Source organism: Cladophialophora immunda (assembly GCF_000835495.1).
Source record: "Cladophialophora immunda strain CBS 83496 unplaced genomic scaffold supercont1.3, whole genome shotgun sequence".
NCBI classification, from domain to species: Eukaryota; Fungi; Ascomycota; class Eurotiomycetes; order Chaetothyriales; family Herpotrichiellaceae; genus Cladophialophora; species Cladophialophora immunda.
In genome coordinates, this window is record NW_015622543.1 from 2361285 (window position 1) to 2605077 (window position 243793).

At 54.1% G+C, this 243793-nt stretch overlaps 72 protein-coding genes across 74 annotated transcripts in view; 33 read left to right on the forward strand and 39 right to left on the reverse strand.

Moving 5' to 3' along the window:
* The window catches only part of PV07_05293 (uncharacterized protein), a 2602-nt gene extending 2590 nt beyond the window's left edge, over nucleotides 1-12 (reverse strand). The window contains exon 1 of the mRNA XM_016392176.1: nucleotides 1-12. This exon is cut by the window's left edge and continues 2590 nt beyond it. The gene's annotated coding sequence lies outside the window, so the exon portion shown is untranslated.
* Nucleotides 13-417: 405 nt separating this feature from the next.
* On the reverse strand, nucleotides 418-8030 carry PV07_05294 (uncharacterized protein). Its single transcript, XM_016392177.1, has 4 exons — nucleotides 7321-8030; nucleotides 7217-7257; nucleotides 3813-7164; nucleotides 418-3755 (listed from the first exon to the last, which is right to left on the reverse strand). The coding sequence occupies exons 1-4, from the start codon at nucleotides 7494-7496 to the stop codon at nucleotides 866-868; spliced, it is 6459 nt and encodes a 2152-aa protein (XP_016249696.1). The 5' UTR covers nucleotides 7497-8030; the 3' UTR covers nucleotides 418-865.
* Nucleotides 8031-10456: 2426 nt separating this feature from the next.
* PV07_05295 (uncharacterized protein) lies at nucleotides 10457-12253 on the forward strand. The gene is made up of 2 exons (XM_016392178.1): nucleotides 10457-11768; nucleotides 11853-12253. Exons 1-2 carry the CDS (start codon nucleotides 10608-10610, stop codon nucleotides 11976-11978), a joined length of 1287 nt encoding a protein of 428 aa, XP_016249697.1. The 5' UTR covers nucleotides 10457-10607; the 3' UTR covers nucleotides 11979-12253.
* PV07_05296 (uncharacterized protein) lies at nucleotides 12067-13026 on the reverse strand. Its single transcript, XM_016392179.1, has 3 exons — nucleotides 12847-13026; nucleotides 12648-12746; nucleotides 12067-12432 (listed from the first exon to the last, which is right to left on the reverse strand). Exons 1-3 carry the CDS (start codon nucleotides 12857-12859, stop codon nucleotides 12395-12397), a joined length of 150 nt encoding a protein of 49 aa, XP_016249698.1. The 5' UTR covers nucleotides 12860-13026; the 3' UTR covers nucleotides 12067-12394.
* Nucleotides 13027-14492: 1466 nt separating this feature from the next.
* On the forward strand, nucleotides 14493-16304 carry PV07_05297 (uncharacterized protein; the record flags this gene model as incomplete). The annotated part of the gene is made up of 3 exons (XM_016392180.1): nucleotides 14493-14771; nucleotides 14835-15908; nucleotides 16065-16304. 3 exons carry the CDS (start codon nucleotides 14493-14495, stop codon nucleotides 16302-16304), a joined length of 1593 nt encoding a protein of 530 aa, XP_016249699.1.
* Nucleotides 16305-17423: 1119 nt separating this feature from the next.
* Nucleotides 17424-18372, forward strand: PV07_05298 (uncharacterized protein; the record flags this gene model as incomplete). The annotated part of the gene is made up of 2 exons (XM_016392181.1): nucleotides 17424-17806; nucleotides 17859-18372. 2 exons carry the CDS (start codon nucleotides 17424-17426, stop codon nucleotides 18370-18372), a joined length of 897 nt encoding a protein of 298 aa, XP_016249700.1.
* Nucleotides 18373-18793: 421 nt separating this feature from the next.
* PV07_05299 (uncharacterized protein) lies at nucleotides 18794-20475 on the forward strand. The gene is made up of 2 exons (XM_016392182.1): nucleotides 18794-19485; nucleotides 19536-20475. Exons 1-2 carry the CDS (start codon nucleotides 18925-18927, stop codon nucleotides 20163-20165), a joined length of 1191 nt encoding a protein of 396 aa, XP_016249701.1. The 5' UTR covers nucleotides 18794-18924; the 3' UTR covers nucleotides 20166-20475.
* PV07_05300 (uncharacterized protein) lies at nucleotides 20290-21806 on the reverse strand. Its single transcript, XM_016392183.1, has one exon. It carries the CDS (start codon nucleotides 21591-21593, stop codon nucleotides 21210-21212), a length of 384 nt encoding a protein of 127 aa, XP_016249702.1. The 5' UTR covers nucleotides 21594-21806; the 3' UTR covers nucleotides 20290-21209.
* A 559-nt stretch (nucleotides 21807-22365) lies between these two features.
* On the forward strand, nucleotides 22366-24309 carry PV07_05301 (uncharacterized protein). Its single transcript, XM_016392184.1, has one exon. It carries the CDS (start codon nucleotides 22957-22959, stop codon nucleotides 23731-23733), a length of 777 nt encoding a protein of 258 aa, XP_016249703.1. The 5' UTR covers nucleotides 22366-22956; the 3' UTR covers nucleotides 23734-24309.
* Nucleotides 24289-26081, reverse strand: PV07_05302 (uncharacterized protein). Its single transcript, XM_016392185.1, has one exon. The coding sequence runs from the start codon at nucleotides 25773-25775 to the stop codon at nucleotides 24669-24671; it is 1107 nt and encodes a 368-aa protein (XP_016249704.1). The 5' UTR covers nucleotides 25776-26081; the 3' UTR covers nucleotides 24289-24668.
* Nucleotides 26082-28004: 1923 nt separating this feature from the next.
* Nucleotides 28005-30271, forward strand: PV07_05303. 2 transcript variants are annotated; one of them, XM_016392187.1, is made up of 3 exons: nucleotides 28005-28199; nucleotides 28478-29460; nucleotides 29512-30271. In XM_016392187.1, exons 2-3 carry the CDS (start codon nucleotides 28549-28551, stop codon nucleotides 29773-29775), a joined length of 1176 nt encoding a protein of 391 aa, XP_016249706.1. In that variant the 5' UTR covers nucleotides 28005-28199; nucleotides 28478-28548; the 3' UTR covers nucleotides 29776-30271. The 2 variants fall into 2 exon arrangements, with proteins under 2 accessions (XP_016249706.1, XP_016249705.1); XM_016392186.1 differs by having other exon boundaries at nucleotides 28478-30271.
* A 942-nt stretch (nucleotides 30272-31213) lies between these two features.
* PV07_05304 (uncharacterized protein) lies at nucleotides 31214-32881 on the forward strand (the record flags this gene model as incomplete). The annotated part of the gene is made up of 4 exons (XM_016392188.1): nucleotides 31214-31988; nucleotides 32064-32181; nucleotides 32269-32370; nucleotides 32437-32881. The coding sequence occupies 4 exons, from the start codon at nucleotides 31214-31216 to the stop codon at nucleotides 32879-32881; spliced, it is 1440 nt and encodes a 479-aa protein (XP_016249707.1).
* A 761-nt stretch (nucleotides 32882-33642) lies between these two features.
* Nucleotides 33643-35016, reverse strand: PV07_05305 (uncharacterized protein). The gene is made up of 2 exons (XM_016392189.1): nucleotides 34739-35016; nucleotides 33643-34601 (listed from the first exon to the last, which is right to left on the reverse strand). Exons 1-2 carry the CDS (start codon nucleotides 34847-34849, stop codon nucleotides 33957-33959), a joined length of 756 nt encoding a protein of 251 aa, XP_016249708.1. The 5' UTR covers nucleotides 34850-35016; the 3' UTR covers nucleotides 33643-33956.
* Nucleotides 35017-35120: 104 nt separating this feature from the next.
* Nucleotides 35121-37387, reverse strand: PV07_05306 (uncharacterized protein). The gene has a single exon (XM_016392190.1). The coding sequence runs from the start codon at nucleotides 36977-36979 to the stop codon at nucleotides 35249-35251; it is 1731 nt and encodes a 576-aa protein (XP_016249709.1). The 5' UTR covers nucleotides 36980-37387; the 3' UTR covers nucleotides 35121-35248.
* Nucleotides 37388-37695: 308 nt separating this feature from the next.
* Nucleotides 37696-38787, forward strand: PV07_05307 (uncharacterized protein). Its single transcript, XM_016392191.1, has one exon. The coding sequence runs from the start codon at nucleotides 37925-37927 to the stop codon at nucleotides 38330-38332; it is 408 nt and encodes a 135-aa protein (XP_016249710.1). The 5' UTR covers nucleotides 37696-37924; the 3' UTR covers nucleotides 38333-38787.
* Nucleotides 38788-43205: 4418 nt separating this feature from the next.
* PV07_05308 (uncharacterized protein) lies at nucleotides 43206-50643 on the forward strand. The gene is made up of 3 exons (XM_016392192.1): nucleotides 43206-43755; nucleotides 43817-50024; nucleotides 50082-50643. Exons 1-3 carry the CDS (start codon nucleotides 43478-43480, stop codon nucleotides 50124-50126), a joined length of 6531 nt encoding a protein of 2176 aa, XP_016249711.1. The 5' UTR covers nucleotides 43206-43477; the 3' UTR covers nucleotides 50127-50643.
* Nucleotides 50644-52700: 2057 nt separating this feature from the next.
* PV07_05309 (uncharacterized protein) lies at nucleotides 52701-55154 on the reverse strand. The gene has a single exon (XM_016392193.1). The coding sequence runs from the start codon at nucleotides 55096-55098 to the stop codon at nucleotides 53350-53352; it is 1749 nt and encodes a 582-aa protein (XP_016249712.1). The 5' UTR covers nucleotides 55099-55154; the 3' UTR covers nucleotides 52701-53349.
* Nucleotides 55155-57554: 2400 nt separating this feature from the next.
* Nucleotides 57555-59851, reverse strand: PV07_05310 (uncharacterized protein). Its single transcript, XM_016392194.1, has 5 exons — nucleotides 59119-59851; nucleotides 58942-59063; nucleotides 58683-58884; nucleotides 58290-58602; nucleotides 57555-58184 (listed from the first exon to the last, which is right to left on the reverse strand). The coding sequence occupies exons 1-5, from the start codon at nucleotides 59551-59553 to the stop codon at nucleotides 57757-57759; spliced, it is 1500 nt and encodes a 499-aa protein (XP_016249713.1). The 5' UTR covers nucleotides 59554-59851; the 3' UTR covers nucleotides 57555-57756.
* A 3146-nt stretch (nucleotides 59852-62997) lies between these two features.
* Nucleotides 62998-65574, forward strand: PV07_05311 (uncharacterized protein; the record flags this gene model as incomplete). The annotated part of the gene is made up of 7 exons (XM_016392195.1): nucleotides 62998-63280; nucleotides 63419-63558; nucleotides 63609-63700; nucleotides 63808-63824; nucleotides 63924-64380; nucleotides 65337-65438; nucleotides 65493-65574. 7 exons carry the CDS (start codon nucleotides 62998-63000, stop codon nucleotides 65572-65574), a joined length of 1173 nt encoding a protein of 390 aa, XP_016249714.1.
* On the reverse strand, nucleotides 65481-66875 carry PV07_05312 (proteasome subunit alpha type-4). Its single transcript, XM_016392196.1, has 4 exons — nucleotides 66729-66875; nucleotides 66676-66682; nucleotides 66191-66631; nucleotides 65481-66142 (listed from the first exon to the last, which is right to left on the reverse strand). Exons 1-4 carry the CDS (start codon nucleotides 66757-66759, stop codon nucleotides 65800-65802), a joined length of 822 nt encoding a protein of 273 aa, XP_016249715.1. The 5' UTR covers nucleotides 66760-66875; the 3' UTR covers nucleotides 65481-65799.
* Nucleotides 66876-67090: 215 nt separating this feature from the next.
* Nucleotides 67091-67943, forward strand: PV07_05313 (uncharacterized protein; the record flags this gene model as incomplete). The annotated part of the gene is made up of 3 exons (XM_016392197.1): nucleotides 67091-67459; nucleotides 67516-67683; nucleotides 67749-67943. 3 exons carry the CDS (start codon nucleotides 67091-67093, stop codon nucleotides 67941-67943), a joined length of 732 nt encoding a protein of 243 aa, XP_016249716.1.
* Nucleotides 67944-68776: 833 nt separating this feature from the next.
* On the forward strand, nucleotides 68777-70687 carry PV07_05314 (uncharacterized protein; the record flags this gene model as incomplete). The annotated part of the gene is made up of 3 exons (XM_016392198.1): nucleotides 68777-69392; nucleotides 69449-69578; nucleotides 69631-70687. 3 exons carry the CDS (start codon nucleotides 68777-68779, stop codon nucleotides 70685-70687), a joined length of 1803 nt encoding a protein of 600 aa, XP_016249717.1.
* Nucleotides 70688-74158: 3471 nt separating this feature from the next.
* PV07_05315 (uncharacterized protein) lies at nucleotides 74159-78274 on the reverse strand. Its single transcript, XM_016392199.1, has 3 exons — nucleotides 76104-78274; nucleotides 75888-76035; nucleotides 74159-75829 (listed from the first exon to the last, which is right to left on the reverse strand). Exons 1-3 carry the CDS (start codon nucleotides 78014-78016, stop codon nucleotides 74873-74875), a joined length of 3018 nt encoding a protein of 1005 aa, XP_016249718.1. The 5' UTR covers nucleotides 78017-78274; the 3' UTR covers nucleotides 74159-74872.
* Nucleotides 78275-87163: 8889 nt separating this feature from the next.
* Nucleotides 87164-87833, forward strand: PV07_05316 (uncharacterized protein; the record flags this gene model as incomplete). The annotated part of the gene is made up of 1 exon (XM_016392200.1): nucleotides 87164-87833. Exon 1 carries the CDS (start codon nucleotides 87414-87416, stop codon nucleotides 87831-87833), a length of 420 nt encoding a protein of 139 aa, XP_016249719.1. The 5' UTR covers nucleotides 87164-87413.
* A 67-nt stretch (nucleotides 87834-87900) lies between these two features.
* Nucleotides 87901-91028, reverse strand: PV07_05317 (uncharacterized protein). The gene is made up of 3 exons (XM_016392201.1): nucleotides 90364-91028; nucleotides 89925-90308; nucleotides 87901-89852 (listed from the first exon to the last, which is right to left on the reverse strand). Exons 1-3 carry the CDS (start codon nucleotides 90988-90990, stop codon nucleotides 88185-88187), a joined length of 2679 nt encoding a protein of 892 aa, XP_016249720.1. The 5' UTR covers nucleotides 90991-91028; the 3' UTR covers nucleotides 87901-88184.
* A 193-nt stretch (nucleotides 91029-91221) lies between these two features.
* On the forward strand, nucleotides 91222-93056 carry PV07_05318 (uncharacterized protein). The gene is made up of 2 exons (XM_016392202.1): nucleotides 91222-91473; nucleotides 91530-93056. The coding sequence occupies exons 1-2, from the start codon at nucleotides 91444-91446 to the stop codon at nucleotides 92346-92348; spliced, it is 849 nt and encodes a 282-aa protein (XP_016249721.1). The 5' UTR covers nucleotides 91222-91443; the 3' UTR covers nucleotides 92349-93056.
* Nucleotides 92496-94529, reverse strand: PV07_05319 (uncharacterized protein; the record flags this gene model as incomplete). Its single annotated transcript, XM_016392203.1, has 2 exons — nucleotides 92496-92638; nucleotides 92702-94529. 2 exons carry the CDS (start codon nucleotides 94527-94529, stop codon nucleotides 92496-92498), a joined length of 1971 nt encoding a protein of 656 aa, XP_016249722.1.
* An 864-nt stretch (nucleotides 94530-95393) lies between these two features.
* Nucleotides 95394-97159, forward strand: PV07_05320 (uncharacterized protein; the record flags this gene model as incomplete). The annotated part of the gene is made up of 3 exons (XM_016392204.1): nucleotides 95394-95840; nucleotides 95963-96047; nucleotides 96144-97159. 3 exons carry the CDS (start codon nucleotides 95394-95396, stop codon nucleotides 97157-97159), a joined length of 1548 nt encoding a protein of 515 aa, XP_016249723.1.
* Nucleotides 97160-100292: 3133 nt separating this feature from the next.
* Nucleotides 100293-101015, reverse strand: PV07_05321 (uncharacterized protein; the record flags this gene model as incomplete). The annotated part of the gene is made up of 1 exon (XM_016392205.1): nucleotides 100293-101015. The coding sequence occupies one exon, from the start codon at nucleotides 101013-101015 to the stop codon at nucleotides 100293-100295; it is 723 nt and encodes a 240-aa protein (XP_016249724.1).
* A 631-nt stretch (nucleotides 101016-101646) lies between these two features.
* On the reverse strand, nucleotides 101647-102442 carry PV07_05322 (uncharacterized protein; the record flags this gene model as incomplete). The annotated part of the gene is made up of 1 exon (XM_016392206.1): nucleotides 101647-102442. A coding segment is annotated over one exon (677 nt), but the record flags the coding sequence as incomplete, so codon positions are not given.
* Nucleotides 102443-102598: 156 nt separating this feature from the next.
* Nucleotides 102599-103858, forward strand: PV07_05323 (secondary thiamine-phosphate synthase enzyme). Its single transcript, XM_016392207.1, has 2 exons — nucleotides 102599-103098; nucleotides 103152-103858. Exons 1-2 carry the CDS (start codon nucleotides 102613-102615, stop codon nucleotides 103308-103310), a joined length of 645 nt encoding a protein of 214 aa, XP_016249726.1. The 5' UTR covers nucleotides 102599-102612; the 3' UTR covers nucleotides 103311-103858.
* Nucleotides 103859-104104: 246 nt separating this feature from the next.
* PV07_05324 (uncharacterized protein) lies at nucleotides 104105-105928 on the forward strand. Its single transcript, XM_016392208.1, has 2 exons — nucleotides 104105-104440; nucleotides 104538-105928. The coding sequence occupies exons 1-2, from the start codon at nucleotides 104351-104353 to the stop codon at nucleotides 105570-105572; spliced, it is 1125 nt and encodes a 374-aa protein (XP_016249727.1). The 5' UTR covers nucleotides 104105-104350; the 3' UTR covers nucleotides 105573-105928.
* PV07_05325 (uncharacterized protein) lies at nucleotides 105817-107341 on the reverse strand (the record flags this gene model as incomplete). The annotated part of the gene is made up of 2 exons (XM_016392209.1): nucleotides 105817-106977; nucleotides 107121-107341. The coding sequence occupies 2 exons, from the start codon at nucleotides 107339-107341 to the stop codon at nucleotides 106164-106166; spliced, it is 1035 nt and encodes a 344-aa protein (XP_016249728.1). The 3' UTR covers nucleotides 105817-106163.
* Nucleotides 107342-110725: 3384 nt separating this feature from the next.
* On the reverse strand, nucleotides 110726-113963 carry PV07_05326 (uncharacterized protein). Its single transcript, XM_016392210.1, has 3 exons — nucleotides 112903-113963; nucleotides 112329-112848; nucleotides 110726-112276 (listed from the first exon to the last, which is right to left on the reverse strand). The coding sequence occupies exons 1-3, from the start codon at nucleotides 113284-113286 to the stop codon at nucleotides 111366-111368; spliced, it is 1815 nt and encodes a 604-aa protein (XP_016249729.1). The 5' UTR covers nucleotides 113287-113963; the 3' UTR covers nucleotides 110726-111365.
* Nucleotides 113964-115584: 1621 nt separating this feature from the next.
* Nucleotides 115585-116985, forward strand: PV07_05327 (uncharacterized protein). Its single transcript, XM_016392211.1, has one exon. It carries the CDS (start codon nucleotides 115819-115821, stop codon nucleotides 116770-116772), a length of 954 nt encoding a protein of 317 aa, XP_016249730.1. The 5' UTR covers nucleotides 115585-115818; the 3' UTR covers nucleotides 116773-116985.
* A 99-nt stretch (nucleotides 116986-117084) lies between these two features.
* On the forward strand, nucleotides 117085-120958 carry PV07_05328 (uncharacterized protein). Its single transcript, XM_016392212.1, has 2 exons — nucleotides 117085-118063; nucleotides 118121-120958. Exons 1-2 carry the CDS (start codon nucleotides 117594-117596, stop codon nucleotides 120039-120041), a joined length of 2391 nt encoding a protein of 796 aa, XP_016249731.1. The 5' UTR covers nucleotides 117085-117593; the 3' UTR covers nucleotides 120042-120958.
* PV07_05329 (uncharacterized protein) lies at nucleotides 120769-123783 on the reverse strand. Its single transcript, XM_016392213.1, has 5 exons — nucleotides 123143-123783; nucleotides 123065-123079; nucleotides 122603-123004; nucleotides 122320-122503; nucleotides 120769-122191 (listed from the first exon to the last, which is right to left on the reverse strand). The coding sequence occupies exons 1-5, from the start codon at nucleotides 123500-123502 to the stop codon at nucleotides 121692-121694; spliced, it is 1461 nt and encodes a 486-aa protein (XP_016249732.1). The 5' UTR covers nucleotides 123503-123783; the 3' UTR covers nucleotides 120769-121691.
* A 689-nt stretch (nucleotides 123784-124472) lies between these two features.
* PV07_05330 (uncharacterized protein) lies at nucleotides 124473-125511 on the forward strand. Its single transcript, XM_016392214.1, has 3 exons — nucleotides 124473-124741; nucleotides 124807-125048; nucleotides 125111-125511. The coding sequence occupies exons 1-3, from the start codon at nucleotides 124547-124549 to the stop codon at nucleotides 125184-125186; spliced, it is 513 nt and encodes a 170-aa protein (XP_016249733.1). The 5' UTR covers nucleotides 124473-124546; the 3' UTR covers nucleotides 125187-125511.
* A 104-nt stretch (nucleotides 125512-125615) lies between these two features.
* PV07_05331 (uncharacterized protein) lies at nucleotides 125616-128782 on the forward strand. Its single transcript, XM_016392215.1, has one exon. It carries the CDS (start codon nucleotides 125714-125716, stop codon nucleotides 127985-127987), a length of 2274 nt encoding a protein of 757 aa, XP_016249734.1. The 5' UTR covers nucleotides 125616-125713; the 3' UTR covers nucleotides 127988-128782.
* A 272-nt stretch (nucleotides 128783-129054) lies between these two features.
* Nucleotides 129055-133015, reverse strand: PV07_05332 (uncharacterized protein; the record flags this gene model as incomplete). Its single annotated transcript, XM_016392216.1, has 5 exons — nucleotides 129055-129893; nucleotides 129956-130770; nucleotides 130829-130969; nucleotides 131109-132485; nucleotides 132731-133015. The coding sequence occupies 5 exons, from the start codon at nucleotides 133013-133015 to the stop codon at nucleotides 129497-129499; spliced, it is 3015 nt and encodes a 1004-aa protein (XP_016249735.1). The 3' UTR covers nucleotides 129055-129496.
* Nucleotides 133016-133720: 705 nt separating this feature from the next.
* PV07_05333 (uncharacterized protein) lies at nucleotides 133721-135625 on the reverse strand (the record flags this gene model as incomplete). The annotated part of the gene is made up of 3 exons (XM_016392217.1): nucleotides 133721-133845; nucleotides 133898-134374; nucleotides 134431-135625. 3 exons carry the CDS (start codon nucleotides 135623-135625, stop codon nucleotides 133721-133723), a joined length of 1797 nt encoding a protein of 598 aa, XP_016249736.1.
* Nucleotides 135626-136336: 711 nt separating this feature from the next.
* On the reverse strand, nucleotides 136337-138875 carry PV07_05334 (uncharacterized protein). The gene is made up of 2 exons (XM_016392218.1): nucleotides 138348-138875; nucleotides 136337-138301 (listed from the first exon to the last, which is right to left on the reverse strand). Exons 1-2 carry the CDS (start codon nucleotides 138832-138834, stop codon nucleotides 136467-136469), a joined length of 2322 nt encoding a protein of 773 aa, XP_016249737.1. The 5' UTR covers nucleotides 138835-138875; the 3' UTR covers nucleotides 136337-136466.
* Nucleotides 138876-142715: 3840 nt separating this feature from the next.
* PV07_05335 (uncharacterized protein) lies at nucleotides 142716-144807 on the forward strand. Its single transcript, XM_016392219.1, has one exon. The coding sequence runs from the start codon at nucleotides 142854-142856 to the stop codon at nucleotides 144561-144563; it is 1710 nt and encodes a 569-aa protein (XP_016249738.1). The 5' UTR covers nucleotides 142716-142853; the 3' UTR covers nucleotides 144564-144807.
* On the reverse strand, nucleotides 144785-146853 carry PV07_05336 (uncharacterized protein; the record flags this gene model as incomplete). The annotated part of the gene is made up of 5 exons (XM_016392220.1): nucleotides 144785-145630; nucleotides 145711-145850; nucleotides 145956-146167; nucleotides 146281-146525; nucleotides 146596-146853. 5 exons carry the CDS (start codon nucleotides 146851-146853, stop codon nucleotides 144785-144787), a joined length of 1701 nt encoding a protein of 566 aa, XP_016249739.1.
* A 372-nt stretch (nucleotides 146854-147225) lies between these two features.
* PV07_05337 (uncharacterized protein) lies at nucleotides 147226-149008 on the reverse strand. Its single transcript, XM_016392221.1, has one exon. It carries the CDS (start codon nucleotides 148923-148925, stop codon nucleotides 147270-147272), a length of 1656 nt encoding a protein of 551 aa, XP_016249740.1. The 5' UTR covers nucleotides 148926-149008; the 3' UTR covers nucleotides 147226-147269.
* Nucleotides 149009-149298: 290 nt separating this feature from the next.
* PV07_05338 (uncharacterized protein) lies at nucleotides 149299-152898 on the reverse strand. The gene has a single exon (XM_016392222.1). It carries the CDS (start codon nucleotides 152851-152853, stop codon nucleotides 149566-149568), a length of 3288 nt encoding a protein of 1095 aa, XP_016249741.1. The 5' UTR covers nucleotides 152854-152898; the 3' UTR covers nucleotides 149299-149565.
* Nucleotides 152899-154453: 1555 nt separating this feature from the next.
* Nucleotides 154454-156879, forward strand: PV07_05339 (uncharacterized protein; the record flags this gene model as incomplete). Its single annotated transcript, XM_016392223.1, has 4 exons — nucleotides 154454-154737; nucleotides 154833-155679; nucleotides 155730-155981; nucleotides 156037-156879. The coding sequence occupies 4 exons, from the start codon at nucleotides 154454-154456 to the stop codon at nucleotides 156877-156879; spliced, it is 2226 nt and encodes a 741-aa protein (XP_016249742.1).
* Nucleotides 156880-162249: 5370 nt separating this feature from the next.
* Nucleotides 162250-163629, forward strand: PV07_05340 (uncharacterized protein). The gene has a single exon (XM_016392224.1). It carries the CDS (start codon nucleotides 162521-162523, stop codon nucleotides 163304-163306), a length of 786 nt encoding a protein of 261 aa, XP_016249743.1. The 5' UTR covers nucleotides 162250-162520; the 3' UTR covers nucleotides 163307-163629.
* Nucleotides 163566-164837, reverse strand: PV07_05341 (uncharacterized protein). The gene is made up of 2 exons (XM_016392225.1): nucleotides 164724-164837; nucleotides 163566-164669 (listed from the first exon to the last, which is right to left on the reverse strand). Exon 2 carries the CDS (start codon nucleotides 164578-164580, stop codon nucleotides 163708-163710), a length of 873 nt encoding a protein of 290 aa, XP_016249744.1. The 5' UTR covers nucleotides 164581-164669; nucleotides 164724-164837; the 3' UTR covers nucleotides 163566-163707.
* Nucleotides 164838-165075: 238 nt separating this feature from the next.
* Nucleotides 165076-165890, reverse strand: PV07_05342 (uncharacterized protein). The gene has a single exon (XM_016392226.1). It carries the CDS (start codon nucleotides 165805-165807, stop codon nucleotides 165196-165198), a length of 612 nt encoding a protein of 203 aa, XP_016249745.1. The 5' UTR covers nucleotides 165808-165890; the 3' UTR covers nucleotides 165076-165195.
* A 206-nt stretch (nucleotides 165891-166096) lies between these two features.
* On the forward strand, nucleotides 166097-168071 carry PV07_05343 (uncharacterized protein). Its single transcript, XM_016392227.1, has 5 exons — nucleotides 166097-166402; nucleotides 166471-166508; nucleotides 166574-166870; nucleotides 166931-167513; nucleotides 167625-168071. The coding sequence occupies exons 1-5, from the start codon at nucleotides 166366-166368 to the stop codon at nucleotides 167870-167872; spliced, it is 1203 nt and encodes a 400-aa protein (XP_016249746.1). The 5' UTR covers nucleotides 166097-166365; the 3' UTR covers nucleotides 167873-168071.
* Nucleotides 168072-174266: 6195 nt separating this feature from the next.
* On the reverse strand, nucleotides 174267-176501 carry PV07_05344 (uncharacterized protein). Its single transcript, XM_016392228.1, has 2 exons — nucleotides 174780-176501; nucleotides 174267-174726 (listed from the first exon to the last, which is right to left on the reverse strand). The coding sequence occupies exons 1-2, from the start codon at nucleotides 176190-176192 to the stop codon at nucleotides 174628-174630; spliced, it is 1512 nt and encodes a 503-aa protein (XP_016249747.1). The 5' UTR covers nucleotides 176193-176501; the 3' UTR covers nucleotides 174267-174627.
* A 2863-nt stretch (nucleotides 176502-179364) lies between these two features.
* PV07_05345 (uncharacterized protein) lies at nucleotides 179365-180766 on the forward strand. The gene is made up of 3 exons (XM_016392229.1): nucleotides 179365-179899; nucleotides 179948-180384; nucleotides 180432-180766. Exons 1-3 carry the CDS (start codon nucleotides 179467-179469, stop codon nucleotides 180471-180473), a joined length of 912 nt encoding a protein of 303 aa, XP_016249748.1. The 5' UTR covers nucleotides 179365-179466; the 3' UTR covers nucleotides 180474-180766.
* A 316-nt stretch (nucleotides 180767-181082) lies between these two features.
* On the reverse strand, nucleotides 181083-183319 carry PV07_05346. 2 transcript variants are annotated; one of them, XM_016392231.1, is made up of 7 exons: nucleotides 183246-183319; nucleotides 183057-183185; nucleotides 182969-182997; nucleotides 182882-182912; nucleotides 182502-182793; nucleotides 182323-182449; nucleotides 181083-182270 (listed from the first exon to the last, which is right to left on the reverse strand). In XM_016392231.1, exons 1-7 carry the CDS (start codon nucleotides 183268-183270, stop codon nucleotides 181248-181250), a joined length of 1656 nt encoding a protein of 551 aa, XP_016249750.1. In that variant the 5' UTR covers nucleotides 183271-183319; the 3' UTR covers nucleotides 181083-181247. The 2 variants fall into 2 exon arrangements, with proteins under 2 accessions (XP_016249750.1, XP_016249749.1); XM_016392230.1 differs by having other exon boundaries at nucleotides 183057-183319.
* A 288-nt stretch (nucleotides 183320-183607) lies between these two features.
* On the reverse strand, nucleotides 183608-185361 carry PV07_05347 (uncharacterized protein). The gene is made up of 2 exons (XM_016392232.1): nucleotides 184248-185361; nucleotides 183608-184123 (listed from the first exon to the last, which is right to left on the reverse strand). Exons 1-2 carry the CDS (start codon nucleotides 184930-184932, stop codon nucleotides 183633-183635), a joined length of 1176 nt encoding a protein of 391 aa, XP_016249751.1. The 5' UTR covers nucleotides 184933-185361; the 3' UTR covers nucleotides 183608-183632.
* Nucleotides 185362-186825: 1464 nt separating this feature from the next.
* On the reverse strand, nucleotides 186826-187965 carry PV07_05348 (uncharacterized protein; the record flags this gene model as incomplete). Its single annotated transcript, XM_016392233.1, has 2 exons — nucleotides 186826-187748; nucleotides 187808-187965. 2 exons carry the CDS (start codon nucleotides 187963-187965, stop codon nucleotides 186947-186949), a joined length of 960 nt encoding a protein of 319 aa, XP_016249752.1. The 3' UTR covers nucleotides 186826-186946.
* Nucleotides 187966-188436: 471 nt separating this feature from the next.
* Nucleotides 188437-192805, reverse strand: PV07_05349 (uncharacterized protein; the record flags this gene model as incomplete). The annotated part of the gene is made up of 7 exons (XM_016392234.1): nucleotides 188437-188889; nucleotides 189027-189361; nucleotides 189414-189886; nucleotides 189933-189990; nucleotides 190044-190471; nucleotides 190524-191122; nucleotides 191765-192805. The coding sequence occupies 7 exons, from the start codon at nucleotides 192803-192805 to the stop codon at nucleotides 188437-188439; spliced, it is 3387 nt and encodes a 1128-aa protein (XP_016249753.1).
* A 785-nt stretch (nucleotides 192806-193590) lies between these two features.
* On the reverse strand, nucleotides 193591-195507 carry PV07_05350 (uncharacterized protein; the record flags this gene model as incomplete). Its single annotated transcript, XM_016392235.1, has 8 exons — nucleotides 195346-195507; nucleotides 195254-195281; nucleotides 195099-195196; nucleotides 194996-195050; nucleotides 194781-194947; nucleotides 194116-194715; nucleotides 193848-194045; nucleotides 193591-193792 (listed from the first exon to the last, which is right to left on the reverse strand). The coding sequence occupies exons 1-8, from the start codon at nucleotides 195501-195503 to the stop codon at nucleotides 193591-193593; spliced, it is 1506 nt and encodes a 501-aa protein (XP_016249754.1). The 5' UTR covers nucleotides 195504-195507.
* Nucleotides 195508-196492: 985 nt separating this feature from the next.
* Nucleotides 196493-197867, forward strand: PV07_05351 (uncharacterized protein; the record flags this gene model as incomplete). Its single annotated transcript, XM_016392236.1, has 2 exons — nucleotides 196493-197135; nucleotides 197188-197867. The coding sequence occupies 2 exons, from the start codon at nucleotides 196493-196495 to the stop codon at nucleotides 197865-197867; spliced, it is 1323 nt and encodes a 440-aa protein (XP_016249755.1).
* Nucleotides 197868-198730: 863 nt separating this feature from the next.
* On the forward strand, nucleotides 198731-200039 carry PV07_05352 (uncharacterized protein). Its single transcript, XM_016392237.1, has 2 exons — nucleotides 198731-198887; nucleotides 198966-200039. The coding sequence occupies exon 2, from the start codon at nucleotides 198999-199001 to the stop codon at nucleotides 199884-199886; it is 888 nt and encodes a 295-aa protein (XP_016249756.1). The 5' UTR covers nucleotides 198731-198887; nucleotides 198966-198998; the 3' UTR covers nucleotides 199887-200039.
* Nucleotides 199751-202094, reverse strand: PV07_05353 (uncharacterized protein; the record flags this gene model as incomplete). Its single annotated transcript, XM_016392238.1, has 5 exons — nucleotides 199751-200951; nucleotides 201067-201486; nucleotides 201570-201595; nucleotides 201797-201919; nucleotides 202043-202094. The coding sequence occupies 5 exons, from the start codon at nucleotides 202092-202094 to the stop codon at nucleotides 200037-200039; spliced, it is 1536 nt and encodes a 511-aa protein (XP_016249757.1). The 3' UTR covers nucleotides 199751-200036.
* Nucleotides 202095-203118: 1024 nt separating this feature from the next.
* On the reverse strand, nucleotides 203119-204411 carry PV07_05354 (uncharacterized protein; the record flags this gene model as incomplete). Its single annotated transcript, XM_016392239.1, has 2 exons — nucleotides 203119-203597; nucleotides 203649-204411. 2 exons carry the CDS (start codon nucleotides 204409-204411, stop codon nucleotides 203119-203121), a joined length of 1242 nt encoding a protein of 413 aa, XP_016249758.1.
* Nucleotides 204412-205262: 851 nt separating this feature from the next.
* Nucleotides 205263-206330, reverse strand: PV07_05355 (uncharacterized protein; the record flags this gene model as incomplete). The annotated part of the gene is made up of 1 exon (XM_016392240.1): nucleotides 205263-206330. One exon carries the CDS (start codon nucleotides 206328-206330, stop codon nucleotides 205263-205265), a length of 1068 nt encoding a protein of 355 aa, XP_016249759.1.
* A 1352-nt stretch (nucleotides 206331-207682) lies between these two features.
* On the forward strand, nucleotides 207683-212413 carry PV07_05356 (uncharacterized protein; the record flags this gene model as incomplete). Its single annotated transcript, XM_016392241.1, has 7 exons — nucleotides 207683-207983; nucleotides 208036-209248; nucleotides 210668-210863; nucleotides 210919-211108; nucleotides 211170-211639; nucleotides 211686-212126; nucleotides 212183-212413. The coding sequence occupies 7 exons, from the start codon at nucleotides 207683-207685 to the stop codon at nucleotides 212411-212413; spliced, it is 3042 nt and encodes a 1013-aa protein (XP_016249760.1).
* A 282-nt stretch (nucleotides 212414-212695) lies between these two features.
* Nucleotides 212696-213058, reverse strand: PV07_05357 (uncharacterized protein; the record flags this gene model as incomplete). Its single annotated transcript, XM_016392242.1, has 1 exon — nucleotides 212696-213058. The coding sequence occupies one exon, from the start codon at nucleotides 213056-213058 to the stop codon at nucleotides 212696-212698; it is 363 nt and encodes a 120-aa protein (XP_016249761.1).
* A 3242-nt stretch (nucleotides 213059-216300) lies between these two features.
* PV07_05358 (uncharacterized protein) lies at nucleotides 216301-218666 on the reverse strand (the record flags this gene model as incomplete). Its single annotated transcript, XM_016392243.1, has 5 exons — nucleotides 216301-216681; nucleotides 216757-217077; nucleotides 217155-217313; nucleotides 217379-218348; nucleotides 218446-218666. The coding sequence occupies 5 exons, from the start codon at nucleotides 218664-218666 to the stop codon at nucleotides 216301-216303; spliced, it is 2052 nt and encodes a 683-aa protein (XP_016249762.1).
* Nucleotides 218667-219102: 436 nt separating this feature from the next.
* Nucleotides 219103-220184, forward strand: PV07_05359 (uncharacterized protein; the record flags this gene model as incomplete). Its single annotated transcript, XM_016392244.1, has 2 exons — nucleotides 219103-219437; nucleotides 219521-220184. The coding sequence occupies 2 exons, from the start codon at nucleotides 219103-219105 to the stop codon at nucleotides 220182-220184; spliced, it is 999 nt and encodes a 332-aa protein (XP_016249763.1).
* A 395-nt stretch (nucleotides 220185-220579) lies between these two features.
* Nucleotides 220580-222669, forward strand: PV07_05360 (uncharacterized protein; the record flags this gene model as incomplete). Its single annotated transcript, XM_016392245.1, has 9 exons — nucleotides 220580-220820; nucleotides 220881-220940; nucleotides 221000-221436; nucleotides 221499-221663; nucleotides 221716-221803; nucleotides 221881-222086; nucleotides 222144-222182; nucleotides 222256-222547; nucleotides 222608-222669. 9 exons carry the CDS (start codon nucleotides 220580-220582, stop codon nucleotides 222667-222669), a joined length of 1590 nt encoding a protein of 529 aa, XP_016249764.1.
* A 4227-nt stretch (nucleotides 222670-226896) lies between these two features.
* PV07_05361 (uncharacterized protein) lies at nucleotides 226897-229311 on the reverse strand (the record flags this gene model as incomplete). Its single annotated transcript, XM_016392246.1, has 8 exons — nucleotides 226897-227185; nucleotides 227261-227507; nucleotides 227609-227898; nucleotides 227962-228059; nucleotides 228117-228253; nucleotides 228325-228578; nucleotides 228660-228938; nucleotides 229004-229311. The coding sequence occupies 8 exons, from the start codon at nucleotides 229309-229311 to the stop codon at nucleotides 226897-226899; spliced, it is 1902 nt and encodes a 633-aa protein (XP_016249765.1).
* A 417-nt stretch (nucleotides 229312-229728) lies between these two features.
* Nucleotides 229729-230911, forward strand: PV07_05362 (uncharacterized protein; the record flags this gene model as incomplete). The annotated part of the gene is made up of 3 exons (XM_016392247.1): nucleotides 229729-229825; nucleotides 229882-230199; nucleotides 230355-230911. The coding sequence occupies 3 exons, from the start codon at nucleotides 229729-229731 to the stop codon at nucleotides 230909-230911; spliced, it is 972 nt and encodes a 323-aa protein (XP_016249766.1).
* On the reverse strand, nucleotides 230858-234565 carry PV07_05363 (uncharacterized protein). The gene is made up of 2 exons (XM_016392248.1): nucleotides 234323-234565; nucleotides 230858-234275 (listed from the first exon to the last, which is right to left on the reverse strand). The coding sequence occupies exons 1-2, from the start codon at nucleotides 234389-234391 to the stop codon at nucleotides 231306-231308; spliced, it is 3039 nt and encodes a 1012-aa protein (XP_016249767.1). The 5' UTR covers nucleotides 234392-234565; the 3' UTR covers nucleotides 230858-231305.
* A 2325-nt stretch (nucleotides 234566-236890) lies between these two features.
* On the forward strand, nucleotides 236891-239184 carry PV07_05364 (uncharacterized protein; the record flags this gene model as incomplete). Its single annotated transcript, XM_016392249.1, has 2 exons — nucleotides 236891-237076; nucleotides 237129-239184. Exons 1-2 carry the CDS (start codon nucleotides 237006-237008, stop codon nucleotides 239182-239184), a joined length of 2127 nt encoding a protein of 708 aa, XP_016249768.1. The 5' UTR covers nucleotides 236891-237005.
* Between the last annotated feature and the right edge of the window lie 4609 nt (nucleotides 239185-243793).

Sequence of the window (243793 nt, forward strand, 5' to 3'; positions counted from 1 at the left end):
CGCCCATTGAACATATGATATGGACGACGCGAAGTAATAAAGAGAATTGGTGGATTAAGGTATGTTGTTAGCATAAATATTAAGGACGGGTTCCAATATAAGCTTATAATGCTACGTTAAAGCAGCTACCAATAAGATGCCGCCAATATGACTTTAGCTCTAGGTAGTCTAATCCTGAGTTTTTAGTCATGCTAAGTTGAACGAGGGAAGCCATATGTCGCCTTGCATTTTCATGCAAGGATGGACTTCTCTGCTTTATCAAGACTGGGTTGGGCGCCTGCTGAGCTGGGCTGCCCTCGCGCGTCGCGGGATCCTGGGTATCATACAATGTGTGCTGAAGGATGTTTTGGTACACAGAGACAAAGGGACTAACCTTATGAGCATCACAGCAGGTCAAGAAACTGGAGTCAAGGACCATTTTCAGTTATATAGGTATTTTATTCTGCTATCTACCCAGGTTGGTGTTGATACAGTTCCATTGGCAGTCTGCAGTATCTCCTTCCAAGTTTTCGAATGTGCACCACACTCAACTCTTCAATTTTCACCCTATGCTTTTCTCCCAAACACCCAAAACCGCTCGAGTATGAGCGATACATGTCTGGAGCCTCGAAGCGTCAAAATGCCTCGCTCATCAAAGATCGTAAGAACAAAAAGGCGTATTCCGTCGCAAATTCCATCAGCATCTCATCTCGCATCTCATGATTCGAAATGCGGTCGTCAGGGTATCTCGCATACTAGCTGATTGCGCTCGCCATGCCAAATCGTGAAAGAAGGATAGAAAAGCCGCCCCCACGTCATTTTTTGTGTCCACTGCTGCGTCCTGCCTTCATACGTAATCATTAACGTCGATTTATCGCCAGAGAAATCATGCTGCGACTTTTATTTCGGGACCTCGCTTAAAGTCTTCGGCAGCATGCGCCATGTCGCCGTGCTTGTGAGCCTTCATCTCTTGAGAAGTAGGGACGGCGTCATGCTGGGCTCGTTGAATGATACCACCGGTGACGGGTAGGATGGATCCTGTGCCCATGAGGAAGCTGTCCACCTGTCGAGCACATTGACGGCCTTCATTGATACCCCAGACAATGAGAGATTGGCCACGTCGACAGTCACCGGCAGCAAACACACCCGGAAGGTTGGTGTTGTACATGCCCTTTGGCGTCTTGATGTTCTTGCGCGGATCGAGCTCGACTTGGCTTTCGAAGAGACGGTCATCCGGACCAAGGAAACCCATAGAAAGAAGCACGAGATCCGCTGGAAAGTACTCCTCACTTCCCTCTCTGGGCTTCATGTCCCAGCCACCAGTTGCACTCTTTGTCCAGTCTACACGAGTCGTGTTGATGCCAACTACACGTCCGTCCTCGACCACGAAGTCTTTCGTCATGACGCAGTATTCACGAGGATCTTTTCCGTAGTGTTGCTTGACTTCTGTGTGACCGTAGTCCACACGGTAGATCCTTGGCCACTGAGGCCATGGGTTGTCGCGAGCGCGCTCTGGTGGAGGCTGAGGCAAGAGCTCGAAGTTGGTGATGGACTTGGCTCCATGTCGGAGGGACGTGCCGATGCAGTCGTTGCCGGTATCTCCACCACCGATGACAATGACATGTTTATCTTTTGCGCTGATGTAATGACCATCGCCCAACTGAGAGTCAAGCAAAGACTTTGTGTTGGCGTGCAAGAATTCCATCGCAAAATGGATGCCTTCAGCTTCGCGGTTCTTGATCTTTAGGTCACGAGGAACTTGGGCACCGGTAGAGATAATGACCGCGTCGTTACTCTGGCGCAGCGACTCGAGACTGACCTCCTCCCCAGGACCAACCATGACCCCTGTCTCAAATTTGACACCCTCAGCGGCCATGAGATCAACACGTCGTTGGACAATTCGCTTGTCGAGTTTCATGTTGGGAATGCCGTACATCAGTAAGCCGCCAGCGCGATCCGACTTCTCATAAACAGTGACGATATGTCCAACCCGGTTAAGTTGGTCGGCTGCGGCAAGACCTGCTGGACCAGAGCCAATGACAGCGACCTTCTTGCCGGTTCGTTCCTTGGGTGGGTTCGGCACCATCCAGCCCATCTCGAAACCTTTGTCGATGATGGCACACTCAATGGTCTTAATGCCCACTGGGTCTTCATTGATTCCCAAGACGCAAGCTCCTTCGCAAGGAGCTGGGCAGACACGGCCGGTGAACTCGGGGAAATTGTTGGTCATCAGTAGGCGATCAAGAGCGTCTTTCCACTGGTCCATAAATACCAATTCGTTCCATTTCGGAATGATATTGGAGATGGGACATCCAGTGTCTGACTGACAGAATGGGACACCGCAGTCCATGCATCGAGCGGATTGGTATTTCAGTTCGTCTTCATTCAGACGCGACGAGAGCTCGGCCCAGTCCTTGACCCGGGTCTTCGGGTTGCGGTATTTTTCACTGCGACGAGCATACTTCATGAAACCACGAGTCTTATCGAGAACCAATGCAGCCTTGTGCTTGGCTTGATCTGCATCACCATTAACACCTTCCTCGATGTCGAGCATGTTTGCCTTCTTCTGCTTGGCCTCTTTCTCAGCAGCAATGTCGCGCTGTTCTTGGTGAAGGTTGCGCACAGGGTTACCGGGCAATATTGGGAGAGGGTATTCTGCTTTCTTTGCCTCCTCCGCCTTTTTGGCCTGCTCCGCCAACACTCTCTTGTAATCGGTGGGCAGAATTTTGACGAAGCGCGGGAGGGCGCGATTGAATTCAAGCAGGATACGAGCTGCCAATTCCGACCCAGTGTAGTGGTGATGGTCCTCGATCATACCTCGTAGGAAAGCAATCTCCTCGGGGGTTTCGACGCCAGAGACTTCCACCATTTCCATGTTGATCTTGGAGTGGAAGTCTTGGTTCATGTCAAGAACGTACGCGATTCCACCCGACATTCCGGCCGCGAAGTTACGGCCAGTGCCACCCAGGATAACAACACGACCTCCGGTCATATACTCGCAGCCGTGGTCGCCCACACCTTCGACAACCGCATTGGCGCCCGAGTTTCGAACAGCGAAGCGTTCAGCGGCGACACCTCTGAAGTAGCACGTACCGCTTGTGGCACCATAGAGACAGACATTGCCGATCAGAATGTTCTCCTCGGCTTTGAAAACAGCACTGCGAGGAGGGTAGATTATGAGACGGCCGCCCGACAGACCTTTGCCAACATAGTCGTTGGCGTCACCTTCCAGCTCGAGTGTAACGCCTGGCGCTAGATAAGCACCGAATGACTGACCGGCAGAGCCTCTGATGTTGACGTGGATGGTGTCCTGAGGGAGACCGGCTTCGCCATAGCGTTTGCTGATTTGGTATGACAATGTGGCGCCCAGTGCACGGTCGGTGTTGACGATGTCTGTCTCTATACGACAGGGCAATCCCTTCTCCAGAGCAAGCTCGGATTCAGAAATCAGCTTGTTGTCCAAGCGAGTGTGCAATTTGTGATCTTGCTTCCGGACGTTGTAAGTCGCGACGCCAGGCCGGATCGAGTGTGCCGGCGTGAGGATAAGAGAGAGATCGATGTTCTGAGTTTTGTCCGTGCGGAGATCTTCGCGCACCTTCAAAAGCTCTGCGTGTCCGACCATTTCATTGACCGTCCGCAACCCGAGCTGAGCCATGATTGCACGAAGTTCGTTCGCGACGTAGTAGAAGAAGTTGATGACATGCTCAGGAGTACCTTGGAATTTCTGACGAAGGAGTGGGTCTTGAGTAGCGATACCAACCGGACAGGTATTCAAACTGGAGGTTATCTGTTAGCACGTACGAGGATTAAGGATGGAGGGGTTTTGCTCGTACTGGCACTTGCGCATCATAATACAGCCCATGGCAATCAAAGGTGTTGTGGCGAAGCCCCATTCTTCAGCACCGAGCAGGCAAGCAATCGCAACGTCGCGACCAGTTCGGATCTGGCCGTCAGTCTGGACAATGACACGACCACGGAGATCATTCAGCACCAGGGTTTGGTGGGTCTCGGCGAGACCAAGCTCCCACGGGAGACCAGCATATTTGATACCAGTCCATCTTGAGGCGCCCGTACCGCCGTCATGACCAGAGATCAAGATATGGTCAGCCTTGGCTTTTGCGACACCTGCTGCGACGATACCGACACCGACTTCAGACACCAGCTTGACGGACACTCGTGCTCGAGGGTTGGAGCACTTGAGATCGTAAATCAATTGCTTGAGATCTTCAATAGAGTAGATGTCGTGGTGGGGAGGAGGAGAGATGAGACCGACACCAGGAGTGGAATGTCGAGTACGAGCAATCGGTTCGGAGACCTTGTGGCCCGGCAGCTCACCGCCTTCGCCAGGCTTTGCCCCTTGGGCCATCTTAATCTGAAGCTCGTCAGAGTCCGCTAGGTAGTTTGACGTGACGCCGAATCGACCAGACGCGATCTGCTTTATGGCAGAGCGCATGGAATCGCCGTTTGCCATCTGTAAACTGCGTTCCGGGTCCTCGCCGCCTTCGCCGGTGTTGGACTTGCCACCGAGTCGGTTCATGGCTACGGCAAGGGTGGAATGCGCCTCCATGGAGATGGAGCCATAGGACATAGCCCCGGTGACGAAACGTCGCACAATCTCAGTCCACGGCTCAACCTGATCAATCGGCACAGGGGTACGCTGCTCGAAGTCGAAATCGAGCATGCCACGGAGTGTGCAGCTCTTGATCTGCTCGTACTCAGAGAGAGAGTAGGCCTCGTACGACTTGTCGTTCTTGGTTCTCACTGCGTCCTGGATATTTGCAATGCTGACCGGGTCATTGATGTGAGGCTGGCCACCGTCTCGCCAGTGATACTCGCCAGACTCCGGCAAACCGGGGATTTCTCTGACGTGTCGGGATGGATAACCCTTCTCGTGGAACGCGAAGGCATCTTGAGCGATAAGTTCAAAGGTCATACCGCGCACACGAGTGGCAGTGCCGGAGAAACATCTGTCAACCACGGTGTCATCGATCCCGAGAGCCTCGAAAATTTGTGCACCTTTGTAAGACTGCAGGGTCGAAATACCCATCTTACTCATGACTTTAAGGATGCCACCATCGCATGAGGCCTTATAGTTGGCAATGATTTGTTCATCGGTCAATTTCTTCTTAATGAGCCCCTGCTGGTTCATCTTGAGGATGCATTCCATAGCGAGATATGGGTTAATACCATCGGCGCCATAACCGACAAGCACACACATGTGGTGCACCTCCCTTGCCTCTGCTGTTTCGATGATGAGAGCCGCTCGAGATCTCCATTTGTTTCGAACCAAGTGGTGGTGCACCAGCCCAGTGGCGAGGAGCATCGACACGGGCACTCTGTCTTCAGATGTTGCCCGATCAGACAGAATGATGACCTTGTCGCCTTCCTCAATTGCTCTCGTCGCCTCGTCGCAGATTTCGTCCAAGGCCTTCATGTAGCCATCAACGCCTGACCACTTGTCGAAGGTGATGTCAATCGTTCTCACAGTCCAATCTGGGTTGTACCGATCAATGTTCTTAATGGCGTTGAACGTCTCGGTCTCGAGTATTGGCGAGGGGAGCAAAAGACGACCACACTGAGATTCATCCATCTCCAGGAGATTGCCCTGAGGCCCCACGTAACACTCAAGAGACATGACGATTGCTTCCCGAATTGGATCTATCGGAGGATTGGTCACCTGCGCGAAGAGTTGTCTGAAGTACTCATACAAGAGTCGAGGTTGCTGCGCGAGGCATGCGAGCGGCGCATCATTGCCCATGGAGCCGAGCGCTTCCTTGGAATCGGCGGCCATGGGGCCAAGCAGCAAACTGACTTGCTCGAACGAGTAGCCAAAGGCCCGAAGCCTAGGATCTTCCTGGATGGTCGACTCTGTGAGCTTATAACTCAAGTCGAGCTCCTTAGAAATCGCCTCATATACCTGAGGCATCTTCATCAAGCTCTTGTTCAGCCACTGCTGGAAAGGTTGTCTATTGGCAACAGTGGCTTTGAGTTCAGCATCGTCAATGATCCGGCCGGCCTGGGTATCGACCAACAGCATTTTACCTGGCTGCAAGCGGCCCTTGATGACCACTCGCTCTGGTTCGATGGCAATTGTGCCAACTTCTGAAGCGCAGATAATCCTGTCGTCGTCCGTCACGTAGTATCGACATGGTCTCAGGCCATTTCGATCCAAGTTGGCACCACAGTACCTGCCATCCGAGAACGTAAATAGAGCAGGGCCATCCCAGGGTTCCATTAAGCAAGCAGCGTATTCGTAGAATGCCGCTTTCGCGGGATCGACGGCCGGATTACCTTGCCATGCCTCGGGAACCATCATCATGACGGCTTCGGGCAGAGAAAGCACTCTGTTCATTACCAAGAGCTCCAAGACATTGTCAAAAGCAGCGGAATCAGAGCCTCCGTCCTCGACGATAGGGAAGAGTTTCTCGAGCTCCTCACCGAACAAATCAGACTTCAAGACTCCCTCGCGCGCTCTCATCCAATTCTTGTTGCCTCTGAGCGTGTTGATCTCGCCATTGTGGGCCAGCCATCGGAGCGGCTGTGATCGATCCCACGAGGGAAATGTATTGGTGGAGAAACGAGAGTGAACCAGAGCAAAGTGGCCTTCATAGTCAACCGAGACGAGGTCGTGGAAGTATTGGTATACTTGAACCGGAGCCAACTGCCCCTTGTAGACGATGTTTCTGTTGCTCAGAGAACAGACATAGAACCACGGTTTCCACCGCGGATCGTGCGAGACGGTCTTTCTGAGGATGTACAGCCTCCGTTCGAACTCAATGTCATCAAACTGCTCGGGATCGGTGACTTCAGGTTTGTTGCCTGTGCCATACGCTGACGCTAGGACGACGAACGGCTGCAGGATGATGGGCTCGCGCGACAATGCAGCGGGACCAAGCAGGGTAGAGTCCCGAGGGACCTCCCGCCAGCCCAGGGTGCGCAAGCCTAGTGACTGTGCGGCCTCCTCGAAGCTGAGGGTGGCATGTTTCAGCATCTCAGTGTCGGGCTTGAAGAAGAGGTTTCCTGCTGCATATTGGCCGAGAGGAGGTAATTCGACCCCGACCTCGCGGGCAAAGTTCTTGACGAAGAATTTGTGGGGGATGGAGGTCATGACCCCGGCACCATCGCCATCTCGTGCATCTGAACCCACGGCACCCCGATGGGTCATGTTGCACAGGAGATTCCGCGCTGCCAGACGTCAGTCATGTCCCTCGGTGGCAGCCTGGGAATTTGGACCTACCATCGCTGATGATTTTGTGGCTTGCTTTGCCCTTGATATTGCTAGAATGTTTGTCAGCAACCCAGATCTTCCGAACAGCGCTTCTTCCGCGGGGGCATTCTTACGCAGCAAAGCCTACACCACAGGCATCCTTCTCGAGGCTAGGGTCGTACAGGCCTTGCTTCTCGGGCAAAGCCTCACCCCAGCCATAGCCCTTGTCGGGCCGGTATGGAGTGTACTCTTCCTGGACCTCTGATGTATCGATCTCTTGCTTTCTTCGTTCCTCGGCTACTGAGCCCATCCTATGGTCGACTAGCGACAGTTGGTTTCAAGGAAAGTCTAAGGAGGAAGGACGGGCAACAAGTGCTGTCGGGTCGACGGTTGCTTTGGGGTCTGTTCTGATGGAGGGAGACGCCGCACCAGGGCGGGCTGTGGGTTGGTCTGTTGGCTGGCAGCAAGGAGGCTGTCTCTCTGTAGGGTGAGCTCCAGCACCTGCAAGTGTGTGCGGAAGAGGACTGTCAAGTCAAGGCCGTGTCGAGCTGGAGGCAGAGAAAACAGGAGGACAAACGGGTAGGAGGGTGGACGAGAGGAAGAAAAGAAGAATTTTGGGTCAGGCAATGCCAGTCCAGCAAGCAAAGGTGTGGGGTTGGTTTTCGAAGGTGCAGAACTTTCTGCTCTCGTCAGTTAGCGTCAGTCTGCGAGGGTGAATTGGCCACTGGCAGTATTGACGACGTGTAGGGTGACTGCGGGCAGGCTGATCCAGCATGTGGTGATGTCGGCAATTGGGGGGCCACCTTCGCTAGACGGACTAGGTCGAGCACCGTGGTCTGGCAAGCCGTGATTGTTCTGGCAGAAAAAAAAAATCACCTCGAGCCCGAGTGTGCAGCAGCAACAACATGCAGCAAGCAGTGCCAGAATAAGCTGGGAGCACCAGTTTCAAGGTGGGGAGGCCGCCCCAAAGATTGTTAGTGGGGGGCTCGGAAGGCAGCTGCAGTTGTGCATCATGGGCAGCTTGTTCTGGGGCATCCGATAGGTGCCATGGCGTTATCCAGCCAACCTCTCCATCACGATGCATGTGCTGATAAGAACCGCGCCACCCAATCACCAGCTTCGCTTTTCCACCACATTACATCTTGGAATCTCAAGCTCTCGAAAAATTTTTGGCCGCGACCGGCGCCCTCCTCCTCTGGCCGTCTCCAGCACGGTGACTGGTGCCACTGGGGCCCCTGTTCCTCAGACCTAGGTAAGCTCGCCCGCCCAGTTCCTGTGTGTCATAGCCCTAAGCTGCACTCCACCTGCAAAAAGTCTAGACGCATCAGATTTCCCCAATATGCTTCTGCTCTTCGCTTACATTCCAGGCCAACCAGTGAGGAAAGGCGTGAAGTGCGTTGCCTGCCATCGACGGCCTTTACCGCGAACGTCTCAAGACAACCCCGGCGCACACTGTGCTACATACACCGGCACACCTGACTGTCAAAAATCCTCTTCCGGCATTGCCCGGTTCGTCACCACTGCAAGCAAGGGAAAAAGAAATTTCTCCCGCTGTGGCATAGAAGATCCTACTGGAATCGTCACGGGCTGTTGCTGACCTACATGGCGGATATCGGGAGGGACTTGTTTGCCCTAACAAGCACACACGCCCTGTTACCATTGACAATGCGGAACTCGAAAGCGCGGTCACGAGGTTTTCTCCCCGAGACCTTTCAGCATTGCAGAGAGTTGCCCCGTCCTGCCGCCAACAACTACCCGTGACCTACATGGGAGGAAGATGCACCCCACGCTGGGGGACATTCGCCAGCTGGTAACATGCACGGGGAGATGGCTGATCAGGTTGCATCAAGAAACTCTCCATCGGAAGCGAGCCAGTGCCACGGGCAAGTTTGCTGGGTATTTTTACTCTGGGTACCATGGTCCGCGGTACCAAGGTCATCAGCAGGCGCCATTGAAGAGCCAGTCAGATCTCGGCTGATTTACTTTACTCACTCCACCATCGGCTCTCTAATAAAGCAGGACTTTCATTAGCCTAGCAACCAATCAATATAGCCGAACCAAGCATGGAGGTATCCATGTTGGATTCGGCCACCCAAGTTGCCTCTGCTCGCCAACACTAAAGTCGCCCATCCGAAATCGGACACTGGTCGTGGCTCTCCCCCCCTGTTCCTGGACAGACCCTGCATGCAGAATGAACTCATCAACCCTCCCCAAGCTCGAGCCGCATTCAAATTGCGTTCAGTTTATTGGCAGATCTGAAATCCATTTGTGGACCCCTGACAACTTTGCCCTTTTCATGGTGGAGCTTCCCACGGCTGTGGTTGCTGCTTGCCGTCAAAGTCTGAATGCGGAAATATTATGATGGGCCTAACCACAGCTTGGAACATCTTCGGTCAAATCTCCCAGCCAGCATGTTGATACATAAGAGCTTGGTCGTCAGGCGGGTTGCCCTGGTGGGTTCTGGTCGCTGTTTCACCACGGCCGTTTCGCCCAAATGAATAGCGCCCAATCTCGACCCGGCTATGACGGGTTGCAGGGCGATTTTATGTGTCCACGAAATCAGATTTCATCCCTCAGTTTGTGTGATGCGCTCGGGGGTCTTCGGATTCAGGTATTCCGACCCTACCACCTCGCAAAGGTCGCCCGTTTTCGCTCGAGGGGGCTGAAGACGCCGTGTGTGCTGTAGGAATAATTTCCAGGGCAGTGCTTGCTCGGTGCGAGTGTTGCTGCATGGCGAGAGGGGGGTTAGCGCCTGGCTGTAGCGGCAGAAGTCACCATGCTTGTGTCCCCATTACGGCTGGCATCTGCCCTGTTGGACTGCTCTCGAATCACTACGCCGGCCTCGTGCTTGACGGACAAGAGGTGCTCGGGGTGGCTACACGGGCGGGTGGTCTTCCGAAGGAACAGAGACCGGAACAGAGAGCCATGGTTCATGCATCAGGCCGTGGCCTCGGGGAATGCGTTGATGAAGAGCCTCGTCAATATCCAATGCAAAGGGACCCAAACCCCGTCTTTGCGCCCTGTGAGACTATATGGTGTCGTATTCTGGTAGATTCCGGGCGCGTGCGAGTACACTGTAAACACTCTCTGCGGGGCATATCGGTATCTGGTCCCTGACTTCTGTTGGACCGCTGGTCAGATCACAATCCCGTGTTTCGATGAAGCCGACCAGAATATTGTACGCCAAGCCCCTTGCATTGTGGGTGGAGGAGAAATGTTTCTCCGCAGTGATTTTTCGCGTCTGCGAGTTTGGCGCGTCAGAGACACCTTCCCCAGATTGAGCACTTTGTATAAGCAGCACTGTCATGTCCCTTTTCTCTATTCGTCTCGGTTCATGAATTGAGTGGCTCTGGGGGCAGGTTTAAGCTCCTTCACGGCTGCGCAACGAATTTCTAGTCAACTAACAAATACAGCTGACGCGATGAGTCTCTTCGGATCCTCGACTGCGAATCAGGCGCAGCCTGCGAAACCCGGCTTCTTCTCTTTCAGCAATCCTTCCTCAAACCAGCCGGCCGCTTCGACGTCGCTATTTGGCCAGCCGCAGACGCAGCAGCAGCAACAACAGAGCAGTCTACCAACCTTCAGCTTAGGCGCGCCCAAACCGCAGCCGCAGCAAACAGGTGGCTTGTTCGGCACTTCGACGCAGACACAACAGAGTGGAGGTTTATTCGGGGCCGGTACGCAGCCTCAGCAGCAGACCGGAGGCCTCTTTGGCGCATCGCAATCTCAGCAACAGCCGGGCGGTTTATTCGGCACTTCAACCCAGCCCCAACAGCAGAGCGCATTTGGTTTCGGTCAATCACAGCAGGCGCCGCAGCAGCAACCACAGCGCCCTCTAGACCAGACACTGAGGTTCGGTCAGTCACAACAAGGACAACCCGGCGCTCAGTCACTCTGGGAGGAAGGCCGTGGCCTCAATGTCTTCAGATCAATACCCGTGCAGATGAACATTGTCAAGAATAAGTGGGACCCCACCAGTCTGTCCTCACCACTGCGCGCATACCTGTACCAGCATGTCGAGAGCGAAACAGACGCGCTGAAATATCGCCCGGGGCCGGGAGAAGATGAGGACAAGTGGGAAGAAGCAGTTTCCAAAAGACCGGGACCTGACTGGGTGCCCCTCTTAGTCCAGGGGTTCTTTCAACTGGGACGAAAGGCTCAGATACAAATGGAGGCCGTCCAGAGATGCAACATGATGCTGCAAGAAATAAACACATCGCTCGATGTCCAGCTGGACAAGCACCGCCAAAACGTGGCTACAAGGTTAGAAGAATGCAAGAGAAGACAAGCCGCGGCAGCTCAGCGGACACTGGCGCTCGCAGTCAAAGTTCAAATCCTGCGCAATCGAGGCTACGTGATGGACAACGCTGAAGAGGAATTGAAAACAAAACTGGAGAAGCTGCAAGGCGAAGTCTTTGATCCCTCTCTGAATGCTCGAGAGCAGGAAGTCTGGGCGAGGATGCTAGGAATTCGAGAACGCGCGAAGAGACTAAAAGCCGAGATGGAAAAGCTTGCACCGGCGGCTACTGCCAACGGGGAAGACACTCCGTTGGACGAAGAGACGATCAAAGCTGCCAAAAAGGTGAGTACCTGTGACCAGGGCCCAATCGGCGACCTTGACAAGTCTGTCAATGACAATGGAATTACTGACTTGTCTCCTGTGCAGACACTGGAGGCCTACGATATCCAACTCCGACATCTGCAGAAAGAATTGGAACTTGTGCAGCAAGAGTTTGATGAGTGGGAGAAGATTTCCAGAGATAGAGACATCGATGTCCCTCGGCGGAGGTAATCAAATTAAGGAGGTTGGGAAAAACTTGTAAAAGAGTTCAACAGAAAACAATGCCACAGGGGCTCGCGGACCCGTCGCAGGACGTGCATGGAAAGGCGAGGCGAGGCGAGGCGAGGCGGCACGAACATCTTGAATAGTGACTGTTGACGATGATTTGGAATCCAGAATTTGAGAAGATGTTGTCTCTATCAAAACAATGCCCGTTCGAACGAGAGTCCGAAGGTCCCAGCTGCTGTTTACTGGGAACAGATAGTGTACAAGCTAGTGTACAGAGAGGTCTTCCTCCTATTTGAACCTCATCTTGATATACGGGGAGGCGCCTTTGCGTAGAGCTTGCTCAACGAGTTCCCTGCCCCCGTCGTTCGGCAGGGACATCACCCCGTGAGGGATCGGCCGAAGGAATCGGCGTGGCCTTTTTAGAAGAGTTTGCTCGCCCAATCGACAACGTGAGGCGCTAGTTCCCGGAAGAATTCATCGTCAGCCAGGCTTGATCAAACCAGTATTTGTGTTGGTTTTCCTCAACAAATTTAGATTTTCTTGTTCTCTTCCCGTCTGAGCGCCGTCTCTTGTTCCCACCCACCAAAATCCCGAACCGGTCGATCTTGGAGGTACAGGGGACCAGAATGGGGCCTCAGGGGGAGAGGTAGATAGATGATGGATGCAACGTACAGAACCAGAGTGCGATGCAGGCGACGGTGAAGAACTGCACCTGCGCGGTGGCCTGGGCCTCGCCCTCGTGGATCTCTTTCTCGGAGAGCTGGTCTTGTGCTGGTTCAGGATGCGATTCGTCAGCCATGATGAGAGCCGTCAAGCGAGGGACATGTGGGGGACTATAAGCGACTGGGTGTTTATGACGAGACAAACTTACGTCCGGCGAACATCGTGAGAGAGTCGATCTGGTCTGTCTCGGGGAAAGGGCTTTGAGTGCAAATTGGCAGCTAAGAAGGCCTTGATCTGTGGAGCAGGCTGGTGGGAAGGGCTCGAACTCTTCGAAAAACAAGCAGAAAGCAGACGCTGGGTGAGATAGTCAAGGACTGATGTGTAGACTCAGTTCCAAGCAGCAGATCCTCTTGTCTGATGTCGAACAAGTCGTTTGACTTTCCGCATTGGAGGCGGAATTTCTCCGCAGTTGGACTCGCTGCTCTAGGAAATGTTATGAGATCTGACACGCAACTACTACTCGAACGCCATAGTCCTCGTAGTATCTGAAACTACAGTGGCCTGCTCTTCTGATCGGTTAAGCTGTTAACATATGTTGCTCGAGAATGTTTATCCTTACCCTGGTGGCACCCTTTGAAGGAGACGACGTCGACTGAGAACAAGCTAATTGGAGCACCAAAAGTATCGGTGGCACAGCCATTGAAGCGACATTCAATCACGGTCAGAATGCCTGAGAGCACCTCCTACTCATTGCGCCACCTTCTCTGTCCGGTGGTCGGTGTAGGATATCGAGTTGTTGCTCAGAGCCACGGCCCAAGCCTCATCTGCTGTAGTTGTTCTGGTCAGGGCTTTTGGCTCTGTGTGACTGACAATCTTGAAGGCCGACCAACAGAGCTGTAGGAACTGCATAATTCTTGCTCAGATGCGCATCGAGCATACCAAAACAATGGAAGATGCTGTGGGAAGTAAGACACACACATGGCAAGGTAAAAGCGGCGAGCTTGTTACCTTCGCCGCACCGCTTTCACTTTTTATAACGCAAGAGCTCTCTGCTCAATGGCTGCTTGGGTTCGAACGGACCTCGAACGCCATCTCCACCCACTGTTGGGCCATGTCAACGGCAGGTCTGCCTGGCCTGCGCGGCGATACTCCCTTTGGAGCCAAGGGCGTCAACCTCTCACCAAGGTGTGCTCTCCCACATCCAGCCCAGTACGCGGGGGGGCAAAGAAATCTGAGTTCAGGTTGCCTTGGTTGATCTCCTTCTACCTTGCACTGGGACCAGTTGAAAACAACAACGGCCATACGTCGGAATGACTGGACAACTCTGTTGGGCATCTTATCGTCCACGTCTGTCTAGAATGACGGCCTCCTGCTGGCCCATCCCGATGGCGTGATCAATGTTGGACATTCTGGTACATATCGTGGACAAACAGATGGGGCATGTGGGCAATTCAGAGCATCACGACGGCAAAGTTTAGGTGATGTTCTACTCTACCAGAATCAAACAATTGCGCGGCCCAATGCCAAACCCCAGCCATCCAAGATCTGGCCATGGCTATACTCGGCCCTCCCAATAGGCGCCCGGAACGGACAACGCAGCCAAGGCTGAGAACGTCAGGGCTGTACCCACTATAGGATGATGTGCGTGAAACAGATGCTGTCGGCTTCTTGTTTGCGACGTGCTGCACATCCATGCATGCCGTGGCCGAATAAGTGGACTGCATGACGACACCTGGAGGGCCTTCAGCATCAGAGACTCGAAGTTGTCTCTTGGCCATATATGACCGATCTCATTAAAGGGGCATTTCCTCGCGCCTGACACCGTCGTTTTGTCGAGGCTTCCATACCTCCAAAATGGCCGAGAAAATCGCCGGCCCCTTCGTGGATCTATACCGCCACCTCTCCAGCAAGGGCAGGAAGCTCCAGAATGTCTCTTCCGAAAAGGGCATATCCCCTGAGAGTCTCCTCGCCCTTCTCCACGACAATGGAAGAGTCAACGATGTTATTCGCCGGCAGCTTCAAGACACAGACGGAAAGGAGATACTAGCCATATCGAAGAGGATCAAGAGGCTACTCGATGTTTGCCTCGTATTCATGGCCTGGATCATGTTTGCTCTGAATTCCTTCGACCGGGTAGGTGACCTCGTCCGTTCCTGGGTCTTTATCCTCCGGAAGCTAATTGCCATATGCCTGCAGAGCAGTCTCGGGAATGCACGAGTCATGGGCTTGCAGCAAGATCTGGACATGAACTCAAACCAGTACGGTCTCGCCATGATGCTGCTTTTTATTGCATATGTCATGGCACAGGTTCCCTCGAACTACTACCTGGCAAAGGGACGCCCTTCAATCTATCTCCCCGGCGTGATGGTCCTTTGGGGCTGTGTGTGCACGGCCACGGCATTCGTGAAGGCTCCGTCACAGTTGTACGCAGTGCGCTTCCTCTTGGGTCTCCTGGAGGCGCCTTTCTGCGTCGGCTGCCTGTTCCTCATCTCGTCCTGGTACACAAGGACCGAGCTTGGGCTACGCAGTGCCATCCTTTTGACCGCGCCCATGACGGCGAACGCCTTCTCTGGCCTTATCGCTTTTGGAATCTACGACACAATCGACGGAGCAAGGGGCCTGGAGGGCTGGCGCTGGCTGTTCGTTGTAGGCGGTGTCAGCACGGTCTTCATTGCTTGCGTCGCTTTTTACGTCCTTCCGGATTTCCCGTCCAACACCCGCTACCTTTCTGAGAAAGAGCTCGCGGTTGCTCAACTGCGATTGATTGCCGACGGTGTTCAGGCTGATGAAAGCGAAAATGGCCGCTGGCGTGGCCTAGCCATGGCCGTCAGCAGCTGGCAGGTGTGGGTTTTCGCGGGGATGTTCCTGCTTCTGGCGATCGGCGCATCGGTACACAACTTCTTCCCCTCGGTCGTCAACACGCTCGGGTTTTCCCGAAACACGACCCTGTGGATGACGGCGCCTCCGTATCTCGTTGGAGTTGTCGTCACCATCGCCAACAGCCTGTTCGCTGACCGGCATCGAAACGCTTCTTTCCACGTTATCGGGCCGGCCGCGCTGGCAACGCTGGGTTTCTTGCTATTCTTGCTCGACCCACCGTCCGCACGAGGCGGTGTGTGGCTTCGCTACGCCGCGGCTTTCCTCATGATTGTTGGTGCGCATTCGGGGTATCCGGTCGTTCTCTCTTGGGCACAGAAGACAGTACGCCGGCCTAGAGAGATGCGAGCTTGCGCTATCGCCATCATCAATGCCTCTGGAAGCATATCACAGGTGAGTCGAGACGAACCCCATGGCGATCCATGGGCTGGAGAGGGAGACCATTCCGCTGCTCTGTTCCCCTTTCGGCACCTCCAGTCATCGTACGAAGAGAATTTGGACTCCGACACTCACCCATTGGTAGTCCGTGATGCTGATTAATGTTTACAGATCGTAACTTCCGAACTGTATCCAAATCGATGGGCGCCGAGGTATGTACAGTCGATGTCTCTGAATACATCGTGCGCCCTGGGAGCTATATTGCTTGCGATTCTCATGCGTACGATGCTGCGACGTCAGAACAAGAGACTGGATCGAGAAGAGGCGGCTGTCATTGCTGCGATGCAGGACTTCCCGGGTACGGATGCAGCAGGACAGGCGACAGGACTTTCGTGGAGGTACATCACTTGACACGACGATTTCTTCCCTCGCACACAAGTCGCCCCGATGCCACGAGGCTGAGGCTAGTCCCGCGCAGCGGCAGGCGTCGAGTCCGCCATTTCCGACGACGGAACATACGGTCCTCAAATCATCTGGAGGCCACCTTTGCACGCACTACTCCGTACTTTTGGGCGATTCACAAAGTCATTCGTTTTCGAGTACTCTGTAGACAGATCTCTCGGCCGGCCAACGGTCGCGGTGCCAAATACATTGTCGCCAGAATTTTGGAGCCGGCCACAAGCGATCTGTCACCGTGCTATTGCCCCTGTGAGTCCGGCGTCTGAGCCGCCCCCGAGTCTGGGCTTTTCGATCAGCCCAGATCTTAATGGCTTGGTTTATCGGCCTCGTTGGGCGCCTCATGAAATCCATTCACCGCAATTCGCCATATCCGAATCTGACAATTTCCATGCTGGAAAGACGCAATCTGTCACGGGCAAGCCGGGCGTTGTGCAACGGTGGCCCAAATCGCCTCTGGCCTCTGTCAATCACCCATGTCGTCCCTGTGCTAGCTCATGATTTACCCCGGGGCCGGTATTGAAATCGAACTGATTTGGCCCGGATCCAGCCCCTTCGGGCACTCCAGGCTGCCACAGGGGCCAATGCTTTTGGCGGGCCCCCAATCTCGGATAACAGACCGACCAGTTTCATCACCCAACGTGCCTATCGCATTAATTTTCGAACATCGTGGAGAATGCTCGCCGCTCGAGGCTCAGCCATCATTGGCGAAAAGCAGCTGGTCGCCTTAAAAGTTGATTCTGCCATAGTTTGGCCCGTTTCAACGGAAGATCTCAACATGGAGCAACCCACTTGCGAGACGGCGCGTGTGATGCCTGCATTTTGGAAATAATGGAACGGTAAGTGCAAGAGCTCTGCCACACATGGCACAGGCTAGCCTCGCATCAGGCGAACTGCGTCTCCGTCTGTGTGTGTCTCCTGTCACCGTTCTTCGTCAATGCTCCTACGGTGAAGGCGAAAGCTGTGCACACATTCCTCCCTCGAGGCTCAAGAGACAATCTCGGCCTTTGTTCCTCGAGTACGCGCCATATACAACACACACATAACGAGGTCCAACTGTCCTGCTAGACGCAAATGTCGCACAGAAATGTAACGGCTCCCGTCTCTCCCTCGGATGCAGCCCGCGAAAATTCCACGGCAACCTCAAGCGCGACGACAGAAAAGTACCCAGCCAACACTTCCACGTACCAACAGTTTCCCGAAGTCGTGCCCGAGGCTCCATTCCAGCCTCACGGACAACCAGAACTCGTCTATCAACAGCAGCAGTACCCTTATGCAAATGCCTACGCACCAGAAGCGGGCCAGCCGGTGTCGCCTCCCCCCAGACCCAATCCCTGGGGCCTGTCGCCGCTCGCGTTCGGACTGTTGGTGGGAGCAATTACGGCCGTTGTGGTGGGCGGCGCAGTGGGCGGTGGTGTTGCAGGAGCGCTGTCAGGGGACAACTCGAACTCATCAAGGTAGGATGAATTTCTGCTCGTCCATGCGGACGATAGGCTGAATACAGTGAAGTCTACAAGTTTCAACAGTGACCGTCACCTCGAGTGCGACAGCGACTCTAACGCAGTCAACCACAACCTCGTCCGGTCTCCCCGCCCCCGCGTCGCTGGAAAACTTCGTCGTACCTGAACCTTATTACGTCGATAGCCTACAAGACCCTGGCTGTGCGAACAGCAACTCCCGAATCGACGTTCAATACGACACCTCTTTCGACATCTTTTGCGGTGTCGACATGTTGAACCACGTTGCGGACGAGAACAACCCGGACTTACAGGTCGCTGATGTGGTGGGCTTGTTCGCTTACAGCCTCACCGATTGTCTGTACGCTTGCGCCAACGCAATACATTTCACCCAGTTGTATGGTCAAGATCAGCCAGGTGGGAACATGCAGACGTGTGCAGGGGTCACGTGGACCTATCAGATGGCCCAGAGTAACTCGTCAAACTATGCGAATTGTTGGTTAAAAAATGGTACGTCGACTGGATTTCAGAGCAATACATGCATCAGTGCGAAGCTGGTCACGTGAGAGAGTCAAAATGGCGTTTCTGGGGTCTCTCTGGGGTCACTAGCGTTGATAGAGGTAAAACCCTAGGCCTAGGGTTAGGGTTAGGGTTAGGGTTATTCTACTTGTTTACTGACTCTATGCTCTATCCCTTGTAATAACTTTATATCAGAGGGTGGGAAGGGTTGAGTAGTGGAACCTTAGTCCCCTATGGCCTAGCTGAGCAATACCACCTGGGCTAGCTTCGCAGATATAAAGAACGAAACTATTGGTTCTGTCATCCTATAACTAGCCAATAGAAAATGAGCGACAGCCAGTTCTCTATCAAAAGAGCCGATTCAGTATCAGTCACGTGATGTTGAAGTCTGACTCGTGAGGGCGCGCTTGGCGTCCGACTTCGTTCATCACTGGCATGTTGTCGTTTGCTGCTGTCGCAACTTCTTTTGTCTTCGAACTCACGAATCTCAAGGAGCTTGATCATCGAGACCTCTCCTTTCTCCGAACTGACCTGTCGATCTCCAGTTGTGTTCTCCGAAACTCTACCAATCGTGTCCATCCCCAGGTGGTGCTACAATCATGAGTGACTACGGAGAGGAGGCACCACCCCCCGACGCCGAGGGCCTCGATCGACCAGACGAAAATGAAGACGAGCTCGACGACCTGCACGACGAATTTCAAGACCCCCAACCAGAGCACGATGCCGACACTCGGCCCAACGCAGCCGACGACTCTGACGATGAATCGCTGCTCTCCGAAGTCGACGAAGCCCAGTTCGCGGATTTCGACCCCAAAGCCGTCGAGGTCGCCCCCGACTTTGACACGCTGAACAAGGCCATCAAAGTGAAGAAGAGGAAGAGAGCTGAGGGCGAGGAACCGGTGCCGAAGAAGAAGAAAGAGCGAAGGAGGGAGAAGAAATCACGACGAGCAGAGAGCGAGGCCTTTTCGGGTGGCGATGAGGTTGAGGGCAAGAGATCGCGCAAGCCGAAGGCGGCCGGTGGAGAAACTCGGCCGCGCGAGCGAGTGGAGATCAACGACGAGGACTTGACACCTGAGGAGCGCAGAAGACGGGCGTTGGACAGGGCAATGGACGCTGCGGTCAAGAGATCCTCGGGCAAGAGAATCAGAAAGGGCGAGATTGTGAGTACCCACAGGCAAACATGCCGCCACCGAGTACTGACGACGTCCAGGACCTCGAGCAAGCCGCAGACGCAGAGATCGAGGACTTGCGGAACCGAATGATCACGGCGGCTGAAACCGACGGAGAATTGGTACGACAAGGTCTACCTGCCTCTCAGAAACTCAAGATGCTGCCCGAAGTGGTGAGCCTGCTGAACCGGAACACATACGTCCAGTCGATTCTCGACCCGGAGATGAATCTACTGGAGGCGGTCCGGTTTTTCCTGGAGCCTCTGACCGACGGCAGTCTGCCGGCGTACAACATCCAGCGGGAGTTGTTCGCGGCTCTTGCCAAGCTGCCCATGAACAAGGAGACGTTGATCTCTTCTGGCATCGGCAAAGTCATTCTGTTCTATCGCAAATCCAAGAAGGCCGAACCGGCGATCAAACGACAAGCTACGAAGCTCATGGAGGACTGGTCGAGGCCGATTTTGGGTCGGAGCGACGACCACACGAAGAAAGTCTGGGCCACGGCCGAGTACGATCCAACCAGGAGGCAAGAGGCCGCTCCCGCTGCCATTCCCAAGGCGAAATCCAATATTGCTCCAGGCGAGAGAGTGAGCAATAGGGCCAGGGTTCAGACGAGTCACCTGAACTTCCACATCGTTCCCCAGGTCTCGTCTACTGTTCCGCACCGCTAGAGAAGGGAGTGGAGGGACTGGCAGGTTCAGGGTCGGCTTCAGGGTCGGCTTTAGGTTCTCGGTGGCTTCAGTCGGAGTACACACCACCATTGTGTTCAATCCCATACGTCTCAGCCTTGCGGTCGACTGCGATGTAAAAGGTCGCTCGGGTCCGTCCGCCTAGCGGGTGATTCCTACCGTCGGCGAGGAATTCAATTTTCTTGGGAAGTCATCTTCGTGCTCCGCTTGTATGTGTTCGTGGTCTATTTTATGGACTTTTCAATCTGTCTCCTCCCCGTCAATCAGTTCGGTACGCGCACTTTTCCATTTAGACCGTAACAATAAGGTCTGACATATCCGTCTCATGAATCCCGCCCCGAGTGCCTTGTCCAGCAACGATGCTGACCCCCGCATGCAACCGCCGTGGCTATTCGATAGTCCTGTGATTCGTGGGCAGCAAGCAAGGGAGTACACGAAAAGCAGGTCCCGATCAGCCATCACTCTGGCTTCTGATCCTGACGTGACCGTACGAAACGGTTTCTCTCAGCATACCTGCCTTCTGACTCCAAGACCAACCTGTCAAGCGGCACCCCGTACACGTCAACTAGGCGGCTGCATATACTGTAAGGCGAGATGTGGCCGAAAGCTTTTCTGAAGATGACTTACTTCAGCACATGCCAACCGTTCGTGAAGCAGCGTAAAGAGCAAGTACTACCATCGTCAGCAGTTCGTCGAGCAACACCCACCTTCTCGCCACCAACTTCATGGTCTCCAAAAAGCGCTTGCAACGATGTGGAAATAGCCGGCAGTCGAGGCCATCCACCCCTCTTTTGGTGAGCGGAAGGGATGTGATGGTGGTCGATTTTCGCGAGGGGAATTCATCCATCTTACCTCCTCAATTTTGTTACCTCTCCAGAGGCTGCGCGCGGAGGCGAGCGCAGACGCTTCGGCAATCGCCCAAGTGTACCGCCTCGACCGTGGTGAAATACCATCCTCTGCACTGCACCCATCGCAATAGCAAATGGCAGTCAACCCAATACAGTGTCCGCTAGGGAAACGTAGTTCCTACGACAGTCCGATCGTCTTCCTCGTCTTCCAGCACATTGCAAAGCGTCGTGCAGACGAGGCGCTCAGCGGCACTAGCGCAGAAACACCATATTGCAATTTATCCCAAAGGATGGCAACGACCCCTGAAATTGGACGCTTCCTGGGGAGTAATCGGTCGAGGTCCGCCTTCGCCAGGCGACTGGGTTTGATATTCGCATCGAGGAAGGGCAGCGACGGATCAATGACCAAGTGGCTGATCATCCTAGTAGAGATCCTGCACGTGGAGAGAGTCTCCATATTGTTGTGGGCAAAACCGGTGTGCGAAAGACTCCATCTGCCCGATGAACGCTGGACAAGGTCTTTAGTCGCGATCAGGTATGAAGGCGCTCCAAGTTTGCGCATGATTTTTGGAACGTGGTGTATGTTCGCCGGCTTCTATTGCTCCTCGAGAGGCAGGATCGGGCAGATGAGCATCCTGGTCGAAAACACGATACCAAGGCAAATCTCTCCCATACTATTCTCCGTTCCCAGGCGACCTGGAGTGTACCCTTGTACAGATCTGTGGCAACAGTGACAGTGGTCGCCGAGGATCACTTTCAAGTCTCCTGATGTTGGATACCCCAGATATAATACTTTTTCCAGAGGCGATCTGAAGACCGCCACGACATCTGAGGCTGGTCGCCGAAAAGACGAAACTTGCTCTTTCTGGCACGCTCAAGGGCGGCGAGTTCTCATATGTCACACCATTCTCGTTGGAAAGAGAGGCTACGGAGCATGGGGGCGCCTGGAGAGGCCTGGCGGGAGGGCTTTAGGCGTGTCCCGAGCGTATCCCGACTCCTCCGTGGAGATGCTAAAACAGCGCATTTTCTCGCAATTTACGAGGACTGGGCCCCCTTTCCCCGGTAAAACGTTGGTCTCGGTCTCGTCATTGCTCGTAGGGGAGGGCATTCGAAATGTTGGCGGGTGATTCCGGGCGACGTTGGCCATCAGGTTCGTTTCAGATGGCGCAGAAGACGGACTGGCGTGGTGATTATTCAGGCGAGAAGAGGACTGGCACCAATAGCTGGGGAGATGTCCAGCGCTGTGATTCGCAGTGAGAGAAGCCCGAATGGGCGCGACTGGTGGTGACGGCGTGGGAAGCACCGGCATCTCCAGGGCGTTGCCTGATGTCATCGGGGTCCAGAAGCAGCAGAAACGAGAGAAAGAGGAGAAGAAGCCCGTTTCGACCATTTTGCTGCTCTAGGCAGCTCGCTCCGCCGGTACAAATTCAGCAACTGCGCTGCATTTGGAGCCGGTGAGCTCATTTTACTTCGTCCTGATCTGCGTTTCTGAACAGAGAGAGAAAATACACTCTCTCGCAATATCCGAGACAACTCCTCCATACCTTGTTGCTGTGCTGCTGTGTTAGGACGAGTTTCCAGAAGCACAGAAATTGGCTCAACGCAGGCTGACTGATCCCGCACTGGCACCAAGCAGGGAGCTTATTCATTTACCAGACACGGCCAGACAGCCTTCGCAGCTGCGGCGAATCACACATCGGCTCACCTCTTCCGGCTTCCTTCCTGCTCAGTGGGGTTTTGCTAGCTTCACTCACTCGAATCGTACGGGTTGCAAGTATATATCGTTGGCTGTCGCCATCAGTTAGACCTACCTCTCTTTCCACACCAGTCCAGGCATACAACATATCGAGACGACACGGCCTTGTAGTCACCCCTCACCCATACACTCTACCCTCCTCACCACCTGACATCATCACACCGCAACCATGAAGCTCCTCACCAAGGAACAAGAAGCAGAACACTACCGCCAGACCCTCATAGGCGGCACCATCGGCGGGTTTGCAGGTCTCGCCGTCGGTTTGGCCGGGGTCGCCTTCGCCCATCGCCGCTACCATTTCTTCCGCAACCTGACCCTCCCGCTCAAAGCATTCCTCGTCACGTCCTCCGGCACATTCGCCGGTATCATCAATGCAGACCACTACTCCCGTGCCTACGAGGCCTCCCAAAACCCCAAAGAGGTCGAATTCCGCCTGCGCCAGTCCGAACAGGCGAACTTGGAGAGGGCCAACAAGACATGGACTGAGCGGGCCATGGATTTCGGCCGCAAAGAGCGGTACAAGATTGTTTTCGGCTCCTGGGTTGGCTCCATGGTCGCAGCATTCGCCCTCGTCAACAGGAACAAGTACCTCACCGGCCAGCAAAAGATCGTCCAAGCAAGAGTCTACGCCCAATTCCTCACGGTTGGCGTCTTGATCGCGACTGCGGCATTCGAGATTGCCGACCAGCGGAGTGGGCAGGGCAGGTGGGAGACGGTCAGATATATTGACCCCACCGACCCCGAACACAAGCGCATGTTGGAGAAGCAGGTCGAGAGGGACACCACGAGCCAAGGCACCGGCAGCGGAAACGACGATCTGTGGAAGGAGATGGTGGAGCAGGAGGAACAGAGATTGAAGGCTCGGGAAGAGTACGAGAAAGAACATCACAGGAGACACAAGAATGGCAACGGGAAGAAGAAGCACGAGCAAGAGCACAAGGAGTAGATGGAGGAAGCCAGTCAGCTTTCGGCGACCACCACGAAGACAAGGTGGCTTTCTGGAAAGCATCAACAACCCATTGGCCTCCAACAAGGACCTACCACGCCAGCCACGACTTTCGACACCTGACGACTGGTACGATTGTGTACATTACTACAACCCTGCCGACATCAACATTGCGACGATGAACCCTCAGCGTTGGCCTTTCGAGCTCTAATCGGTTCAAGACCGTTTCCCACATTGCGCGACTTCTATTCGACGAGAGAAAAGTGGCATTTGACGGAGTAAACGGAGGATAAATTGCGGCATGACGAGGAGTAGCCGGCGTTTTGGACGGAGGAGATCTGCATATATCAGCACACGGCGGTGTGCAACCCATTTCTTGTTTCTCTAGTCGCCAAACTGTGGAAATCTGATGAGAGCGAGCGAAAAGTTGCGCCTCTGTTATACACCTTAGCACATATCCTATTGCTCTGACGCAGAGAAAACATATATAATAGAACCTGAATGGCTACAAATATGGTCCATTTCTAAACAGGCACAACTTATAGAACCAGGTCATGAGCACACATGCATATTCACATCTTGATATCTAACATCTAACGCGCCTGGAACGCCGTCGCTTGCTCTGCTGTGAGCGCTATGCACCACCATTCTATTATATTGGTACAGTATCATCAATGCGGCACTGGCCCCAAAGGAGCCTCAGATCCAGACCCGAGCACGGACCTGGACGCGGCCTCCATCCCCAGATATTCGTCAGTTAGTCAGCCAACCAACCAGTCAAAGCAGACCCGAACATTCGGGAATGCCCACGCCCCTTAACCCGCAACTTGCCCGCAGAACCTGGGGAAAAGGGCGTGCGATCCTCATTCGCTCCCCCGTCTTATCGCGTCGCTCACCCAGCCCAAGAACATGAACCTGCCGGGCCCGAGAGGATGCTAGCCCCTGATGAACTCGTGCATCAGCTCCCTGTCCAGCGCCAGCCAGTTCTGCGCCACCTGCAGTCCGCGGATCCGCTCCATCTCGATCCTGTGCCAGTCCCACTCGCCACCCGCTTTGTCGCGGGCCGCCGTGAGCGGCGCGAGGGGTGCCGAGGACGAGATGGCCGCGCCGGTCTTTGCGGCTGCCGTCTCGAGCTTTTCGACGACGGTGTCGGTGCCGCGCAGCGTCGCGGGTTCGGGGATCGGGGCCGCGAGAGGGCCTTCTTGAGGCGTCGGGATCAGCGATGGTTCGGAGGACTGGTTGGTGGTGCTTGGGTTCTCGGCGTCGGTGGGAGGAAGGTTCTGGGGCGGCGTTGTCGTAGGCTCTGACTCTTCCGACGACGACGACCATGAAGATATCTCTTTCGTCTCGGGTTTGTCCTGTCGGTCTGCGCCGGCATTGGAGTTCGCTGGCCTGCGCGGCAGCCACCCGGCCGTGGCAAAGCACCGCTCTGGGGACACGGTGAATTTGCCCTTCTTCACCACGTACTTGCTCAGCGCCGACGCAAGGAGGACTTCTTGCCTTCCTTTCCGCGACGCGGGCCGGATGAACCAGCTGCCCACGACAATCCACTTACTGTCCCACGCGAGTATCCTCGAGCGGACCTCGTAGCGCTCGTACGGTTTGATCTCTTTGTGGAACGACGTGTGGACGCTACCCAATATCACGTTCAAAGCCCCCTTGTGGCCTTCGCGCTGGAGGTCCTTATCCCCCTGTTGCAAGCCCGGGACCAAAAGCTTCGTCATGAGCACCGTCCGGCTTTCGTCCAGGTCGAGAAAATAGGTGCTGTTCGATTTATGCAGGTTGTAGTCCGTCTCGAGGAGCGGCGAGCGCGAGAAAATGGACACGGGCTCGAAAAGAGGGTGGACCGAGTCCGACAACTCTGACTGCGATTCTATGCTGCGCTTGACCCGCGCTTCCGTGTACCAGTTCGCGAACATGCGATAGAAGAGGCGCGCGTGCCAGGCCAAAGGCAGCGATTTGAGATTGATCAGGGCGAAGAGAAGTGCGAGCGTGCGCCATGACAGGAGAGACGAAAGAGAGGGCATGGCGATTGAAGGCATGATCGCAAGAGGCAATTTTGGATGAGAACGAGGGCGGAAAACACTGTATTGTACGAATAATACCCTACATTGACATTATGAAGCAAGGGGAATCTTCTGCAACCGGCTAGAAAGGAAGACAAAGCTCGCCGTGTGTCTTGTGTATGTGTCTATAGTACTGAGGCAGAAGGGAAATCGCAACAACCGAGAAGTAGACAAGTCGTCGAGTGCTGGACAGTGCGGAGAAACGATATTCCGCGGAACTCCGCTGATGCTGGATGAATGACTTGAGAGACGTCAAGCATAGTTTTGGAGGATAGAGAATGCGTGAGTGAATATCACAACGCCCTAGGCAACATTTTCTCGCCGTGGGCAAGAGAGCCAGCTCAAGGACCAGATTCATAGGCATTGTTGCACACTGAATATACTTATACGTCACTCAGATCTTGGCCGAATGACATCGTGACCTTCGATTGTGACAAGACGGCGGGCTCTACAATCTGACGCCTCGGCATTCTGCTATGGTGCAGGACTGCCAAGTTGCAGATTAGTATTGATCAATCCATCGTCTTCCAAGGGTTTGGAGCTCGAATGCACCATCTTCGTGGTCAAATTCGGTGTGATTCTCGTTATAAAGAGATCACCCTGTCATAAAGCGGCCGCGCTGTCATAAAGAGATTGTCCATGTCTCCCAACCTACAAGTACTTGCAGTGCTCAGGACTGCTGTACAAGAACAGGTTCCTTCAGTCGATCTCTCGTCTCGTGATGCGTCGATCAAAGTACTCCACGAGTCACCCCTGACCCGAATTTCATTTCTATGATGTTGAGCCGTTGCGCTTGGCAGCGATGAAGGCTGAGGCTTCCAACCAGCGGGCCAAGTGGCGAAGACCCCGTGCGGGTCGCCGTCAAGGGTGTCCCAAGTCTTTGCTTACGCCCGCTCGAATGTACTTGGTAGAGGCCAACCTTGACAAGCTGAAGTGACCTCCCAAGGCTGACATGACGGGACGGAGCTCCGCAAAGGCCTGGGTCGCTACATAGACCAGAAGTGGCGGGACATACCCATGGATGGATCCCTTGATCTGAGCCATGTTCAAGACAAACCACATTCCGCTCACGATGTCTCATCCACACGAGACATTCCAGGCACGGCATTCACCTTGCAGGCCACACCCGAAGCCTCTCGTGGCGATGTCGACTGCCGGACAGCTACTTATGTCAAGAGTGTGGCTCCATCCAAGCAACAGGTGACTGAACATGCCCTCTGCGGCAACTGCGCCTCCCGACCCGGGACATGCTCTTCCAGCCACCCAGCTTTTTGTGCCCGTGGTACGAGGTATTTCAGGCGGCAATCCACAAGATATTCTGCGAGAGCCGGAGCTCAACCACTCCTTTACGTGTCCCCGGGATGGAGCTGGCGGTGGCAAGCTGGTGGTTGCTAGCAACTGTTAAGAAGGGGATAGAACAAAGGTGGGTGTTTCAAGCTGGTCGACGTGGAGAGATCCCGGGCCAATCAACGTGATGGAGTCGCGGATTTATGCAGCGGAGTCTAACTGTTTGTGGGATGGTGGCTTGCCATCACGCGGCTAACCATTGGCTGCAGTCGACCGCATATTTTCACCCCCTGATCATCCCGTCCAGCTCTGCTTTCTTACATTCCTGCCCTTTCTTCTCCCGCTCACCTCTCCACTGCCGCCGCGATGGCCTGCTTCAGCCTCCTCCGACCATCTCAGGAGACCCGTCCGAACTGGGCTGGTCTGGTCTTCTCCTGCGTCGTTCCGAGCAACTTACGATCAAGCCTTGTCCGTATCTCCTTTCGCCCCTAAGCGATCTACGGGGTACCTGGATACCGCGGACCAATCTCCTATTCTGCACAGTTTGTGCTGCCCATCGAGGTCCACACTCTCTGCTCAAGCTCTCTGTCTTGCGGCGAATCAGATATGTTGGTCAGAGCTCTCTCTGAAAGGGCTGTTCTACCTGTCCAAAGATCTCTGTGTTTTGACCGGGTTGGCCGAAGCTCTGACTGGACTCTGTGCTTTCCGAACAAGCTTGCACTCCAGAACGGTCAGCTTGGGCGTCAGTTTGCCACGCGCGAAGTCATGGAATGAATACCTGCCAATAGAATGTGGTGTTTCACGTACCCCTTGCTCACCGCTAACCCGACCAGGATAACCAGTACTGACCGGGGTTCAGCCTTGACATCCAGGGGCGTTTGCCGACCTCCATTGTTCAAAATCTATATAGAATCCCGCCAAGTCACTTCATCCCATCTTGACCTTCTCCAGAGCTTCTTCTCATCTCATTCATTTTGTCTCAATTGTGGCAGGCTAGTCCTACATTCCTTTGTTGACCTTACTCTCTTTATCCTGCCCGGCGCAGACCTTACGTTCCTTCAGACAACAGTTGACAATCAAGTCAACGACCGTTCCTTTGTCAGTGACGAACAGGTACTCACATCCCATTTACCCCCATTGCTCACCAGTCGCTTTGTGTCAATCCTGCCGTTGTCATGTATTGTCCAGTCGTCAGCACCCGTTGTCACCCACCACAAGCCTGCAGCAGTCCCTTGTCGAATAATGTTGGCTTTGTGCTGGATTGTTCAGAAGCCTCCATTGTCTCAATATCCCGCCAAACCCATTTGCTCTTAAACCCTGCGAGTCTTGTATCCATCTTCAAGTTCACCATCACCTCACACCCTCCTCACCCCGACTGACAAGTGTATCAGTGCGATCTGGCTATTGCCCTGCCCAACACATTCACTTCTGTCTCCAACTTCACCCAAACAACAACGCGAAAATGTTGGTCTTTTCGAACTCTGCGGCTCTTGCTGCGCTCGCCTTCCTGGCTGTAGCAGGAGATGCCCACATGATCATGAAGACTCCTGTTCCATACGGCAAATCCACCCTCAACAACTCACCACTTCTCGCCGACGGTTCTGATTTCCCTTGCAAGCAGCGTCCTGGCGTCTACGATGCCGAGGGTGCCAGCAATGTCGCCGCAATCGGTGATCCACAGACTCTGAGCTTCCTCGGCAGTGCCGTTCACGGTGGCGGATCCTGTCAAGTCAGCCTCACTACCGATCTCCAACCCACGAAGAGCTCCAAGTGGATGGTCATCAAGTCCATTGAGGGCGGCTGTCCTGCCTCCGTTCCCGGCAACCTCCCTGCCGATCCCGAAGGTACTGGCGCCTCGACCTTCCAGTTCACCATTCCTGAAGGCATCGCTCCTGGCGATTACACGCTGAGTTGGAGCTGGGTCAACAAGATTGGTAATCGCGAGTACTATGAAAATTGCGCGCCGCTCACTGTCGTCGCCGCGACGAAGAAGAGATACGCGCCCGCTCCGAAATTGAAGAGACAGACGACATTTCCCGATAAGCTCGTGTGCAATTTGGCCGGTATCGGCGACTGTCAGACGGTGGAAGGGTTTGACTACGAATTCCCAGATCCCGGCGCGGATGTTCAGAGAGCGGGAACGGGACCCTACATGATGCTCGGGGGTGGAGCGGGCAACGCAAGCTCTCCTCAACAACCGACCGGCTCCGCTCCTTCTGTGTCTGCGGCTTCTACTAGCTACGCTGGTCCTCAATCTTCCGCACCGGCTTTTGCTAGTGGCAATGCTGGGCAATATTCACAAGGCACCGGTCCATCCACCGCTACTCCGTCGCCCAGCGTGTCTGCTGGAAACTTTGCAAGCGGGGCATCTTCGGTACCTGCATCTGCTGTTACCACGTCGTCCACTAGCACTAACCCTCTCCAGGTCGTTCCCGTCACAACTCCAGCCGGTGCTGCCGCAACTCCAACCGCCGAGTCTTCCCCCGCGTCGAATGGCTCTACTGCTGGAGCGTTGACCGGCCCATGTTCAAACGAAGGCGATTGGAACTGCATTGATGGAAGCAGCTTCCAGCGATGCGCCTCGGGGAGCTGGAGCGTGGTCATCCCTTTGAGTGGCATGCAATGCACTCCCGGAGTCTCCTCTGATTTCACCATGACTGCAGCCAATGTGAAGCGCTGGGACGCCTAAGTCCATCACATCTTGTTAAACAACAATTGCTGGACCATGTACAACAACACAACCGAACGACGAAGGTGATTGACGGTATGTCGAGGAGATCGGCATTTGTGGGGAGGCTTGTCGGAGCGATGGCATGAAGAGGATACCCAACTTGTCCTGGCTACCACTCCATTTGCATGATTTTATGAGATTTTGAGCATCTATTCACTTCTTTCTACGACACAAACGCCCGGCAACCACCAACGCAGAGGAATGAACGGCAAATTATTGCATCGGCGAAGGGCGTTTGAATCAATTGTCGCATCTTCAACGGGTTATCAAGCCTAAGAGAAATACCTAGAGAACACCTGGGTTTTGGGTGGCTTGCTGCAACACAACAACGGAGGGGTGGAAATGGAGATCCGGAGAAGCCGGCGACATGTACAGAAAGTTCACGTTCCAGATAGACATGAAATACCAAAAAGTCCCAAAACCGGATTCACGGTTCGAGATTGTTCTTCCTTGAGTCTTGACCATTTTTGAATGTGTAGAGCGTACTACTATCAAGCTCCGCTGATCGATATCTGGGCCTGGGATCAATGCCATTCGCGTTGCAGTAGCCGTCCCGCAGCCCAAATAGGCTCGTGGACAACCATCGTCTTATCCAAAACATGTAATTGCCCTAGTGTTTGCCTCTTCGCAAGGGTCTGGAATTGTACGGAGTACACTTGGGCATGCCGCTCTGCGGAGTATTTTGGCTGGCGAGGCTCGGCGGGTCAGGGGTGAGGCGACCAGGCTGACTCAAGGTCAAGTCATCGATCGTCAGAGTTCACCTCGGATCTGATCTTCAAACAGACAACCGCATGTATCCAATGTTCCCCTCTCCGTTTCCTCGTGGTTTTCCAAGTCATTAAATTGTTATAGAGGTCGAGCTGTTTAGCCCACGTCCATCTCCGCGCCGTTCAGATCAAGACTGAACAGAGCTCAGCACGTGGGCTTCGACAGCGCGCCTATTGCCGTGAGAAAAGCCCCAAAGCAGTTTTGCATGTCGGCACAAGTTCCGAACACAACGCACCGGGCATGCTTGCCAGTGTCCTCACTTCCTTGTGCACATTGTTGTGCTGCATATTGGGGGAAACTCTCTGCTCTTCCCGCAGCTCGCGCCAGCAGAATTTTCACCAGAGCTGGCGTACCTCCCAGTGCTTGCGAACCAATTATCTTCGCTTTGATTCTCACGTGTCTGCTCTACACTGGCAAGCTGCTTCAGATAGGGAGTGCGTCTACAAGCTTGAGAACGTCGGGTTGAAGCTCATGCGAAGCTTTCTATCCTTCTCAGCCGAGGAACGCTTCCAGCTCGTTGCTTCTGCGTCGATACTAATGGATTCATTGCGCTATATTAATCTTCCTCCTGCCCTGGAGTCAAAAGGTAAGTTTGTGGCTATTTCCTCGTCGTTTGTACTAGGGAACGATGGCCGTGCTCAGGATTCTGCTCTCCTCGCTCGTTGGCGCTTCGGGGGTCGTCGCCGCCTCACGCCCTTATTCGTCTGCCTACCTCCAGAAACAATTCCCCCAAACCTTCACGGACTCCTACAACATCCTGAAGTATGTGGGTGGGATCGGCCCGTACTCAGACCGCGTGGGCTACGGGATCGATCCCAATCCTCCACAAGGCTGTGCTGTTGATCAGGTCATTATGCTAATGCGTCACGGGGAGCGCTACCCGGACACCACGACATACGGGAGGATCGAAGCCGTACTCAACAAGCTGCATTCCGCAGGTATTTCTCAGTGGTCGGGAGATCTCGCCTTCCTGAATGACTGGACCTTTTATATCAACGACCCCGGCTACCTGGAACAGGAGACATTCTCGGGCCCGTACTCGGGGCTGTTGCATGCCTTGAGACAAGGGACCGAGTACCGTGCCCGCTACGGTCACCTGTGGGACGGCGACTCCGTTGTGCCCATATTCGCCAGCGACTACGAGCGCGTCATCGAGACGGCGAGATATTTCGGCATGGGATTCTTCGGGTACAACTACTCCACCAATGCCGCGATCAACGTGATATCCGAGAATGCCACCCGGGGAGCAAACAGCTTGACGCCTAGCTGCCCGGCCGACACGGGCTTGCTGGCTTGCTTCTACGCCTCGAGAAGTTTGCCGCAGTTCAACGTGGCCGCGGCGAGGCTGAATGCTCAGAACCCCGGCCTCGATCTGAACTCGACCGACATCGCGACGTTGATGAGTGAGGAACCCTCTCCCTCATTTGCAGGATACAGGCAGAAGAAAGAGTCACTGACTTGACATCCTCTGACTGCAGGCGTGGCTCCCTACGAGCTTCAAGCCCGTTCTTATTCACCGTGGGTGGACGCGTTCACGCTTGACGAATGGGTGGCATTCGGGTATATTCAAGACTTGACCTACTACTATTGTTCTGGGTACGTTCATATAAGTTGAGGGAGAATTATCATCTACTCCTCTTCAGCTCTTCTAAACTTCAAGCTGACCTTCCCCTCTCCTTATAGCCCAGGAGATCCATATGAAATCGCCGTCGGCCAGGTTTTCGCTAACGCGTCCCTGGCACTTCTGGAAGCCGGCCCCAGCCACGGCACAATGTGGTGGAACTTGTCAGTGCAGCCCCTTTGCCCGTGTACCGAGCTTCCAACTGACCACCTCTTCTTTGAGCTCTACAGCGCCCACGACGCCAACATCACCCCCGTGGTGGCGGCACTGGGGCTCGACGTGCCCTCGTCGCCGCTCCCCAACGACACCATCCCCTTCCCGAACCCGTACCGATCGACCGACATCGTGCCCATGGGCGGCCACCTCGTGCTCGAGCGCCTCTCGTGCAACGCCACCTCGGCCCCGACCCCCGCGGGCGTCTACATCCGCGCCCTGATCAACGAGGCCGTGGTGCCCTGGCCGACCTGCCAGTCCGGGCCCGGCTACTCGTGTCCGATGGCCGACTACAGCGCCATGATCGCCCGCGGGCCCGACTTCGTGCAGATGTGCAACGTCTCCGCGCTGGGGTATCCCGAGTACCTCGACTTCTGGTGGGACTTCAACACCACCGCCGAGTTGAACTTCCAGAACGGCAGCATCCCCTGGCAGCAGACGTATACCCACGTCAATGGATAGAAGGTCCAAGGACTGGCGGTGGGGAGGGATGGTGTCAGTTCGGTTTTCCCGGCGCTCGCAAAAGTATGACATGGACCGATAGTGGTGGCTTGCTGGGTCGCTGATCGCCACGTCCTGCTGGATTCTAGGAAAAATATCCCGGTGACGAGTTGATGTACATAGACCCATACGTAAACAGAGCAACGTGCAAAGAGTGGAAACCTAATATAAGAAAGACAATATAGCAAGGACGTCCACGGTATTCTTCTCTTCTTTTCCTTTTTTTATGAAGCTAGCATCATCCTCCATCGCCTCAGACAGACCTCGAAACCAGCCGTCCTCCGCGCAGAGAGAAGAGCCAAATAAATAGCAAGTGAAGCAAGGATAAGTCCAGGCTACTAGCCAGCCCAAGAATGCGCACGCCCCAACACTCGCGTTGAAAGCATACTTCCCCCGTGATCGGGCAGTGGGATGGGTTATACACCCCTCAGAGACCCTGATTCAGTGCTGTGCGTCCAGTGTATTCAACAATCATCCGTCTTTAGATCTATATACCTTACGTACAAACCTACCGACCTGCCTACCAACTAACCGAAGGAAGGCAGGACGGATATGCTGCCCCAGTACCCCGGTTCAGGCTCTGCGCACGAAAGCAAGGGACGGAGGGAGCGAGTAGAGGAGATTCGAAACGTAACGCCCGAAAGCGTAGCTAGTGGAATGACAGGCAGAAGCACAAACAGAGCAAGGAACGGCGAACAAAGTGAAGCGAAGGTAGAGAGACAGAAGGAGGAAGGGATGCGATGCTGCTGGAGCTATATCAACAGGACAACAAATGTCGTGGAGTGATTCCCGATCCGCGGGTCTTATCGTCTCTAGCAGGCTCGTGGCGACGATATCAACATTGCATTGCGCATGCTCTCGTAAAGAAAACGCTGGAAGCCGGTCGTGTGAGTAGGTAGGTAGGTAGGTAGGTACGTAGGTAGGCACGCTTCCGCCGTGGGCGACACTGGCAAATGACAAAGGTCTGTACCGACGGCCGACGCAGAAATCTTCTCCTCAACGCCCACCTCTACATGCAAACCTCGCCATGTCGAGGTCAAGGCTTCTCGATCGAACTCCTCCACGCCCGCTCGAATATCCCCTTGACCCTCTCGGCCTCGTCGGGCTCGCCGATCCGCTGCGCCAGGAACCTTTGCAGCTCGTCCCAAAACTCCTTGGACTCCAGGACGCTCGGCGCCGCCGTCTGCACGCCTTGCATCGGCGACCCCCCGGCGCCTGCATTCTTGCCCTCGGTCTGCGCCCCCGCCGTCGCCAGGGCCTCGGCGATGGTCCCGTGCAGGGACGCCGTGATCTGGGTCTGCGGCGGGTCCGGCGCGCCGCCCATGACCATCACGCCGAACTCGACGTCCGAGCCCGTGGTGGTGCCCGACCCCTCCAGCGCCTCCGCGACGGTCCGCTTGCTCGGCGGTATGGGCTTCTTGTGCAGCAGCAGCTTGATCTTGTCCAGGGGGACCACGCCCGCGCCCCCCAGGTACGCCTGGATCCGCTCCTTGAGGGCGTGGATGGTCGCCGTCGCGGGCGGGACGGAGGGGAGGATGAGCGTCATGTTGGGGTTGCGCGGCGACTTCAGGATCAGCGTGATGGTCGGCGTCGAGGGCTCGGAGCCCGGTGGCGGTTCGGCGACGGGGACCGATTTGGGTGGCGGCGGGTGCGGCGGCGTCGAGAGCTTGGGCAGGGTGTACTGCTCATCACACACAAAAGGCTCGTCAGCACGTGTAGCTTCATCTCGTCCAGCACGCGATCGCCTCATCGCATGCCCGCGCGGCGCAGGTGGTTCCTCGCGCAGGCTGCCACCGCAGCCACCCAGGCAAGACTCACCGGCAGCCGCATCTGGAACGTCGTCGGATCAAAGACATGGTCGGGCTGGTACTTGTTCGGTTTGTTGTCCAGCGACGTGAGGAATTGCTTCGCGAATTGGAGGTCGCCCATGTTGCCGGTTCGGGCTTGCCGCTCTTCCTCCAGACGGCGGAGGGCGTGTTGGAGGGCGAACGCTGCCAGACTGGAGTGTAGCCGACAAAGAGAGTGTGTAGGTCTAGCCGGGTAGCGAGGGACGTCAGGGTCGAGATCAGACGTCGACCGAAGTTGTTGGTCAAGAATACGTATGCAGCCGTCCGCATGGGGTGGAGCGGCCTGACATCACCACGCGAGGCTGAGCAGGCTGCGCGAGGCTGAGCGAACGTCAACTTTCGAGAAGTTACGGTCCAAAAACACGAATATTGCATTAATCTCTATGGAAACATCAAGGAGCTCAAATGGTATCATCGGCAGAATCATAAATCCCTTCACATCATGAATACAAGATTACCCAACCGTATTCCAACTCCGGCTCTAGAAGACAGGAACGATATTCTCATTATTGCCATCCGTCCCCTCCACGTACCAAGCATGGTGCACCGTCTTCAAGCTGCCCAGCCTCTTCAGGCTGGTCGAGCGGCTGACACTGCCCATCCTCGAGACACCCTGTCTCAAGCTCTTGAACCGCGTGATCGGCGGTTTGTTTTCCGCGTCGTTCACCGACAAGTGCTGGTTCCTCTCCACCTCGGCCGACTTGGACCGCGGAACGACGTCGATGTGGTCGGGGACCCCGGTCTGGTACTCGCTGTCGGATTCCGTCACGCTGATCTGAGGTTTGACCACCTCCTTCATGCTGTCATGGCTGGAGACCGAGGCCTGGTCGCGGAGGTCGACCATCTCGAAGGCGTCCTGCTCGTCCTTGCCGCCCACGAACGAAAACGGGGTCTGAGGGCGGTCCGCCGGTTCGCTGCCCGCCGAGAGCTTGGTGTAGTGGGCGTCTCGCTCGTTGCCGGGTCCTTGCATGGCGGTGCTGATCATGTTGATCAGGGTCCCGGCGCTCTGCTCTCCACTCTGGCGCGCGAGCTGCTGGCTGGGAAGGGGCGCCGCGGCCGACGCGGCGGTCTTGTCCTTCTTGCTGAGACGCCGCGAGAGCGAGCGGGCGAGGGAGGAGTTGCGGAACAGTTTGAACTCTTGCTTGGTGGCCTTGGCCACGAGCGGCGAGTCGTCCCCGTAGGTCGAGAAGGGCGAGTTGACTGCCCGGTACGTCGAGGCCGACGGGGGGATCACGTCAATCTTGGGGTACGCTGGGTTGTTTCCCGGCGCGTTGGGCTGGATGGAGAGACCGGGCCTCATGGCGGGGTGGTTGGCCATGGGCATCGGGGCGGTGGCGGGACCTGATCCGTTGGGACGGAGCTGGTCGAAGGGATTGGGCACCGGGCTTGGCCGCTTGTATCGTCCGCACCTCGTGCAGCACCGCGTCCCCGTCGACGACCCGGGTGAACTGGACGGCCCCGCGGTGCTCTCCGACAGCCTGGACGAGCCCAGGGACGTCTGCCCGTCGGAGACGGTGCGAGCATGCGCGGTCGTCGTGGGCATGGGCGCGGGGGTCATCGTGGGAGGGGTCGACTCCGCCGCATTGGACCTGCGTTTCCCACACTGGTTGCAGCCGTGCCCGTGCCCGTGCCCGTGCCCGTGCCCGTCGCCCTGACCGTGTTTCTTGCCGCACTTTCCACACTTGTGCGCGTTGGACAGAGCGTCTGACACCTCCGTGGGGTTGATGGGATCGGATGCTTGACGCTTGTACACCGGCGGGAGCGCGCCATCGTGCATGTCCTTCGCGACCTTCACGACCTTGGGCTTCTCCTTCTCGTGAGCAGGGTTGGACCCGGGGTACGGCTTTCCGTCGAGGCGGCGCAGATCGACCGATTTGCGCTGGTCGCCGCTGGGCCTCTGCGGCTTCGGCGCTTGAATGGGTGCTTGTGAGGCGCGCTCGACGGGACTGGATTCGGCGATGGGCGAGACTGGAGAGAAAGGCGCTGCTGGCGGCGTGGCGGTCGAAGCCGGCCCCGGTCTGAAATTCGGGGAGAAGGGGTTCGTGTCAGGCAAAGGGTCATTGTAGGAGCTGGGTAACACGGCCGTGCTGACAGTCACGGGCGGCTGCGTGCCCTGAGGCAGATTCTCGTAGGGCACAGCGGTCTGGAGCGAGCCTGGGGGCACCACCTTGCCTGAGTAGGCGGGTGGAGGTGACTTTGTCAATTTGGTCATGGTGGTTGTCTGGCGTTTACAACTTCACACTGACGAAATAGCAATATAACGATCGGACGTGTAGTACTGGAGTTGAAGTGAAAGACAGAAAGACAGAAAGAAGAGGCTGGGTGGTGGTATCGGAGTGAGTGACGGTGAGCAGCAGGTTACGAGCGAACGCACCAGAGGAGATCGACAACGTCAACACTCCCCGAAAAAGGGACGGTCGAGAAAGAGCGGAAATGCAGGAGCAGAAGCCGGGCTGCTGCAGAGGGAGCGAAAACCCAACAGTTGGAAGTGTGAACGAGGATGGAGATGACGCCGGCTCGAGGGTGGACGACAGGCAGATATGAGGGCCGCCAGATGGAGGCAGACGGCCACAAGAATGGACACCGATGGCGGATGGTTGGCTGCAGCCCGGTGCCTTGGTATTGCTTTGTTTGCGAGCCGAGCTATACTGCGAGAAGGTGGCCATGACCTAAATCACCTAGATCACCTAAACCACCCCTCCCAGGCTGTGCGCGAGCAAGGTTTGGGCAGGGCACGGCAGGGCTAGAAGCAGGATGGTGGACGGTAGCAGTCCGGCACCGCACATGTTTGGGCTAAAAACGAGTCCTGGAAAGTACCTGGCGCACCTAAGGCCGTCATGGCTTCCAGGCTGCTCGGCTGCTAAAACCGGCTCAACTGTGGCGGGCTGGCACAAAGCCCCCATCCCCCCAGAACCACCGTTTCGACAACGAAATCTCAATCGTCTCCCCATCCTCCAGACCCCCCATTTCGACCACACCAACGGATGCTCAATCGACACAGACGCTCGCACCTCTGAACCAAGCTGGCGCGAAGGGAGCACGAGAATGGGTGCGGCCGAGCTGAACGAGCGTGTGCTGCTGTGTGACGTACAGGCGAGGGCGTCGGTACCTCGATTTGGCGGGCATCACCACCAATTCTCAGGTACCCTGACCTCAGATGCGGGCGGCCCTCGCATCCAAGTTGGCAAAGAGGGACAGGAAAAAAGCCACCTGGGGCCACCCCTGGTCAGTGCCTGGGGCCCAAGAAACGGCGCTGGCCAATGCCCAGAGGCTGCGCCACCCACGCCCACCGAAAAAAGGGGGAGGAGCTCGTCTGGAATTCTCCATGTGGTCTAGTCTCGCGGTGTGGCTTGTCCGTTGCTATCTTGGGCACCGTCCAAACACATCGAGCCTTGGCGAGGAGCCAGCAGGGATCGTTCCCACGAGAAACAAGGCTTTTCTAGCTGCCCGCCACGAGATTGGAGTAGGGTCTATAGAGAACGTGCTGCGAACTGGTACGGACGGAGGACCAAGCATATCGTCGGAGCTTGGCCAGATAGGGGATGGGGAGAACGACCTCCCATGAATCAACAGCTACCACGTGCACACGGTTATCGTCGCCATTGACTGAGCCAATCGATGCGTGACGAGCGACTGGAGAGGGACGGAGAGGATGACTGATAGAGGCCACGGATTCAACAACCCGGCCGAGTGAGCAACACTTTCGCCCCGACGGATCCCCGTTGTTGTAGGCAGGATCCGTGGCGGGCACGACGATCTCATACACGACGCTCACCGTTTGCCGTGGGAAGCCCGAGCGCGCTGGCCTCTGGAGAGCTTGATAGGCTACATTTGCTCCTTGATTAAATCGAAGGAGTGGAAAACATCAGCACCGCTGCGGGAAGGAAGCAGGACCGTCGCGTGATCACAAGATCCGCTCCCACTCTCGTCCGCCCAAGCACGACATCACTTCGCGGATCGACGGCACCGTAGGGCGAGATCGGTGGCACAGGGCCGCAGGAATAAGAATATTGCCTCTCGCGACTACAGGATGGGCAGACCGCCATCCTTCACTCCTCTCCCGATAGCTTGTTGCGAGATATATGTGGAGCGGTCCGGTGTAGGGTGTATAAATAACCACGGCCTGGCGACGCCGCTCCATATGCCCGTCGAGGCCATCATGATCGTCTGGGGTTTGACAGCCAGGCAGGAGGTGAGGGAGCTCCAGTCACTCGAGCAGCTCATTTCACAATCTGTGCGACTTTCCCGTTGTGTCGGACCTTGCATTCCAGATGTCCAAGTAGCATGCACTGGGGTCCAAGATTCAACGTGGACAGAAGCAAGTTATCGCTTTCGTATCGACCAAGTCGTACCTGCGCAGAAGTCCAAGCGGCAAGGTCGCCTGTGCAACCTCTCGACACTCGTCCTCTGGAGTCCTGCCACTGGATCTGTGCCACCTGCTTACCGAAGACATTTACCGATATGTCGGATATGAGGGCCACGACTTACACGGGCCTATCATGTTTTCTTCTGTCGATTTGGCGCATGCAAGGACCCGAGACCACTGGTGGCTGAGCTGTTGCTCGTATACCAACACCGCCATCTTCGCGACTGAAGTGGGAGGCCGCCTGACAGGCACATGCCTGAGAAAGCCGGCATGCAAGGGCGGTTCTGACGGTTCAACGACAACCACTGTCGTTGCGGCGTGGTCCTGCGTACGACGTGTCCATCCTGGGGAAGGCCCGTGGTATGCAGGAGTTGCCAACCTGCGCGTGTAGTCAACTGCCGACAATCTGATTCGAGGCGAGGGACCTACCAAGGTGCAGGGTAACAAGAACTGGGAAGATGCTGGGAGCACCTGGCCCCGACGTGCTTTGTATAGAATCGCAGCAGGAAGGTGGTGAGAAGGTCAGCACCCAAAGCAGCAGTCGGTACAGACGTTGTAGAGATCCTCACCCAAATCGCAGCAGATGAGGCCTCATGGCATCGCTTGCTGACAGGCGGAGATGGCGAGGTGCCGTTTCCAGTCTGTGCAACATTTGGCATTGTCTATTGTAAGCGTTGGCATCGTTGTACTGAGTACGGAGTACTCGTCGGCTCTTTCAATCCGGTAGTCGATTGAGATACGCAGTTCGGCCGAAGTCAGGCACGGCGCAGATTGGATCGCACACGGCACACACGCCGAGTTGAGGGATACATTTTCATTTTCACAGGTCTGGGAATTGTTCGCCGGGCGAACCCCTGATATTCTTTGTCCTCGAGAGTGGTCATTCTCAAAATAGAAAGAATCACGGTGGAATCGTTCTATCGCAGCGTAAACCTCCCCCTCCATCCGGCACGAGCGGACTACGATGCAAGTCAGAACCAGTCAGGCAAACGAGCAGGGGCGTGGTCAAACTGCAGAAACTGAATCTTCACAAGCCTCGCACAAATGGCGGGGTGGCGGGCGTTGTCCAGGATTCTTGATGGAGTCTGAGGTCCGTTAGCGGGCCGCCGAATGGGGGACGGTTTTATATCAAGACCAGGGACGAGCACGCTTTGGGAGGAGACGACCTCGCTTGCGTCAATAATTGCGCCTTGCTCTGGACCAGATTGGACCTTCGTGTCCGGCAGGGTCTCTGGCGTTATCTATTGTCTACAGAGAAAGGAGAATATTAATCGATAAAAAAAAGGGGGGGGAGTGTAGCGCATTGTCGAATGCTCCATCCGATCGATTAGCAACAATGATAGTGTGCTTCTCCCCTGGCTATTGTCGGATGAGGCGCTGGACGGTGCGGAAAGTTGGCGAAACTCGTGGTGAACCCGCGTCCCACAGGGCTCTCTCTCTCTCTCTCTCTCTCTGGTCACCTCGCTTCAAGGCTGAAGAAGGACGGCCACTTAGCGCGCTGGTTGAGGGCGGTCGTGGGTCTCCATATTATGAGACAAGATCTCTAGACCAGGCTGGGAACGTACAGTCTCCTGAGCCTCATTGACGCCTATCGCCGTAGTATCGCCACTAGCTGCTCTATCCGGCAACGGCATGCCGAAAGGGGGGTATAATGCGATCCTCCTGATATGGGCGTGTCATCAAGAAAAGGAGAAGGGGGCTTGATCCACCCCCAAAGTTCGGCTGCAAGACACAAAGAGATTGTTTGCTGCCACAGAACAGGTATTATGCAGGGCGCATGTGGTTTTTCTCGCGTCTGTAACTGCAATACTATCGATCTATGATTTCAACGTGGATCAGTGGTCGCGGTCGTGTAGCGAGGGAGCCCCTATCTTTGACATGATTACCCATCCACCGCCTGCACTTTGCAGATCCGATCCCCCTAACGCCACATGTGCACCAGGATTTCTTGCGGCGGTGTGGTTGTGGCGGGCGTTTGGGTCAGGCAAACAACACCCATCTCCCTGAGAACGCCCCCACCCCCCGACCAGGGCGTGATGAGCCGCAGACGGACAGACTGTTGCGGCCGGATGGAAGCCGAGATGGAAATTCTTTCGCCAGACAGCTGGTGTCACTTCGTTTGCGGGAAGAGGGGGAGGAGGTGGAGAACTGATCCTGATGCCCAGGCTCCACCAGACCCCAGAAGGCTTGGAGGGAGCTTGGCGGCAGAAAAGGGATAGCGTCAGGGCCTGACGCCAAATATAGAGACGGCGCACAAGGCTCGCTAGACCATGCACGGTGTGGCGTCACGCCAAAACGGAAGTTAGCTGGGACAAAGGTGAAGCATGTTTGATCCATCCTGGCCCATCCCCTGGCCCTCAGCGCCCCAAGGCCGGGATCCCCTTCCCCTATCACCCACATCCGAGCAGACCTCATCCACCGCTCATTTGTCCCAAACTCCGCCATCCACAGCCCACGCCGCCGGTAAAATTGCCTGGGACGCTTCGTGTGTGAGTCGAGGATCCGCATCGCTTCAGACAAATCATTGCCGCAGCGGGAACGCCGCAGTAAAACACCATGTTTGTCAGCCCTTTAGGCCCAGAGCGACAGGGCGATGGACGGGACACAGGTACCATGGTGGTTCAACGACGCACTGGTTCAACTCGCTGTACCGAGTAGGATTCGGCCTTTGCGCGCGGATGTCCTGCTCATGCCACTTTTTCACTGATTTTCCTTCCGCTGGGAATCTCCGGGCGCGGTGATGAGCAAGAGAGTCCACCGCAGTTACTATGAATGTATTATGCTCTTGTCATCTCGCGATGGGCGCGCCCAGAACCAAAAGTTCATTGTTGAAGGACTGTGAATGAGATAACCAACCGAGCTTTGGACGTCATGCAGTCATCATTTGGGAAGAGTTGGCGGAGCCCAGCTCTGGAGGTGATTGTTGTCCTCCAATCTCTTTGCCGCCACCTGGTAACTTTGTTCAGCCTCAGCCCGTTGGATGGACCAGGCAGGGGGGGAGGAGTGGTCGCGATACGGGGGACCAAGAGGTACTGTCACCGCCAGACGACATAGTCTTTACATCCTTGTACCGAATACCTCGTATAGGGCCGTTGGAAGGGCCACCCATCGATACCGCCAAGTGCACTAGCGCCTAAACCCCCCTTGCCTCGGACGCAGTGGTTGTGATACCTCTTATACACCCCGTCTATTCTAGACCGGACCAGCACAACGTCACCACAGTCAAGCTGCAACGTAGGATCGTGGGATTGGTAAACAGTGTGATCAGGGCGGAGGAGAGGAAAGGGTCGTGTGTGCGGTGTTGCTGGGCCTCGTTGCCCAGGGCGAAAAGCTTGAGTGATAGGTTGCGCAGTGCCCAGTAGTCCGAGCAAGCAGCGAAACGATGGTAGGGCGAGCCAATGCGACGTCGAGATATTTTGGAGGAGAAGTCCGAACAAGGCTAGCGTCCGTGCCACATTGCCCGTAGCCAAGGACCGGAACAGGTGCTTCGACCAATGACAGGGCGTCATTTAGAACCAAACCAAATCCTCCGTAAAATGTAATGGCAGAGAAAATCTTGGTCTCCAGCCCCCCCTTTCACTCAATGCAGCCGTCAACACAACAGATCGCCCCCTGTGGTTCGAGCAAATTATTACTTTTCCCACTAGACAAAGCTTTTGCAGACCGTTGTGGTGTCGACAGGTGCGGCTGAGCATTGGCGAGGGATGTTAGCAGCAAGTAGTGATGACTGCGTTGGTCAGGCCGCTGGGCGGCGGGCGGGTACGAGAGAGCCAGCGGTGCGGAGGGTAAACCACTGCTGGGAGGCCTTGGACGATTGTCGCGAGGGGACCGTACGAGGGTGTAAGATTACCGCCCCCGGTTCAGCCCAGGACATGTCTCATCTGGGTCCAGGCCGTGTTGATGGCCATATTCGGGCGCCGAAGGGGAAAGAAAAAAACAAGCACAATTTGACTAGTTGGCGTACACTAGGGCCTAGCAGGACCGTCAATACACAAGTGGGTCCCCCGTGCCAATTCCGAATCGCCAATACATGACCGCAACGACTCGAAGAGAACAGCCTCTCCAGATTTGGATTGCCTCGCCATGCTCGTGAATTTCCTTCGCGCAGATCGCGCTGCATGCTTTGAACTCCCCTAGTATGACCCTCACACGACCCACCAGGGGGGCGCTGTTGTCAAATTCACTTTCACCACTCCCTTACTCATGCCTCGTATTGGCCGTTCGGTCTATTTTCACTCGCTCCCAACTCCTTTATATGATAGCTGATCCTCCCCCATCTTTCCCGGTTCCTCTACCTCTAAGCAACGCTCGTTGAAGCTCGTCGACACCCTTTTCACGCCCACCATGGAGGAGGTCTACGTCTTCGGCGACCAAACAGCCGACTGCCGGGCGTTCTTCACCAAGGTCTTCTCCCGGAAGGACGATGTCATCCTACAGAGCTTCCTGGAGAGAGCTGGTGAAGCCGTCAGAGTCGAGAACCGAGCCCGATCACATCCTTCAAAAGCAGTCCCTAATTTCTCTACCGTTCAAGAACTAGTCGATCGTTACTACAGAGGCGAGGCCAAGGACGCCGCCATTGAGAGCGCCCTCGTCTGTATTTCACAGTTCACTCATTTCTTCGGGTACGGCTCTATTTTGCTCGGGGACGGGCGACGCTCAGACCACGCTGACTTGGATTTGCAGTGCTTTCGAGGAGAGAACGCCTTCGTACATTTCTCATAATGTGGACGCACGGCTGGTCGGTCTATGTACCGGGTTAATTGCCGCCGCCGCGGTCGCTTCTTCAGATTCCCTTACCGCCCTCCTTCCACTCGCAGTTGAAGCTGTCCGAATTGCATTCCGGGCAGGCGCCCATGTGGGCAAGGTGGCTGACCAGATCGAGTGCGACTCCAAGCCGCAGTCGTGGTCGACCATCGTGGCCGCGGACGAGAAATCGGCACAGAGCGCTCTGGACGCGTTTCACAAAGAGAAGGGTACTTCCCCGACGAACAAACTCTGGATCAGCGCCTCTTCTGCGACCTCGGTCACCATTAGCGGGCCCCCATCCACCAAGGCCTCGCTGTTCGAGGATTCAGAGTTCTTCCGGACGCACAAAAACGCCCCCGTGTCCATCTACGCTCCGTACCACGCATCCCACTTGCATTCGCAGGCCGACCTCGAGAAGATCCTCCGCCCACAGACCAAGGCCATTTTCGGCAGCACGACGGTCAGATACCCCGTCTGCTCCAGCGTCACGGGCAGGCCCATCCCCGCACAGAACGGCTTCGAGCTGCTGCAGGGTGCGTTGAAAGAGATCGTGATTGAGCCGCTGCGATGGGACAAGGTTTTGAAATACTGCGCCTCTGGCAAGGCCGAGGAAGCCAAGGTCTTCGCCGTCGGGCCCACCAACCTCGCCAGCAGCGTGGTCTCCGCCCTCAAGGCCAACACCCCCAAAGTCACGCTCGAGGATCAGTCACACTGGTCCACGGTGGCCCCAGCGGGAACGAAGCACTCGAAGAAAGAGGCCGACATCGCCATTGTTGGCTATTCAGGCCGATTCCCCGACGCGGCGGACGCCGAGCTCTTCTGGCAATTGCTCGAGAAGGGTCTCGATGTGCACAGACCGGTTCCCCCGGACAGGTTCCCAGTCGATTCTCACACGGACCCGACTTCCAAGAAGAAGAACACCTCTCACACGCCGTTCGGAAACTTCATCGAGAAGCCTGGTCTATTCGACGCCCGGTTCTTCAATATGTCGCCACGAGAGGCCGCCCAGACTGATCCCATGCAGAGACTCATGCTGGCCACTGGCTACGAGGCCATGGAAATGGCCGGTATCGTCCCCGGACGAACTCCCTCCACCAAACACGACAGAATCGGCACCTTCTACGGCCAAACGTCTGACGATTGGCGTGAGGTGAACGCCGCCCAGGACATCGACACGTATTTCATTTCTGGCGGTGTGCGTGCCTTCGGTCCCGGTCGTATCAACTATTTCTTCAAGTTCTCCGGGCCCAGTTTCTCCGTGGACACGGCCTGCTCTTCCAGCTTTGCCGCCATGAATGTCGCCATCACCTCCCTGCGGGCGAACGAGTGCGACACCGCGTTCACCGGCGGTGCCAACGTGCTCACCAACTCCGACATTTTCTCCGGTCTCAGCAGAGGCCACTTCTTGTCCAGAACCGGGTCGTGCAAGACCTGGGACAACGACGCCGACGGTTACTGCCGAGGCGACGGTGTCTGCTCCATCATCCTGAAGAGGTTGGAGGACGCCGAGGCCGACCGCGACCCTATTTTGGGCGTCATCCGCGGGATCGGTACCAACCACTCGGCGGAGGCCGTCTCGATCACGCATCCGTGCGCGGAGAACCAGGCCTTCCTGTTCGACAAGGTGCTCAAGGAGTGCAACGTGCACTGCAACGAGGTCAACTACGTCGAAATGCACGGAACCGGCACTCAGGCGGGTGACGGTATCGAGATGGAGTCCGTCTCGTCCGTCTTCGCGCCGCGCCAACCCCGCCGGAGACCTGATCAGCCTCTCTACGTCGGTGCCGTGAAGTCCAACATCGGTCACGGTGAGGCCGTGTCTGGCGTGTCTGCGCTCATCAAGGTCATCCTGATGTTGCAGAAGAGCAAGATTCCACCTCATACGGGTATCAAGAAGCAAATGAACAAGAACTTCGCACCCGACTTGAAAGAGCGCAACGTCAACATTGCCTTCCAGACGACGCCATTCCTGCGACCTGCTGGTGGCAAGCGAACCGTGTTTATCAACAACTTTAGTGCGGCTGGTGGTAACACGGCGATGCTGCTTCAGGATGGTCCTGAGATTCCTGCAGAGCCCACTTCGGATCCTCGGTCGACCCAGGTGGTAACCGTCTCCGCCAAATCTCTGGCCGCCTTCAAGAAGACCGTGGCAAAATACGAAGAGTATCTGAGCAAGAACCCCAGCGTCGGTCTAACCGACCTGGCCTACACGGTCACTGCTCGTCGCGCGCACTACAACTACCGCGCGGCCTTCCCCGTGCAGTCCATCGCGCAACTGCAGGCGGCCTTGAAGGCCACTCAGGATCAGACTCACAACCCTATTCCTCTCGCCGCGCCTCAAATCGCCATGGCGTTTACCGGCCAGGGTTCCCAGTACACTGGCATGGGCCAAAAGCTGTTTGAGACCTCCAAGCAGTTCCGCGGCGACATCGAAGAGTTCAACGAGATCGCTCTTCGCCAGGGTCTGCCATCGATCATGCCGCTCATTGACGGATCGACTGAGGTCCAGCACCTGCCACCCACCGTGGTTCAGCTCGGCATGTGCTGTATCCAGATGGCCCTCACACGCCTCTGGGCTACGTGGGGCGTCACGCCCAGCGTGGTGATCGGCCACTCCTTGGGCGAGTACGCCGCTCTCCAGGCCGCTGGTGTCTTGTCCGTCGCCGACACCATCTACTTGGTCGGAATGAGAGCTCAGCTCCTCGAGCAGAAATGTACCGCCGGCACTCACGCCATGCTTGCTGTCCGCTCCCCCGTCGCAGGTCTGCAGGATGTCGTTGCCAACAGCCAAGGCAAGATTGAGATTGCTTGCATTAACGGTGTCTCCGATACTGTGCTCTCTGGCACCATGGGCGACATCGATGCCGTTGCCCAGAAACTGGCGGATGCGGGCCAGAAATGCACCAAGCTTAAGTTGCCATTTGCATTCCACTCGTCTCAAGTCGACCCCATTCTGGCGGACTTCGAGAAACTGGCGTCGTCGGTCAAGTACCACGCGCCCCGTGTCCCGGTCATCTCCCCTCTTCTGAGCGACATCGTGAACGTGGGAGGTGTCTTCGACGCCTTCTACCTCAGCCGACACTGCCGCAAGACCGTTGACTTCGTCGGTGGCCTCTCCGCCGGTATGTCGACCGCCACGATCAGCGACACCTCCCTCTGGCTCGAGGTCGGCGGCCATCCCCTGTGCGCCAGCATGATAAAATCTTGCCTGTCCGCACCAACTCTTCCCACCATGCGCCGGGACGAGGATCCCTGGAAGATCATCTCCACGTCCATGGCTGGCTTGTACACCGCTGGGAAGGCCCTGAACTGGGATGCCTTCCACAAGGAGAACGAGTCTCTCCGCGTCTTGAACGACCTGCCGTCATATGGGTTCGACGAAAAGAATTATTGGCTCCAGTACACCGGAGATTGGCTGTTGTACAAGGGCGACTACCCCAAGAGTGTCGCTCCTGCTGCCGCCGCTCCCGTGGCCGCCGGACCCGCGAAGGCCAGAAAGTACCTCTCGACCGCCGTCCAGGGCATCGTCTCGGAGGAAATCAAGGGCAAGGTCGCCACCATTATCGCCGAGTCCGACTTCTCGCACCCCAAGCTGTTCCCCGTCGTGGCCGGCCACTTGGTTAATGGCAGTGGTCTCTGCCCCTCGACTTTGTATGCCGACATGGCCTACACTCTGTGCAACTACGGCGTCAACCTCCTGAAGCCCGGCGAGAAGGTCGACATCAACATCGGCACCATGGACAACCCCGCCCCTCTGCTGCTCAAGAACATCCACGAGCCCGAGACCCAGATCGTGCGCATGACCATGAAGATCGATCTTGACGCCAGGAAGGCCGACTTCACCGTAACCACGAACAACGGCAAGAAGGATGTCATCCACGCCAAGTGTGTCCTTCGCTTCGAAGACGCCGCTGCCTGGAAGGACGAGTGGAATAAGGTGTCGTACCTGGTCCAGTCCAGAATCGACATGCTCAAGCACAAGATGGAGAACGGTGAGGCCGACAAGGTCAGCCGCTCCATGGCCTACAAACTCTTCGGCGCCTTGGTCGACTACTCGGATGTCTTCCAGGGCATGCAGAGCGTGATCTTCGACGGCCCAGAGTTCGAGGCGACCAGCAACATCAAATTCCGCGCTGGCCCCAACGACGGTGACTTCTACTTCAGCCCGTACTTCATCGACAGTGCGTGCCATCTCTCGGGCTTCACCGTCAACGCCACCGTCAACCGCATGGAGGAGTGCTACATCTCGCACGGGTGGGGCAGCCTCCGCTTCCTCGCCCCTCTTGAGCACGACAAGCAGTACTTCGCCTACGTCAAGATGCAGCCGGTCGCCGGAAGCAAGATGCGGGCTGGTGATGTGTACGTCTTCAACTCCAGCAAGGAAATCGTGGGTGTCGCTGGGGCTGTCCGCTTCCAGTGTATCCCCCGGAAGCTGATGGACGTCATGATGCCCAAGCCCAAGGCCGCTGCGGGAGCGAAGGCTGCCGCGCCTGTCAAGGAGACTCGCGCTGTCAAGGCTCCCACACCCGTCGAGTCCGTCACTCCCTCTCACATCGAGTTGCCGGCGCCCAAGGTGAAGGCCAAGAAGCCTGCCAAGACCCCCAAGGTCAAGGCTCCTGCTCCTCCCAAGGCCGCATCTTCTGGCAGCCTTGTCGTGCGGGCCTTCGACATCATCGCTAAGGAGATCGATGTTGATCAGTCCGAACTGAACGATGACATCCAATGGGCCGACATGGGTGTCGACAGTCTGATGTCCTTGACCATCTCTGGCAAATTCCGCGAGGACCTCGACCTCGAGGTTGACAACACCCTCTTTACTGACCACGCCTCGGTCGGCGCTCTTCGCAAGCACCTGAGCGGCATGTCGGCCCCGGAGGCGGCCAGCGGCGGCGACGCCAGCTCGGTCGAATCGACCGATTCGGGCTCGGAGAGCGACGACGAGACGGTCGAATCTGGCATCACCACCCCGGAGACGGAGGACTTCCCGGCCAAGCCCCAAGACCAGGGCAAGTCTGCCGCCGTGGAAGCGGTAGCCCAGCCACCCTCCGCCGCAGGTGGCGACATGATCGAAACCATCCGACAGGTGATTGCCCAGGAGATGGAGATGGACTTGGCCGAGATCACCGAGACCACCGACCTCAGCAACTTGGGCATGGACTCCCTGATGGCTCTCACCGTCCTCGGCAAGCTTCGCGAGGACCACGACATCGATCTCGACCCCACGATTCTCGCCGATAACCCGTCGCTCGGTCACCTGCGAAAGGCCCTGGGTCTCGAAAAGCCCAAGGTCGCCCCGCCGACGGCCCAGAAGCACGAGGTGAGGACCAACGTCGTCGTCGCGCCCGCCGCTCCTCCCGTCGAGGTCGTCGTGCAGATGCCTCCCGCCACGTCAGTGTTGCTCCAAGGCAACCCCAAGACGGCAACCAAGAACCTCTTCCTATTTCCCGACGGGTCGGGCTCTGCCACCTCTTACGTCTCGATCCCCGCCATCGACAGCAAGAACTTGGCTGTCTACGGTCTCAACTGCCCGTTCATGAAGGACCCGACCAGCTACACGTGCGGCATCGAAGGTGTTTCCAAACTCTACCTTGAGGAGGTGATGCGCCGACAGCCCATGGGCCCTTACATCCTCGGTGGTTGGTCCGCCGGAGGTGTGGTCGCGTACGAAGTCACCCGACAGCTCAGTGACCTGCAGAAGATGCATCCCGACCGCAACTACACGGTCGAGAAGCTGATCCTGATCGACTCGCCTTGCCCCATCAGACTCGAGCCCCTCCCCGCCCGTCTGCACCACTTCTTCGACGAGATCGGGCTTCTGGGAACTGGCACGGGCAAGACCCCCAACTGGCTATTGCCTCATTTCGAGTACAGCATCAAGGCCTTGACCGCCTACCGTCCGGAGTTGAAGTCGACCCACGATTTCAAGGCACCCCCGACGCTGCTCATCTGGGCGACTGACGGTGTCTGCGGCAAGCCCGGCGACCCGCGACCCCCGCCACAAGCCGACGACCCGAAGAGCATGAAGTGGCTCTTGGAGAACCGCAACGACTTTGGCCCCAACGGCTGGGACAAGCTCTTGGGACTGGATGTCTGCAAGATGGTCACGGTGGTCGGCAACCACTTTACGATGATGAAGCCTCCAGTGGTAAGTGACTGCTCCTTCCCGTCGATACCTTCTACAAAGTGCTAACTATTCCTGCAGGCCAAGGGCGTTGGTTCATTCATCCGCGAGGCTCTCCTGTCTTGAGGGAGACCTTGGACGCGTTCACTGTCACGACATGACTAGAAATTTGCTTTTCAACAGCTTCTCACGCAAGACAGATACCTGATAGACAGCTGGGGTGGGACTTAATCGCTGGATAGACTTCTACTTTTTTTTTCCTTGCGCGTGGGTTTGTGCCCTTGTTTCAAAATCCGTACATATTCGGGGGAAGGGTCCTTGACAACAATACAGCGTTGCTGACGTTGGTTTTGCTGAGCATTTTCAGATGCGTTGGGGGAATCGATCACGGACGTGCTTATGGAACTGTTGACTGTGCAGACTGTGCTTGGAAACTGTCATGGGGCGTTGATGGGGGATACGGGCAAGGGGACGGCGATTGCGACGGGCCTGATTTCGAAGCGTTGTCTATTTCCTTTTCATTTAGTCGTGCTCATGGGCTATCGTTACACCCGTGTCCAATATCATTCATAGTTTTTCGCTCATGCCTTGGCTTGTGTAATCTTAATGCGCATTACTTGTACAATGGACGCTATGGCTCCTGTGAGGAAGAGGCTTGAACAGCCTTGGAATGTAGATAGAGCTCGCGTCTGCAAGTGCCGACGATCGGCATGCGTACAACCCACAGCCTCGTCGCCTTCATCACATTATGTCTACATTCCGAAGTTCGGCTATCGATGTGATGATGTCTTGCGTGTATCCAATCGATGGCACGTCACGCAAGACACAACCGGTTTTCTATTGTTGTCAGTTGGCGAAGGTTTGTTTCTATATCTTTGTCCGATCCCCGTCCTTGATCTGCTTCTGTTCCCGTGTGAATGAATACCATGTGGAGATGCAGGTGAGTATGTGGATGTGTATGTACGTGGCATGTGGGCATCTGTGGAGAGCACATGTCGTCGATACTGGCGGGAGGTAGGTGGTTTCCCAACCCGATCCACTCTGAGGCATTGTACAGCCATTCCCTGTATATTGTCTCTTTGCGTGTGGGTTTTGGTCTCTGTTCCGAAGTCGATGACGAAGACGGGGCTTGCTTGATGACGACGGCCCAGCTCCCCCTCTCTGCCGGGGAATGCGAGATTGTCTGAGGCGGGAAGGGGGATTCGCATGGCAAGGAACCGGTGGGATGTCCCCTGCTCGAGTGAAACTAAAAATAGTACGAGGCCAGGAAGGAGTCCTTGTCCATATCTACTCCGTACTCCTCCCCGTGTCCCTGGAATGGATCTAGTAGGTTAGTATGGTCGGTATTCTTGGAGAAGGTGCATACACAGCTATACGTACAGCGAAACCTAACCGTTATTGTCTTGAGGTTCCTGCCCTTGATCCATTCCATACCATTCAATTCCACCGCATCGCATCGCATCATCGCTGAGGTTGTGTGTGTGTGACTGGGATACATCATCGATTGCCTAGGCAGGGAGTTCACGGCACCAACTAGCATTCCAATCTGAGACATGCATTAGGGCCCAAGGAATGGCTGGCTGGACACCCGTAAGGAGTAGCCACATACCTCCTCCATAGCCACGGGTATCGTCTCGTAGTCTGTACCATTAGGTTTGCGAGGACGTTTGGCCAACTCGTCCCACACCCACACACACTCACACTCTCCCTCCCAAGGCATTGTTCGCTCCCTCGGCTCTGGGCGAATGACGTCGCCCCGTGTCTGTTGGAGAAGGGCAACGTATACAAGTATGTTTCAGATGCGCAGATACCAGATACCAAGATGCCAGACGCCACCTGCTCGTCCGTGCCCGCTGGGGTGCTGGGGGCTAACCAAGTGCGCAGAAGTCCACGGGCGCTTGTTCTTCTCGTCCAGCGAGGGGACCTGTGTGTACTATGTCCCGGTGTATTCGTATGTATCTAGGTATGTGGTGTATGTACCAATGTATTCCTCTCGTGACCGGTTTGTCATTTCAGGATTGACGTGTGGATCGAGGACTACGGAAGTCGTTAGTGAGTGATTCATTGAGTAGATGCCCACTCCTCCGTCCACCACCCTACGACACGAATATCGCCATGTCTGCCATCTGCCATTGCCCACGTACCTACGGGCAGCGGACACGGCACCCCAACACGCACTGTGGCAGATGATTAGATCCCCGTCCATGACGCAGTGCATCTGATTGCGACCCTGCAAGGAATTTATCCACCAAAGCCCCGGGCCCCATCCCCCTCCACACACACACACACACACACACACGACATCCAGAACATGCACTCCATACGAGGTACTCTGTCCGCAAGTACCTTCATACCTAAACGGCAACACACACGAGTACGAGTACGACTACAAGGACCGGGGCGCCTAACATCCACGCCCCCGCCCCGTTGATTGCGTCCGTTAGATCGATCGCCATGTGGAGCAGAACATTGTGGAGGAGGAAGAAGAACAGGAGGGCGACACTACGGAGTATCAGCACGGGGAGATACCTTGTCCCTTGCCCTTGTTCCTTGGGTATCCCTGGTACCTTGTGTCCGGGACGTTGGATGTCGCGCAGGATATTTCCTCGTATAGGCCGGGGTACATGCACATCTACAACACCCAGGAACATGTCTGCAATGGTCGTGGCCTTCCGAATAATAAGCTAGCGGGATTGCCAACGCCTTGTTTCATCAATCCTCATTCTCATAAACCTGAAATGGCCCCCTCGGCTAGACGGCTATACGGCAACTAGTGCGATCGAGATAATACATGAACCCAACTCCCAGAAGGATCGTATGTGCCCTGATAATACGGCAGATATAGCAACTACTAGCCTGGACCGTTCCTGGTTGGCACAAGTATGCGAACTTGGTTTGGCACACAGGTCATTTGAACATGTAGCCTTGCCCATCGGACGGCCATCCCCCAGCACGGACCTTCATGCCGGAAAACAGCCACTGGAGGCCACGACGAGATATATCTCGCCGAGCACGGCGCGAGCGTGACTGGATGCGCGATGCTCAAATCAGAGGCTCCGGTTGTCTTGACCACGCGCCCCTCCTGCTCGCCTGTCCTTCCTCATCTGCACTTCCTCTGCGGCATCCTCGTGATATCAACGCCGTGCGGCTCTTTCAACAGGGGAATATGTCGACCCCTACTGTTATTTGTAGCGTGTTGAGAAGTGTCAAGGACGTCGACACAGCATGGCAGCCCTCGCAGATAAGATGCCAGGGACCGGGTGAGGTATATCGACGTGCGACGTCTAGTCGAAGAGTGCCGCGCGTTTCAACCTTGAATTCTTTTGTACTTCTGCAGGCACACCATCTTTCATCCAAACAGGAAGCCGTATTCGGCACTTGGCGGGTATATCTCTGTCCAAGGTACCCATGGCCGGTCGACTTCATCCTCTGCTTCGGTGAGCACGGCCATGTCATTCTTCGCCCAAACGCCCCTCATGAACTCCAACCCGGAATCAAAAATCCAGATCCCCGTCTTCTGTTTCCACCGCTCCGAGTACTCGGTGGCGATTTTCCTGAAAGCCCACTCCGCACTCGACATTTCGCACCCGGCCAGAACAATGGGCATCAGGCACTGTTTCTGAAAACTGCTGTGCGACGGAATGTTGGCAACCATGGTGAGAATCTGAATGGCCACGGAACGCGGCTCAATGTCCCACTCGGTGGCACCTTCGTGGCTCGCGAACGTGTCCGTGTCGTCCTGGTCATCTATCGCTGCCAGATCGTAGATCCGGACCGGCCAAAACACCCGGGCAATGTATAACAGGAGGCCCAACCTCCAGATTTCGGACATCAGGGCCTGATATTTCCCTTGCTCCATGCCGATCTCCGTCCCAAGAATGTTCTTGCGGATAAGTTCGAGCGCTTCGGGGTCGGCGGAATCGATGTCGGCGGCGGCAACAGCAAGGCGGTGCATGTCAAGAAACATGCCGTCTGGGAGACCGTTGAGGCCCAGCATGCTCCATTCGTCATCGTCCTGCCATGCCATGAGCGCTTCGATGTAGGTCCTTGGAAAGGTAGGGCCGCGCCGCGAGATCAAGGCGGCATTGACGTCGTACCAGATCAGCATGGCGATCTGACTCCGAAGGTTTGGCCGTGATTCCGCGAGGCGGATCCCGCCGTGAGACTCAAGAATGCGGTACGCGCCACGCAGATGGATGTTCCAATTGGCCACCCCTGTTTCGGCGTAGTCGAGGCCGATGAGGAGAAGCACAGTGCTGAGGCCGCACTCGAACGAGAGATCGTTGAGGTGCGACGCGAAGATGGACAAGGCTTGAGACTTGAGGCGCAATATTGAGGCACTCTCCGGCTTCCGGTCGAAGTGCGCTTGCTGACGTTTTGCAAGCGCCGCGGCCGCATAGCGGACGGAGGGGAAGTCGTCGTGAATGGAAGGCAGGCAGGCCCGCCAGGGATTGATTTTCACGGGGAAGGTGAGCGTGGTGTTGGCGAAGCAGGAATGGAAGAACGATAGCGCGTACTCGATCCCTCCGGGGTGGCGGCTCACCGGCGGGCAGAGTATGAGGTCAAACTGATGGCCGCTGTCCAGTAGAGGTGGCGTACTGGCGCTGAGTGCGGACCAGGTTGAGGATGGAGATGCCGACGAGACGGACTCTCCGCCGCTGGAGAGCGTAGTATTGATCAGGGAATCCGCCGCGTTGGAGATTGGGATGCTTAGTTCGCTCGATCTCGAGTTGTTTCTCGACCTCCGCCGTGGCCGTGTTTGTGAGGCCGTTTGATCGACAAAGGTGTAAGAGGAGGGCCGAGGCAGTGGCGCCGTCGGCTTCTCTGGTTTGGCTTCTCTGACATTCTCGGACGGTTCCTTGGGCCGCCGTTTCCCAACCTTCAAGGCGCCTCTTTCCCAGTTGAGTTGCTGCACGTAGCCGGCGCATATCACGCCGTCAGCGAGACAGGCACTGCAGCGAGGCCGTCGCCGGTCACAAGAACGACCGAGCGAAGAGCACGTGTGGCAGTCGGACTTTGCCCATCCCAACGAATTGGTCCTCTTCCCGGTCAAGTGGTTCAAGCGCGTCGCCGTGGTCGAGCAGGTGGTGACTGACATGATGGTATACTGGCACGAACTTCAAGGCTGGGGGGAGGAGGAGGAGAAGGTATGGAGTCGTAGGTGGTTAGTAGTGGCACAGAGTGAGTGGTTGATACGAAGTCGCCGGATTGATAAGAGAAGCCCCGCACCGAGAGATTGGTTAGATCCAGACCCTATCAGGCCGACCAATCAAAAGACGGCACAGATATCGAGTCATGTATCAGATCATGTGACTTATATATGACTCGCACGTCAGTTTCCACCGGCGCCTTGACATTTGTCTTGTTCTCTCGATCCCGCTTCTACAAGCAATACAATGGTTCCCCATGTCCTGTCTCTCTGTGCTCAATGTCGTCTGTCTGTTTGTTCTGGCCATGCAACCTTTCGACGACTCGCACGTCTCTCTTAGCCATATGCCGCAATGTAATCATTTTGCCATTCTTGGACTGGCGGTCATCATCCAGGCCTCAGCCTCGATAAGCTGCAGGGTCGGTCTTTAACTCGTGATCTGGCCGATTCAGACATCCAGTGTGAGCTGGGCCCTTTATGGGTGAGGTAGGTGTACCTAGGCGTCCAGTTGACTCGGCCTATATCCCCTCTATAAGAACGTGTGGTTTCCCATGATCTCTCACGCTTGGTGATCTGCCCCTGGACGCATACATTGCTTCGAAGCATCCTCTTACCGCTGGCCTCTCTGCTTCTCAATATGACTGATTCTCATGGTTGGATCTCCGAGCTCCAGGCCCTCGTCGACGGTGATGAGCTAGCACTACCGGGCTCCCAGACGTATATCGACGAGTCCAAAACATGGGCAACCCAGAAATATTTGAACCCAAAAGTCCTTGTCCGTCCTCAGTCCGCCGAGCGCCTATCGCGGGTACTGGCCTATTTGAATGACTCCGAGTTGGACTTCGCGGTCAGGTCCGGGGGTGTGGGCTCAAGCTCCGCGAAGGACGTCGTCATCAGCCTTGCAGCGTTCGACCGCTTCGAGTTTGATCCCAATACGGAGACCATAACCATCGGTGCCGGCCAGACATGGGGAGACGTGGACCGGAAGCTGGAGAGAGAAGGCCCAGGTTACGCAGGTGAGAAGCCGCCGGCGGTCATGGACAACCCTCTTTCTCACCTATGCCAGCCTTGAGCGCACGATGCACTTTTGTCGGCGTTGGCGGCGGCACTGTCGCGGGCGGGATCTCTTGGGCGTCTTCAGAGTTCGGGCTTACCTCTGATCCCCAGAACCTGCTCGACGCACAGGTCATCACCGTCGACGGGCGGGTTTTGTGGGCTTCCACGGAGCCCGAGTTGCTGTGGGCTCTGCGTGGTGGGGGAGGTGGCTTTGCGGGTAGGTGCCCCTATATTTTCTCTCCCAGCCCGACATGCCTGACACCTCTCTGCGCAGTCGTCGTCGCCCTGAAGTTGCGAGTGCACAAATATACCAGTTCAGTCTACTCGGGAAACATTCTCGTCCCGAACGAATCCCTCGCGGAACTGGCCAAAGGCGTGTCGGACTTCACACGTCGGACACAAGATCCGAAGGTGGCCATGCATCTCTTCTGCCTCGATCTGGCCCATGCAGCTCTGACCGGACAAGATCCCGCTCCGGGGATCATGATCGTGGTCTACGACGCGAATGGAGAAGCGCACGGCCGCAGCGACGAAGGCTTCGGCTGGGCTTTGAGGATTCAAGGCGCGGTGGACAAAACGAGGGCTATGACGTTCGCAGAGGCAAATCAGCAGCAAGGTGAGTTCTTTCCCAGTCTCACTCTCCGTTTCCACTTCGCACTGACGCCTCTCCCCGTCCAGACAATCTGAAAGTGGCCATGGGCATGACGAACAGCTGGATGTCTGGGGCAACACTTCCGGACCTCGACGAAGAGGTCATCTGGTGCTCCTGGCGATGGTTCAACGAGCTGCTCGCCAAAGACCCTCGACAGAGCGCCGGCGCTTTTGTACTGATTGAGATAATGCAGCCCGTATGTCCCTTTCCAGCTTCTCCTGTCTCCTGAGCAACCCCGTTGTCTGACATTCAGGGCGCGAAGCCCGCATTCTCCTCCACCTCTGCCCGCACGGATACGGCCTGGCCGCACACGAACAACAGGCACATCCTGCAGCTCGGGACGGGCTCGTTTCCCGGCTCGCCCGAATCCGACGCGCTCTCGCTCAAGGCTCTGTCGGAGGCGCCCTTCGAGATCAGCCCGACCCACAGCAGGGCGGACTATACCCCGAACTTCATCGACTCTTTCAACGACGTTGAAGCGGTACGTTTGTTCCATTGGTCACATGCTTTGCAGCCAGCCACATATACGACGAGGACCGATCTGACTGACTGCCCCGCGCGCGGATAGATATTTGGCGAGAATCACCCCAGGTTGAAGGAGATCAAGAAGAAGTACGATCCAAAGGGGAGGCTTGGAGGCCACTTTGCTTAAAGGACGAGACCACAAAGACACTTGCCTATGAAGGTGGAGCCCAGCCTCGTCGTCGCCCGTGTTGGCCCTTCTCATTCATTTCACGGGTTCTATCTCTCCGGTGTGTTTGCACGGGTAGCCCACCGGAAACCCCAGTCTACGTGTCCCGGGTCGTCTGTCCCTTACTTTCTATAACATCCGTCTGATACCGCTCAGCCCAGCCCAGTCCTGCCACGGCACCGCGCCCCCACTGACCCGTCCTCCCCACTTACGGCATGATGCCCTTCTCAATGACCTCGCCGACGGTCTTGGAGTCGACCGCGATGCCGCGCTGCGCGAGCATCTCCTTCTGGTGCTCGCGCTCGATCTGCTCCTCGGCGACGAGGCCCTCGATACGCGCGCGCTCCTCCCAGCGGTGCGGCACGATGACGTTCTCCTCGAGAAAGTAGTTGGTGTCCTTGACGCAGAACCAGATGATGCCCAGCAGGAACACCAGCCCCACCGCATACAGCGTGAACTGCACGATCAGCTGGTCGATGTACGACACGTTCTTGGAGTCGAGCACGAACGAGATGCACATGCCCAGCGACGTCGTGCCCTTGAACAGACCCGCCAGCCGCGAGCACTGCACCGGGTCGTTGGACATCGCGCCGAGCGTCCACTGCACCACGATCTGGTAGGTCGCGTAGATGATTCCTTTGACGGCGATCGAGTCAGTATTTAGTGCGAGAGAGAGTCGAGGGAAGAGAAGGAGGGAGTCAATGTGCGTCAGCAAGCGGTCAGAGGATTGGGAGAGCTTACCGGAGAGCAAGTACAGGACGAACCCGGCGCCGAACCCGCTGTCAGACCAGTCGACGCCGGGCGGCGTGTGGGTCTGGCGGTTGACGTCGTTCTTCGTGATCCACGCAGCCAACCCAGCGTTGGTGGCCAGGCAGATCGTGCCGACGATGACCGCGCCGATCATGCCTCGGGTCCGGCGCGACTTGATGTAGCTTGTGTCCATCACGTACGCCAGGAGCAAGGGGCACGGCATCATGATGAACTGGAACATGACATTGTTGAGCGACCGCGTCCGCAGGTTGAAGTAGTACCCGTTGATGCTGGAGAGGAGGGCCTGTTTGTGCGTCAGCGAGGAAGAGTCTTGCCAGCTCATGCATCGCCAAAGAAAGAAAGGGCGGCGAGGAGAAAACTTACGAGGTTCATCTCGGCGACGAAGATGCCGGGAATCAGGGCCAGGATCTTGAAGTCGGTGAACCACATGATGAGACCCTTGATTTCGTCCATGACGCGCGGCTGCGTGAAGATGGCGATGTGAGTGCCGTCGTCGCGGACAACTTTCCTGGGCGAGATGATGAAGACCAGGGCGATGACGATGGCCATGCACATGATGACGATGCTGCAACCGAGACCTGGTAAGAACTAGAACACCCCCCAAGGACCGGCGAGGACTCACAAGACAGTATAGACGGCGTTCGACACACCGGTGGACTCGGTCTGGTGGAAGTTGACCCCGAATGCGATCAGGCTCCCGATCGTGCCGCCGAACGAGGTAAAGACCCATTGCCAGGTTATGAACTGTGAGCGAGTCAGTGCTGAGACACGAGGAATTATCCGTGCAGAACAAACGTACCAGAGCCTTCTGATCTTCTTCGGCGTAGGCAAATTGCACGAACCCGGCCGCCGTCCAGAGACAACCTGCGGTCACACCGAGAGATGCACCAGCAAAGTATGGGAACCAGGAGTGGCCTTGTCTGTCAAAGTACCAGAGGCCGCCCACGTACAGAGGATAGCCGAGGGCCCCGAAAGCCATGGTGAACTTGGGCCCAACCAGGTTGAGGATGGCGCCTCCGATCCAGCCGAAGAGGCAGAACAGGCCGTACAGCACTGCATTGGTCGTGGAGGCGACTGTCTGAGAAGACGGACGTCCACCACCGGCACCCAGACCGGTCAGTGCTAGATAGATACCCGGGAGGCAGAAGAGGATGGCGCCGACCACGAAGTTTTGGTTGATCGGGCGGTTCAGTCGAAACTTGCCCTTCCCTAGGGAAGGCTCTATGAACTTCATGGCGGGCGGTCGGAACGAGGCTCAGCGCACGACTTGATGCTTGTCGCTCCGGCAGAGGGGCAGACCTGGAGTGCTGGTTGATATTGTATACGGGTTGTGTGGGCTTGCAGAAGGTCGAATTCAGGCACCTCCGCAGCGGGAAAAGAGCAGCATTCGCCGCCTTATATTTCTGTCGCCCTGGGACAAGAGGTACCAGCTTTGCCTCAAGTCATCCTTCGGGCGTCAGACGTTGCCGGAAAGGCTATGAAGGCAAGGGTATCAACGGATGATTATCGCGGTCGCGGCCAATGGCGATAGGGGAACCTTTGACGCATATTCTTATCGGCTTCGTTTCGTACATCGACCGCAATCTAGTCCCTGTGGCCATGCCGCTGATGTGCGTCTCGAAATCCGTGATCCGACCTCATCATGCACGCCAGCACGAGTTGATAGAGGGTGGTAGGTCGGGAGATCGACGTCGTAAGACGCAGCCACGCAGCGGCGGCGCCAATGATAGCCAACCAGTGGCAAATGGCGCCAGGGGCTTGGAGGCTGTATACGATAAAGATGAACCAATGGCGCCGGCACCAGATCCACTCGACGGATGACGGGGCATTTGAGGGATCAGCCTTCATCTCTCTTTCCTAACCTGGCATCTCCCTTGAGGCGGCCCTCTGATCGACATTCGGGGAACGACAAACACGCTGCTGTTCTCTGAAAGTTGGGGAACGCCTGTGGTCTCCATCTCGGAGCCGCCGTTGCTGATGCCAGGACAAAAGTCCAGATACCGAGGCGGATATTTCCCGGTCGCGATACTCCGTGGCTTGTCTATCTCGACAGACGGAGGAGATGTTATCTCAGCATTGCGCGTTGCACAAGGGAGGGGCCAAGCTTCAGATGCAAGAGGGTTGCGTCGACTGGAAATAAGGCAGATATCCAGATGGAGCTGCGAACCTTCTCCCGTTTGTTGCTAACAACAGACAACCTGATCCAGTCAGTGCCAGCCCAAGTATCCTGCTTCCTCAAACGTAGTACAACCCGTCTCTTCACTTGGATTTTTCTGGCAACGATGATCTCGAAACCGTGGGTTGAGAAGGCCAAAAGCGCGCGCGACTATCGTGACGAGACTCTGAGCAAAGTTGATCCTCCGCTCGAGCCTCTCCCAGATCCGCTGCCACTTTCTTCTCAAGACCTGCCAAAGAAGTATCTGACGCCGCGTGAATATGAACTCACCCAGAACTATGACGCCGTCGAGCTCCTCGAGATGCTGCGTAGCAAGAAGCTCACGTCGGAAGAGCTGACCAGGGCATTCTTGCGGAGGGCTGCTCTGGCTCAGTACGCGGTACGCAATGTCCTCCTGCGCCGAAGCATGCCGCCCCACCAATACTGAATGGCGATATCTGTGGCAGGTGAACTGTGTGACCGAGTTGATGTGGGATGAGGCAATTGAGAGGGCCAAATATCTCGACTCCCTTCCCGAGCCTGTCGGGCCCCTTCATGGGCTCCCCATCTCAGTGAGTGAGAAACCTGGTACTGCATCCGTTGGTGCTGATCTGTGCTTGTAGGTCAAAGAACACCATGGCATGAATGGGAAAACCAACCACGCCTCCTACGTGGCCTGGATTGGCCAGCCTTGTGCGCCAAACCCGCTGAACGACTATCTGTACGACGCCGGTTGCGTCTATTACGTCCGGACCACTGGGCCTCAGACTTTGATGGCTCTCGAATGTAACAACAATATTTATGGAAGAACCGTCAACCCGTGGAACCGAAACCTGACGTCGGGCGGTAGCAGCGGCGGAGAAGGGGCCCTTGTGGCGTTCCGCGGCAGCGTCTGGGTAAGTTGAATTCCCTTCTTGATGCTCGTCCCTTCCGCCACCTCGGCCGATGCCCACATTCTGACGAGATCTTCCGCTGAACATTCGACAGGGACTTGGTGGGGATATCGGCGGCAGTGTGAGAGCTCCAGCCAGCAATTGCGGCGTCTATGGTTTCAAGCCGACCTCGAAACGCATCCCGTTGAAAGGGATGAAGCACGTTATGGACGGCAAAGACTCCGTCCTCGCAACTTTCGGTCCGCTCACCCAAAGCCGGGAGACCATCAATCTGTTCATGAAGACCATCTTGGACAACGAGCCGTGGCGATACGATCCGTCTCTCACGGTGAAGAAATGGACCCCCGAAAAACTCGCTCAGCCTCTCAAGGTGGCCATTGAATGGTCCGACGGAGTGGTCAAGCCTCATCCTCCCATGATCCGGGCCTTGAAGATGGTCGCCGACGCATGCAAAGCTGCAGGGATGGAAGTGGTCGACTGGGAGCCGTACAAACACGACAAGGCCTGGGACATCGTGTCGGGTCTGTATTTCCCAGACGGCGGCGAGGCGATCCTGGCGCCGCTGAAAGAGGTCGACGAGCCCATTCTCCCCCTGATCAAGTTCATCACCGAAGAGCAACCGAATGTCAAGAACCGCACCATGCCCGAATACTGGGAGCTGTGCGTCGAGAGAGACACCTACCGCGAGGAATATGCCGCTCACTGGAGCAAGACCGCCGACTCGGGTAAAGAAGTCGACGTCATCATCTGTCCTACAACGCCTGGCGCCGCGCCGTTACATGAAACCGCGAGGTACTGGCCGTACACCAGTCAGTGGAACCTGCTGGACTACCCGGCAGCTGTCTTTCCTGTCACATTTGTGGACGTGGAGAAGGACAAGAAGGAGGAAGGATATGTCCCGATGAACGAGCAAGACAAGTATAACTACGACTTGTATGAGCCGGAGAAATGGGTTGGTGCTCCGGTAAGCTGTTGCATTGTCGGAAGAAGGTACATGGATGAGAAGGTCATGGCAGCGCTTGAGGCGGTAGAGAAGGCCATGGGCAGGAAATAGATTCATCGGCGCTGGCCGTGCATACCTGTTTGAACGGTGGGAAGTCAGCAATGCCAAAGCTCGCCATAAGCTGTTGTGCCTCGACACATATTCTCACCGCGCAATCGTACAATATGCGTCCTGAATTCATGGCGATGTCGAATCAGAGCCCAGCCATGTGTGCTTGGAGCCGAGGAAATCGACAATCTAGACTCTCTTTCCTCTTTGAGCCCGACGGCCAGCCACGGCTCTCCAAACTTCTTGTTTGGCAGCACCCCACACTCGCCCTGAACACTGATAAGAACTCTCTTTCCCAAATAGGCCAGACCGAGGACAGCCCATGAGATAGCCTTACAAGGAGAGCTGTCACGCCAGGCCATGTGGTACGCTGGGCGACTTTCGTGGCCTTACCTCTGCTTTGCACGGAATTGGTAGGCAAGATTCGAGGTCGTTGCGGGGTTCAGCTGCCTACGGAACAGCGTACGCTGTTTCTTCTGTACCTGCAGTCTTTCATCGATGGTTATATGTAGACTTCACAATCTCCGTGCGTCCCTGAGCCGTTAGCAGTACTTTGCCATCCAACGGCTTACCTTCACAATGGCGCCCTCTGCCGTCGAAATTCCCCTTCCCATTCCCAAGTCTTTCTCAACCCCGACGAGCACGCCCCAGCCCGCCGAGAAGGCTGAGCTGAAATCCCCGTCTTCACCACTTCCTGAGGTCAAGACTTTCGACGCATCGACATGTTCAGTGGACGAGTTGGTATCTGCACTCCGAGCGGCTGGCGGCCTCGTCATTCGCGGTCTGCTGAATGAGCAGGAATTGGCAAGCCTTGAGAAGGACACCCGACCCTGGTTGGACAAGGATACCGCATGGGATGATGGTGAGTTGTGGCGTCCACCCCTCCCTAGTCTAGACTGCAGGGAGCTGCGGAATGGCCTTGAATGAGCGAGATTTCTTCCAGAGACACAGTCGACACCGGATTGGTGATAGTGATACTAAACGTCAAGCCCCTCCACAGGAGATTTCTTCCCCCAGGAAACCCGTCGGGCTTTCGGCATGGTCAGCAAATCAAGAACCTTCGCCGAACGCATCGTCGCCAACCCGCTCTGGCTGGGTGTGACAGACGCGTTGTTGACCAGCACTTTGCAAGCGAACTGGGTGAGCCCCAGATCGGTTTCGTCCACAGTCAAAATGCTGACCTAAACCAGATTGGCGACAAGAATGAGGTTTCTGTGTCTCGCCCCCAGCTGAACAATACCATTGTCTTTAGTATTGGTCCTGGGGCTCGTGACCAAGCCCTGTACGTGCATCCCTGTTTCGATCGTGGTCTCAAACCTTTCGAACCACGCTTGTTCGTCCTTTGATGTAGAGTCCGATCTGCTGACGAGAAATGCGAGCGACTTCCAGGCACCGTGACGATGCAAGTGAGTTACCCTGTGCCCCAAAGCCACTCTTGGCATGTCTCAGAGCCATGTCATCGGAACTTGTCGAGGGCAGCTTCGACTGACAATTCTCTTCGATAGTCCATCACGTCTACCATCCAGCCACTGCGACCCACGAGATAGGCCGCGATGCAGGTATCGGCTTCTTTGTCGCAGGAAAGAAGACCACCAAGCGTAACGGCGCCACGCGCTTCATACCAGGCTCTCACCTCTGGGACTATGCGGCTGGACCGCCAAGCGAGTCGCAAACTTTCTATGCCGAGCTCGAACCGGGCGACGGTTTCATGGTCCTGAGTGGTTGCTTCCACGGTGGCAGCGCGAACAAGACCGATCAGCCCAACGAAAACGGTGAGGTGGTGCCCGAAGAGCGCCTTGTGTACAGCACGTTCATGACCAGGGGATATCTGAGGCAAGAAGAGAACCAATATCTGGTGAACCCGGTAGAGAAGGTCCGCGAACTGCCGGAATCTCTCCAAGAGCTCGTCGGGTATGGTCTTTCCAAGCCCTTCTTGGGTTGGGTGGACCTCAAGGATCCGATGTTGTGGTTGCACCCTGAGAGGCCGAAGAAATCGGGGGATTTGTTCTAGGTGAGCTAGTCAGCTGAAGGTGCGCAGGGCAACGTGAACCGCAGTCGAGGCCGGTAGAAGCATGTTAGAGCCGGTGGTAGGAAGCCGGGGCCTCCTCAAGCTTGCGTTCAGTGGTTACTCGAGGATGCGTTCTCACGCGGGGAATCATGTGTAGAGACTTTTCGCCTAGCTTGAATTATAAGAATGCCGATTTATGACAAACTTAAGAGAGTAGATGGTGACCAACCAGCCTCCCATAGATCATTGAACACCGAACGGAGGGGTGAGGTCGAGGTGACTGAGAAGACAGAATGTGGCGAGTCAGAGCCAACTCACGTGCATTGATATATGACTCGCCGCGACGCGACTTTTCCCAGTCCTGGATTTACATTTCTTCAAGGCCTTCAAATTCTCCCTTTCTCGAGGTAGGATCAGGTACCCTACAAGACCTTGGCGTGAGCGTTTTCCTTTGGTCAAGTGCGCCAGTGCCTGCGCGGCGTATCTGCAATATGTGGTAAACGTCCTTCCGTTCCTACTCCTGCGAACCGTGGTAGACTAACTCCCGACGAAAGTAAACATGTCTTGAACGCCCAAGTATCCATCCGCTCGCCTTGCTGTACGCGTGGTTCCCGTCATCCCGATATCCATTCGGCTGACCAGTAAATTTCAGGTCGGAAATGGTTCGACTGTGCAGAATGCCACGCTGAACAAGAAGACCACCCGCTGTTACAGAGCTTTGACATGGTATTTCATGAATCTGTTCCATAGATCAATCTCTTGCGCCGTCTTCGACCATTTTCCTGACACACGGGTCTACAATAGACGTTCATATGCAAAAAATGCAAGAAGGCCTTTCGCAAAAATACGAAAGAATGGGAGGAGAGGTGGGTCCACCGCGAATGGTGTGTGACGGCGCTGATGTTTCTAGTGACGAGTACTGTCCAAACTGCGACAATCACTTTGTCATTGATGCAGTTACCCCCAAAGCGGCTTTGAAGGTTGAGAGCGAGGACACTCGGGTGGATGCGAGGTAAGTCGCCACAGTCTACACATGGCGAACAACTCGGGTTAATTTGGGGAATAGAATGATTAAAGACGAGAGAGTGAAACAGTCAAACGAGCAGTCAATATTTGACCTCAAAGGAGGGACGGAGCGATTGGGTTGACATCCAAAGAGAGCGGCGCGACCATCTGCCTGAGAAAAGCAGGGCCAGCCGCAGGAAGGGCAGTACTATCGGATGAACCTTACGACTTGGACACGCCTCAGAGGCATCAATAAAAGCAGCCTGCATTTGAACAAGCTACTAGCTGGCCATATCCACTGATTTGATCCATTGCCACAACGCCAGTCGCTCATGCAAAGAACGAGTGAAGGCCTATGCCCTGTTCCTTTATTCGTCTCCTCCGCCCTCACCCTCAGCCAGCGGCCGCGTGGGGAGAGACGAGGTTGCTGAGCCGGCCGCTCTCGTCCCGGGCTTCTTCTTCGCCTGCTCTTCTTGCTTCTCTGCCTCGATCGTCTTGACATACTGTTCAATCTGTTCAGACGGAAGCATCTCGATCGTCTTGCCTGGCGCCATGATGGCAATTTCAATGTTCTTTGCGCCAGTTTGGACAACTTCAAGGAGGGATTTGACGGTCAATGAAATGGTTGCCTCTCGGTCCATATCGTCTTTGTGGTTTCGCTCAAGGAACTCTCGTACGGTTTTGCTGGACCGGCCGATCGCGTTCGCTTTCCTGCTCCATGTCAGATGGCCGATCTTTTAGTGCACGAGGACAACTTACCAGGCAGAATAGATACCCGAGGGCTCTGTTTGGTACAACTTAGGTTCCTTGTCACCCTTGTCGAATCCGATGATCAGTGTGCTGATACCGAATGGCCTGACACCACCACTCTGAGTAAATCTTTGCTGCACGCCAGCCACATATTTCGTAATGTATTCAATAGTAACAGGATCTTCCACCGTGAGCCTATGAGACTGCGCCTCGACTCTGGCTTTGTCGATTAATATCCGGGCATCGGCGTTGAGCCCGGCAAACGCAAGGCAGACGTGAGTGTCGATAAGGCCAATCTTGGAGGGAGTGATTCGTGTGTCTTGCAGCTTCATGGCCGATCTCTTTTCGCAACCAAGGACCACGATGTCTTTGCCTTTCACTCCCACTGCACAGGTCCCCCGTTTGACCGCTTCCAGGGCATACTCGACTTGAAATACATGGCCGTCAGGGCTACTTGTGTTAGCAACATTCGAGGATGGCAAGAGCTGTCGTACCTGAAGACTGCGATTTGTTAGCACCAGCATTCAATGCCTCAAGGGCGACTTACCGGAAAGAGCACGATCATAGCCTGAAGCCATATTGTCTAGATGTAAAGGTTATTGTTGGCGCAGAATTTCTGGAGACGTCTCCCGGTATTGCTCTTGTCTTGAGATGGTTCACTGACGACGTATTGCAGCGGAGGTTGGAAGTGCTCGTCAAATTCACAGACAGTACGCGGCGCGACCGTTGCCTTGAAAGCGAAGAGCAGCGGTGTTCCACCCTAGTTATACGGCGGAGTGTCTGCGGCTACTACTGCGGAGCACGGAGCTCTCCGATTGGTCGGCGATCGAGCTTCAATCACTTCCGGCTCGACGTTCATCAACTCTTTGCCTGCAAACCAGTGGTCAACCCCTCGGTGATTTCGTGACCATGGCTTCCATCGTACCAGCCATGAAGAGGCAACTCTATCGAAACGTGGCTCAGACCGCCCGGGCTACTTCGAGGCAGTTTGCAACGACTACACGACTGCTACGACAAGGTCCCGGAACCGGCGAGAACTTCGAACAAGCCAACGACCCTGCTGCCCGAAAAGTGACTCCCAATGTATCCAAGACAAATGAGCTGCCGGTTGAGGCAAGGGGTAACCGCGATGCACCCCTTCAAGAGATGGTGTCAGAAGGAGAGAAAGCCAGAATAATGCAGGCTCCGAACAGGGAAAAGCCGTGGTCGAGGAGTCAAATGCCCCGAGAGCTGGCAATGACGGGCCCGCGATTTGAACAGACGATCATGGAAACTCAGGTAATGAAAATATGTACGTCTTTGGCGTCAGCGGATACTGAGATCAGCCTCTTTAGCCCCGGCCCTTCGCTGCGATCGAGCTCATTCACAAACAACCCGTCCGTTGGGTCAAGGACAAGAGCGTGGCCTGCGACGGCGGCGGTGGTCCCTTGGGTCATCCGCGAATCTTTATCAATTTGGACAAACCCCAGGTTTGCTGGTGCACATACTGTGGTCTACCATATGTAAGACAGCCAGCGCAAGGTTCCGTGGGAATCTGTAGAAGCTGACACACATCTCTCGCCAACAGGCCAAGGAAGAACACAAGAAATATCTCGAATCATTACCCTCGACGTCATATCCTCTTGCCCCAACGGGCGATCCGGCACAAGTCCAGATGCCAGCCACACCCAGTCAAAAGGGCGAGATTCAAGGTCATTACCCACTATTGAAGGGCGAGCATGAGGCAGAGAGTGTAGGCAAAGAGTCATTCGAGCAGAGATGATGGCCGACGTGACGCGACTACAAGGAAAGGGAGCATGATTGTACATATCGTTGGCGTGGGGACACCGGAGTGTGCGTGGACTTCCTTGAGGAACCTCGTTGACACTTTGATCGATCGCGGGCGAGTGAATGCGATACAAGGCATAAATTTGCGACCCAAAACAAGACCACCGTTCAACCCGACTTTGATTTGCGTTCCCAAATTGGCTTTCATTCCCTCTGGCCTTGCGCTTTGCTGTTGCCTGGCTCCTCAGTCGCAGTGACCACTTGCCAAGCACGCATCTGCTCGGGAAATGGCACTGTGGCCTCCAGATGTGTCTGCCCAACGAAGATCGGCGTGGCATCTTTGTGGGCCTTGTCTGAAGTCCAACGTGGTTGTTGATGGTGCGAGCGCAGTCACGTGACGGTTGTCGGCCTAAGGATGCGCCGCGCTTTGTCAAGGACTCGGCGTCATCGAGTTCCAGATCCGAGTTGGCCAGCAACAACCCCTTGACAACTCCTGAATTTCGTCCGGCCGGCGCGCTTCTTGGGAGGCTCCCTTCAGACTTCCCCCTTCGGGCGCATCTAGGCGTCACTCTTGGAAGCTTGATTCGTGCCGGCTTTGTCAATGATGGTCGGCTCGTTTGGTCCCGGCCCAGTCAAGCCCAGCAACGAGTCGCCCAAATGTCGACACTACCCCTCGCTTCGTATTTTAGTGTGGAGTGGATACGCGAGAAGTTTTCCACCTCGAGAAGGTATATACCGCCGACGTCTCTCGAAGATGTGCGGTTCCTTCGACGTGCTTTCGCCTCAAACGCTCGAACCTTACTTTTCAGATTGATTGTTTGAAACGCAATGGGTGTCCCAGAGGACGAACAGCCGCCCACGAGGACCATGCCAGAGGAGACATCAGGCAGGGAGAATTCTCCCCACAATCACACGAGTGGCTCCGTATCAGGCTCATCAACGCCGTCTATTGATATGGCCGAGAAGACACCTGTCGAGCAAGAAACCAGCGTCACGACCGACACACTGGCGAAGGACCTGGGGAAGGAGGAGCAGGTGGAGATCGAAGATGAGACCGAAGACTCGAGCAACTATCCCCACGGGCTGAAGCTCGTGACTCTGATTGTCGCCCTTTGCCTGGCCGTCTTCCTCGTCGCGCTTGATCAAACCATCATTGCCACGGCGATCCCCAAGATCACTGATCGCTTCAACAGCGTCAGCGACATTGGCTGGTACGGCAGCGCGTATTTCCTGACCAGCACCGCCCTCCAGCCTAGTTTTGGCCGCATCTACAAGGTCTTCCAGATCAAATGGGTCTTTCTCTCCGCCATCAGCGTCTTCGAATTGGGCTCTTTGATCTGTGCCGTCGCACCGTCCAGCACTACCCTCATTGTTGGCAGGGCCATTGCGGGCATCGGCGTGGGTGGAATCTTCTCGGGTTCTTTGGTCATTATTGCTCATTCCCGTAAGCCAATCGAAATACCTGGGTTATCGTTTCAAGCACTGACGACGGTGACACAGTCCCATTGATCCGTAGACCCATGGTTTTTGGACTGTTTGGTGCCATGTGGGGACTTGCCAGTGTTGCAGGACCTTTGCTTGGAGGCGTCTTCACGGACAAGGTCTCCTGGAGATGGTGCTTCTATATCAAGTGAGCGAGTTTCCACTGGATTTTTCTCATGGGTGCTGACGAACCAATTCAGCCTCCCTATCGGCGGCTTTTCCATCCTCGTCGTCCTGGTAGTGCTCCATATCCCTCAAGACCCCAAACTCTCCGAGAAGCCAATCCTCAAGCGGATTCTCGAGCTCGACCTCATTGGAGCGGGAATCCTCATTCCGGGCATCATCTGTCTGTTGCTGGCAGTTCAGTGGGGAGGCTCGACGTACGCATGGAACAATTCTCGGATCATTGGGCTTTTTGTCGGCGCAGGTTGCCTTCTAGTCCTCTTTGGCGTCTCCCAGTGGCGCTTGGGCGAAGCGGCGACCATCCCGCCGCGTCTTCTCGGCCAGCGTACTCTCATGGCCGCCTGCGGGTTCGTTTTCTTTTTCGGGGCCGGCATCTTTGTACTGATGTACTACCTCCCCTTGTATCTCCAAAGCGTCAAGGGATCCTCACCTACCCGTTCCGGCATCCAGATCTTACCGTTGATGCTCTCCACGGTCTTCACCTCGATTCTCGCAGGCATCCTGGTGACCATCATTGGCTATTACACCCCATTGCTCATCGTTGCAAGTGCGCTGATGACTGTCGGTTACGGCCTCATCAGCACATGGACCATCGACTCGCCCTTCCGCGAATGGTTCGGGTACCAGATCTGCGCGGGTCTTGGCGCGGGCTTTGGATTCAATCTCCCTCTTGTGGCGGTTCAGACGACCTTGCCGATGAAGGACATCCCTCAAGGAACTGTGCTGCTGATGTTCTGCCAGTCGCTCGGCGGCGCCCTTTTCATCGCCGTTGCGCAGTCTGTCTTCTCCAACGGTCTGGTCAGCGGCGTCGCCAAGTACGCACCCGACATCGACCCTCAGCTCCTCATCAACACGGGTGCTACTGCGATTCGCAGTGTGCTGGCAAAGATTGGGATGGAAGATCAGCTTCGCCAAGTGATCGAGGCCTATGTATATGCCTTGAAGGACTGCTACCGCGTAACCGTCGCTGTGGCAGGCGTGTCGTTCATCGCGACGTGCTTTCTGGAGTGGAAGAGCGTGAAGAAAGCCAAACAGGCCGGCGCGGGCGCCGAGGCCATGCCGGCTATGGGATAGATGGATAGAGGAGGTGTCTGCATCTTCGGGTCAATCTCAACTCTGTCGTACGAGCATGTACTTAGCTTGGTCTTTGGATGGCATTGCTAGAGCATTCCAAACTCTTGATCTTGTTTTCGAGCGCTGCTTCTTATATGCCAATCTGGACCGGGATACTCCAATCTGTGCCCTCGGAGGCAGAGACACATTATACATTAGGCGTGCCCAGCACCTGATAGGCGTTCGTCAAGTGGACAGCCGGACCAGCGGCAATGGCTTCCCGCGCGCGAATGGGTGGCTTGCCCGAGTCCAAGGACAACACCCCGACGTCATATCAAGTTCGTGATATGTGGCCATCTATTTCTTTGTTGGCTTTACTTCAAGTATCATCAAATAAAGACCCTACTCCAGATGAATTTTGGGGCCCTCTGTTTTGGGGCATACAGAAGCGGCACAAAAGTACCGACTGCAACGTGAGCGGCTCCTAGGCGAGCGAGAAGCAGCAATCCTTGTACCGCTGAGACTGGTGGCGTCGCCTCGCGCCGCGCTTGGAATCTTCAACCCTGTCGCAATCAACCCCTTGACCAGTACTCGGTACCTAGAAGGGGAACGGTATCAGGAACAAGAGACGCATCTTTGCATCAACTATTGTGTCCCCATTCGGCTTCTCTCAGTCCACTCGATGGAGTTCTGTGCTGCACGGCTCTCAAGGGCTACGATGCTCTCAGTCTAATCGTTTCCACGGCCTTCCTACTCGCACTGTTCTCAATGAGATGGCTTGCGTTAGCCGCTCGAACTGCTGACGACTGCTACTGGGCTAAGCATGGGTTTCTGACGCCTTTTGAGGCTGTGACTCTCTCCCTGCGCTCTCTCCCTCTAAGGGTGACCCCGACCATGGCCAATTGCTCTCTTCAACTGGCGTCTAAGAAGTTCCCTGGTCATCTCTGGACAAATTCCGTTCTCCTCATGGTCCCCCGAATTGCAGGCTTCGGGCACAGCCCTCAGACATGACCCATGGCTCTCTTTGATCCTTCTCGAAATCTCGACCTCAATTATTGGAAAAGGACTCAACCAAGACCTGCCAAGAAGATGGCCTTCTGCAGCTGAGGATTGCAGCGAAACATGCAGCGCGATTAATGACCTCATCTACCATCGGGAGAGGTACTCTCCCTGTTCGGTCCCATGACTTGGTCCTCGAATGGGGAGAGTGCTGCAGAAGGTCTCTGGGGGTTCTAGAATTTGCCTCGCATGGCAGCCGCCTGCGTGCATTTCTGTCGCCCTGGCTTCTCTGTACGTTTCTTTTGCGCTGATGTACCAGGCGGTTATTGCCCTAACCTGATTAGGGAGGTTATCCGGCTAGTTTTTACACGCCGGCAAGTCAAACTGCCGTGCGACCGTTCCCACTAGATAGAACAATCAATCAATTCATGAAGTTAGTTCTACAGCGGTACTGTGAACTGGATCTTTAAAGTCGCTCCCCGAACTCGACTTGTCAATCGTTGTCACCCAGGCAACTGCAGTGGTTTTCGATTCCCTCCCTTTCTTCGACAATGACCATGATCTATTCCAGGCCTGAGCACCTCCTCGGATCATCGGAGTTCGAGAACGCAAAAGGGAAATGTTGGTACCAACTAAGCCAGCGTAACGGCTACCGACTCTGCCAAAATCGTGTCAATAAGGATGATGTCCATCGCGGCGCCACGCTCCTTCAGGAGATCGAAGATGGTCATTTCATAGGTGTCGCGCTTGACCATGCCCTCATGGAATTGCTGAACCTTAACTGCTGCATAAGGGACCACAGAAAGGGAGGAGACGAAAATTTGAAAAGGCAAATATGCAGTCGATGGAAAGACCAGCTGTCTACGACGGAGTGCAATGCCCGCAACCACGCAGTTGAGCAGCCCTCCTCCACCGTGGCTGTCACCGCAACAAGCAACTCGAACAGACCCTCCACTCGGTCCCAAACGAAGAAAGAGAAGGATGTTTCCACGACCCAGGCCCCAGCCCACAACTCAGAACAAGGTCCCTGCTTCGTCCATCGCCAGAGGGCACACCACGAATTGTCACATCTGATATTTGACAGATTGACTCGCGACCTAACGAAGAACTGTCTAAAGGATGGATGCGTATACACCTATACAGATGAAGCGTCAGGTTTCAAGAAAGTCGGTTGGACCCAGTACGGCGTCTCGGAAAGGAGGGAAAGGACGGAGAGTGCATGCAAAATATCCACGCAACCAGGATACCAGACCGCGATTGTTCCCCACCCCTATCACATTGAACAGCTCAGCCTTCTTGAGCTTGAGATGATAGGTTTACGGCGAATGCTGTTCTGCAAATGCCGCAAAGTCCATCGTGAATGGTTCAACGACAGTGACCAAGAGGTGGAAGAGGTCGTTCGCACGTGGACGGAATGGATGGTACGCGGCGAACCCTATGAGGGCAAAAAATTGAAGCCACTATGGCGCGAAATCATAGAGGGCATGGAGAGCGCAGACCAAGAAATCACTGGCAGAGCTCTGGTCGACCGGATTCCTCAGAGCCACGTTCCAAAGGCTGTGGAAGAGATACAAGAACATGGCCTCGAGGAAGACTTTGGGGACGCGCCAACGCTTCTTGAGTCCCTAGCCGACGACACGGTGCCTACGCCTGCCAAAATCCCGACCAGCGATGATTCCTCGTCGCCAGAGATGCCCGCGCCACCCAGCAGGGTGAAAGGAACAAGCAGCACAGCAACCCGGCCGGCATTCGATCCCAGACCGGAACCGACCTCAACTTCCCGGACCTCTGGTACTGGGACAGCGCAATTACTATCAGAGATGAAGGCGCTGCAAGACCAGATGGTGTCCCAGGTGGAGATTCTTGCACAGCATTGGCTACAGCTTTCACCATCCGAGCTCGAGATGATTGCACGGATACAGCACAGTTTGGCGGCCTCCTACATGCAGATGGACAGATTCCTTCGGTGGAATTCCCAGCCCCGATCGTTTGCCTTGTCACCGCGAATGAGGCCCCAACCCCGATCCTATTCACCTTCCACGTTCCGATCACCACCACCACTCCGATCCTCTGTCCCCGTTTCCGTTTCCCGTTTCGGCACCGTTGCTGCATGAGCTATGATGATGATGATGATGTGATGGGGAGATGTTTGATGTTAGGGATACCCTTGTATGAAATGTGTGTGATGTTGATGATGCAACCGGGGAAGGGGGATGCACGGTGTTATTAGAGTTGGCCATGGGCTTTGGGAGCTGGAGTTCTAGGTTTCGCGAGTGGTGTCTCCAATGTGTATTTCACAGTTTTGGCAGTTCTCGCTTCGCAATTCCATGTCTATCGATCCATTGAACAAACCCATTAGCCTCCTGATTGCGAGAACTCGGTCGTCCAACATGGTACGTGCTCGGCACTGACATCTAATGTACGGAGCAAATACCTCGCACGGACGTGTATATGCATGGTAGCTAAGTTCCTTTCAAAAGTTCACCTGTGTACCCGGGATCCTTGATAGAACAATCTTCGAATGGTATATATAACTAACTAGTCGATCGAGAGGGATTGGTTTAGTCAACAAACTAGACCTTTCCCCCCCAGATAAAAGGACGAAGAAAAAGGCTGGCCCCCCAAAGATATCACAAAAAGCTCCAGGACGGTCCGTATTTTAGAGTGTGCCGCTTGCCAGACCATGATAGAATCCCCTGTCTGTTGTGTTCCTCCCTCCCTTTCCCTCAGTTCCTTGCGCCCAGAACAGCACCAAACCGGCGGGATGGATACAATTCACACACAGACAGACACAGCTCTTTGAATCGGGGGAAGGCGGGATAGGATATATACAGGACAGAGGACATTGTTCGCCCGCTGCTCACCGCTCACCGCGCCGACTGCTTTGATCCACTTTCCCAGAATGGCGGCCAACAACAGCAATAACACAAAATAGGAAAATTGTGCTGAATACCAGGTGTGAAGAGCCTGTGCATAGATATAACATTGACATTGTGTGTGTGTGAGAGTGTGTGCAATTGTAGCCTGTATCCCACACCAGTGAAGAAAGTTCTTTATACATTGGACCGCTGAACCCATTTGCTCGCTCTCGCATCGTTTCCTCCTCTTGAGTGTTTGTGCTGCGTCTTTCATCCTCCCTCCTCCCCCTCCATTAAAATTTCAACATGCGTGCCATATATGCTGGGTACTCCCATTGGGACGGACCGTTTAGTGCTTGCCCTTGTGCTTGAGGGCGTAGCGGTGGCGCTCGAGGTCTCGCTTGATGCCGGCCTCGTAGGTGAGCTTGCCCTCGCCGCCGCCGTTCTGGTAGCTCGAGTAGGCGTTGCACTCGTCCTGGAAGCCCGAGCTGGTCCAGTAGCCGTTGGCGTTGATGGCGTCGGGCTGCTCGATGTACTGCAGGCCCATACCGCCGTCGGCGTGCCAGATGATGTGGCAATGCATGATCCAGGCGCCCGGGTTGTCGGTCTGGAAGCCGATGACGGTCCAGCCGCTCTGGGCGACGCCGCCGGGTCCCGCGAAGCCGTACAGCAGCGCCGTGTCGCGGCGGCACGGGTTGGCGAAGTTGAGCGACGTCACCTGGTCGGCCGTGAAGACGCCCTTGCCCTGGCCCAGCACCGAGAAGTCGTGCCCGTGCAAGTGGATCGGGTGCGACGTCTGGAAGTTGTTCTGGATCACAAAGTACACCCAGTCGCCCGCCGGCCCGTCCAGCACCACCGCGTTTGAGTACTTGGAGCTGTTGAACGACAGCGTCGGCAGCTCCGCCATGGTCTTGAGCGTCGGGTTCTCAAAGTCCACGCTGACCGTCTGGTTGCCCAGCACGGACGCGCTGTTGCCGTTGAGGTCGAGCAGCCCGCCAAAGTACCAGCGGATGATGGACCCATAGCCGTCAAATACCTGGGACCCGCCGTTGCCACCGGGCAGAAGCTTCGCCGTGTCAGAGAAGTCATCGACGCTGCCGCCGTTCTTGCTGACGAAGGGGACCAGACTGGCCAAGGGCTCATCGCGGCAGTCAGACGCCGGCGTGATGCTGAGAGTCTCGGACGTCGGGGTGCCGCAGGAGCCCTTGTAGGTGAAGACCGGGTTGGCAATGCCGAGACCAGTGTTGACGTTCTGCTCACCGCAGCCGGTCTGGGTGATTGCGCGCATGTAGTATGCTCCAGGAGTCTGGATACGTGGAAGTGGTCAGAAAGACGAAGCTACAAGTCAATTGGGGGCAACTTACCTGGTCCATCTCGACAATGACGTTGTATCTCTGTCCAGGGTTGACGTAAAGGCTGGTGGTCGTGTATGGCACGATAGGAGTGTAGTCGGAGCTGATGACGGTCATCTGGTGGTAGTCGAAGTGCACAATGAAGGAAGACTGGGCCGAGCTGGATGACGATAAAAGTTAGCACCCTTCAGTTACCCCGCTATTAGGGTATTCAAACGGACTACGTACCTGTTAATGATGCGGAACAGATGCTTCTTGCCCGGCTCGACCGTCCATTCGGTGGCCTTGCCGGCGGTTCCATCTGGAGACTTGTTCTGACCGTTGACCATGTAGTTGACGGCGGCAGGAAGAGGTCCTCGGAGTCGGGCAATGTTCCACGCCATCTGGAAGATGGTCTGGCTGAAGACTTCGTCAATCATGACATGGCCCATGTCGTAATCATATTCGGCCGTCGCAGGTCCGTGGATGATGATCGGTCCTCGGATACCTCCACCGTATTGAGACAGGGTGTGAGAGTGGTACCAACCGGTTCCATAGGTCGATGCGATCCATGTGTAGGTACGTTGGCCACCGTTAGGCGGGATGGCGCATTCGGTGACGCCAGGAACACCGTCTTGGTCGTTGGTGCCAAACTGGCGAATACCGTGCCAATGGATAGTGGTGGCGTTGTCGGTCAGTAGGTTGATAACAGTAATCACGACCTCGTCTCCCCAGTTGACCTCGATGGCAGGACCAGGGGTGCCACCGTTGATCGCAAACGCCGGTCTGACAGTTCCATCAAAGTCGATGTCGGCATCCGTGATGGTCAAGGTGAAAGACTTGGTTTGTCCGGACGAGTACGGCACCAGGGTATCATCACTGACAGATTTGCCACACCACTGGCTACGGTCATCTGCTGTGTTATCTGGGCAGCTAGTTTGTTCAGGCAGAGCAGAGAGCGTCTGAGACGGCGCGCACGTAGAAGACGAAGTAGTGGTGGCGCTGCGGCTGGTGGTGCTTGTAAGAGTTGCAGTCGTGGTGATGGTGGTGCTGCTCGACGTGGTGACAGGGTCAACACTGCTAGAGGTTGTGGTAGAAGTGGGATCTGCGCTGCTGGAGGTGGTCGATGCCGAAGACGTGGAGCTTGTAGGAGGATCGCTGCTTGTAGAGCTGGACGAAGAAGTCGAGGTACCAGCGGGATCTGCAGAGCTGGTGGAGGATCCAGAAGATGTGCTGGTCGACGTTCCTGCAGGAGGGTCTGCGGCAGAGCTGGTGGTGGACGACGTCGTTCCGGGACCAACTGGGGGATCGCTCGAGGTTGTGCTTGCAGAGCTGGATGTTGTCGCGGGATCAACAGGGAGGTCGCTCGTAGTAGAGGTCACCGAGCTAGAGGTTGTCGGCGGGTCAACTGGAGGATCACTCGAGGTCGAGGTTGCCGAGCTGGATGTCGTCGGAGGATCAACTGGAGGATCGCTCGAAGTCGAACTAGCAGAGCTGGACGTCGTCGCGGGATCAACAGGGAGACCGCTTGTGGTTGAGCTGGAAGTCGGAGGATCAACTGGGGGATCTGTCGAAGTCGAGCTTGCGGATGGGCTGGTTGTGCTCGAGCCTCCTGCGGGAGGATCGGTTGAGCTCGAACTGTCACCCGGCGCAGACGACGAAGAGGTTGGGGTGCCATAGTCACTGGTCGAAGTCGGGCTGCCAGCAGGGCTGGAGGAACTCGGGCTTCCATACGGGCCTGACGAGCTTGGTCCACCGTGTGAGGTCGATGAGCTGGGGCCTACGTATGGGCCTGATGAGCTCGGGCTGCCAGCAGGGCTAGATGAAGAAGTCCAGGTTGCCTGGACAGATGAGTGCGGCCCTGAGGAATGATGGCCCGTGGGAGATGATGAGCTGGGGCTTCCAGAATGATTGTGTCCGCCGTTACCATTTCCCTTGCTAGTTGGTGACACCTCTGACCCCGTGCTTGTCGGTGTGCCCGTCCAGTCTTGCCATGGAGCTGTAGGATAGTCGGGCCCGCAAGTCCATGCTTCTGTAATCGGACACACAGTGATCGTTCTGGTTGTGGTCACCACCACGATTTCGTCGATATCTGATGCTTTGCCAAACCAGGCGAGAGTCTGCAGCGGCAAGAATGCCGCGGCATAAAGAAGCGACCGCATAACAAGATCTACAAAAGGAGTGACAAAATGAAAACGAGAGGACGAAAGCAAAAGCTTTCAAAAAAGTCACGGTGCTGAAAGACGAATGTTTGAGCAGAAAGAACAAGACCAGGAGGAGGCCGGATGTCCTCTTCAACTTGTAGCAGAATATGCCGGTTCAACGTCGGATCAGCCCATGGCGCCGGAGTCTCGCTTGCAAGCAAGCCATTTGAGACGCCGCATTGCATGACTTCGAGGCCCGACTTGCCTCTTTCGAAGGCCCTCTTGCGGCAGAGAAAAAGAATCGTCTCCACCCGGGCTGGGAAGGTGCCAGGAAAGCCAGGGGCTCACAGCTGATATCAGTCAAGCCGTGGCTGACCTGCACGGTTTGACTTGTGGAGCAAACAGTCTGGTCGACTGGGGAATCATGTAGGTGCGCCGCGGCTCAGGAGATTAGGGCCGCGCAGGGAAAAGGAGAAGCCAAGGGCTTCGACATGATGCATGACGAGAGGCGCCCACGTTCTGGTGGTGGAAAGACTGAGTCGTGGGATAAGACAAGACAAACTTACGAGGAGGGAGATTAGATCTCGCAAGCCCAGAAGGGCCAAGGTCTTGTTGGACTGAGACACGTCAGGCGGGGGGCGTCGCATACGGGACTTCGGAAACCGATAATGCCAGAACCAAGCTTTTCATCCTCTTAGCGAAGACGGGCGAGACCATTCTCGTCCATACTCGCACTGTCCACATGGTGGGAGGCTGCCTCGGACCTGTCACTCATCCGGAGTATACACACTCTGCTGTGTCACAGAAGGATAGATAGAGATTCTCTCTTCCTTCCTCTGTGTCGCCCGTCCTCCTGACGAGTCCGCCTGCTCGAGTTGCCGTGTGATCTCCATGATGACGAGTGGCTTTTGGTGGCGGACTCCCCATGAGGTGCCGCAAGCTCAAAAGGAACAAAAGAGGGAGGCTAGTGCGGGCGCGAAACCTCTTTGCTGAGTTTGCTCACTTCTCCCCCTGAGTCGATGTTGCCTATCGCGTCGCGTAGTAGAGCCCCGCTAGTCCCAGAGGGGATAAACCTTAGGCCCTTTCTGGACACACTAAGGGGCAAGTGGGGCCAAGGGGTGAGCCACGTTTTTGTCCTTCTCCCAGAACATCCCTGTCATATTTCAGCCTCGCAACTTCAATTTTTTATCCGTTTAGCCGAATGTCTAATTAAGGACGCCAAACTTCATCATGTGGAAACGAGTCTCTCGCCAGCCTCTCTCGCCGTGGACGCCGTGGTTCCGACAGAACCGCCTCTTCCAGCAGCCTCTTTGGTCATGTCCTGCGTCGAGGGCAATAGTTGCAGGGAGCAAGGAGTGCGAAGTAGAATTGATTGATAGCGACAGCGTCAGGATCTTGGATCTGGGCGGGAAAAAGGTTCGCACGCGGACGCCTCCAGATGCGAGGCACCCAATGTGCGGAGAGCACGTTGGGATCAACGTCGCGGGCGGCTTGAGCTATGGATCTTTGCAGCTCGCCCTGATGCAGCTCGATGGACTCTCGCGCGCGTTGAGACGCGTCTCTGTAGAGCAAGCAGCCGTTTGGTTTGATCACCACAACATTTCACGGTTGTCGAACGTGATCCAGCGATCCTGGGGAGAGTGATTGCGTTTCCTGAAAGGCATGACGTCGAGGTGGGCGTTGCGCTGTCTGATCACCACCTGCGCGTTGATAGGAGCGTCGACTAATCGTGCCAGTAATTCCTCTTGAGCCCTGACCGAAGCACGACAACCTGCCCATCCTCGAAGATCTCTTGAAGGTCTGATAATCCTCGTCCCAGGACTTGCCCAGGCATGCCGTGATCAGCTTTCTCCCCTTGGCCAAATCTCTGGATTGCACGTCAGGCGTAATCAGGGCAACGTCACCACTGCTGTTCTGGAAGGATCATGGAGACCTCAGTGGAGGGTTCGAAGTCATCCCCTCCCGTCTAATTTCTCCATGTCGAATCTCTTTGATAACAAACTCAACCACGCTCATCATTGTACCCTCGAATTGCATCATATTCCAGCGAGATATGTAGGTTCAAGAGCAAGTGGCAGTGCTTTACGTGGAAAAGATTAGGAGTAAAAGTCGAAGCAGTTCAACCTTTGCTCGCAGGCGACCTTTATTCATGAATGGGGCTTTTATTTGTAGTTCAACGTGGTAGTATTCTATCTCTCTTATGGAATTGTCTGAGCTTGACACGATGGCAACCTCATCGCCATTGAATATCATTTGGCAACCATAGAAATCGCGTGTCGTCGATGGTTGCCGGTATCACTTGTTTCCCAAGGTCGGCTCGCGACGCTGGGTTCGTCGAAGTGTGAATAATGGGTAGGGTAGTAGCACGGAGTTCAAGCAAGCGAGTGTCCGTCTCCCGGTCCCCGCCTACCGCGCAGTGATGACACCATCCATCAAGTGGAGAACAGAGTCCCCTTCGCCGTGTGTCCTCGCACAAGCACACGGTTTTGTATGTCGTACAGTCCAGGTCTAGAACCTGGCAGGCTTTTCGTAGACACGATCACAATAGAAGCATTGAACAAACTCTTCGAGGACGAGCAAGCTGAAAGAGAGTAGGAATATCCCGAGGCGGGAAGGGGGGATGGTCCTGGTCGCTACCCATGTGATGCCTTTCGGCTGCCCGTAACTCTATCCGTCACCCGGCTCCTAAACGGGTTAAAGGGTCAAGTTAGAACGACATAAGATTACTCCGGACTCCACGGCGCTTCCCGCACAAACCTCCAGCCTTTTACCGAAAGCCTGTTGCAAGATAGAAGTGCTCGAAAGTACGCATTGAATCCTTTGATAGAATCCGTGGGACAGAACTGAACAGTCAATTTCGTTCTGCAATATTGCTATGTGATCTTTGATAACAGCCTTGCGTGGGCTACAGGCTCCTGCACCATTGTCTGAGGAGTGTTTCGCGTGAGAGAGGGCCAGAGAGCGTCAAGTGTCCGTGGTTTGCTGGTCGCGGAAGCTCTGGGGCCGGCCGACCCCGGCCAGGAACATCGGCAAAGACATTTAGAGATACGGATGGAGAGTCACAGACAAGGCTGATTCTGGGCTCGAGCCTGTGCGGGGGTTTAGAGGACTACGGGGACGAGCCCACAGCAGCTGATGCAGTGGAACAGTGATAGAAATCCTCGGGAATGGTCAGAGAAGTCCGGAGAGCGAGTCAACGAGAAAATATAACTCGATTGAGGTCGGCGGCCAAGACTGCCCTGCATAGACTGCGCTACGCATGAACCACTTGACGGTGCGCATTTGGCTTCAAACTCAGGGACTCCAGCCGTCTCAGCATCGCCCATCCTTTCCTCAAGTCCGCTAATCATAAAGCGTGCTTTTGATTCTTCAAAAGACAAAAAAACAGAGGGGCTGGAAATCAATGTCATTACTCTAACAGCTCTTTGGTGACCACTGCTTCCATCTCCCCAGGAGTCCACCAGTCGCTGTCCACGGATACAGCCGACTCGACGAACGCCAGGAGGCTCTCCCTCACCATCTCTCTGGTAGCATCCGACAAGCGCACTTCAACGCTCAACAGGCGCGACAGGAGAGCCATTTGCTCGGGATCTGACCACCCCTTCATGTCCGGTGACATGCCGATCGCATACAGAAGGTACGACGGGCCGCTGTCTAGCTCGACATCGCACCGGTCGAATTTGCGCCGTATCGCCCAGTACTGGTAGGTCAGTTCTTCCGCAGAAGCGCCTTGGAGGTCGAAGAGAACGATATGCAGGAGCAGGATTGGCATGATTGGCCGGACAATGTTGGGCACGTTCGCCGACAGGGTCCGGTAGGCCGGTGTGTCAGGCAGGAACAGGCTCAGAGGATGGAGGTCGCTCGGTGGGTGGCGTTGTCTGTAGATGGCCATGGTGTGGAAATTCTGGTAGGCGCCGATGAACTCGAGAGCGCAAAACCGATCCCACTGGGCTTGAGTCAGTGCTGCCTCTGCAATGGGCAGCATCAGTCGGTCCGATTCGTCCAGCAGGGACGATTTCAGGTGGACCGAAAACCGAGTCTTCATGGCAGAGATCTGTCCATTCGACAACATATCCTCCCTGTCAATAGTTAGCGTGTCGATGATGATGATGGGCTGTGCGCCTTGCAACTCCTATCGACAACCGAGCCAGGGTCAGTGTGTCTAATAGTGCGCCCTTCGACTCACCATGTCATTTCCCACACCAGGGCCGGAGAGTAATGCGCAACGTCCCAGCCGTGTCGACGTTCCAGCGCCGCCCGGAGGCCACGACAATGCAGATAGAACGAGTTGCGTGCCTGCTCCTTCGTCACATCGGAGCTTTCTCTAATGACCGACTCGGTCGCGCAGATGCAGGCCATGGCTTGGAGGAGCCCATCGCTCGGACTCGCCGCTTCGGCTTCCAGCCTCGTGCGGAAGTTTTGTAGGGTTTTCAGATAGCACTTTTCTGCGAATATCCTTTCTTCTTTTGTCGGCGTCTCGATCAGAGCGCGGCTCATCGCCGCAAAATGGACAGCGACGGCCAGCATGAGCGGGTTGCCTTGCATCACCGGCCAATGCATATCGCGCGGTGGAAACCATGTCTTCTGACGACGTCTCCCGAGGTGAGGTATGCAGTCTCCTACGACTGTGAATCAAGTCAGCTTTTCGTGCGAGATCAAGCACCGGAGACCCTCAGATCATACAATGGGACACCATGATGCCTTCGGTTCGGTCCAGGTCAGCAGCCAATGTTTTGAATGGATCGAAATGGCCTTGCAGAAGATTCTGGGCGTCTGCCAACGGAACCATTTGCTGTTCTGTCGACACCACAATGGCCGTTTCTTCAGACCTGCCATTCTTTGCGCGCTTTTGGCGCTGCTGACCTGATTTCCGATTGCGCAGAACGAACGAGCGGATTTTGCCCGAATAGTGGGAGCCCTGCCCAGGCAGGAACACAAAGTGAGCGCTCATGGCTTCTGCCCGCGATTTTCCAGGTGGAGCCTCTGAAGTGGCAGTCACTCGAGAAATCAGTGTAGTACGTGTCAAAAGGCCACCTTATACAGCGACCGTTTCGTCAATGACAAGCTGGTGTTTAAGCCTTGGTCGATATACCGGTGAAGGAAACCCCGCTTTTGCGGTCAGTTTGGGGGAGGGGGCGGGTATTCGGGTGTCCACAGTCGTCGAGGTCAGATCAAGTCAGCAAGCACAAATCACCCCCGAAACATCCAAAAATCCAGAGCTTTGATTCTGAACCTGTCATTCCCTTAGCAGGAAAAGGAACGAGGGCGGACGGTGCTTTCGTTGGAGAATGCTCAAGTCGCCGCGGGCGCGTGCGATCCCCGTGCTTGACTCTGCAGGATTGAACCCAAGCACAAGTAGCGCTGGTCGGAATTCCAAGGCTAGCAGGTCCAACTGTAAGAGTGGTTCGTCCATTTGTTCTGCCTGTGGTCCGGATTGGAGGATAGGAGCTCTTTCTTGAGGAAAGAACAGCAAGCCAAAGGATTCCGGGGCTTGCTTGACTAAGTAATGTCGTTAGCTCTTTCAGTTAGGCACTCCATTGCATGGGCGTTTGTCAGCCTGATTCGACGGCCTCTTTCCCTCTCACGGCATGGTCGAAGGAGCAGCAGTCAGAGCATGCCAATCGCCAGCGAGACACGTCATCAACAAAAGTTCGCCGAACATGTTGACCCCCGTTCTTCCCATGTCCAGTGAAGAGCAGTTTCGTTGCCGAGTCGCCTCGGTCGGCGTGCCGGTCTGCTCCATGGACGCTACATTCAATGGTCTCTCAAAGTCCGCAGGCACCGATGCTGTCATGGCGAGCGCAGTAGAAGTGCTAACATCCAAGGACTCAGGGCTGGCGATGCCAGCATTGTCCGTGGAAATCTGGTATCTCAATCCGAGGGTCGAAACTGGAGGCTTTTCAATCGAGTGTGTCCGCGTGATGCCTGGACAAGTCGAGGTTATATAACTTTTTTTTCTTCTCAAAGATGATATGGTGGACCGCCAGGCCTAGACCTGATGGGCAGCGTGTGGCAATGCGTGGCATGCAACGACGATCGGGCTGCCGGCCCAGATTCCATCATCATCGAAGACATTCGTCGTGGTGAGAAGACATGAGGACGCACTCGATCCAGCAGCTTACGTTAGTATATGTCTTCCCCGGAAAACGGGCTGGGCAGGGTGCGTGGAGGACATCTCTGGAGATCTGGGATTCGGGACGTCCTAATATAATATCCATTGCCGCTGGCGTCAGCGACTACGGAGCCCTGCTCGTTCTTGGCTAATGGCAGGGCCATCTGGGCGCCCGCGTAGTTTCCTATTCCGGGCAATCCTTTTGATCAGACTATTCCACATCGAGGCAATCCTTCTTTTCTATAACATTGACCGCAAATGTAAACATTGCTACGTAGATCAGACCGCGATCACACTGTTCAGACCCGTGAGCCGGGTTTCTCTGGGACTGTGAAAAAACAGATATAGACTGCAAGTACTTTGATCGAAATGGATTGTCCGCCTAAGGAAAATCCTCTGCTTTTGCCACACCACAGCCATGTCGTCAACCACATCCCATAAACAGCTGCATCTGATGCGTTCTTCGAGCACACCCTATAGTCAGCTACATTACGATAGCAAGGTCTACCAACAAAGCAACACAAGCCCTGCTGCGTGGACAGGACAGGCATCAAGTTACGACGCCTCGTGCTCGTCAACCAGCACGCCAAGCTCAACTTGGGCGAATAGTCCTTCCTTGGGTGACATGCGATATGCGGGCGCGGATCACTCATACGGAGAAGAACAACTGCATTGGGAAGATGACTCGATGCAGGAATATCTGGTATGATGCCCTGTTGAGGAAATGCACCACGTAGCTTATCGTAAGCATTCAGGACATGGCAATCCCTGCTTCTCACAGCAATCAAGTTATGGGCGCGGGCGACTCACCAAGATGGAATTCCATCTACAGTTCCAGCCCTGCATACGGCCAACCCGACCAGAGTCCCCTAGTGGACTTTGACGTGTCTTCCCTGAATGGCTCAAAATCACGGACCCCGGAAGCCATAGAGAAGCGGAAATCGCAAAACCGAAAAGCGTGAGTAGTAGTCCCCCTATCCAGCAGTCTTTGGATTGCTATCTCTATCAAAACCGTGTTGACTTTGACCATTCAGGCAACGGGCATACCGTGCTCGCCGCGAAGCACAAGTCCAGAGGCTTATTGATGACCTTAACAATCTGCTGCAGCGCTGCAATCAGGACAGGCTGGAACAGGAACGTTTACGTCAAGCTCTCGCGAGACTCAAGCATGAAAACGAGACGCTGAAACGACTGCTGAGAGCTAGATAGACTCAACGGCTCCAGATCTGGTGGTTGCTGGGTGGTTGTACTAATTGTGAGCCGAATCATTGTAATCTGCATCCCAACCAGAAGACGGGGAAGGCTTAGGACAAGGGGAAAACACGGAGTAGATTGGACTCTGGAGCGGAGTTAAAAGTCCTTGTATTCTAGCATCTGCGCCTTGGAGATCAGCTATGTAAGTCTATGCGGAATGAACCTGTTGTCATCGGACCGGGCATTGTTGCCAGCCTCAAGCTTCGCATTGCCACCGCCCAAAATGTTGATATGTGGCAAATGTAAAAGGATCGCAGGGAGTAAAGATGTCGGGCATAAGCGAGATGCACACTCTCGTTCCACGGTACCTGAAAGCCGGCAGATCCTAGTTTAGAAGCCCTTTGGGACAGGATTGTAGGGCATAAGTCTGGCACCGAAGTTTGCCCAAACACTCTGACCAGCCGGGGGCTTGTAGATGGTTCGCAGGGAGATTCTTACCTTATGACGACCTACGGAATGTGATTCAATGTAGAGGAGGAGGGTGATGGACAAGGAAAAACAAGACGACGTGCCTTCCCAGAGTTGCAACTTATCTCAACACGTTCAAGCTTGAGGGGCACCCCTTCTCGGACTCGAAAGCGAGGCGCCTCTCTCCCAAAGTCTCAAAATTCGGCCATCAAGAGAAGTAACAGGGTTCAGTGTGGGCTGTGTGGACGTCCACACGCGCGATATGGGTCCAAGCTCCACAAAGAGGCCATTTCGGCACCCCGTCCAAGCTGGCGCCAACCAATAACAACAAGACCGATAGACGCCGCATAGCATGCACGACATAGGGACCTCGGTGGGGGGCCGTCTCTGCTCGTACCGTGCATCTGCGGCGTGGTCAGTGCACCCGTGCTGCGGGTGCTCATGTCAGATGGCCGATCTTGACCAACGGCAGCGTGCATCGGTAGACCGATCCGACTGCGCTCTCGCTAAGGCCATGCCGTCCTTGATCGCGAGCCCCAGATTCGGGGATGGTGAAATCTTGGCGTGAAGGGAATCCATGTCCGTCTTCGGTTGGCTGCTGTCCGACATCAGCTCTGTTTTGTCCGTGTTTGAGGCCTTTGGGTCCGCTCAACACATAGAGGGACCTCCAGCCTTCTCCCGAGTAACGTCGTGCTTCTGAGTCATGCAGCGCTTAGCAGGTCACGGAGCTGCCTGGCATCCGTCTCTGGAGTATTTGGCCATGCCATTAGGATCACGGCGGGGGCTCTCGGGAATCTTTCATGTTGCAAAGATCCATCCTCGGCGAAGGCACTGCTCAAGACGTGTAGCCATCATCCGAGGCTGTTTTATAAAAAAGTCAACATACCTAGAGAGTCGACCTCCCTCACCACACTACTGGCCTTGTAGGCATGACCTTCGTCCACCGCGGAATCTCCTTTGAGGGAATGTTACCCATGAAGTGCCGTGGGGTTGCGTGGCCCGATACACCGCTCCATCAGGTATCTTCCAATCCGATGGCGCTCCAATATCCACACATGACTTGGTTCAGGCGATAACATGGGTGGCTTTCGCAGGTTAGAGACGCTGGGTATTTTTCTTTCAAGCTGCTGTAGGCTGAAGTACTCGGCCGCGATATGCAAGTTGCTACAACGTGCTGCTCAACAGGCCAATCAGGTGCTGTTAATGATGATTGGTGGTCTCAAGTGCCGCCAAGGCGCTAGACACGGTAGTACCCCGAAGCGGCCCATTACTCGGATGGATATGAGCAAGCTAGTCCTAATACGGTGAATCCTCTCACCCCCTCGTAAGCTGTCGTTCACTATCCCCCAGTCATCGCTAGCGAGATTCCGGGTCCCTTCCAACTGACGCATCCAGGATCCGGCGGGAAATTTCCCTGCAGCCTGCCCATTGAAGCTGTGACGACACTGCAGCCAACAACCGCATATTAACGACAAAGTACTTCGTACTTGTTCCTTGCCGCTTGTCATCAACCTCATCCCACACCCGGCCGGCAATCCAGATTCTCGACGCACACATCTTCGCCCTAACTGAAACAAAAACCTACAATCCTCCATTCAAACCTCCAATCACCGCACCCTGCTCACCGTCGTCTCGCCAACCATGCCCATCTCGCAATCGCCCTACCTGCCCGCCGCGGTGGGCGGCTTCGGCCTCATGGCGGTCGGCCTGGGCATCAACGCGCTGTTCAACCCGCGCGCGGCGATCGCGCTGTTCCAGTTCCCGCACCCGGGCGCGCGGGCCAGCACGCGCGCCATCGAAGTGACGCCCGAGGGCCACCTGGTCGAGAGCGTCATGATGCTTGAGGGCGCGCGCACCGTCGCGCTGGGCACCGCGCTCGTCTCCACCGCGTACTTTGGCAGCCGCGCCGCCTTGACCGTCATGGTGTGCACCAGCACGCTCGTCGCCGTGGCCGACGGCTTCATCAGCCGCAGGCAGATCGGCGGCGGGGAGTGGGCGCACTGGGGGTTCGTGCCCGTCGGGGTCGTCATCGCGGGGCTGTTGAGTGGCCTAGCGGATTAGCTGTGGCGGTTGGTCCGATGCTCAGCTTGCTAAGCTAAGATAAGCTACTCGGTAAAGGGACGTTTGCCTCTTTATCTGGAGGGAGTGATGTTGAGTTGGTTTGCGATTTCTGGGAAGGATGGCTGTATATAAGATTGTCGCATTTGCTGCAAAGGGAGTTTTCAGAGGGTCATTTGATTTCGGAGGGTCACTCTCCACTCTGTCTAGAGCTTTGAAATTCTCAAAGGGGAAAGCATCTACTCTGCCATGGCAAGCGTATTCGCTCAAGGACAGCTATTTCGCATGGAAACAATGCTCAATTTCCGCCTCGGATCCCTGCTCGGGATTTCAGGGAACTCTGTCCGTCGAGTGCTACATTGGCCTTGCATCCCACTCCGTGCCTCTGGCAGATTTAACCCAGTCATACCAGTTCACCTCACCGCCCAGATCTATATTGGCATCGACGGAATCCACGTCCCAGTTGGAGAATACATCGACCGAGGGGTCAGCGTCCGCCCATAGCCAAGGGTAGAAACCAGGCCCCATGGTACGACCATCTGCCCACTCATGCGGGACCGTAGAATTGGAATTGTACGATTGCTCCTGAGCCTGATTTGAGGCCAATGCGCCGAAAACATCCGTTGTAATCGGAGGTTTAGGCTTGTTGGGATTGGGAACGTTGAACTGCTGTCCATTCGTACCGAGATACGGCGTTTCGACCGGCACGTGGAAATCCAGATCCCCAAGGCCACCCGAAGGAACAAAGCCGGCAGATAATGGTTGAGTGTAGATTCCATGTACGGTAGGGCCGGCAAGTCCCATGTTAGGGGCTTGAGATGCGTATCTCTGGTCAGGGGGTTCCGTCGGCATGGCTACGAGCTGCCGCCATCGCTCACGGAAGACGTCGACACTGGATCCGGCTGAGAACGGACCAGAGCTTGCGGGCACCGGGTTCTTAATATCCTCAATTTCTAGCATTGCAGCTGCCTGTGGATCTGCTCGTAGCCTTTGGAGTTCGGCGTCGCGATGCTTCAGGGCTTTGGTCATCAGCTTTCGTAGCGGAATCCAGATGCGAAGGTTCTTATCTGTTAGGGCCTGGGTTGGGATCAGCCATTTGCTGTGCAGGGCAACCCAAGCCCTTTCGACCGTCGACGACCAAGGCCGTTGTGAGATCTCGATCAGGAGATACACAATGGCGTGCCAATGAGTGTGGCTTTGGTAAAGCCAACGCCAATGTCGACATGCTTGTTCGGTATTCAGGGCATGATTGTACTCTGCGACCTCGATGGCCGAGACCAGTAATTTGATTCGTATCTCGTCCGAGATGTGTTCGCCTGGTGTGGAGAAGAGGGCAGGGAGAAAGACGATGAGCGTCATCTTGGCCATGACCATCCGTGCGACGGTGACGGCGACCCAGTAGGCAATATTGCCCGATTCAAACGTGTGCTGGAAGTACTCCTGTTCGAATTTTTGATAGATCTCGTTCAAGAGATGGTTCTGGTGCTCAAGACCTGCCACGCCGTCACCGGCACTCAAGGTCATCATCTGCCTCATGACATCGACGATTCCAGCGGAGATGCGTGCGAATGTCATATCAGTCACGCCATAGCGCTCTGTGGGCGTCAGCTTTGACTCAGGGTGGATGTCTGCATCGTTGATGTTCAAGGGGATTTTCGTGTCGAAGCTGCCGTTCACTATCGTCAGATCCGTCCCTTGGTCCTCGGACGCTCTCAAATCCAGTCTGCACAGAGTCCACCAGAGGCGTCTCCGCATCTCAATCTCGAACGGGGCCTGGTGCTTGAAATGGACTCCATCCCGCTGCAAGCCCAGGAACTGGGCCATTCTGATGACGAGCCCAGTCATCATCCACACAAACCTCGGGCTGTCATGTCGTCGAGCGAGACATAGAAAGAGGGCAAATGCCTGAACTAGGGCCAGGTTGGGGACGGTCAGGAAATCAGCCTTAGCGAGGCAATGCTCCAGGCCGAGTCGATACTTGAGACTCAGCTCGGATTTTGGAGCGCCGAAATGGGTCATGACCTGCCCAGGAAACATGGTCAACACGACTCACACATGGCCGACCGGCAACGTCACAGTCAAGGGAAGTCTCACATCGTCTTCCTCCATGGAAGTCACAGCGGCGTACGAGATCGAGAATATTAAGGCTTCATCAGAGGGTGTGAGCTGAGTCGTGCGAACACTCTCAGGACCAGAGACCATCTTAGTGATGGTCGGTATATGGACGATTTGCATGAAGACATTTACATTTCTCGAGAAAATGTCGAGGATAGATGGGATCTGCGAGGGCAATGGGCGTAACTCGTGGAGATTGGGAGCTGAAGGAGCTAGATTGTGTCGAAACAAGAACGCATGGCGTTCTGACGGCGTGCGCTCGATTTCGAGGGAAGATGGTGCCCTTTCAGGAGATGGCTCATCCCACGAGCCGTCAGAGTCGTCTGCTGTCAGACCGAAAGCGTCCATATCCAGGCCATCGAGCTGCAGCAAAAGGTCAGCGATCCATCCGGCCACGAAAACAGGGCATTGAACCTACCTCGTCGTCGACCCGGGACCAGAAGGCGCTGCTCACATAGTGGCTACGACTGGCATCCTGGAGCACCAGGCGGCCAAACTGCCTGCGGATGTTGCTGATATCTGTGGCGGGTGATGACGGATTGTTCTCGTGCTCTAGGTCGCGATGCTGGGTCGAGCTTTCAGGGGAGTTGACTTCAGACGCGCTCCCGCCCGTCGAACTCGTCGCTGCTGCTCGAGCCTGTTCCAGCTGGTCACTCAGCTCCTTCACCAGATGCTCCAGATTGTGCAGTCTCTCCATGACTTTGTCCAGGTCCGCATTGGTGTCCTGCGGTGCAGAAGTGTTTGATGCTGGGGCCTTGTTGGTGAGATGATGGAGACGGCGCGCCCACCTCGGCGGGCGGTCGGCTGACGGAATCACACAGGCGATGTTTGCCCGGCGGCAATTGGAGCAGGGGGACTGCTTGTCACAGCGAACCTTGCGAGAGCGGCATACAAGACAACTGCGCAACTTGGATCCTGGGCCTTGGCTCGGGACCGGGGCCGTTGACGGAGGCCTGGCGGAAGCAGTCGCAGTCGCAGTCGCGGTCTTTTCGGCATTCGACGCGGACACAGGCCCCGATGCTGCCACTGACGACCCCTGCGACATGGCTGCAGTCGGGGCAATGGGCGCTGATATGATTCTGGCCGACGGGTGACGATGGGCGTGTAGCACGAAAGAGGGAGAGACGCACTGTTCGTCTGCTGGCGGGCTGTGGCTGTGGCTGGGGAGCCTGAAAGTAGCCGGATGCAGTTACGCACCGCCCATCACGGTCCATCTACAAATCACAGCTGCTCCGAGAAGTGCGCGAGATCTCGCCGAGATGCCACGACGGACGAACCACCTCGCCGACCACTACGACATCGACGTGTCATCGAGCGCTGGCTGTGCCTGGAGAAGAGCTGGTATATCAATCATGAAGCGCTTCTCGAGCATCGACCTGCCCTCGTCATTAACCTACACCGTCTACGTTGAGCAGAAGTTTCTATCATTGACCACGAACACCCAGTGCTTGTCAAGCGAAAACTGTGTAAGGCGAACTCCATCACAATCACCCCACAAATGGATCCCCCATGCGAAGAGTGCATCAAGGTAGGATTGCTTCAATCCGAATTTGACAAATGCACTCCACTCACCGCGTTCCCCAGGGCACCATCCACCACGGCCAACCCCAGGGCACCGAAGAAGAAATCCACGGCCTGAATACCTACGTGGTCGGCAACCGGACCAACCCGAGCGGTATCATCGTGGTCTACTCAGACATCTTCGGCCTCCCATTGCCCAACAACAAACTGATCGCTGACGCCTACGCCAAAAGCGGGCAGTGGCTGGTCTATCTCCCCGACTTCTTCAAGGGCGACCCCGTGCCGCTCAAGACCGCCGATGTTCTGATCCCAGTCGACGCAAAAAAGCAGTCGACGCTGGCGAAGTACACGGGCCTTCTCGCAAAGGCGCCGTCGCTGGTCATGTGGATGGCGCGGCACAAGGAAGGGCCAACCAACAAGGTCTGCATGGATTTCCTGCAGGCGCTGAGGCGCTCGACCCCCGCAAGCCAGAAGATCGGCATGGTCGGATTCTGCTGGGGCGGCAAGTATGCGATTCGGGCCGGGCTGGAGAGCAACATGATCGAGGTTGATGGCAAAAAGGTGCCCCTCGTGGATGCCGTGGCGGCCATGCATCCGAGCCATCTGTCCCTCCCAGGCGACGTCGAGACTCTGGTCGTCCCCGTCAGCATTGGATGGGGACTGGAGGATCAGGGCGTCAACATTGAGCAGAAGGGCAAGGTGGAAGACATCCACGCGAGAGCAAAGGCAGCGGGGAGGAAGATGCCAGAGGTAGAGCACAGGGTCTATAAGCCGGGACGGCATGGGTTTGCTGTACGAGGCAATCCAGACGATCCAGAGGAGCGGGAATGTCTGGAGGGCTCGGAGAAGCAAGTCCTGGACTGGTTCGCCCGCTGGCTTTGAAATTCGCTAGGAGATTTGGAGTTCGCGTGTCGGTCGAGCGAATAGTGAGTGGTATGAAAGACTGGTTAATCCGCTGATAGTAGATCTGTAAGTTATGTTGTTGGCGAACATCGCAATCTCACGCTAACCGATCGAGCGACTCTCGTATCACTCTCCACCACTGACCACTACTTGTCTTCCTTTGCGCAGCCTCGGCAGGTGAATAGGCACAATAAGACTCACAATGAGCACTGAAGCAACCACGGCGCAGACAAAAGTGGTCCGCAAGGATGCAGCATATGCGTCAATCACTGTACCAAGCGTTAGCATTTCCTCTGCTAGGGTCGACCACGAAAAGGGAGGGAATCACCAACCTCGTCCTTGTGCCTGCGGGTCAAGCAACCCAATCTCCTGCACCGACGACCTTACTTTTCGAATAACGTCCTCGTCTGCCACATACCTCTCCAAGTTCGGAAGCAAGCTGTTCTGGAAGACCAGGCTCGAGATAGCAACCCCCAAAACCACCCCTAGATTCCGCCACAGCCCAATGGTGGTCGTTACCACTGCTTGGTTGGCCTGCTCAGACACCGCCAGGGCGCTCATCATGGTGTTCGGGAAGACAAATCCCTGTCCTAATGGTACTCCGGTGATGAGGATCATGCTCACCGTAGCCGAGGTATTCTTGGTCATGAAGAGAATGGCCACCGAGCCGGCAAGGTACATGAGACTCCCAAAGACCAGGGTTGGCTTGAGCCGTCTCGTATAAGTGATGATATATCCCGTCGAAACGCCCGCCAAAGACCCGACGAGGCTCGGGACGGCGAGTCGAAAGCCGGAGCTGGAGGCAGACGTAAGCAGGACAACCCTGAAGAAGAGTGGCGCGTTGAACAGGACTGTGTTGGAAGCAATGCCTCCTAACAGATTGGCAAAGACCATATTTGCCACCGGCGCTCTGCAGAGAAGGTGTAGGGGCATTAATGGCTGCTCCGCCCTCATTTCGACACGCACAAAGACACATGATGCAGCAATAGCGACACCGAGACATGTCAGCACCAACGGGGAGGTCCAAGAGAGTATGCTGCCTCCCATGTTCAGTACGAGGATGAGAGAAGTGATGGCGGTGATCAGCGAGGCGGATCCCGACCAGTCGAAGGTCTTGAACGCGAGCCACTTGCCGCCTTCTTCGGAGCAGCCTACCATTGGACCAACAACCGATGGCATAAAGAAGCCACCTAGGATGAAGCACAGGCATATGACGGGCACCTGGACGCCAAATGCCCATCTCCACCCGAGACTGTCGCAAAGCCATCCACCGAGAGCAGCACCACACGCCGACCCCAACCCAAAAGCGAGATTGATGTGTGATTGGAACACCCCTCGATATTCAATGCGGACAAGGTCACTGACGATAATCAGACCCACAGACATGGTACCGCCAGCACCTAGTCCGCACGCCGCTCGGGCTGCTATGAAGCTCTCGATACTTCCTGCCAGGGCGCACCACAGCGTGGTCAATCCGAAAATTGCCAACACAAGCAAGAGGACTGGCTTTCTTCCAATCGTGTCTGACAAGCGTCCAAACAAAGGTTGAAAAGCCGTACTGGTGATGAGGAAGACAGTGCTCAACCACGATGCATATTGTGACGCTCCAAAGTAAGAGGTAATGACAGGGTGGCTGGATGCCATCAAAGTCGAGTCGAAACAGGCGATGAAGTAGCCCAGCAAGATGACCGTAAAGACCCACCAAAAGCGCTGGGGGCTTATCGAGACGAACTTAGAGTCCTCTATATCTGCTCTGGCACTGGCACTGGCGGTGCCGCATTCGAAATCATCATTGACGAGAGTTCCATACGTTGGTGCGCCGTGTGCGGATAGTAGAGACTGCTTCTGGATGCGGCTCGGCCGCCGGTTGAAAGGTTCCTGATACCAATTGCTCGCCTCGACCAGACTGCCAGTTGGCAATGAACCAAACTGTGCAAGGCTGGTCTGAAAGTCGTCGATGTCGACACCGTCTGATCCGGAACTTGACGATGAACGACGACGCTCAGATGGCGAAGTGGGGAATGAACTGGCTAGTCCGAACAAAGTCGCATCAACGATTACGTTGTCTTTCGTTGCGATTTTTGGTGAATGCGAGTAATGAAGCCGATCTTCATCAAGATGGTCCGCGTTCAAAGACATCGAGGGGAATTCTTCAGCCATATTCGTTGACCACAGGTTTCAATGAATTGACAGAATGCAGTGTGAAAGGGGTGCAGTTATGCAGCAAGGGAGATACCAACGGGTGTTTGCCTCTGGAACTCCAGCAACACTCCGGATGAAATACATGCTCCATCGCGGCAGACTCGAGCAGCTATATCTGTCACACCGACAAAGACTATCGTGTCGCGATCAAACCATGGAAATTGTTGCGACTCGAAATTTTCATCACGGTCAGGCCTCATATTCGGCGGATGCATAACTCGACAACATTTGCCCATGGCCTGCATACCACTGCGGAGGGTCGCACCAGGCCGAGGAATTGCTGGACGCGGCGGGCAGCCAGTTGCGCGTTGGGCAACAGCAGGGAATCATCTTGCACGGCGACGAGCGGGAGATTGACCGGGCGGCCCTGGTCAATCCACCAGATGCGCCGGCGAGATCGGCGTCGGAAAAACTCTTTCGTGGTCGATGTCAATGCTGGCGATAAGAAGCGAGCAGGCGAAATAGCCATTGGCGAGATGAAGGAAGAAGGAAGACGGCCAACACGTGCGAGTCGTTGGCCCGCGGGCAACTTGGTAGCCGCTGCTCTTGTTCGGCTTCCAATGGCGCAGCCTTGTCTTGCCCAGCCCAACGGCCAACGAGGCTGCACGCTGTCCGCGCAAAAACTCTGCCGTCACCACCACCACCCTCCCTCGTATTGATCGAATATATAAAATAACCTCCTCCGTGGGTTTGAGTCGAGATGGCATCGGTATCCAGCACCAAGTCCCTCGAGACCCAGCCTAACTCCAGCATTCGAGCCCGTCGACTCCTTCGCCGACGAAACAGACCTCTCTACCCAGCCCGTCTGGAACAGCAGCGACCATGCACAGCACTGTCGAAATGCCGTCCGAAGAGATGAAGGTGGTGGCCAACCCCAGCCCCGCCACGGATGCCACCAAGGACCTCAAGATCGTCGAGGACGGGATCGTGACGACGACGTCGCTGGGCGAGACGCGCCGCGTGTCCGCCAGCGTCGCTATCGAGCCCGCGGCCGAGCGCCGCCTGGTGCGCAAGTTCGACCTGCGCATCCTGCCCACCCTGGCCGTCATGTACCTCTTCAACTCGCTGGACAAGTCGAACCTGGGCAACGCGAAGACGGCCCATCTGGAGGAGACCCTGCACCTCACGGGCGACGACTACAACATCATCCTGTCCGTGTTTTTCGTGCCCTACGTCCTCACCGCCCCGTTCCTCGGTATCGCGGGCAAGAAGTTTGGCCCCAGCAGGGTCTTGCCCATTATGATGATGAGTTTTGGCTTCTTCAGCTTGGTGAGTTCCGGCCCGGTCACAGGCTCTGACCTCTTGTTCTGCACCCTTCTCTATAACGCCAGCATGACACACTCCCATCCATTTCCGTCTCGATCGACAATAGCACTGACCAGATCTATTAGATGATTGTTGCGGCCTACAACTTCGGCGGCCTTCTCGCCCTCCGATGGTTCTTGGGTATGGCCGAAAGTGCCTTTTTCCCACTCGGTAAGTTCAAATCATAATCTCTCTCTCTCTTTTGCACTCTGCAATTCATGGCATGCTATATGCGTAGCAAGTGCTGATACAAATTCTCTGGGACAGTCATCTACTACCAAACCACCTTCTACCGCCGCGGCGAACTCGCCCGTCGTCTGGCGATCTTCTACGCCGCGTCTTCCATCGCTTCAGCGTTCGGCGGGCTGCTGTCCTTTGGAGTCTTCCAGATCAAATCCGGCAGTCTGGCACGGTGGAGGTACCTCTTTATCATCGAAGGCGGCTGCACGATGCTCTTCGCCATCTTCGCGTTCTGGTATCTGCCCTACGACGCCCAGAGCGCAAAGTTCCTCACCCCCGAGGAGAAGCAGCTCGCGTTCTACCGAATCCAGGTCGACTCCTCCTCGGTGGTAGGCGAGAAGTTCAACCTCCGGTCCGCCCTGGCGATCTTCAAGCATCCCACCAGCTGGATCATCCTAGGTATCGAGATCTGTTTGGGCGTGCCTCTCCAGTCCGTGTCCCTGTTCCTACCCGTCATCGTCTCCCGACTGGGCTATTCCACCGTCAAGACGAACCTTTACACCGTCGCGCCCAACATCTCCGGCGCGGTGATGCTGATCCTATTGGCGTTCGCGTCCGACTACACGCGGCTCCGCTTCCCCTTTGTCGCGCTGGGCTTCGCCTTCACCTGCATCGGCTTCATCATCTACGCCGCGGTCGACGTCCACACGGAGCTGCACGTGGCCTACTTTGCTTGCTTCATGATGACCTGGGGCACCAGCGCGCCCAGCGTGATCCTCGACGTGTGGTACAACAACAACATCGCGGACGAGAACAAGCGCATGATGCTGACGGCCATTGCGGTCCCCTTTGCCAACATGATGGGCGTGGTCTCGAGCAACATCTTCCAGAACAAGGACGCCCCCAAGTACATGCCCGCGCTGCTGACCACGGCCATCTTCGGCGCGTGCGGCTGCTTCCTGACCTTGTTGCTGGGCGCCTGGATGATTGTCGACAACAAGAGGCGGGATCGCCGGGACGGCCGCACCATCAAGGCCAAGGACATCCCCTCGGAGCTCCTCGCTGCTGGTCCTGCCAGTCCCGAATATCGATGGTTTTTGTGAAATGTGGACAATTACACCATGAAAGTAGAAAAGGGGGTCTGGTCCGCCGGACAAGTCTGATCTTGAGCGTGGTTGTGGAATCTGAGCGTTCGGAGCGACGAGATCTGGAGATATCAGTTGGGTGCTCGATAAAAGCATGTGTTTGTTTCTGCAAAACGTCCTCGCTTGGATATGCGAACTTGCTGCCTCGTCAGTGAGAGGCGTCCTTCGACCCGTCTAGTCTCTTTTTTTTTCAGGCTCCGAATGAGAACATTTCTTGAAAGCATGACACTGTTGAATCCCCCTCTTCATTCCAGGCCTCGGGTTATCCAGCTTCTGCGTCCGTTGCATTAGGGGTGGTCGGCTGGAGGATCCGGCTCCCACTGAAACACGTCGCCTCCGCTCCACAGATCGAGATAGAAATCCGGCCCGTTCAGCTCGGTCAGGCTGTGCGGGAAGAAGTCGTACGAGACCCCGCTGGACGTGGTCAGCGGGCTCGTGAACGCGTCGAAATGGCTTGGAGTGGTATCCTCCGTCGCCGCACCCGCACCCGCACCCGCACCGCCGGCCGTCAATGACGACGATGATGACAACGATGTGGGCGCGACGGCAGCTCGGGCGCCCGCTTCCGTCGCCTTGGTCAGGCTCTTGGCCATGTCGTTGAGCGCCATGGCAGCAAACTTGGCAGGCCAGAAGCTAAAGCCATGCGCGGCGAGGAGCGTACGGTAGTACTTCAGGCGGCCGGCCCAGTAGGTGGCGCGGTCCGGGTTGGGGGACAGCCGCTTGAGACTGGCCATGAATGTGCCCGCGAGAGCGAGGTTGAAGCCCGAGCCTGGAAAGATCGTTTCGTCAGCCATTTCCTCCTCTCTCCTTCGGGAGACAGGGGCATTCAACAGAGAGGGTGGCAGAAGCTTACAGGACCACCAAAAAGCGCTCAGCCGGTTGATTTGCAGAGTCTCGACCAGGGTGATGGCGTGCGTCGTGGTCTCGACCGCGCGCTCGACGTACCGGTCCAGAGCAAAATTTCTGCGGTAGAGCTTGGGAAAGATGCCCCGGAGAAGCATGATTCTGGCTGTGATGTACGCGAGTTCCAGACTTCCTGAGGCCGTCAGTCATCAAAGCCCCGACGTTAAAGTTCCCCCCTTTAGCGAGAGAAGACGCTTCTCACCAGTCACATCGGGAAAGAACCGTTGTGTCAGGATCTGATCGAGGTATGTGGAGCGCCAGGTGCTCAACTCGGACTCGATCCTCTCCGCGATGTCGATGATGTGTTCGCCGCTGACCTCTCGAAGGCTGACCACGGAACTGATGGTGAAGAAGATGGAGAGGATTTCGTTGAGAATGACGGTCAATTCGGCCATCGCCACGAAACAGTGTATTCCGGTCACCAATTCCGGCCGTTTTGCACCCTCTCCCGGAGAACCTGAGGTGGCCTCCTCAAAGTCAGCTGCCGTCAGACTGAGCGTGGTGGTGTTGGAAGCATTGATGAACGATGGTCGCCCCAAGGCCATGGCAAACCTGGCCGCAGAGGTCAGTCAAAGACCCAGCGTGGACTGGATGCCCGACGTACCATTTGTCTTGCATGTAAGCGGCCCACCATAGCCGTTTCCTCCGTCGCTTCGTCGACTCTGGTATACTCCAGGTAGAGCAGTCAATATTGAGTCCGAGGTCATGGCACATGGCCACAAGACATCCGATCGCAGCATACATTCCAGGGGCACTGGTACTCCTGCTATAATCAGCGAGAACCCTGGTACGCACGGATGAAAGTACTCACATTTTCCCGCGCAACGCTCTCTGAGTGAAAAGAATGGCGGCCTCAATCGTCTCCAGTGTCGGGGATCGTGCTTCAAGGAGCAAAGCGGCCGTCATGTCTTCGATCAGCACATTGTTGTGGAGCCCTTCCAGCTCCGGAGACGTGTACTTGGATATAATGGCGATGGCGTTGGTGAGGAGCCTGGACTGCTTCTGGCTTTTGATAAGGCTTTCATCCAGTAAAGGAATGGCAGGGTGGGATCTCTCGAGAAAGATTGTCTGCACGACCGAAGCAGTCGGCTCTATCGAACGAGCACGATGAGTTGAAGACGCCGAGGCCACAGATGTGGACGAAGCTGCCCGTTCCTTCGCTTGATCAGAACAATCAACGCCAATAGATGTAGATGGATGCCTCGATCATACTCGAAAGTAAGCCTCATGTGCTGGATCGTTGCCGACAGGTTGATTGCGCTCAGCCACAAAATACACGTCGTCAGTGCCGCTCAACCCAACGTATTTCCCATCGACGCCATTCTTTCGTGCTTCTGCCACATTGGCAGTTGGGACTACCAAGTGAGGGCCAACACCAGAGTTGGCTGATGTCCCGGGCGATTCCTCAGAGGCATCGTCTTGGACAGGAGCATGCGGCTTCGCAGTCGGCGATCGAGCTCGACGCTTTCGAGGCGACGGCTCCGAGCTGAAGGTACATGGGATGGATCGTCTGCTACACAGAGCACAAGCACCTTCTGCATCTCGAACACAGCAGATGCGGCGGCGGCGACAGTTGTCGCAAGGCTTCTGTTTTCGCGAGCGGTACTTCCTGGCGGCCGGAATCTCGGCAGGAGCCATTCTGCAAGGAGCTACTACTCCTTGCGCAAGCCTCAGACTTCGTCCGGTCAGATTCAAACATGTCAACATGATCAACGGCACGAGAAGGCGACGGGGCAAACATGCCAACCACCATGGAAGTGGGTGTCGATCCATCTGATTGGTGTGCCACATGGGGGCTTGAGATAAGACGAAGCCGTCCAATTGGTAGGAAGGAATTCGACAGACCAGAGAGATTTGCAGCCTCTTCGCGACGCGGTTTCAAATTAGCTCTGGACGGGACGCGCATTGGGGAAAGTCGGATGGGTAGAATCGCCTTTCGCCTCTGAGGTGGCTGCAGAAGGAAATAAACTGAAAGTAGGGCTGGATGCCAAAGAAGCCAGCTACCAGCAATCCATATGAATCGAGTGGAGGCTGAACAACCCCAAAAATGAATAATTTGGCCCAAAAGATATGATGAGTTTCCCACTACTGCAATCCTCACCCGTCTGACGTCTGTCTTCGACAAGCAACCTGTAATATCGCGCTCAATCCCACCTGTATAACCAACGGTACTTCAGACCAGGCCATGTCAGGACTTTCCCCCCAAAAAGAGTTGCCGCTTGAAAGCAAACATGTCGTCGAAGGTGCAGAATTCCGGAGCCCCCAATTGAAAATGAGCCGGCAGTCTGGAACGGTACTCTTCTAGAAACTCCCAGAGCTCCTGATGCTGCTGGTTATCTAGACGGCGTAGGATGTATGCGAGACTCATGTGAAAGGAATACCTGTCATGAGCAGGATGGTGTAACTGCAGGAGCTCAGAAAGACGATTGCGAAGGCCGCGAAGCCTGGCCTCGTCGGCAGCAGTAGCGGGGACGGCTTTCAGGGCAATGCCATCTACCAGTGGATCATAACCAACAATAGTCAGTTGGAACGATGGTTCACTGTCGAAAACGAAGTTTTGGAGCTTCTCTTTGAAGAGATCTGTGCATCTGCCCAAGGGAGCATCGAGAGGCAAGTCTGCTGGCCAGACATGAGGCTTGCGAATCTGATCGGTAACGCCTTCAAAGACAGTCATATGCCAGCTTTCGGGCGGGAGCAAGGTATAGAGATGTGCAAACTTGTGCTGCTTCAGTGCATTATGCAGATCTAGCATCGCACGGTACAAGGCGTGGTCTGGAGAGAGATGACAGATGATCGTGTTTCCGGGAAAAGGCAGTACTTTTCCATCAGGGTCAAACTTCCGACCGATCGAAACTGGGTATTCGGGACGTGGGAGGTCTGGCTTGGGTGTTTCACCAGATGAGTTGGCCATGGTGAGCCGCGAGGCCCCGTCGGTGGGATGGAATCTGTGCTGGATGAAGCGGACAAACAAACTTCTCTCAGAGGAGGCTGGAGCTGCTTCTTATCCCTGAAGAACAAAGTCAAATCGGCCCAGGAAGTTGTCCCGTACCAACAAGGTCGCTGTCGTCTTCGAGGCCCAATCCGCTGTTCTTCATGCAAGTCGCACTTTCTTGCCACCTCTAGAGAGCGATTAGGCTTTATAGTCGGCTCGGAGCCGATCTGTAGCCTGCGACTGGTCGTAAAGGCAATGAAGCTATATCGCTCCGACGAACCTCTCGACGTTCATGATCAAGTGTTGTCTTCCAAGGATTTGACGGTTCAAGATTTGCTGAGGTTGCTTGCAAACATGATTGACCAATCCCGAAAGGCAATGCGGTGGCCCGTACAAAAGCTGCCAGCAATACGTGGGTTGGCACGCAGTTAAGCGAGGCCGACAACAAAGAGACAATACCAATAAAGTCCCATCTCTAGTTGAAGTCTAGAGGCTAGCTCGTGACTCTATGGGTGTCTGAAATCATCTGCATCTGCAGGCTGATGCTCAGAAAAGGCTGAACCTTCTTGCTCTGTAAATGCTTTGCCGCGGGAGCAGGATGCAAACTACCAATAATCCCGCTATCAGTGCAGCATTCGACTCGGATACATCGTAGGCTGCGAGAAATGACAAAGGTACAAGTTTTTGAAGGTTTCAATAAGCGTCATCCGTCAAGACATGTCGTTGTACTCAGATTTCTGGCTGCACGATCACCTTCATCTGCTTGATTTCAGCCGCATCAGCAACATTTTGTGCCGCAATGAGAGCTGAAGAATGAAACACCAGGGCATCCGTCTTAGCTTTCAGTTCTTCAATGTTTGCTGACCTGACGCCTCCACCTGGCATGACCACAATCCGGCTGTCTGCTTGCTTCACAAGCTTGGCTAGAACATCACAATTTTGAATGGCGCTTGAAACCCCGCCAGAGGTCAAAATGGTACGACTCCCACAGTCAACAATGTCTTCGAGTGCCTGAAACAAGTCCGGGGTTTCGTCAAACGCGCGATGGAACGTACAGGGCAAAGGAGCTGCCAGCTTGACAAGTTCTGAGGTTCTTGCAGTATCGACGGTCCGGTCCTGCTTGAGGATGCCAAAGACAAAGCCATCTGCGACTGATTTCAAACTGATAATGACATCTTTCATCTCCTGGAACTCTTCAGGCGAATAGACAAAATCACCACCTCGAGGACGAACCATGATATTGATAGGTACCCTGATCTTGTCGCGCAGGTCGGTTAGCCAATTTGAGGGCGGCGTTGTCCCTCCGACATCTGCATTATCACAGAGTTCGATGCGATCTGCCCCAGCCTCACTCGCTGCCACAGCAGACTCGGGATTGAAGCAGGCAATTTCAAGGAGTGCCATGGGCAGATTGATGTCCCTCGTCGATGGTACATGAGCTCTTATCTGACGAGTCCCTGAGAGGAAAGCATTGGGAGTGTTCCTCCAGGAAGGTTTGCCGACAGCCTATGACGTATCGGTGACAACTCGTCGATGTCCGCAGTTTGAGATGCCATCGTCAACACCGTTCAATGATATGCCAGCGTTGGATATCACTCAATCCAAATACTTCACTTTTGTCTCGGTGCTGGTCTTGGTACTTGCGTTATTCCCAGGGTTTCCACAATACATTCTAGGTCTTCCCTTTCGTCTGCTCATATATCCCTTTAAAACGACATCACCCCTCTCTGTTACTTTCGATTGTCCTCCGGGCTGCATCGCGCAGAGCACTCGTTCCAACATGTCTACAGCATGGTTTCAGAAAACCTTCACGCTTCCTGCCAAATCCCGTGGCTCCTACCTCATAACAGATCAAGTTGTGGCGTCTTTACCAGAGATCAAGGAGTACAAAGTTGGACTTCTGAACTTGTTCGTACAACACACTTCATGTGCGCTCTCTTTGAATGAGAACTGGGACAGTGATGTAAGAGAAGATATGAGCGATGCGCTTGATAGGATTGCTCCGGAAGATAGGAAGGGCAACCTATACAGACACTCGGCTGAAGGCTTGGACGATATGCCTGTAAGTGTATATTGACGGCACAGAGTTCACGGTCATACTCATGAGTCGATTAGGCACATATCAAGTCGGCGCTCATTGGAGCAAGCGTAACAATCCCTATCACGGATGGCGCCTTGAACACTGGCACGTGGCAAGGTATCTGGTATTTGGAATTTCGAGCGTCGAAGCATTCAAGAAAAGTGGTAGCGACTATTCAAGGACAGAAACAATAAATGGTTTGTGTCTGACTGCAATGTCCAACCGATCGGTATGCACGCGGGAAAATAGTCCTGAGCTGTGCCTTAGCCCTGTTGTCTCTTCAACAACGTCAAGCGGAGCACAGTGAGAGACTCGAAGCTTCCGAAATTAGCGGATCCCTGTGCCTAAGATGCCATCGAATTCCTGCCTCAAGATTGTCTGCACTATCCACGGAGGTTCCCGGACCATGGTCCTGCCTATCTTGAGGTACTCGAAACTATCGAATGTGGTCAGGGAAAGAAAGAATGAGGTGGGCTCAGAGGGAGCAACCTTGCTCAAGGTATGGGAACAGCTGTTCAAGCATTATGGACCTCCACCTGGAAGCCAACGCTGTTCTTAAACAGGTAAACTATCAAATGAGGGATGAGAATGCCTATGATGCACGGAAGAGCGTGTATCGCCGGCAATGAGTATGCTATCACGTTGGGAGGAGAGAAAGGGAGTCGGCTTCGGTCTGTCTAGGTCTTATTCAGCCTCGCCCATGTGGAATCCAAGAATTTCTGGATGAAATCCGTCACACAGTCTCGTGTCTTGTAGGAGAACGGGGAACTTCACTAGAATTCCCTAAGCTACGTTCTCAGCCAGTCCCTTCTCAACGTCACCACGACGAGGATGCCTTGTAACAGACAATATTTTGAAGGGTAAAAAGCGTCACTGATGCGACTTCAGCCTTGCACCCAAGCCGGGAGATCGGTGAAATAATTCCCCGAGCCGATGCGAGGCACAGAGTGCGCGAAACATCCTCTGGAGTTCAACTTTTGTTTGCGACATTGCATTTACGGTCAATCTCTCCACAGGTGGCATGCACAGCTCAATGAAAACTACCATGCACCGCTGAGACAGCAGAAACTGCAGTAACTGTCGGACTTACGACAGTGTCAGCCTGAGATTGCCACGTCTGTTGCGTCGAATGTTAAGAGCGACATTCTTGACCTTTCTGACGACTTGGATTCTTCCTGTTCCTGCTTCATACACAAGCTGAAGGGGGTTTCCCTGACACAGTTACAATAGCAACATGGCAGGCTTCAGTACACCTACTCAAAATGCGCGAACGCCGTCGCAACAGCAACCGAAGCAGATGTCTTCGCGACTGCTGAACATGAAGGTGAGTCAATTTTGAATCCCCTTGAGCCAACAGGTTCTGCTTCAGGGCCGCCGTGGACCGTATATATTAAGTCTGTGATTTGCCTGATTCCCGCTAGTTCATGCAAAGAGCTGCTGCCGCAACGCCGAGCGCAACAACCTCTCCAGCATCTTCTACGGCGCAGACACCAGCAACCGAACCACTTGCAAAACGCCGGAGAGTTGACAGTACTACTTCTTCCCCGGCGGCCTCGACTCCTGGAACACCGTCAAATGGTCTTGTTCACTTAGGAAGGTCAAACCCAATTGTATCGCAAAGTACAGGCTTGGGCATTGCTTCAAGAGGAGGAACAAGCACGTTTACCCGGTATGAAGGTGCAGACACGGAATGGGTGCTGGACCTGAAAATGAGATTTCCTGGAGATAAGAGAGTGAAGCCACCACCGGATAAGGACGCGAATGCCGATGACCATGGATCCAATCTACAAGCATCACGCTTTGGTGTGCTAAATGGGCGGAGCGAAGAGGAAGAGGAGGGTGACGCAGCGGAAGAGGAAGAAGATATTTGGAACAACCAACGACCTAGTGGTCGACAGACTTTTGGCTCGTTTGACAAGAAGCGGAAATCACGGTCTACTAACCGGCAGGATCAAGGCCAGTACGAAAACGACCAAGATCTGAGCTCAGCTTCGGACTCGGATTCCGACGGGGAGTCAGAGGCAGGCATCCCCGATCCGTCCAACATATCAACACCGAGACAAGGCAGAGGTGCCGCAAAGGCCACAGCCGAAATCGACTCGGATGAGGAAATGAACCGGGTTCGGATGGCAATTGAGCAGAAACATCGGAGTATGGCGGGCAGCGGACATCTGGCGAGGAATGTTTCCAGCTCTGGCAAATTCAGCTCTCTCCGTCCCGAAGCAGGCGATTGGAAATGCAATGCAGCAGGATGCAAGTTCTACAACTTCGCGAGCAACGTCTTCTGCATGCGCTGCGGGGCCCCTCGCACGTCACATTCGGCCCACGCATCTCCTGCTGGGTCGGTTTCCGCCCGCGATGGCGAGCAGGCAGGGAACAAGCGGAAGAGGGAACAGGGGAGCCAACAGACGGGGAGCAAGAAGAAAAAGAACAAGAAGGCGAGGAAGACGATGTGATCAGCGCCTCACCTTCAGACACACGGTGCATTCTCTCACGTGTACGGACAGTGAGTGTGTGCGCCCCCATATCAGCGTCATCGTCATCAGCATCATGAGTTATGAGCGTTTTGCATATATGTATCAATCCGGCCGGGCGTGGGCGAGCACTCTGGACCTTGGATATGAGCTGGGATTGGAGCAGAATATGGACTGGGAGCTGGATATTCCCCCTACTTTGGACCATCGAGTCCAGGTCTGTTTCCTTGAGATGCCCGTTATGGGAGACCGAGATAATTAGTAGTCTTTCGCCTTTCAAAAATAGAGCAACGAGGCCTTGCGACGCCGACCAATGCTTCGTGCCTTGGTTCTACCCCTTGTTTGTTCGTCTTGGCGTCTTGCCTTCGCTCTTCGCTCTTTGGTCTTTGCTAATCCTAGACCAGAGCACATATAAGGCACGGTCCCCCCTTTTCAGACTCTTAAAACAATGAAATACTCGCGTTGCATGATCCATCACAGCACACTATGTACAAGAGACAGGCGCGCTCTATCCGGGCGTCAACAGAACTCGGGCGTTTTATACCCCGTACCTAGCTAGGCATGGGGTTTCGCTCAGCCGCCGTACTCCCTCCACAACCAGCGCTCAGCGTCGTCGGCCCGCAGTTCCATCCTGTCCATTTCGCGCCAGAGGGCGTCCGCCGCTCTCACGTCCCGGTCCCGGTCCCTTCGCGATCCTCTTCTGTCTCTGCCTCTACGGCGCCTCCCATCCTCGTAGTCATAGTCGTGGTTGTAATCATAGTCATAACCATAATCAAAGTCATGGTCGTAGTCGTAGTCAAAGTCGTGCTCAAAGTCAAAGTCAACGTCGAGGTCAAAGTCGTACATCGGCTCGAGGCCGCAGCCGCCGTGTCCGAACCCCCATTCGCGATCGGGAGCCCAGCTCCGACCTGGTCGTGGTCGGCGGCGACCGTGTCTGCTCGAGGACCGGCGCGGGGGTCCAAAGTCGTAGTCCAAGTCGCCCGTGTAGCACGCTATGATCTCGTCGCCATCATGGGGCCAGCGGTCGCGATCGCGGCCGTGACGATGACGACGACGCCGACGGCGATCCCGGCTCCGGCTTCGGCTCCGACTTGGTCCTCTCGACGGGGACCGTCCTCTGCCTCCCCTTCCATATCCATGCCCGTGTCCGTAGCTGCCGTTGCAGTACAGACACGCGACCTCCACCTCGCCGTGCCGACAGTAGTCCAGCCTCCTGGGCCGGCCGGGCCGGCTGATGTCGTAGTAGTCCCAGCGGTCGAAGTCTTCGTCGTAAAAGGGGCCTTCGATGTTGATGCACGAGCGGCCCGAGTTGCGGTATGCGCGGTCGCTGGTCCGAGGGGGGTGGACGCCGGCGAAGACGGCCGAGAGGGCGCGCTGTTCGGGATCCCTTTGTCCATTTGCAAAGATTCCATGTCAGCAAGGCGCGAGAAAAACAGTACTCTTCATTTTTTTTTACCACAGTGTTCCCTCGACGGGTAGAGGTGCCAACATGGGACATGGATGTAGTGGGTGTTTTGTCTCGTGACTTACTCTCCTCGCCGCCTGCGCCGACCCCGGCCATGATCGCTGGTGGCGCTGGAACCTCCTCTGGTCGAGCCTGAGAATCTTACCGAGTGTCCTTTGGAGTTGGGGGTCTTCTTGTAGCTGGTACCTTGATCATCTTCATAACGCCTTCTGTGGCCGCCGTCTGGATCATACCAGCGCAGATTGCTGTCCCGGTCGATCCACGGAATGGGGGATCTTCTCGGCATCCTCGCAGCTAACACGCCCCTGCGTAACAAGATGATGCCAGATTCCTTGACCACACCGATGGGTAGAGTGGAAGTTTCGCTCGGAGTAGGGAGTTCAGTTGTGTCAGCCCTGCTGGCAAACCGGATTGTACGAGCAGTCTGGTCTGGCGCAGACAACCTTTGAGAGTCAAAATTTCGAAGGTGAAATGCAGAAGTCAGAAGAGCTCTCTTCTAGTCTGGCAAAACTGACCACTCCTGATATGGCTGGGAATGGGAGCGTTCATATGTGGGTTTCGCGCCTCGACGATCGTCATCACAAGACCTTCTTGTCTGAACCGAAGGAACACATTATCCACCACGTGGGAAGCGCGGGATGTGCTGGTCCTTCCAGACAGGGCTGATCAGTCCCGTTGGCGCTTCCTGTCCTGCTTTGCCCGGGAATGACAGGCGCATCATCTCCTGATCAGCCTCGCCTTGAAAGGCGTAATAAATAGAGTTGATCCCAGCGTGTGCCGCCTGGTGTAGCTTGCGAGGTTTCACAAGCGCGTCGATGTGGCAGAGGTGTGGACATGATACCGCACTGCAGACGCCCATTCGTAGAGCGGCGATGGGATCCTGCGATCAGGAATGCTCGTCCGGGGGCATCGTGAGCCTACCTACAGGTGACTCTCCGCCCTCAGACTTTGGTGTCGAAACATGCCTGACAAAAGGTTGAGGAGAGGATGAGATTGTCAGTCCACAAGAGCAGCGTTACACAACTCTGAAGCCATGCCTCGATCTGCTGTGCATAAAGACCAAATTGCCACCTCTTTTTAGATGGGTGACATACTGGCAGCACGCTCCAAAGATGACACTCTACACAGAGGTGGATTGATGCAGCGGTGACGAGAGGTGCCGTCAAAGGTAGGGCAGCCATCGGTTTCTTTGCTCTCTGACCATGGCTCCAGCTCCAGCCTCTCTTCTCACCGGCGAATACCTGCGGGTCAAGGCGCCGTCAAGCAAGGGCAGGCTAATTGCTTCACTGCTTACCTATGAAACACAGCGTAGCACGGCGCCGAGGAAAATCTATCGATGAGGCTCATGTCATTGGCTTCGGGGGACGGCGGCCACATCACCATCCGTGTAAGGAGGAACACAGTAAATCCCCGAAGGCGAGATGGTCAGCTGCATGCCGAAGACCATGTAGCTCATGTTGCAGGGCTATTCGCTCTGGGGCTTGTTGTAAAAGAGAGAGCTGGCCAGTCGGATCGCTCGCGAAGCAAACAACAGTCGTGTCACTGGAACTGGGCACAGAAATATTGCGCCCAAGTTGGGCAACGTGCACGTCCTCCTTCGTGAGTACAAGGACGAAGACGTGCTGCGATGCCAGCTGCCCTTTTCATGGTGAGCTGCTAGTGGCCCAAGAATGCACCAGGCCCATAGAGAGGAAGGAAGAGAGCACAAGCAGCTAGCAAGACAAATTAGTCGGTACATGCGGGTGTCTTCGCACGATGGTAGTCTTCTAGGGAATCACAGAGTGGTACAGTGTGTGATACGAACCTACGCGTGATCTCCACCAAGGAATTGGCCCCGAAGTGAGACTGGTGCGCTGGGGAAAGGTGCTGCTGCCTGCGTGGAAAGCAGACTGGCAGTCGAACAAGAAAACAAGACGCCTATGATGAATCAGAAAGTTTGACAGGCAATCAGGGAACAGACAAGTCAGAGAGAAGAAAGGGTTTTCTCGTTGAGAGTAGCTCATCCAACTGGAAGCCAAAGCCAGAGAGGAGCTCGACATCGCGTCAGCCCGAGAAACCAGGATTGTAAACAAACACGCGTAAAATGGTTCAATAACAACCTCCTGTCAACCGTACTGTCCTTTGTTGTTACTCTCATTCACTCATTCTGATCACCCTTCCGCATGACACCGCCACGATTCTGCCCATTACAAGATGCCCATAGACGCCGGGAACAGGGTTGCGAGAGATGGTTGGTCTGTTGAAGTCCCGGACCCAGCCCTCTATGCATCTGCCTTGCTCTTCTTCTTCTGTTCCACCTTCAAGAGAAGTGCTCGGTTGATGTGAGGGAGGACACCGCCGAATGCGATGGTTGCTCTAATCAAAGTGTCCAATTCTTCGTCACCACGGATGGCGAGCTGCAGGTGGCGGGGTGTAATGCGCTTGACCTTGAGATCCTTGGCTGCGTTTCCTGCAAGTTCGAGGACTTCGGCAGTCAAATACTCGAGGACGGCGGTGACATAGACAGCAGCTGGATGGAGAAGATGATCAGCGGCTGCATTTATTCACTTGATGGTGAAAGCGACTGGAGTCATACCTTTGGCCCCAACTCTCATCTTGTTCTGTGTGTTGTTCTTGAGGAAACGCTTGACGCGACCACATGGGAACTAGGAAAAGACGCGTCAGTTTTGGTCTAATCAACAAAGGCGATGCGCAGACGGATTGCGCTCAAGCTTGGGACAAAGGTAGAACAACGGTTCCGACCGCTGCCGGGCGAGATGACAGTCTTGCACCGCGTTTCCCTCATCACGGTCATCGATGTCAATCTCTCGTCGGAATGCAGTGTAATTTTGCGCCAGGTTCATCTTCTAACCAGCTTGTCGCAACGAGTGTGAGCTCACCTGAAGACCAGCCTTTGCGCTGTGGGACTTCTGAGTCTTCGCCGTGGAGTCCTTTGCGCCTGAGGCCTTGCCGCCAATGCTCTTGCCCTTGCCTCCTGCCATTGTAAGCGGTGTGAATGAGGATACGTGCGAGTAGTTTGAGTTGATGCGACAAGTATATCGAGGACGGCGGTCGATGGAAGTCTTCGTCGACGCGTCGGATTGTTGATATCGAGGATGGGATATGGAAGAGGGTTCAAGAGGTGGAGGACAATAAGTGGGTGGCAGGCACGGCGAGGAAAATAGGTCGAAGATGCAAGAGGCAAAACATGATTGGCCCTAGTCTGCTTCGGGTGGAGCACGCGGGGCTTGGCATATTTGGGAAAGTCCCGCCACCTGTTGCGGCACGGTGCCTGGTATGGGCAGCCTGCTCACGACGGGTCCAGAAGAAGAGCAGTGCCCACATTAGTGGTGGAGGGACGCTGTAGAAAGGAGTCAGTAGATCACGGACATACCAGGGGATCATGAAAGGCCTTTTCCCTAAGGGGACGAGCATGTTGCCCTCGCAGAAGAAAGAAGCCAAGAGGCAGCTTTCGAGGACTGCTGCGGTGAGTGATTAATTCTCCCCCTTTCGCTGCGTGCTTCTAGGACATTTCCGGGAGACAGATGACGGCACAGCGATCATTCTCTGTAGCTGCCAGTCGCATCATCAAGCTTTGGAACGCGTCCTTGACAACGGAGGGTCACTCTACCGGTTGGGAGGTGAGTCGAGAAGAAGATGCAGTGAGGTGGTTGAGGGGGAAACTTGGGCTTGGCATCTCTTATGTAATCATTCGCTCTATCGCTCTAATTGGATCCTCCAGCTGAGGAACTATTGGGAGGCCATTCGGCAAGGCTGAGCCAAGTTGATTCAACGATCAAGATCCATTCTAATCAAACAAAACAATCATCTGGTATTACTACCACTCCTTCGAGGTGGTCTGCCGACTGATTAAAAACGAGTGTAGCCCATCCATAAATCCATCTCCCGCACAATCAAAAACGCAAATCATGACAAGGAGGCTCCCTCCGCTTCGTCCCATACCAAACCGACTGCCCCATAGTCGACAATCTCGGTATGAGCTCCTTGTCGAGCGCTCTGGCGCTCAACGCCCGTAATGCACTGCTCTCTCGGAAATTCAAGTCAAGAAACAAAGTGTACAACCCAGGGCCAATCATTCTTTCTTGGGGATCTCGTAACAAAATGCTTTATGCCGCACCCGTGGAGTCCTGTGTCATTTCGTTACAACAATCTTTTTCTGTAGTCCAATCATGCAGTCGTGTAGGCTGCCCTATGCGTCTAACTTTTTGCTGTTTCCTGATAGGAGGTGGTCATGTCGTTCGTGGATCATTGACTCATCAATTGCTCAGCAGAGAGCGTCATCAAAGTAGGGGGGTATATGCTTAGTCTCTTCATTCGGCAATTGCTGATGCGGCCGTACGCAATTCATCGCTGCCACGTCCGTTTTGTCGGCGGAATCCGATGGCGCTGGTTGAACTCGGCCCTCGCGACTGACGCAGGGGGTTGGTGTTTTGGGAAGTCGTCTCTGGCCCTATGCTGACGGTTCGTTTGCTGCCAATGGGGGCAGTGGGTTGGTAGTTCTGGCCATCAGTCCACTCAGATCCGTTCCCGAAGAAGCTGCGTTGCCGGCGAGGGCTGGTCTGGCTGCCGCTGTTGTTAGTCATGGAAAGGTTCGAGAAGCTGGAGATGAGGAATGGTTCATCTCGGTTGACGCCTGCGTTAGAGGCCGTCGGAGTCAATGTGGGGGTGTTGGAGCCAGCTGTATCGTTCAACGCTTGCAAACGTGCTCCATTGGTCTGCAAGGCTGCAGGGAAGCTTGCAGAAGAAGGCACGGGCGACGGGCTCCATGATCGCAGATCGGCAAAGGACTTGGCATTGCGGAGGTTGCTATCAGCATTTCTGCCGTAGGCGCTGGAATCCATGACATCCAGCAGCCCAACCGAGGATTGACCGCGGAGAGTGTTAAAGGCAGGTCCCTCGTATTGTCTGCCGTCGTTGAAGTCCGCTGTGGAGGACCTGGCAAGAGTCTGGCGCATACCGTCATTGGTCCCAAATCCGCCTGCGAGGGTCGGTGGGCTTACATTTGTGCCAGGCGCTGGTCGGTGGATGTGAACCTGTCGCTGGTCTCCAGTGCCGCGGGATGTGTGCATCAAACCCATATGGTGGGCCAAGGTGTGGACAACGCGACGATGGTGAGGTTCTAGTGTTGGGGGAAATATGAGGACTTCACGAGTAGGGTCTCGTCTGAACAAGGTCATCTCGGTATAAAATTCGAGAGTCTTAGGGTCATTCATGTCGACATCTAAAACTGCCATTAACATGTTTTCAAAGCATCGAGAAAAAGGGTCACTCACCAGGCATTGTGCTGCGGTGCGACAGGGGTGATGGGGTGTTTCGCGAAATCGACGACAGTGAAACCTGGTTATGAAGCTGCGATTGTGCCATGGGGCGATGTTGTTCCTCCAACTGACCACGCCGTTCGCGCTTCTCTCTTTCAATGCGCTCTCGTTCAGCAAGAGGCAACATTTTCTTGTACTCAACGCGCAACTTACGACCGCTTAAGTCCATATGATTCAAAGCCTGAATGACTTGTTCGGTCTCTTGCGGAGAAGTGAAGTTTGCGAAGGCCAATCCCCGGAAGACACCGTTGTCGAAATGATAGTTGAACGCATATGGAAGAGGTAGGTTCATATCGACCATCAGTTGGACGAGTTGCTCCTTCTTGACGGCGAAAGGGATATTCTTAATCACAATCGCAGTAGGGATCAGTTCGTCATCGTCTTCCTGCTGGTCATTACGACCTTGAGGACCTGGTCGGTGTCCCACAATAGCAGGGTGTTGTTGCTGCAGCTGTCCTGGCTGATCATACCAAATCTGAGTCTGGTCAGTCAGCCGACACGTAGAACATGTGTGTTTCGGGAGACTCACATTCGAAATGCCCACACGACCTCGGCTGGGCTTGACACTTCGCGATGGCCCATAGTTCGCATTTTGAGGAATGCCGCCCATGCCATTGCCGAAGGATTGCAGAGACGCTCCCCCAGAACTCCAGGTTTGAGCAGCGCTTGCATCATAGGGGAAATTGATATTTCCAACCCCAGGATTCTGCATGGGGCCACCAAAGCTATCTCGCATGCCGTCGAAGCGCATGTTTGGCAAAGCGCTCTCTGTTCCAAACATAGGCGCGCTCATGCTTCCGTAGGGATCACCCCTACCGCCCTGGCGATTCAACTGTGCACTTCGATACGCTCTCGGGGAATTGCCTGAGACGTCGTCATAGAACGCATCAGAGGCGTTAGAGAAAGCTGCCATCTCTACAAATGTCCTTCGGGTTCAATGAGACCTCTTGATGACAAGAGTTCTGCCTCGAGCCAGAATCCACCTCTTTCTTTTCGTCCCTGCGGTGTGCCCTTAGATGGTTTGAAGACTTGACAATGTCCCCAGTCGGTTATCGGAGACGATAAGTGGTGCGCGATGGAGAGAAGGATGGATGATTCGAGGCTGTGGGATGTGCCCAACTGTAAAACGAGCAGGGTGGAGATTGTATGGCAATTAAAGGAGAGACGAGTCGCAGAATTAGAGGGTGGGAATATCAGATGTCGTGAGAGCGTAATATGCCCAAGGGCCGAAGCAGCGCGATCCGCTGGGTGTGGGAAATGGTAGGCGTTCGTAGCAAAACTCGAGCCTGGTCGGGAAACGAGTCGAGTCAAGTTCCCGCAGCAAATTCGAACAGGCACAAGGACGTGGACAGGGGCGTCTAACTCGAACAGCGAGACATGATAGGGATGGACGAGTGGTAAACCAGCGTATACGAGAGCGCCGGGAAGACAAGATGCAAGTAGTCACGCAGCAGACAGCTGGGAATTGCTGAGATGAAAGGGAGAGTGTCAAATTAGAAAAAAAGAGACGGGGAAAGATTTTGTCCAAGATGTTGTTTTGAGACAAAGAAATTAGGAGAAGTTTTTTGGCTGCGAAGAGGCCGACTCACTAAAGTTAGAGAGTTAGCACGGAGAGCAGGTGAATGCCAGCAGGCCAGCGGCCAGCGGTCACAAGTCGATGGGTGGTCCCTCCCCTTCCCCCCCCTGGGGGTGGCTGCTACCTGGGAGTGGCCAACCAGAGAATTGCCCACCACTAAATCCTCAGATTTCGCGGTGATTAAACTGCGTCGACAGCCCCGGAAGCCAGTTCAAGCTGGGAGGGTCGGTGGCACTTTAAGCTGCCCACTAGGCCTGATTAGCGGTGGTCCAGCCAAAAGGGTAAGCTAGTAGAAATGATGGATAGCCCACGATCTCCCCGTCCAACCACTCGTTCCCTCTTCCCGCAAAGCCTTCTGCCTCCTCAGTCTCTTGTTTATTGTTGCCCTGTGGCTGTATTGCAGGATCCAGACTCCAGGCTCACGAAGATCACCACAACGGGCTGCTCATTGGCTTTGGCACAAGAACGTTGACGGGCTTAAGCCAAGCAAAACAGTCGGACCATGGGGAGATGGAGCGTCTCCCTGACCCTCCCTCACTGCCGACCGACAGCAATCAAACTCCTCCACCATCTTACGACGTCCTCCTCCCACCCCCTGTTCATCCTTATCCTGACATCTTCCCATAAACGAGCCTAGGCACGCCGTTGACGCCCTCTTTTCAGAACTGCTTCGCCACTATGAAATCTCGGTTTCATGTCCCTCCCTCCACTTGCCTGGTCCCGAACTCCCTAATCAAGCCGTCGGAGCCTTGCGTCAAGCAGGCACCCCTGAGACCCATGCCCTCATTGGCATTCGGCCGCGTGCCCCTTTTACTTCTCCATTTGGCTTTTCCTTGAACCTGGATGGCATGGGGCTCCCATCCTTCTCAGCAACACGACTAGGCTGCAGGTCTGGTGTGCAAGCTTTAGATTCTTTGCGCGACCCAGTGTTTTGCCTCACTTTGTGAGCCACCATCTCTACCGACCGTGGGCGGAAGTCCGGCGCCCGTTGTAGTCAGTAGCGGATCGCTGGGCACGAACCATCATCCTGTCCGTCACGAGTCGTTAGGTCCCTGGAGGAGGATATAGGCTGGCGTTCGGTTGGGATGTGGGCTCGCACAGGGGCGACAGTATTTGTTCAAAATATATGAAGGACAGCCCAAAAATGTGCGAAGCGGCAGGGGTAGCAAGCTGCAATACGACTGGTGAGCAAGACTTGCATGACTTGATGGCTGCCACATACTCTCCCATGCTGGGATAGTAGGCGCGAGGGATCGAGTTCTCGACTTGACCCGGTGACCCGCGACAGGTAATCCACCTAGCCAACGGGAAGAGATCTGCAACAACGCTTGATGCCCGGGGGGTTGCTCAAACAGAACTCTAGGTTGTGCTACCATTTGTTATTCAACGAGGGCATAAAATCTCCGACATCGGTTGGGCCTCAGGGCCATCCCTGAGCCTGTTGCTCGTAGGAAATATCTGTGGCTTCCGTACTCGTAGGTTGTCTGTAAAGACGTCAGTTGCCGAGCGAGATCTCTGCGAGTAATTCGACCGGTCGATGGCGCACACAGACAGATATTTCCAGCTTGGGTTGTCAAAATCTGGGGCTCCAGAGCCCAGGAACAATCCTGCCAATGATTTGCTGCAACGTGATGTAAACTGCTTCATTCGACCAACCTCAACAAATGATTCACGCTCAACTAACGCAACCTTTGGGTCTAACAGTGAAGAAATCCTGCTTGATACAGGGGACAGCTGAATGATCTGACAGATTCTGATGGGCCACTTGACGCCCGATGCGCATGTGACCCAGCACCATTGACCACCAAGTCGCTTGCACTTGATTTCCGTCCCCAGCTAGACGTCCAGTGAGACGCTGGAGCAGCCAATATGACAACCTCCGCAATCTTCGAGAAGCTGGCATTGCACGCGCCTCATCTGTCAGGCCGATATGCGATCCCTGCCTTGCCCGCCTTCATTTACGGAACGGCATGGAAAAAAGAAGCCACAGCTGACCTGGTCTACCAGGCCCTCTGCAACGGTTTCACAGCCATTGATACTGCTGCTCAACCCAAACACTACCGAGAAGATTTGGTCGCCGCTGGGATATCAAGAGCAATCAAAGATGGCAAGATCAAACGATCTGAAGTCTACATCCAGACCAAGTTCACCAGCGTGGGAGGTCAAGATCCAGAGAATATGCCCTATGACCCCAACAGTCCGCTTCCAGAGCAAGTGAATGCATCGGTCATGTCGTCCCTGAAGAACTTCAACTTTGCAGACGTGGTCAAGGGGGACGACACGGCAGAGCCATACATCGACACGCTCGTCCTACATTCACCTATGGCGACCATCAGTGAGACCTTGGAAGTCTGGCAGACGTTGGAGCAGTATGTGCCCAACGAGATCCGGAACCTGGGCATATCCAACTGCAACCTGTTCACCCTGATGGACATCTACGAGCGCGCGCGCATCAAGCCGAGCGTGGTGCAGAATCGCTTTTATCGGAACGCCAAGTTTGACATTGGAGTGCGTCAATTCTGTCGAGAGCAGCAGATTGTGTATCAGAGCTTCTGGACATTGTCGGCCAATCCGACACTCGTCTGGTCGACTGAAGCGGGTGCTTTGGCAAACCAGCTGGGCATCAGCCCACATTCCGCCTTGTACTGTTTGGTACTGGGATTGGGGAATGTGACGGTCCTCAATGGGACAAAGAGCGCTCTGCACATGCAGGAGGATTGGAGAGCTGTGCAAGTGGTGAAGGATTTCGCGCAAGCTCACCCTGAAGAATGGGACAAGAAAATGACGGGATTCCGAGCACTGATCGGACAACCCAAGCCTTAGGCCTGAGGATACCTCATCGGGATGGTAGCGGATCGCGATGGCCCCCAGGAGCCCAATATTGAGACAGTACTCAGCTTGGTTAGCATGGAGGAGAGTTTCCCTCGTGATCCGCAAGGCTGGACTGAATGGTCGGGAACTGGGCTGTGGAGCGAAGAGAGTCAGCCGCCTGGTTGGTTGGGCGCAGTTAGCACAGTTAAACACAGTTAAGCGCACACAGTATGTCATAGGCTCCCGCAGTGGCAGCCGGCAGCCAGCAGCCAGCACCACCAGTGACTCCGTACCTAGGAACTGCCATCCCAGGCTGCGGACTGAAAGAAACTCCATCAGGACCAGCAGATCCGGGCCCTTCCCAATCTCATGCCGTTGAAAATGCTCGGCCTCAATCACACCACTTGTCCATTGTCGATGATATAAAGACATATTGGATGCTCTGGATGCTCTTGGAGGACATTCTGCTTGACACAATTGACGTTGATTTGGGCTGGTCATCTGGTCGGCTGGCCATAATCTTCAGTACGATATCGACCAATATCGCAGTTCGGCGTCTCAGCCCACTTGCCCACTCGACTTTGTGCCTGCGCGCACCCGGTATACACACCATTTTCCTGTAACGACGGTTAGCAATCTGAGGCGCGACAACTTCTCTAATACTTTACTCCCAACGGTCTCATCTTGGCCGATTTCTCGGCGTCGTCGAGCCTCACCCACGCCGACAATTTCAAACCTCCGAATCTTTGACCCATCCCACTTCTTACCTTGCGAATTCTTCTCTTTCGACTTCCCTCGTACCTCTCCTCTCTTCTCCCAGTCTCCCAATACCGATGGCCTCGCAGGGCTTCTCCAGAAAGCGCCCTGCGCCAGGTGCCGACCCGGTGTCGTACCCTGCTCAAATGCAGAATCCCGCACCCGCATTCAACGATGGCCTTGGGCCGCAACTCTCTAATGATCAGTTCCTTCAGTGGGGTCAAAGCGGTCAGCCTGTTGCTGGTCCCTCATACAATGACACCAGCTTTGGCATGAACGCATCTGCCTATCCTGCGAACAATCCTCAGCCTGTTCCTCAGCCGTCAAATCAACTCACTCGGAGGCCCGTCGCTCAACTTGCCTCGCGTGTCCCCCAACCGAACGAAGACGGGAACAACTGGATGGAGCATCCAAACGGAGGTGCGCATCCCACAAATCCGGAGTGGGAGGACGACATAGCAGAGTTGGAGGCAAGAGCACAGGTCGCAAAAAGAGAGGCTCAAGCGAAGAGGAAACAAATACCTCCCTTTGTCCAGAAGCTGAACAGGTAAGAGGGAACGAGTCTTGGTGAAAAGTGAAGGAGTTGGCGCTAACGAGTGTATAGCTTCCTGGAGGACGGTAGAAACACCGACCTCATCCGCTGGTCAGACGACGGCAACTCGTTCATTGTCCTGGACGAGGATGAGTTCGCAAAGACACTTATCCCGGAGCTGTTCAAACATAACAACTACGCCTCTTTCGTGCGTCAACTCAATATGTACGGCTTTCACAAGAAAGTGGGCCTTTCCGACAACTCCATGAGAGCCAGTGAACGTAAAAACAAGAGTCCAAGTGAATATTCAAACCCCTACTTCCGCCGAGGTCACCCGGATCTGCTCTGGTTGATACAGAAGCCCAAAAACGTCGGCGGACCTGCCTCGAAACGAAAAGGGAAAACCGACAACGATCAGAACGAGGAAGAGGCGGACGAATACGTTGATGACTCGAATCCGGTTGATACCCGAGCGCGTGCACGACCAGGTCAACTCACGCTGGGAGGAGGTGAGATGGCTCTCACCCAGGATCAGTTCAAGAGTGTGCAGCGTGAATTGGCAGCCATTCGACATCAGCAGACGCAAATCTCTCGCATGATGCAGCAACTCAAGCGCGAACATGAACAGCTCTACGGGCAGGCGGCGACCTTCCAAGACCAGCACAATCGACATGAGAACTCAATCAATGCCATTCTCACCTTCCTCGCCACTGTTTACAACCGCAGCCTTCAAGGCCACGAAAATGTGCAAGGCATCGCAAACCTTTTTCAGAACGCTATGCCCGTCGATACGTCAACTCAGGGTAATGTGGTTGATGTCGGGGACTACACCTTCAACGATATCAACCTCGATGGTAGCCCAGCGAAGCCGTTTAAGAAACAGCCTTTGCTATTGACCAATGGGAGCGGACAACAACACGGAGGTCGAGCGAGTACCTTGTCCCCTCGTTCTGGCAACAGTCCCTATCCTACTCCCAAGCCAACAAGCCACCGCAACGGACAGCAACAATCATTGCTTTCACCGAAACTAGAAGAGGTATTCGACCCGGGGGTTCATAGCCCTAACAGCTCCAATGTTTCCTCTGCCAACCACGGCCGTACCGATCTCCCTTCCCGAGACATGATGACGGTGATCCAAAACGCCAATGCGAGAAACAACCACGCCGCGACCTCTCCCACCACACCGGCCCAAGACTTCTCCAATGTCCTCAGCAATCTCGAAGCATCCTCCGGTACAGGCCCACTGTCCACAGCCCAACGCGCCGACGTCCTCCGCATGATCAATAACTCCGCAAACCAGCCCGCCGGCAACGACAATGCGCTCATAAACGCTACCCCACCGCCCGGACCTCCGAACTTCCACCGCCGTCTCGCCAGCACTCAAGCAGACATGGAGCACCTCGCCAAGCTCCAAGCGGAGCAGGATAAATCCGTTCAAAACCTCACGAACTTACTGCAGCCGCTTTCTCCGACAGGCTCGATTCCTGGAATTGGTGATGGCCAGTCCTTTCCACCCCCGCCCTTGGATATCGATGATTTTCTGAACCACAACGAGTACTTTGGCGATTTTCCCACTGACGGGAATGGAAACTACGATTTCGGTAACACTGGATTGGGTGGAGATCAACTAGGGACGACCGATAATTCGAATTTTGGGTACAAGGACGACGACGAGCTGTTCGGAAATCTGAACAACGATACCGCCGCTGGGTTCGGTCCCTTTGATGGGACTAATGTGGGTGCGGGCATGGGTGTCGGTGGAGGTGCAGGCATGGGGACAGATGAATACGGCGGAAATGCGGGAAATGTCAAGTACGACCATGCGACCCAGTACACGGAACATGACGGTGGAGGCCGAGTCGAGAGTGTGCCGAGTAGCGAAGTCACAACTCCCAAATCAGACAAGTCTGGTGCAAGTCGAACAGCGGCCAAAGGGAGAAAGCTGAGCGAGGCCGAAGAGGACGGTGGCGGGAGGAAGAGAGCTCGGGCCTGAGTGCCTTTTGCAGCCACAACATACCAACTACGGTGTATCTCCAAAGGGGAGGATGGCTATGCGAAAACTCCAACTTCCGTCTCATAAAGAAGGGAACCAGGGCGGCGGAAAGAACGCAACGAGGAAGAATCACACAAGAAAGAAACAAAAACAGAGCTGACCGATGAAAGCGATCGACTGGCTGATTATTTATGAGAAGTGCAGCCTCCGCCCCGCCCCGACCGGAGTGTTGGAATGTGTACGAGCTCTTGGGACATCAAGAAATTCAAAGGCCTAACTGAGGGGCGGAAATGGTTATCAGCCCTTATGACACAACGGGAACAACAACGACAGCAGCGCTGGCAGGAATAGTGAGCGGCCGCTGTGTGATGAGGCAAATGAAACGAACAGGACCTGGTACAGACTCAAGTATGGGCTTTTCACTGTCTGTTTGGGGAGAATTGAAACAACAAAAAGGGAAATGAGAGAACATGGCAAAGATACCCGAGATACCCTGTGCCTCCATACCATTTGTGGAGCCATGTTTCCAAACAACCATCCAGGTCGGCAAAGGAACAGGAACAGTTCACTGGGACAGTCAGAGGGAACGGTCTTCTCTTCAGTGCAAGAGAGAAAGACACAGATACAGAGGGAGAATGTGTATGTCACCCCGAGATGTGTGTTGGGTGTCGTATGTACCAGTGCCGAGTCCAGCTTGATTGTCCCCCCAACCCTAGCTCCGAGATGATTTCACCAGGAGAAAATGGAGTCATCGACGCTGGGAAATGTGCAAAAGTGATATTTTATTCTACTCGTTGAATACCCTATTACTGCAAAACACAGAGTAGGCATGCTTTGTGGTCGCAATTCGAACAAGAATCAGGAACTGGGCGAACCGTGCGACTGACAGGGGCGACTGTTGTATCCGCAACCATAAATTCCCACGTCTACTTCGCGTCGTACTCCCAGACTGGATTGTCACCGAGATGGGCGGAGTTGGACTTGGGAGGCGCGGTCTCGACGCTGAGATATTGCTCTGCAGTATTATCCAATGTAAGCCGAGTCCGCTCAGGCATGGGATCAGAGCTGTTTCCCGCCTCCTCTATGCCTTCTGCTTTCCTGCAGGTGTTTTTGTTCTATGTTGTTGCTAAGCTTTCTTATTTTTCTCTCTCGAATGTGACGAACGCGCGCTCATGGTTAAATCGTACGTAGTGGTGACGGCGGCCCGTGGGAGACGTGTCGAAGCCTGCGCACCGCAACTCCTGAAGCATCAGATGTTGTCATTGTTGACTGGCTTTGCGCCTAGACACGTCATGCGTACCTTTTCCCTTCGGCAATATTTGCAGGTCATAGCCTTATGTTGTCACGGCGCAGCAGCAGGGGCAGGCGGAGGGTGAGAAAAGTTATAGTACCCTGCTGGGGGGATGGCGGTGCAGCGGTTTGAGAAGCCCCAGCCTTTCGTCGGCTGGGGTGAGGCACTTCCTGCGATGATGTGGCCAAGTATAATGGAGGAAGGATGCAGAGTAAAACCTTGGGAAGTGGGTTGAGTGAAGGACGCGTGGATGGTCTCGTCAACGCACGTGAGTTTGCGCCCTGGATGCCTCTGGGTCGTCTTCTTGGACATTACTTCCATCTTTCCGTCGAGTACAAAACTCTTAGAGAGGGGAGTCGTTACTCCCTCTTCTTCACCCTCGGAAAGCTCAGCCACAGCCCTAAAAGCACGATGATCAGTGCCAGGATGATCGGCTGCAGCACCTTGACTCCTTTGCTCGCCGCGATGGCGCCGATGGCAAAGGGGAACACCGTCCCGCCCGTTCCTCCCAGCGCCATCGCGAAGCCGATGCTGCTGACGTGGATGTGCTTGGGCAGCAGCTTCGCGGCCATCATCACGCCGCCGGGGAACATGGGGCCGAGGAAGAAGCCGAGGAAGGCGACGGCGACGGCGGAGACGATGAATTTCGGGACCAGCCAGAAGATCAGCTGCAGGGCGAGGCACAGCGCGAGGTAGATGGTGATGCAGAGGCGCTCGCCAAAGCGCTCGGTGACGAAGCCCAGAGAAGCGCGGCCCAGGGCCATGCCTGCCCAGAAGCCCGTGCCCGAATAGCCGGACGCTGATGGCGAGGCGGAGCGGACACGGAGCATGAATGTCACGATCCAGCCCCCGAGACCGACTTTCTCGCCCGATGAATGTCAGTGACTCGACATATCACAGCGCGTACCTCTAGGCGCTAAGGAAAGGAAAAAAAAAGGGCATGGATTGGGCGAGTAGAGACGGACGGTACAGGGGACTGGACGTTACCTTCGATGCCCATGTACGTGAAGAAGAATGCCGAGCAGATCCAGGTGATTTTGGATTTGAGCGCTTCTCTCGTGCGGCCTCCCGAGGCCTCAGTATCTCGTGGGTGTTCGATCCGATACACTTCGCCCGTCTTGTGCCAGAACATCATACTGAGACCGACGAATTCCAGGGCTGAAGCGCCAGTCTGCCGATGTAATTACCAGGGCGTTAGCGCTTGACATTCTGGCTCAATGTCTTTCCTTGGAGGAACGCGCGGCGGCACTCGCCAGGTGGTCACACTCACCATGAAGTAATAGAACGTGTACCAGGGCAGCTTCGCATGGACAACCATGGAGGTCGCAATCAGCGGGGCAATCAGCGCCCCTACCGAGTAGAAACTGTGAAGGCACCCTTGTACCGCATTGGCTTTGTCCATGGCTCCAATCCACGCGCAGAAACAAGCGTCGGTGAGTCCATTACCAAAGCCGGAAACGGTGTTGATCACGACCAATGCCGGGAAGGGAGGGTGGGCCGACAGTACTGCGTAGGTCGCGATGTGGCACAGCGGGGCGAGGACGGCGATCCCTCTCTGGCCGAGTTTCGTGTGGATGGTGGCATTGGTAAACGCGGCGAGCGAGTAGCCTGCGAAGGGCGTGAGGAAGATCAGGGACACGGTGGTGTAATTCAGGTGGTAGTACGTCTCGAGCTGCACACACGTGAGATACTTGGTGTTCAAGAACAGGAACTAAGGAAATGCAAGACGCACGTAGGGGATGAGGGCCTGTCCAAGATACGCGTTAGCACACCCCCATGTCAGGCAGGAGGAGGATCAGAAGCTTCGTACTCCCACAGCACCGTCGTTGAGACCCGTGACGATAAACGAGAAGAAGGCGAATCCCAGCCGGCCAATGTTTCCCCGGGGCTTGTTCCAGCGCTGGACGACCGGCTGGGCCGTCACCGGCGGAGGGACCTCGTCGCGGACCGTGTCTTCTTCGTCGTTGTCGTCGTCGTCCGACGAGCCTTGCGCGCCCCCCGTTGGCAAGGACGCCTTGCCGCCCTGGACGACCCGCCGGGTGAGTTCGCGAAGCGACTTGGTCGGCGTCTTCAGGCTCAGCTCGAACGTCTCGGCCGGCGCTGACGGGCCGTCCTGGACGTGAGATGCCCTCGCGGGAGGAGCTTTCGTCATCGTCTGTGTTTTGGACATTGTTGCTGCGGTGGACGCCTTGAGACTTGGAATGATCCACAGGGGCAGGGTGAAAATGTGGGAAAGCTCAGGTCGGCGATGGAGTGAGATATTCAAAACGTCTTTCTGAGATTCCGGCCAAAGGCGGTCTCATCCATCTCCAGCTTGTCGCCGGGCTGCTTCGAATGGGAAACGAGGCCGGAGGATCCAGCACTAAAGTGGCGGTATGAGAGGGACCGCTTCCCGGCTCTAGTGGCTTCGTGAAGGTTGAGTAAAGGGCAGTAGTATTAGTAGTAGTAGGAGATGAAGCGTGGAAATAACGTAGGTACCAAATCTCTAGTCATTGTGGCCAAGTAAACTACCGAGTAGTATTCGACTCAAGTCGGAGGGCTCGCCGAAGTCCGAATTTCATCATCGCCATGTGCAGATCAACGGCGGAACAGCACGGCTCACGACGCCGAAGATGGGCTTTGGGGGTTCAAGCTGCATCGATTTAGCCTGTTAGCTGTGCTGGTTGGGCCTCTCGAGGCTCGTTATTCCCATCGACGAGGCTCGTTCGACGACTCTATAGATATATTGAAGGACTTCGACACAATTACATGCGCAGCACTATTCCTCAGTGGCAGGGATGATGTTTGGGCCACCTTTCGATCTTCTTTCCTAGAGGACGGCACGGTAAGCTGTCTCGACATCTTCGTCTTCCATTTGGCGTATACAACAGCATTGGACCGTGTGGTTTTCATTGTGTGTGTGTTCGAGGTAGACAAACTAACTTAACCCTCTGCAAGTAGGGTCGACACCATGGTTGGCTGGCTCCTTTGCCGCCTGCCCACCATATCGGCCCCCATCATCCCTGTTCTCCAGGACGCCTTGTTGCTTCATGAGCCCCAAATTGGGTGGCTGTGCCAATCATGGACAGCCGCCCCCTGGAACCTCAAACGACAGATTGAGGCGCAGTGCCCGGCTGGCAACGACTTTTAATGCCCGTCGACAGCCTTGGGTCAATGCTCGCCCTACTCAAGTCTTTCGTCTCTTTTCCTGAGCGCGCTGGGACAAATAGACACCATGAACGCAGCCATAGCAAACTTCAATTCCGGCCAGGGGCTCGGAGGTTTAACACAATATGCGTGGATCGGCTCAAATCTCGTGTTTGTGGCGAGTGCCGTCGTCACTTCCTTTGCCGTCATGCTGGGAGATCCTTTCAACCACTTCGATTCCCACCCGACTTGGATGTTTACCAACTTTCTTTCCTTTGCAGTCGTGAGTGATGCTGCTCGGAGCCAACACCAGAGGGGTTTCCCCAGGATTCTGACTCTCGGCACCAGGCCACCTTCAACATTTCCATCACCGGAAGCATCTCATCGCGCTTTCGAAATGTGGCAGACAGCGTGCCTGAGCCGGGCTATGAAGACAAGCGAATTCTGAACATGAAAACCGCCTTCTACCTCAGTATTGTCATCGGCGCAGCATTTGCTGCTGCGACAACCTTCCTTGCCATTATATGGGGACGCGCCGCGTCTGAGAGCATCGCTTTCGTGGTGCCTTGTACGTTCGGGGTCCTCGCCGTGTCTGTTCCCACCAACTCCTCGATAATCTGTTGACAAGGAACTAACGAACCGAATCCTGTAGGCTCCTTGACGTGGCCTCACTTCTTGACAACCTTAAGCGATTCAAGGAGGAAACCACGGCGGTGGAATTGGAATGATAGATTGGCGAGGTGGTGGGCTTGGAGAAAAGGGTCTTTATATAGAACGCGAACCCCCAGTTTGCCCTCTTTGGGCCGGTGAATCGATCTCATTGCGGAGGACTTTTCGGCCTCGATTTTGGCCAATGGTTCATCGTATTTCTTGCCATGTGGCGACAAGATGTTCACTGCAATTCTTTGGGGCGAAAAAATATACCTGTCGACGGCCTACACCGCTGACAAACCCCATCTGTATACATATCGTGAGAGTATTCGAGCACCACTAACCTCGCTTTCGGGGGCGCTCAGCCACACCTGTGCGGCTGCAGCCCAATTAACCGACTCACCACGTCATGTGAAACCGTGGGCGCCTGGCCCCAGGAGAAGTTGTTGTTTTGATAACGACCGTTTGTTCTTGGGTAAAATGGCTGACCATCTTGCAACTGGTTCGCCAGATCGAAGAAGGCCTTTGCCTTGATTACGCTGAATGCTATATTCCATGTTCCCGGCACCAACTACAGCACGTCCAGACCAGGCCCATTGCCGAGATGCTGAGCTGGTGGCGGAACTCATCCCGCCAATTGCAGCCCAATAGCCAGAGTCAACTTCGATGCGCCAGATTCGTCGAAATCGAGCGGGCGGTACGCAGAGCGCGGAGCAGGGGCGAGAGGGACACAGATTTCATGAAACTCCATTCCAGCTACGCGGAACTCGATCAATGCGCACGCAACAAGTGTAGGGCCTGTCGAGTTGTTCGGCAGGCTCTGTTGCTGTCCCAGATTACCGGCGAGGATGTCGAGAGGATGGAGAGAAGAGATGTCCCCGTGTATGTCAGATTGTCAGGAGGAGAACCCTCGGATGAACCTCGACCTCGCGGTCCGTCGACGCTACAGGTCCGTCTGGGGGTGGCGCAAGAGAGCAGCGTGTTGGTGAACATCGCGCTCACCATCAATATTAACCCTTCATCGCTGCGAGAGGATCCGTTCGACTCGGCCATTCCTCAAATCAAATCTTGGTTGCAAGAATGTCGCGAAGAACACCAGTGCAGCCACCTTACTCAGTCCAGCGAGCACCCCAGGCGGCTGATCAAGATTGTGTCCGAGACGATATTGAGGTTGGTCGACACCTCCGAGTTGCCAAAGAACGTCAAGCTCAAGTATGTCGCCTTGAGCTACTGCTGGGGCGAGGGGCGTTCGAAAGGCAGGACCACGCCGTGCAATCGGGACAAGCGAACCGTCTTTTTCGAAATGTCGGCGCTACCAAGGACCATACGACATGCTTTGAGATTGGTCCAAGCTCTTGGGCTAAAGTATCTGTGGGTCGATCAAGTCTGCATTGCCCAAAAAATCCAATGGGACAAAAAACCTGTACCTCGAGAGGATGATGATAATGATGGTGGAGGTGATGGCTACGATGACTGCGAAGGCGACGGCTGCAAAGCCTGCAGCAGCGATGCGGGCGAGGATTGGAACGCAGAAGCTTCGAGGATGCATGTCATCTACGGCAACGCCACCTTGACTCTTTGCGCCTGTTCAAGCAAAAGTTCATGGGATGGGCTCATTTGGCCTCGGAAGGCCTGGACTTACAGCGTCATCCCATTCTTCTTCGAAGGCCAGTGGCTCGTGAACTACGACACGAGTCTCAACGAGGTGAGGGCAACCGCACCGCTGTCCAAACGAGCGTGGACTCTGCAAGAGGAACGACTTTCCCCCAGGCTCTTATACTACTGCGGCCAGAGAGTCTACTGGTCTTGCGTCGAGAAGCAGCACACAGAGATCGCCACGCTCAGTGCCGGGACACCCAATGGTGGCGGCACGCCTTTCGAACGCCCGGATGAATTCAAGCGAATGAGCGCGGCCCAGGTCTTTATCAACTCTCGCTTCGCAGGGGATAGGTCTCGCTTGCACCAAGAATGGAACGATCTTGTGGAGGCTTATTGTCCACGAGAGATAACAGAAGCCACGGACAGATTTCCCGCGATCTCTGGCATGGCCGCACAATATCTTTCGACCTATGTCACCCAAGACCGCAAGGTTCTACGCCAGGAATATCTTGCCGGTCTTTGGCGCGACACCTTTGCGGAAGACCTGGCGTGGTCGGTGACGGCTGCCACAAATCCAATGGAAGCTCTGGTGCATATCGCACCGAGCTGGTCCTGGGCGTCCCTTCCTGTCGGATCTCGTGTCAACACAAAGCAGAACTTCCAGCGGAGCAACGACTTTGAGTTGCTGGGTAGTCCTGATCGCAGCGAGAATCCTACTGGAACTGAAGAAAAGGACCAAGAGATTGAAGACAAGATTCTGCATGCTTGCCAGGAGGGAGCGAAGACGACACGGGTCTCTGTGAGAGGTCGTCTACGACGAATCATATATCCCGAGTCGGAAAAGATTGACTGGTCCGAGTTGACAACGGCGCGTGGTGGCAAGAACAAGTACAATCTGTCCAAGTACATTTCTCGCCACGTCCACGCACGAAACCCTGCGAGTGGCCAGATCGTCATATACGAGCCAAACAGGCAACCAATTGAAGGGCAATTGGACTATGGTGTTCCTCCTCTGGGGCACAACAATGACGGCTCCAGCCCGGAAATCCACGTTGCGACAGGTGTGGAGAGGGACTTGTATGGCTTGCAAGTAGGCCAGAGCACAATGCTCCTGCTGCAATTCAGGCTGTGCTGCAAGAGACGGCAGGACACAAACAAGACAGACAGCAACACTGGAACTCAGACCTGGGCGACGGTCTTCCGGCGAGTTGGGATCTGTCGCAATGTGCGAGCGACTTTCTTTGAGGGAGCCGAGTTGGTCCAGCTTGAGCTCGAATGAGGCTGAGGCACTATGATATCGAGCCATGAACGGGAATATGCGGCACTTTCCACCAGCATTGAAAGAAGGGGTATCGATATGGACTATCTGTATCTGGTTCTCTTTCACTTTTGGCTCATGCAGAGAAAGCGTTGACTCGACGCAGGAACCGATGCAGCCTGCGTCGACTTCACTGACTGTCCCCCGCATGTCTTGCTTCGCTGGGCGCCATTCACTATCTTCACTATCCCCATGACGAGAGCAGCCCTTTGAAGATGCGAAGGGCTCTATAATGTGAGTTGAAAGTGAGAGCGTCCTCAGCACAAGCACGGCAAAGTCTTCCTCCCAGGCAAGAGTGCAGAACAATCCCTTATCACCCTCCCTTCTCGTCTCATCACACGCCACGATGCTGTCTCTGCTCTCCTCGAGCACCTCCCTTTGTCTTCTTGGCACTGCCTGCATCGCTCAAGAAGTCAACTACACATGCCCCGGACCCAGCTGTCTTGGACATTTCACAGAATACCCCGGGCCCCCTTCTCAGCCGGCAGATTCAACCAGCGACCGCCAGGCGTATTGCCGAACGTCTTGAACTCGTCCGCCGTCGAAGACGCAGTGTCGCGCGTGAAGAAGCAGAATCTCCGTCCCAGACTTGTCCCGGCTCTTTGAGAATGCCTTCCCCGACACCCTCGACACGGCGATCCGGTGGCACGGCGTCGCGGGCGACAACTCGGCAGCACTGACGGGCTGGGACTGCTCCACAGAGCGTCAGCGCCGGGAACGCGAGCGATTTGGACGCCGCCCCCGCCGTGGGTTTCGTGGGCGATACGGCCTGTTTGGCCAGATTATGCTCGACCTCGCGGGCAGGAAGCCACAATGTGTCTCTTAACTGAGTCCTATCAGTAAAGTCCATCAACAATTAAAACTGGGGGGCAAAAGGGCTGTTGTAGTAGATGGAAAAGATGCGAAACAGAGAGATATCCTCCAGACTCAATCTCCCGGAGTGGTTGCTCTCAAACCTTCCCTTTTTTCCTTTCTCGTGCTTGAATTATTACTATGAAACTGTCTATTATCTATAGATGCAGAATCGGCACTATCAATCCTGCCACCCCTCCAATCCCATGTTCATATTTCGTACATGGTATCATTGTTCGTTTCAAAACCATTAGTCCATCCCAGAGCCTGAGCTCGAGTTCCGCGTCCCCTGCCAGGCTAGACGCTAGACGCGCCTTTCCCAAGGTGCCCGCCATAGGTAAACAATTAGAAACCGACATCGTCTATGTTGGTGGTGTTACAAAGTCGTAAATCGCCAATCGTCAATCATCAAAGGTCGTAAGTCGTCGTCGTGCTTGTTAGTTGTCAAGGCCATTAACAGTCCAGAACTTGGCCGTATAAGCCACCACCAATGAATGACCCGGGCCGGTCCGTCAAGTTCTTCTTCGCAGTGTGCCCGGCCTTTATCGTCCCCGGACGCTCCAGAGCTCACTGCTTGCTGCGCCTGCGCCGACAAGCGCATTGTACAACGTGCTTGCGCTATGCTAGGCGTTTGGTGAAGCTGATGCCGCAAGTGTCACACGCCCGTCTTTTCGCTGCTCGCTCTCTGTGATGCCGCTGGGGATTGGACATGCGGCCACGACGGCCGCACTCACAGCTCACACGGCCCTCTTCTTCGTCTGCATCGGCATCGGCGTTGGCGTCCTTGTCGTCATCATCCTCATCGTCGTCTTCTCGTCTTCTTCGTCGGCCTCTTTTGGGCCTCCTAGAGGACCGTGGCGGCGGCGGCGGCGGCGGCTGTGGTGAAGGTGACTGCGTCCGTGGAGAGTTCGATCCCGAATTTGGGGATTGAGCAGCGGCTCTACGGAGACCGAAGCCGTCAAGGTCCATAGGGTCGCCTTCGTCGGTCGGCTCCCGATCCACGAGATCAATATGCCTGAGAGAGGAAGCGCGCAGGTTAGTGCTTGTCACGAGAGGAGTGCAAGAAAGTTCACTTACGCCAGGTTTTGGATGTTGATGGCGTGTGAGCAGGCGAAGGAAGGCAAGGAATCGGACAGGAGTCTCTCAAAGCTTCCTGCCCTGACGTGATACCTTTGGTCTCCAATGGCGCAGACCCGACTGTGCTGCTGAGCCGCCCATTCACGCTGCTCGGCAGGAAGGTTGCCCGTCATCTGGAGTCTTGAGAGCGGTACCAGCAGCAAGAACCAGCCCCAGGAATGGGCATTTTGGCGATGGATCAAGTCGGCGTCACGCGTTCCGAGCGAAGGATACCGGATCTTGCTCTCGGGAGTGGCGGCGCTCCGGGTGCCTACAAAAAAGGGCACCGAGGCGCAGATGTCGACCGCCAGCTCCGTCATCGAGCTGATTGCTTTTCTCCTTACCCCCTTGTAATCAATGCCAGCCACCTGCCCACTCAAGAATGCGAGCTCAGCGATGGTGCTGAGCAGCATGATACGAATGTGTCGGTAGCAGTTCCACACCGATGCCACTTGGATGTCATGATAGATGTGGACCATGCCGTGATAGCCAAGGTCGTTGGTATAGATGGAATCCTTGTGAAAAGAATATTGCCACCACGACGGCACAGTCTTGGGCCAGCAACTCAATCCATCGTCGATGTCTAAGCCTTTCTGCAGCTGCTGCCAACATGGCGGCTGCGGATATGAGTCTCGATTGCGCCTGAATTCGTCGAGGAAGTCCGAAACTCGAATGGCTTCTCGAGTGAGTTTCGACCCAGGGTCATTCTCGCAGATAAACACGTGTCTTCCCAGGATTTGGGTTGCAGATTGCGAGGTCTCGATGCAATAACACGCCTGACGAGGTCCTGAGTTAGTAACGGGACGGAAACTTCTGCAGCTGCAATATACGTACGATCTGATGTCTTGCTGCAGAGAAAACGCGGTTAGACAGGGCATCTGGAAACGGCTCTTTGCTGCGCAATTCTAGGACTCTCTCCAAGCACCCCATCTGAGCCTTCCTGAACGGACGCTGCTCCTGGAGACATATGCAAAGCTATAATAGCACGCAAATGTGTCAGTACGAAGGCAGAGGAGGGAGTATAGACGAAGCGGAATGCTTCGACCCAGGCACTGTAGCGCGCATTCATTCCATCCTGGCTGGGGGTGGTGTAACGAGGAAGTGAGCAACATACTTCATAAAACTCAGACAGCAACTCCGAGACAATGAGCTCATCGCTTGATACACTTTCTTCTGCGTCTGGCGAGGTGAGTTGCGCGAGCATGCGCTGCGACGAGGCATGGATCAACCTCGCGCGATCAACAGCGGGCTCAGATTTGTGGAAAAGGCCATAGAGGACCAGCGACAGAGCACGAAGGGCGGAATCAAGAACCGGATGTCTTTTGGACGCCTTTAACAGCAGAGTGGGGAGTTCGTCGAGATAACTGGTCACCGTCTCCGGCCGCCGGGAAGAGGTGACGAACCAGGCGAAGAAGGTGAGAGCCGTGCCTTCGATGGGCAGCTCCGGACCCGGCAGCTGCAATGGGACGTTCTCTGATCTGGGGCTGGGGGGTGCGTTGACATGTTCCACCGGAGCATCTTCCACAGACTCAGGCATCCGAGGTGTACCAACAATCTCTAGTGGTGTATCTGCCTCCAGATCTAGGTCGATGGGCAGGGCTTCTGTACCGCTCCGTTCCAACAGCGCTCTTCTGCTTGGACCGGACGTCGGAGTTGTGGCATTCTGTGATGACGACTCTCTACTTGATCTAGCAGCTTGATCCGGCGTATTCTGGGAAGGCGGATTCGTGTTCTGCTCCGAAGCCTGAGGTGAGGCCTTCTGGGGCGTTCGATTTCTACTTGGTTCAGGAGCGTCGTCCCGATGAACCTGCGGTCGCGCAATCGCTGGAGCCTCTTGGTTTGTTGTAGGGGCTTGCGGCTTGTCATTTTGTGGTGGCGGAAGTCTTCGAGCTTCTTCATTCGCGCTAGATGTTTGTCCCGCATCGTGATTCTGGGAAACCTCGGGGGTCCCGCCAGTGGAATCAGTGGCACTTGCTGTGTTATCATGCGCCGGGGAAGCTCTGCGAGCCTCCCGGCTTGTTTCGGGGGCTTGAGCCGTGTTAGCCTGTTGTACTATAGCCTTTTCGCTAGAACCCGGGGTCCGGGCTGTGACATGCTCTTGCAGAGAAGAATCTTTCGAGCGTCCTCCCATCCGTTGTGGTGGCTTCTTAGTTTGGGCGCCACGTGCATGATCCTTCCAGTCTCGGGATTTTTGCTCCGGCGGTTCAGTATGTCGGCCTCTATCATTTCGTAGTTGTGTTGGCCGTGAAACGCGTGGTGTATAGTATATGGTGCTATCCTCCGGTGGGGCAGGAGCCTGCTCGTTCGATATGGGAATTTGAGCTGGGCTGGTCTGCTGTTTTTGTGAAGCTTCTTGGGGCGTGGTATGGGGTTGTTGTACGGGGACGGGGGTGGCGGTACTGATTTCAAAGCGAGATCCTTGAGTTCCGGAGGGCTGTTGATTTGGAGAACATACGAACCCGCCTGGTGCTACATGTTCAAGAGATCCATTCTGTTGTTGTGAGTGTCCTTCATCATCATAGTGCGATGGTCAAGATTAAGGGGGGCCATTAGAGTGAGGTTGCAACTCAGTAGGGGAGCTGTTGGGTGGTATTAAAAACTGTTGAGGGCCTCCATTGTCCTGCGGTGGACCCCAACGCAATGCACTGGTGTCTTGTACCGGAAAACTCTGTGTTGGATCTAGGTTCTTGTCCGATGATGGGAAGGACTGAATGCTGTTATTGTTTTGCATAGCACCTCCATTTGATCCATAAACTCGGGTTGGGCCACTCTGTTGAGTCGGGACTCGGTCGCTAGACCTGAAGGCTGGCACTGGCTTGTCCTGTTGTACTTGAAAACCTCCAGGTACTCGATGGCTTTGTGCTGATGCTGGAACTGAGCCGTTGTGTGGTACATGATATCCTTGAGGTACTCGACGGCTTTGTGCTGATGCTGGAACTGAGCCGTTGTGTGGTACGTGATATCCTTGAGGTACTCGATGGCTTTGTGCTGATACTGGAACTGAGCCGTTGTGTGGTGCATGATATCCTTGAGGTATACGGTTGCCTTGTGGTGGAGCGTTTACAATTGGCCTGAAGGGTTTGGTGTGTTGTTCATGAGGTCCTTGAGGCGCACCATTTTCTTGTGTGGGAACTCGAGGGTTGGACATGAAGATTCGAGCTAGGTCATCCCGCACTGTTCCAAGCGCCAGTAATCCCTGAGCTGAAGTATAACCCACTGCTCGAAGTGCCCGGAATCCCTGAACCTCAGTATAATCCAGTGGACCCGACATGCTCGACAAGGTAGTTGCCGCAATGGCAACGCCGTTAAGTTCAATGTGTCTTTCTGAGTGTAACAAGAGGGGAGAGTCTGTGACAGGGCTGCGTAGTGTAAGTCGATATGGATCAACGAATTAATATGATGCACAAGATCCCTCTGGATGCATTGAGCTCTGCGTCCAAAATCCTTAGGAGGTGCGCCAGGAGAAGCTTAAATGCCCCGCTTCGCCAAGCTTATTACCCCGCCCCGGGGTGGCTGGGAAGGCCCGTTTCACCTGCCAGAAGAGGTTAGATTAGGGGAGATATCTCCAGTCAATTGGCCAGGTTGCCGCGCAGCAATTTCGGCGAGAGTTTGACCGCCTGTCCCATTGACTCCAGGACCTCGCAAAGACTCGAGTCTTGAATATTCGCTGGAGTTGGACCTTTCGGTGGTCCTCGAATATGTTGCCTCATCGCCTCTCCTCCAGAGCTATCCGACCATCTTCACACCCTCAAGAGGCTTTCCTATCACGTCGGATTGAATGGAAAGAGCTACAAACCGCGACCACCAACGCGCTTGAGCGGCGGTGCCTCCAAACATCCACAAGCCGGGAGCTAGGATCTGGTCAGTAGGGCGGTGCTAGTGGTCCTTGGCAGGCTAACTTACCTGCTGGCTTCATCACGTTCCGAACTTCCCCTTCTTCGTCCAGGCCCCAAAACTCGCTTAGTTTCGAGGCTAAGTCCTTCCCGACAATCTCGGCGACCTGATTTCGGTAGTCGTGGTCCTGCCCGGTTGCAATCACCACCACGCCCCCCTCGAGCTCGCTTCCATCTTGAAATCTCAAGCCCTTGGGGGTGAAGGTGGTAATTGGCACACCGGATTTAACCTTGATTTCGCCTCTCACAACGTGGGAACAAGCCCCAATGTCTATGTAATAACCACCGTAGCGCGACAAGATGTTGTCCATCAGGGGAGTCTTTCGATCAACCCGGAACCCGGCGCGCTCCAGGTCGTCGAAGCGTTCTTGCTCCTGGCTTGCGGCAGCTTCGTGGATCACCTTCAGAATGTCACGGAGGATCTTATTGGGGCGACAGGCCACCAACGCATCTGCATCAGCGGTGGGGATGTTGTTGTTGTAAAGACCTGCAGAATGGTTGATCAGTAGGTCTTCAACGATTGCATCGCGTGGGTGTCCTTACCCTGCTGTCCCTTGACGATCCACTCGATTGGGTATATGGCGGTCTGATTTCGCTGAATCATGGTGACAGAACGCAGACCTGCCCGATACATGTCTTCAGCAATATCATGCGCTGTGGTGCCTGACCCAATGACAATACCGTCCTTGGTTGCCCAGTCACGGCTGTGCTTGTACGCCCCCGAATGCACGAGTATGCCCTGGTAGTGGTCCGTTCCGGGATACCGTGGGTCGTTGTCGATGCTCACACCGGCACCCGTGGCGACGACAAGATGTCGGCAGACGAGCTTCCGCCTTTCGTTCCCGTCAATAGTGACGTCCAGCATCCAAGTCCGGCGCTCGGAATCCCAGGTCGCTCCGGTGGTGTCCGCACTTGTCCAGAGGTTGATGTTGTACTTGCTGACATAGTTCTCAAAGCCTTCTGCCACGATTTTGCCAGGCAGTAACAATGGGTCATTGGCCTTCCATGTGCGTTCGAAGGGAAGATTGTTGTATTCTCGGATGGTATGTTGTCTCACTGACTCGTACCGTTGAGTCCAGTTCTTCCCCACTGAGAGTCGCTTCTCGAGAAGCACGTAGTTTATTCCAAGCGCACCAAGTCTCCCTGCGACTGCCAGACCGCATTGACCTGCTCCTATCACCACGACATCAAAATAATGTTCGCCATCCCCTTTCGTTCCGTGTTCAGCAACACCGTTGACCGTACCATTGGCAAGCGTGTTACCCGCCATCGGAGGAACATCAGGGTGTCCGAGGTCAGCAAAGTTGTCCAGAACGGTCACAAGCATCCAGATTTTCCACTGCCCGGCCTCATCTGGAATCAACGAGGCCGTACCTGTGCAGTTCCCCATGAGGCCGCCTTCTTGCTCCGTGATGAATGTGAACGGAATATCGACCCAGGAGCTCGTTGGAACAGGTTTGGTGATACGTCCGGTCTTTGTCTTGATATTTGTGACATTTTTAGCCTTGACTTGAGTGGTCCACACCTCCGCGATCTTTTCCGAGCTATAGAACGTTCGTATCTGACCCGTAAGCGCGAGCCAATCTCTCCATAGTGCCGTGCTGTGCAGGCCGTTTACATCCAAATTCTCTAGGAGTTGTTGAGCCGACTTTTGGATTGTCTCCACATCGACATGCTCTGGAACTTGTTGCGAAGGCAAGCTGCCTGGGAGTTTGTCTAGGTCGTATCCTGGTGCCATAGGGTAGATCAAGGTGGATGTCACGAAGGCACTGGATCTTCAACGGAGGTTTTGGAGGGAATAGTCTGATTAAATGGCTATTGTGGATGCACTGCAGAATGGCCGACTGGTATGCACCAGTCGAAACTAACTCTAGATGATATAGCACTTTGTATCTCGGCATGTAAGTTCGGGTGTTATTATTGACGCATGAATCGTCGATTGCCCGTCAGATTCAATGTGGGGGAAGTTCATCGCCCTGTACATATTGGAACCGAGGCCGGATCGTGGAGAAAAGCAGTCAGACTTATCCCGCAGCTGACCCCAGCTCTCCTCGTACAGCCATAAGACGAGGCTGCCGGGAAGCACTTTTAGATGCCGGCATCCGAGTCGCGGTGTCTCACTATGTTCTCCTCACGTCAATGAAGGAAATAGAGAATACTTTCTGGTCGCTTTGGAACGAATATTCCTCCGGAGCAAGGCACACCTCAGTTATGTGGACGAGCGACGCAATCAGAGTCACTCAGAAAATATATTCTCAGATTACACAAATACTCGAATGGACGCTCCATGACTGGGATGTGCGTTCTCGAAGTCAAAAAATTCCGGCAGCTGCAACGCTCGACTATCGCTCAAGACATCTTCGTTGACCTCAAGTAGTCAACGATAGCGACGAAATGGCCAAACAATTATCAGTCGAGCCTTTACGGTTCGCCTCCTGCAACGCTCCAACGGAGCATTTCTGATGAGCTACGTACCCAGCCTCACTATCCAGAGGAGTTGCCAGTCGTCTGAACACGAAATCCCCATTCATCGCGCCTTTACTGCATGCGCATGGCCCCCGGAACCTCAAGGTCCTGCCTCAGACTATCGTGATCTCCCTGACAGGAAGCGTCGAACGTTGCAAAGTCTGAAAGTTCGGCATATCAACTTCAGCGCGGCCGACCCTGACAAACTCATCCTCTTTGTTTCCGCTCGGAACCAGCACCAACCCAGCTGTTCTTAGGCCGTCCGGGTCTCCCTCGTACATGATCAGGGGCAGGAACTTCGCCTCGACATCACTAAGCGGATCGAGCCAACGGCATGCCTCGTCGAACATGTCATCTACGTCGCATTCACCCTTGAATTCTCTGCCCCGTTCGCACCAAATGCCCCGCCGAGCAAGCCAGGGGAATGGCGTGGTGTCCACCGAAAGAAGATAGACGATGGAACCATGGCCACCGATCATATTTCGCCTGGTCTTATCCTCATTCGTCAGCGTGTGAGGTGTAGTCGAAATGAGCACAGAAAGGAGCTTCGCCGTGACGAACAGCCTTCCGCCCTTGACTTCGCCGTAGGGGCCGCTAAAGGGCTGGTGATCGATTTCGACGCGCGTGATCTTGGTGCCGACAAGGGCTGTATTTTTCCGGTAGTCGCATCTGCCTCCCGGCAGCATTTTCTCACGAAAATGAAAGTAGATTCGCTTGTGGCATTGGCATATCCACGACCATGACGGCCCGGAGAACCCCTCGGGGTCGAAGTTAGTGGCACCTCCTGGAACCTTCACACCCCGTGTGTTCCAGAGGTCTGTGGTCCAGAGGAGTCCGAGCATGAGATCACTTTGCCACAGTCCAGCTGCGTACTGATCGCCTGTTTCCATATAGCTCGAAAAAGCTTGTGCAAGACCAGAAAGAGCCGGGAGAACGTCGCTTTTCATCTTCATGTTCCGAGACGTGAATTGCTCCACCTGGGCATACCAGAGATGCAAATAAGGGTTTCGTCCCGCGTCAGCCGGAGCTCCTGATAGAGACGGGTGGATATGCATTCTCAGCTGTTGATTATCACCAAAGCGTTCATGTCGATACGGTGTGACTTCTGAGCCCATAACGTTATCGAGAGAGGCTGAGCAACAGAAGCAAAGCCAATAGACTCCCTTAGCACCATATGTGAGTCTACGCCTCGACAGCTGCTCTTCCTGAAGAACCCATGCTCGCTTGGCCAGGGGTGTGTTGATGACCTCGTATTTGTCTCTGGAATTCAGCCCCATCAAACTAACATAGTAGCCCTTGCAGGGTGGAACATCGGACGGATCAAAGAGGCATAGCGGATAGGTTAACAGAGGGTTCTGGGAGTGGTATAGTCCAAGATCGTCGTTCGATGCCCAAGCTGCCGCGATTGTGAATGTCGCGTTGCCGAAATACTGCGCCATGCGCTGCGATTCTTTCGCCCAATCGTCTTTGTCCTTCTGGATGATGCTAGTATTGTCGATCCAGAGATATCGGATGTGGAATTTGCGCGCAATGTCGACAGCATCCCTGAAGGTTTTTGGCCACGTTGCTAGCTGTGGAAGCTGGAAGACGTTAGAACGGCCTGTCTCTGGGCTTTGGCCTGATCCGGTGTGTCTAATCACGTCCAGAGGCTTCGTTCCTCCCCAGCAGTGGCTGAGGCAGATGTATTCACCGGTCTCGCCGTGCCCAGGCTCATAAAGGACAGGCTCCATACCATCTTCCCTGACGTCAATCACTCGGGTCGGCAATGGTGGAATTGCTTCAGTCGTAAAACTTAGAGTGGCGCAACTCGGATGATTTGAAAGGCAGTTGTTGTACCACAATCTGGCAAGCTCGAAGGTGTCGTTGGATTGGGTAGAGTTGTCAATCTCGAGGAGCTGTTTGGACTCCCAAAGCTCGTAGATACGGGATGTCAGCCGCGCGAAAGCACCTTGATCGTCAACGCTCCAGTTCTCCAAGGACTATACGCAACATACCTTCGGGGACCTGAACTCTTTGTAGCGTTCTAAAGAATTTACCGCAGAAGACATAGACAAAACTTTCCACGTCGAACCACATATTAGAAGCGAATTCCGCACGGCGACTTGCAAAGACCCTCCATACAACAGGACACGTCCTGGTAATGCTGGAGGGTTCGGGACTGTCGGCTTGGGCGAGGTGAGCAGGCGAAAGCGGCGATTCCTCTCCCGCAGAAACTGAATCAATTTTGCCCTGCTCAGGATCGCTTGATGGCTCATTGAAGGCAAACCACAAGGCAGCGCAGAAGTAGCAACCGGCATCTTTGGATTGGGCTAGATGTTGGAAGTCGGCATGATGGACGTAGAACTTTTGCTCCACAGAGGAAATGTCGTATTTCCTGCATGTCTCGAAGACACTGTTGTTAGGATTTTGCGCATAAGCACTGGCCTCGGCGATCTCTTCAAACCATTGGAAACGAACATTTGAACAGTTGCGACACAACATGGCGACAGATTTTTCAGAGCGGAATCTGACTTGGACTGAAACTATCTCCTGGGTATTTGGTTAAATCATGAAGAAATCCAGCACTTGACTGGATATCTGTCAGGTAACCAGTCATGAGCATTTAACAATTGGTTGTGTGGTAGGAGCAAACATTGTCTGATCACATTGCAAAATGGGCTGATGTGGCTTCGGCCTCGTGGTTCAATCGACAAACTGAGTTCTTCGTTTGGTACGCCGCCAATTTTGGCTTCGGCTAACGCAGACGATTGGTATCACAGTTTCAGAGCTTCAGCCGCTCTACTTGGCCTCGCGAGAAAATTAGCTATGGAGTGACTTTCTCGATTTTCTGGTAACAATAGCCGACAGCGCAGGTCTGCAAAGGGAAATGCCTCCGGGGCCACAGCTGAATGTCGTGTTCGGGCAAAATAGACACTGGCAGATGGTGGATATGCAGTCTGAATCCTTAGATACTATGTAAAACATTCATCTTACAGCGGCATATCGCACTTGTAGGGAGCTGCTGGCTTGGGCGGGAATTCTCCTCCACCAAAACAGAAATCCGAAAAGGCCCAGAGAGCATGCAGATGCCAAAGTTGGTCTGCAAATGCGGTGGTATTGCAAATTTTAGTTCAAGATATTGGATGAACTTGTGGCAAAGTCCTCTCAAAACGCACTCCGTTCCAGAGCCTTCATCATCAAGGACCTTTGAAGATGTTCTGCTCTGATCGTGACTTAGCCGGAAAGCCACAACATTGAATCCCACAGAATATGGTCCGAAATCAGGACTAGTGTCCACCCCGACCTGGCTGTTTCGTCGGTCTTGGTACTGACGATCTCCCGGTTGCTGTCGCCTTGGTTGACTGTGTCTGCTGACTGGCGCTCTGTGGTTGCTAGCTGGTGGTGGATGAAGATGGAGCCGGCGTGGTACTTGACGCCGACGTAGAGCTTGTTGTGGTGCTGCCGCCACTCCCGCTCTGCTTCTGAACGGATGCCTGAACAACTTGCCCAGCTGTGTTGAAAACAATATCTACCAATGCATTGAGGGGAGCATATGAATACGTCTTCTCGATAAGACCACCAGACAGTGTCTGACTGACTCCCGTGTCGGTCATGTTCGTCAGATAATTCCCAACGATTGTGCTCACCCCGCCGACCTCCTGCACGATGTTGCCAAGATTGTCGATCAAGAATGAGAGTGTCGTTCCTCCCTGAGTGATGGAGCCGAGGAGGCCGTCCACAGCCCCCACAATGGGCTCGAGTAACGATGTGACATTGTTGATGGCAGAGATCAAGAGGGGGTTGAGGTCTAAGGATTCGAAAACTCGGTTGACGATGTCGACGAGGTGTCCCAGACGGACGATCAGTTCAAGCTCTGCGTCGACGTCCGATATGGTGAGGTTGACTTCTTGGATGGAAAGGGCGACGCCAGCATTCAGTGTGACAAGGGACGCCACTTGGGCGTTCAAGTTGATGTCTGCCCGTAGATCGTCGACATCAAGTTCAATGCGACCAACAGAGAGGGTTGGCACGTTCAGGTAGACATCTGGAGGAGTAGAGGAAGCAGAGGCTGGACTCGGCGTCAGCGTCGCCGAACTCGACGATGTCGAGCCGCTCCCGCCCGGCGTTGACGAGGTGGTCGTTTGCGCCAGAACTTGCTCTTGCAGCAGGAACAAAGAGACGAACGTGAGAAGCCGGAATATTGAGCGCGCCATGATGTTCTCACCTGACGGTGGAGGAGAAAGAGGCAGGAATCGACGCCCATCCCGCACTCTATATCATCCGCCCCAGGCTCTCCCTCCTCATGGAGAATCCCACCTTCTGGCCATGGCCAATTTCTCGACCAGGCATCGCTAAACAACAAATCTCCCATGTCCAGGAAAATTGTTCGCTCCCTTGTGGGATGCGATGGGTCTCACTCTGGACCAAACGCGGGTGGGCGATCTGCGCCGATCCCTGCAGATGGGTCTTTCTCCAACCGGTTTTCTGCATCGCTCCCCATGTTTCAACGGTCCATTGCGGTAAAGGGCTGATCTGCCGAGATTGCAGGTATGGAACGCCCATGGTTGTTCCTGGATTAGGCCTTGCGAAAACAGGTCTTTACCCATGTCGCGCGAACCGACTTCTCCAAGCACCAAATGAGATGCGGAAAGTGACCCTCGAGAAGTCCAAAACTGGTGAGTCTGGAAATTGAATTGTCGAAAGGGAAAAAAAGGAGGGGTTGTCGCCGCCGCGGTCCTGCAGGGCTTGTACAGAGTCGAGTTCTTACAATCTCTTTGAATCTTTGAACTAGAGCGTGAAATAACTCAACTATCAGAGTGTCTTCGCTGTTCCCTTGATGCCGCTCCTCTCGACATTTGCATCCATCAGGTTGTCATGATTCCAATACTATTATGCTCGTTAATTCTGGTCCTATTCCAGTTTGGCACTTGCCAGACGGCCTCCTCCAGTGATGGCTATACTGGCTACTCGCTTAGTGTAACTGGCAACGACACTGACTCTGCAGTCTATGAGACCGAGGAGACCGACACCTCCAACGGCGCTGTTTCCAATGCCAGCACTCCGCCTGACGTTTTCCTCAATGCGAGCGTCTCGGTCGGCGAGATCGACATTACGGTCAAGAATTTGTCCGCGAAAATCAACATCGATGCCCAAGTGCTATCCCTCCTTCAGTTCAACGCTGGTGTTGATCTGAGCATCAATGCTGTGCAGCTGAGCATCCAGAACGTATCGGCAAGAGTAGAGCTCGAGGCACGGCTCGAGAATCTGGTACTTATGATCAACGACACGCTCAACTCGATCGATCTGAACCCCGTGATTGCCACGCTGGGGTCGGATGTTGGCTCCCTGGTCGACACTGCCCTAGGCGGAAGCAGCACGAGCAGCAGTAGCCCTTCTTCATCAACGAGTGGCCTGTCAGCCCGCTCGGCGCTTCTCGACGAGGGCATCCTCTATTCGATCAACGACTACAGTGGCAACACGCACACAAACCGGATCCTGGACCAGGGTGGCAATATTGTTGATCAGAAACTGCACAACGATGGATCAGTATTTTCGTCCCAGGTGGTGGGATCATTCTGGCACGATATGACGTTTACCGGCCACGAGCGGGCAGTCCTGTTCAACGGCCAGAACGCGAAGGAGTCGGAATACTCATATACGCCGTTTAACGGCTTCAGCTCGATTGCTGCTATCTATCAGGATGCGGAAGGCAACGTTCTGGGGACGAGGGTGTTGAGTGAGATCGAAGGCGGAGGATCAAGCACGATTGCTGACGACTGAATCGGATATAGGACTTCCTCCAGCTGTCTGTTTTAGCACGAGATGAATGTGAGAAGGGATAATGCTTTTTTCAAGACACCTGGGCTTGCTGACTTGTGGTATGGTCAACTGTTTTGTACAAGTGCCTGTACTGTCGCTTTGTCAACAAGTCCACCGAAACTCTGGATGATGATGCCTGGCCCAAAGCGCCGTTATACATAGCCACCTCCTAAGCAGGTGAAGCATTCAAATATCGAAGACTGGCCTTCGCTCTGAGATGACCCAGTTAGAATGATATGCCACCAGTGAGATTTTTTGGAGCCCATATTCTAGAGGGGGAAAATTGGTCGCGCGAGGACATAGGAAAGGTCGTTCGACGCTAATTTGGGCCTTAGCAAGGGCCATTTATTAATACGATGGAGCAGACAGATCAGGATCAAGCGCGTGTGCGAAACTTGCGCGAGCTTCATGCAGTCTTCACCTTCGAGGCCTATCGTTCGATGCTGACATGCATGCCGAGTTCACTACCAGAACTACCCAGGTATTCACTCAGCCTTACCAGTAAACACGGCAAACACAGCAAACATGTTTGCAGCCTTCACGTGTTTTCCCAAATTTCAGGTACGAGATGTGCATGGTCAACCCACGACGTCAAAGGTTGTGAAATAATTCGAGTGTTTTTCCCTCGAAGAAACAGCTGGGTGTAAACTCCGAGATGCAGCGATTGCGATGAGTTGAATGTTCTCGCGTACCGAGTCACCATGTCTTCGCATTACACGACCGAACCTCCTCCAACTGCCTCAGTCCTTCTCCATACATCGGCTGGTCCTCTCACAATATCTCTGTTCGCGAGCCAGACACCCTTGACATGCAGAAACTTTCTGCAACATGTCCTCGACGAGGACTACAACAACAACATTTTCCATCGCGTCTCCCCCGGCTTTGTCATTCAAACGGGTGATCCCACGGGCACCGGCGAAGGTGGACAAAACATATACGAGGACAGGGAATTTGAACGATATGACGAGGACTGGGCGCGGCTGACGGGGCGAGAAGAGGGAGAGAAGATCAAGTTTGGAGATGAAATCCACAGCAGGCTGAGGTTCAACAGGAGAGGGTTGGTTGGTATGGCCAAAGGCACTGGAGACGGAGCGGGATATGGAAGCCAATTCTTCATCACGCTAGGAGACTGCAGAGCTGAACTAGATGGCAAGTGCACCATGTTCGGCCGCGTTGAGGGCGAAGGCATCTACAACGTGGTCAAAATCGCGGAAGGCGAGCTGTTGGAGGGGAGTGAGAGACCCATGTACCCGGAAAAGATTCTCAGGGTTGAAATCATCGAGATGCCCAAGGGTGACGCATGGCAAAAGATGCGGAAAAGAAACAAAGTCGCGGAACGCACTGTGGTAGCTCCCGCGAAGAAAAAGGCACCCAAAAAGAGGGGCGGGAAGACTCTACTCAGCTTTGCGGGAGATGAAGGCGAGGATGATGCCGGCGCAGTCGCCGTGCGACCGAAGAAGGCCAAATTCAATCCCACATTGATCGATAGCGAGGACGTCCCTGAACCGAAGAAGAAAACGAACGGCACTACTCCTAGACCCTCCGCAGTCGAGAAACCGCAACGAAGATCACTTTCACCCACCATCCCGCAAAAGCGTAAGGCAAGTGTGCCATCACCGACCAAATCCCCATCACCAGTCCAGCGCCGAAAGCCATCATTCCACGACCCATTGGGCCAACTTCCCCTCCGCGACCCAGAATCACCGTCCCGATCACCCACACCGGACGAACAACCTTCAGCTTCCAGAACATCTGCACTAGAAGCAGAGATCGCCGCCCTGAAAGCATCCATGCGCCGCAACGTCGACAACAATGCCAATGGTTCCATCGCTAAGAAGTCGGCCCTAGAATCTCTGATCCCGGCAACAAGCACGAGAGGTCGCAAATGGCCTCGCCCAGGCGAATCCAGCGCGCGTGACGAGGCCAAGGCGCTGAAGATGCTGAACGCCTTCAAAGCACGGCTGGAATCTGCCGATGCACAGGGCAAAGCTCACTCTTCAAAACCCGCCAACGATGTCAAGGATCACAACGACCGCAACTCCTCATCGATCCCCTCAGACCTAGTCGCCGCACCGCTTCCCACTAAACACGATGACGACGAAGAGGCGGCGCTGTGCGACCTGCACTTCATAGCAAATTGTCAATCGTGTTCGAGGTGGGACGACCCGAACAACGCCGAGGCCGAGGAGTCTGAGGATGATTCACAGTGGATGAGCCACTCGCTGTCGTTCGCCAAGGACCGGCTCGGCAAGGATCTGAATTGGAAGAGGAAGAACGAGGAGGAGCTGGTGGTGATTGATCCACGGGAGAAGGAGAAGGAGTTGAAATTAGAGAGAAGGCGCGAACGAGACAAGGACCGGGATAGGGATAGAGACCGGGGAAAAGGGAAAGGCAAGGAAAGACGCTGGTAGCCTTGTAATACCAATTGGAACCGGGAAGGATCCAAGCCTTCTCAGTGCGGCTATCAAGATCCACGAACATTTACGATTTTGGAACGTCTCCGAGGGTAACACTGCGCAGTGAAATGCCGCTTCCTTCGCGTCTGGCACACAAACCATGACTACATACATACATATATCAAAACATCCTGGCTCCTCAAGCATACTGCGCTGTGCAGAGGGAGTACCGGGTTTCACCGCTCGACATAGAAGGCCAGATCGACCGACTCGCCCTGCGTCTCCTTCTCCTCGGCCTCGGTCTCCAGCCTGGTGAAGCCGTTGCCTAGGACGCCGCGCCAGCGGTTGCGCGAGCGGTAGCGCACGTCCCAGTCCTCGCCGCGGATCTCGCGCAGGATGACCTCGCGGTAGAGCAGGGCGCTGCCGGGCCAGGTGGCGGTGACGCGGCCGTCGACGCGGTGGTTCTTGTACCAGCTCTTGCAGGCGCCCGTCCAGGTGAGCGTCTGGTGGATCTCGTCGCCGTACGCGACGAACTCGTCGGTCGCGTCCTGGCGCGGCGCCGCCGAGTGCACGTCCTCGCCCGCGATCTTGTGCAGCCACTTGACGATGTACTCGGCCGTCCAGGTCATACTGGTGATCAGCGTGCCGTGGCCGACGGTCGCGTTCGGCCCCGTGAACAGGAAGTAGTTGGGGAAGTCCGGGCACGCCACGCTCAGGTAGCTCTCGGGCTCGTCCTTCCACTTCTCCGCCAGCGTCATCCCGTTGCGTCCCGTCACCGGGTAGTGGGGGACGTGCGAGACGTCGAAGCCCGTGGCGCACACGATCACGTCCAGGTCGTAGTGGCCCCCGGATTCCGTCTCGATGCCTGTCTCGGTGATCCGTGCGATGGGCGACTTCTCCAGCGACACCGTGGGCAAGAGGAAGGCCTCCAGGTAGCCTTCGCCGGGGGTCAGGCGCCGACAGCCCAGCGTCCAGTTCGGGATCAGCTTCTCGCAGAGCTCCGGGTTGTTGTTCAACGCGGCGCGCATCCGCTCGACGGTGACCTCGGTGGATTTGGCGTTTTGGACAGAGCCTTTGCGGAACTATACGCCCATGGCAGGGAAGAATCAGCACCAACCCAGCCTTGAAAGAAATGATAAAATCATATAGGGGTACCACATACCAGCCTGAATCCTTTGTTCATGCCATGCTGCAACATCTTGCGGTAGGCCTTGTGCTTCTCTGGGTTCCGAAACCTCCTCTTGTCGCTCTTCGTGTATCTCGGGTTGAACTTGCTTCCCACCTCTCCATCCGCAGGGTCCACTTCCGTCATATCGACACCTTCGTCGCCATTTGTCATTTCCTGATCCTCGGTCTCCTCAGCATCGGGCTCGCCGTCGCCGCCGACTCCGAGAGCCTCGCCTAGACTCTGGGTGATCCAAGTGGCTCCCCGCTGGAAGCTCACCACCTGTGTGCCGGGCAGCTTGGCCATCTGGGGCAGGATCTGGATGGCGGATGATCCATTGCCAATGATTCCGATTCTCTTGTGCGAGTAGTCATAGGAATGATCCCAGCCGGCCGAATGCACTTTGTGGCCCTTGAAAGTCTGGAGGCCGGGTATATCTGGCCAGTTCCATTGACTATTGGGACAGTGCAAAGACTAGATCAGCACCTTGGAACCGTACCCGGAAAGGCACTGCTTGACATCTGGCAGTCCCGGATCAAGATTTTGAGACAAGAACAAGCAACTTACCTGAGAAACCCCTGCGCCGAAACAAGAACGTCCGCGAACTCATCCCTTTCCTCCTGTCCATCCTTCCGGACCCGGATCTTCCATTTCCCTTCCTCTTCCAGCCAATTGAGGGCAACCACTCGAGTGTTGAACTGAATGTCCCGCTTCAGGTTCCACTTGTTGACCACTCCCTGCACGTATTCGAGAATCTCCGGGCCGTCGGCATAGAACTTGGACCAGTTGGGATTCGGGTCGAACGGAAATGCCTAGCTCAACGAGAGAATCAACGGCCTTGGTCCCTCTTGAAACACCAGCACAAGACAGGGGTAGACTGACATAGATATGCGCCGGCACGTCGCATTGCACGCCCGGGTACGTATTGACCTTCCACGTCCCGCCGACGTCGTCGTTGGCTTCGAAGATGACGTGGTCGACGAACTCTTGCAGCTCCGGCTGCTCGTGCTGGATCTTGTGGGCAAAGATCAGGCCCGAGAAGCCCGCCCCGATCGTGGCCACGCGGAGCTTGCGCTTCTTATAGGCATATTGGTCCGAGATGGGGACCCAGATCTCCTTCAGTCGGTCAGGGGAGACCATATTCGGAGCAAGATCGTGAGCAACACAACAGAGAAGGGCGCGAGTCTTTGGAAAGCTCTGGCTGGGAACAAGGACAACCCGAGCTTATACAAACCACGCACAAAGTCACTGACTCGAGCAACACGTCCGATGTCGAATTCCGTGGTAATGTGTCTCTTCTCCTCAGGTCCGTGAATTGGAGAAGTATATCTTGCCTCGGCGAAATCAATATACTTATCACGCCGGCGACTTCCCCGCATTGATTCCTCTATCAGGCCGGTCGAGAGCCATTCACTGGCCATGCTCTCTGTTCAGTGGTCAGACAGGATGCCGAAGTGCCACAAATAATGTGGAAGATGACATGAGACTTGTAGAGAAACACATGAAGAAAGCGTCGATGTGACGCGGCGTCTCACCCGTCAGCCGCCTCTGCCATTTTATATATATTTGTACGGATTCATAATCCCGTTGGGATCATAGAGCTCCTTTATCTGCTTCATCAGCTTGAGCATGGTCTCGCTGCGACTGTATCCGATGTATTTCTTTTTGGCAATCCCGAGACCATGTTCGGCGCTGATGCTTCCCCTCCGCTTTTGGATCCACTCATATACCCACGGTTCTATTGCTTCTTCGACCTCTTTTGTGTATTTCCGCACGGGAACATTCAGGTGTAGATTCGAGTCACCCATGTGTCCATAGCCGACCACGGCAATTGCTGGGAAAGAGTCGTCATCACCTACCAAGCCTTTCGAGTCTAGTCTATCTCTGGTGTCTTCCACGAGTTGGTAGAGTTCCTGGATGGGGATGGAAAGGTCGTATTTGTAGGTTCCGCCGAAGTGGCCGATAGCCTCGGTGATGCCCTCCCGCCACGCCCAGAGAGATTTGGCCTGAGTCTCGTCTTGGGCTAGCACGCCATCCGAGACAATCTCTTCACTCATAACGTATTCCAAGAATTTTTCGAGCTTTTCACTGTCGTGTTCTGTATTCGAACCGCTTGTCTCGATCAGGCAATAGAAGGGATGGTCACCGTCCAGTGGTCGTTTATTTCCGGTGACTTGGTGAACGAAGCCCTGACTCCGTGCATCCATGAGTTCAAAAGCAGATAGAATCTCCCCGAGCTGGACTTTGGCTTCCTTGTAAGCCTTTTGGACATGCTCGAACGACGGAAGTCCAAAATATGCAACGTTGACTGCCTTGGACCTTTGCGGACAGTACACCGAGACACCTGTGATGATTCCGATTGTCCCTTCTCCTCCGATGAAGAGTTGCTTTATGTCGTAGCCCGTGTTGTTTTTCCGTAACGTACCAAGGTCGTCGACAATAGTGCCGTCCGGTAGGACTGCTTCGATTCCGAGGACATTGCCGTGTAACGAACCATATCTTAGTAATCTCAAGCCTCCAGCATTGGTCGCCACATTACCACCTATCTGGGCTGACCCTTTGGCACCAAGATCCAGGGGGAAGAGATGGTTCTGCTCGGCAAGGTAATTGTCAGCCACTTCCAGAATCACACCTCCGTCCACCACCAGGATGCCACTGATGTCGTCAAAACTGCGGATCTTGTTCATCCGGGAAAGCGAGATGACAATCTCGTCAAAGACCGGCACGCTCCCTCCAACCAGACCCGAATTGCCACCTTGTGGCACCACAGCCAGCTTATTGTCATTGCAGTATTTGAGCACTTTGCTCACTTCTTCCGTGCTCTTAGGCCTCAAGACCAATTTGGTATGACCTCTGTACTTCCTCATCCAGTCGGTGTTGAAAGCTTCAAGGTCATCCGAAGCATCGCTGCTCACTCCATCAATGACCGCAGCATCATCGCCCAGCGCCGATTTGAAGAATTGGACATGCTCCGGCGTGATCTCGGAGAACCTTGGGTCTCGCTTGAGGGTAGGGTACATGTCGGTCGTGTACTTGACATTGCGGTGCGGTTCGCCAGTGTCTTCCCGTTGTCGAGCCGTTCCAGAGAAATTTCGCACGGGTTCAAACAAGGGCCGCAGAGGCTGGCACTGTCTGGCTTGAGACCGAGGGATCGAAGGTCTTTTGGTCTGGCGCAAGACGCGCGCCAGGCCTCTTGATGCCGACCCAGACATGATTGCCGGCCCCTGGGACGTCTGTAGACAGAGTGAGGTGTCTTTGGTAGGGAAGAAGGAATTGGGATCTGCTATCAGGGAAATTCATATATGGGGGGACAATGACGAGGAGCTGCATCTTGCCATCGGGACCTCGATTCCGAACATCGGCATCTGCTTCCCCGAATCTTCTCCATTCTTAAAGCAGCAACAATTATCCAGCTCCGATCCGAGGCTTTTGCGGAGACCTCAGCGAGGCTGCTACAAGGTACCTCTTCCGCCGGAATGTATCTTTACTACATGCAATGTCTGGGGTCTGAAGAAGGAACGGAAGAGACCACCATGAGAGGGTCTCACGAAGCAGGGAACACGAAAGATCTTCGGAGTCTCCTCAACGATTACAAGGCTACCGTGTCTCCTGAACCCCTTCCTCGCTTTTCATCCAACGGCACTGAGCATCCCTAGGCACTGAGACAAGATCTTTGTGGCATAGGGAGGTCTTGTGGAGTACGGGCTTTTAAGGTCTTTCGTCTCTTTCGTCTATCTGTTCCCGCAGTCTCAGCAATCTCTCAGACCTGACTTTATATCGCCAGTAGAGACAGCTGACAAGAACTCAGCTCCTCGGGATAGTGCTCAGGATCGTGCTCTTCAAGTTCCTATGTCACCATGCGATCCTGGCAAGTAGACCGCGTGGCCAGGTACGGACGCATAACTTCCGCAGCTCATCCATGACCAAGATCCCAAGCGCCAACGGCAAGGGCAAGAACCAGAACTCAATGGGCGCGCTCCCAGTACCGAATAAGCTTTGGATACCGGGTTCTTCTGTCACGAAGATGGCAACCGCTAGGGAGAGGACAGCTGACAAAAGCAGCCAAGGGTTACGGCGCTGCTTTCGGATAGGATCAGCTTGGAGGATTGACAGTCGCTTGTTTCGGATGGAGAGGATATTGCCCCACTGAAGAAGTACCAGCGTAATGAAGTAGACGGATTGCCCCGTGGTGTTGAAGGCTGTGAGTTCCGCCTCGGTATATCCATGGAAACCCTCAGTATACTTCTCGAACGCGAAGAACAGGTCTGTCATCGGTATGTGCGCGTATCTGGAATAGTACAAAAAGTACATGGCGTGGGCGCAGACGGTTTCCATCACACCGATGAAAAGGTAAGACTGAGTATAGATCCGAAGGTTGATCAAGTGATCCTTCTTTCGGTTCCGCGGCGGAAGGCTGAGGAGGTCGAACTCTTCTTTCTCCATGATGAGACTCAGAGCCAGGAACAGATCCGTGAACACACAGATGATGATCATAAGGAAGGAAGAGAGTGGCAGTGGAACCCCAAAGAAGACATTCACCAGCACCGGCCAGATCTCCGACCAGCTTCCCGCGGGGAGAAGATAGCTGATGACCTTTTGTAGGTTCTGGAACACAAGACGGCCGAGTCGTATTCCGTCAACGATGGAGTCGAACTTATCGAGCAGCACGAGATGAGCAGCCTCAAGGGCAACATCACTGCCGTTCACCATTGCAATCCCAACATCGGCAGCTTTCAGAGCAGGTGCATCATTGACGCCATCTCCAGTCACCGCCGTGGTATTGCCACGACTCCTTAGCTCGTTGACGATCCGAAGTTTAGTTTCCGGAGTACACCTGCCGAACACGACCTCCTGGTAGCCACATACGACGTTCCAGTCGTCCTTCTCGAGCTGGCTGATCTGGGAGCCTTCCAGGAGCAAAGATTGGCTGCTATACAGTGCTTCAGGCCCCTCTTCCCGTCGCTCTTCGATCGTTGAAAACGTGTCAGGCTCTCGGTCGCCAGTAAAGATGCCAACCTCACGAGCAATCGCTGCGCCGGTGAGCCCAAAGTCACCAGTCATCATGAAGAACCGTATCCCAGCACGGCGGCACGCAGCAACGGTAGAACTAGTCTCCGGTCGAGGCGGATCGAAAATGCCCACCAAGCCAATGGCTACAAGATCCGTTGCACAATGATTGAGGTTCTCCTGGGACAAGCCATCGGAATGAAAAGAATTGGTGGATGTGTATTCACGCTCACATAGAAGGATGACTCGTTCCGCATTCCGAGACATTGTGTTCTGTAGCTCGCGGAAGACTGTTCTTGCTTCTTCGTCCAAGCGAGCGATAGTATTCGATCGGTAAGTCCAGTACTGAGAGCACCTCGGCAACAATACATCAGGGGCTCCTTTGACGAATGCTTTGTACGTTGACGACGAGGACTTTTCCACCCGTTTGAACTCATCCAAGGGTGTTTGATGCAGTGTCAGCATAAATTTGGTCTTGGAGTTGAATGGGATTGCCGCGACTTGCGGAAAGCGATCACAATGCTGGTCACCCGAAGTGAGGGCCGCCGCAAACCGAAGGAGTGCTCCGTCGGTTGGATTACCCTGTGTGAGACGGGCCTCCACTGGTTTCTCAAGGCTCATCGGGTCAAAGTTGGCTCCATTGCACAATCTGGCAGCGGTCACAAGGCGTGCCAAAGGCTGAGGCTGCGTCTTTTGCGTGAAGGACTCCTTGGCCTCTTCTGAAGACAAGAACTGGTCCACGAACCCAATGCTGGTCACTGTCATTTGGTTCTTGGTCAAGGTCCCGGTCTTATCAGAGCAGATGACTGAAACACAGCCCAGCGTCTCCACCGTGGCGAGGCTCTTGGGCAACACGTTGACCGCCTTCATCCGCCTTGCTATCAACATCAAAGTCAATGCCACGCCGACGGGCATCCCTTCAGGAATGAAGGCGACGACGCAGCCCATGATGTCATCCAGCATTGCAACCACATTCATGAAAGAGTGATGCTGTATCCTAAGCCAGCCCACCCAGGCGAAGAGAATCAGACATGCCAAGCAGATCGTCAGCCCGCAGATGATGGTGACGAAGCGCGTGATTTCCTGTTGAATGGCGGTCGGCTTTGCTTTGACGCCAGCAGTTGCTTTGGCAATGGCGCCCATTACGGTTTTCGCACCGGTGAAGACGACAATTCCAGTGGCGGTCCCGTTGGTGACGACTGTGCCCATCAGAGCCATATTCTGGCTTTCAAGGATGTTGTCGCCCGTACATTCAAGCGATGCCTCAACCTCCTCAGATTCGCCGGTCATGGCAGATCGATCAAACCGAGTGTCTCCGCTTGTCTCGATAAGGCGAATGTCTGCAGGGACCTTGTTCCCAATTTCCAAACGAACAATGTCACCAACGACAACTTCCTTTGTGGGAACGCTGCTGATACAGCCATCCCGGAGGACAAGAGCATCCGATGGCAACATGCCGAGGATCGAGTTCATGGTTTTGGCGGTTGACCAGTCTTGGAAAGCCGAAAAGGATGCCTGGAGGACGATGACGATAATGACCAAGATTGCAAGGCCTAAGTTGTAGGGTTGAGGATCTGGATCACCAAGAGGCCTCCAGCAAATGAAGAAGATGATGACACCCACCCACAGTATCGAGCAGAATCCGCCGAACACATACCCTGCCAGGGTTTTGGCGTAGTTTTGACGGCGTTGGGGAAGGACATTGTAACCATGCTGCTGCAAGCGCTTGGCTGCTGCGTCAGAACTCAGGCCCACGGTTGGCGACACTCTCAAGCGCTGAGACAGAGTTTCAACATCGACACGGTGCTCGTCGGCACATGCCAAATCGTCTCCCGGTGTTCGCAGCTTGTCTTTGGCTGTATTGTCACCGCCATTTTCACTGAGAGCTCTCGACTCGGAAGCTTGGAACGATAGTGTGCGATAGGTGATAGGGATACCATAATTGGCCTGGTGGATCCGACTGCGAACGCTGGAGATCGAGTCTCGACTTGCTGAACGCCTTCGATGGTGGGATTCGTCTTGCCTCAAAGTGTCGTGGGCGCTTGACCGATTGTGCCGATCATCAGGGCTGTCTGCAAATGCAATGGTAGTCACCCGCGCGGGGCCATGATTTGTCGTTCCTTCTTTACCCATGATCTATCACGAACGGCAGCAGGCTGGCTCTTGAGTACAGAGACATGGCGCAGGAGGGCTTTTTATATGCTTGAGGCCGACTCGCTGAGGTGACTTGTATCACGCAAAACCTGATCGCGTTCGTTCTCTTATGCCCACTTAGTGGATTGGGACGACACTGAGCGTCGAAGCAGGGCACGACATCGACTGTTGCCATGTTGTCTGCAGCAAATTTTGAAATGGATTGTAATAATTATGCAACAGAAACTGATTTGGGGCCCTTTCGTCGTGGGTTATGTACTTCGAAAAAGGCTCCTCGGTGAGGGATTTAATTCTCCACGTCCTGGAAGCATTGGGCTAGGGACGCTGTGACCGTAGGTGAGCGGATTGCACTAGGTAAGATCATTACCCACGAGCAGCTCTATACCCATTGAAGAATGAGTGGCTGCGAACCGGTCTCCACAGGCATCACCAAGTCTGTTCCGTCTTACCGGAGAGGATGCAATTGGCTAGTACTACCTCATGGGGCTTCCTTTCAGCCTGTAGGTTCCAGGTATTGAGTAAGACAATCCATGGTTGAGGCCAATGGACCCGGTGTGAAAACTTACAACCAAAGTGCTCAAGTCTAGGATGCAACGTCATGCATGCTACCGCAATCTTTGAACAGAGGCCGACGCTTCAATATCCATCAGGACGACGAGCGAAAGCAATTGTAGCTCCGTGGAGACGCGTTTCTTTTGCGGCAGCCGGTGCTTGGACATGTGTTTTTCGCTCAATGTTCAGCGACGACAGAGTATCTGAGCGCAGTACCCGTGGAGGACCTCGTCTGCTGATTTCCTCAGGGATCGTTGCCGTTGCCTGACTTGGTTCATCCTCAGTATAGTTGACTTATTCTGTTCGGACCGCTGTTCAGCCTCCACACCCTTCTCGTCTCTGGTGATACACTTTCATACAATCGATTGATAACAGTCTTCTATGCCAGAAAGCCAGACTACGTCAAAAATGCATTTGAAACCCCCAAGGAGAATATGTACTGGACGCATAGATGACCAATTCCGGTATTTCCGATATCTTTCCGATGCGAGGGTGGTGCTCTAATCCACTGACGACATCCAGGACCTGTAACCCGCTCCCCAGAACCTGGAGCAAGCAGGAGCAAGAGTGACACCGTGTGGTACAAAGAGTTCAAGAACTTGCGAAGCTCTCAATGGTGGTGATTTCTATAGAGGGCAGTGCGAGTTCTGGAGGTTCCAGCATTGAGAGCATTCCCTTCCATTCCGCCCTCTCTCGTTGGAGAGTTTGACCCGACAATCAACACCGGAATCACTGGCTGATCCATTTGTCAGCTGTGATCGGCACCCCACACTCGCGGGACATCAAACGAGCCTCGAGTCAGCCAAATCTGCGGGGGTACGGAGAAGCTGCGCAGCCGGCTACCTCTAGATACACGGGGCTCTCTATTTGCACGTAGCATCTTACTCGTGTCCTCATCTCACACAGTGTACAGTCCAGACAGCTTCTGTGTGAGTCTGATCGATTGCGGTGTTCGTCTATGCGGACCGTTAGGACGCGAATGGAGTTATCCACGTCGTCCCAGACAGGTACCTGGAGGCAATCCCCCATGGGATCAGCCGGGAATCTGTCGCACGGCCAACAATCGTCTCGAAAGCGGGCGCGCTATGTGCTGCACGCATGTGAAAGATGTAAGAGGCAGAAGATTCGTTGCAACGGCGAACAGCCTTGCGACAAATGCAAAGTGAAACGGCCGAAGGAATGCTCGTACGGACAGTGGCGGCATATCAACTGGGACCCGCTGCAGTCGCATCTGGACACTGACGCCGGGAACAATAGTCTAAAGGACGGAGGTGAAAATATCGCCAATAGTGATGGGTCTCTATCTGCATGGTGAGTGCGTCTTATGGAAGCTCGATTTGCTTCTCGCTCATTGATCCACTCGCTACTGTCCTTGCTGTCAACTCCAATCATCTAAAACTTTCTAGGAATATCGAGTCATTTAGACATCTGGAGAGCTTACTGCAATCTCAGTCCGCAAAGCTAGATCTGCTCTTAGAAAGATCAGGGAGATCACAGGACGGTGATGGATTACAGACGACCAACGCGGGCGAGACTCATATCGATCAGGCGGAACCAGCCTTCAATCTCATAAAACCAGCACAAGCAGACGGGGGTCGTCACAATGAGAGTGCTGTTGGGTCGGATGAGAATGCGGATGCTCAAGTCCGATCGCCAACGGCGCCTCTACCATTGTACTGCGGTCCGTCTAGTTCTTCATTTTGCATCAGCATCGTAGGTGTGACTCTGAACAAAACATACGGCACCACGACCCGCGAGCAGGTTATCCTAGAACCCGCCACTGTGTCCATATTGAATGGTGATATTGTCATTGACCACGACGAGCGTCCTGAGGAAGATCCACCAGAGCCGAGCCTACATACTCCGTTGATCCCCGTGCCAGTGGACCGACATGACGAGTCTCTCCGTCTCCTTCAAGAGTTGAATCAAGAACGAGCTCTCGACATGATATGCGCCTACGATGACCTCGTGGGTGCGATGCATCCGGTTCTGCTTAAAGATGACTTGTTGCGGAAGACCACCAAATTATATACGCTCATGGGAGTGCCGACTACTCGAGGGGTTTCCAATATCCAACTAGACCAAGCCGACGTGAGCATTGTCAAGATGGTGCTGGCAACTGTGTTGGTCATGGAAGGGCCCCAAAACCATGAGATGGCTTCCAAACTATTCAAGAGCATCCAACGGGATGTGGAAGCGAAGATCTGGACCACGGCGACAGAAGTCAGAGACCTGCATCTCCTCATCCTAGTTGTACGTTCCCCTGCCCTGCCAGTCAATAGACAGTCTAACTGGATGGGTAGGCAATTTATCACTTCGTCAAAGGGAGTTGGCGACTCGCGTGGAGAGTGACGAATAACCTAGTGCGCATGGCACTGGAGCTTGGACTGAACCTGAAAAAGGTTGTTGTCCGCACATTCGAGGACTCCGCAAAACGTATCAACGTGGTCAATACGTTCTGGACGATTTTCGTGCTCGACCGACAGATGAGTTACGCTTTGGGGCTACCCAAGAGTCTAGAAGACGCGGACGTTGACAACGGTCTTCCGCTCCCTGTGAGTATAGTACTGGCTTTGTATTTTGAGAAATCCGCGTTGACACGGTCCCCAGTATAGCGAGCCTTATCTCAACGCCATGGTGGAGTACTGCCACCTGGGCTCAAAAGCATGCGACTCGCTTTCAGAAGCCCTATGCGGCCAACCACGCGGGACCGCAGAGTGGCAGGAGTCCTTTGAGTACTTTCGCTATCGTCTCGACCAGTGGCAGAGGATGCATATTGATGGTGACATACAGGCCGCCGGGGATATATCTGGGAGCAGGAGGATCCGTCATCCACGTACGGTGCTCTACCTCCGAGCCAACCAACTGCGTCTTCTCATGCTGCGTCCGGTCCTTTGTGGCTTCAACAACAATCTCAGCGCCGACGGCCAGCACTGGGACACCGCCGTGGGTATCGCCTGCGACACGGTGCAGGTTGTGGCAGATCTGGAAAGCACAAGTGATCTATATCAAGCCCACCAGACACAGTACAACTACTTTCTTGTCACGGCACTAGGCGTGCTCCTTCTCCTGGGGCTGGCTCAGGATCCGCAGTCCAGCTCGCCTTCAAACATCTCGAACAATGCACAAGTCGGACCGGCCACGCACGACAAGGCGCGCAAAGCCGCGATCACGACACTTGGCCTTCTCAGATCTACCATGAATCACTCGCCTGCATCCAAACGCCTGTGGCTAAGAGCTTATTCCATGTGCCTTCGTCTCGGGGTCATTTCCGACGATCAAATGGATCTTTCTGCTGGCATGGTGTCCGAATTCGGTCCACCAAAGGCTACAAACGGCGTGGTCGACTTCTCCAACATGGTCTTTTCGGAGTTCGGAAGTGGACTGGAGGAAATTCAAGTCTCTTTCACCCCTGATTTCGGGTGGCTGCTTCCTGAGTTCGAAGCTATCTGAGAGCCCAGAAGTATTTACTGTGAGAGGGGGTAGAGGCAAATGGCCTTCGAATGATTTCTTTTTTCGGTATCCGTATCTATTTCAGGCGCTGAAACAAATTGCCCCGCCCTGTTGAGTTCAAAGACTTATATCTTTCATTCTCAGCACCACAACTATTGCTCTCCTATCCGCCAATGGCAAATCGTATGCTATCACGCAGCCGCCTCTGCCACGGCGGCTCCTGCACTTACCTGAGCTCGCGGTACTGGCTCGACCTGGCGCGCGAGATTTCCCCCGTACTTCATGACTGGGCTTTCGAGGAATCGATCCCAGTGGTGGATGTTGAGAGTGAGCTGTCGTGACAGGGTGGCCTCGTAGGTTCCCCGGTCGATGACTTCCTTCTCATACTCGCCGATTGCGGCCGCCTGGGTCTCTTCACCAGCAATGATTTTTTCCACCGCGGTGACAAAATTGGCACAATCCATCGTTGCATTGTTCATCCCTTGTCCGCGATCTGGGAAAACGTGTCAGTCGACGTTCTACTCACCTCGACAGGGAAGAGGAGGACGTGGACGTACGGAATGAGATGGCGTGCGCCGCATCCCCGGCTAGAGTCACTTGGCCGCCGTGGTTGTCCCATGGAGTGGGTACCCAGATCTTGATCGTGTCATTGGGAACCTCCTGATCATCCCGCATCCATGCCAGAGCTGAGCGTCGGGGTTCGGCAAAGTCATCCGCAAAGGACTTGAGAACTCGAAGACGATCGGCATTGCTCTGGCCCTTGTACGGCATCCCTGGAAGCTCCTTTGGCCATGTGATCACATAGTGGAATGTCCAGGTTGAGTAGTCGTCCTTGTCAACGGCGGTCCGATCTGGAATGGATTGGGCGATGTCAGCACTTGAGCAGATATGCCCGGTCTGCTGTGTCTGGTGGGGTTTGCCTTACAGAGCATGATGAAGAAGATTCCCTTCGGGTGGACGCCGTAGTCCACATGAGGCGCCATCGTCTCGGCAATGTATTTGCCCTGTTCGTGAGTGTATGTCACACTCAGGTTGGCCATGTCGTATTCTGGGTACGACTCGGGCTCGCCTAGCTCTTTCAGCAACAGGCGTCTCACGAAGGATTGCCCTCCATCCGCCCCAACGATGATGGAAGCAGCCTCAGTTGTTCCATCACTGAACTGAGCAATGGCACCATTTGGGGTATGCTCGATGCCCACAAGCTCATGATTGTACTGTTGGGTTTTGGGGATTCGTCAGTCCTATCTTCCTTTCACGCATCTCCACGAGAGCCATACCTTGACATCGAGCCCGTCAAGCAAAAACTTCCTCAGCCGCGCCCTGCTGACTCGGATCGCATAAGGAGAGTTCACCTTCTTCAGAACCTCTCCCGTCGCCGCGTTCCTCAGCACCAGTTCTTCCGTGTCGGTCGCCTTGTAGAAGGATCGGACCTGAGCCTCGTGCACGCGAGCCTGCAGTTCTTCGGACAGCAGGTGCGGATAGAATTTGAAGGACCAGAACATGGTCATGCTCCAGTCCCGATGACGAAAAGCGGGATTGATCTTGTCGTGGATGCTGAAAGAGATGTCCCTCTAGAAAAGACAAGTCAGCGATTTTCGAGATTCCTTGCCGAAGAAAAAATAAATAAAGGGGTGACTGCGATGCTTATCTGAATACCTTTTTCAGCCCTTGGGCAATGAACAGGCCTGTGCATCCTGAGCCAATGATGATGACATGCATCTTGTTCCCATCCGGGGCAGCCTGGGAAGCCATCTGTTGGTGCGGCGGCGACGATGATTGTGATTGCAGACTTGAAAATAACAAGTGTTTGTCCTCGGCCCAGTCTGTTGATCTAAAGAGATCAATTTGCCTTGTTCGCCTGCTACAGAGCACCTGGACGATCTGCTCTTCAACTACACACATATATAGGATGGTCGTCCTCAATACTACTGGTAATGCCCGGTTCCAGCTCTCATGCTTCCGTAGTCTCAAAACTGTTTTCCGATCCCCAATGTAACTCTCACCAGTCTCCCGCACGCATCTTCTCTCGGGAATGTTATTCCATGGCCCCGTGAATACGTCCTCCACACCAAAGCTAAATCTTCTCCATTGTACAAGATCATTTTATCTGCCGGATGAGGAGACAGGACACCGGAGCCAGAATGCCCACCGGGCTTCGATGGGAACCGACGTTGTCTTCTACGTTGCCGTCCACCCAATCGGTCCAATGCCGATATTCTCGGCCTCATCGCCTCCCCATATCCCAGGCAGACCCCGTGTTTCCCCCGCCCACTTAATTTCCAGCCTAACTACTTCTAGGTTCCGAGTTCATCGGATTTGGCCGACCTCTTATTGGATTGGAGTCGAGATCGGTAGAGCTGACAAATGTATAAAGGCCTTCCAAGAGGTATTCACTGTCGTGATTCGAGCATGCTGTTGACTTGAGTTTTTGATACGCTTTGCAGCCGACGGAATTTGGACCGTTGAGACTACGGGACTCAAAGCACCGGAATGGCGACTCTGGTGTATGGTCACGGCAGTGACAGAGATCCGTAGCGTGCCTTTAACATTTCTTGAGTTGCGGAGGTTCGTCTGGAGAGCGCACTCGTAGGATTGGTACATCGTGGGGAGTTACATGGCTGACTCTGGGGAAGGAGTTGCCTATGACTCCAATGTCTGGGGGTCTGGGGTTCTGAAATCTTATAAAAAAGGCTACTCCTCTGCCTCTGTTGCCGTTTTCCGTACTATCTGTGTCAAAAGTGCTCGAATATCGTATACTGAGAACGTTTTGAGTCATCAACGATGTTGGTTGAGGAGATCTCACACGGGGTTACTCCTCAAGCATTGCTCGTTGGACCTGTGGTAGCCGTGTTTCTCTATGTATGCTCTGCTCTGTCTTTATTCCACCTTTGGCCTCCCTCCTTTTTTTATCTGGGACCGTGGATGCATTTTCTAAATATGCATGAACTTTCAAAGGTGGCTGCTGATCTGGGAACGCATATAGCTGTTCGGTTTCGTCGCCTACCGTCTCTACTTCCATCCCCTTGCAGCTTACCCCGGGCCATTGCTTGGGAGAGTAACCCATTGGTATGGGGTGTATCATGCCTCGAGGGGTGATAACCACTTGAATATTTACCACCTTCATAAGAAATATGGTAAACTGATCTAGCTCCTGCAGCTGAGCGCTCTTCATAATCGCTCGTCCTCTCACTGACCGATTTATCCAGGAGAAATTGTACGGATAGCACCAAATCTGGTCACAATAAACAATGCACAAGCAATCAAAGGTGCGAAAAGAGGGCACATCCAACTCCCCTTCATCGGTTGCTGCCCAAGAGCTGCCTAGCGAGACGTGAACTGAAATTTGTTCATCCACCTAGACATCTACGGAGTAAACAGAAACGTGCAAAAAGGGCTCTTGTACCAGGCCTCAGCAAAGCTCACGGGATTTCCAAACAGCTTCAGCGCCGTCGATCGACAGCTACATGCTCACAGAAGACGGATTTTGGCCCCGGCCTTCACCGACGCGGCCTTGTCGTCAATGGAGCCTCACATCCTGCATCACATACGGCGGTTTTTCGACGTAGGGATCCTCGGAGGTGGCAACCCGGAAGCGTCGGCACCACCGAATGTAGAGCCACGACGAGATCCTAGCTGGTCGGTCGAGGTGGACATGAGCCACTGGGGGAATTATCTTACCTTCGACGTCATGGGCGATTTGGCGTTTGCAAAGGACTTCGATATGCTTGGAGGCAAGGAGAGTCGAGCCCTGCCTGATCTGATTGATTCGGCTCTGCACGGTCAACTGATTGTCAGTCTCTCTGCTCAGTTTCTCATTCTTTCGTCGCTGATGTGAATTTTCCTCACCGGAAGTCGCATCTCCCTTTTGACCCCCTACAAGGTGCCCCATCCTTGAAACCGTTCTCCGAACTTGACTAATGACAACCGCTTTTGCACCAGGCTGGCTCAAGTCCGACCGTCCTCAACTGGAATCTGCTTCCTGTCCTGTTCCCCAAGATATATGCCATGAGCAAGTACCTCAAGGGGTTTGCCGGCGAGCAAATTTCAGATCGTCTCACCCGTGAGACCGAGAAGAAAGACTTCTTGTATTATGTTCTGCGAGCCAAACATCCAGATGGGACGCCGGCAAAGTTATCTTCGACGGATCTCGGATCGGAGGCGGTTGCGTTGATCATTGGCGGTAAGTCTTCCTGAGTGGTCGGCATGATATTCAATGTCTGGTCGACTTGTGTATCTGACAGATGAGCAACGTTTTTGCAGGGTCCGACACCACCGCGACACAATTAGCGGCCAACTTCTTCTACCTCACACACAACAAGGACAAACTAGACAAGCTGTACTCAGAGATTCGCTCCACTTTCACCTCGGTGGAAGAAATCAAGCTCGGACGCAAATTGGAGAGCTGCCATTACCTGAAAGCCACAATTGAAGAGACCCTCCGCTTCAGCCCCAGCCTTCCCGGCGTTCTGCCTCGCGAAGTGCTCCCAGGGGGCCTCATGGTTGACAATCGCGTCTTCCTGCCACCGGGCGTCGAGGTTTCAGTGCCCGTATACGCCCTCCATCATAATGCCGAATATTTCCCTGATCCAGATGTGTGGAAGCCGGAGCGCTGGCTGTCTGAAGAGGTGGGCGAGGAAGCCGTCAAGAAGAGTTACGGAGCATTCACGCCTTTCTCGTATGGGTCAAGGCAATGCATTGGAAAGCGATTGGCATATATTGAACTGTGGATCACAGTAGCGCGAGCCGTTTACCTCTTCGACATGGAGTACGTAGGAGGAGGGATCGAGGACAGACTGGCGAGTGCTAGCGTTGCTGAGTATAAGATGCTTGATCATCTAGCCGCGGCGAGGAAGGGGCCGGTTATTCGCTTCCGAATGAGACAGACCGAGTGATGGGAATGCAGTAGAGTCCACGGCATCCGGTCGGCAAGCGGACGAGTGAACCGACGTGTTAGTCGTTCAAAATTGAGCTGCCAGATTCTTTACACCATAGCTGTCTCAAAAGGTTCTGTCGTGGCTCTGGTCCAAGGGTGGAATGCTTACTGTTCGAAATGGACTTTGTCGTAAGGACCCTTGTACACAATAAGTTGGAGAGTGTTGCTTCGAGGAGGTCGCTGCACGGGTTGTATCGCGATTCGATTCCCTCACTATGTCATCATTCAGTGATGTTCATCATTTCGATATGGGGCAGAAAGAAGGAGTGAAGCAACGAGGTCGAAATAGGGGGGATAAAAGTACCGATAATGCTAAATAAAGCGGCGGCGGACGCCGTGCCCAATCAGGAAAGGGATCTAGCTTGAGATCTGCGGGGAAACAATCCACCTTGGCCAATGCATTCAGGGGCCCCATTGCACGACATTCATCATCTTCACACACCTTCAACATCGCCGTCATCGTCATCTCCAAACCCTGTAATCGCAAAATCTCCGGAACAGCTTCGCTCTGAATTCGTTCGAAGCCCGACATCTCCCATCTCCCCGAGAACCGTAACAATAATCTCAAGAGTCAGCTTCAAGACCAAGAGGAGGCCTTAAAACTCGGCACCCGTCTCACCTCTGCCTGAGAGTGGTTCATTTACAGATACCTGGAACGACAAGCCCTGAGACAAGTCTTTGCTCAAGATTTCCCCAGTCAAACGAGCCATGGAGTCAATCACCTCGACCCTCGCCACACAGTACCACAAGCTCATCGACACGGTCAATGCGCGGCCACGCCAGACCGCCGCGACGACGACAGCGGTCGCGCTAACACTGTCTCTCACATGGGTGCTCAGCGATTTCCACGCGTGGAAGTCTTTCGGCACGGGAGGCACTCCGCCCACCTGGGCCGGGTACTGGCGCATGACCAAGCTCCGGCTGAACCGCATGCTGCTGTTCGGCAAGGACGACCTCTCCGACCCGTCGCCGCTGTCGTCGTCGGGACCCAGGTATCTCGACCCGGCGGCCATCCCGGTGCGCGAGGGCGCCAGACCACCGACCATGGCGCGCACCATGCCCCAGCGCCAGGTCCCGTACAAGGCCGGCACGGCGGAGGCGGGGGCGGAAGAGCGCGTGAAATCCATGATGGCCTCGCTCGCGGCCAAACACCCGTCCATCCTCGACCTGCGCCCGAGCAAGACCGAGGGCGGGAGCACCGACGCCATCTACGCGAAGCCGGCCCTCGAGACCCTCAACGACAAGGCCAGGGACAACAAAATCCTGGGCACCGAGATCGCCCACGCCCATCCTTCCGACGGGAGCTTGCACGTCTGGCTGTCCGAGGCGGATGCCAAGACGGTGGTCGAGAAGGGCTGGGGCTTGCGATTCCCGCTCAAGTTTGTCGACAAGGGCTGGGCTATGGTCTACGCTCCGCGCACCATGGCTGAGGTTGATGTTGTGGAGCGCATTGTGCGAGCGGGTATTGCGTGGATTGCTGGCGTCGAGGTTTAAATGGAGCGATTCGCGGAGAGTTGTCAATGTCTCTTTCTTCTCATCCTCTGTCGTTTGGAAATTAATCAAGTGGTCGGGCTCGGCTAGCCAGGAAAGATTGTCAGGCACAGCTACGTACGTTGGATGGATCGGGCGCGCCTACAGGTTTTCTCGTCGTTAATTCTTCATGATTCCCATCGCTAGTCTAGCAGCGCTGCATTCCCATGTTTCACTCAGCACGTTGACACACTGAAAATGGAAAGAAAATGTCTCATCATGGGGATGTCACTTTCCTCGCTCCACTCCGATACCTTGACGTATGACTGACTGTTTTCATGACCTGTTGAACAGAGATTACCACGAAAGCTCCTTCGCCGCAATTATCTTCTTGCCCGGTTTTATTTTCCGTTTCCTCTCACACTCTAACCCAGCCTCATTGGGGCAGACGCCGTCTTGCTCAGCTCATTCCGATACAAGGGCTGACTCTCGACCACCCTGACCCACAGCCTCCACGGCTTATCCTGAAAAGCCTCATTCATGATCGCGCAGCCCTCGCTCTGGCCATCCGTAAGCGCTTGGAAGCCGAGCCCTGTCCCCTCGTTGTGCAGTGCCGTACGTCCCGGTACATCGTTCGCGATGGACATGGCTTTGGTCTGGGCTTCGGCGTTGATACGCGTGTAGATAGCCCTGTAGACGGCGGTGACAATGTCGCGACCCACGCAGGTGAAGCCGTGTCGGCGCATCAGGACCACTGTCTCCTCGGGACTCGGCATGCTGGAGTCGGACACGAACTTCTCTGCCAAGGCGGCCCCGAAGCGCGAATTGTTGACCAGCATGTCCCGCTGCTCGCCGTCCCGGTAGAGCGGGTCGATGTCGAACACCTTGACGCCCTTGGAGCCCAGGAACCCGGCCATGTGGTAGACGGCCTTGAGCTTGACACCCGTGCTCACAACGTAGGGCAGGACTTCCTCGGCGTGCGAGTGGATCACGCAGTTGACCCCGGGGTACCGCTTGTAGATCTCGCCGTGGATGAAGCGCTCCGAGTATCCCTTCTTCGCGTTCTGCTCGACGGTGCTGGAGTCCGCGACGTGGTAGTAGATCAAGTCCGTCGGCGAAGCGACCAGTGCCGGTGCCATGTAGCCACACATGATGTACTGAGAGGGTTCAAGTGGGTGGCGGATCGAGATGTGTCCATACGCGTCGACCACGCCATGGTGGTCCAAAATGTGGTTTGCGGAGATCAGGTCGCGGAGAGCATCGGTGAGAGGGCTGTCGACGGTGATTTCTGTGGCCATGATTCAGGTGGCTTGTGTGGGTATTTGAACCTTCGGAATTTGAGTTAAAGAGGATCTGTTTGCTCAAGGCTTGTTCGGTCGGTACTTTCCTTGATGCGGCTGTAAGTCGACAAACCTCAAGGATTGTTGTAGGGTAAACCCACCAGTCCGTGATCAGCAGTTCGGGTTGGGAGACTCTGATCCCGTGATTCCCCACACAGCCGACAAGGGGCAGTGATAGAGTAATGCTGAGCAAGTCTCGCTATGACCTAGACGACGTTGGCGGTGATGATGGTGGTGATGGTGGTGGGGTGCATGGCGCATGGGACTCGTGGGAATGGCGTCCAAAATTAACAAAGGCGGGGAGGCGGGGACAGTTGGAGGGGCTCAAACTGCGCCAGGGTGGTGGCAGATACAGGTCCACAAATATTAGCAGTGCTGGAGGGGAGAAGCAAGAAACTATTCCTGAACTTCAGCCAACTGATAGGTAAATCATCTTGTTCTTAGGTTACGACTCGCGATGTCACAGAAACAACAACACATGACCGCCGCTGAGACCTGGCTCCCACCACCCCTAAGCACCCTATCCATCCAAAGCCTGTCTCGAGTCTGCGCCCCGGGGTATCTACCTGCAAATCAATCCAGCTCCGTTCGCTTTGCAAAGAAGAAATTCAGCTCGGTCGGTATGGCTCGGAACCCTTTCACGTTCTCAATCGTGTTGACAAACGCCGCCGTGGCCTCCTCTACACTCTCCCACCCCGAAAAATTCACCCTGACATCTCTCTCCTTGTTGTCCTTGTGAATATTCCATGCCGAGATGGCCCCATGATGCGCCCCGCCCAAACTCGAGGTCTGCGATGCAAATTCCTGGTCAAATTGTGTTCTCACCACTCCGTGTTTGGCGAAGGTCTCCCTGATGATTGCTAGCACGGGGGCGTCGAGCGGGATCCGCGACTGTTCAACGTCGATGTAGTGCATCCAGTCAATACCCATTTGGTCCTTGATCAGTTTGAGGATTTCGGCTTGTTGAGGAGATCCGTCAAAGCCGTGCTGATGATGGTCTTTGGTCTCCCACGCTCCAATCACAAACAGCACCGTAGGGTCGTCGACCTGCGTGTAGAACAGGGTTTGTAGTTTGCTGTAGTCTTCAACCACTCTTTTGACTTCCTTCAGGTTTTTCTTGAGCTCTGGGTCTGTCGCTTGGACGCCGTTCTTGAGGCTGATGTGCGCCAACTCGATGATTGCCATCTTCGGGGCTGCACTCCAGATGGAGGGAGAGGGACAGGCAGAGAATATCGGAGGACGAGTTGGGTAGATGAGGTCAGTGGATGCCTGTGGAGATGATGATCAGTACAAAGTGGCTTCGGGCAGCAGATCCGCCAAACTGTCCCTTGAACAGACTAGTGAGGCTGAAGCTTGACAGCAGCTCCAGCTGCAAGCTTGCCCTCTTGCGGTAGTTTGGGCCCCCGAGGCAAACTTTGAGGTTGGAGGCCATCGCAGGTTGTGGCCAACGTTGCCTTTGCTCAGCTGGCTCCGGCTGACATTGTCCCCGAGCACGCTCTTTGCCGAGACTTCTCATGGTAGATTGTGAAGTTACACAACTGAATGCCATTTGACAACATACTGATCGCACCAATTCCCACCGAGACTGGAAGAGACGTTGATTGAGCCACAAGCAAGCAGCGAGAATTGCGCACCCATTCCGCGGGGGGACATCTTCAGCTGACTGTCGCTTGTTTACCGCCTTCCCCCACATACTCACTCGCCTCGAGTATCAGACCCCCATACCTGCTCCACGGCACCAGAATGAGCCAGCCGTTGAGAGTCATCATAGTTGGCGCCGGTACGTCGATCAAAATCCTCAAAATGGAAGCCTTTCGATCTGAGCCTCTGACAAAAGGAGAACTACAGGCCTGTCAGGATTGGCACTGGCTCAAGGCCTTGAAAAGGTATGTGCAAGAAGAAAACCCAATATATTACCTTCGCCAGCACAATTCTGAACGAGGAACGGCAGAATGGAATTGATTACGTCGTCGTCGACAAGGAGAGCGAACCGCGTGACCGAAACTGGGGCGTTACAATCGCATGGAGCCACCCGCTACTCGCGCAGCTTCTCCCCGAGGAGCTCTACGACCGATTACCAGAATGTCAGCCAGATCCAGGTCTAGATACCAAAGCGGCCGGCTTTGAGAGTGTCATTATCCGAGACGGACAGACGGGCGCAACCATCGTGCAGCCCCCGTTTGCCGGAGTAAGAAGACTGAACATTCAGAAGACGCGGACAATTTGGTCGAAGGGAGTAAATGTCAAGGTAAACCGTTGATTTCTCCCGCCCCGGCCTCTCACGCCAAGAATCTCACTCGCCTCCTAGTTCGGCAAAACCCTCACAGACATCGAGCTGACCGAGGATGGAGTCATCGCTCACTTCCACGACGGAACCTCAGAATTGGGCTCTGTGCTAGTCGGCTGCGACGGCGGCGGCTCATGGGTCCGGCGCTGGATGCTGGGCGACAAAGGAACTTCGGTTGTCTTGCCATACACGTTCCTCAACTTCCCCTTCCGCTATACGGCCGAACGGGCTGTCAAGATGGACAAAATGATGCACCCCATTGTGGATGTCGCCGTGCACCCAAAGTCCATGTACATCGGCATTTTTGTGCTCGACAAGCCCGACCTGGAGAGGCCTGAGACCTGGGTCTTCTATATCCTTGCGACATGGTCGAAAGACAACAAGAGCGCCCCGGACGCATCGGCAGACATTAACATGGTGGACGAGCTCAAGAAGAGAATGGACGACTGGGCTGATCCCTTCAAGTCAGCCGTGGAATGGATTCCCGACGACGTCCAGGCCAAAGCTGTCCCCTTGAGGATCTGGGGGCCTCCTGACTCGGGTTGGGACAACCGCGGCGGAAGAGTCACCCTTGCGGGCGACGCTGCCCACAGCATGACATTCCGTAAGATATCCTCTCTACTTTTCCCTCCACATTCAACTTGCTTTCGGCTTTCCGTGTCAGCTCAGGTGAAAGAACAAAAACCACGTACTAACCCTAACAACCATCGCATAGACCGCGGCCAAGGTGCCAACAACGCCATCTGCGACAGCCAAAAATTCGTCTCGGCCATGGTCAAAGTCAAGAATGGGGGAAACACGCTCGCCGAGGCCGTCGACGAGTACGACGCAGACGTCATCGCTCGGGGAAGGACAGAGGTCGACGTGTCGAGGGTGCAGACGGACGCGTTCCACGACCACGCCAATTTTCACAACAGTCCGATCATGAGGCTGGGGATCAAGCCGACCGGGCAATCAAAGTGATGCCACTCCTTGCCAAAGCCGCGCCGTGGGTTTCTATTCATTTCATCTTCAGCTGAACTTTCTGTGGATAGGATCAGATCACTGAGAGCGGCTCGGCCCTATTATAGATGGGAGATGGAGTATCGACATGATCTTCATCCCAACCCCTTACGATATTCGGCTATATCAAGAATCTGGATAACATTCCTTCAAGTTATTCAATTTTGCTGCTCCCATCTTTTGACCCGTTGTCCCCCCCCCCCTCTCCCCCTCTCTAGCCGCAGAGCTCAGCGGGTGTCGAGCACTGGTTTCCCTCAACGACGTTTCCTTGCCCAGGGGTCTCCACGAAGATGTCGACATCATTGTCGCGAAGAACATTTCCGGTCACCACGTTATCCGCCGAGACAAGTCCTGTCACTGGGTCATTCAGGATCGCTATCCCCACCGCGCTACCGTTCGCCCCCTTGGTAGTCATGCCTTCGACGAGGTTGGCCTGGATTTGGGTGCTGAAAGCGCCGAGCGTGGTTATTCCAAGCAGAGCACCCTCGGGCACCGTCGCGCAAACGGGATTGCCGTCGCTGATGTGGTTGCTGATGACCTGTGCGCCGGTGGTGCCTGGATCCACAAAGGCACCATAGCACGCGTTTGTAACGTCGTTGGCGTACACATAGGCACCGTCGGTTTGGATGCAGAGCCCGACTGAATAGCCGGCGATATTGTTCTTTGTGACTTGGACGTCGGACATGTCGTCCATGCAGATGCCGATGAAGAGCTCGTCCCCCGTTGAACCAACACTATTCGCGTCGATGTGGCTGTTCTTCGAGCCCACTGTCAAGCACCCGTACTTCGCGCCGTCGTAAAGCGAGTTCCCTTTCACCTGGACGTCGTCTCCGCCGACCACCGCAATGTTCAGTCCGGGAAAACCTTGGACTTCGAACCCCGTAACCAGGACACCTTGCACTGGGCGGCCTACTGAGAGGACCTTCCTATGCTCCACCACGAAATCCGCGAGCTCAATGTCCTGTCCAGTTATACAGATGCCGGCTTCAGTATCGGGTCCTGCTAGGCCCGAACAGGTGTTTTGCACATAAGAATTCGGAGGCACAAGGATCGCTCCTGTGCCCACCAGCTGTAGGCCATCAGTGGTGACTGTCAATTGTTCTGCGTAGGTTCCCGCCCCAACCAAAATCAATTGTCCAGGATGAGCGGTGTTGATCGCAGCTTGGATGGACTCCCCAGCACTGACGCGAATGGCGCCGCCATACCAGTCACCTGCTGTTGTTGCATATGCAAACCAAGCGCACACCCAAACAAACACACACATAGCCTTGCCGCTCAAATGTGGAACAAGTGCTGCCATCGGTAAATAGTTCAGTCAAGATGTTGGGTTTCTGCGGCTTGAAAGGGTTTGATGTTATCGAGAATGCTGCAAACCTTCCTAGATGGCAATAAGAAGCATGAAAGGGTAGACTCGACGAAAAAGCGACAACACTAAGCGTACTTAACACTTCCAAGAGTTGGCAGTCCCCAACTCAGATGCAGAGATCGAGAGCCGTAGGAAGACGGGTTCGTATGTCATCCGGTGCAGTGACTCAAGCAGGAGTGTTCTGGCTCGCTTATACGACCGTTCCCAAACTTAGATCCTCGTAAAGCACGGGCGAGAGAAATCGAGGAGAGATTCTGCTTGGACAGACGGTCGTGATGCGCGGCCCCCAAAGCTGTCCATCGTGTTACAACATGTCGATGCTGTTTGCAGTTGGTGAGAAAGCTCTAGCCAACACGACTATTCTAAGCCCTTTTCAACCTCGGGCTGTTCATGTGATCCAAAGACCTGCGTCAGTCCGCCCAAAAGTTAGTCGAATGGCGGCCTGTCTGATTGCTGGCCCGGCGTCGGCCAAGCTGTGTAAGGAAAGAGCAGAGGATCTTGATTGCCTTCGAAGTCAAAAGTCCCATTGCCGCACGGACGAGCGTGAAAAGCTCTTTACAATCCGAGAACCAAAGGCGGGGGGAGGATCTCTGGCGGAGGTGCAGCTGAAATCTGAATACGAGATTGACGACCTGGCCAGAACAACTTGGTCCCTAGCGGCTGTTAGCTCCCTGCTCACTTCGTGTGGCAGCTTGGAAGTGAGTCAAGACCAATCCCGGTAAAGCCATCCAAGTAAAGTTTCAACTAGAGGGAGAGAGAGAACCATCAAGAAAACGGGAGAGAGAGCTTTGAAGGTGAAGCAACAGTGCATATCTCAGCCTCTGCGTTTCCTGCACTGCGACCGTTATGCTTCGAGTCGCTATTCGCACCGCTTATTATATCTCTCCAAACTCGTCTAGCAGCCAATTCGAGGCCCAGTTTTGGCTATATCATAATCTCGCGACAACATACTGTAAATTGCTTGGGTCGTCTTGCCCAAAGCTCTTGTCCCTGTATATCGGGTTCCTTCGTATTGTCTAGCCTCGCTGGAGAAGCAGCCAGCCTGCAAGGCAAGTCATAGGATTATTGCAAGTCGTCAGATCTGAATGCCTCGGGCGGCCTTCCCAATAGACAGCAAGTAGGGAACAGTTGACGCAGGGCGAGAATACTACAACATAGGCTGTTTGTATAAGAAGTCTAAGTCAAGGCTTTTGAGAGCCGTCCTCTGGGATTTGGCTCCGTCTATAGCATATGGAAGGAGTATTCGTACTTATACCTCTCCTTCACGACCCACCAGCACTCCATAGAAGAAGAAGAAGAAGAAGAAGAAGAAGAAGAAGAAGAAGAAGAAGATAACTGGTCATACCGGCTTCCGGCCCTTCACAAAGTACCAGCGCTGGTAAAGATGCAGGCTTCGATCTAGGAACTCCTCTTTTACCTCCGCCATCGCAGTCTCCGTGTCCTCATCGCTGTGATGCAAGATCCGTTTGTAATAGGCCAGCATGAAGGACGGAACCGATTGAAGCATCTGTGCCCGATAAAGTGTTCCAATCTCTTTCAGCATCGGATCTTTCGCCCAGGGCCCTATTGGAATCTGCAACGGTTAGAAACAGCCTTTTGGCATGTCTGTCGCTGCGCTCACCTTCTTCACGACTTCCTGCACATCCTGGAACCCGGATTGAACCATCCACTGTCTGTGGAGATGAGCGACGTTGAGAGGCTTGCCAACCATCTCGCTGGCTCGTTCTAGTTCCATGACGGCTGCCACGCACGCGGTTGCATGCTCCAAACCGCCATCATTGCTGAAGAAACTCACTGAATGTTCTTGCATCTCCATCCACCCTCCAGGCCTCAGGGTCTTCCAAGCTTGGGCGTAGAACCTGGGCCAGTCGCCGATTCCACCGCAAAGACCGCGTCCGTGGATGAAATCAAATTTCTCGCTCTCCTCCCATGTCCAGTCGGCTTCCGCATCATCAACGTAGAACCTGAGGTTTGGAGGCACCCAGGGGGGTTGTATTGGGCTTAAGTCTGTACCAAAAACTTGGGCGCTTGGGAATTGGTCGGCAATCTCAACGGCCCATATACCCGTTCCAGTGCCGACGTCGAGTATCCGCTGAGGGTCGCTAGGGAGGGGGGCGGTGAAAAGCTCCCCACCGAGCAGCATCTTGCAGATGTGGTGTAGTAGATCTAAGCGATCTTGCTCCTCTTCGTCGTTCGGAAGATAGTAAGCGCCCTCGCGGTACGAGTGGTATGTGCGACCGTTCTCATATCGATAGTTGTATACCGAAGATCTAAGACTTTCGCTAAATACTGACTGCTGGGCGCCATCGAACCCGGAATCCGCGTCGGAGTTATCTCTCTGGCCATTTATTAGCAAGCGATGCTGCGAAAGCTTCTTACTCTCCGTACCCCATACTCATGATCCACCAAAAGAATACCATCTGGATCATCCTGCGCCGCCGCCATATCAATCGATAATCTCCTATGTCCAGGCTGATGGCTTGCAAGCACTTCACCGCGCTCAAAACCAAGCGCCGAGCGGGGGATGGGAAAGTAGCTGAGTCTCTGGGAAAAGCCACCTCGACAGCACCAAATACTATATTCATTGAGGTTAGGCCCTAGTGCAGGGTGCCGGGGAAGGGACGGCACCTTTGCTGGCCGACGAATAAAGGTATATCATACCACCGCCCACCAGCAGTATTGGCTGACACTGTCGCATCTTATCAGGCTCGCTCGGTTGAGGGCCCGTCCCTGGCGCGACTACCATGTGCTAATCTTCCTTCCACCTGTCGCTAAACCCCCGATTGGTAATGTTACCCCGCCCAGCCTGCCTGTGCAGGGTGCCTAGGGAAAAAGCCGTCGGTGCCGCCTCAAACGTTCTGCGAGAGGGTAGCAGGGCGGGTCTCGACCTGGTGAAGGGATAAATTGTGCCTTCTTGCACATCCCTGTGGACCGACTTATCTGCCTCCCACCAGAACATCCGGCGGCATTCAACATGGACGTGGCTTTTGCTGGTCCTTTAGTCCAAACTCTCCTCGCTGCGACCGGGGCATATGCGCTCTACCTGATCGGCCTCGTAATCTACCGCTTGTACTTCCACCCGCTTGCGAAATTCCCCGGCCCCAAGTACGCAGCCATAAGCCACTGGCATGAAGTCTACTATGATGTGGTACTGCAGGGACAGTTTACATTCAAGGTACAGGAGCTGCACAAGAAATACGGTATATGGGCTCGATTCATCCGTAGTCTTCTTCCTAATGCTGGTAGGACCTATCGTGCGGATCGTTCCCGACGAGCTACATATCCAGGATTCCGACTTCTACGAGACTCTGTACACCAAGGCCGGTCGCGTGGATAAATATGAATGGATGGCTGGCCGGTTTGGGGATCACAACTCCGCCTTTGCCACAGCCTCGGACGAGCTTCACCGTATTCGACGAGGGGCTCTGAACCCTCTGTTCTCGCGGCAACGCATTCTTGACCTCCAGAATGTGATTCAGGGCAAAATCGACATCCTAGTTGATCGTGTTCGTGAATTCCAGGCGGCAGGGAAAGCCATGCCCATCAATCGAGCGTTTTCGGCGCTTACCGAGGAAGTGATACTGGAATATTGCTTCAACCTCAGCTACGATGCTCTGCGAGAGCCGGAGTTCGAGAAATCACTACACGACCCGATCATGGCGGCTAATCAGTTTAGCAACGTGTCTTTGCAGTTCCCGTGGATCCCCAAAATCCTTTTCAACCTCCCTCAGTCCATCACGGTGAAAATGCAGCCGGAGTACGCCCTATTCTTCAGGATGCAAAATGTATGGTAGAGTGCTCGTCCCAAACACAACGGATTGCTGATCAATGCAGGATTTTCGGAAGCAAATCGACGCGATGAAGTCCGGGAAAATGAAAGATGTCCTGGAGAAATCCTACCATCGGACGGTGTTCCAAGAGTTGATTGAAGGCAACCTGCCAGCGTCAGAGAAGAATTCACTACGATTGATGGGCGAAGCTTCTGTCGTGGTTGCAGCTGGTGTTGTCACCACCGGCTGGGCTCTCTCCACGGCGGCTTTTCACATCATTAACAACCCACAAATCTCTCGAACGCTGCGAGCCGAGCTAGAGGCTGCCATCCCGAACCCCAATGTGAAGCCCAGCTGGACCGACCTCGAAAAGCTGCCGTATCTCTGCGGCTGCGTGAGAGAAGCAGTCCGCATGTCTTACGGGGTAACAGCGAGAGAACCCAGGCTCTTGTCGAAGCCATTGGAGTATAAAGGCTGGACCATCCCGCCGAGGACTCCTGTGAGCATGACCAACGTCGACGTCTGCGACGACGAGACGATCTTCCCACAGCCTAGGACGTTCCAACCTGAGAGATGGGTCGGCAACCCCAAGGCGCCCAACGGGCAAAGCTTGGAAAGATACTACATTGGCTTTGGCAAGGGGACTCGAAGCTGCCTAGGCATCAAGTAAGCGTTCACGCTCTGTGCTTCTGGCCGTTTACTAAACATGTTACAGCCTTGCACAAGCCGAACTCCACATGACACTCGCGGCGCTCTTCAGGAACTTTGACTTCGAGCTTTACCATACCGATATTAGCGATCTCGAGCTAGCGCACGACTTCTTTGCCCCGAGCCCACGACTCGACTCAAAGGGCGTCAGGATTAAGGTTAAGCCCGCTTAGACGGAGGGGATCTGTCATCGCTAACTGCCCAACTCGGCGGAGCCTATACTAGCGTTTGGCCGCTGTGGAAGATTCCGGGGTTGCGCTAAGTGAGATGAAGGTACGCAAGATCATGGTGTCCTTTGAAGATCATGTGGCTTCTGAGCATTGCTAGAGTCGGCCGATGAATATGAATACGAAAAGACTTGGGCAATAGGATACATAGCTATCTTTGACCTATGTCGGCAAAAGATACCGGCGCAAAATCGCCCTTTGGGACAAGTGACAAAGAGGCTTCAGTTTTCGGGCTTCGGAGTCGTAGTCCACACCGTAAATACCAAGGATCATCTTCTGACGTGCCGGCACTTTGGTTGGGTGCCAAGTGAGGCTGTGCTCCCACCGCTCTCCTAAGGAGCGCCTCGATCGTGATTTCATGTCGCAAGACTCATTCAGCTCACAAACCTCCTCATCGCCCGACCTACTCGCCTCCCATCTTCTTGCGAGAAGAACGTTTTCAGTTCATGTCCATTGCATTCATCTGTCAATGATCTAGAACACCTCCGGTTACGAGGGATATGTCCACCTCCGACCAACGCCGATCTCCTCTATGAACAGCCTTTCGCACTGTGTATCTATCTTCTTCTTCTCGATCCCGGCTCCGGCGACTTAGAGGCGGTAGAGGCTCAATGGCCTGTTGTCGCCCACCGCCCAACCGGAGGGCTAATAAGAGTATTGGCGCTCCATTTCAATCTCCAGGACCCGCGTCCGTCGCAAGCGGCGGATAGCTTCGGACAGATCGACGAGATCATCCATATCCTCCTACGCCTGTCGTTAGCGATCCCTTCTATCTCCCGGGCATAATCGTCACGTACCACTTTTAGATGAGCAAAAATATAGTAAAACCTGCGGTCGTCGGTCACGTCATACTCGTAGCCCATCCTTTGGATGGCCGCCTCGACAACTCTATTGCTTTCCACCTGGGTCCACAGACGCGCTTCTGGGTCAGGCTCGGTGGCATACCACTGTCGAATCCTGCTGTGTGGAAAAGAGGGTCGAGGAGGAGGTAGAACCACAGGTAGATATGTTTGTACAGGAGGCCGAAGACCCCCAGTCCCGTATCCTCCATTGCTGACTCTGTAGGGAACCAAATTGCTCCCCGGTCCTCCATCGTACATCTGCCTGCTTCCCGCGGTTTGGCGGTCTGAATCCCCAAAGCCTTCCAGTTGAATGCGATTGGTGACAACGGGCACATTAGCTGGCGCCAAACCTGGGTGTGGGTCGTAGTCATCGTGGTGACGGCTGTAGTCGTGATATGATCCGCGTGAAACTCGGGAACTTTGAGGGATCTCGGTAGCGGGATGAAAGCCCATCGAAGGGCTGCTGTTTCTTCCGCCGAGGATTCTGTGTCCCTGGTCCACAAGACGCTCGTGATGATGGACGAATCTCTCAATGGCAAAGCTGGATTGAGTAACGGTGCTGGTCGGACCCAAGCTCCAGAATCTCGTCGCCGGGATTCCCGGGATTTCTGGCCTTCCATGGTTTCCAGGACCGGCCGTTCTCCTGCTCAGTTCATCATGGAGGCGAATGAAAGCCACTGTTTCGCCTTCCCCGTATTTTGTGTCTAGGGTTGACACGCCAAGAAGTCCAAAGAGGGAATATACTCTGTCCTCAGGTTCCTGCGTCACCCTATACCGGGCCCATCTCAAGATCTGAAAGCTGCCGAATTGAGTCGGATCACTGTCATCCAGAGCATCTTGACGTATGCCTGTGAACCATTTTATGGCTGGCGCTAGAGTTTTCCGATCTCCCATGGGCCTCCAATCCTGATCGAAAAACAGGACCTGTTCAGGTGCCAGTAATTCTTGAAGCGTCCACCCTCTTGTGAACCACACCGGCGTTTTGGTGCCGGGCCTTTCCCACAATCGATCTGTCCATCGCACGTCCTTTAAGTAGACGCAGCAAGCGGTTGCCTTGTGATACCATCGATACATCCGGCGTATGGCGCGGTCGAGCTCCGGTTTGTCTGCTTTATTGATGCAGCAGGTATCGATCCACACAAAATCGAAACCGCGACGTTTGGCAAGGTCGCAGAATCCCCAAACCTTTTCCACCCATGCCTTCTTTTTGTTAAAGTGACCTCTCAGAGTGGCCAAGTCTTCATAGGAGATCTCTTCGCTCCTGCTTCCCCATGTATGTGATAGTATCAGATAGCTTGGGACATAGCGAGATTCATCAAACTCTTTTAATCTCAAGTCCCTCACATCCAGAAGCCGAATCAATGGCATCTTGAGACCGAGCTGTAATTTCAACCAGACCGCGGAGTGTCCAAACGGGTATTGAGTAGATATCGTAGGATTCAAGCGGATACTGTAGGCGTAAGTGCTGGTGAAGAGTCGAAAACTGAAACCATTCGAGGGCAGGTCCGGAGCCGTACGGAGAAATCTGCGAGTTTTGAATAGCGCTGCTAAATCCTAGGACGCCAGAGAGGTATGACACTATTCTGGTGTTTGATTGCTCTCAAGCGCGACAAATAGATGGAAGGAGGGCTCCGACCAGCTTTCTAAAAGCGAGAAGGAAATAGCGGCAGTCATCAGGCTGCCAGGCTGTTACTGATGAATGACGGCATTTGGCGGAGAGAAATCGAATGTTCCAGACGAACGCAGCAAAAATCCCAAGTCAAAGTCCCAAGCAAAGTCCCAAGCACAGCCTTCTACGTCCGGCTCTGCAATACGAAGCTGCGACTTGGGAGAAGGGCTTTCGTTGGCTGCAGTCGGAGGCCGATGAGACTGAGCGGGGAACAGCGCAATTGCTGGTGGTGATACGCTGGGCGGTGCATTTTCTTTTTTCTGTTCGGGGCAAACCCACTGGAGGATGTCTCGATGCGTATGGCAGACAGCTTCGCGAATAAAGGCGTTGGAAAGTGCCTACCCTTCGCGTCTGGACCTCATTTCGCAAAGCTCAAGAGGTCGACCATCCTTCCCGTGCGAGTCTCAGCCCCATGCCCAGGGAGACTAGTGCTGCCAATGCCTTTTAGCGCATTTTGAGAAAATCTGCTCCCAGTTAAGCCCCAAGCATACCGTGCCTAGAGCGACACCTATCCCCTACGCGGCCAGGAACGACGAGTAAAGTCTTGGCCCTCTTTTACGCCCGCAATTGAGCCTTCAAAGATAATTCAAGTCAATATATATATTATCTGGAGTCTTAGCTACACTATGGCGAGCTTGTAGAGTATTGAAGGCACAGATAGTGCTGAGAAATAGCGATAAAGAAGACGTTGTAGTCTTGCAGAAGGTTTCTTAGACGGCCCTGATTGGTGGGCTCTATAAAACTCTCCTCCTAATTAGTCAAGGCTGTGATGCCAAGACGTTACTCAGCATTCTTGGCCGCGCAGCGGATAGCTGTCCTGGAGGCGGTCCTACCGGGCACTATTACATGGTGAAAGGGGCAGAATCAGCCCCCCATTACCGTGACTTAATCGCTCTTCTCCGAGCGCGATATAGTGTGTTCGTACTCCTATCGAACCGCAATGAAATACCCCAGAATTGTGAGGATTGCACCTCTGTTTTCTGCGAGGCTTGATTACTAGGCGCTGTGGAACTTTCTGGGCGGGGTCGTAGGGAAGCGAAGAGTCCGCGCACTGTGTTTGTGGTCCAACTGTGGTAAAGCGGGGGGAGAAATGGGCCCGTTCGAGCGTCTAGGAAAGCCAGCAGCGAGACAATGCTTCACAAAATTGGATGTACTTGCTGCCGGATATGATGGGCTTTCGTCTGTGGCATTTCAAGGACTTGCCAGGCACCTCTGAGTCCTGACAAAGCCTGTCTGCGCAGTGGCTGCGCAATCCTGCGCCCAGCTTATTGAGCCTTGGCCTCTCCACGAAAAGGGTGGGGTGTTTATGCAGAGTATCAAAACTGAAGCTACCCCATTGTAACTCCTAGAAATTCTCATTATCTTGGAACGAGCTTAAGCCCATGTTGGTCTGATTGCTTTGGAGCTGTGCTTCGCGTTCTTACTGGCATGCGACATCGAAGCCTCTGGGACGCTTCCAGAAAATCCAGCGCGACAATGACGCATTGCGGATCTTGAGCGGCGGCTGAGCAACGATTTCTGCCTGACGCCATGCTTGGCTGGGCGGTGGTGGCTGATGGCTGAGCAGCACTCTCAGCCTTGCACAATACGAAGCCGCTGTGCAAACTCCTGCCTTTGATCCAGGTCTTCGTGTCCATAGCTCCTGCTTCAAGGTCTTTTCTCTCTTCTTCTTTCTCTGACTGTTACCTTCTTGGCGAATTTAATGGCTCTGGACGCGGCTACTTCGTCCGCCGTAGCCGCGTTGGTGGTGGGCTGCCTGGCCCTGCTGATAGCGGTTGCTCAAGTGATGCAGCAATATTTGATCACTGGCCAGCTCATCCGTCTTTGTGACAGTGTTTTTTTTTTGGCCCACTTCCAGGCAAAGGTTGTCGAGTTTGGGAGCTGTCTCAGTTTCGTTTCCGTGTTATCTACTCCATTCCTCTCTTTTCAATCCTTTTCTCAATAGACGACGCTATACACTGTATGAATCTAGCGGTAAAAATTCCACGCTAACAGCGGTCTAAGTCAATCTGTCCCATTGCCAGGAAACGTGGCTCAAGAGCTATGAGATGGCTCATCAGGCGCAAGTATTGGAGTCGCTGCTGGATCATTCAAGAGACAGTTCCCGCACAACAGATGTTCCCGATGATTGGCAATAGAATCGTTGACTGGAAGCACTTGCAAGAAGTCGTTACCAACAAGCTGGTACCATACAGGGGCTTAAATAAGAAAGACAGTGCCTCGCGGCATAATTTCTGGTCCGTTTGGGAGCTCAAACAGGGACTTTGTCAAGACTTTGACCTTGAGAACGCTCTCTTCAGATTTCGCCTTGCTGATTGAAACGTCACTGGCTCGCTTTGTACCACGTTAACAACAATGGAGGCGACGTGATAGGCGCGAATGATGGTGTAGAGTGGCATTTGGTCATGAAATCTCCCAACTTTGGTCGGGGCGGCGATGCCCAGACCTGATGCCAAGAGGAGCGGACTGCCGAGGCTCGGAACCCTCGTTCCCAGAATCGCTCTCAATGTAGCCCCGTGAACAGTCGAACAGAACTTCTCCGCTCCATGGTAGTGGAGGAGCTTAAGGTACTCATCTTGGCGGCTGGGTGGGAGGCTCTAAGTTTGTTGGTTGTGGCATCTCTCCGCTCAATGGGAGTGAAGCAGCTTAGGGTCCTTGGCTTGGCGGACGGGCGGAGGCTCTACAGTAAGTGCTCAGTTGTCGCATCTGCCAAGCCTGGCCTTGCCCATGGATACTTGGGCACCGTCATGGACTGCATTTCGATGTGATTTATCGGCACTACCGGCGGCAAGGATCGCTGATAATGGTATGAACAAGTCTGGTCCAGCGATGGTCGGCTCCATTTACGTCAATGGTGCGTTTCGCTGCGAAGAGGAGGATGCTCGGGTGGATTCGCCCCTCGTAGCACCGGGAGTATTTAGACAGACCTGCAGCCCTGTTCTCTGAAGCAGGAGGACTTTCAGTTTGGTGCAGATGCTTTGGACCAGATCAATCTTCAAAATGAGGGCCACTTCTTTCGTACTTCTCGCGCTGGCTTCGGTTGGGTTTTCCTTCCCTGCGGCACCATCTCCAATTCAAGCACGACAGGAACAGCAAACTGATCTCGCTCCCCAGCAAGGACTTTCAGCATGGGCCAAAGGGGCAACGACTGAGTGGCAAATTCACTCATCTTGCAATGCCAGTGAAGCCAGACAGCTCCGGCAGGGACTGGCCGAGGCCGTTGAACTGGCTGGACATGCTTCAGAACACATCCTCCGCTGGGGGAACAGCTCAGAAATCTACCAGAAGTACTTTGGCGATGCGCCAACTGGGGAAGCCATAGGCTTCTTGGAGAAGATAGCATCCGGAGATAGAGGTGGGGTCCTGTTCCGATGTGACAATCCAGACGGCAACTGTGCTCTTGAAGGTCAGTACGGAGTTTAGCTTTCAAGACAGAGCAGCTAAGACAGTGTAGGGTGGGGAGGTCACTGGCGTGGAGAAAATGCCACCGGTGAGACGGTCATCTGCCCATTATCATACGAGACCCGACGGTCTTTGTTGCAGATGTGCGCACTGGGGTATACCGTGTCAGGATCCGAGAGTAACACCTTCTGGGCGTCGGACTTGATGCATCGTCTCTATCACATGCCGGCCTTTGGAGAAGGTGCTGTCGAACACTTGACAGAGGGCTACGCAGATGTTCTCGAAATGGTCGACGAAGGGAATACAACTATGCTGACCAGAGACAGCGACACATTGCAGTACTTCGCTCTGGAAGCATATGCCCACGATATTGCCGTACCTGGCAAGGGCTGTCCAGGAAACGTCACCGAATCGCACGACGACGAGCCAGCTGCATCCACTGCTACAACAGGTGGAGCGCCCGTTTCGACAACAGCATCAGCGCCTGCTGTAAGTGACCCTCTCGTTATTGACTTGCTAAGCTGACTATTGACCAGGAATGCCACACTCATTCCGATGGGGATGTGCACTGCGAGTGACTTTCCCTGAATGATGAGATGTTAACGCAGCATAATACACCACTTTTCTTCTCTTCAACACCAAGGTCGACTTAATTCAGCTGGTCCATGGTCCTCACGTCGTTGCCACACACCTGAATCTTGAGGTAGACACCAATGTTTGCATTGTCTCAAGACGGGAGCGACAAGAATTGAGCTGCGAAGACGACGAGACGGCAAGACCGAATGGAATGCGAACCATACGTCATATAGATACATACTCTTGTGCCCATGCTACAGAGGGCCAATATCAACAATATCTTTCCTTTAAACAAGCCACTTTCGCCCCCCCCCCCCCCCGGTACAATAGAAGTCCCACTCCACCCCTCTTTCAATTGAAGAAAGACAACGCTGATTGGAGGACTGGATCCGCGTGACCTGCAACTGTCCACCCGGTCGTAAGCTGCCGAGAACCTCTCACTACGTGAATATGCTCACCGGCGTGGTCTTTGCCTGCAAGACTGTTAAAATTATCATCACCGTCCAGACAGGCACTTCGAGCTGGCTTTTCTGGGTCGGGAAGTTGGGGGTGAAGTCTGTCCACACATCTACATGATTTTCCTGGTCGGCCTTGTGTCTGGTTCGATATGACAAGATAGATATCGATAGGCATTGATTCCTTTAAAGAGGCTAAAACTTTGAGAAGTCCTACTAGAAAGCCGAAGGAAGGAAAATTTTTGAATCCTTGCTTCGAAGAACACTTTGGAAATGACTAGTCGCAGCCCGTCTAATATAAGTTGGATGACGCTCTCTATATCATGCACCCCCTTTGCGCTGTATACTCTCTTGCCGTCTTTTTTCTGTCTCCTCATTGACACTGATGATTGCATCTTTTGCGCCGGCCCATGGCTTCCGTCGGCCGTGGCTGTCGAACAATCGATAGACGTGGGGACTATAGATCCCGTCCATGAGGAGGTTGCAGAATTTGGAGTCTTTCCACCAGAACGCCCAGCCTGTGCGCCCGTAGCCCAAATGCTCGTTCACGAGGCAACCTGACGTTGTATCGAGCCAGTCGCTCCAGTCCGGTGCGTAGACCATCCGAGTGTTGAAGGCGCCGCGGGCCAAGATTGCGTTGGCCCAGTTGAGGTGGTTCCGAACCCAAGTGATCATTTCAAGGCGCGAAGGCAGCGAGGGCGAAGAGTCATCGGGTTTCCATAATTGCGCAATAGCCATCGTGGCGAGGTCGTAAATTTGGAACGCGGCAGACGGAATCGCCGCGGTGCCGAGGAAAGCCAGAGAGTCCGGATGAGTGAGGGACAGGAGATTTTGGTATAGTCGGGGAACCCGTGGTACAAAGTGCTTTGGTTTGGATGCAGGATCTTTTGCAGGTTGGGGTGGCACCGTTTTTAAAGCTTCGTCTGAGACATCCGTGTGGCAGGTTTCGAGGGTAGGATCAAAGTCACCAACGATGCTGTAGTCGACATGATACCCGGTGCACCATATGATGGTGTCGACTTCGACAACCTTGCCGTCTGCCAGCTCCACGGTAAAATCGCCGGTGATCTCTTTCGCCATCTCGACAGATTCGATCTCTCCTTTCTCCAGCGCTGGGATCAAGGTATCCGTCACCGTCGGCACGTTATGAACGATGGATGGTGCAGGATTGATGTGCCATTCGGGCCTCAGCTGAAAAGATGCGTTCTGCATCTTGCCCAGCATTTTATTACTCACGGCTTCCCACTGTCGCGGGAGGTATCTCTGCATGGTCATCGACATCTTGGTTTTCCTGTACGTAAGGAAATGGTCGAGCGGCTCTCCGTTGGGCTGGGATCTCGGCATCTAGATCGACATGAGTTCCAAGAATCAGTTCAGTCTGCCCGTAAATACTGACCATGTACGCGCCGTGTCGGTGAGAGAGGAAAATTTTCTTCGCAATTGATACCAGAGACGTGGCGGTGTCTGCTGCGGAATTGCCTATACCAACGACCATCACTCTCCTGTCCTTGTAATCAGAAGGCCTAGCGGACCCCGCGTCAGTATTGCCTGAAGACCATCGTGGAAACAACCGGCCTTTTGAAACCCTTAGAGTGCAGGATTTGCCCTTTGTACAACTCTTGGCCTTTCAGAATGGGTATCACGGGACTATGGTTGGTCCCAGAGGCCACGATTACTTTGTCGAACGAGACAAGTCTGTTCGCACCGTTGGGCCCGGCGATGCTCAACACCCATTTCTTGTTTTGGTCATCTCTGGTTACGCTCAACACGTTCACGCCGAGGTGGACGTGAGGCAGGAGCTCATAATGAGCCGCATAATCGGCGAGGTACTTTTGGACGTCTGCCGCAGTGGCATGAGAGCTGGTCTCTAGGACATGTTAGTCCGCCGGAGAACAGGAGCATGGATAAGCCATTAGACTGTGACAAGCAGCGACCACACCCACGCCGATACTTGCCTTTTGGAAACGAAAAATCCGTGAAGCAGCCCTAGTGGCAGTAAGCAGACAAGAATATGAGCTCTTCCGCGGGCACTACGGACTTACCCTCTCTTTCGAGATATTCACAATTGTGGCTTCGATGATTGTCAGCACATCTTGTAATATTGACTTATCTAGAAGGATTTTCGCCCACATTCCAGGACGGATGTTTGATCTTCCTCTGTGAACTGCCAGAGCCCGCCCAGATACGAATTCCTATCGAACCCGGTCGCATTAAACCCCTCCTCTCTCAGGTTCTTAAGTGCCACAAGCCCGAAGGCTCCTACAGCGAATAATATGTCAATCGGTCTTTTACAGTCGGGGGAAAGCGTGGCCCACTTACCTAGGCCGATCACAGCGACATCCATCTTAGTAGAAGATGAAAGCCATGCGGGTACGGTTTGCGAGGAAGATTCCTTTATCAATCTTTCCAATCGAAGCACTCACTGTAGAATCGACCAAGGATACGAGTACGCGACTAAGCTTTTGTGAGGACCTTAATTGCCCCACAGTTGGCATTCTTTAGCATTCCTATTTCTAGACGAGGATTTCTAGCACACGTGTCGATACTCTCGGCATTTCCTGCCGTTAGCACAGAGCGTGAGTGGCTGGGAACTGCAGGTCTTCTATTTTGCCGGGATAGTTCCAACCCCACGACTAGGACTGTACTGCTAGTGTCAGCAAGGAAGCTAGAGAAGAGATGAACAGGATAAACATGCTCTCATTACTATTAAATGGCAGAGATCAAACCCGCCGTGACCAACACCACGGTGCTCAGAAGACCTATCCCACCGCCTGAAGGACTTATCAAGCTTGTTGCCTTGTTCTCATCCCCACTATTCCCACTATGAATTACAGTGTCATTGTTATCCGTTGAATTCTTCGACCCCGTCAAGACAACACTCTCGTTATGTCCGTCAAGATCCAAGTCGAGCCGTACATTAGGATGGTGCAGTACGGTGGCCACGACCCATTCGGACGCAACCACGGAATACTGGTCGTAATAGCTCCAGTGGGCGCTAATGTTGACTGGTTCGCTACCGACAGCACACACGGGGTCGCCCGCGTTACACCACATTGCGATGATGTCCTCGTAGACGTTGAGGTCGGCGAGTTGTTGCCCTGACCGTGGTGAAGTGCCGTTGTAGGTCGAGCCACGTCCGATGTTGTACGGCTGGTTTGCGGTGAAGCGAGGATCTCCCATGGTTACAACGGCGGCGACTAAGAGGTGTTAGAATGTTTTCCTAAGAGGGGGCAGCTGCACGAATAAGGATCCTGGGAGGCGTTGATTGAATGCTGCGGCAAGGGGCATAGCGGAGTAGAAAGCAAAGCGTGGAAGACGTACTCCTTGACCCAGGCACTGTGTCCCGAGGCATCGATGGATTCCAGGCCTGATCACATCCAAATATCGACCCACCGCCACCACCCAGCATATCACCAACAACATCTGCCCCTTGAGAATAGCCCAGCAAGATCAACTTTGAATCTGGACACCGTTGGGTATAGTCTCTCAACTGAGCTTGGCCAGCGTAGGCGCCGGCGTTGGCCGATTCACAGTAAATACCCGAGTAAGAGATGTTGGCAGGGTAGACAATGTCCTCGTAGTCGCAGGACACGCCTTCCGGCTCGAACTTCGAACACATGACCCCCAACATCTCCCCTCCCCGGCCTGGGTAAGGTTCATTCGATCCCCGAGCACTGAAGATTCGAATGTCGCTGCAATCCTCTGGGAGGTGTGGAACCGTGCCGTAGTCATCCTCCTCTTCTGATACTTCAGCCTCGCTGCCTTGTTCGGGGACTGGATCGCTGCGCTCCTCCGGGATGGGGTCGGAGCCCGGTGGGATTTCGGTTGGTGTGGCTTCAGAGGGCGTGACTCCAGACGATGTGACTTCGGACGGCGTGATTTCAGATGTAGTGACTTCATCCTGTGGAAAGACCGGTGTTGCTTTGAGGGCAATGGCGATGCTGATTGCGGCGAACCATGACAACTTCATTGTTATGTTGTTTCCTTGCAGTATTCCACTGTTCATCCACCCTCGACTGCTGCAACCGATGCTTTTCTGAACTGATATCGCGCAAAAAGTGAGCCTCCAAGTAAACGAGCGTTTATGTTGACTTTGGAACCCCGAACGGTGTTCAATGAACTCCAATACTACATTGCTTGCTTTTCTTTTCCACGGGTTGATGTCCTGCAGAGGTGTCTAACGCTGGTGTTGCACTGTATCTCGTATACGTCGTTCACTCGCTGTGTATTATGTGCAATAAATTAAAAAATGCGATGTGGAAGATCCCGTCTATCTATCAACCAAAAAGGGGGAACCTGGAAGGTAAATGAAGGTGTTGAATGATCTGGACTGTAAACGACAGGGCTGGAACGATGAGCGATAGTTATACAAGTACATTCAACACCAACAACGTAAAGGAAAACGACAGAAGTGGTGAATATGGTCCTGTATAACGAAAACGAAGATACAGTCGTCCACGGTGCGGGCTCCGATTTAGATATATACACCCATCCCCGATGACGCGCTCGCGGACCACTTTTCCGAAGTCAAAGGATGGGTGTGCGCCTTGTTTACTGCAAAAAGGGACTACTGAGCCGCTCGTCTGCAGAGCCAAGAAGCCTAAGGAACGAGAACTCGGGTGTCGGGAAAGACTGCGCAATACATTGAACTTGGCGTCTCCCTAGGCAGAGCTTATGGGTGGGAAGAGGCGCAGACGGCGCCGCGCTTGCACGATGTCGCTGCTCAGGGGGCACCGTTGCCAGCCCAAAAGCCGCACGGAGCCGTCAGCAAACTCAAGGGATGCCAAGGGACTATCAGCACGCCACAGCTCGGAGAGTGGGCCTGTTGACAATTTCCATGCCGTGGTAGCCGAGTATCCTTGTGCACGGAGGCATCAGTTGATTGTACGATTATGCAGGAACGACAGGTAAAGAGGAGGTAGGACGTGACCCTCTGGGGCGGCAGACTGGGCGCGATTTCCAGCAAGCATCAGCGACAAAGAAGGAAAGCTGCAATGCCAGGAGATTATGGACAAAAACATTTAAGAGGGCTTGCTACTGTTCAGAGTTCGAGACAACTCTCGATCCATTGGGCCATTCTCCGGATATCAGCCTCTCAGCAGGACGTTCTCCAAGCGTTATCGGCAGAGTGCAAACTCAGCAGAGGATACAACTTGATCGCCTCGCGCTCGTGCGCGATTGGACGCCTACGGACACTGCGGGCCCCGTCCTAACTGCTTCGGTAATATTCTCTCAGAATGTCTTTCTGTCCTGACGACGACTTTAGCTCTTGGTCGAGTCGCCATTTTAGAGGGAGTGCTCATGGCCATAACGTCCAAGATCCAAGAAGGGCTCAGCATGAATGATGCAGAAGTTACTTGGCTTCTTGCGGGAATGTCATGAACGAGTGGAGCCCTTTTGATCTTCCTTGGTCGCATTGCAGACCTGTTTGGCGGAAGACGGAATAGCAGGAATGAGCGGGAGTGGAAATGGGCGGAAAGGCTTTCATGAAAGGACATCAAAAGAACCCTTCACAAACACGCCCGGTGAAGAGGCGTTTTGTCTGTCTGTGCAGTTGGTGGCAAGAAGTCTTGGACTATTTGAATCGTACTGGACTGGGACCGTATCGGCCTATTCCACGTATATATCTGGCTTGTTTTGGATGGCCTCGCCGCTTCAGAAGGATCACTAATCTCGAAGCTTGATCTCAGCTGGATCTGCCTCTCCTCACACGATGGTGTATACGGCATCTAACGGTATTCAGCGGCAACAATATGCCTACCCGTAATACCCCGTTGCTCGTGACCTTCCGAGTCACTATTCAGGTAAATGGATTGTGGCAAGCAATTAAAGTAGCAATACATTCGAATTGGCCGTCCTCAGGTGGCTGCAGGACAGAGTATGTCGCCCGAGAGCCATCCGTGAATTAGCTAGCCCTCCTACATCGTTCCTCTCTCCTCAGCCATCACAATCCCACTCACGTCACGACGTTGTAGCTTGTGAGACCCATCGACCGACAGCACAAAGCGCGATTCCGACTCCTAAACGTAGTGCACATGCTTAGCTGGTTCTTTGTTGACATTCAAACTGAGGAGATCCGGCCGTGAGTAATGTCCCACGACGTCAAGCACCTGTCTGGCGTAGTCGATATCCCCCAAGTCAATATCTGCGGCGAGGATGCCCTGATGGCCCGGGTCAAATGCCGGAACCAACGGTTTCCCATCTGGCCCAAAGATCATCGCGAAGCCTCCTCCGGGGGTTTTGACGAATGGGACGTTTGTGAGTTTTGTCCTTTCGCGGTTTTCCTCCGTGAGGATTTGGGTGGCGACGAGGACAAAACAACTGCCTTCCATGGCCATGAATTGGCCAGTGAGCCGGTTCGGACTGGCCTGCGAGTTGTATGACCCCGGCAGATTTTCAGGCCTATCCCAAAAGAGCGGCCAGCTTGCCACATGGATGTCAACTCCCTGACAATATTCGTTGTAGCGCAGCAGAGGTTGGAAATGCTCCCAGCAGTTGAGGGCGCCAATCCTGCCAAAATGCGGAGTCTGGATCACATTCGTGAGACTGTCGGCCTGGCCCTCGCCCCAGACTGCCCGCTCCGTATACGTTGGTTTGATTTTCCGTCGGTGTAGCACAATCACTCCACTGGGATCAATGAACGACTGAGCCATATAGAGACTTCCGCGAGCCCGTTCCGAGTAGCCGAGCACCACAAAGATTCCTGCCTTTTTCACAGAGGCGCGGATCTTGTCCATTTCTGCAGATTCTCTGCTAAGCGAGTTGGCCTGGTACTCAGCAACAAACTCAGTATTCGCTATAGCAGGCTCTGTGGTAATAGACCTTGGACAAGCTTAGTACATGTATCAGTTTTAGCTGCAGCCCGAGTTTCCAGTTCTCACCATGGGTATCCTGGGATAAACACCTCTGGGAAACCAAGGACATTGATCCCATCCTTTGCAGCTTGCTCGATCAACGATACCACTTTTCTGACGCCGCCTTGTAAGTCGAGCCATACGGGCTCAGCTTGGATGGCTCCCACTCGAACCTTGTTGCCCATATGGGATATCGTTACGCCGATTTTGACTGCTTTCTGAGCACGAGATTTCTTAATTAATTCTGGGGGCAAAGGCTAAGATGTTGATTTTGACGGCTTGATTATAGTTACTCAACGCATGTCGAAAGCCAAACGCAGAGATATAAGGAGGCCGCCTACGCTTTCAGACTATGGATATATTGATTACTATTGCTTTTGAAGCGGCTTGTGTTTGCTAGTTCTTAGCTCGACCTCATAACCTCCTTGTTGGCTGTAGACGTTGGCCACTAATTCGGTATCTCCACCGTTCCTCGTATGTGCATTCATTTGACCAGCCAATCTTCGCAGAGGACACTGCAGTCTCGTGGACACTGGCAATGTTCAAGGCCTCCTGCTGTTACCGCACTCGGGCCGCTATTTACCGCCACGGCAATTTATTCACCACGGCCCAATCTTGCCGTCGGAGTGTCTATCAAGGGGAGTGCGCACCGGACTTCAAAAGCCCACAGTGTCGTGTCCATCTCCCGATAACTCTCCAAGCCACAGTGCTTCAAAGTTTTCTTCGCACCAATCCTCAGGTAACAGCCGAAGCAATGAAGAGTCTAGGTCCAGTCCTAGGTCAGCCGTAAGACTGGCATTTTGCGACGGCTCGTTTTCCGCCCCATCGTCGTCTGCCTGCTGAGCAGGAGAAGGATTCCATGCTGTTTGGGGTACCGGGAGATCTTGGATAATGCTTGAATGAAGGTCTTGGTCCGTTGTGCGCCTGGGTGAGCTATAATGCCGACTCCATAATTTGTGGAATTGGCGCAGGTGGAGGGAAATGATCGAGGCAATTTTAGGGAGCACGTCCGCTCGGCTCGCTACGCTGTCGATGAGGATCTGATGCATGTTTTGAACAACATTGATAGAAGCTTCCAAGTCCTCGCGGCCTGGATAGCAACATGTAGCCTTTTGTCAAGGTCAGCTCTGCAAGTTTGCACTTTGCCGTGAAGAGCACGAGAGTTTGAAGGCCCTTTTCAATCGAAGGCAACTCTCTTGTGTCTGCTTCGTGATATCCAAGCTGCAAAGGGAGAGGTTTGCCTCACCTTGAGAAGAAGTGTCACTGCGAATACAATTCTTGTAAAAACTCGCATGGGGGAGTAATGTAGGTGGTGTAGTTCATTGAGGTTGATGCAGGTGGAGAGCAAGGTCCTGGATCGATGTATGGCATCTTGGACCATCCTCGCTGCCTCTGAGTATTTTGGATCTTGGGTGATAAATCGATACATAGTTAACGCATCTTCACTGGAGGAAGTGCTGCGGAAGAGGCTGTGAGAAAGCTCGAGCAGGCGTGCGGATACTGATTGAACGGGGAGTGACAACATTTGAAGTTGAAGCGCTTGGTATTCGATGTCAAGGATGTCATGGATAGGATGAGGAACTGGAAACCATAATTTAGCCCGATGGTCTTCGTCGCGAGAGATGAGTCTTACGTTGCGCTTGCACAAAATCATCATACCACGCTTGTAGCAATGTAAAGAAGTGCTGTAACCATACATTGCGGTCTCCTGCACGGAGAGTAGATCCCATGGGCTGCTGTCGCTGGAATAAGATGTCCTTTGCAGAACGACTGATATCCCCCAATCTTCCAAGTTTACAAAGCGCGAGCAGTTGGGAGCTCTCCAATCCTTCGTTGTGTCTAGACAATTCTTCGAGCACCCCGATATCCGTGTCTAGCACTTCTTTGGCCCCTGCTGAGAATGGTTTTACGCGCATACTTAAAATTGAACTGTGGATTTCGAGCATCAGTCGAATCCGCGCTTGCCGATTTTTGTAGCGCTGTGCAATTGAGGAGTGCCTGTCAATGCTGTTCTCCCAGGGGCTTTGAGTCTTATTGGTCAATCGCTGATGCAGATCCCGTATGTTGAGCTCACTCGCCAATGATTCAGCAAGACCTAGCATCATCCTATCAAGTAAGCAGAAGCCTTCATATCAGGAGCACACGAGCTCACCCAGACAGCCTATCCCACCGAATTACTGGCTCGCTAAGATTCACCATCCACTGACTTGCTTGATGAGGAGATCAGAAAGCTGACCCCTTGGGTGCTGGACTTGGAACTCACCGTTGGAAATCCTAACATGCCGCTCTTCATCTTCGAGAGTGGCAAAGCTTCTCGCTTGAGTATGCCCGACATCGATCATTACAGCATCCAATATCTCGTCGGTGCTCATCTGAACGGCCCTGGGCGGCCATTCTGCAAGCAGCATCAGTGCTAGGACAGATCCCAGTGTTCTCAGCCTAGAATTTGCACCACGTTCGCCGGCCCACAAGATGCGCTGGATAAGGCGCTGTGTAATGTCCCAGCATTTGATGTGAAGGAATTGATGGTTGGACGAGGGACCTGCAAATGGATATGTGAACATGGAGGTGGAGATAGACATCAGTGCATAGCACAGCGTCGGCTCGAACGTGATAAGAATGCTGTGGTTTGCCGGGTCTGCAAAGAATTGCAGCAAGATCGAAGTCATCGGACCCAGCTTCTCGAAAAATCTATTGGCGCCATCAGCACATTTGCAAATTTGAGAATGGCTGATGGTGTTACGTTTGGATATACCACGCGGCCTCTTCTGCAAGTAACCACCGGTGTTTGACAAGCCAGAAATCGTTCCAAACAGTCACAATGGCTCCATTGCGCCGTGGCTTACCCACGCTCAACACATGATCGGGTGAGACAGTTTGAGCCGGTTCATGTCTTGTCGCTGAAGGCGAAGGCGTTCCCGTCGTTTGGTGCAGATTCGCATCTCTTGAACTATTCGTCCTCACCCGGTCAGAATCCTTAGTCGTGCCATAAACTCTGATCACGGCATTGAAAGCATCAGTGGAATCGTGAACAGCGTCTTCAATAATAGCATAGGTCCCTCGACAGCCTGAAGTCTCTTCTGCCTCGTCGACCCTTGGTGAAGTCTGCAGGGATGCTTCGTTGTCGTCCGTACCAAATCCCTCAGTTCGTATTCTGGGGCATGGCTGTCTTGCAGGATCAAATTGAGACTCCGAAAATTCTTCGCGGGTCCTCTTTAGCGATTTCCTCGTGCCTCGCAAACCCGGTTGTCCAGGCTGCGTGAAAGCACATTCTAGGTTCATCCGCTTACACCTGGCACAAGGAAGCGTGGGCGCTTCGGTGTTATCCACAATGCACCGAACCTGAAAAGGGGTGAGCTGAGTTTAACTGCTTTCACACATTGAGGTACCTTTCGGACCCGACAGTTCTCACAGGCACGGTAAATTCGACGAGAGCGTTCTCCCTCCATAGAATGGAGCCCGCGGGACTAAGAGCCCGGTGCAGGGAAGGCGGATCGAGGACGATATATTCAGTTTGGGCACTTGGATATTGGGAATTTGGAATCTCCGTAGTCCTTAGGGAACAAAATGACTGTCTTGATTGTACAGGTTGGGAGCAGCTGAGAGTGGGGGAGCTTCTGGACCCCGCGGTTAAGGACTTGCTTCATCACGCAACCGAAAGCGGCAGGCTAAGTTAAGCTAACCCTGGACCAAGATAACAGTAGTCCTACCAGTGCTGTTTTATAAGGTATAGTAATCAGCGATTGCTAGGACCGCCTGCGAGGGTTGATGGTGTGTACGCCCAGATGAGAGTAGGGTGTCTCTGAGAGCAGCACGCACCACCATCATTGCCGCATCTAACTGAAGATTCGTATTTTCCCCCAACGCATGTTAACCTTCCAATGGCGCAGAAATAGTTTTTGGTCTTGAGTTTATCGTTCTCGGCGGCCTCTATCACGGTGTGTCTTCACCAAGGTGAATGGGTACCCTCCTAGTAGTATTGACCTTCAGATCGAAGATGTCCAGCCGCTGATACGAGCCTACCACATCGTGATATTGCTTTCCCTCTATAGTGTCATCCATGTCCAGATCGGCGTAGAGGATACCTTCCTGGTACCTCAACACCTCGGCTCCGTGCAACTGACCGGTCTGTTTGTCGACGGTGAAACCTTGAATTGGGTGGCCCGACGGACCGATGAACAGCGTCTCTGCCTGTGCACTTTGCTCCATGACTGTCTTCATGATCTCTTTGCGTGATTCGGGAGCCATTGACACCAGAGTATCGATCATCTGCTGGGACATGAACGAAGCACAGAGCAGGCCAAAGCACTTCCCCTCGACACACTGTGAGATGCATCTCTGGCGGTTGAGAACAATGTTGTCGTAGACACCAAGCACTGGCTTGTGAGGACCCTTGGAGTCTTCCGATTGAGGTGGTAGAACCGCCGGAGCCTTCGCCGGCCACGTTGAGATGTGGAACTGTTCCCCCTGCGCGATCAAAGTGTATCTTGCCAGGGGATTGGTGTTCTCTCCACATATCAATGCGCCAACTCGAGCAATGGGTTGATCGGAGTTGAGAGGTTGGCACCCGATAACTTTCAGGCCGTGGCCGTCACCCATAGACCAGATCAACTTCTCCATAAAGGTTGGCACCAACTTCCTATGGTGAACCACAATCTTGCCTTCAGGAGAGACGATGATGTTGGCGTTGAACAATGTCGCACTGCTGTACTTCACTTTTTCCGAGATCCCAAGGCTTACGTATATTTTCCTTTCCTTTGCTGCCACACAGACAGCCTTGATTTCGTCCCCATCGACGTATACCGACTCTTTAGCCATCTTGATGAAGAATTCGTGGCCTTCCGAAGGACTAATAACAGGAGTCCAGTATGGGAAAGCTGGAATATACGTCTCCGGAAAGACCACGAGATGTGCTTTGTTGTCTGCAGCCTCATTGATCAAGGAAATGCATTTGGCCGTTGTGTCTGCGGCATTGAGTAGAATTGGAGACACATGACAGGCAGCGACCCTGAACGATGGCGACATTGTGGTAGAGACTTAGACCAATGTGGTCGGGTAGCAACCGGGCTTGGACGTCGATAATCACCCTTAAACCGTGTTGAGAATGATGACGGAAAGCTGCTTATTTTTTCAATGGCTGAAAGTTGGAAGCCAACAAAGTGATGGCTGAAACGACGTCTCAACTATCGAAAGAAGTTTTGGGGACCGTGTGGCTTTGTAGTACGTGTGACACCCGCTAGCACCATCACGGCTTCCAGCGGATCGCGGGAAGTCTTTAAAACGACCTTTTGAACACGTACGTAATGGCAAAGCGGACATCATCCAGATAATTCTACCTGTCGGTTATCAGTTGCTCTTATCCCTGAGTCCCTTAATAATTTCTATGATGACCCGACACTCAAGGTAAGTGTCAGTTAGGGTCGAGGGTTTTAGAGTCATATCATGTCTCCCCCCCCCCCCCCCCGGTGCAATCCATTCCCGTCGCCGAGCGGAACAAGTATGAGGAAGCCTTTCACGACCGGGAAAACCACGAGTCCCGTGATTTTATGGGAATAATACAGATATCAATATCAGCGACGCAACAAATCAAGGCAGTGACCACCGGCTTGATGCGGTGATATGCTACCTGTTCTGGATGTTTCACCGCGGAACGGGCGCAGCATAACAATATATAGATGTTCCTATGCTATTTGCCATCCCTCCGCAACGAGTCAAGTGACTTTCGAGAGCCCAGACCTCAAACTACCGACTTTCTGACGGTCTGAACTGCGAATGTATCTAACCAGAACATCCTTCCATTATCAGCCGCCTCAAAGCTTGTACCGGAAGTCCTTGTTCTCCTGGTCCGTGAGATCCGACAAACCATTCTCACACCCCGGCTCTCCGAATGCTCTATCTCTACGTCGATTCTCCCATGAGAGGTAGAATCTGAGAACGATGGCGATGAAGAAGCTGCACGAGAGGCAAGCCACCGTGCCCATCATACCGGGATCATACCGCGGCGCATCTGAGCTATTACTGTCTGTGAGTATGGATGCGCTCATGTAAGTGCCAGAGTGTAGCTTACGTCTTGAACATTAGAGGTCCAATGATATTTCCCAGACAGTATCCGACAAATACACCCGCAGAAAGTGTGGTCTTTTTCGTATATCCAGATACATTCGAAGTCCCAAGCCCAATAACTTGGACATATGCTGATGAAAAGAAATTCAAAAAGTAGAAGCCGGTCAGCCGTCCCCCGTTGTTGGACAGAGGGAGTCTCCATCTAGTTTTCAAACATCACATTAGCTGCAATAATCCAAGAACGGAGCTTCTTAGCGCAGATGTATACTGACACGAGACACCCTCCCAAAATAGTCAACATCGAAGCACCCATAATGATGTACAGGCGAACATTGGGGATCTTACTACCCAGCGTTGCCGAGCCTAGGACGCAGATAACCGCCATGGCTCCAGTCGGTATGTTCAGTAGCAATGCTTGAGACTTTGTGAAGCCCATACCACTTAATATGATCGGTCCAAAGGATGATATCGGACCATTTGTGACAGTGCTGGACGTGGCCATCAGGAAAATGCACCAGAAATTGACGCTAGTCAAACATTCCAGCACCTGCCTCCACTTGAACTGTCTGTTCGTGGACCCAACATTGTTTGTCTTTATCCGAGTCAATATCAAGGCCTTCTCTTCGGGCGTGAACCCATTCTCCTTGACGGGAGAGTGCGGAAAGAAGAAAAAGATGACAAGCGACCAAACAAACGTGATAGTACCAACGAGCAGGTACATATATTGCCAGGAGTCGAGGCTTCCTGAATTGATATGGCCGATTCCGTAGCTGATTGCTGGGGCGAATAGATTTGCTCCGCCGCTGGAGCTAAACCAGAAGCCAGACCGAAGGACCTGCTCGGCAGGGCTGTACCATTCGGAAGTAATAATCCTGGAGCGTCTGTTAGAGTGGGCAAGGTGTAGTTTGGTAAATCACCGGAATGCACGAGCACCCACATAAAAGTCGGTGAGATTCCACTCTCTACCACACCGAGGAAGAATCTGTTTGCTAACAGGCCGGCATACGTAGTGCATCCAGCCGTCGAGAGCGCAACTGTTGCCCACATCATGCACAGCGCCGCGCATGCTCTGTTAGCTGGGTATCTCTGGGTGATCAATGACACCTTCAACTGCTTAGTCGTATTCAATGTAGTCTGAGGAGCAAGACTCACTGGAAAGGCACCAGCGATGTATCCACAATAAAATATCATAGAAGCGTTCGAATATCTACCTCAGTCAGCAGTTTGACACTTCATCTGGCTCGTGTACCCCAACCGGAGACCCTGAAGGTTCAGGTCGGCTATGAGGCCATATATCGCTGCATGTCCGAGAAGCACCTTGTCATAATACTGTAGAGCATAGGTGATACACATCTACACGGGCAGCTTAGTAGGAGTTGTGAGCGAATGGTGTGATGAGCGTTTGCTTACAATTGGCATCAATTTAAGGTCGATTTTCCTGCATTTGGATCGAATAAGTCTCTGAATGAATAGTGAACTGATGTAGGAGCAGTTCCCCTTACCTCACCAGCTTTGAGTTAGGCACTGAATCGATGAGCCCTTCGCTGTCACCATCCTCAACGTCAATTATCCCCATTTTCTGTATTTGGTCGGCATTGTCGCTACACTTGCTGTCAATATCATTTCCACCCACAATGGCGGTTGTCTTGTTCCCTTGCATCTTGTGAAACTGCTGGCGTTATGCCCGAAATGATTTCATGGATCTTCAAAGGAAGAGCCAGTTACCGTACTGGATGGACTGAGTTGTGCTGGTCAGGACAGCACACCATTGAAATACGCATGGCAGACCGACGCTTCGGGTGCCAATCGGTTGCCCTCTTATATCTGCCACTTATGCTGTGCATTGACATAGAATCTACTCTATCGATGGGAGGCAGAGACATGTCGAATCTCGAGAACGGCTGCATGACAATCTCGTAAAGGAGAGCGGAACAGGTGCAAAGAGCGGGATAATGCGGAGGCCGCCTTCGAACGGAGAACGATTGCCCGCGAAAAGCCGGACTGTAGGCGGTAAAGTGCGGAGGGCGCTCAGAAGCGATAAGGAAGACCCGTGTTCGACTCGCCAATGACAAGATTGCAAGGATTGTCGCGCTACCAGCTGCTTCGTAGTCGAACAAGACCCTAGCTTTGTTTTCTTATAGGTACTTTTTCTTATAGGTACTGAAGCTTCCATAAACATGCCCCAGTCTATAGTTCTGATAGATGATACATCTGTCTATAACCTTCCAAGTTGGCCTTCGTTGTAAAGTAGTTGATGGAGATTCCTGTCGTGCTCCCGCCGCACATCTCGTCGGAAGTATTTGACCATGTACTCTGTACTTTTCGCAGAGTCCTTGGTAATGAAAATGTCCTTTCAAACCCCAAAGATCTTGAAGGTGAACGATTGTTGCCATATGAGCAGAATGAGTTTCGCTAACAGCTTTTGGGTGATCAGCATTTCGAGATCCGTTTCCCATCGGAACAAAACCAGGAGACGAAAACCGCTGCTCGGCTGTAGTGCTACCTGGAGAAGTCGCAGACGTCCAGTTCATAGTAAAGGTCGCCAACGAATACCACCTACCTCTGTGGCCCTTCTCTCGTGGCAAGAACAATGGGTATGGAGGTCCCGCATGCAGAGTCCAAGGTTCTATCCTTGTTAATCTCGGCCGCATGAACCGAATTCTTGAGGTGAATGACAAGCACTGCTATGCGCTCGTCGAACCGGGTGTTACATTCTTCGATCTTTACGATCACTGCAAGAAGAAGAGCCTGAAGGTCTATCCTTCGGTGCCTTCCCTCGGTTGGGGCAGCATCGTGGGTAATACCCTGGACCGAGGATGGGGCTATACACCCTTGGGCGAGCATTGTCTTGCGCAATGTGGCATGGAAGTCGTGCTCCCGACCGGACAAGTTCTGCGCACCGCCATGGGTGCCATCGCCGACAGTTCAACGTGGCAATGCTTCAAGCCAGGCTATGGCCCTTCGCTTGACTCCTTGTTTTTCCAATCCAATTTCGGCATCGTCACCAAGATGGGAATCTGGCTATATCCGCAGCAGGAAGGCTTTATGAGCTGCAATGTATCTATTGATCTCGAGGAGGACTTGGTGGTCCTGGTCGACAAATTGACTCGTCTGTATCAAAGTGATGTTTTGCAAAACCATCCGGTAATTGGCAATGTCATCCGCACCCTGGCGGCATCTGGACCGAGAGATCAAGTCTTTCGCGGAACCGGGGCGATACCAGATGATATAATCGACGCGATCAGGAAGCAACGGGGTTGGGGCTTCTGGAATGCGCGCTTTGCTTTCTACGGTATTCCTTCTGTGTGCATCTTTCAGTGCGTGAGACTGACCGCCAGTACCAGGCAGTGAAACGATGATGAACGCGCGGTGGTCAGCCATTCAGGCGGCTTTCTCTGATGTCAAGGGCTGCAAGCTCACAAACGAGACTTTTCTAGCTCGCGACTCATCCCGCCTGCTTCGTGCAGACGAAGTATCAGTCAGTGAGAGTGGTGGTACTCAGATCGGCCTTCCAAATCTACTTCGGTTGCAGTCGATCAAATTTCGCGGAACAAACGGCGGACATATTACCTTCTCCCCCGTACTGCCGCCGGATGGTGATGCAGTCTTCCAATTCTATCTCGTGGGAAAGGAGATTAGCGCAAAGCACGGGTTCGATTTTTACGCCGGATTTCATTTATACCCTCATCACCTCAACCATTTAAACTTGCTATACTACGACAATGACAGTGAGCAAGAAAAGGCCGCCGCGCACGCTTGCTTCCTAGAACTCCTGAATTCGGCAAGAGCCAGGGGATATTCCGAATACCGGACTCACCTCAACTTCATGGACGTCGTGGCTGCGCAATATGACTTCAACAACCACATTCATTTGAGATTCACTCAAGTGCTGAAAGACGTCATTGATCCCAACGGAATACTTGCTGCTGGGAAGTCGGGGATATGGCCGCGGGAATATCGAAAAAGCAAGACGGATCAAGGCCTTGGTTTGCTGAGCTCCTTGTCCCACCGCGGTCGACTGTGAAGGGGAGTACAATCCAAAAAACAGACAAGAGCGTCAGAATTCTGGCCAGTGGCATTATCTGCCTCTTCTCGTCGCTGACAATTCCTAATGCCGAACGTCTCAGGCCTGATTTGGAGGACCCGTTGATTCTTCTTCATGAGATAGTGTGACATCCAATGAAGTCATCTAAACATATCCTGCGATGCGCTAAAAAATTGGCATTGGTCGTCAGAATTTGATAGGACAATGATTATAACAGGTGAATAATTGAATGTTTACAAGACACGGTTACCACGACCGTCTAGCCAAATTTCATATACCGTCTATGATGTTCAGGAATCCTCAAGTCCAAGGAGCAGCAGAAAGCCGGCGGCCGGGGGTCTGCTAAACCGGAAAGAGTCCAAAAGTGTTGTCGTGGACATGCCATATGGTCTCTGCAGGAAAGGAATGCGTAGACGAGTAGGTGGAAAGTAGATCAGAGTCTGTGGCCGATTCCTGGATCTGTAGAATACATTGGCATCCTGTAGAGACGGCGTAGGCAACAAGTCATCAGTACGAGGATTTGCCGAGGCTGCCACACTCAGGGGGGGCACACTTCGAGGATGAGAATGGCGGTGCAATCTTTACTCTACAATCTCACACTCTCCTCAAGTGCTGTGGGAAGGCGCCTTAACTGTCGTGTCCACCGATTAGAAGCTGCGCCTGAAGGCTGTATTTGCGAAAGGCGAACGTGCTCGTAGAGGACAGCCGCCGCCGTCTCAGGCCTCCAGCCCTCAGGCCCCCTTTGTTGGATCCAACTAGCGTCAACGACCGGCAATGTGGAGTGAACGGTGAGCTGGAGAGGATGAGTTTGAAATTTGCTCAAACGTACTTCACGTGTGTCACATATCTCTTCTTCAGGCTCTCTGTACATTGTCCGCGTTGGAGGAAGCTTCGTGGTCATATAGTTGGCGAGCGACGATCCAGTAGACTTGAAAGCAATTCTCCACTTCTTACTGGCTGGCTGAGTATTTTTCCAAAGCCTAAAAAGGTCAAAACTAGGTATGGAGGCGTATCCGTGTCCAAATATCCAAACGAAGAGCCCTCATCCGAACGCGAGGCTGACTCCAGAGTGTAAAGAAGGGATTTATCTACCACCAAGCACATGCCACGATGACCACCCCAAAACCCACCATCATCCTGGTCCACGGCGCCTGGCACTCGCCAGAGCATTTCCAGCCGCTGGAGGAAGCTCTCCGTTCTCACGGCTATAGGACCGTCTCGCCGTGGCTACCAAGCATGCACTACGAGCGATTGAACGCGCCGCCCGTGTCAGGCATCGACGACGACGTCTCTGCGATCCGCGGGGCCATCGTCTCGGAGCTCGCCTCCAGCCCGGCCGTCGACGTGGTGCTGGTCTCGCACTCGTACGGCACGGTCCCCGCAGGTGCGGCGATCAAGGACCTCGACAAGTCCTCGCGTGCGTGGGCAGGCCACCGCAATGGCGTCACCGCGCTGCTAATCATCTCCGGCCTCCTCGCGCCTCCGGGGATCTCGCTGCTCGACTGGAACGGCGGCCAGGTCCCGCCGACGATGGCCATCTCAACCATAACCTCCCCAGTCGACCCGACGAGGGAGGTCAAAGTCTGCGCTCCCGTCTCCGAACCCGGTCCCATCGCTCTGTTCTACCACGACCTGGCCGAGAGCGATGCCCAGGCCGCCCAGCGGTACGCTTCTCTCTGCACGCCGCAGGTCTGGGCCGTCCATAAGACACCGGTGCCGTTTGCGCCGTGGAAACCCGGGCCGAAGTCTGATCCGGGCTTGGACTTGTTCTACCTGGTGTGTGAGGAGGACAGAGGGCTCCCGGCGGCATTCCAAAGGACCATGATCGAGGGGACGGACAGGGACATTGCGGCGGCGCACCAGGCCGGAAGCGCACGAGAGGATGAGGCGAGGAAGATCCATGTGACCAGCATCAACAGCGGACATTTTCCGTTCCTGAGCCGCGTGGACGAAACTACTCAGTGGGTCAGGAGGTGTTGTGGCGAGGAAGAAGTATGAAGAGCTTATAGCCCGGTGATACCAATGTCTTGCATTGGCGGCAGGTCGTGTCCCAGGATATCTGTGGAAACAATCCAACCTTGCAGCGTCGCTCAAACGCGTTAACATATCCCTCGTAGTGGCTAGCGGCAATCAGCAACGACTACTGCTTCATCTTCCACCTGTCCTCCCCATAGTCAACGCAGTAATCACGGCGGCCCCGACGCCGCTCCCATCCTCTGCGCTCGTCAACTCGATTCCTTCCAACCCTCCCTCCCCTCCCCCAGCCGCTTTGGCCCCCATCTTCATGTCCAGAATCTCCCTGACCGCGTCTTCCCACCGCTCCTTGAACCGGGGGTGTTTGATCGCCACGCTCCCGTCCGCGGCGACATGGCCCTTCCGCGTCCCGATCCTTCGACAGATCGCGGAGACGCCGCACGCACAGAGCCTGGCGCCGCGGATGGCGATGAGCTTTGCCAAAGCCTGGAAGAAGACCAATTCTGCCGGCGCGGGGCGCAGGTTCGAGAGCGTCGATTCAAAGGCACGGGTCGAGGAGGACAGGGAGGGCGAGGAGTCGTTCTCGAGGTTGGACAGGAACTCCGTGTCGATCGCGTAAGGGGTGTCTAGGGGTTCCTTCTGCTTGTCGTCGAGTCTTGCATCTTGGAGAATCACCCCTCGGGCGTGCAGGTCGACGAGGATCTGGCGGAATATCTCGCCCAGGTAGAGTCCCGCTGACATCTTCTCAAACGTCTGCTCTCCCGGCCGCGGAGACTGCTCGTCGATCAACTCATCGTATCGCGTCCTGGGCAGGATCGAGTGGGAGTTGTCAAAGGCGCCGTATTCGCAGTTGATAGCCATGAGCGAGTCATCGGCCCCTCCTTTCTCGGTCTCTGACGCGGCCATAGTCCCGTTCGAGGATCGACCCTTTCCGTGCAGCTTTGGTATACGAGACGCTCGTTCCATGTATGCCGCGTTACATCCCGTTCCGAAAATTGCGCCAATGATTGTCTCGGTGTCGTTGTATGCCGAAGCGATGAGCGCGCCGGTCGTGTCGTTTATCAGAGCGACAAGCTTTACCGGGAGGTCCTGCGCCGTGCAACACAGCAGTATCAGCACATCGGACACTCAAATGCCGTTTAAGACACGTCGAACATAGTAAGCAAAAAGATAGGAGATGATGGTGTTATAGGCGAGAACATACCCTTTTGGCTATAGCTCCCCTCAACATCTCCGCCGCGTCGTTACCTTCCACCCCTTTAACGTCCCATCCCTTCGTCCACGTCTGCAGGACTCCGTGGTCAATCCTGTCTTGAGTAGCTGGGTAGCTGAAGGTGAACCCGAGCGGCACTTTCCCCTCGTCTCCCATCACTTTTTCGGATTTTACGTGGTTTTTCACGAAATCCCCGAGGCGGTCGGCAATGTGTTCGAACAGTTCATCTGCCGTGCCGGTCTTGATCTCCTTGGGTAGTTGGTACTTCTCCTGGGTGATGTCGGAGCCTCCCGGTGTGCCGGTGAGCGTGATGAGACAGACGCGGAGATTGGTTCCGCCCAGGTCGAGGGTGAGATAAGTACCTGTTTCGCGTCCTGTTGGGAAGGAAGTAACCCATGTTATATTCATCGGCTACAGCAGGTCAGCATGTATAGAGAATGGGGGCTCTGCTTTGGAGACTGGAGCATCAATGAGACAGTGTAGGGAAGACATACGACATTTGACTCATGTTTTCGGAGACCTGATGGAACATACAAGTCAGCAGCAGTTCTATAGAAATGCCCAAATTGAAGCTCGACCGTTCACTGAGGCTTGAAGTAGCATTGCCTTTTCCCCAGTCAAGCCACTCGACAACCTTTCCATAGTCGATGGTCTCAGACCTCTTCCTATCCAAACAGCTTCGTGTTCACAGTCACGGCCCTCAAATGAGACAGGGGCTTACCTTCGTCGAGCTCCTCACCAAACCGATCCGTGATCTTCTTCAGCATGGCCGTATTGACGGTAAAAATCTGTTCCAATCTTCGGAGTTCTTCTCTCAGCTTCTCCGGGAGATCCTGGGGGATCTCTGCGGGCAATCCCAAGAGTCAACGTCAGCCTGGGTGACCTGTATTGTCTTGACCGAGTGATATGAGGCTCTTTTAATGCGAGCCTTTGAGGAACCACCAGCTAGGCTGGGTCAAGAACTCACCAAACTCGACATCTTCCCGGGAGAATTGCAGATTTTCAGTGTAAGCGGACATATTGTCAGAAACAGAATATGTTATGAAGAGGGTCGAAACAGTATTAGACGTTGGAAGAGGTCTGTTTGGCTTTCTCAATGTGGCCCAGACTTTTATATAACCGTTTCGAGCCAGCGGATTTGAATTGCGAACAATTAAAATCTATACAAGAATGGCCCAAGGAATGCCCCTAGTCAAACTTTAGCAAAAGAGATTTAAAAGTAATACACGCGTGTGAAGGGAATTCTGGGTCAGGCTCTCCCTCTTGTCTAGTCTCACCTTAGAAAACATACTGGGCTCATATGTATGGCATAATGGTCCATTTGAATGTCTCCTCACGACTCGGACGCAAGGATTGCGGGATCCAATATCGAAAATGACGTCAGTGTTTACATGTCGCGAGTTCTGCATGTCACCGTATGTCATATGGCAAAGATGGCCAAAGATGATGGTCCATGGGTCGCCGGAAGCACTTCCCCGCGCCGATCATCGTCACCTATGTGAATGTTGTATTAGAAGATGGATACTGCCTGAGTAGGGACGGAGAGTCAACGGCCAAGCAACTGTCTCCGGCAGCCCGACCTCGTTCCTGTTGGTCGGATACCGGCGCCCACTTTCAGCCTTTTCCAGCCTTATAGGACGTCCAGGACGCCTTAGTGTTGGCTGGTGAGGCTCAGGCACTGCGCTCTCGAGCAAGTCCATGGAATCGAGTCAGGCGTGCTCAAGGGTGGAGAGAGATCCTGCAGAATCATCGCAAATGGAGAGAGTCCATACATCCAGGAATCCAGATCACTTGACGATACTCAAGCAGTGAGGCTTCGTAGGTCTGCCTCCTAATAAGGGTGAAAATGGACCAGGGACCAAGGTTCCGGCCCAAGAGACAGAGAAAAACAAAAGTAAAAGGAATTCTGTCAAGATACTTTTCTAAGATCACAGGCAGAGAATGTCGATGGACGGTAATAATCCATGTCATTCTCGAGTCTGTCCGTTCCAGTTCTCTTTGCTTCCCGGATGCCTTGGCGTCGGTAGGTCCAATCTCTCGCTTTCACGCCCAGTCTCTTGTTCGAACGGCCGGTCCGAGGTCCTCTTCAGGCTCATCGTTGACTGCGACATCATGCTCACTATGGAGATGCGTAGAATTTGTATCGAGATTCTCAGAGTGTCTGCTGCGATTTCCTTTGTTGCCCGACTGACTGAAACCGAAGTCCTCGTCCTTGTCCGGTGAGATGAAAAATGCTGGACTTTCCGGACTGTGAGGGTGGGTGCCCCATTGCCCGGTCGAAGGCGACGTCAACAGTCCTATCTCTGCCTGATCTTGTTGAGATTTCACCTTGCTAACGATGGGCGTTGTATAGACGTCGAAGGCGATTGCTAGGCTCCAGGAGACGGTGGTGAGTGCGTACAGCCACTCTGCAGGTGCCCCCAGTGCCATGATACGGTAGCATCTGGTTCCTGGTGTCTGGATATCTTCAGGTTTGGACCCGTTGCAGCCGAAGATGGCTATGTTGGTCATTAGGGCAAGCGCTGTCCATTTGTCAGATTTCGCACGGAGCTATAAACCAATCATGGACTTACGAAATGCGAACACCAACGTTATAGCTCTCCACCACAGCAAAATCTTGATCACACCGACCTCTCGAAGCGCGGGATACTTTCGGCGTTCCAAATGATCAACCAGCAGTCCGGTGGATTTGATGGAGAAGACGGTGATCGCTTTAGCCGCGGTAACGAGAAGGTGGAGATGCCTGTTGGGCGTCGCTGCGGCAAAGACAACCCAGATACTGAGACCAGCTCCCACAACACTTGCGAGCCATCCTGCGCGACGCGTTTGCCAGCCTAGGTGGTCGTCCCGGGTGAAATAGAAGCTGATCGCGGTCGACGTGATGCCGAGAAGTACCACGCAAAAGGTCAGACTTTGATAGACCGAGAGTTTCTTCGAGCCAACGCAGCTCATGAAAGGAAAAGTAGAGTAGAGATCAGCGACCCGAGGTGGCTTCGCGCCGGTATGCGGATCGGCAGGTAAGGTGTAGTATGTGCAAAAGAGGAATAATAGCAACAACAACTCGAGCAGGGCTGCCGTGATTGACAAGAGCGCACGAAGAGGATATCTGTGGTCCCAAAGGTAGTCGAGAAGAGGGTTCCATGGTCTCGATTTCCGCTCGGATCTTCTTTCAATGTCCTGCCAGCTAGTCTTTCGGCGTTTGAAGAGGCGGTCGACCTTCTGACCCAAGGTCCCAGTGCGGACTATCTCGGGAGAGTAGTCATCGAGAAAGGCAGAGCCTTCGATTGCGTAGTAGCTGCTTCGTTGGGCAGCTGCAGGTCTGCGCAAGGAAGACATCGGCCATGGTAGAGTGATAGCACACTAGGCACCGCTGCGCGTTAGTCCCTCGAGAATAGAATAGAGGAAGGGAGAAAGTGACAATGACGAGCACGAAAACATGATGTTTTATTAGATGCCAATGTGGCGTCGACGGAGCTTGATCAATGTTGCAGAGCGAGTTGCGTCTAAAAATTGGCCCGTTGGCTTCGCTGGTCAGGCGTCCTGTATTTGTACCGCAACATTCGTTTGGTTGCTGGTAGCCTAAAGGCCAAAGTAGCCCAATCAATCACCAGGTGGGGTCTTCCTCAAGTGATTGTCCATAGGTGACAAACATCCAGGATCGAAGCATACAAGTACATACACTCTGGATCAGCTGGGGCGAGAAAAGAAGATGCCAGACGACACACCGAGGAGATTGACGGCTTAGCCAGGGGGCGATTATCCGGGAACAGTTCTCTTTGCAGTCAACGAGAAATGCGGGTGGTTGGTTGACGCGTATCGGAGGTTCAGCCTCATTCGTTCGCTTAGGATTCAGCTGCTCCTTCGGGACTCCGTACATAAGTGGCCTGCAGTTCTCACCGGCGAACACTCCACTCCGCAAGAGTGAGCTTTTTAACGAGGTCGCTGGCCCACCAGCCTCACCGTTGAGTGACCGAGACGGTCAATCGGCGCGTCGATACGGCGTATAGAAATCCATCGTGTTCGGACTCAACCTGTCTTGGGCCAAGTTCCCTTTCGCTTGCAGTTTCCGGGTAGATTCAGTCGCAATTTGTATGGCGCAGAGAAACAACCGTTGGCTGGAGTAGCATCGCGGAGATATGCTGATCCTTCTGAAGATCCAGGGCATCGAGAATTGAGAATACCCCGCATCATCTCAGGAGTCGTCTACCAGAAGCACCATCGCCAACCCTCCAAGCCATAGGGCCTTGCACTCCAAGTAGACCATGGCTCGAACCTTCGAATCCGACACCTCCACCTTCTCCGTCGGCTTTGTATCTCCGCAATGCCTCTCGAAGATGATCTGGCAAGAGCCCTCCCTTGTGCGGATTTGGGATATATTCTTTCACTTCCCTCCTGAGTCCCTCCAGGTCCCTCGCCAACAAGCGGGCTTGTTGATCGGTATAGTTGCCTTGCTTTTGCTTCTCCTCTAGCGCCTCTAACTCCTTCTGTCGGCGTTTGCTCTCCTCTTTCCTCGTCTCTTCGTACGCTTTGGCCCATTCGATCTGCACTTCACGCGCTCTCTCCACGATCTCGCCCACAAACCATTTACCGTAGATTCTTACCGCCTGCAGAGGAGCAGACGTGACCGACTGCGAGACAACAGAATTCACCAGCCGCCTGACTGTAGCGACATTGAGTGAGAGAGCCCGCCACTGGTTGTATCGCGCATATTGGTCTGGGTCAAGCATATCTGCCAACCGCTCACGGCGCTGCTCCTGCCTTGTTTCCTCTTCTTCAGCTTGCCGTCTCTCCTGTTCATCCATGGTCTCAAACATGCCATCAATGTCACCCTCGTCGTCCTCTTCCTGCTCAGCTGCACCTGAACGAGCGCTAACCACCGATTTTGTTCCGCGGCCGGCATTTCTTGAGGTACTTTCGACTTGACTGGCCGTATCGGCGGGAGCCTGGCGCACGGAGCGAGTATCTTCGTCGTTGAGTTGTTGTGATTTCCGAGGTCTTCCTCTCCCCCTGCCGGGGACTTTGCCGCTCACCCCTGATAAGAGACTGTTTGCGACACTACCAGATTCGGAGCGCGCACTCGTGACCGCGGAACCATATCGTCCACTTGCATCTTGAGCAGGAAATGAGGTTTGTCTGAGAGGATGTAGCTTCGGTCTCTTGGATGCTCCTTGTGCCGATGCCTGTGAACTCATAGAGGTCCGCTTCTTGGGATTTGGGAGGCTTGTGTGAAATGGAGATGGAGGCGAACTAGCCATGGTTGTAGTATTTTCGAGGAATCAGAAACGAGTAGATCAAGGGGGAGGACGAGGGATAGCCTAAGGTAGTGTTGACATTGAGATGATATGACTGAGTAGCGAGGCCAGCGCGGTCAATCAGGCGATATTAAAGTAACGTCACTGTAAAACGCAGGCGAAAGCCGCTTAAGACTATTCTTCATCGCTGATCGTGAATCTTGAAGATGAAGGAGCGGGCAGAAGACTGCATCGGCTAACTTTCCCTTGACGCTTCGGGCAACCTTCCACGAACCTGGGGCGAGGATCAGGGTAGCAGCCAACGTTCCAAGTTTACGGAGTACATCTCTTGTATCTACGAATTTCAATTATATCCCAAGTCACTCATATGTAGCAGATCTGCGATGCTGTTGCTACCTGAGACTCTGTCTTAGGACACTCCAATTATCAGGTCTGGAAAGATCGAAGTTTCATGTGGGAACTCGTTACCTGTCACAGGTGAATTTATAGATCTCTTCCCAGCGTCCATTCAGCAGATGTGAGGTCACTTAAGGCTGGCGAAAGCTTATCGACAAAACTATGAACGTCTCTCACTCGGCTGTGGCGATGTCAGGATGTGCCAGGACCCGCTCCCACTCCGATAGGAGGACATCCTCGAAGACCGATACCAAATGTCTGATTTTCCGACCAAGAATTGAGGCAGCTTAACATATCTTAAAAAGCTCCGCTGCAGGAAGAGAATACAGCCATGAGCAGGTTTCTATACGTGGAGTGCAAATGAGAAGGTGAAAATATCAACAATGGGTGCTAGTCATGGCAAGTTGAAACCATCGGCCCAGTTGAATTCTGCAGCGCTGAAGCCTGAAGCTGGAGCAGAATCTCCTTGCTCCTATTGGTGTGGTTCTCCTCCTATATTTTTGTTCTTTGGATTTTAGAATGAACGACAGCATATGGATGAACAGAACCGATATCACGAGGCTGAAATACCCCTTCCCCTAATGGCCCCCAATCCTTCAAATTTCTCCACCTCTTTATCTGAGCAAATCTGGGGTTCTCGGAACTTTTGACTAGTAACTGAAGGCTCTTACAGGCCTCCTGAGTCTTACCTCGGATATAGCAACTTGGTAAATTCAGAAGGTGAGGTAGATTTGTCTACGGTCCGGTCAAACCGGTGCAAGCCGGTCCATACCGGTTTGAGCAAAGCCTTCCGCCTCTGCGAAGGACCTTAATGTCGTTATTAGGATTGATCCTCCTTGAGCTGGCCGCCAGTGTACGCAGCTTCTACATATAAATTATGCAGGACTGCCCTGAGGATACCCGAGACTTTCAAAGCCGCCTTTTGTTTGGTTACAGTGACACTGAATACGCATTCCAGGATGTTCCGGGCCTTCAAAACTTTGTCCCTCCTTTCTATCCATATCGCCCAATACTGTGTTGCACAGCAAGTATCTTGCACTGATCTAACCTCACAAGCAGGCGATTCCTCGAGTTTGGCCATCACAAACGCGACTGAAGTCGCGCCGCAGACCCTTAGCTTTGCGCTGTTCGGGCCTTACACCAACGAGGTCCCACTATGTCGCGTTCAGGGAAATGTGAGGTATGGATTAAACAAGTCTGAAGGTATCGAGCTTTGGTTGCCGCCTTCGTCGCTGTGGAATGGGCGGTATCTGGTTGTTGGTATGACTTACCTCCAAGGCACAACCTGACCTCGACAAGCTGATTGACGAAGGGACCGGGGGTTTCGGAGGCATCATCGACTATGGTACAATGTTGCAGCAAGTCAATGCCGGCTATGCAGTCGCCGGTGGCGACTCTGGACATTTATTCTCAGCTAACGGTAACGGCATCAGTATGCCTGGTCAGAGCATCCCCTTCTTGCAGGACCCTGATGAAACGACTGAATGGATCCACAATTCCGTTGCGTCAATGACACCGCCGACACGATCACTGACGAAAATCTTTTACGGAAGGAGTCCCTCACATTCCTACTATGCAGGCTGTTCGACCGGTGGCGCACAAGGCTTCGCCCTCGCCCAATATCACCCAGAGCTTTTCGACGGAATATTTGCTGGATCTCCGGGTAATTGGTATAGCCACTTGACTCTCAGCTTCCTGTGGAACTATCTCCATGCACAAAAGGCCTTTCTGGACCAGGCCACTCTCAATTTCATCACAAATTCGACCCTGAAGAAGTGCGATAGCCTCGACGGCCTCGAGGATGGCGTGATCGGAGATCCACTCAACTGTCGTTTCAATATCTCAGAGATTGCATGTGCAGCGGGACAAGCACGTAACAATAGTAAAGGGATCCAGTGCGTCACGTCCGCCGAAGTGGCCACTTATCAAGCAATCCGAGCCGGTCCGAGCGAAGCTGGCACCGGTAGAAAAGTGTATCCAGGGTTCGACTTCGGGTCAGAAAGCTCGTGGCTCCTTCAAGAAGCGGAGCTGGCTCTCAACTTCACTATTCCGATACTCCAGAATGCAGTCTTCAAGAATTTGTCGTACGAATACATCTCGTTCAGTTTCACCCCTGCTGAGCTTGAGACTGTCGATTCCAGGGTTTCGCCTCTCATTGATTCTATTTCCCCCGACCTCCGGGCGTATAAGAACAGGGGCAAGCTGCTCGTCACCCAAGGTTGGGCGGATGCATACAATGCAGCGACATGGCCAATCGAACATTTTGAGCAGACTTCCGCGTTTCTGTCATCGAATGGCATCGCAGCCGGCAATGCTTCAGACTTCTATCGACTGTTCATGATTCCTGGGTATGGGCACTGTGGCCCAGCATCTGCTTATCCGCAGGTACCAGGTACCGTCGACACTTTGGGCACGCTGGTGTCCTGGGTCGAGAAGGGTATTGCACCTGTCGAAATAAAAAGTACAGGTCCTGCCGATGGAACCAATCGGACCAGAAAACTGTGTGCTTGGCCCAGGACTGCGAAGTACGTGGGAAAGAATCCAAACGATTGGGAATCTTTCCAATGTGTCGAGTAAGACGCGAATCCGATGCTTGATCTGTGGGTAGAAATACAGAGGTGAGAATGTCATTTGTTCGCGATGGTGTGGCCATATTATTCCTATTGTCCTATTCCAGGGCAGGAAGTTTCTGCAATGTCACCTCAAGACTACTATTCGAACGTTCCATTGCAGTAAACGCCAATTATCAGGGATCCTCTCGCAGAAGTGCCAAGCGACCAACCAGCGCAGATAGAGCTCTACCCAACCTCCTCGTTTGAAAGTCCTTACCCCCTCTCATACTTCAAGTCTTTTACAACCCAAGCGGTTAAGAGGCAGCTACTCGACTGTGAACCTACTTTTATCTCTGCCTATCCACTCATAGGCCATTCCTACAACGGGGTTCTCTACGCCTCCTCAGGACGCCTCCCCTTTCTGACCCCTTCGCCGTCTCTTCCTCTGATCGGGTTGTGACAGCGAGCCTGGCACGTTGGGCTTTAGCCGGCCCATGTCAAGGCGTGCGTGGGAGTTCCGGCATTGAGTTATCCCGACGTGTTGCTTCGAATGCAGTGAAATGCTCATGCGGCATTCGGCTCTCCGATGGCTAATTGCACTCGAGAAGTCTCCGACTACCAGCATCGTCACCGATAGGACAGCATATGATTTAGAAAAAGGGCGGGGCCTGGAGCTGGGCCTAGAGTCATTTGCATTTGTTCTTCGCTTCCGGTTTTGAACTCCACGGAAATTTGCGCTCTCCGTCCGGACGAATCCAACTAGTTCCTACTCGATCATGGAAGCCGCACTAGGGGAGGAGTACCAACGTTTGGCGTAGGTTCGTTGCGGGCGCACCAGACTTCGTCTCACAAAGCCAGCGAGTCTGTCCAGACTTGCAGCTGCTTGGGAAAGCTAGCCCTCGCTCACCTCCTTACTAATTGAACAGCGATAGCAATCACGGAGTAGCCCACTTGGCCAAAAAGGGAATAAGTTGACGATCCTGGGCCGTGCGTTGAACTTCGAACGGGGCAGATGAAGGCCGCTGCTCTACGCCCTGCGGATCTTGCACTCCCGCTTACAACAAGAGAGGGAAAGAGAGTGGTTCTAGAAGAGGGTGGAGGACACAAGGCTCGCCCACAATGTCAGCATTGCTGGCGGGGAGAAACGCGTGCTGTCCCCCGGGGCCCCATGATCCGGGGTTGATATCTCGCTTGTTCTCTTGCTTGTTCTGGCCCATCCGTCAAGGACCGTTGGCCGACAAGGCCAAAAGGATGGGCAATCGATTTCGATATAAGAGCGGGCCCTCCCCATCTATCATGGCTGAAGATTGTTCAGGCGAGTAGAGAGAACGCCATATATTTCCCTGCACGGACAAAATGGAGCACGTCGAGACTTTGAATCGAACCAAACAGACCCATCCATTGGAAAAACTTTGTGACATGTCTGTTCATTGCCTTTGGACTCTTCACATACGGATACTTCACCGGTATCATCGCGTCGACCCTCACCAAACCCAATTTTCTCTTATACATGGGCTTGGTTGACGGGGATGGAAACCCGACTCCGAGCTCGACTGGTCTGGTCGGAGCTACCACGGGCGTCTATCAGGTAAAGTCATGGACGCTCGTGGCTACAGAACCCGAAGAGCTGACCCCACGAACAGGCTGGTGGACTGATTGGCACGCTGGCCGCAGGGCTACTCATGGATGCGTATGGACGCAAAATGGCCTTTTTGATCCTGTCAGTGATAGGCGTTATTGCCCAGGGTATTTTGGCAGCCTCGCAGAACATCGGAATGTTCATCGCTTTCCGGTTCTTTACTGGCTTCGTCGGCTATTCCATGGTTGTCCTGCGTAAGTTTACGCCCTTGAGAATCTACGTACTCAACACCTCTCTAATCCTTTTCTGATATAGCCGCTGTCTACACCTCTGAGCTTGCCCCTTCACACCTGCGTGGGTTCTTGACCGGCTTGTGTGGTATATGGTGCGCCTTTGGCTTTGCGGTATCCACTTACTTCGGCACTGCCTTCTATCACACCGGTGCCATCGTTCAGTGGCGTGTACCGCTGGCCCTAGGTGTCCTCTGTCCCATGATCCAGGTTGTTGGCGGCATGTTCCTCCCAGAAACACCCAGGTATCTGTTGGCAAAAGGGAAAGATGCCGCCGCCCTTGCCGTGACATTGAAACAACACGCAATTGGCGGGGGCGAGGATTTTGCTCGAGCAGAATTTCTCCAGATGCAGAAACAGATGGAACTGGATCAGCGACTTGACGCATCGTGGATCAGCTTCATCACTAAAGCGGCAGTCCGGAAACGGGGGGTTATTGTCATTATCATGTCCTTCCTTGGACAGTCATCTGGCAATCTGGTCGTCAACAACTATGTAAGTTGTCCCAACCTGCTGTCCTGTTACCTTACTAATATGCCAGGGCGGGATCCTGTACACACGCCTCGGCTATGCCGTCTATGATCAACTGAGCTTCCAGTGTGGCTATATCACGACTGCAACGGTCTGCAGCGTTGTTGGCAGCCTTCTCGTCGACAAGATTGGCAGACGAAAACTGATGATGATCGGACTGAGCGGCTGCGCGCTTTCTCTGACCCTGGAAACGATCATTGTCGCCGTGTACGCCGATGCGGGCACCAATAAGGCCGCTTTGGGGGTTGGTGTCGCAGCCTTGTGGCTCTTCCAGGGATCATACTGCCTGAGCGTGGACATCTGCTGCTTCGTTATTTCCGCCGAGCTGTTTCCCAACCATCTACGGGCCAAGGGTGCAACGATTTCTTTCTGCTCTTCCGTCCTGACCAATCTGGTCTTTCTCCAAGCAGCCCCTACCGCCTTTGCGAATATCGGATGGAAATTCTTCCTGGTAAGGGGTGCCCGCAACTTATGTAGCGCCGCTGACAAGGCTGACTTGCTTCCCAGGTGTTTATTGCCATCACAATCGTTGGGATTGTTTGGATTTATTTCGTCCTCCCCGAGGCAAGGGAATTCCAATGGAAGAGATGGCGGACGTCTTTTCGCTGGGTGATGAAGTTGCCATCCACGCAGCGGATATCCAGATCGACCATGAGCACCACGAGATTAAAGTCAACCTGCACGACGAGAAGGCTTCCACGGACCATGTCCAGGAAGTACACAGAGAGAAAGAAGTAATGACTGAGAGTATTTCTACGCCGACAGTGTGAGGACAGCCAAATAGAACGCGGAGGGCGGACTCGCAAGTCTTGACGACAGGTGGCGGGGCATCACGGAGAAAACTAGTCTTCTGTTGTCCAGGAAAGTGACCGCAGAAGTTCTCTTAGAGGACTATGCGGCATAAGCACTATAATTATGAGCCCGTGCAGCAATCTGAGCTGCGGCATTGGCGACGACGATAATGCTGCCTTGCTTTTTGCCGCCGTTGATCATCGCTTGCGCGGCTTGTTGGCATGTATATTAGGCTCCCTTGACGTTGATCCTCATGATTCTGTCAAAGATTGACTCGTCAGTCTCGAGGAAGTCAACCACTTGGTTGACTCCCGCGCAAGCGACGCAGATGTCGAGGCCGTCATTCTCTTCACAGAATGTGTTGATGATCCTGAAGCTTTCTTTTAGCGCAGGGACATTAGAAACATCCAGTTGCTGGTATGCCGTTGCCACTCCGTACGTAGCGGATAGGCTTTGGAAGTTTGTTGATGGGGGATTGATATCGAAGACCACCACGTTGGCGCCAGCTTCCGCAAGGCCAACTGTAAGGGCGCAGCCGATCCCTTGGCTTCCTCCAGTGACAAGAGCAGTCTGACTACCCAGAGAGAACATCCTGCTTTACCACTGGGCTGACTGTTCGTGTCCTACAAGTTCAGAATTTCTTATCGTTGACAAGCAGTATAATTTCCCCAAACTCCAGAGCTCTTTCCTCATTAAACCACAGCTCCAGCATCTGAAGCTCAAGGGCGGCTCGTTTACACAACGATCGGAGCAAGAATCATTTACGGCCACCGTCTCGAGGAATGCTAAAATGCCGTGGCACAACAGCACTGCTCGCTCACTCTAGCTGTTTGAGGTTTGTGGGCTCATTGAAGTCTCCTGATCGATCCGGGATTTGAATTTCCCGCAACTGTAGCGAGAAAGAAGCTCAGCCAGACTCACTTCTAAGATCTGTTCTCAGACACGATGGTCTCGCACAATCATGGTTGGTTAAAGCGACCGTCAACTCTGCCCTTCGGTGGCCTTGCTAGTGCTGAAGATGGAGACTAAGAGCTCGCATCCCACATTCAGCGGATCCGGTCACTGTGTCGTCGGATCCTCAGGGTCGCATGTCGTGGAAAAAGGTCATCTGAGACTGTTTATTGAGCTCGATCGCCTGGGATGTTCTGACTGGGTAATTTGGAGCGAGCGGCGTCGAGAGAACATGAAGCAGTACTCCGCATTGTTCCCTGGCACAGACTAGACCATCGGAGCGATATTGCAATTTCGACACACTCGGCAAGTCCTCTACTTGAGTGCACACAAAAGGGGGGTCAAGGTGAGAGCAACCGATCAAAATGGCAGAGCAACAATGTAAATGGGGAGGCAGAATGCGGTAGAGAGTTTATAACGGATAGATGTCTGCACTTTAGACAGGGTTCCTACGTGGAATCGAGCATCTGCTATATGCTAATTAATGGCCGACTGGGTACCTGAACCCTGACTCGCCGGATTTCGATCTCTAAAATTAGTCCAAGTGGATCAATCCTCATCCTAATGTGACAGAGACAGAACAATGGCCATTCATTGGCCAATATGCCATCGAACCGATTGACTGTCACATACTGCCCTTGGGAAATGTCCACGATCCATGAGCAGCGAAACTTGAAAGTCTCCAAGAATACAATTGCCTATAAATCCGACTCAATCTGCGGCTAGTTGTGGCGCCTTGTAATCCATGGTGATGAATGGGTAATCGATGTAGCCCTTTTTTGGATCTCCGTTTGGATACTGTGCGAAGTACTGGCCCATTTTGTCAGTATCGGCCATCGAACGGAGGGTGTAGAGAGGGGCAGAAAGAACTTACATCGTAATTGTATTTGAAAGAAAGGTCGCTCTCACGCCCGGCAATAACAGCATTCGCAAAGTCAGGATTGATCAGCCAAGGCCGCCCAAAGACGATGACGTCTCCAGTGTTGTCCTTGAGGAGCTCTTCGGCTTCGACGATAGAGATGGCACCGTTGAGAAAGACCTTAGCATTCTTGATCAGGTGGCGGTAGGTGGCCCAGACAGGGTGTAGTGGTCCTCGAAGTCGGCCGTCGATTTCCCAGTCCATCCAGTCTACACAGAAGTTAGCAGAAACCAGACTTGGTCAACATATAGGGCACCGAGCGGTACCTAGGTATCGGACTAAGTTAATGTAAGCGAGTGGACGCTTATCAAGCTCCTTGATCAAGTAGGAATACTGTTCGATTTGCCTTTCAACAGGGAACATGCCGAGATCACCACGCCCCAGAGCTGGAGTCACCTTGAATCCTACTCGATAAGGACCCCAAACGTCTATCAGGGCGTCGATAACTTCCAGGCAAAATCTCGCTCGCTTGAACTCGTCAGTTTGATGCGCTTTGGCGCTAGGTTGTATCAGATCCTTACATTTTCGACCGACCCGCCGTACTCATCCGTTCGCTGATTCGCGCCATCGTCTAGAAACTGTTGATTTTCAGACGTCAGTACAAGAGGTAAACTATGGCAAATAGAGAATGCGGAAGCTGACCTGGTTGATGAGGTAGCCATTGGCGCCATGCAGTTCCACTCCGTCAAAACCGGCTGCTTTGGCGTTCGCAGCGGCCCGTCGATACAATTCCACAATATCTTTGGGGTCGGTGATTGCTGTTGGGGTGGAATAGCCATTTTCCATTCCTGGCTCGAGCTCGTAGACTCCATCATTGTCTGGCGATAGACCCATACGCGCTTTTATAGGGCTGGGGGCTATCGTCGGCTTCCCATATTCGCGTTGAACCTTGACATTCCTGTACGACATGCGTCCCGCTGAAGTAGTCAGTCAACCAACCACTGATCTAGGCCAAAAGCTTTTGTGTAACGGGCGACATACAGTGCCAGAGCTGACAGAAGAAGACGGAACCGGGAACAGAATGGAATTTGTCGACAACCTTCTTCCAAGCCATAGCGTGTTCGTGCGTGTCGATTCTTGGTGTCTCTCGCATCGGCGTGCCCTGAGGCTCGATCAAAGCACCACCGGCGACAATAAAGCCTGCCCCGCCAAGTGCACGCTGATAATAATATTCAGCATCCAATTCATTAGGGTAGGTCTCAGAGGATCTGCAGATGTCCGCGGACTAGTCGACTTGTTCTCGCACAGCCTATGGTAGGTCCGAGGAATACATGACATACCGATTTCGCGAGATCGAGGACATGCCAATTCGATTCCTCAGCTTGAGAGGCCCGATCTCCAAGGGCTTTTTCAGTTGAGTTACAGGGGTGATGAGCTCGTTCATTTTGTGAAGTTTAGGGGCGATGTATGGTCTATTCCTTGATTCCAGGGAACTTAGAATTAATGGTGAGAATGCTGCACGACGTTACTACAATAGAACCAGTGCTTATACGGTGCCCCTTTTCTATGTATCAGGACTAGGATAGTGACGGCCTTCATATACAGCGTGAAGAGAGCCGACTCTCTAGGGCGAGACACTATCGTAGTGTTGAGAATATCACGGAAACTTCGCAGCCGCAATCTGTGGCCATTTATTGATGAACCTAGTCATCTCTTCTGATAATCAATTTGGAGGCAGATCGCAGGTGATGTACTCCAAGCCCGGTGTTCTCCCTGGATGCCCTCCCTCGGCATTCGTCAAGCCCGTCCGTTATTCGGATATTCTCAAAATGGGGAATGGAGCCGGGGACCTTCCCTATCGAGCTCTATAGTATTATGCTCTCAGTGGTAAAGTGTTCATCGTTCGAGAGAGACAGTCACAGCCGTCAGGCAAAATCATTACATCTGGAGGTGATCCGCCTCCCGCGATTTAGAGTCAGTCCGTACCTAGCTCATCTATCCCAGCTTGACGGTTCTGATACTTTTATCCCATAGCAACAGCATCTTCCTTGAGCGCCTGTTGCACAAGCAGCAATCGTCTGTTTGACAGCACCCGGGCGGAGCAGTCGCTCAAAAGACGAGGCGGGATCAAACCAACATCAATCAACCTCAACAGGTAATCTGCAATCAGTCTCCCGAGAAAAGGTATGTTTTTGAACCTTTGTTCGTCATCGAGAGACTGAATTAGCGCCCCCCGGAGAGGAGGATTCCTGGGAGGTTTCTGTGTCCAAGGAAATGAGGCGCGCCATGACTGCGGATCTAATGCCTCCCACAGCTTCTCCGTACACGGCTGGTAAATGTCAAATTCCTCGTCCGTGATGACAGGCTGTACACCGGTCATCAAGCAGGAGCGGCAATGGACAACCTGGGGAGGGAGGATTAAAAAATGGTTAGTTGAGCTGTGAACCGAAGAGAGGGACGCATGAGGCGTAGAACGTACGATGACCGCGCAGACCAGTCTCTTTCTCTGCTCATGGTAGACCCAGGTATACCATTTCTCTAGATCCTTTGGACTTTGTCCGTCTTGTTCCCTGCTTGGGCTTCTACTCGGCCGACAGCTCATGTGCCCGGGGTCAGCTTCATCGTCCAGAGTGAAGAGCATGGATTTGCGCGCATCTCGAACAAGGGACGCCTGCGCCGCGATCGCAAAATCTAAGAGTGCGTGCATGTCTGACTCGATGATATGGAAGTACACCAAGCATCGGATAACCAGTCGCACAAAACCTTCCTGCTGAATGCTCTCAGGGAGGTGGGAATTCGTCTTGAGGATGAGCCGTTAGCAGGGTATCCCAAAGTTCGACGAGAGAAACAATGCAAGAGGAGAGAGAGAAAGCTCACCCGAGACAACAATGCGCACAGCGTTCCGACCGTGGTGACGGAGTACTCCCGAGCGGTGGCTTGAGAGCTAAAGCCGGCACCAATGGCCGTAATGGCGCCTAATAAGAGAGGCGTGCAAGTAACGACACTGAGCGTGCCACAGTGTAGAATGGGAAATCTCTTCCAAAGGTTTTCAGCTCGGGAACGTTTGCAAGGGAGGGGTTGAATTGCTCAGCTTTTCATACCGGATGGAAGTGTGTAAAGTAGAGAGTCCAGTAACATGCGGCTTCCGAATGGGATATTCTTGGTATGTCTCGAAACAAGGTCAGCCCGGAGGGTGGCTTTAATCGGTCATACATGTCGGCTATTGTGGTTGATTGAGTTCTCCAGGGTAGACTACAACTGCTGTTGCTGTCAGAATCTTCAGAGACCCCTTGGGAGACGGCAGAGTCGGTCCCGGCTGAAATCGGTTCATCGTCCTGCCTTGTGCTTGTCGTCGAAATCATTCGGCCTTGGAGCAGAGGAGGTGCCGGCACGGCCATGGAAGGGCTGTTCAAGCCGTTACCAGGGTCGGATTCAAAAATGCCCTCCTGATTTGCAGCCTCGAGGTATTGTAGCGCTGGAATCTCACCATGCCTTCCCCGGGTTGCTCCTCCTCGGCCCAACGCTACTGTGTCCTGCAGCAAACCTTCTGCACAGAGATTGTCCCAAAACATGGTGAAACCACTGCAGGGCGAAGGCGCTGTGAGCGTCTCATTCATCATTGTGGAATGGTCATTCCAGGTTCCATCGTTCTCCCAAACCGGCATCGTCATGTCCAGTTTGTCAAGTCCGATGTCATGGTTTCTATGAGACGAAGAATCTGCAGCTTCACAGAGTTGGAGCGATGCGTGTTCAGGAGAGAGGTCTAGCTGGAACGGCGTCGCCTGAAGTCGATCCTCATCTCTCCGGAAATTCTCGGAACAAGTGCCTTCGCGTTGAGCTGGCTCTTGATCATGGGGCACGTCCGGTGGATATGACGGGAGTGCTGTCCATTCCGCTGATTGTGTTTGTGTTGTCGAGGTATTTGCATCCTCTTGGACTTCATCAGCCAGCGACTGGTCCGATGAAGCTAAAGCGCGTCGAGGTCGTTTTGCAGAGAAATCAAACTGGCAGAAGACGCCATGCTTGTCGCATCGCGCACAGGTCGGTGTGCCCACGCATTTGACCTTGTACCTGGAGTCCAAGGATCAGTTTGTCGCCGCTTTTAGAAACATATAGCAAGCCGTCTTCGTTGAAGAGAGGCTGTTTTCCAAGCAAGGGGAATACTCACAACGCGCATCGCAGACAACTCGTTCTCTTGCGCGGGTACGACGTTCTGTGCGCTTGGGGATCCTGGTGCTTTAATCTGACGTGCCTTGTCAAGACATCTTTGCGAGCGAAGGACTTTCCGCAAATTGTACAGATCACAGGGGCAGTCCCAGGGGTGTTTCGACGACGGCTCCAGGTCCTCTTTGGCTGGGGATTTATGGTGGAGTTATCGGCAAAGGACATGGCTTTGGTACTGGTATGGGTCGTTGTTGTTCTGATTGGGGTTCTGCTGAAATGAGGTATGGAACAAGCAACGCCCTGAGCTGTCTTGGTCGATCATCTCTGTGTGACAGGGAGGTTGAGAGAGGAGTTAGTTCACTTCCAAGCTCGCCAGAATGAGCCTCGGGCGACCGTCTCCCCGCACTTTGCTTGCTCGTATCTGTGCCAGCGTGAGCCGGGATGATCTCGGGGAGCCCCGCGGGGAGTGGTAGGGCGAGCAGTGATAGCTGGTGAGGCTGATGCCCTGGGCAGCCTGGCCCTGGAAGCCTGGATTGTTCTAAGACACGCGGGAGGCGGGCGAAGCTCATCATTCATCAAGCCTGGAGGGACTCACTAATCCGCCAACTCTAGTTTGACAGTGCTGCTGTATTCTCATGTTCCATTGGGCCTCACCAACTCAATGGCGTCCCCTCTTTATGACATTGCTGAAGAGAGGAAATCTGCCCATGCTATAGCCTTGATAGAAAGGAAATTTCAGGACGCAATGCAGGCTTTGGCAGAATCCCGAGACCTTGCTATCCACGCACTCCGAGGAACGACCCAGCATAAGGGCTCTAACGATGCGCAGCTCATCTCTACGCCTACCGTTACTTCTCAAGAAGTCGCCGGCACTATTGCTTCAGGCACTGCCATTGAGGTCAACCGAGTATCGCTGCCGATTCTTCCTCGACCATCTTGTTTCTGTTTGGATCTCATCGAGATGGGCGGCGTGGTTCGCCAACGCATGATCGAACAGTCTACAAAACCTAAAGACCAGCAACAGAGGCAAGTCTGTCTCTCAACTGCCAGGGGAGCTTGTGCTGACTCCGCGTTCCCAGTCTGGATGCGCTGACCCAAAAGATGCTCGTCTCACTGGTCACGGAGAAATGGAAATGGGCTGAAACGTGGTTTTGGGAGACCATTGGCCTAGAGAAGCTGGCTCCCATCACGCAGTATCAAATCGCGCCGACAGTGGAAAACTACTGGAAGATACAACCCGGCTATCGACCGACTCAGTTACAAATGAGCAGATTCCACTGGCCCGCGCTGGACTGGATACCTTTTGCAGAAATTCGAGACAAGCTGATTATGCATGGAAATGAAATCGACCTCACCGATGTCATCCTCACGGCCATGCAAAGCTACTGTCTCGAGGTTCCCGATGAGCCTCTTGACATTGACATGCCCTCGGCTGACCTCACCGCACTGATGCTGCCGCTCGTTCCAACACCTCAAGCGAGCCGCCCTCACACCACGACCTTGTACCGTCTACGGGAGTATATTGACCATCTCAACGTCATTCGTACATCGAAAGGTCCGTCCACCGCGAGTTCCCATCGCGCCAGAATGTCAAAGTCCTTGGAGGCCAGATTCGTCCTGACCCTGAGCGATATCAACGCACCATTCAAGCTTGAACAGTCATTTTTTGACCAGTTTCCACTACTTTTCTGCGAGGAAGCTGTTGCTCGAGGCACATTTCGCTCCATATATGACACGAATTAAAGCGGAAGAGAATAAAAAAAGCTTCCTTCAAGAATAATCTGAATCGCCGTGCCTGGGCAGGTAATCCGGATCCAAAAGAAATAAAGGACCATACATGAGGCCGACAGCCACCGTGATCTCACATCCCACCCAAGAAGTTTACGTTGTGGCCCTTCGTGGTCCAGGCCATGCATGAGTGGTGACCTTCTGGATTTCTGTTCACGTGCTGCAGGTGGTTCCTCCGATCACCACAGTTGCCCCGAACCTGCACCGTGAGGGAGACGTTTCGGGCGTACTGGGCCACGGAATTGATCACTCCAAAGGGGGCCAGTCAAGAACAACTCCCCAAGTGATTCTTTCATGTTCGTGTGCACGTCAATCTTCATTTCCGAGTTCTCAACGACAGCGAGCGTATCATGGCTATGCTTCAAGCCGTCACAACACTGTCACCCGAAGCAGGCGCAATCCTCCTCAGCACCCTCGTGGCTGGATGCCTTGCTTGCGGGTTGGTCACGGTAGTGATCTATCGACTGTTTCTTCATCCTCTGGCCAAGTATCCGGGGCCGTTCTTCGCCAAACTCACGAACTTTTACGACTTCGTCGTTGGCTATCAAGAACACCGAGCTCAGCATTTCAGCTATCTGCATAAGAAATATGGTGTGGAAACGCCTTTCGGGCTTCTTGTGGACATGGATGGGCAGATGCTGACTTTAACAGGCCCCGTCGTCCGATTTGGCCCGAATGACCTCAGTTTTTGTACGCCTCAGGCCTTTGTGGGTATGTGAATAGAAGCCATGTCTCTTTAGCTGTTTCCGGTGTTGATGGATTATATGGAGACATCTATGGCTGGAAAGCCAATGTGCGCAAGCACGACGGAATGGCCGCTACACAGTCAGACCCCGAGACCACCAGCACCTTCAGCGAGCTTCACCGCGTGCCCGCTCTCAAGAAGCGCAAGATTTTGGCCCAAGGCTTCTCTGAATCCGCACTGGGACATGCTGAAGGCAAGGACGGCCCCGCCGCGTTCTTCCGAGGCCGACCTGATTCGCTGACTGGGGCATCAGAATTCATTGTTGATCAAATTCGCATCTTTTGCAGATGTCTGGTCGACCCCAGCACGGAACCAGTCAAGGATATGTCTTTGTGGTTGAATTACCTTGCGTACGACGTCATGGGGGAGGTGGTGTTCGGGAATGGCTTCAACATGATGACCGACGACAAGGAAAGGTACATCCTTCCTCTAATTGACAATATGGTGTTTAGCATGCTCCTGGTAAGACTGTACGAATGGGTTTCGTCGATGTGGCTCCGGTTTCTGACCAGCTTTCCGTCCAGGGAGGGATTATTCCGTGGCTCTTCAAATGGGGAGTTATCGATTTCATGTTTCCTTCCATTTACTCCGGTCGTGTACGGTTTATTTCCGAGGCTGAAAAGAAAATAACGCATCGGCTGTCCCGGGGCCACGAGAGCAAAGGTGATAGGAAGGATTTCTTTCACTTTGTAAGTTGAAATGGATTGGACATGATCTTCGCACAGCTGATGGTCGGCATAGTTGCTGAGCCATCGGGATCCAGAGACCGGCGCACCTTTGTCGAGGAAGACACTGCTCACAGAGGGTGTGCTCTTGGTGACGGCGGGGAGTGATACCACATCAACAGGCAAGATTATTCCCCACTACCTTTACCAGCTTCGCATCCTTGGAGCTCACTATTGCAAGGTCTCGCCGGTACTTTGTTTTACTTGCTCAAGTATCCTCACTGCATGAAACGACTGAGACAAGAACTGGACTCGGTTTTCTCCGACGTCGATGAGATCAGCACCGGTCCAAAGCTTTCCACTTGTGTGTACTTGAGGGCGTGCGTCGAGGAAGGCTTGCGAATGGCGCCTCCAGGGCCGGGAATGGCAACGCGCACAATTATGGAGGTAGGTTGTATTCTTGCTCGGTGTGGTTGGTCCCCGGAGCTCTGACCGCTTTGGAAGGGCGGAACCGAGATCGATGGGGAGTACTTTGATGAGGGAGTGAGTATTTTCTGCCCTGGATCTTCGGCCAAAGGTGTTGTCGGGAGTGGTTGACTGACTCGCTCTCCATCAGATCAACGTTGGGTGTTCGAATTGGACTTACGCGTATAACCCTATCTACTTTCCCGACCCGGAGATCTTCCGTCCAGAGCGCTATGTTGTGGAGGGCAGCACTACCGAAGACGACGTGATGCGAGCAAAGAACAGTTATTGGCCCTTCCAGACAGGGGTTCGAAAATGTCCCGGCATGAAACTGGCGTACCAGGAACTATATCTCACGATCGGGAGGTTGGTTTACCTCTTTGACATCACTCCGGAGAAGCCAGAAGAGCTGGAGGGAAACTTTGAAGTCTTGGACCACTTCAGTACGTGCTCCATTGATTGTCCCATCCGTGATCCTGGATGGCAGGGCTAACTTTTGATAGATGTGAAAAAGAAAGGACCTTTTGCCTCTTTTAAGCTTCGGGAGGGAAGATCTGTGGCTTAGTAGATAAAGTGCGGACGGTGTCTATGTTGCATATGGGCGAAATGTAAACTGTAGGGAATACTCCTGGCAGATACAATCGGGCGGCATAAGCGTTGCATAGACGAAATGATTAAGCTGAATGTGCTGATGTTGCCTTACCCCAATTTGTGTCTCGATCTTTATTCTTCCATGTCTGGCCAAAGTCCCGTTCGCCAGCTCGAAGGGTTTCCCCCCAGAGTCTATGTGTATCTTTGAATCCCACTGCGAGCTCCTCAATTTGGAGCGATCGATGGTGGTTGTCGTTGTGACGAATGAATGGTGGATGTGGGTCGACCACCCGATCGGTCGAGAATTGTGGTCACCCGCTAACCCAAATAGGAAACTCGTTGACCTGATATAAGGATATAAAGGCATAGGGAGAGACGGTCGTTGACTGGACTGGTTCAGTGCTCCAGAACAGTGCCGCTTTTGTACCCAACGCTGATTATCCCAAGGTTAGATGAGTTCTCCTCCTGGCTACGGAACTCCCAAAGAATGGCCGGCGACGGCATCAACATACTCGAGTTCGGGGCGGAGGAGACACTGGAGCACCACGAAGGGCGTCACCATCACCCCGAGGCGGCCATCCCTCGAACTAACCTGCGGAATATTCTCTACATTCTCGCGATCGGAGTCGGCATGATCGCAGGAGGAGCTGTCAACGCCATGATCGCCACGACCCTGGCGCAGCCTTCGTTCATTGCTTACTTTGCGCTCACGGCCTCCAACTCAACCACGCTCATCGGAGCCACCAACGGCACCTTCTACGGGGGAGGCTTTGTGGGCGTCTTCTTCGGCTCATGGGCGGCGGACCGTTTCGGCCGGCGCAGAGCCGTGGCGTTGAATTGCATCATGGCCACCGTATGGATGGCGCTGTTGGCTGGCTCGGTCCACATTGCCATGTTCATCACCATTAGGTACGATTGGGAGGGTCCTCCATCAAGTTTTGCTCTTTGGCCCGTTCTTGTACTCATAACTTCAAAATTACAAGGTTCTGCGCGGGATTTGTCGCGTCCCAGTTCGTCACGCTCACCCCGCTGTATCAGTCCGAGATGTCGCCGCCACACCTGCGCGGCATGCTGGTCGGCATGACCGGTATGGGCAACTTGGTGGGCTACCTGATCGCTTCCTGGGCTGGGGTGGGCTTCTACTACGCCCCGGGATCGCAGGACGACTGGCGCTTCCCGTTCGTCATCCTCGGCGGACTGTGCCTGGTGGCTCTGGTCCTGTTGGCCTTTGTGCCCGAGAGCCCGCGGTGGCTTTTGATGCAGAATCGCCAGGCTGAAGCCAGGAAGGTCGTCCGCCTGATCCACAGCAGCAGCGTCGACGGCGATCACCGGTTCGCCGACCTCGAGCTACTCCAGATGGAGCGCCAGATCGCCGAAGAGCGTCTGATGCACGTCGGTTACCTCGAGATGTTTATCGTCAAGAGGTGGCGACGACGGTCTTTGCTTTGTTGCTTGGTCGGCTTGCTTGGTCAGGTATTGCACTCCCCAGTCTCCTCTCACCCCTCCCCCCGTATCCCTAAGGCAGGGGATTCTATCCACTAACCGGCCATATCCACAGTCAACCGGCGTCCTGGTCATCAACAACTACGGGCCATTCTTTTACTCTTTGTTGGGGTTTGGTACGGTGCAACAGTTGTATCTAGCCGCCGGCTACATCTGCACCGCCTTTACTTTCGGGTTTCTGTCCATCTTCCTGATCGACCGGTTCGGCCGTGTCAAGTTGATGGCCTACGGCTCCGTCGCACAAGTTGTCTGTGTCATCATCGAGGCCGCGATTGTCGCCAACAACCCGTCCGGCTCGAACAAGGCTGCCAACAGAGCCGGCATCTTCATCTTCTACCTCTACTGCGCAGTCTACTCGATCTCCTGGGACTGCACGCAGTTTGTGTACGTCGCCGAGCTGATGCCCACCCACCTCAGGGCCAAGGGCGTCACCCTCGGTATTGCCGCCCTCTATCTGTGTGACGTCGGGTATCTCACGTAAGTCCCAAACTCGAACAGCCACGTTCTTTCCAGATGCTTGCTCTGACCACTGATTCCAGGGGAACTCTCTATGCGTTCAGTCGCATCGGATGGAAGTATTTTTTGGTCTTCATCTGCATCTCACCCATCCTGATTGCCCTGTTCTTCTATTACGCCGAGGAGACCAAGGGGAAGACGCTAGAAGAGATCGGAGGCCTCTTTGGGGATACTCTTGCCGTCGAGTCCTTGGATGCCATGGGAGAAAAGATGGACGAGCAGTCCTACCGAGCTGAGGAGAAGGAGATGGCGGAGGTTGGCAAGTGAGACAGGGAATTGCGGCAAACCATTGCTGTCTTTCACCTTTGTCTCGATAGTCTACATAGCTTCCAATCACGAGACTGTTATAACATTCCAACCCGATCCTACCGTGACACTTCTGCCATATTTAGCGAGGATGGCGAAGGGAACCAGATGCTGAATCACCACATCGATGACTTCTTGATCTTGCTTGAGCTTGGACCTAGATCAAGCACATGTAGCTTTCCATTTTTCAAGGAGGAAGATGTCTAAGTTTTGTCGTCAGGCGGCTCACACTCTCCATCCAGTATGACCCTTACCAAACAGCAAGGAATCTAACACCTTTTGCAGTCCCGAGCGACATGCTTGATCAAGACCCATTGGTGACGTTGTTTGGTTCCATTGTTTTTCTTCGCCCAAGAAAAGCTTCAGTATTTGACGGTAGTATACGCTCCATCCACCGTTACATTCTGACCGTTGATGAACGTGCTCTCTCGACTGAGGAGGAAGCTGACAACGTTGGCTAGTTCCTGCGGCATGCCCTGCCTCTTCAACGGCGTCGCCGCCACGATGCCTTCCTCGACGTACCTCCCCATCTCCTCGGGCAGCTCCTGGACCCAGGCCTCGAACTTCTTGGTCCGGATGGACCCCGGAGAGATGGCGTTGACTCGAACGCCGTGGGGCCCGTAGAACTGCGCGCCGTTCCTCGTGATGGCCTGGATCCCGGCCTTCGCCGCAGAGTAGCCCGGCAGACCTAGCCCGACCAGGCCGTTGACCGAGGAGATGTTGACCACGGCGCCCCTCTCTTCGACGGCCAGGTTGGACGGAGAAAGGGTCGCCTTGCGGGGTGTTTGGGACCTCATCTGGAGGCAGATGTGCTTCTGGCACATCCACGTGGCGCGCTGGTTGAGCGCGTACATCCTTTATTCCACACCCGGAGCTTCGTGAGTGACATTTCTTAATTATATTGAGATATGATTCGAGTGAGATCCCATTCTTGGGCGTCTTACTTGTCAAACTGTGCCACGGTCACGTCGTCCTCGTGCTTTTCCATCGGCTCCCCGACGCCGGCGTTGTTGCAGGCGTAATCAATCGTGCCCCACCGGTCGACCATCGTTTGCACCATGTTGACCACGTCCGTTTCCTGGGAGACGTCGGTCCTCACGAAGACGCTGTCGACGTGGTATAAGCGCTTGAGGTCGTTGGCGACCCTTTGACCGCCCTCGACATTGACGTCGGCAATGAGGACGTTGATGCCTCGCGACGCGAGCTTGTGGGCCACCGCGTTACCTATCCCAGTTGCGCCTCCGGTGACCAGAGCATTCGCCGTCTCTCGCGCGAGGGTGGAGGTACCGTTTTCGTAAGCCATGGTTGGCAAATAGTGATGGGCCATGTAAGAAACGATTCATGTAAAAGGGGGGTTGCGGACGGTAAAAACAGGGTGGAGTGCTTGTTGAGCTGAAGGCGTTGTCAACCATAGACTGACGAGGTTGCTCTTCTCTCCCCCTCCAAAACTGCCATTCTACGAGTTATCCATGGTTCATCGGTGTTGCACAAGATGTTCTGTCCGACTCCCACCCAAGGAGACGGCGAGACGGGTAGTCCGAACTCGAGCTCGGATAACAAGGCCGGAGGGCGAAAGTCAACTCCGTACATGTAAGATGTGGGATCGGACGTGCCACAGAGTCCATGTAATCCTGCGTCTACCGCAACGCCGACGCGGCAAAAGGCTACGGTGGACTTGGTCAAGGAATTTCCTCTGATTGAATAGACACAGCCTCTTCATGATACCCTGACAGCTTTTCAGGTAGGTGATCTGCAATAGCCTGAGGTGAGCGAAAAGCTTCTCTAATTGAGAGTCGTTGAATACTGTAAGCACAAATACTTGTATCATCCATGGAACGATCTAATCAATGGTTGCCCCGTATCAAACATCTATAGACTATAGAGCATTTGGAAAGATGATAGTCTCTGCCACTTCTACCACCTTTTCCGAGCTTGGTTCATTCTTTCCCCCGTTCTGAACCTGGTGATCTGGCTGTGCGACATCCTTCCACTGCAATTCATATTTCTCCTGTCGATCTTTCCCATCCACCAGCCCCCAGAACCAGGTGATGTCTCTGCCATCGTAGTCTCTCGTGGAAAACCCATTCCCCAGGAACGCCCACCTGTTCATCGCCTTGTATTCGATGTGGTAGTCCTCGTAGCGCGGGTGCTCAATGAGTTCCATGCTGGTGTTTTTGCAATCCTTGTAAGCACTCACTCACTGGGCCGTCGCGAGGATTCTTTGACCATGACTGACTTACTACTGTGTCCGTGACCCGGGATATAGCATGATCCTGCCGTCGATCTTGCCTCCTTTCCACCAACTGCGGCACTCCGAGTCCCACACGGTGCGTTTGAGGTACAGGTCGGCATGCTCTTGGAACTCGAGCGCCACGTCTATGCGCGGGGCAAAGCTTTTGATGTTCTCAACCTGCATTTTGCGGATGAATTCGTTGAAATACCGCGTGAAAAATTCGATCATGACTACCGCGCTCGCTTGGCCCAGAGCTAATCACCCCGAGCTGAACTCAGTATTCATCTTCCATAGCATCGTGAATGACTCCTGGTCCGGGATTGGAAAAAAGAGACAGAGAGTGGTTTCCACGTACGCCCGTATGGTCCATAATAGGTAAAGTAGTTGGGTATCTCAGGCGCGGCCACGCCGAGATACGAAAGCGGGTTCTCGCGATACATATCCTGCAGATTCCTACCTTTTGCCACGATAGGGAATCGAGGAACCCATGTAGTATTGAAGCCGGTGGCTAGGATGATCAAGTCGACCTCTTGCTCCTGTCCGTTGGGGTCGATGAAGCCCCTTGCGGTGATTTGCTGGAGGTCACCTCCTGGATAGGCTGTCACATTGGGCATCGTCAAGGCTTCGAGAAAACCAACACCTGGACTGTGAAGGAGGCGTGGTTAGCAATGAAAAACCCAGTCTTCAATCGCCTGGGCTGGTGCATACGTCGGTCTCTTACAACCCACGGGGAAGTCCTTTGGGATCAGGGCATTTGCGATGTCTGGTCGCGACTCCAGCTTCTTGCACATATCTTCCGTCGCAATCTACTCCATGCTCAGAATCATTATCCATCCGCAGTCAGAGATCCATTGCTCTCTCACCTTTCGTGCCGCCAGAGACTCGGGCGTATTCTTGTAGTATACGCCAAAGCCTGCGCTGATGCTCCCTTCAATGTTCTTCCTGTATTTCAGGTACGTGACGGGATCATTCTTCATCAGGTTGATTTCTTCGTTGGTATCTAATAACGATGGTCAGGATCACCGTCAAACCTCTCAACCGTAGATTCAAAGGCGGTCCAAAGAAGCTTACATTCCGGGTTTGGATTTCCCGGCGGGACGAATTCGTTCGCAAAGGCACCCAGGACCCATGTTGGCGATCGTATCCAGGTATAGAGATGGTCCACATCTTTCTGAATCCTGGCTGTGACTTGAATCCCGCTGGAACCGATGCCGCACACAGCTACTCGTTTGCCCTTCAGATCGAGGTCCTCTGGGTAGTTGGCGGTGTGGGCAATGACACCCTTGAAATCCTTGATACCTTTGATTCTTGGCCATTCCCAGTAGCTGCAAGATGGTAAGTTGTAAGATCTGAGAGTGGACGACGCCATAATCCACCTCAAGCCATGAGAGGAGTATAAAACTTACTTCAACGGCCCTCCAGCATTGATAAAGATATCACACGTCTCCGTAAAGGTGCGCCCTCGGCCTGCATCCTCGACCGTGAGGGACCATTTGCCGCTGTCCTGTTCCCATCGGGCGTCTGTCACTGTGTGATTTAGCTTGATGAAATCCCAGAGGTTGTATTTATCCACCACGCGCTTCATATACGCGTGGATCTCGGGCGACTCGGAGTAGAATTTGCTCCAGACATCTGGCTCCCAAGTAAATTGGTAGGTGACGCTGGGGACATCACAAGCACAGCCCCTATAAAGGCCAGTGTCAGTTCCAAGAGCGACGTTCCAACCGGATTCCAACCTTTAGCGACCTACGGGTATCTGTTCTCAAGCCAGGTGCCGCCCACATCACGATTCTTTTCGTAGATGATAATCTCCACGTTCTGCAGTTCCTCGCGCGAAAACTTCGCAAAGGAAATGCCGGAGGCGCCCGCGCCCATGACGATGACCTTTAGGGGTCTGTAAGTGCCCGACGGTGTTTCATCGATCCGGTAGCCCCGCTTGTTTGCCCTGGGCCACCCATAGCAGTCGGGCAGGCTCTGAAGATACTCCAGTGACGGGATAGAGGTCCCATTCTGGATTTCTGGAGCAGGGGACTCTGTTTCCATGGGTGCAGGAGACATGGATACCACACGATGAGAGAGAAACCGGGCAATAGATGACTGCTTTGCGCTGTGGGAAATCAACGGAACAACAGTTGCAGGAAGTATACAGAAGCCTCTGTTAGTATTTACTTCGCTCCGGCGACAAGAGCATTTCTTGATCTGACCTAGCATCGACTCTCAGCCATCCTGTCCATTCTTGTGGTCTCATGTAGAGGGCGGCCACCTCGATCGGACCAAGAATGTGGTTCCTCCCAGGAATGGTTACTGCCACCTCTTCGACAGGCCAATACGGGATATGCAAAGCAAATACTCCATTACGGTTTCAATAGACTCAACAAGAAAGGCGATCAAAGTTACAAGTCGATCTGCGCCTTCGTCGCAGACACTCCTTCCACCACAGCCTTTGAATCGGGACCTTGCATCTTCGGTCAAGCAATGGCAACAATTCCCAGCTTTGACGAACTGCCTCCAGTGCCCGGCCAGCCTCAAGGAAACGCATGGGGTCTCTGGGGGGAAGATGATCAACTTGGTGGTAGGTGCGATCGAGAGAACATCCAGAGATATGGACCTAATCGAAGGTCGGATCAGCACTCAACAAGATCAGCCCGGCAGCTCGAATCGCAGCGGCACGAGAAGTCAGGGTCGGGAAGAGCGTGTCTCTGGACCTGCCTTTGAATGCATTCACGCATGTCATTGCCAACCGGATCCAGTTCGAGCACAAGGTGATCGACTTCAAGAAGACGAACGGCGCCATCGGCCACGACGAGGAGCTACGCTTCAACACCCAGTCTTCCTCTCAGTGGGACGGGCTGAGCCATTGCGCGATCCAAGAGTCGGAGTTATACTATAATGGCCTTCGGCACGCGGATATTGAAGGCACAAGAAAAGGGACGAACGGAACAGACAGTAAGCGTCGATATATACTCATCGTTCACTCAAACACCATAGCTCGTTTCTTTTTTTCCACCCCACTCTTCGCCTCTCCTTTTATATTTCCTAGGGAGAACTGTCTCCTCCTCCACTGCCTTTTTGAGCATTCACTAAACGGATCTGGTGTCTAGAATGGGTCGAGGCAGGCGGAATCGTCGGCAGAGGCGTCCTCATCGACTATGTGAGATGGAGAGAAGAGACGGGCCAGCCAGCCATTCCAGCCGATAGCCCCTACGGCATCAGCGTGGCCGAGTTGGAGGCGGTGGCAAGGTTCCAAGATCTCGAATTCCAGGCCGGCGACATCCTTCTCCTACGCGGGGGCTTCACACTCTGGCACCAGCGAGCTCCGCAGGCAGAACGGGTCGAGAAGCTGGACAAGACGGCGTTCGTCGGCGTGGAGAGGACGGAAGAGATGAAGCGGTTTCTCTGGAATCACCACTTTGCGGCCGTGGCGAGCGACTCGATCGGTTTCGAACAGTGCCCTGTCCCGTTCGGACAGAAGGGCGAGGTGGTGCTGCACGAATGGATTCTCGCACACTGGGGGATGCCGCTGGGCGAGCTCTGGAACCTGGAGCCGCTCAGCCATTTGTGCGCCGCTGAAAAGCGCTGGAGTTTCCTGCTGACCAGTGCGCCGCTGTATGTGCCTGGGGGAGTGGCGTCTCCTCCCAACGCTTTAGCCATCATGTAGCTATCTGGTGCAAACGGTTCAGAGCACTTCGAAGCGGTTGTTTCCGTGGGTTGCTGGTACTGGGTAGCAGCATGGTTATGGGAGCTTGCTAGGACACCAAGGCTCACTGAAGACCCTCAGAAACAAATGTGTAAGAGGTAGCCAAATGGCAGGTTTATTCTCGTCGTAGATGTCCCTTAAGAACACAATTGAGGTATTCAGTCTCCCGTCTCCTTCTTTTTGCCCTTCATATTTAATTTGACATGTTTCAGATACAGTAACGAGGGCGCGCCTTGATCTCCAAAGGCAAAAAGACCCTCACACACAAAGAGTATCTGTCTGGGCATGACAAGCAACGATGAAGATCGCAGGCCAAAAATAATGCAAGATGACATTGTCAATCTCTGCAGAGGCTTCAAGAGGGAGTCTCCTGCGCAGTTTGGAACTTCGATTCCGCCCGGTCGTACATCTTGGGCCGCTCAGTTGTATCACCGTCCAGTTGTTGTTCCTCGGAATATATCTGCTTGTTCGCGCCCTCCTCATTGACCACTCCGTTTATATCCTTCTCTTTTTCTATCTGTTCTTCTTTTCTCTCATAATCTTCGACCCTTTCTTTTTCAGCAGGCTCCGCTGTATCAACCACGCCAACCACGCCCTCTGCCTTGACAATGGCGGTGGAACTTGGACTTCTGAGCGGTGCCAGCCGGTCCATCCCCTCGTCGCGTTGGTGGCTTTGTAGCCGCTCTAGGCTGCGCTGGCTTCGGGGTGTATCATTCCCAAACGCCCCAGGATGAGCTCTTCCCGAAATATTCGTACCCGGCTCGGCGTCGAGATTTATACTGGCCACGCCTTCGTTGAAATCTTCGCTCCCAGATACAAAACTCCTCGCCTCATTGGCTAAGGGGCTTCCCGGCCTTGTATTGGTGGCTGGACTTGTTGACTTCGCCTTCTCCACCTCTTGTGAGTCGACGCTCTTTGAAATACCTGGTGCGGCGAACACCGCACGAGTGCTAGCATCGTCAGCCACCATCCCGCTACGCCCAGTCATCGTGCTGGCGGCGTCGGAGAGTACAGGCCCGTGTTGTCCACCACTGTCATCACGAAGGTGCGCCGCTGTTTTGAATTTCGGAATGAAGCCCGCCGAGAGCAGGGACGACTCAGGTGAAGCTGTATGCCGGTCCTGAGCCGATTGTTGATTCCCTGCTGTATCTGCTAACTCGGTGGTACTTGTAAGGTCTGAGGGAATCACGACCGGGGGTACATTGCGGCCTTCAGCTTGGCCTCTGTCCGTGACCGAGATGGTGCGTTTCCTGCCTCGAGTTTTCGATGCGCTTGCCCTGCGTTTTGCGCTCATGCTTCGCCTCCCACTGAAGCTTCGTCGCGAACGAATCGCAGCCTGCTCACCTTCGACGGCAGCGGGCGTGGCGCCCTCTTCGCGTTCTCGTCCCAGGCGCTTATCTTCCGATTTCTCCATCTCAACTGCCTCCTCTTCCCTCTTCAGCGCTGACTCGTCATGTTTGCTTCCCCACATACTCCACATCGCGAGCCCGTAGCTCTTCCTCTTCTTTTTGGCCCAAAGATCTTTGTCCGTCCGCCGGCTTGCGAGAGCACACGGTGGAGGGTGCTCACCTGCTCCAAAGCCCTTTATTTTTCCACTGGATAGAGCTCTGACTCTTTCCTTCTGCACTCTGCTCCGCGCTCTGGCATATTTTGTGTCCCAGATCTTTTTGGCCGCGAGCCAATTCCTCACGGGACCAGGTTTGACCACTCCTACCTGGTCTGGAGGCATTTGTAACGCAGGCAGTTCTCCTGGTTCAGCGAGAGGATAGATTCTCCCATGTCGGTCAACCCGTTGACGAATCATGTTGTTCTCGAAGGGCGGTATTGGGTCTCCTGCTCGACCAACACTTCCTATTATTTTGTTCGGATCCAAGTTCGTCTTCGCTGCACTGTTATTTGACGACTCGACGTCGGTGTCTGCTGGCGAATTATCATCTGACTGCGAGGAAATGATCGAGATATCGTCGTCATCCATGATCTCGATCGCTCGTTTCTGAGCCTTGGCCAGTACCCAGGCCCCAAACTGTGCAACTGAACGATACATGAACTTGGCCGGACGGGTAAAAGACAGAGTCGGAGCAACGTGACACAAATCTTCCCATACCTGTAACTGGACCGGTGTGGGTTTGTACTTCGCAACAATGGTACCATCTGGATCATATCTTGAATTGTAAATAGAACCTAGGGGGAATTTAGAGGGATCGGCCATCTTGTGAGCAAGGTAGATTTGTTCATCGCGCAGAATTTCCCCTCCGCCGGTAAGAATCAAGACGGGAGGAAGTCCTCCAAGAGAGGGTTGCAGAACGGGTGACACTAGTGGGTGGGCCAATAGCTGGTTGGTCGTGTACATCTGGATCTGGTCTCTTAAGACGACTCGCTTTCCATCCAGCTCCATTGACAGAGGCAATTGAGGTCCAGGCTCAATATCACCGTCGTCTTTGACAGGCACTGACATGCTTGCATCGGCTTCCCCGTCCTCCTTGAGAGATAGATCTTTGCCTTTCGCCAATCTGCTGATGGCCGCTATCTCTTCATCGTTGGGAGGGGGCCACGAGGTCGAAGGTTTCTGCATGAAGCCATAGGATGGAATATAGTCAAACTCTGCACTGCCACTCAGGCTTGGGAAAGAATGTGTGAGGTCGACCCATGGGGAGATTAGGACTGCGCCCGCGGGTAAGGGAAGCTCTTGATCACGTAAAATGCAGAGTATCGAGACCACCATGCCACCACCGGCCGAGTCACCCGCCAGGACGATCTCGGAAGGGTCATGTATGCTAAGCAGATAGAAATACGCCGCAAGGCAGTCCTGTAGCCCGCACGGAAAGGGGAATTGAGGGGCTAGCCTGTATCTCGGAGCGAACACGCGGGCCCTGAGTTTTCGAGCATGTCTCTGAAGCTGATACCGGTGGACATCGACGCTGCCGAAGAAGTACGCTCCTCCATGGATGTAGAGCATGATCCTCCTGCTTTTCGTTCCTTCTCTTTTGTGTTCGTTGTAGTGTGCGCGCATCTCGACCCATTCTGCTTTCAGATCAGCTCCCTTGGGTCTCCATTGCCACCACTGCGTCCCGCCGACTTGTTCAATTCCCGCGGGTCCCAGTTGTTCCGCGATTGTTTTCGCAGCCTTCGAGACATGGTCCGCTGTGATTGTGACATTCTCGGTCCTTACCCAGGACGGACTAGGGACCCATTGTGCGGTAAAAGACTGTAAATCTTCAACTGTATGGTGTGAGGCATAGTGGAGAAAGGTTCGCATTAGATGGAGACCTTCATCGTAGGAGATGTGGGCGGTTGGTTTCTGGCGGCGGGGCTTCCGGTTGGCATACTATGTTCTCGGTTAGGACAGACTTCTGTCATAGGCAACATCCGTACATGAGATATGCATGTCTTTATGACAGTGGGAGTGACGGCAGCACCGGCGGTAAACGTGTTAATGGTCATGGTTTAGGTCCGCAAGCTCACGCGTCAGGCGGGTTTCATGCTGGTGAATGGAGAGGAGAGCAAGTATATATAGAATAGGAAGAATAGGGATTGGGAAGGGAGGAATAAAGAGAGACCAACGCGACAGCAAGCATTCGTGGCCAGCGCTTTGCCAGTATCAATGCCCGAGGCGGTTGGGGAGTTCGATGCGAAGAGGACAATGCACCTCGTATTATTGGAGTCCACTCTCCACAACCACGTCATACGTCATTCCACGGACCTCCAGCCTTGCCGCCAAGAGTCCAGCCTCGTGCATTGTCACTACGCGATCAGATTGGACCTTGGATATCAGTCATCATAGGCTGCCATCTGCCTCAAGACTATCAAGCACCGACGCTGACTGCTACTGATATCCTAGGTCACCGATGCCTACCAAATCAATCACCCTATTCATTGACAATTACCACCTCGTCCATCCGCAATGACGGCTAATACTTCTCCTCCTCGCCACCTTAGAACAAGTAGATTCCGATACCCACGATCGAGGCTAGTAGCGCGAAGAATGAACACGAATTCGAAGTCTTCGCAAACGGAGCAGCGTCGCTCACTGAAGTAACCCCATCATCACTCCCGCTTCCACTTTGACCTTGGCCGTTGCTCTCAGTAACCTCTCCCTCCAACTTCGCCAACCGAATTTCATTGGCTCCAAAATCAAACACCGTAAGTACGTTCTTGAGGAAAGGCGCGCCAATAATATTCAATGTGAGATCCCCAGCCGCGCCCTCGGTGAAGTCCGAACTTAAAATGTTCGAAACGCATTGGGCCTCGCCACTGCTTGGTTCGGCGGTCTGATAAATGAGATCACGCCCATCGAGAAAGAATGTCTGATTGCCGATCTCAAGCCCCAGTTGGGGAGGCGTCGCCGTACAATCGACGAGCCACAAACCAGTGGTGGCATCAAAGACAGCGGGAGGCGAGAATAGAGAGTTCACGGTGGTGACTACCGTGTCAGGGAGGTATGAGAAGAAATTGCCGCTGTCGATGAATGCTTGAAAAGAAGTAGTGTTTTTGAGTGTGGAAGAGGTCGTGATGTTGTTAGGTTTCGGAGTAGAATAGAGTACGGTGTGATTACCGGGCCCGTAGACAATCGAGGAGACGGTCACCGTCCAGTAGGCGCGTACGCGCTCGTTGGACGTGACTTGGATGGGAACGGAATTGTCAATCTCAACCGAAACGCTAGAGAACTTGTCGCTGTGCGGAACGGGTGGAAGGCCGCCGAGCGACAAGTAGCCACCGAAGCCAGAGGTGGCGTTCTGTGGTGTTCGTGCTAGGGCCAGGCTGAAGTATGGGTCTATCAGACCTTGTTGGTGCATAATGAACAGCAAAGGATTGTATGTGATGCGATTGTAGAAGTAGGTTGTATTGTCCGTGACATTGGCGGGATGACCTGATGTCAGGGCAGGGTACGCAAGGCCCAGAAGGCCAGAGTTGACGCCGTCGCCCATGGGAGTCGAGCTATTAGCCACTCCGATGATTGCATTCTTGACTTTGATGCCGGCGAGAGTGACATCCTCATGGGCTAAGACGCCAGAGGCAATGCCGGCGCCATATTGAACTCCGAAGATCTCATCCGGGATTTCAGAGTATGTAGCGGACGGAGTATATGTCGCACTGCCGTATAAACAGGCAGATTGTAGGAGCTTGGTACCATTGTTCTTATCGAAGCACTGATACCCGTTCTTCATCACATAGGTGTCGCTGCTTCCAGTGTCGACAAGGAGGGGAAATGTTTGCCCGCCGATAGTGACATTGACGTCGAAGATTGTACCGAATGTAGTCGACAACAGACCTGAAGTGGAATTGTTGGAAACCAATGAGCTCCGGCGATTGAGAACAAGATTCTGAGCTGCGCTGGAAGATAAAGCGAGAGCGACGGGTTGGAACAAGCCAAGAGCAAGAACGAGCGCGGACGGGTTTCCCATAGTGAGTATTCTGATAAGCAAAGCACAAGCCTTCAAACGATTGCAACTGAAGAGGGTTCCTCTGATCACACGAGCTCGAGTACCTACCACAGCTTCTTATACCCCGATGCCTAATCTAGCACATCCATTTATCTGTGCTTTGAATTGAGCACGCTCCCCAGAAGCCCTCGTTGACAGGGTTGCAAGGCCCGTAAATTTGCGAGCTATCATCTGGTGAAACCCTGACAAAGCAACGGGCTTCAATATATGGGGGGCCCTGCATGGGCCGATACCCTTCGGTGGCATGTAGAGCCATAGTCATTGAACAGTGGTAGTAGCATTGTCGTATAGAAAGGGATATTTTGGCCATGGGATGTGGTTAGTTGATTCTCGCTTGTCCGTACGCTTCAACCTCGGGGAAAATGGCGTATAGGATTGGCTGACGAGGCTGAGCCAAGCCCCACAAGGCTGAGCGCAATCTTCCTTGGCCCCCTGGCGAGACTTCGAGGCTCTTTGTTCTTCAGCTCGGTCCTTTTGTTCTCCTTGCGCCAACGAGAGTCGCACATACTAACCCGGTGAACCAGGTCCCTAGGCTGCCCTCATATCTGGAACTCTCGACTCTGCAAAAATGCCCGCTCTAAAGCACCCTGCTTGCGTGTGCGTTCACTGCCACCATGGACAAATTGTCCGGTAGGAGGCCGCGGAAGAGCGCACCCAAATCTCGATCAGGATGTTTGACCTGCAAGTGAGTATGCTGTGTTAGCTCGCAGACCCAAGGCTGACGCAGTTCCTCTCAGAGCCCGCCATATCAGATGCGACCAGCAGAGGCCAGAGTGTGAGAACTGCACCTCGTCCAACAGGAAATGCCAGGGATATCCCACGCCTCTGACCAACACGGCCTCAAGCGCACAGAACTCTTCTCACGACTCCAACACCATTTCATCGTACAGCATCCCTTTCAAAGTCCCCGGAAGCCAAGCCGATCGGCAGCTCTTGCACTATTACTGCTGCCAAGCGGCATGGAACCTCTCCAGTTACGCAGACCCGACCTTGTGGACCGAGCTGATCCTCCAGCGAAGCCAAGATCAAGCCGTCATCCGCAGCAGTCTTGTCGTTCTGAGCTCTTTGCACAAGGACTTCGTTTCTGGATCGTTGGTGGCCAGTGGGAAGGATAAGCCGAGTTCGAACGTCGAGACCATGACCATGGTCAGCAAATGTTACGGGCAATTGAAGAATTACCTCGCACGGTCCGATGCCTTACCGGATGTAGCATTGGTCTGCAGCGTCTTATTCTACTCCTTGGAATCACTCCTGGGCGATACCAGGCAAGCGATATCGCATCTCGACAGCGGGTTAAGGCTGTTGAAGCGAACTCAAACTGAGGCAAAATGGGCCACTGACCCTTTGTACGTGCCTCTCACACATCTCTTCGAACGTCTGGACGTTCAGGTCAGCTGCTACGATGACCTTCGACTTCCGGTACTGGACCTTGTTTCCCCAGAAGAGACTCGGGGAGCGTTGTCGGTTGTGCCTGATTCATTCAGTACTCTCGACCATGCGGAACGCGTTCTGGTAAAACTTCAGAATTGGACCCTTCGTCAATTGATCAGCCATGTCCAGCACAAAGGCAAATCTTCAGAAGAGTTCCCTCCGGGTTTGTGGCACGAAAGAGTGGTTCTGCGCCAGCAATATGAGAAATACCGCCAGACACTGAGGAGCCTCGATCCCAAACCCGGGAACTCGCCCTTGAGAGGCCCAGAAACTGGCAGCCAAGAAGACAGGAGGCAGTTTCAGTTACAACAGTTCCTGCTCTTGCAGATAAGCTTCCACACCTTCTACAACCTTATCGAGGAAAACGTTCCCATTGCTGCCGATGCTGCTGCAGGGATACCAGTCAATGGCGAAGACACCCTCAGCACAGCCCTGTCGGAGGTACTAGACCTCCTCTCACTCGCAAGCAACTCGGCTTCCCACTCCGCAAGCGCTCTGTTCCCCCTAGCATCTCCTTCGCAACGCACCTACACACTATCCACATTCCTCGTCGGGACGATCTACTTCCTGTGCCTCAAAACCAACAGCCAGGAAATATTGACCACGGCCTACCGTCTCTTCTCCCACCCTCTGCTCAAGAACTCGCGTGATGGTCTGTGGGACTCCAGCCTGGCGGAGATGGTGGTCAAGAATGTGATAAAGATCCGTGATCGGGACTTGGGTATTGGCGTGCCTGATATTGTGGTAACGGAGACGTCGCGGGAATCGGTCATGTCGTCTTTCGATATTGAAGATATTGGCTGGGGCGAGGAGACCGACTATCTCAGCGCGGATTTGTCCCCGTTGATCACCGGCGAATCGGATCTGGTTGCTGATGCGGCCGCATTCTTCAGTGCCGACGACTCTTTCCTGCTTCCAGCTGACATCGTGACGGGGGCTACGTCCGTGTCAGCCTCAGGCACAAATTCGCCTTATTTGTCCGAGGGCTCGACCCCACGGAATACCAGCGAATCAAGTCTGCAGGGCACAAACCATCAGCGAACCGAGAGTTTGACCCAACAGCGAGGATACGCTTGTTCGCATGCTGTCCTTGCTGCTGAAAGTCATCCGAGACTGGAGCACACCCCAGCACAATCCGTGGGAGGCGAGATGGCGACTTCCACTCTGGGCCAGTACGTAGAGATCCGGCCGAAACCTCTACCTAGTTCGCAAATTCAGCGCAACCATATCGCAGAACAATTCACGTTGCCGCCGGGTGGCGTGCCACGGAGCGGCAGATTGGAAGACTTCGCCCTGGGTATTGTGGATGCGGACGGCGGGGTCGAGGAAGCCGCCAAGAGAATCTCAGTGATGTCTATATAAATCTAAGGTTCAAAGCGGTATGAATAGGGCCCTTCCCCTCTGCGGCAAGGGTCTGGACAGGCGATATGGCCATGAAAAGATAGAAACTCTCCCAAAGCGGTGGCTCTGGCTGCAAAACGTGGCAGGAGATATCCCCGTAACTCCCGTTCAACTCTGTCGCGAAGATGTAGATCTCCCAACGCCCAACCCGTGGTTTCTACTTCAGGGGCTGTTCTCGCCAATTCTTTGATGATAGCTTCCGCTGAGAATCTCAGACTTGAGCATCCCACCCAACCCAGTCCGCAAAACCGTTGTCGAAGAAGTCACTCGTCCATGCTGTCAAGTCACTCGGCTCGGCATCGTAGTTCTCCGGCGGCGGATGACCTGGTACAGGTGGTGCAATGGTATGGTTGAAGAATAACTCCCAGTCTAACATGTTTGTGGGTGCTGGCCATTGATCGGGCAAGGTCTCTGCTAGGGTTGGGCCGGGCAGTGTATCGGCAGGGCGAACTTCTCGAGACAGTAATGCTGGTCAGCCACACTTTTTCTGGGTCAGATGTGCTCAGAGTCGCACATACCTTGAGATTGGACCACAGATCTGGCATGCTGCACTAGAACCATGGCGACGCTCTTCAGCTTGGCCGCAAGCGAGTTCCTCGAGCTCATCCTGTCCAAAAAGACCGGGAGATGTTCCATGGCTTCAAGAGCTCCCATTTTCCCTTCTGATCCGTCCTCGGCACTCGAAAGAAGTTCTCCGAAAAGGTCCAAGAACGGCGTGAAAGGACCGCACAAAAGGTGCCATACCATGCCGTTAGATGGTGCCTCGGAGTCCGACACCATATTCTCAAGTAAATGGAGCATCCGTTTTGACGACTCGATACATTCGGCTCTCTTCTGGGTGGAAGATCGAGTGAGGAGGATATAAAGATACTCGTACTGGAAGCTAACGCTGCTCAGAGCCAGGTCAAAGGAAGCAGCATCATTAGCACTGAGAAAGGGCTTCTCTGCCAGGGCGGCAGCCTCGAGAATCTGCAGACCATGTCAGCCTTTGGGGAAAACAGCCTTGCTGAGATATTTGCACACCCGTTGTGCCTGGAGGTACCAGGACTCGAGATCTTCGCTTGTTGATTCGATGCTCTGATCGTTGGGCATTGATTCTTCGTGAAGACAGTACCAGATATCAGCCATTATACGTGACAGGAGAAACATTTGGTGGATATAATCTGAAACCCATGTCAGCCTTTTTCTCTTGTTTCAGGTTACCTTTGCCATTCAGATTTCATTCGAGAGCCGACTTACGCACTCCGAACAGAGCCGGTGCGCCAGAGGAGTCAATTTTGGGCTGAAAGGACAAGAGCTGGTTGAGTGTGGGCAGCGGCATCTCTCTCGCCATCCCGCGGTGGAATGTGGGAGTTCTGCCAAAGATGAGAGCCAGTCCAATGTCCACGAGGTTCAGGTGCCAAAACATCACGACGCGCCGGTCCCGGGTCTGAGGGTCGAAACGACGATGGTTCACTCCCAACGCCTGTAGCATTCTGCAGGCATTTGTGACCAACATCCAGCAAAGCGATGGGTTGGTAAACTCCTCAACGTCGAGAGCGAGCAGAATCAAAGCCTGGATGTTCAGTTCGCTAGGTTCGAGGAGGAGCCTTGCGTCGTTGAGGGCGAGCCAGAGATTGCATCGAAGCTTTGCTTTTGTGGGTTCGTCCTTGGGGTCAGTAGCAGCAACGAGGTTGAGCATGATGCCATAATACATGACTAGCCAAGCTCTGTCCTGCACCTGTTCCGGGCGAGATGCTCTCAAGTGGCCCAGCACTGCTGGTGGCGGTGTGATAGAAAAGGGACGATCTCGTTTCAACTCGGCCTCGAATGCTTTGGTAAGTGATATCAGCTGTGTCCGACAGCGCAAAGATCACCGCTCTTACCATCGACCCAGGAGGTTGCCCGATCTTCGAACAAGTAAAAGCTGTTATTGATCTTATCAAGCTTCAAGGCATCGTGCCAGACGGCTGCAGATGTTTCGGCTAGAGATGACAGCGCACCCATTGAATTGTGTGGTGACGCGCCAAACCCGCGCAGACGCTCTCGGGTTACTTCGATGTCAGGAGCGAGGCTGGACTGCAGACTGCTGGAGTTCGCTTCACAGTCATGGTTGCGAGTGACTGCGACAGAGAAAGGCCCCTCAGTAACAGCGCTGTCGTGTTTCCTCTTCCTGTTGCGGCGAATAACACCCGATCGCGAATAGGTGCAGACAACAGATTCATCTTTGCAACGCTGACATTCTGGACGGCCCCGAGAACAAGCAACCTACAAATTAGTCAATGCGGTCCTGGGTCCTTGAAATGGATAGGATACACATACCTTGCGAGATCGGCACTTATCGCACTCCCACCGCCATTCCAGTGAGTCAGAAGTTCTCAATCGGTCGTGATTGATAGGAACTTACAGCATATGGGGCGAGAGGCTCCAACATGATCCAGTTGCTGGGGTGGTTGTGAGATGGGAACAAAATGGCCGCCCCAGCGTTACTGATGATGAAGTATATTTCTGGACATAAAGACAGTTTAAGCCCCGAGTATCTTCCGTCGGAGCTTACGGAGCTTAATGTATGACGGCAACACCGCCTCGTGGGTAAATTGCACTGAGCGCAATGCAATCCCTAGCCTGCTATAAAGGATGGCACTTGGTATAGAGATCTTGGGAATGAATCCTCCGCTTCCTTTCGACACGTCCAAAGTGGCCCCTCCATGGCACCGCCTATTGCTATCCTCGGCGCTGGCCCTAGTGGCTTGACACTCGGTCGCATGCTCGAACTCGCCAACATTGACTACATCATCTTTGAGCGAGATGTGTCGGGCAATGAGACCTCTTCGCGCGCCGGGACCCTCGACATTCACGCCGACTCTGGTCAGATGGCGCTCCGAGAAGCCGGCTTGTTAGATGAATTCAAGAAAGTCGCCCGTGGCGACGCGCACACGGTACTCGCCGATGGTCACGGCAAAGTGTACGTCCGGACCGGTGCAAGCGACGAGGTCAACGAGGACAGACCGGAGATCGACCGCAAGGACTTACGAGCCTTGCTCCTGACCTCAGTGCCGGCGAACAAGGTCCGCTGGGGCATGAAGGTGCAACAGGTGCAGCAGGACACCGAAAGCTCCATGTCTGTGCGTTTCGCGGACGGAAGCATCGAGTCAGGGTTCCGGCTCGTCGTCGGTGCGGATGGGGCATGGTCGAAGGCCAGAAGTCTCGTAAGTCTCCTGTCTTGATATCTGGATTTAGAGACTTGACGGTAAACAGGTCACATCCGCCAAACCTCAATACTCTGGACTGCACTATTTGACCACGACGATCAGTCCAGGCAATCCTTTTCACCCATCCGCCGCTTCTCTGGCCGGACAGGGCATTACATAGCCTTCGGCGAGGGGAAGCAAATCGTTGCTCTCAAGCTCGGCGACGGTTCCTACTATGTTGGCGTGGGACTGCGCCTTCCTGAGGGTTGGAGCTCGGAGAACGCGGGTGTGCTCGAGAACCCGTCGGCGCTCTGCCAGTTGCTGCAAAACGATCACTTCGCGGGCTGGCCGCAGTTGCACATGGACCTGATCAAACACGGCGATGGGAGGTGTTATGCCTGGCCGCTGTACGCCATGCCGACCGAATCGTTGCCGTGGAAGACGGTGTATGGTGTTACTCTGGTAGGAGACGCTGCGCACCTAAGGTAAGATGGGATACCCTGTAACATTTCTACAACCGCCATTGCGAGCATTTAACTGACGACACCATCAGCACGCCTTTCGTCGGCGAAGGAGTCAACTGTGCCATGACGGACAGTCTCCAGCTAGCCCAGCAGATCGTCAAGCACGGACTGGATGATCTCGGTGGCGCCGTTTCAGAGTACGAGAGGCTGATGGTCCCTCGTGCCATCGATCTCATCACCAGAAGTACCAAGAGCGGCGAGCTATTCTTCGCACCGGACGCGCCTCGGGGCTGGCTCAAGACCTATGCCGGCATCGACATTGATTGAAAATGTTCTGGCGCAAACAAGAGCAATATCGGAGCACTGTCGATGTATGTAATAATGACAATGGACCAGTACACTACGTGGATCCAACCACAACCTCTAGAGACATAGCCACAAATTTGCTTATTCAGAGGGTCTAATCCTCCTCTATCTTCGTCTTATAGAGTGATTGCATGTGCGAGGTTCTAAGAGAGGTTCGCGGGGCATAGACATCTGACCCCTTCGTTCCTCAAAGGACACAAAGAGACCCCTCTACATTTGAGTCTGAGCAGACTCTGCGCCGGAAGACTGGCGCTTTGGTCCCTCTATGTCAAGGCTGGAAGTGGACGTGTTTACCTTGTCCTTGCCTCGTTCTCGGCAAGTTGCCCCCTTGAGGAGTAGCCTTAAGCGTCTCCAGCCTTGACTGTCGCAGGGGAGATGGGTGGTTATTTCAACCCGTCTCCACATGATTTTGATGACTAGCCTTTTTGAGGGTCTGCTGGGTTTCTATGTGGGGCCCTGCTTCTATTGAGTTGCAGATTGATTCCTGTCAATTCTCACAAACGGGACGGGAAGGTTTTTCTCCTGCTTCGGGGGCAACCTGGGGGCATACATTGCATGCGGCGATTCCCA

Coding starts and splice junctions, on each gene's coding strand:
- PV07_05294 (XM_016392177.1), bottom strand. CDS start 7,496: ATGGGCTCAGTAGCCGAGGAACGAAGAAAGCAAGAGATCGATACATCA. Junction 7,258..7,320: donor TGTGGTGTAGGCTTTGCTGC/GTAAGAATGCCC, acceptor CAAACATTCTAG/CAATATCAAGGGCAAAGCAA. Junction 7,165..7,216: donor CCACAAAATCATCAGCGATG/GTAGGTCCAAAT, acceptor GACGTCTGGCAG/CGCGGAATCTCCTGTGCAAC.
- PV07_05295 (XM_016392178.1), top strand. CDS start 10,608: ATGAGTCTCTTCGGATCCTCGACTGCGAATCAGGCGCAGCCTGCGAAA. Junction 11,769..11,852: donor CGATCAAAGCTGCCAAAAAG/GTGAGTACCTGT, acceptor TCTCCTGTGCAG/ACACTGGAGGCCTACGATAT.
- PV07_05296 (XM_016392179.1), bottom strand. Junction 12,433..12,647: donor CTGCATCGCACTCTGGTTCT/GTACGTTGCATC, acceptor TCCGGGAACTAG/CGCCTCACGTTGTCGATTGG.
- PV07_05299 (XM_016392182.1), top strand. CDS start 18,925: ATGAGTGACTACGGAGAGGAGGCACCACCCCCCGACGCCGAGGGCCTC. Junction 19,486..19,535: donor GAATCAGAAAGGGCGAGATT/GTGAGTACCCAC, acceptor GACGACGTCCAG/GACCTCGAGCAAGCCGCAGA.
- PV07_05300 (XM_016392183.1), bottom strand. CDS start 21,593: ATGCGCAAACTTGGAGCGCCTTCATACCTGATCGCGACTAAAGACCTT.
- PV07_05301 (XM_016392184.1), top strand. CDS start 22,957: ATGAAGCTCCTCACCAAGGAACAAGAAGCAGAACACTACCGCCAGACC.
- PV07_05302 (XM_016392185.1), bottom strand. CDS start 25,775: ATGCCTTCAATCGCCATGCCCTCTCTTTCGTCTCTCCTGTCATGGCGC.
- PV07_05303 (XM_016392186.1), top strand. CDS start 28,549: ATGTTGGTCTTTTCGAACTCTGCGGCTCTTGCTGCGCTCGCCTTCCTG.
- PV07_05305 (XM_016392189.1), bottom strand. CDS start 34,849: ATGGGCGACCTCCAATTCGCGAAGCAATTCCTCACGTCGCTGGACAAC. Junction 34,602..34,738: donor CGTTCCAGATGCGGCTGCCG/GTGAGTCTTGCC, acceptor TGTGATGAGCAG/TACACCCTGCCCAAGCTCTC.
- PV07_05306 (XM_016392190.1), bottom strand. CDS start 36,979: ATGACCAAATTGACAAAGTCACCTCCACCCGCCTACTCAGGCAAGGTG.
- PV07_05307 (XM_016392191.1), top strand. CDS start 37,925: ATGCGGGCGGCCCTCGCATCCAAGTTGGCAAAGAGGGACAGGAAAAAA.
- PV07_05308 (XM_016392192.1), top strand. CDS start 43,478: ATGGAGGAGGTCTACGTCTTCGGCGACCAAACAGCCGACTGCCGGGCG. Junction 43,756..43,816: donor CAGTTCACTCATTTCTTCGG/GTACGGCTCTAT, acceptor TTGGATTTGCAG/TGCTTTCGAGGAGAGAACGC. Junction 50,025..50,081: donor CGATGATGAAGCCTCCAGTG/GTAAGTGACTGC, acceptor CTATTCCTGCAG/GCCAAGGGCGTTGGTTCATT.
- PV07_05309 (XM_016392193.1), bottom strand. CDS start 55,098: ATGTCAGTCACCACCTGCTCGACCACGGCGACGCGCTTGAACCACTTG.
- PV07_05310 (XM_016392194.1), bottom strand. CDS start 59,553: ATGAAGTTCATAGAGCCTTCCCTAGGGAAGGGCAAGTTTCGACTGAAC. Junction 58,603..58,682: donor TCGTCGCCGAGATGAACCTC/GTAAGTTTTCTC, acceptor ACGCACAAACAG/GCCCTCCTCTCCAGCATCAA. Junction 58,185..58,289: donor CGTCCTGTACTTGCTCTCCG/GTAAGCTCTCCC, acceptor TCGCCGTCAAAG/GAATCATCTACGCGACCTAC.
- PV07_05312 (XM_016392196.1), bottom strand. CDS start 66,759: ATGGCTTCAGGCTATGATCGTGCTCTTTCCG. Junction 66,143..66,190: donor TCGGGTATCTATTCTGCCTG/GTAAGTTGTCCT, acceptor GACATGGAGCAG/GAAAGCGAACGCGATCGGCC.
- PV07_05315 (XM_016392199.1), bottom strand. CDS start 78,016: ATGCGGTCGCTTCTTTATGCCGCGGCATTCTTGCCGCTGCAGACTCTC. Junction 76,036..76,103: donor CTGTTCCGCATCATTAACAG/GTACGTAGTCCG, acceptor ATCGTCATCCAG/CTCGGCCCAGTCTTCCTTCA. Junction 75,830..75,887: donor TCATTGTCGAGATGGACCAG/GTAAGTTGCCCC, acceptor CCACGTATCCAG/ACTCCTGGAGCATACTACAT.
- PV07_05317 (XM_016392201.1), bottom strand. CDS start 90,990: ATGTCGCAGGGGTCGTCAGTGGCAGCATCGGGGCCTGTGTCCGCGTCG. Junction 90,309..90,363: donor GGTCCCGGGTCGACGACGAG/GTAGGTTCAATG, acceptor CTTTTGCTGCAG/CTCGATGGCCTGGATATGGA. Junction 89,853..89,924: donor CTTCCATGGAGGAAGACGAT/GTGAGACTTCCC, acceptor TTTCCTGGGCAG/GTCATGACCCATTTCGGCGC.
- PV07_05318 (XM_016392202.1), top strand. CDS start 91,444: ATGGATCCCCCATGCGAAGAGTGCATCAAG. Junction 91,474..91,529: donor CATGCGAAGAGTGCATCAAG/GTAGGATTGCTT, acceptor CGCGTTCCCCAG/GGCACCATCCACCACGGCCA.
- PV07_05323 (XM_016392207.1), top strand. CDS start 102,613: ATGCCAGCGTTGGATATCACTCAATCCAAATACTTCACTTTTGTCTCG. Junction 103,099..103,151: donor AAGGCTTGGACGATATGCCT/GTAAGTGTATAT, acceptor TGAGTCGATTAG/GCACATATCAAGTCGGCGCT.
- PV07_05324 (XM_016392208.1), top strand. CDS start 104,351: ATGGCAGGCTTCAGTACACCTACTCAAAATGCGCGAACGCCGTCGCAA. Junction 104,441..104,537: donor CGCGACTGCTGAACATGAAG/GTGAGTCAATTT, acceptor GATTCCCGCTAG/TTCATGCAAAGAGCTGCTGC.
- PV07_05326 (XM_016392210.1), bottom strand. CDS start 113,286: ATGGCAGCTTTCTCTAACGCCTCTGATGCGTTCTATGACGACGTCTCA. Junction 112,849..112,902: donor GTCGTGTGGGCATTTCGAAT/GTGAGTCTCCCG, acceptor GACCAGACTCAG/ATTTGGTATGATCAGCCAGG. Junction 112,277..112,328: donor GCACCGCAGCACAATGCCTG/GTGAGTGACCCT, acceptor TGGCAGTTTTAG/ATGTCGACATGAATGACCCT.
- PV07_05327 (XM_016392211.1), top strand. CDS start 115,819: ATGACAACCTCCGCAATCTTCGAGAAGCTGGCATTGCACGCGCCTCAT.
- PV07_05328 (XM_016392212.1), top strand. CDS start 117,594: ATGGCCTCGCAGGGCTTCTCCAGAAAGCGCCCTGCGCCAGGTGCCGAC. Junction 118,064..118,120: donor TTTGTCCAGAAGCTGAACAG/GTAAGAGGGAAC, acceptor ACGAGTGTATAG/CTTCCTGGAGGACGGTAGAA.
- PV07_05329 (XM_016392213.1), bottom strand. CDS start 123,502: ATGTCCAAAACACAGACGATGACGAAAGCTCCTCCCGCGAGGGCATCT. Junction 122,504..122,602: donor ACACGTTCTATTACTTCATG/GTGAGTGTGACC, acceptor TTACATCGGCAG/ACTGGCGCTTCAGCCCTGGA. Junction 122,192..122,319: donor CACGTACATGGGCATCGAAG/GTAACGTCCAGT, acceptor CGGGCGAGAAAG/TCGGTCTCGGGGGCTGGATC.
- PV07_05330 (XM_016392214.1), top strand. CDS start 124,547: ATGAACGCAGCCATAGCAAACTTCAATTCCGGCCAGGGGCTCGGAGGT. Junction 124,742..124,806: donor ACTTTCTTTCCTTTGCAGTC/GTGAGTGATGCT, acceptor TCTCGGCACCAG/GCCACCTTCAACATTTCCAT. Junction 125,049..125,110: donor ACGTTCGGGGTCCTCGCCGT/GTCTGTTCCCAC, acceptor CGAATCCTGTAG/GCTCCTTGACGTGGCCTCAC.
- PV07_05331 (XM_016392215.1), top strand. CDS start 125,714: ATGCTGAGCTGGTGGCGGAACTCATCCCGCCAATTGCAGCCCAATAGC.
- PV07_05334 (XM_016392218.1), bottom strand. CDS start 138,834: ATGTTGTGTCGCAACTGTTCAAATGTTCGTTTCCAATGGTTTGAAGAG. Junction 138,302..138,347: donor AAGAGTTCAGGTCCCCGAAG/GTATGTTGCGTA, acceptor TTGACGATCAAG/GTGCTTTCGCGCGGCTGACA.
- PV07_05335 (XM_016392219.1), top strand. CDS start 142,854: ATGTCTTCGCATTACACGACCGAACCTCCTCCAACTGCCTCAGTCCTT.
- PV07_05337 (XM_016392221.1), bottom strand. CDS start 148,925: ATGTCTGGGTCGGCATCAAGAGGCCTGGCGCGCGTCTTGCGCCAGACC.
- PV07_05338 (XM_016392222.1), bottom strand. CDS start 152,853: ATGGGTAAAGAAGGAACGACAAATCATGGCCCCGCGCGGGTGACTACC.
- PV07_05340 (XM_016392224.1), top strand. CDS start 162,521: ATGGAGTCAATCACCTCGACCCTCGCCACACAGTACCACAAGCTCATC.
- PV07_05341 (XM_016392225.1), bottom strand. CDS start 164,580: ATGGCCACAGAAATCACCGTCGACAGCCCTCTCACCGATGCTCTCCGC.
- PV07_05342 (XM_016392226.1), bottom strand. CDS start 165,807: ATGGCAATCATCGAGTTGGCGCACATCAGCCTCAAGAACGGCGTCCAA.
- PV07_05343 (XM_016392227.1), top strand. CDS start 166,366: ATGAGCCAGCCGTTGAGAGTCATCATAGTTGGCGCCG. Junction 166,871..166,930: donor CGAAGGGAGTAAATGTCAAG/GTAAACCGTTGA, acceptor CTCGCCTCCTAG/TTCGGCAAAACCCTCACAGA. Junction 167,514..167,624: donor TGCCCACAGCATGACATTCC/GTAAGATATCCT, acceptor ACCATCGCATAG/ACCGCGGCCAAGGTGCCAAC.
- PV07_05344 (XM_016392228.1), bottom strand. CDS start 176,192: ATGCCATTGATTCGGCTTCTGGATGTGAGGGACTTGAGATTAAAAGAG. Junction 174,727..174,779: donor TTTTTGCTCATCTAAAAGTG/GTACGTGACGAT, acceptor CGACAGGCGTAG/GAGGATATGGATGATCTCGT.
- PV07_05345 (XM_016392229.1), top strand. CDS start 179,467: ATGCTTTGGACCAGATCAATCTTCAAAATGAGGGCCACTTCTTTCGTA. Junction 179,900..179,947: donor CGGCAACTGTGCTCTTGAAG/GTCAGTACGGAG, acceptor AAGACAGTGTAG/GGTGGGGAGGTCACTGGCGT. Junction 180,385..180,431: donor CAACAGCATCAGCGCCTGCT/GTAAGTGACCCT, acceptor ACTATTGACCAG/GAATGCCACACTCATTCCGA.
- PV07_05346 (XM_016392230.1), bottom strand. CDS start 183,270: ATGGATGTCGCTGTGATCGGCCTAGGTAAGTGGGCCACGCTTTCCCCC. Junction 182,794..182,881: donor GGATTTTTCGTTTCCAAAAG/GCAAGTATCGGC, acceptor AACATGTCCTAG/AGACCAGCTCTCATGCCACT. Junction 182,450..182,501: donor CACTCTAAGGGTTTCAAAAG/GCCGGTTGTTTC, acceptor GGGGTCCGCTAG/GCCTTCTGATTACAAGGACA.
- PV07_05347 (XM_016392232.1), bottom strand. CDS start 184,932: ATGAACAGTGGAATACTGCAAGGAAACAACATAACAATGAAGTTGTCA. Junction 184,124..184,247: donor CACAGTGCCTGGGTCAAGGA/GTACGTCTTCCA, acceptor AACACCTCTTAG/TCGCCGCCGTTGTAACCATG.
- PV07_05352 (XM_016392237.1), top strand. CDS start 198,999: ATGACCACCCCAAAACCCACCATCATCCTGGTCCACGGCGCCTGGCAC.
- PV07_05363 (XM_016392248.1), bottom strand. CDS start 234,391: ATGACCATTAACACGTTTACCGCCGGTGCTGCCGTCACTCCCACTGTC. Junction 234,276..234,322: donor TAAAGACATGCATATCTCAT/GTACGGATGTTG, acceptor CCGAGAACATAG/TATGCCAACCGGAAGCCCCG.